The sequence below is a fragment of the Chroicocephalus ridibundus genome, chromosome 9 (genome assembly GCF_963924245.1).
Source record: "Chroicocephalus ridibundus chromosome 9, bChrRid1.1, whole genome shotgun sequence".
Classification (NCBI taxonomy): domain Eukaryota; kingdom Metazoa; phylum Chordata; class Aves; order Charadriiformes; family Laridae; genus Chroicocephalus; species Chroicocephalus ridibundus.
In genome coordinates, this window is record NC_086292.1 from 38,942,768 (window position 1) to 39,191,400 (window position 248,633).

Below are 248,633 nucleotides of genomic sequence, written 5' to 3' on the forward strand. Positions count from 1 at the left end.
TTACCTAGTCTATGGAGGTTTTGACTGGTTTGGGAATAGACTTGTCTCTTAAGTCATCTTTCCTTCAACAAAGGCAGGCAGCAGAGTTGTTCCATACGAGCAGAAGCTTTCTGTTCGCTTTCAGTAGCAGTGTCAGAATAGAGATTGGAGAGACACACTAGCAGAAATGCTAGTGAATATTTTTGAGGCCTTCTCAGACCTGACTCCTTCACTGACCTTAAATTAGTAAGTTAGCCAATCTGTTTCCACATAAGTTAAAAGGGAACCACGCTTAGGTACTCCATGAGGTGTAGTGATGATTAAACAATAAATGCCTGGAAACTGCTCCAGCCTACAAAAGTGCTAAAGACTATTTGGGAACCCTGTAGGATCCTGTGTAAATCCAGCGGCACAAGAGCAGGGCGGGCAAAGTTTGTATATCTCCTGGAACTGTAATATGGTCCCAGTGGTGCAGGGAGTATGAGAATTCATTCACAGATAGGTTTATAAATGTCCCTAGGGTGGATATGCATGTCTGTATTACCAAATGTAAAATGAGCGCCTCACAATTTCTTCTGTCCTGTCAGTGTTATTTGGAGATATGATTCTGCCGCTATAGGAGAGGATTTATGACGTGGGCAATGCAATGATAAAAAGAGTTCAAAGGTAAATTTTAAAGCTCTAGCGGGCTTGCTTTATAGTGGAAGAACTTGAAAAGTGCTGACGAGAAGTAACATTTTCCCCAGTAACCCATTTAAGAGGGAGTGATACAGAGACAGCAAAACCTTTAGAGGAATGATGAAGGGTACATGATATATAATATTGTTATGGTGGATGCCACCCCGTAATACTGATACATATAATCTTCTGAGTTATTTTTATTCTTGCAGAGAGGGAGGTCAGGCTGTGTCACAGTTGGTTTTGGTTAGACAAGACCCTGGAAATAGGAATCTACAGTGAGAAACAGAAGGGCTTGGTTTCTGCTTTGATATCTGATTACAAGCAATTTTTGAGGCCAAATTACATGTGGGCAACAGGATACTATTGGCTAGAGGAAGCAGGCACGATGGTGTTTGACCACCTCTGTTCCAGGCTGCAATTTATATGTAAATAAAGCAAATTAAACGTGGGCTGGACTTGATTTCTCCATAATTTGTTTTTCCCTGGCTGAGAAGGCCTCACATACTTGCTATTGCATGGCAGAAGGTCAGTTTCAGCTTTCAAAATGGACAGCACCATCAAAAGCAGCAGAAACGCAGACCCAACTGGGAGGCCTAAAGCAGTGCATTGGTTAGAGCCGTAAGGAAAGGTGACAAATCAGTTGCTTAATCTACAGAGAGTTTTTCAGGGCAGGCTCAGCTCAGCTGTAGGGAATTAGCTAGCCACTCCCTGGGCAGGGGCCCTGGGGAGCTAAGATTTTCCTTCCATTTTGCTCCTGACACTCAGCTGTAGTAAGCTCACTGGCAATGAGAAGGTATGTGTATTTGCAGATGCCTGTAATAAAGATTCTTCGTGTCAGTTTCATAGATAAGATACAATTCTTAAAGTACCAGCACCAAACCAGAGAGCATGTGGAAAGAAGGTAAAGTCTTTGAGGTGGGGATAGCCTCCTGCTGCGTATCTGTAGTTTCATGGTTGGGAATGCTAAGTGCTGATATGATACAATGTGGGGGAAGGAGGGTTTTTTCTTTGCCCTACTCAGTGGGCAGAAGGGAAAGAATGATTTTCTCCAGTCAGTTGCTTCGGGCTACGTCTGTGTCAGCAGAAAATGCTTGTTTCTTGTTTTAGTATCTCCTGAATGTTTCTGCTGCCTCGCTTAAAATATTCTCTTTTGGCTCCATTTTTTGGCATCCATAAGATTAATAACCCAGACTGCCAAGCTTGGTGGACAGTTCTTCAACTGCAGTGGTAATGCTTAAGAAGAGTAGGCTGATGTCTACATGCCTCCATATAAAATTAGTCTTGGTTTTTAGATCAAAAATTAGGTGCCCTGCAAAAAAGAATTTTTTCTCTGGTTTTATGCAGCACTGGTGGAAATTAGATTGTTGGATCCACAGGTATTTCTACTTGTCAAAGATGTGTCTAGAGTTGAATTCCCTGCTCCAGCCTCCCAGACCTGGCTGAGGCTCTTTATTCCTGCTAGGGAGAGAACCCAGTGTGTTTAGCTGTGCTGGAGCTGCCAGGATGCCCCTCAGCCTCTGGCATTTGTCACTTCCCAGGAGGGTCTGCTTCTGATAGAGCATTCTTGGAGCTTAATTAAGCAGGTAGGAAATAGCTTTATGATAATGAATGATGTCCCAACTTAGTGGTTCGTTCATTAGTTTATAGCAAATTGTCACCATTTATGAGTTAAGGAAGTCAGATGTATGAATGAGAAACAGAACCTTCCAGTTTCTTACTGCTATTTTATTTTCATAAGCTTGGTAGTGTGACGAATTGGGCAGCCCCACAAAAAAATAGACTCGCAAAGCCAGTGCATGCTCTGTAACAAATGACACCATCACATACACATCAGGTCTATGGAACCTGACGAGATGCATCCCAGAGTCCTGAGGGAACTGGCTGATGTAGTTGCCAAGCCACTCTCCGTGATATTTGAAAAGTCACGGCAGTCAGGTGAAGTCCCTGGTGACTCGAAAAAGGGAAACATCGCACCCATTTTTAAAAAGGGTAGAAAGGAGAACCCTGGGAACTACCGCCCTGTCAGATTCACCTCTGTGCCTGGGAAGATCGTGGAACAGATCCTCCTAGCAGCTGTGCTAAGGCACATGGAAGACAGGGAGGTGATTCGAGACAGCCAGCATGGCCTCACCAGGGGCAAGTCCTGCCTGACTGTCCCAAACCATGACACTGATGAACCTTGGTGCCTTCTACGATGGAGTGACTACAACAGTGGACAAGGGAAGAGCTACAGATGTCATCTATCTGGACTTCTGTAAGGCCTTTTACACAGTCCCCCACAACATCCTTTTCTCTAAATTGCAGAGCTATGGATATAATGGGTGGACTGTCTGGTGGATGAGGAATTGGTTGGATGTAGTAGGGTAGTGGTCAACAGCTTAATGTGCAGATGGAGATCGGTAACAAGTGGTGTCCCTTAGGGGTCTGTATCGGGACTGGTGCTGTTTAATATGTGCATGAGTGACACAGACAGTGGGATTGAGTGCACCCTCAGCAAGTTTGACAATGACGCCAAGCTGAGTGGTGCAGTTGATGCTCGTGAAGGACAGGATGCCATCCAGAGGGACCTGTACAAGCTTGAGAAGTGGGCCCATGTGAACCTCATGAAGTTCAACAAGGCCAAGTGCAGGGTCCTGCACCTGTGTCAGGACAACTCCTGGTATCAATGCAGGCTGGGAGATGAAGGGAATGAGAGAAGCTCTACCAAGAAGGACTTGGAGGTACCAGTGGATGAAAAGCTGGACGTGAACTGACAATGTGTGTTTGCAGCCCAGAAGGCCAACTGTATCTTGGGCTGCATCAAAAGCAGTGTGTCCAACAGGTCGAGGGAAATGATTCTGCCCCTCTACTCTGCTCTGGTGAGACCCCACCTGGAGTGCTGCATCTAGTTCTAGAGAAAAGCACAGCACAGAAAAGATATGGACCTGTTGGAGTGGGTCCAGAGGAGGGCCACAAAAATGATCAGATGGATGGAGCACCTCTCCTATGAGGACAACTCTCCTCATGAGAAGGCTCCAGGGAGACCTTACTGCAGTCTTGCAGTACTTAAAGGGGGCTTATTAGAAAGATGGGGACAAACTTTTTAGCAGGGCCTGTTGTGATAGGACAAGGGGTAATGGTTTTAAGCTAAAAGAGGGTAGATTTAGACTAGATAGAAGGGAGAAATTTTTTACAATGAGGGTGGTGAAACACTGGAACAGGTTGCCCAGAGAGAGGTGGTAGATGTCCCACCCCTGGAAACATTCAAGGTTGGGTTGGACGGGGCTCTGAGCAGTCTGATCTAGTTGAAGATGTCCTTGCTCATTGCAGGGGGGTTGGAGTAGATGGCCTTTAAGGTCCCTTCCAGCCCAAACTATTCTATGATCTCCCTGCTCCCTCTGTGTCTTGCAGGACAAGGATGAGGGGGAAGCTATTTGGCTGAGACCCAGACAGGATAACATGAAGGTGATTCCAGCTGACAGGGATAAGCAGGAAGAGCAACTGGCAGAGGCTAAGGTATGTTGATCTGTCTGTTATCTACGTGAATGATACTGTAGCGACCTGATAGACTTAACTATGGTTCTGTGGGTTCCCATGTAGAAAAAAGTGTAGAAATGCTATTTTGTGTTTCTGTGTTGGCAGCTCATTGGTGTTGTTTCCTGATGTGTATTATACCTGTCCTACTGCCTTAGAGCAGAACTACTGTGAAGTAGAATTTTTTTTTTTTTTTTTTTTTTTAAAGTTCCAGTGCTTGCCTTTAGGGAATTTTGGATCTTTACCTCATCTGGGTGGGGTGTCAGATGCTAAAAGTGACAAACCCAGTGTGACTATAACTGTGGCCTTGCCACATTTGAGGCATTTTCAGAAAGGCAGATGCTGAGAACTGCATGTGAGGAACTCAGAATTATTAGAGCCAAAAATAAAAGGTAGGTCTGAACTTAAAGATAGACAGAAGCACCTTATGGGACTTACATGCACCCCCATTAGACAGCATGGCAGAAAAAGTATAATGGACATGACAGTCTCTTGCCCTACCCCTGTTACAGCTCTGACCATAAGATCCAGTTGGCCCTAAGCACAGCTGGGCTTGGATGCAGACATTTCACGATTGCCTGGTACTTCTTTCTGTCTGATTTAGGAGGATCCATGCTTCCCAGGCACAAAGGATAACACATAGCAGTGTGAGGGTACGATGGCTGAGCTGTTGATGGCTTTGGATGGGTGTGTTTGTGTATAGCGCTTGAGACAACGTTAATTCCTCCAGGGCTTTCCCTACAGCTGTAGCAAGCAAAGTGGAGAAAGGGCTGGCTTGGCTGCCCTGCAGCTGCTGCCTGACTTCAGGAGAGCAATACGTGTGTTTTTTTAGTCATACCTAACCTTCCCCATCTGCAGTGCAGTATCTCACCCACCTTGTTTCACGTACTCAGTCTTGCCTCTATCTTCTTATGTTCACCACCGTGTCAGATGAGTTTCAGCTAGTTCGTGGACCTGGACTTATGCACCTATTTTGTTGTGACTGGCAGTAGTTATTTTTGGGGTTGTATCTCTGTATTATTTGAACTCTGTGGGAGTAGTCTCATTTCTTTTCTACTGAACAATCAAAAAATAATCTCTGCCTTTTCACTGCTCTTTATTCCCATCATTTGGGGGAATACTGTGTGGTGCTGTAGCACAAGGTGCTGTAACACAGCACAAGGACCCTAAGTAATTGCAGCTCTTTATTCAAACATTTGTTAGTACTGATGGATTTGTCTCCTTATCTGTGTCTCATTTTGTCCACAAGATGGTGTTGATATTCTGCCCTTATTGTGAGCTGTGTCAATGAAGCCTTCATTGAGGCAGGTACCCTAAACAGAGCTCACCTTTAGCACCGCCTGTGTGAGACTCTCGAAGGCCAGGCAAGCGTTTCCCCAGTAAACCTTATCCTCATGAAGTAAGGGAGGTGTAGGAAAGGTAACACCTTGTTGAAACCCCTTCCAAAAACCACATCCGTGCGACGATCCTGGAAACCAATCTGGCGGTTTGCACAGAGGGACTAATGCTCACTCATCAGTCCATGGTGGCTTCCACCCGTGCCAGGGCCTGGCCCCTTTGGCCCATGGCATGAGATGAGTGCAGGGCTCTCGGCAGTCAGGGCCCTGTACGCCAGGTTTTGGCTAGCGTGGAGACCTCAGGGACCATGCACTCTAGGACAAGTGAAGATGCCTCCTGACACCAAATGTTGGATTTCATCTGTGAAGTAACGGTAAATCCCAGTGACAGCAGCACTAGGGGGTGCTGCTGTGATGCCGGTAGCTTTCCTCCAGTCGACTCAGGGATGTTTTGGAACAATTTTTGTTTATTCATCTTGTTCCTGTTGACGTTTTGATCAAAGTCAGTGAAAACACCTCAAAATGTTTTTCACCTGTGGGTATCGTTTCTTTGATCGTACCTAAAGTATTATTTCTCTGCATCCAAACATACGTATCTATACATGTGAAAGTAATTGCTGTGGAGTGCAAGGACACAGTGAGGCATTTCCTTTAGGGCTGGCTGTATTGTTTAGGCTTGCACAGGGTGTCAGAAATGACATTAAGGCCAAATGAGGATCAATCTCTGCCTTTTGAAACCTCCCTCACAAGGGCTAAGCACCACAAAAAATGTATTGACATGGCCATTAATTTTAAAGCTATGGCCCAAGAGCCATACAGTTATAGGGCCATTCCCCATTCTTTTAGATCCCACCTTGGGGTTCAGTTATGCCTCCCTCTCTACGGGAAATTGAGACCAAAAGTTGGTATTTTATTGAGCTGCGACACAGGTGAGATTTCTGTGGGTGATGTGGCTTATCTCAGCAGTTGCTGTTCCTTCAGATTACTGTTCAGAATATTTCCTTCTGTTAATGAAAATATACTACTTGCTTTTAGAAATATAAAATGTATTTGGAAGAACCAGGAGTTAAGATGAACTGGAAGCTATTCATGTTGCCCTTAAGAAATTCAAAGTCATTAGGACAAAATACAATTTAAGTTTCTACAGACACAGCAATTGCTTGTGAATTGCACATTATTTCTGCTGCAAATTGAAATCTCATCTTGGTAGTACATCAGTGATGTGCTTTTGAACAACAAATTTAAATTCAAACACAATCTATCCTCTTTACTCTTTTCTCTACATTACTTCTGAGTCAGCAAGGCACTGAAATAACTGTTAGGTGACCTGCTTGATGTTTATAGGGATGTTGGGTAGAGTTTGGCCCTAGCTAGCTGTAATACTGAACTGTGTTCAAGGGAGCTACAGTTCAGTGATCCAGGCTGTTACACAGCTCATGTAAAAATTATACCAGAACTGTTAGTTTTTTCTGCAGTTGACTACTGAGCAATATGATCGCTGCTGAGTGTGTGACATCCATGTAGAATAGGAAGTAATAACACTTTTTAAAAATATCATTAAAAGTACCATTACTTAACACTTCATGATGTCAGCATTTATCTAATAATTAATACATACAAGTATTTGGTTTACCACAGGCTTTCCTCTCATGGGGAAAAAATGGTCATTGTGTATTTCAGTATGGTAGTGGCAACAGTGACTTCTTCTGGGTGTGTGGGCTTGCTGTTCCCAAGCGTCAGGAATTTTTAAGACTGAGGAATTGTATACATCCACCCTTCCTTTCTGGGCAAGAAAGTCTGAACCAAACTTCTTTGGTCTTGTGGTGGGCTGGACTTTTTCTTGGGATGACTGACATCAGGAGCTGGCATCTAATGTTGCGAGGTGTTTGTGGTGCCATAGGGAGTTCCTGAAAAGAAGGGTGAAATGAGGGGGGCTGTCTTGATTTGAAACAAGCCAAGGAGTAACCTCATTCTTCTGCACAGCAAAGGCCTGCTAAAAGAGTCTCCTGCAGCACCTTGTTCAATGTACTTGACGTGACTTTGTTTTGAAGGGATAGGTCTCTCTAATTCCTTCCCCCCAACCCTATTTACAAAGCTCCATTCCTTGGGAGAACTCAAAGGCTGTCAGAAGGGTAGTAAATATAGTCACAGAAGGAGGAAAAAAAAAAAAGAATTTTAAAGACTGAGTTTCTTGGCTGAAAGAGGTAATCAGACAAGACACGTAGATATATAATCTATGTCTTCTATGTGTGTGGCTTGTACTTTAACCACGTTGCCATTCTCTTTTCTATATATCCAGTAATGTGTGGTAAATGGGACACTGTCCAAGAAGAGGCAGGGAAGAGGGTTGCAGTGATTGTCCTTATCAATTGTTAGGCAATGATTTCACAATTGTAGTTCATTTTCTTCATTGTGAAGCTAAGAGACGGGCTGTACTGCACCACTGCTGTCTGCAAACACCAGCGTGTTCGGATCCTGCCCCCGCTTTTGCTAAAAGATAAGCACAGTATGATGCAAAATCAGATTTCTTTCCTAAACAAGAAGAGATTTGTAATGGCCAAACACTCAAGGTATACCTAGCAAATACCAAAACCTAAACCTTTTGCACCGGTTTTCAAGATGCAGTCTCATTTCTGTGATAACTTGGCCCCTGAGTTCAGTTCACAGACCTTTTCTAACTGGAACAAACAGGTTTTTTACACTATACCAAGAGTCTGTGTTTTCTCACAGCAGCCCTGATCCCTGCCTTACAGCTTATCTCAGGAAGGAAAAAAATTTAAACCTTTGTTTAGTGCTGACTAATAGCGTTAAAGTTACAGCGGGATGTCGATTAACCTGTTCTGACACGTTTGCTTGTGGCAGCAGCTTGTTACCGACAGGCCAGGGCAGCCTCCGTAACGGGCAGCCTTATCAGGGCTCAGGTCAAAGGCCTGTAGGATCCGAGGTCTGAGTTTTATGCTTGCGCCCATCGAGCGTTCAGCTGAACATCCAGCTCGGTGAGGTATAAAGAGTGTCGGGGTGTCACTGACTGCCCGGCATTGCCAGATTTGGGGCATCTTGGAATAAACCTGCCCCCAGCCTGAAGTCAGACGTACCATCTCTGTAGCACTGGCAGCTTCTCTCTGCTGTGCCTTCTCACGTGGGTCTTCCTGATGGTGTGAGCTCACCTGGGAGCCTTTTCTCTCTGCAGGGTATTTGCAGGCCCTCTTCTGCCTGCCAAACCACCTATTTTCATGAACCTGACATCTCCTCTCTATCGAGTTTGCTTGAAGCTGGCCCTATTGCAAGGAACTCAGACAGAGCCCGCAAGTTAACAGTGCGATTTCCTTAGGAAACAAAAAGGAGAAATAGTTTTCACTTTTCCCTGTTGGTCCAGAAGTAACAACAGTCATTTCAGACACGTTCATGATGCTTTCCGCTTGCCCCTGCATTAGAAACGCAAAGTGTTGTTTTGTCGCTACGGCCCCTTCCACTTCACAGCTCCTTCAGTTCTCCTGCAGAGGTGAGTGTTGCTCCTGCCTGCTTTCTGAGGGAGAGGGAGAAACTGCACCGTGCTGCGGGCTCTCCTGAAATAAAAAAGGAAACTGATACCCAGCTGCAATTACAGCTCTCACTTCCTGATCTCCACTCCTGGGCTGTACTTCAAAGCCATCTTTAGACCCATCTGCACTTTCCCTTTTCTTTTTCCTCTTCTTTCCTTTCCTAGTGGACTTTGACATCAGGACTGCAGATGCATAAATGGGCTGAAAAGTTTAGTTTCTGGCTTGGTACCGGGGCTGGACCCTCCAGCTGCAAGTCACCTTCTGACGCGGGGAAGAGTCGTCACCGTTGTTTTACAGGGGAAAACCGCTGAGCTGCAGAGAGAAATGTGTCTGGCCTGTCATTGCCCAAGAAGCTAGTGACTAATCCATGGGGAGAGTCCTGATTTCCTAAATTAGCCTGGAGTAAACCAAGCTGTGGGCTATCCTTCCTGTGATCTGACACAACTCGGAACAGATGTCTGGTTTACACTAAAGGTTGACGCTGAAAACCTTGTGAGTTTGCTTCTCCGCAGCAACCATAGGAAAGTTTATCTTATGTTATGCTGCGTATGGGGAAAGTGTTTCCTTTGATTGCCCTGTTTTAAATTAGGAAATGGCCAACTGAAAACCAAAAAAACTGTGAAAATTACCGCCACAGAATGTCATCAAAGCAGAAGATGTAGCACGGACACCTACGTAGATAATGAGATACAGCACTTTTGCTTGCTATTTAATGCAAGCAAACTTCAGACCGCTAGTTTTGCCTACTCTGGGACATAGCTAATATGTCACTAAATGGGTGATCTGTAAAGAGAAACCAGAGAAAAAACAAAATGCTAAGCAATTTGGTATTTCAGGCAGGCTCTCTTAAAATTCAGCAAGCAATTAGTAATCAGAGATTTTTGCCCAAGAGAGTAAAAGGAACGGTAGAAAACGGAGTCCTTGAAGCTGCTGTAATAATCAGACCTTGTGAATAGCTGGGGCAAAGCCTGGTATAACTCCCCCCACCCTGTTCGCTGTCTTACGCCCTGCCTGAGGTCGAGCTGACTCCCAGCCGGGCAGGGAGGGCTGGCCAAAGGTGCCCCCTGAGGGCCGCAACGGTGAGCCAGGGCTGGCTCTTGAGAGACTGTCGGGTTCTGCGCTGCGGAAGCTCTTTGGCTCTCAGAAAAAGGCCCAGGCCTATGAAATCACAGAAAGTGAGACTTCAGCCTGGTGAATGTTTGTAGCAGCAGTCAGTGTGTAGCAGAATCTTCCAGTTGGGAAGGGAGGACCTCGGCTGGTTTGGATAGTGAGTTCATGTGAGCCTCAAATCATTTCAAAATAGGCAAAACTTGATCAACTACACAGCCGCGGTGGAATGAACGTGTGCCCCGGACCTCGAGGGCTGTAGGCTTGTGTTGGCCACTGGGAGCAGGCTGGGACGGTGTTAGACCTGTGCCCACACCCTGTGGGCATAAGGAGAAGCTTTGCTTCTCCTTGGGCTTGTGTGGGCAAATGGTAGGAGTCTATGTGTCAGTAGACAGAGATGCAAGTGTGATGAAGACTTTAAATATCTTCAGTGCACAGCCAGCTGTTCTTGTGAGATAGTAGCACTGAGTATTGCTTGTCTCGCAGCACAGGTGGGGAAACTGAGGCACAGAGCTTTTGATTTACCTCTCAAAATCACAGAATCAATAGCAAAGACAGACTAGGTTGATGGTTTCTGAATCTGCACTCTTATCCTTCGCTTTGCTGTCTCTCCATGGAGACATCTCTGTCCTTATGCATCTTGCCTGTTTTCTTTGTCACATTTGACTTCACTTCTTTGAAACAAATACGTAATCAACAATGCGTACACCTGGCTCACAGTTAGACATACCCTACGCACAGGGTTTGAGGGCCTGTCATAGCCTAGACAGACACTTCTAGTTACTGATTATTTTGTAAAATGTGATCTCAAACTCCTTAAAGACCAGTTTAATTAAACTGCAGAGAAATATCTCGTGAAGTCCAATTTGATTAATGAAAAGATGAGTATATAATAGAGCATGTGATCTTGAGCGAATCACTTATGCACTTTGCGCTTCAGTGGCAGGAAGAGGTCTAAAGATCAGATCCCTGTACTGCTAACTTTTAATGATGCTGCCAATATGAACATTTGATTAAAATATTTTATATTTTGACAGAATTAACTTTAATCTTTCTGCACAGTTGCCAGCAAAAAAAAAAAAAAGTTCTGTCTCCTGCCATATAGATATTTATAAAGAATTGTTCATCAAGATTCATCAAGATGGGTTGCATATTAGAGAGAGGAAAAAGTGGCCTTACTTTTCCAGAGTAGCCAGTGACTCTGCACTCCTCTGTTTTGGGGATTCTTAAAGAGAGGCCTTTCCCGAGCAGGCCGAACGCTGAATGAAGCCATGTGTGTCTTTAAATAGATGCCAGAGATCACAGTCAGTTTTGAAATCTTAGGGCACCAGCTATCTGCAGTGGCACTGCCTGATAGGCAGCGTAAACAGAACAGAGAGGACTGATCTTTTGTTACCTGCTTTTGTTTATATTTATTGTAGCCCCTCTCTACAATGCATACGGTGTGTTTAGAGAGAAATGTCACTTTCTAAATGGAGCGTGCTCCACTGGGGACGTGGTTGCTCCACACCCTGAGAAAAATAATCCATTCGCTTGAGAAAGCTCCCTTAGGCAGCCTTATGGTATAGCCTGATTTTTATGGATTCTGGCAGAGAACTGAGGGCCATTTTGTAAATTCGTCCCTGTCTTATGTAGACTGTTGAGAGTGGAACTCTTTTAAGCAGAGCACATGGCAGATGGATGTGTTGCCAGCACCTGGATGGGAGCTGACGGTCTCTGCCGCAGAGGTTACCCGCCCACACGCGGGTCTGCTCATCCTTAGGGAGATGTGCTTAGGAGTTTGACCCCAACAGGATTTGCAAACAGCTTTGTGGTTTTGTATGTGGCCTGCAAACATATGCTGAGAGCTTTGCATCGATCGAAATGAATGCAGTCAGCCCCCTACCATCTTCTCTGGATTTCTTTGATCTAATAACAACATTTATCTACCTGAGCAATAAGTCGAATGTAAGTTGGCTTTATTACTGTAGTGACGTGGAATGGTTGGTTGCTGGGTGACCTTGCTTCTGATTTTATGGTCTAGGCCAGCTCTGGCAGCAGAGAGGTGTGGCCATCTATTGCACTCCGTTGTCAGGCTTCTCCTGAGATGATCAGAGGTTCAGTGTCAGTTCTCCTATAGTGCCTGGGAAGCTGTAAACGGTTGCCGTTTGTTACGTGAAAACCTGGATCCACAAGGGAAGTCCATGGAAGATAAATGCCTGACAAGAGGAGCTATCGAGGCTTAAAAGAAAGGCCAAGCTCTGTGAAATCCAGCAAGGAACCAGGATCTGCAACCTTGGATTAGACCAGTGACCATAAAACTGGCGTGTGGGTTACTGCAGGGCTTTGGAAACTGGGATACTAGAGCCTGCGTGGTTTGGTTTGCTTTCGCCCAGAGGGTTATTTTAATGTTTTTCATTGGAAACCTAAGTTTTGCAACTAATCAGACATGGAAGAAAAAGAAGGAGCAGATATTTTGGAAACCAGCCCCATCTCTAATGGCCCTTGGTGCAAGGTGAGGACACTTTTTTTTTCCGCCCCCCCCCTCCCCCCAATTACAGAAAATATTATCTCTTTCTGCTGTTTACAAGTGACTTCAGTAAACCATTGCCCTTGGACCAGACTGAACACAACCTCTGCATCAGCCTTTGTAAACAACTTCAGAAATTCCTTAGAGCAAGGTTGTGCTAAACATTAGAAATAGAAATGAAATGGTAATGTGTGTGGTTAAGCGACTGTCATCCACCTCACTGGAAATTTCAAATATCTGAGTAACTACAGGTTTCTGTGCTGTGGAAACTACCAAAATAGTTTTGTTAGGTGCTTGGAAAATCCAGAAACTTCTTATAATTTTAGCAAAGCCACTGCTTTAAGGTTAGCAGGTCAAACATGCGCAGTCAAACTGCAGCAAGCACAGGGTAAGATAAGCATTAACTTGGTCAAACAAATTGACAATTTAACTGTGTGGAACTCGATGTCCAGCAGCAAACTCCTCATATTCTCCCAGAGCTCGCTCGAGAGCATTTGACCTTCCTAATGGGTCAGCTGCGCTTCTTGTCAAATCCCGAACAGTGACGTTCGGAGATTGTTTTCTGTTTGCTTGTGTTTGTAATTTGATCTCATGTAACAACATTGTCCTCAGCTCACATAGAACCACAGGGGTAACTCTGACATCCTGTCTGAAAAAACCCTTGTTGTTTCCTGTGCTTGAAATTTGAAAGATTTCCAATTTGGACAGGTTAGCATGTTTATATTAATCTCATCCTGTTACATGAAATTAAACTATTAGTATTTTGGGAGTCGAGCATTCTACCTCCATTTTGGTTTCCCAAAAAATACTGGGTGTTTTTGGCTCTGTGAGTTTTGGAGGGGACTGGTGGAAGGTTTTCTATTGCCCGTGCTGAAGCCAGGATTTCAGTCCAGATGCTCGTGCTTTGGAGAAAGGGTGTCTGGGAGATGATGTCAGGAATGTGCCAGCTTAGATTTTTAGCTCAGAATTGCTTTTTCTTGATAGGAGTTACTGGAAATTAAGACGGAAAATTTAGGAAACTGGCAATATGCAAAATATCTGAGTGTTTGTGACTCATTCAAAAAATATTCTTAGTGAATACGGAAACGTGTGTATCTAATGAAAATATGTTTGGTTTCAAGAGCTGGTCAAGCGAAAGAAACACGGTCACCTTGTCCTGTTGGAACATCTGCTCGGCATTGATCACTTGGTGCATCTCCCATGGCACTGCCCAGGCAGCCGTTCTCGTTAGCGCTGAGGGTTCCTTCACCCGAGTATCTCCAACAAAAATGTGCAAAATGTGCATTGCTGTTGCATTTGCTGTTTGCTATTTTTATTTTCTTGTTTACAAAGTTGAGTATCCAGTTAAAAGGCAGAAGCAAGAAACACTCAGAAAAAAAAAAAAAAGAAAAAAGGACAAAACAATGAGAGCAGTTTGTAAACACTGAGGCTGAAAATTATTCACCCCAAATATTTGGCAAGTAGGCAACAATAACAAAATATGTTCACAGAACTCTAGAGCAGTTTGCAATCAAAACGTCTGTATTTTCATAGTATGTATTATTCATCTTGGATCCTGATTTCTGTGGAGGCGGAGAGTTAGAGACTGATTTCTGGAAGTAGCGTGCAGCTGTACCCCTTGTTCAGTCAAGTTTTTCTACATCTGCAAGTGAGCCTTGTTTCAAGAATACTGGCACTTTTTAAGACACTGAGATTTGCGTTCATGGGAGCCTGGGCAGGATGCATGGTTGTGTCAGGAGAGAATCCATTGAAAAAGAATATGCACTCTCTCATGGCCTAAAAGTTCACAGAATAGGTGAAATTTTACATACTACTCTTTCATGGCTCATAGAATATGATTTTCCTTCTGTAAATCTGGGATTTTCTAGTTTTTCCTTTAAAAACTGGATTTACCCACGCCCCCCTCCACACCCCCCGGGAAAAACCGAAACGATTTTTTCAACCATATTTTAGTTATATTGGTTGCAGTCTTAAAAATTTTACTTCAATGTGATAGCACATTTTTCTCAATAAGTATTGAGAAATAATAATCAGAATAGCTCATCAACCAGCCCTTCAGCAACTGCCTTCGCGTTTTTTCAAGTGCAAATTTGTGTTTGCAAATAATTTTGTCTGCATCTTATTGTGGGTACAAATGTTACTCATTAGAGCCTCTTTGTTGGCATCCCAAAATGTGGCAATTGAAGATCCGGCTACAAATATTTGTGTTTGTGTTCCCTATCTTAGTGTTTAGTTTAAGAGAGGGTTCAATCTCGTTTCAAGATGCAAGCGAAAGTGTGCTGATGTTCTTTTGTTTATGTTTATTATAAAATCATAAAATATTGTCATTTTCTGTAATTAAGAGTGGGGAGCACCTGTGCTGCGACTCGGCACGGAGACATTTGCACGGGCTGGCTCGCGCCAGTGCCAGCAGGGCCTTGCTTTCATAGAATTTTAAATGCACTTGTAGGTTTTTAAATAAAAAGAAGCTGGTTAGTTATTAACTTGAAGAAATATCTGATTTTAGAGAACAGAAGATTACAAAACAAACTGGATTTTCACCAGCTCCTGAAGGGCAAACAGTACGCTGCATCCGGGGGGAGCGGGAATTTGCTCCTTGCGTTTCCCTGCGGTGTGTTTGTGTTGAAGCTTTTTCACTCTCATAGTACTTGATGTAAATGTTAATTAGCACTCCGGGGGAAGTGTGTTAACAAATGTACCTTTGACACAGGTCCACAGCCACGCTTTGCTCTGTAACTGCAGGCTGGAAAGATTAGCTGGCGAAGTGGCTTGTGCTGCTTTTGAGGAAACTCTTCCAACAGGAGTCCAGCGAAGCTTGCTGAATGCTTCCACTTTGCCGCTCCGCTGCAGCTCGGCCTGCGCTTGCTGCCCTGCAGAAGAGGCGCCAGGTAAAGCGTGAGCACTTGTGAGAAATGAGAGCAAACCCCTAGAAAAGGGATACTTCTAACCGGTAAATCTGCCTGGGCTGTGGCTTTCATGTGAGAAGGAAAAAACAATGTCTTGGCTTAGCACAAACTTTGTGGCAGAAATGATTCCTCCTCCCCTACTGCTGATCTTGATTAGCAATAAATCTGGGTGGTAAAGTCATTACCATAAGCTGTTAGAGTAGAAAGGTAACAGTAATGCATTCATAAACACATTTACCTCATCGCTGCACTTTCTGTAAGCAGCAGGTCAGAGATTCAGAAATGGGAATCATTTGGCGGGTGGGATTTTTCAGTAGTATTCAAACCTGCCTTAACTCAGGTCCGCATATAGATACTGTGGTGGCGTCTGGCCAGATTAATTCCTGAACCTGATGGATTCTATACCATGACTTCTGTGAAAACATGCAGCAATTTTTCAAGATTTGGCTTGTTCAGCTGTTCGTTGCTGTGCAGTATCAAATCCCGATTTCTCCCTGGTGAGGAATAGCTCATATCTAAGACTCTTACAGGAAGAAGAGTCCAAGGTTACTAACAGCTCTCTGTAAATGAGGTCGGTAATTCCAGCCCAGCCCTCGAGCGCCTGGTGTGGGGTTTGCACTAGGGACGGCAAACGCTGCTGGAGGAGAGTGCCTGTGGCTGTAGGAGCAAAGGGCAGCGCTGCCGGTGGGAGTCCTCCCCTCCTCTGGAACAGGATGTCGTGTGAAGGATGCTGGCGTAACGACATGGCTCTTAATCAGCCGATCTGACCCTGGCACTGCTCTTGTGTGACCCTCAGTGGGTATCTGCTTTATACTTGTTTTCCTTAAGGAAAAACAGTATCTTTCTGGCTTTTTTTGTCCTGTGGGGAGTTTCAAACCTGTGAGCTGACTGTTGCTGGTGCGAGGCCATCAGCCTCCAATTGGGAGCTAACTTCGAGGTTTTCAGACTTCAGCAAGGAGGAGCAGGGTGGGCAGAATGTGGACTTGCGCGTGTGGGTGGCCCACAGGGCACGGTGCCTGCCCGCCTGGGCAAGCCTGACCTCTAAGTCAGCCACGGAGAGGCACCACTGCTTCCTGCTCGCCGCATCTCCAGGTTACAGGTGTGAACCAGTGTCCTGGGGCTGCCTGTCTGGGGCTGTGGTCCGGGACAGCCCTGGGAGGGTTTTCTGGCAGAGGGATTCGTGTGAGGACCCTTATTTTGAAGCGCAGGTGAAAGAAACGCCAATCTTCTCGGCAGTGGGAGGTCTCCTCGCTTTGAATTGCTGCTAGATAAACGTGGCCTTGACTCAGTAAAATAAGTCCAGAACTACTGGATGGAAGCCCTCTGGCGCAGTGCTGCACAAGGATGCTGCTGCTCGGGAGGAGAGACTGCGTTTCAGCCTTCCCTCTGCAGGGAGCCCCATCTGAGCAAACAGCCCCCCAGCTGTGGTCGTGCAGAGCTGCCCAAACCCGCCGCACGGGGACGGGGAACCTGCAAAGGCACCCGTGGCACACAGCCCTCCGAGCTGCGCCATTGACTCCAGCGGCCGCTCCGTGTGCATGGCTGGATTTTGGCCTCGTCCTGTCGGCCTGTGAAGTGGTGACAGAGGTCAGACCTGAGCTACGCCGGCTGGTGCTGTGGATGTGTTAAATCGCTTCACTGAGAGCGATGGGCTGGGTTGGAGCCTGGCCCTGCTCCTGCTGAAAGCTTTGGTGGGGGAGATGCTGGGCGCTGCATTTGGCTGCCTGCAAGCACTGGTACGCGGCATGCTGCCCCTGACACAAGTTTTTCCTAAGGCACCAGGGCCCAAGATCCCTGCTCAGGCCCATTTCTACCTAAATCCAAGTGTTTTCACCCGGGGAAGGTGTGCAGCGGGGCTGTGCTGGGGAGCAGCAGAGCCCCAGCAGGGAGACACCTCCTTCCCTCGGGGCTGTGGTACGAAGGGACTCTGCCTCTCCTCAACCTGGCCCTGAGAGGAGATGGCACGTGGCACTTCCGAATTCAGGCTCTGTGTGTGTCATAACCAAGCAGACTGTCTGCTTCCATGTCCCATGGTGGAGACAAAAGAGAGAAGTAATTTTTATTAAACCAATTTTTCTTTAAATAGCTTGCAGTTAGTCTTCTCAGCTGTTATCTTTCTGCTGTTGGTTTCTATATTCATAAATTCTTGTCTGCCAAATTTTAGCAAAAATAGATATGCCAGTCAGCAATTGTCCAAGATCATGTAAAAACTGAAACTTCAAGGACAACAGTTCCTTCCATAGGGTTACTGTCTCTTTGGCTGGCTTTGGTTTTGGCTCTTTCCGTAAGTAATCCGACTCCTCAGCACCCAGCCCGGGGTTAAAATTCAGCTCAAGACAAGCGCAAAACTCTCTCAGGTTTTGATAACTTGTTTGCTGTCTAACTCGGCAATAATCTGGTTCTCACCTTCAAATAAACTGATCACCCAGCAGGAACTGGACTTCTGCCTTGTTGAACAATGAATGTTGCTTTAGTCGCTTCAAAGGAAAACATACAAGAAATGCAGAATTCTTGTTGACTCAAACAACCGAAAGAAACATCACAACATTCCCTAAATCAACAGATGGCAATTTGCAAAACAAAATCTGTACAGCAGCCGGAAGCTTATAAGGCAGGACGTGAGACTATGGCCAAACCGAGACCTTGAATCTTCCCTGCCTAAACTGCGGGGATGAGCTGGGAGCTCTGTCTGGTGACGTTAGCTCGTGTCTCAGAAGAGCTGCTTGTGCATGAACCTACCTGCTTTGCAGTCAGGAAATTTAATTATTGCCTCCACAGTAGCCCTCGCAGAGTACCTTCTGCATGAAATATGCATTCATACGTGATATGTCCCATAATTTTTTTCTGTTTCCGCATATGGAGTTAAGGTTAATGTTCCATACTCTGTGGACAAATAGTAGTTGCCATGGGTACCATAGCCTTGAATTTCCTGTCTCCTGAGTGATTAAATTCTCCACCTTAATTTTACTTTATTGGTTTATTTCTGTAACTCCTTATTTCCTTGGTTTGCTCTCCCTTGAGGGAGCAAAGCAGGACATTTCACAGGCTACTTGTATCTTCTCAGGCTTTTGCATTTTGCACACCACTTTCGGGGAAAATTGAGGGTGTTTTTTCACAAGGTGTATCAAGCAGCAGGAAACACGCCGGAGCGATGCCCAGCACCCCATAGGCTGTGCGAGCCCTGGGCTCTGCAGTGGATGCCCCGGCTTCTTAAAGCCTCTGCCACTGGAGACCCCTCAGCCTCGCTGGGCAGCCCTCTCCAACGGTTTGATCGCTTCAGCATTAGAGTCTTTCTTCCTACCATGCTGTCTCCATGCTCTGTGAGCCCACCTCCCTCTCGTCCTGTCTGCAGGAGATATGGAGAACAACTTTATCTGTTCTCCTCCGCACGCTGATAACAGCCAGAGCGAGAGGTCAGTGTTCCTGCTGGGATTCACATGGAGAATCTCAGGAGGAATCTGATGGGGTTTAAGAGTTTTTATCTCAGATCCTACAGTAACAAAAGGGTTACATTTGTCCGATGGGATGTGGGGGCCTTTGCAACACTGCTATCTTACCCGGTGCCTTACAAACTGTCCAGGTGTTTAGGTTTATTCCATAATCCTAGCCCTCCAGAAAATGGCATAAAATAATATTGAAATGGGAACCACAAGCTATAAAAACATAGCCCTAGTTGGTAAGTAAAATGAATAAGTAGCTGTTAAATGCAAAATGAAAAGGCATAAAAGGACAGTGGGACCTTTTGCTGTTTAATCTGAAGTGTTCTATAAATAAAGCTAGGTCACTACATATTGACAAAATTGGTCACCCCTAATTTAAGGCATGTCATAGGCAGTGGAAAAAGTATCCCATAGACCTGACTAATGTGGATAGAAATAGAGAGCAATTTGGAAAAGTAATGATATAATGCCAGCCTTGTAACTGCAGACCCTGCAAGCTGGACGTCAATCCCGTCAGCTGAATAGCGCTTTCCTCCAACAGCCATTTCTGGTGACGGAGGTCGATTAATTGATGCTGTTTACTTTGAAGTCAAGATAATTAAAGCGAGAGTGTCATCTGCATTGTAATTAACATGCTCCTCTGCACCTAATTCATTCTGACAGTATAGATTAATGATGGTAAATGACCAACAAGGATTTATCATGAGACGATTCTTCGTTCTACAGGCTGCCTCAGACAATTACAGGAAGCGATTGTTAAGTTTAGGCTATTGTCTCGGTGTAATCGTGCATGTTCATTCTTAGCTTTGTTTTGCAGTAAAACCCATCCAAGGGCTTCATAAAGACACAGTTATGGTCCCTAAGAGGCTGAGCCACACTCATAAATGGGGGAGGGAAAGGCAGGAGCTGGTGACATTGCTCTGACTTTTCGGTGTCCCAGTGCTTGTAGTCCCTGCTGATATCAGTAGGAGCCGGGACTGATCAGTATTTCTGCAAATCAGATGCTTTTGCAAATGCAGTTCTGTTGGGAGGTTGGGCAACAGGGTCAGCCGTGCAGCGAAGTGCCCATCTGGGGCTGGGCAGCCTGGTTTGGTACCGGGGCTCCTCCTCTGCGGCAGTGCTGGGGTCTCCTCCTTTGGTGCCTCCGGGAGGAAGGACCTTTTTCTCTGGAGCATGCTATGGGTCCTCAGTATCTCAGCAGTCCTGTCCGCCAAGAACTGCTGCGCCTCTAAGCAATAGCCTCAAGATCCGTCAGTATTTTGAATAACCAAAACATTCTATATAAAGGAGATGCCCCCTCGAAATGGAGGTACCTGCTAATGAGTTCCCTGCAAGCTTAGAGCCTCAGGGAGTTTCACTAGTCTGGCTTGCAAAATCTTGACTTTCAAGCCAAACCGGTCACGGCTGGGGGGACAACCCCATGTCATGCTAAACAGAAAGTCATGAAAAATGATATAAATGAACTGAAATTTTCCAAAGCATATAAGGCACTCAATCTCTGGTTACTTCTTGCAAAAAGTAGTTTCATCATTGCCTTTTTGTATAATAGCTTCCTTGTGTACACAAGGACTTAACCTGGCTTATTTAAACTGCGTCACGTACTGCTGCAAGAATACCTGATTAACAAGATGATCAAAGTGTGCTGTTCCACATGTCAATCAATAGGAATTAACACGCAGAAGCCTAGTCCAAAAATGTGAGTTTATAATGGAGATTTGGTTTTCTTTATACTGAAGTGTTGCTGTGTGAGCAAACAAGTGCTAATATGACGAGCTGAACTCCATTGTCTCCCCTCCCTAAGGCTGGCATTTTTCACACTTCTTGCTTGTTTCCCCCGTTTGTACCCACCTCGACCTCCCTCCAAGGTGCAGTGAAACTCTTTTTGTGTTTGCAGCAGCAGTCTGAGATTTTTTGATAAAAGGGGCGAAACAGTGGTATTGCGTAAATGTACAGCAGTGGTATTTTACCAGCAGCAGGTCTCTGAGTGTGATGGGGGTTCGACGTTTTCCCCTGATGCGTGTACAAGCGCTGTCCTGAGAATCGGGCTGCAAATCGACTCCCATGGCTTGTAGCAGGTACGGATCACAGGCCTAACCGTTTATTCCTTACAATTAACAGGGCGCATGGAGAATTAGAGTTAACCATGTAGTCAAGTGAAAGCAGTTCTCCAGACACCTCTTCTCGGGGCGCACAGCCAGACCCTGGCTTGCTTTTCTTTGTAGACTAGATGAGCCAGAAGGAAACTTGCGATCGTAGCCTCAAGAGTCGAGTGGGCTGATTCCTACATGACTACAGTCAGGACCTTTGGCAGGACACACAGCAAAACAGCTTCTCTCTAGTGGCACGGCAATGTGCTGCAGGGCCAGGAGCAGCTTGTTTCGGGTAGAGAAGGTGACTTTGTGGGCTCTGTTGCCCACTCCGCGCACTTGCTTTTCCTTTTTGTTCCTGACAGTAGGAAAGGGAAGGTGAGGGGCATGGGATGATTGGAGCTAAGAGAAGAAAAAAACCCTGCAACCAACCAACCAACCAAAACCAAAAAAGAATTTGGGATTTTGAAATGTACGTTTTTTTAATTGACAGGTTGGGCATTTTCTTAATGAAAGTAATAAAAGCCTTACTACTAATAATTTTTATTCAGAAAAAGTTTGCTGTATCACAGCCTGAAATACTACAAAGAGCCAGAAGTTTAGCTGATAACTTCAAGACCCTTAGTATTAAAACAGGTAAATGGTCCCCTGGGCCCTGCCTACCTTGGCAAAAGCTGGTTTATAGTGGAGCAGATTTACTGTGCGTTGTAGGGTCACACTGCTGAGGTCTCAGGCGTAGTTAGGGCACTGAGTACTAGCGAATGTGCCTGGGACATAAACGGGCACGTGGCATGAGGACACCTGGCTGCCGTTCAGCCTGTAGGCAGTCAGACCCCACTTCCCTTTGCCCCCAGGATGTTCCTGGGGTGCCCCTCCAACCCCCGGCCAGTCCTTCCAACCTCTGCAGCACCTTTTGCAGTGCTGGCCATGAGCATGCGGTCAGCCGAAGCTGTCATTGACCCCAAAAGGACTCGAGTCAGTCTCTGGTGTAGGTGATCTGCGGTGTCATGTACTCCCATGCCAGCACAAGGCTCAAGTGCAGGCGTTTTTAGTGTTTATAGGAAATATTGCTCTGCCTTGCCTGTACAGCCCCGGGGACACCAGCTTGATCCTGGTGGCTGCTGGTTGTGCAACAGTACTCCCTGTGCTGCTTCTCTCTGCTCTCTAACCAAATAGTTTCTCTTCCACCAGTAACCACACAGGATGGGTAAATAGACCTGGGGAAACAAGAAAGGTGGGGAAAGAAGGAAAGAGCGGAAACACCTTTTTTTTTTTTTTTTTCTTTCTTTCTTCTTCTTCCCCCTTGGAACAAAATCTATTGGGAAATGGGTGTATCTGCACTGTCCCTCCTTCCCCAACCTCAGAGAGAAGGTGACGAGGTGGCTTTGGAGGGGAGGAGCGCGTGGATGAAAGAGGAAGTCTCTGGGGCACCATGGCCATGGAAACGTACAAAGTTGGCGTTAGTGTTTGTTATTGTTGGCTGCAGAGATGCCTGCTCTGCACCTTCGGCCCTGAAGAAACTGGGGTACAGCTGATAGGGTTCAATATCTTTGCAGTTTTCCCCCTGTGAATAAGAAAATAGGAGTTGGGAGCAGAGCTGGATGAATGGTGAGTTTTTTGATTTGCTCTCTGAGCCCTCCCCCTCAAATATGAAAAATAAACATAGGTCTAATGAAACTAAAAGCAGAGTTTCCTTTGGAGAAAATTGAGGGGGTTTAGGAGGAAAATTCTTAAATTTTGCAAAAAGTTTTTATTCAGTCCCAAACAGAATGCCTGATGTTGCTTTATGAGCTGTTTATTTTTGTCCCCTTTCATTTTGGAAAAGAAAAAAATCAAACCCAAACCATTTCATTTAGAAAATACCAAAGCAAAACATTTCACAGAATCATAGAATAGTTGAGGTTGGAAGGGACCTCTGGAGATCATCTAGCCCAACCCCTCTGCTCAAAGCATATTTGAATATGCTATACATTTCTATTTTGAATTTTTGTTTGTGTTCACAATAATTTCCCAAATTTGGCTTGAATTTCCAAACAGATCTGGTCTCCCCGAAATTGTATTTTGGGGATCAACTTAATTCTTACTGATTTTCTGTTTTCTTAGGCTTCTGTTTGGGGTATCTATGTCCTCTCTGCCAGGCTGGCAACGTACGCTGTCTTTGGACTCCATATACGGCGTTTCTCGGGTGTCATAGATTTCACATAGCTCCTCTTTTCTTCTTCCATATAGCTTTATGTGGACACAAGTGTCTGACTTTATATTTGCTTATTACAGCACACTTCTTACTTGTGCCTTACTTGTGACAGTCATGGAAGCAAAACATCAGTACTTGTTATGAAAAGTAGTAATATACTGTCTGGTTGGCTTCCTACCTATGTCCATACATCTCAAAATGCTGATCCATGTCTGCCAATGATTTACTAAAGGGACAAAGTAGTATCTGTCATTTATCTGCTAATCTTTTTGGCCAGGTTTAAAAAAAAAAAGAAGAAAAAGAGGGACTGATAGCACATAAAGAGCAGCTGATGACGCAGAAACATGAATGACTATGATGCCTCAGACTTGAATGTGCTCAAAAGTTTGCATGAAGCCTAAAAAAAGGTTGCAATGGGAAAGTCATTTGTTGGTGCCCACAACAGTGTCACCGGCGTGCCCTGTGGGGTTTGACACCTGAGTTCCTGCTAGTTGGGGGTGGCTGCACTGTCTGAGCTGCCATTTTGGCAGAGATCTTTAATGGCAATTGGTGTGATTTGGACACTGGCTGGAGCAATAAAATGAGTTTTCTCACATTTGTAGTCATGAGGTGCTGTGGGCAGGACTGAGGAACCGTCTTCTGTGTCTGTATGCTAAGTGCGCTAATGTAAAGCTCGTGTAAAGGAAACCCCTACGCTTGCTTCCAGTACAGCATGAAACTTGTCTGCTCTTTGTGAAATGGAAAGACAATAATGGCTCTGTCAGAAAATGCAGCTCAGCCCTTCTATTTTTTTTTTCTTCTATCAAGGATTTTCATTTCCTTTTCTGCCTTTTCTTACTGGAAATCATAAAACCCGGGTAAAATGCAGGGAGTTCCTTTGCAAAACTATTCCCTCATGCTTTCAGATGGAGCAATTTTCCAACATTGACATGAGCTCACAAAACGTTAGTCTGACTCTAAATAAGATTTTCCAGAGTTGGCTGAAGGTTTTGGCTTAGTTCTAGAATAAACTGTTTCGGAAACCTTTCTGGAGTGGATTCTGGATAACCTGGCACCATTTAAAGGATTAAAAAGTCATACATAATTTTCCCTTTCAAAATACTCAAGGCTTTTAAATTTCTCACCCCAGAAAATATCTTTCTTTGCATCAAACATCAGCTGTTTCCAATTGCTTCATTCTATTTTGGTCACCTATTCTCTTTCTTTCCTTCCCATGCATGACTAAATATCTTCCTTAAATCAACTTGAAGCAATTCATTTTTCCATTCATCCATTCGGTTGTGCTGGTTTCTTTCACTGTTGGAACAGTACATGAATGTCATACATTGAAGGAGCAATATCATCTGTGCAGTCCTGAGTGCGGGAGTACTTACTTGGCACCGGTTCTGCAGCTTAATATGCAAAAAACACAAAGACAGCTGCCAGTTTCTGCGTGTTTTAACTGGTTTATGTTCTGCAGCCCTGAGCAGAAATGCTGAAGCCACGGTGGCCCCACACGACAATGTGATGCCCAGGTGCGTGGTCTCGTGGTGAGCGTGCAGCTCCTGAACCGCTGGGACTGATTCTGTCTCAGCCCAGCACTGAGCTCCAGCAAACCGGTCTGTTTGGGGGTCAGGCGCAGCGAGCCCCGGAGCCAGGCCACGCTGCTCCAGCTGTGCTGCTTGCGAGCGATTCCTGAGCCGTCTCCGTGCAGCTGCCGGTTTGGATGTGCTGGCATGCTCAAAGTGACGGCACAGGCTCTGCGCGGTGCTCTCTTGCCCAGCGTGGATGTGGCGTAAGAAATAGGTTACGTTACTTTACGTGTAGGCAACTGGATCTCCTGTTAAAAGTGCGGCAAGGTGCAGGTGCTGGCCCTTCTTATAGGATGTGTCCGTGCCAGTTCTGCATCGAGCTTCAGTGACCAAAGAAGTGTTGCTGCTTCTCAGCCCTGCCAGCTCTGTAGCACCTAAATGCAATCTTGCATTTGCCTTGATGTGTATAGCTGACGAGCACGCATGCTGCTTTTCAGTAACCTTCTTTTGTTGCCCTCGGATTAGAATATTTCTCCAACCTTTGATCTCTCGTATAATAAACAAACACCCACCAGATTTCTGATCGATGCATATGCGACACATGCATTTTCCTTTCACTTGACAGACACAGAAGCTGAAATTATCCAGAAAAAATAAATATCAAGGCCAAGCATAGGAAAGGGTTTGTTTTGTTTTGGGTTTCTTTTTTTTGGTGAAGCAAAGAATATGCTGGAGACAGATTTGACGAAGTGAATGACCCAGGTTTTCGTGGCAGTTGCATCCCAGCTCTAGCTGTCGTAGTCACGGCTGATCTAAGCTACACTGCGCTCTGCGAGGGAAGGAGACGGGTTCAGGCCTGCCAGAAGGCCCCAAGCACTAAACCTTTCTGTCCAGAGCGGGATATGTAAAGCTACATTTCCCCAGGACTGCTGCCAAATGACTAATCTTGGACACTTCCAGGCATTCCAGCATGTCTGGTTAGTGGTTACACTAGCCATCCTATCGTGTTTTTGGGAACCAAATGTTTTGCACGCTAAAGCAAGGTGCATGTTATACAAAGGGTGCCTATAATGGATTTAGGTAGAGTTGGTAGCCAGCACACAGTGGCTTTGCATCAAAGATAACTGTATGAAGAGGGAGCACTGTGTACGTGCTCAGAAGTCAGAGACGCAGGGGAATCAGATGCCTTGCTACATAGTTTACTCAGGAGTCATGGGCAGGGGGGATAGGAAGGGGGGATTTTTAAACACTGAGTGAATTAATTAGTTCATTAACTTCTGTTTTCATTTCCATGCAAGTGACAACTACCTGTTATGCCCAGAGGTGAGCTAACGAGACAGTCTCTGCAGTAAGCCTCTGCTCAGACAAGCATCATGCTATTCGCAGTAAAAAAGATCTCATGTTTTCTACGAAGAGATCCCAAGCTCCTAGACTATTCTGTTCCATAACCTTGCTTGTTCTAATTTACTAATGGAGTCTCTAAAACTGGAGTAACTGTGGTGATTCCTTCATTGCATGGTTCACAGAGCTGTCTCAGGGCATACTCCAATGGGCATTCAAGCTTCATCTCATTGGATTTTCCTTTTTGTTCAAGGTACAACATATATTTCAAAAAACGATAATATGTCCAGACACTGATTATCTCCTGTACGTAGCTTGAATGCTTTCGTGTAGCCAGTACATCTGCCAGAGGCTATTCCTGGTTCATCTGAATGCTCTTGGGGTTTCACTGTACTTTTAACTTCGATGACAAATTATTGTGGTTTCCAAAGGTTAATCATAAGAAGAGATGTCCTGTCCAGATAGTATGGTTTCCTTTTAATTGTCTTTTTGGATCTAGCTTTGTTCTCACACTATGGGGTAATGGGCCAAAGGCGGCACCGTGCAGGCTGTGTTGATGAGAGTTGAATCGCACTACAAAATTTTCCTTTTGATCCTTCTTTTTCTTCTAAACTCTCCCGACTCCTTGCTCCCCTTATATGGAAGCCCTTTGCCTTCTCCTGTTTGGCATCAGTGCGTGATGGGCTGGATCAGGTCACAGTACTCGCCTGTCTGACTGAGACAGCATGGATATTCGAGGGGATGAGCTGACTCCACCGCAGCCGGTTACGTGAGCAGGGAGCCATGCGCTGCTGAAATCAGGTTCCCAGCGCCAGCTCATACACAGCGTTGTCTTGTCTTTGTAGGTAACACTGAATCTTATAAATGTGTTAAATTTTGTGGTTATGTGAATCTATTGTCTTTGTTGAGAATTACAGTCAGTAACCTGTTGTACCAGTGCAAGGAGCTATTGTCATGTTCTAACATGTTCCCCCAACATACCAGGTGCTTACACAGAGGAGGCATAAATCTTTTTGTCAGGGTCCATCCACCCTGGCTAGCTAAGCCCAATTTTAAACTCATACAACTCAATACTCAGGAAACACGCTTTAAAAGAGGACTAAATAGCTGCTTTAATTGGGAAGAATCACCAGTTCCCCACCTGGCTGGCCGGGGTGTGGAAAGGTTGGGGATTGTCCCCCGAAGGCTGTGCCCAGGGCAGCGCAGCGAGCCATCCCAGGAGGTTGGAGAGCCGTGCTCGGCCCTCCCGGCTCCGCTCTGCACCAGGAAGGGGAGGGAGTGCTCCAGCTGCATCCGGCCTGTCCGTCTGGCCACAGGAGGCCCTTGAAGTACAGAACAAAATAAATTCCCTCAACCCTAGCAATTTTCTCCAAAGCAGATCAGCAGGCGGCAGGTCTATGTTCTGTGGCTTGCAGTGGGCATTTGGGAGTGTCCAGAGAGGCCTGTGTTTTGATGACTATATCCCAAAGACATGCCTCTGGTGTTTTTCTGTGCCCACAAACAATGTTTGAAAGACATCACATAGAGCACCAAAATCATCTCCGATGGCTTCAGTGGAGTTGCTTCTGATCCTACAGCTCCTTGTCTGGGTACCAGCACCCAAGTACTCCAGGAGATTTGGCTGCAGAGAGCCATAAGCAGGCTGGGAGACAGCACGCCGGCACATCTCTGTGTCTGCTGCTCACCTCGCCAGAAGTCCTTCTTGAACAGGAATCCAGCTGTTGTGTAGAAAATGCCAACAGTTCCATGCTCAAACAAGAATTAGGAAGTCTTTAAAACCAGCAGAGTTAAGAAAACCGATGGAGATGAAAACTGTTTCCTTGTACAGCTGCAGGGAGGTTCTTTGCGGGTTTCTGAGCTTCCCCAAAAGTGTCATGTTATTCCCCATATACAAGTCAGACACTGAGTAAACCCACTATGCGTGTCTCCCCAGTGCACCAGCTCCTTTTTCTGCAGTGGTTCCCATTTGTAAGAAAGCCGGGAGACGTTCCTTCCTAGGGGCAAACCTGCTACCCAAAATCCCATCTCACTTCATTGCCTAATACTAGCATTTTCATGATAAATTGACCTTCAGGGAAGGCCAGTCTTAAATATGTATCAGAAAGTTGTTGTGTTTAAAGCCTTTTAGATGATTATTGGACAGTTCAAGCCCGTGGTTGATACCAAGGAGTTTTGCGCTGGTACTAACCGAGGTGTGCTAACTCTAGGAGAGGCAAAGCTTTACTGCAGAATTGTAGGTTATGTTAGAAGTACTACAAAAGTATGGAATTTTACTTGACTGTATTAACTATTTTAAATATACAATTTCCCAGAAACCACTGAAGTTTAAAAGGAGGGTACTGTGGCGAGAGGGGTCACATTACAGCCTTACTTCCAGGCAATGACAAATACTTCCTAGGTGACTTAGGGCAAGTCACTCAATTCATATTTTCCCATCTGTAAGGAAATACAATCATAAATTAACCAGTATTTATGATGTGTTACTGTATGTCTGTCATATAACTTTAGATAAATGAAAGTTTACTTTTATTTGCTGCTCAAGAGATAAAAGAAAGCAGTAGATCAACTGTTCTAGAAGAAAGTGAAGGTTTCCATAATCCCTCTGAAGTTCTTTTTTCACTGAAGCGGTTAACAAAGCTGGATGTAGTGAATTCTAATGTGCGTAATTTAGCTGAACACTTTAAATTCTTTTAGTTATATGGCTCCCGTCTGTCTGTTTTTGTTTTACTTTTTTTTCCACTGCTGAGCTCCATAATTGTTCCTTTTAGCCACAGTCACCTAAGGTCAGGCTGTACCTTGCGAAGGAGCCGAACTGCAAACAAGGCTAGCTAAATCACGTGTCTCCAGCCCGTTCCTGTTATTAATCCTCCCAAGTTCTGGGCCTAGCACTTGGCAGAGCAACAAAAGTAAACTTTTTATCAGAAGTTCACATTCTCCTAAAGTGGAGGATGAGCTGGGTAATTCCTGTCTTTTTGTAAGGGTGGAGAATGGGAGCTACCTCAGATTCGTTTCGATGATGCAGTGGACGCAGGCGACTGTATTTAAAGACCAGTGTTTGTGCAATGTGAATTTAGTCTGATAAAATTCCGTTTCTGTTCCCAAAATGTCTTTTGGAGTGCTTTCATTAGTAAATCTGCTGTCATTGTAACAAATATGATGCTGGCTTTAAACTGGTGAGAAAATGGCCAAAGTACAATCAGTTTATACTCTGAGAGGAAGCTGGTCTGGGTATTTAGGTTTTGTCTGAAATCTACAGCACTACAAAGAATTTTTATTCCTGCTTCAGTCTCTGTCTAGCAGGGTCCCAGCTTAATTTACTTTCTCTTACTCTTATAATTTTCACATTCTTCATCTCTGCTTCAGTTCTTTGTCTGTTAAGTTCATCGTGTGGGAGCAGGCACAGCCAATTCAGAAAATCCAATTGGAAAGGTTGATATACTTTGTCCTCAGAGCCTCTGGGCAACACGGGGGGGAGCCCAGGCACTGCCGGCGCATCCCTGGGTGAATCCAAGGATCTAACATAAAATGCTATGCTGGGACAAATCTGGAATCAATCTATCTGCCCTACTTAATTCTTAATGTGTTGATGTTATTAATAGGTGACTATATTAAGATAAGAAAGAAATGTTGTCGTGCAGCAAAATGGTGAGAAAAATTTAAAAAAAACACCCAAGATAAAAGTAGAAATCCTAAGAAGGGAGAAAACCAGCAGCCCTCATCGTTGTGTTTATATATTCCTCATATAGGTCAATATTTAGGTACATGTGGTAAAGTGCTTACAAAATATTTTTGATAAATAGCCTAATACTTCTGAGATACCAGGCGAGGAGTTACTTGGCATGCTTTGGGATGGCTGGGTGTGTTCAGGCATCCTCATGGGTTGCTCTGAGAGCGTGCAGTCTATTTTGCTTGGTACCGGAGCGGTACAGCCATGCAGCCCAATTGGGTCTTGCTGTAATCAAGTGCTGAATATGAATTAGTGGCATCCACAAAAAGTCTAATATAAAGCAGAAATGATTAGTGTTTGACAGAGAGGAAGGGGAATTCAAAGAATGCTTCTGCTGTGGGCTGGAGGTCATAGTGATGTCCACACACCTAAAGAACAATATCTAAAGGCAGCCTGGTTGCCTAGAAATAGCTAAACTGCTTTATCATCTGCAATGAGATTGAAGTATGATTTCCAAGACTGTATCCCTACCAGACTGTCCTAAACAGTTCTGGGACATTTAGCACGTCCATCTCTTCCTCTAATGGGTGAAATTTTTAGGACTAACAGGAAGCTTTTAAAAATGTGGCTAATGCTGTGTTGAGTGTTGCAGCAAGAAACTGAAGATAAAGGCAGCTGGACTAATGGAGTTCTCCGTACTAGTGAAAATGCAAAACTGCAATAAACAGCCAAATAAAGAAAAGCAAATCTTTGTGCCGTGTCGTGACCACGAAGGAGACCTTTAAGAGGGATTCTGGGCATTAACCTCACTGCATTGGAGGTACGAAATCAGCAGGTTTGAAAAAGTCTAGGTTTTCTTGGAAACCAATCTTGTGGTGAAAAAAATGTCTCCTCCTGTTTGACCAGCACTAAAAGCCTGTGACTGAGGCTTGAATCAATGAGCTATTAAGGGCCGCAGGGAGGTGATGCCCCTGTTGCTCTCTCTCAGGAGCTGTTGTGTGGCTGCCCGGGGTGCCCTGCAGCAGGGCAGAGCCGGCCCTTCCACTGGGGCCTTTCTGTCCCAGAGAGTCACCTTTTGGTGGTACTTCATTGCTCTCTTCCACACTTTAAGACACAGCCAACACAGCTTGCCAGCAAAGGAATAAACAGCAACATGTTTTACAAAGCACATGCAAACAAGGGATCTGCTCCCTCTTATCTAAACCTGCATGTCAGTGATTTCTATCTGGGTGTCTAATGCTGCAGGTAATTTGTACAGTGATGGATATCTCTAACTATCACTACACGTTAGTGCCTTTTTTCCGTTCTTAAATGTGCAACAACTTGTGCTGCTAGTCAGGAAAAGTTTGCATTTCTCTGGTTTGTTTTGTAAAGCAGCATCCGCATGAAGGAAATCAATGTGTTAAATACTTAACATGTACACCTACAGTGTCTCTCCAACCACAGCACTTCCAAGCAGTCCTTGTATACTAACTTTTCGCTGTTACTTAGCTTATAATATTAATAAAAACTTGAACGGAAAGGCTATGAGGGATGGAATGTGCTATATTGCTTTTTTCTTCTTTAATTTGTTTTTCTTTTTGATCATCCGTTACATAATCAGTGAAACACCTCGCAGCTGGACACATAGTTTCAGCTAGTGAGATGCCTCCAGCTTCTTTTGGTAAATGAACAAGCGGTTTTAAAATCAAAAGCGAAATGCTGTTTGGGAATGAGGCCTGGTCCTGCATCCTCTCATTGCTGCAATGATCCAAGGTAGGAGGCAAATCGGGACTGGGCTCCTGCCAGACACTGAATTAATTGTGGGTGTAGGAGACCTGTTATGTCTCTCCTGTCTCCGTCTCCGTGGGGCATTTAGTGGAGAGATGATTGGTGCCTTGCTTAGTCAGTGGCAGGTATGAGTTCAGGCTAATCCGCTGCTGTTTTTTGGTGAAACCTGCAAGAAAAGGCAAGGGTTTCACAATGCCCCTCTCCTAGAGCTTCCTACAAATCCCCCCTGAAGGCAGGAGGGGGAACCGGGGTGGAGGCACCAGCAAAGTTTGCCCACCTGGACAGGCATGTGGGGGCACCGAGGAAAAGTGAGCGAGTGAGATGGCAGCTCTGGATGTGGTAAGTGGGGAATAGCACCCCACGCTGACCATAAACCAGTCTCTGGATAACCAGCAACAGCTGAGTCGCCGAGTACCACCCAGCTGCCATCACTGCCTGCCCCTGTGCAGCACAAGCCTGTGCACACACTCAGCCTGATGTGGGTAAGCTGGATTTAGACTGTCATCTCTTGTAGTATTTTTCTTGAATACCTGTATTTCTTCCCAGTGGAAAACTGATTTTGCTGGGATTTGCTGTTCCTGCTGAAAACAAGCATGGCTGTGTTTGGAGAAAACTTTTGTAGTGAGGTTATTGCAGGCATTTCAGTAAGCATCTTGTGTTGCAGACAGACTTTCTTTTTCCTTCTTGCTTTATCCCTGTCTCTCAAAAGTCCACATGGCTTTTCCCAGGTGAATCTGTGAAATGGACAGTTACTAACTTAGTTTCCTTTAAAAGGATAACTGCTTTAGGTCAGATTTTGAAGTCCTCAGGACTCAGAGCTTTTGTTGAAAAAGTGGTTATTTCTTTTGATGCCCAAGACTGTCAAAAGGAAGATGTGATTTTTGGGTGTTTATATGGGCTGAGCAAGAGGAAAGTGGGCTGCATGGGGGTCCGAAGAGATGTCACGTGCCTGGGATGATCCCGACCTTCTCAAATGACTCAGACGCTTGCCTAATGAACTTCTAAGAGTGCAAGGAGATGAAAAAATCTTTAATTGTTTTGTCCAGATTAGTATACTTGTTGTGGTAGTGAATTTTCTGGCTTGGTTATTTTGATTCTTTCTAAAGCTAATGTGTGCACTGGTTTCCTCTGAAAACCCCTGAAACCAGAAGCATAAACCAGATTGGAGCTGTGGGAAAAGGTGTGTTTAGCACTTGGGGCATGTGAGAGATAAGGGAAGGAGCAGCATTGCTCCTGGTTATCTGCCACCACCGAAATGTGAGGTCCCATTTCTGCAGAGGGCTGGGAAAGAGAACTGTGCCCTGGAGGTATGTCAGGGAGACAAAGAGATGCCACCACAGCGTACTTCAAGTGAGAGGAGGTGAAAAAGCCTCTGGACAGAGCATGAGGAACCCACCAACATGGGCACAGTAAGACCAGACCCAGGAGGTCTTGCCAAATGAGATGAGCCTGCCCCAGTTCGTCAGATCACCCCCTGCTGCATCTGTTTGGAATTCTCTCATGAGTTTAAAGGACATGTTTTAAAACTATTTTTCAGCTCCGTTCCCAAACCATTTTGGTGAATTTTGTTTTTATAGCACATGCTATTGTGACTGTGTTACAGAGTCTGTCAGCCCCTGCAGCACCCAGCTGTGCTGGCTGTAGCCATCATTCACAGAAACTGCCAAGCGTTGTTCTGCTTAATATGACAGATCCTTCCGTGATCGCTGCGCCACAGCCTGCCGTGGTGAGCCTATTGGGAAGGATGGTGCCCATGTGGGTAAGATTTATGTTTGTTAGGGCTGTGGTGAGTGAGCCTGCAGCGCTGCCTTCCCCTTTTCAAAAACTCGGAAGATTTATCTCCCTGACACATCCTACGTCTCTCTTGTGCTCTTTTTTCTTTTTTTTTTTTTTTTTAATAGCTATCCCTAGAAAACTTACGTGGTCTGGCTTCTCCACCTGCCCTCAGTGTGGTTTCTCCTTATCTCTCCCCCAAGTTGTCATCTCCTCTCGCAATTCTTGTGGTGTTGCTCTTCCCGCTGCTCGGCTGCATGTGCAGACAGCTGTAAAATGGAGTTTACAAGACTCATGATCTACGAGCGCTGTGCCATGGCACCGCAGAGGTCGGATTCTTGTACATTCCTCTTCACAGCTGTCTGCACGCAGAGCTGCATGCAGGCAAGTGGCAGGGAATGCAACTTCCCTGATGGGAGCTTACAGAAACAAGAATACAGTTCGAAAAATAGTGTGAATCATGAATGAAACATTACTCACAGAGCCTGATTGCAATGTAAGAACTGCATGTGAAGCATTCCTGGAAAAAGGGGTACATTTGGAGAGAGTAATAAATTGCACAACCATCTCTGGGTTATCTGATGGTGGGGTGTGCTTCTCTTGGTTAATTAAGGGTTCAGCTTCTCACATATGTAAGGCTACTGCCTTGCTCCACAGAAAGACCTAACATCGGGAAGGACTGTACATAGTCGGATATGACTGAGTGTATTTACAGGTGTTGGTTTAGCCCAAGGAAAGGAAATGTACTTCAGAATACAGTTAACAGTTGTTAAGTATTCAGATGAGGTCCAGTTCCCTGTCTTGTATTCAGACATGTTTGTGGGATGAATTTTTCAGATGTTTGAGTGATCTAGGAACATAAATCCCACAGCCAGTACATGGGATTTTTGCTATTGTGAATATATAATAAATTACTGCTCAGTACAACTACAGATGATGGATCTGTTCCTTAAATAATAAATTCAGCAGCCATGAAAGCCGCCTGTTTTCCAGGTGTACAGCCTGTCTTAAAGAGTTATTTTAGAGAGTTTTTCAGCTGCTGCTGCTGCCTTACTGCTGGGATGAGTTTCTAGCTCTGTATTTTGTTGTTCTCTTTGCCACTCTTACTCCATCTTTCTCTGGGAAGGGTTAAGGATGCTGGCCCAGGAAGGAAGGCTGCTGGCCGCTAGCACTGCTGGTTAACCAGGAGCAAGTGAGAAAGTGGCTGCTGGGCAGGAGGCAGTGGGGACCCGAGAGGGGAGATGGGGAGAGAGTCAGAGAGAGAAAATTGGTGGTTTTGAAAGCGTGTCTTGAGTGAGTCTTCCCTCATTAGCTTGACCTGCTCTTTCAGCTGTGGGGGTAGGCTGACAAAGACTAAGAGCTTGTCCTTCTAGCTTTGATGACCAGAGAATACTGACCTACTGATGGAGGATCTGGATTGCTTCTTTCTTTTACTGATTTTCTTTTGCTTTCTCTTACTGGATCCAGGCAGGTAACAATGGGATATAAGGGTTGTGGCATCAGGAGCCAATTTATGAGGCTGAAGGGTCCTGAGGCTGGGGTCACTCTGGGACTGGGCCAGAGGCCGGCTAGCTTTGGGGGGGATCCAATAGCCTCGGGAAGCAGAGGGACAACGGGCAGCAAGGCCTGTAGGGTGTAAGAATTGGATATACCACCCCCCCAAGTGGGATCAGTTTTCTAGCAGAAGGATCAGTTCTCATCTTTGGTTTAGTAAATCACAAACTGAAAGGGTTGCATACTAAATGCATGTAAGTTAGCTTAAAAATACTTAGGAAGAGAGAAGGGAAAATTCTACAAGAGGGGAACAGCTAATTCTCTATGGTCACAGCTGGCTGCATGGCACTGTGTATCCAGATAGATAATCCTGCTTGTGAAGCACAGGATAATTATAGGGGAGTGGGTGGGGATGACAGTGCTTTGTTCCTCCCTTCCCCACAAGTTTTTGGCTGACTGGAGGCGAGGCCAGGCGGTGGGAGCTGCTGGAGACTGCTTTGGCAGCAGCAGCTCAGAGAGCCCTCCTCCTCCTGCCCGCTGAACTCTGGGGTTGGCACTGCCCGAGCAGCTGGGTGTTACAGTGCAGCCTCCTGCATCCCGTGGGCGCTGCGTTCCCTGGGATGTGTAGGGCTCCCAGGATCAGGGATTGGAAAGACAAGGTTTAGGTGGTGGTCTGGTCTAGGTGGTAAGGACTTAGACCCTTGGGAAGAGAGGACTGGAAGGGAGAGGAAAACCTGTGAGACTTTAAGATAGCGGTAAGGGCTCTGTAATCTGCTCTGGCCCCAGATTAGTCCAAGGATCCATAGCCACAGTGTCTAGAGAGATCAGCAACGCTGTGGGTGTCAGTCTCAGCTGCCACCAGATCCAGCGTTAGCTTCCTTTGGGGCAGAGGAGATTCAGGGAAGCTGTGCTGTCACCCCTTTTCCCTGCATATGCCTTGCTCCACTCAAGTCAGGCTTCAGCCAAGCCTGCCGTAAGCCAGCAGCATCTGAAGTCCTGTGCCCAGTCATTAAAGCTGGTGGCAGAGAGATCTGATCACCTTCACTCTGCATCTACAATGCAAGCAGTTGCTGCTCTTGGGTGATTTGGGGAGAGCCTACAAGAAATGACGTAGAGAAGGTGTAATGCTGGAGGATGCTTGAGAAGTGTTGGACAGATCGAAGATTGTGAAAGCAGAAAAAATGGGGAGCTTTTGTGGAGATTTAAGGGGGCTGACTGAGCTTTTGGGAGATCAGAGAAGCGAGAATTGCTCTGGGGCTGGGCAGAGGATTTTGGTCTGATGGGCAGGAAATGTCAAGAGAAAGCAGATGACAAAGGGGTACTTAGAGGAGGAAATAAAAGGATCTGAGTAAAAGGTAGGAGGAAGCAGGAGAGACTAAGAAATATGAGAGACAAATCTTTAGGATAGGACGGGGTTAGGAAAGAGACTTCCACATTGTGCGGCAGCAAAGAGGGTAATCAAAGTGGAAAGAAGGTACAGTGGAAAAGGGGGGTACATTTTTCTGCCAGAAATAGTGTGTCTATCCTGCTGATCACTGAGCAGCAGTGAGTGTCATGTGTAAACTACAGCTGCAAAAGCCATTTTGACAACAGTTCTGATGGTGAAGCTTGTGATATACATGAAGGATCTGAGCTTTAGACCTGAATGCCTTTGGTGCTAGGGTTGAAAAAGTTGCTGACTTAGACTGTCTTGAAGGCCCGTATTTCCAAGTGGTACAAACAATTGTCTGTGTTCTGCAATCGCAATTAGGCAACAACAGCGAGCCAGACAGCCTGCCAGGCTTCGGAGCGGCGCTTCTGTCAATTGCTTTGGGGCTTTTCAGGACATCAAGAAAGTGATGCAGAAAAGAAACCCACTGTACTTCTGTACATTCCAGGAGCTGGGGAAGATCTATCTCAGGACAAATTTTATACTCGTCTCACGTCACCTGAAAATGCTCGTTTCCAGGATAGCTGTTGCTTCTACACAAGCAAGCAGAAGTACCCTGGCCTGCTCGTGGGGTGTAAGGCTCATACTAATCTGTGGCTAAGGCAGGACGTGGTCCCTGCTTTCTCTTCTAGAATATCTTGGGGCCAGAGAGATGAGCTCTGTCACAGCTTGCATGTGTCAGTAGTTAGCAGCGTAGAGTCCATTCAGCTGTTTGTGTCCTGGCACATTTTCCACAGTTTCTCCTCCTCCTCCTCCTTCCCACTGCCTCCTTCCCTGGCCTAGAGGCCAGCAGGATTGCCTAACTTTTCAGAAGGCCAGAAGGCACAGTTGGAACATACAGCTGACTTGGGGGGAGAAGCAATTAAAACCACATAGAGTAATCTCATATCAAGATTCCTGCCTTGTGCTCACAGGACTGCAGGCACACTTGCTCTGCCATCACTCTACATTTTTTCCAAAGCACACTGATATTTGTGATTCATGCAGGTGTTAGTCCATCATTTCTGCTGCATAATTCTGCCTGTCAGTGTCCTGTGCACTAAGATATTATCAGAATTGGATTTTGGCACCAAACTTTTTCTCTGTTTTTATGTAACTGGACAGGAATGAATTGTCCCAGTGCTCCTGCACGAACTCTTACAATGTGCAATGGGAAATGGTCAAGATTTGTGTGAAATGGATGCATCAAGGGGGAGTGCTTTTGCTTATGGAAATTTGGGGGGAGAGCTGTGAGTGTTTTGTCAGTCTTGTTCAGTCTTTTGTCAAAACTGGCAGGATCCAATATAATTTGTTTACGAGATGGAGGGGGAAGTGGCTGAATATTGTAATTTTCAATCCCTTTTAAAGTCTAAGCTTATGTATTTGTTCTCTAAGTACTTTGATCTTCCACAGCACCCACTTGCCTACAGATGAAGCTGATAACAATCATTTCAAGCTCTTTCCTAGCCTTCTTTCTTATTCTGCAATCCTGAATGAAATTCAACCTTATTCTCCATAAATAACCCAGCTGGGTTATTTCTCATTCCCCAGCTGTCTCCTAGAGCTGGTTCTCTTCTGACCTCTCACTTACTGACTCTCTACTGACCTTGCACTTCCCTCACAGCCCTAATCTGCCAGTGTCTACGCTCCTATTCTTCCTCTGCTCTTTTGCACTATTTCATTTTTTTGAATAATAGGGCCCACCGTTTCCTGAGCTGCACTTCAGCAAATAAGCTTGAACAAGCCCCTTTATCCACAGAGTTCATATAGCGTAGTGACAAATGACTACCGTTGGCAATGATTTTGATGTTTTCACCCCTTCTCCCTGATTCTGTGCTGTGGGTAAATCTGTACTTTCCACTGTATTTTTCTATGGGCAGTAAAAAACAGCACCAATGTTTTCAAATTAAAGAGAAAGAAGCCAATGCCTGTGCCAGTGTCTTGTTTGAATAGCAATTTTTGTCTTTAGTTGGATTTTCATCAGTGTAGCAACAACTCTAGTGATTTCTCAGTGGCTTTTATTAGACTACTAGGGGATCATTCAGGCATTTTGTGCTCACCTCATCCTCCTGTTCAAGGCAGTGTGAGTTCTCATCTGAAAAACTTTCAAATGGGGGCTTTTTTGTTTGTTTGTTTGAAGTTAGGCTGTAGATGGAAATAATCAGAAATAATCTGCCTAGGGTTAATGTGGAAAAACTTTTGAAAAAGGGCAAAAAGGTCATGCACGTCATTTCTGCATGTACCCTTTGTTGTTTTGTTAGTCTATTATTATACAATGTTGAACGAAGCATTTCTCCACCTCTCAGTATTTTTTTGTCTGTCATTTGGATAAACTGAAATATTAATTGAATGGGAAATTGTTTGCCTCCAAAATGGAAAGCAGAGATGTTTTTAATATTGAAATTTTTGAAATGACACCATGAAATGTACATTCCATCTTTGTGTAGCTGCAAATCAAACCCATTTATTTTACAAAGTAGAAAGCTTAACTCTAGGTGTCAGCACTGCAAACTGAATGTGGAGCTCTGAAAATGAAGTTTTGCTGTCTCTGACTCCTCCAGTGCCACCAGAAATAAAATGCAATAGCAGTTTTGCTGACAGATCCGTTAAGGCTGAAGGAGAGCCCATACTCGTGGTTAATGGCAGAAGTAGGAATTGCAGCATTCTCTTCTTACACAGCCTCTTTCTAGCTGCACTGAAGTGTGTTCTTATTAATGGGATCTAGTAAATGATGTTTAACATAAAGGAAAGAATGAGGACAAGATCCCTCTCCAAACAGCGGACACTGTTTAAAGCAGGTATGTTAAGCCATTCCCTTCATTTATTGTCAAGAGATTATCTTAACTGGGCATCCAAAGTGATAAGAGAGCACAGGGAGCCAGTGTCTTTTTCTGGTTCTAACAGGTTAAATTAATGGGGTGGATGAAGTTTATGTGACTATTGCTTATGCTTGAAACTGCACAGTCGCAGAGAGATCAGGGAAGGAAAGACTTGATTTTCCAGCCCTTAGCCCAAGCAATTATGGGATGTAAAGAAAAGCATTTTGACAGTGCAAGCACTGTGGTTATCCTGAAAAAACACATTTATCAAAAGCACTGACTTTTGGCTTTGCATCTCGTAATCTTATAAGGTGCTCTCGTCTGCATCAAGTGATCATAGAATGATAGAATGGTTTAGGTTGGAAGGACCTTAAAGGTCACCCAGTCCCACCCCCTGCCCTGGGCAGGGACACCTCCCACTAGACCAGGCTGCTCCAAGCCCCATCCAGCCTGGCCTTGAACACCTCCAGGGATGGGGCAGCCACAGCTTCTCTGGGCAACCTGTTCCAGTGCCTCACCAACCTCACAGTAAAGAATTTCTTCCTAATATCTAATCTAAATCTCCCCTCTTTCAGTTTAAAATGGCCACACTCCCTCCCCATCTTTCCAGTAGCCCCTTTAGGTACTGGAAGGGGCTATAAGTTCTCCCCAGAGCCTTCTCTTCTCTGGAATAAACACCACCAGCTCCCTCAGCCGCCTCTCATAAGACTTGTTCTCCAGACCCCCCACCAGCTCCGTTGCCCTTCTCGGGACCCGCTCCAGCACCTCATTGTCTTTCTTGTAGTGAGGAGCCCGAAACTGGACACAGCGCTCGAGGTGGGGCCTCACCAGTGCCAAGTACGGGGGACGGTCACTGCCCCAGTCCTGCTGGACGCACTATTTAAATAGTTTCCTTCTGCGATGTGTCGCTTTTCCTCCGCAGACGCTGGAGCTTATTGACTAAAGTCATGTCTCCGATATTTGCTCCTCAATCCAAAGTGCCATCTGGCCCTCCCTGACCGGCCGTCGCCTCCGAGACGTTCCTCAGCCGGTGACAACAAGCCGTACCAGCGGGCGCAGCGCCTCGGCGGGGCCGGGATGACGGACCGAGGAGCGGGGCCGGCCCGCGTTGGGCGGCTGTGGGCGGTGGCGCGCGCCTGCCGTTGTGCCGGTGCCGGTGCCGGGCCCGCGGCCACCCGCCGGGCGCGCGCCGGGCGGCCGTTCGAAGTTGGCTCGCGCGGGCGGAGCCGGGGGACGGCCGCGCCATTGGCTGTTGGCGGCTGATTTGCATTGACGTCAGCGCGGGCCGGAGGTCAGCGCCGGGCGGGCGCTTCTATTGGCTGCACCGCTGTCAAGCGCCGGGGCAGCGCCGGCGGGGGCGGGGCGGGGCGGCCGTTGGGAGGGCGGGAGGGGCGGGGTGGGGGCCGCTGCCGCCGCCGCCGCTGCTGAGGAACATCAATAATAACAAGGCGGGCGCAGAGCGAGGGAAGGCGGCTGCGAGGAGAGAGGCATTTCCCCTGCTGCAAGGGACGCGGACACCACGGCCCCGGGAATTAGAGCTCTCGCCGCTGCAACCGTTTCCGCCGGGATGGGACGCTAGGATCGTTTTCCTTCTACTTCTCCCGCTTTTTAATTTTTTTTCCCTTTTTTTAAATTCCACCCCCCCCCGCATCATTTCTCTGAAAAAAAAAAAAAAAAATCCCCCCCAACATGGAGGCCCTTTGATGCCTCTGCCCGCCGAGCCGGCTCCTCCCGCGGCTCCGCGCAGCCCTCCGGGCCGTGCCCCGCTTTTCCGCGGGCCGCCCCCGGGCGCTGAGGGGGAGCTCCCCCGCCGCCCGGCCCGGCCCAGCCCGGCCCGCTCCCCCCGCTCCGCTCCCGCGGCGCCCAGCCGGCAGCGGGATGCCGCTGCGGCGGCCGGAGAGCCCGGCGGCCGCCTGAGGGGGAGACGACGGCAACCTGCATGTCACCCCCGCGGGACATGCCCAGCGCGGCGTGAGGGGCGCAGCCGGCTCCTCGGGGCGGCGGGGTGATTCTTCATTTTTATTTTTTTTTTAAAGATTTATTTATTTTGCTCCCTTCCCCCCCCACCCCCTCCGCCAAAGCACGGCCCCGAGCGGGACAGCGAGGAGCGAGCGCTGCCTGAAGAGGAGGCGGGGAGCGGCCCCCCCCCGGCCCGGTCCCTGCCCGGGTTAATCGGTAACGCTCTGCGAACCCAGGTGGAAAATGCGCCGTGCTCCGGACTAGGCGGGAGGAGATGGTGCAGTGCCCCCGGCCGCTCTGAGCGCCCGGCCGCGGAGACGCTGGGGTGTGTGTGCGTGTGGTTTGGGGCTCGGGGGGGGGTTTCCTTATTTTTGCCTTTTTTCCCCCCACCTCCTCTTTCTTTGTTTGTTTTTTTTTTTTTTCCTCTTCCCCAGAAGGAAAGAAAACCCTACCAAAATTCTCAGATGGCTTAGAAAAATTAATAATAATCTGTGAAAATATGAAGTCGACCGGTTTTTGATTTTTTTTTTTGATTTTTTTTTTTTTTTTGCTTCCCCCCCACGCCTTCCCTCTCCTCCAGCTCCCCAGCCTACTGCTGAGATTGAGATAAAAAGGACCCCTTTCCAGGAGGACAAGGAGAACAGACACGTTTCTGGTGGTGTAGAAGGGACCGATGGCAATGCTTCAGAGTGTAGCGGAGACGCGGGAAAGAGATTCAACCTGTTAACAAAAAATTAAGCAGGGGGAAAATACCAACGGGAAGGAAAGCTATATATATATACAATTTAGAAGTATTCCCCAGGTGGCCACAAAGCATGGGCTGTGCTCCAAGCATCCACATCTCTGACAGCAGAGTGGTCTATCACAGTAGCAAAGAGTCTGAGGAGTGCAATTCCCCTCACCAGACCAACACAACCATGTCTCAACAGCAGCAAGGCAACCCCGTCCCAGGATTATTCATTAAATCCTCCAACACATCCACTTATAAGGTGAGGACTAATTCCTCTAAGAAAGACAAGAGGGAGAACAGCCAGAGCATGGAGGCAGAGACCCAGACCAGCAGATCCAGTGTTAAGGTAAAAAGGGTGCTAAACATAAGCACTGTTTCTCTCAGAACAGGAGTTGGCTGTAGCGGTTTAACCCAAGGAGTCTCCCTGCTGAAGCGATAGATTGCGGGGGAGCTTTTCCTGGCTTGAGCTATTACTTTCGTTTATAAACTAATCAGCCTCATGAAACGACTTTACAGATGTACCCAAGCTTCTTTATTCATGCCACAAAATGAGTTTTGCTAATGCTGGGAAGGAGAGCGGTGTAATAGTCCTCGTCAATCGTTAGAGGCAGGGGCACGGGTCTCGCTTCTGGATGGGGAGGGCCCATCTGTCCACGGGTGGTGGGACTCTGTGTGCCTGGGAGCTGCACTGCCACCGGCTCCTGGACATGTTTGTTTGTGCTGGGTCCTCCAAGTGTTGCTGTTTGTGCTTGTTGTCTTGTTTGGAAGCAGAAGCAAAGCACAGTCTGAAGCCATCTGCTACCTGGGCTGAGCCATTTGCATACCTCTTCCATTCAGAAAGTTGAAAGGAGAGTGACAGCGGTTTTTGCTCTGGGTACTGATTTACATTCACAACTTGTTGACCTTGTCTGTTGCTGCAAATAGGGTATTTTTTGGAGGTTTTTTTGCATGTGCATTAGCGTGCGTACTTTTATGTAGAGGTACAACACAAGGCTGTATGAAGTCGACAGACACATACTTAAAGAAATTGTAATTTGTGATTTATATTTTTTTTTTTAAAGTGAGAGAGTTAGTGGTGTGGAGTGCTTGCTTGTCTGTTTACTTTCTGTTGATGGCCTCTTTGGTTTTGGGTTGTACTGTAGTTCCTAACGCTATAAGGTTTTGATTATTCCATATTTTTGCATTTTGGGGGGAACTTTCTCTACCGTGTGAAAATAAGTAATTGCAAATACAAAAAAAAAAAAAATCGAATTGTAGCAGCCCAGGGGATATTATATAACATGGCTGATCTGCTCTGGGTTACCGTGATAGGAACCGAAATACACATGCCGTAAATATACTGGCGTGAGATGCAGGCAAGAACTAGTTAAATGTCAAGCATTTTACAGTCTCACAAAAACTTATGATTTGTAGTTTTCTTAGGATTTTCATGTGCTCATTAAGATGGCTTCTAAAGTATTGACCTGGAATAATTTTTTTCAGTACTGTGAGTGATTTTCTTCAATTGTCTTCCTCCAGATATAGTAATCTCGGTTCATGTGAGTCTAAAAAATGTCTAGAAAATGAAAAGACACTTTGCAAGTAGTGAGTTGGAGGAGGAATTAACAATACCTAAGGCAAAATGTGAAGCTGAATAGTGTTACACTAAACTAAATTTTTGTGTTAATAACACTGTACAGGAAACTGAACTTTACGTCCCTGTTCACACACCATAGACATGCTTATGGTATATTTAACACAGTAACCACAGTAAGGAAACTTTAGTTGTCATCAGAATCCTGACAGTTGTTTTGCCAGCTGAATTTTTAGTTGTGTTTATGATTGCACATTACAAAAATCTAAAGATTCTTAAAATCTAAATTCTGTAAATTTGTCTTCTGTGTGCTTGTTTATGGGGAAAAAACTAACTCCAAAACCTGTTCCCAGAAGCATGCTTGGGAAGCAGTTTTAGTTCTGTTAAATTTTATTGTTCGTTTTCAAAAACTTTGTAAAAATTCTTGTTACTAGGTTTGGATAATTCAGCCAGATGCTATAGAATGATGGTGGTTCATATGCATACTGTAATCTCATTGGCAGTCATTCTGATTTTTATCACTCTCTCATATTTTCTGCCCTTGTCATCACTTTAAACACATCGATGTGAAATGATGGGTTTTGAGAAATGAGAATGGAATTCTGTTTGTGATCAGCTGAGTACAAAATCTGTTGGACGCTTCACATCTGCATGATTTTCATGTGCAAAATCCTATAATACTCTTTAGAGCTATAAAGCAGCATGGTATTTCATTCTCTGCTTTTATGATTAGTGGGTATAGCGTGATCAGATTTACAGTTCTTAGGGCGCTAGATAAATGCGTTATCTCAGAGATTGTGTTGGAGAGAGGGCTGTGCTATCACTGGAGAGCAGTTTTTGCAGTACAGTGAAGTTGTTTAGAAAGAAACAAAGCGTGAGAACGTTGACGATAAGGGACAGGAGTCTGAAATCACTGAAGCCAAAAGGAGCATTGGGCAGGATGTTGTACTGTTTTGGAGTTAAAAGGATTTTTGATTTGAGGAAGAACTGTAAGAATTAGGGTATTACTAGGAACTATTGCTATTCTTCAGTGTGTAGTACACCGTTTATGGCCCCTGGGATACCTTCATGCGAACAGAAGATGCTACAAACCTTTTGTGCTTTGCCCAATGGTATTATCATCAGAATTTGTATGAATAGCCAGTAACCTGCCTGAATGGCACTTTCACTTGGTTTCAGGGCACTTTAATTGAAACTCATTCACATTCTTTTGTTGTATATGCACAGATTAAAGTCAAGGAGTTTTCCTATGTGAGAGCTAAGAACAAAGCTTGGCCCCTGTGTAAATCGTATTTTTTCACTTTGGCTGGCATTAGCATTAAGTTTATTAAAATACGTATAACAGGTGGTGCAATAACTTTTATTGAATTGGTTTGTTAGCTATAGCGCACGTTTTTCAAGTCAGAAAGTGTTATAAAAAGAAATAACCCATGCTAACTGTAAAATGACATTATATATATTGCTAATAACCCCCCTGACTTAGTCTGGCTTTATGTTTATGTCTTATTATATCTTTCTTCTTGTCAAATAGTAGGGGATCATTTTCGGGGTGTGTGGTGTGAGCATACTATATTTTGTGTTTTTCATCAGTTGACAAAACGTAGCTAAAAAAGTTAACCTGTTCTTTCCTAATATGGAAAAACCTAAGTTTATCCATAGCAAATTTGCAGAGCAGTCCTGAAAGTCTGTGTGTGCACTGATAAATGCCATAATACCTATTTCTGGTATATATGAGTATGGTGATAGTATACGAGAAATGGAGGAGCCATTTTAATAAATCATATTTGGTCATGGCACCTGTATCTTCCTCCTTAATTAGTAATTTCATATGTAGCTTTAATTTGAAAATTCATTAGCAACTTGGAATCCAAGTGCTATATCTAAAAAGTGAACCACCCATGAAAACTCTTCCCTTAATTTTTTGATGTATCAACTCCACAGCTTAAATTTAGTACTTTTCCCAGTGAAAGACGAGCAAGACTTAGAAACAGTGACTGAGGTTTGATTATCCGGTGCTACATTAAGAATATCAAATGACACCCAGTACTGATGCAAAGGAGAGTTTTCCTGTGGTGTGGTTTTTTGTTTTCGTTTTTTTTTTTTTTATTTTTTTTTTAGCTGTAAAAATGTCAGGAAAGTGGACTCAGAATTGTGATAGTCTATCTTTTCATATATATTAGTTATGATTTTTTTTCTTCAGACATTTGTGTTGTTGAATCTGTGGTGAAGGTACTTGGCTTTATAGAAATCTGCTTAAACACCTTTAGAATAATACCTCTGTTTAATCTATAGCATAAGTGGAGTAAATGCTGGAATGGTATAAGGACTTCATGGGCATTTATTTTAAAAATTACTTGGGTATTCATAAGCATATGCTGTCCCAACATCACGTGTGTGTGTCACTCTAGTACAGTGCACTAGCATACACTGTAGCACATACATTGCGCATTTATTTTGCCCTGTCATTCTTTTACGTACGTGAGATTTCCTTCCTCTTCTCTTGTGTAACTCTCCCTGTCATGTATATTTAACGCAGAAATATGTGCATTTGGGTACACGGGGATCAGAGAGTAAATACAAACTTCCTTTATTTTAAATTAGTAGTAGTCCTAAGCCAGCAGGGCTAAATGTGAAATAGCCTTTTAATTTATCAGCTGATATGGCACAGCCAGTTTAAATCCACGGCCCTACAGCCAGTAATTTTTCTTCATTCAAACCCTGTGAAATTGCCTGAGCATTTTATAGTCACTGTAAACCAATGGTTGCATAATTCTGCATACAGGAGGCTGTACGCTATACCGTACCTGCAGTGCTGAAGTGGATCTCATTTCAGCATTTAACAGCACATTATTTAGTCTGTTAAGCTGTCTGCTCTTTTCCTGCCTGTCTGGTAATTCCTTCCCCTTGGAACACATGAGCTCTCCCTCCCTTTGAACCTCCCACACAAAGTGTCCATGCTTCCACTGAGGCCATCCACCCTCTCTTGATTCCTCCCTGTTCCCACTGAGACTGTCCTCGATCATTTCCCTGACAAACCTCCCATCGCTGCTTCCCTCCTGCTTCCACTGACGTCAGCCCTCCTGCACAGAGATCCTCGCTTCCACTGACGGGATCCTTCCCACGCCGAGAGACACAAACTTGCCTCAATCTTGACGGCTTCAGACTTTCAGGCTGGTGTTTTTTACGCTGCTCTTGCAAGGCCTGAACCCTTTTCTCCAGGGAAAGGGAGTCTAATTTTTAAGTGATATGAACTGGTGTAGCAACATGTGAACTGCGTTCATCTTTAAGTCTATTTTTTATCTTTACCTTTTAATTTCCTGTTGTTTGTAGTATAAACTGGAAAAAAACAAACTGTAAATCACTCACAGCATACAGGTGATAGCATAAGCTGAGTTTTCAATTTTTAAAGCATTATTATTGGTACCTCTCCTGGTCACGCAAACCAACTCATGCAAATTGTGTCACTGCCTCTGTCACATAATATTGCCATCCTATTCATTCACACAGTGAATTGTCACACAATTCATTGTGTGACTGAGATGAGCGAGGTTAGACCCTGAATTTTTGGAGTACTTACTGTTGGTAAACAAAAACTTCACAGAAACTCCTTTCACTTGTAAATTCATCTGCCAGACATGGAACACTGACTTCTCTCTGCCCTTTGCATTGTTCTTCGCTGCCCCTGGTCTGAGCTTGCTTTGTGTCTCTTCCCTGGCCATTTTAGGTAGTTAATTTCTAAGCTTTTCCTTTTCTGCCACCCAAGTGTGTCAATAGAGGAAGTATTAAAAATAAGCCTTTATTTCTACAGTTCTAGGTATTTATCATACTGCGTTGTACCCTTTGTATTCTTAATTGTGTGGCTCAGAGTGAAGTGTAAGTACACCCACAGTGAGAAACTTTCTAGTTGCAGAATGTCCTTATAAGCCAGGCAGAAGAATGGGAGCTGATAAACTTATTAGTTCCCTCTCCTTTTCTGCCATTCCCAATATCACACGTGGTGTGAAATTCCAGTGCAGGGTACCAGCATTGCCTTGCTATTTAAGGTGCCAGTAATAAGATTTTGCATCCAACATGCTAAGTCTAAATATAAATATATGAAATGGTGGTTACACCCACTTACAGATACTTCATGTTCAGTGAATTTTAGATCAGAAGATGCTTACAATCTATGAGAATGTGAAGACTCTCTCATTAAGAAAGTTGCTCATACTTCATTTGAAACTTAGAAAAAATTACTGTTTGGAAACTGTTTTGCTTCCCTTATTGCATCCTTTAATATCTGTTCCTCATGTTCAAGTAAATGTCCATGTCAAGAAAATGAGAGGTATTTGCATGAGAATTATTTGTAACTTCCATTGAAATTGTTACATCTAACAGTTGCCGCTACCAACAGTGATAAGTTGCTGTTTTACTTTAGTTACTATGTGAACTTTTGTTCACATCTCTTGGCTATCACCTTGAGAAAGGACTCCAGAATTGGGTTTATTAAGCAATAGTAACAATATGTTGAAAATATTCCATTTTTGAGCAGATGGAATGCCAACCGACTTTCAAATGAGTCCTCAAAGAGGAAATAAATATTTAGAGATACGGACAGCTAAAGCTCTTACTAGCTCTCAGCAAAAAAAGTGAAAGAAACCTAAAGCAAATATGGTAATGAGCAGACTGGCCCCAAGGTGAAATTGTTTCAAGACAAGCTTTATGTAAGTCGTCATTTTGTCAGGGGACCGCAGAAGCACCTGCACACATAGGAGAACAATTTAGCATTGTGTTCTATTTTGGTGGTGTGTATGGATATAATGTGCCCACATTGTAAACTGCTTTACCAGCCATGGATGGAATGAAAACATTGTTCGCAATGTTTCCGAGATTGCACAGAGAGTGTGATTTCATGTCCAAAGCACAGTTTTCCATGTAAATTGCAATGTTTTATATGTCAGACCCATTCATCCAGTGGAGGTTCACTAGGAATTTGCTTGTCCCTGTGACATTCTACGCATTGCTATCAGTCCATTGGGTAAAATAATCAGGTATCTTCGTTTAACCATAATTTAAATTGGCACAGGATGACAAGATGCAAATTGAGTAGCTTTAACGTGCATGACATACTAAATACTTTCATTGCCCAGAGTCAGATTTTTAATTTTTCAAAGGCATCAAGGAAGTCATGTTGTTAAAGCCCTTTGCTTTTCAGAATGATTTCAGCATCCAGCCCCTTTTAGGTTCTTTCTTAAAATCACTGTTAAGGCCAAAATGTAATAAATGATGTTCGTACACATGCCGCAAAATTAAATAGCGGAGTCTCTAATTTGTGCATTCTTCCAGACCATCGCCTTTTACTATGGGTTGAACTGTTGGCCTCAAATCAAACTCCCAGGCCCTTTTCTCCTCTTCCTTGTAAAATTTTAAGTCTGTCACTCTGCATAAAGTAAAAAGCTTGGCATTCTTTAAACCAGCTCCCACATGTATGGTTTTGCTCAGGAGAAAAGACAAGGGCTAGAACCTACCTTTTGAGGTGGAAATACATTGACGTGAATTAAGTTACCTATTTTGAACGTGGTTGATAAGGTGATTTGAGATGGGTTTTGATAGTGGTTTAGAGTAAAGGTAGTCTGCATATGTCTGTAGAGAGTTAATGTCCTTGCAAGCAAAAGAACTTGGAATAAAAAAGGAATATTCAACATTTAAAAGCAGTTTTGGGAATAAAATATTGTTGCTAATGAAAAATATTCTCATTCCAGTATTAGGGACTCCCATCTTTGCTTGGAGAAGGATTTGCAATTAGGATTCCCATGTTTGCTTGGAGAAGGAGGAAATACTGCTTTCAGTTTTGCTACTTTATTACATGATAGACAATTTTTGAGTACTAGATCCCTAGAAATTAGGATGGCATATTTTTGTGGGTGTAAAGACAGTCTCCTTGTTGGCCAGATATGTCTCATTCCTGAGTAAAGTAAATGGATGCTATTTCAAGGATTTTTTTTTTTTTTCAAATCAGGATATAAATTAATGTTTTTCAAATAATATTTTTAACAGATTTAAGTTGTGTCTGATAATTGGAAATGAGAATTCTTTCTTTTTGCAAAAGCAGAATTATTTTGCACATTCATTTGAAAGTCGCACAGGAAACTTCAAACATTTTATATGCCTGAAAAGATCAAACCTTTTCAAGTAAGAGGTATTTTCCTTTATAAATCAAACATCTTGCATAGCGACGTGAACAGCTTTCTGATATTGTTAAGGGAAAAATGGTAACCTTGAAATCTTTTCATTGTTCTTTACATTTCCCAGTTTCCTAAGTAAATCCATACAAAGAAAACACAGAATCACTGGGCAAATATGAAAGAATGACATCCTCTGCTTCCCATTGTTTTTAACTTCGAGTTAGCAATGACCTTTAGCTCCCTACTGGGATGTGGTGGAAATTTTCTGAGGCCCCGTCTTACTTGCCACTAGAAGACGACGTGTTTTTAAAGTTACACATTTACCATATCTTTCTGTCCTTCAGTTTGAGGTTCTGTTATCTCTAATAAAATTTAATCAGACGAATAACCTCAGTAAGCGATGAACAAAGTAAACCTTCTTCATAAGGATTTTGTTTGGAAAAGCTATGCTAATGTTTTAATTAAAGTACAACAAAAGAACCTTGATCAGAATTGAATACAATCTTTCTGTATTTAGGAGTATCTAGACTTTTGCATCGTCAGATAGATGATCTTCTTCACCCATACTGAATTATCAGGATTACGCCTCTTCTGACACCGAAGTGTAGAACTCTGTTTTACAATGGTGGTTTTAATTCCAAGTTTTTGAATGCACGAATGTATCTGTGTGATAGGTAGATAGGTCAAAATCAGTGTTCTGCCGTGATGACTGAGTTTGCAGATATGTATTTCTTCTTTTTGGACTACTGTCTGCTGTTTCCTTCAATTTTAAGTGTTTTGGTTTTTTTTTTTTTGTTTGGGTGGTTTTTGTGTTTTTTTCTTTTTTTTTTTTTTTTTTTTTTCTGTTCATATAAAAGTTTGGTGTGAAATTCCACAAATGATTGAGGACAACCACACCTACTACTTTGGTAACTTGAAGCAGAAGTGACTTGCCCTGCACACTGCTGCAGTTTAACTGCCTGGTGAAATTGCACTGTTCCATGAGCTGTAACTCAGGGATAAATATCCCAGCGTAGGATGAATATCAGGATGTAAGTCTACAAGTACTGGAATCCAGAGCTCTGCTACACACTGGGGTGTAGATGGCACTGACTTGGCTGGCAAGATATCTGCCCTTTATTTTTCAAAACAAAGCAAAGAATTCTTTTCAAATACTGAAGAGGTTTATTGGTGGGCCAAATTCTGTCCAAAATGACAGTCCTTCAACCCCATTAAAATCTGTGGGCTTGAGGGGTGTACCTGGGGCAGAACTGGGACTGCTGTGGTTACCTCTCACTATGGTAGAAAATAGCTCCCTGTTGGATACGTGATTTGAAAATAAAAGTAGTGGCAATAACATTTGTATTAAGGACAAAGTTATTTTCTATCATTCCAGAAAGACATCAGTATAGCTCCAGTGAGCGAGTCCCTGGCTATACTGAAGCTAGCAGCAAAGTTCTTAGAATTTTCAGAACAGCCAGAATTTGAACTCTGGTCTGTGAGCAAAACTTTCCTGTCTTCTCTGAAGCGCAACTAGGGTTTCAGCCCTTATGGTTGGGTCCCATGTTTGCTTAGTCCATAACTAATGCAAAAACCTACCAATAACTGATATTATTAACTGTCTAATGAGGAGAGTAATGGGAGACCAAACTGATGTTTTTCTTCTTTTTTTTTTTTTTTTTTTTTTCTTCTCAGCTTCATATAGCACTGAGGGCTGTTCTCAAGCAGTAGCTGCTTAAAGACTATTAGTTGCTGTGGCTTCAGATCATAAAATGAAATCTGCGTGTCTTCTGCTGTTCTTGAGAGTGGTGACTCTCAAAGTAAAAACTTTTAATTTCTTGGCTTTCAAAAGGACTTTTTTCTACATATTTATACCTGTTCTTCACTTGCTTGCTGTTGCTTATACCTGTTGCTTCACCTGTTCTTCACAACACACTTGAAGTGTGTTGGGATGTGTTACGTTGCCTGGTGTTGTGTGAGTTGCGGTGCAGCTGTGTGGCCAAGGCTGGAGATAATGAACTGAAATCAGAAGAACCAGACCGCCACTGTTAGTGTGTGGCTCTTCAGCCAACTCCCAGTGTGTTTCTACTTGAATGCTTGATCTTAACTATGTGTCGTGAAGGATCAGGGCCGTCATGTACCCAGGAGTGTAAGAGTTGCACTCAGATCAAACTGTGTCTGTGTAACGCAGTGCTTTGTCTCTAACAGCAGTCAGCAGAGCGTGCTTTGGAGAAAGATGCAAGGAATCTATTTAAAGGTACAAAAATGAGAAGAGTTTTTCATGTTCCTCTTCTGGCTTTTGTCTGGACGTACTGATTTCCTTCTTATTTTTCACAATTTTGACATGTAATATGATAATGATATTTTAGTTTTATCTCCTTAAAACTTGGTTGCCAAGTTGAAAAATGCAATAAAAAACCTGTACTCTCGAGTGTAATTTTTGAATGGAGGATTAATTTCCAAACCAGTGTTAGCACATACTTAGCACCGAAACACCATCAATGTGGATCATTTATGTATTTGTTTCTGCAAATACTGTTGCAGGGGCCAAGAACAACTGATGAAAGTGTTTAAAAGAAAGCAAGGGGGATGAAATGTAACTAAACACAGGTATGCATTTTGAAGAGGACTTCATGATCAGAGAAGCTAGTGCTTTTTTTTCCATACATGTGGCAGAGTATCCTGCAGATGAAAAAAAGCTGAGGGTAATGTTGGTATTTTATAGGAAAGAAACATTTCAAAGCCATGCAAAAAGGGTTTTGCAAACCCAAACAGCTTTTGTTTTAACAACTGCACTGCAAGGAAGAGTAAGTCCTGTGAACTCAGACTACTTTATGCTTCCACTGATTCTACTCTAAGTTTTAATTTACTTAGTATTTGTCGTCTTTTTGTCTTTTGCCGTGGAAGTGATCTGCTTTCTGCAGAATTTCAGATGAAAGGGATGTTCTGCTTATACTGTCAATTAGTTACTTTATCATATGTCCTCTGTTCTGGAAATGATGCTTCTTGTTCCTTGCTGTTTAATGCCATGGAGCTGAGATCTGTCACGAGAGCAGTCCGGTCGGATTCAGTGGTAGCGCTGTCAGTCACAGCTCCTTCGCCTAGCAATGACACTTCTTCCCTCAGTGAATAACATTTTACCTTTATCAAAGTATAAAATCTTTTACTTTGGGGCAGCTGCTTACTTTTTAGGAGGGGATTATTTTTTCTGAAATGTTATGGCAAGTTACAGCTCTTTAAAATGAATGTGTTAGAGCAGCAGCTTGTTGGGAAGCAGGTTTTCTCCCAACAGCAGCTTGCCAAGCTTTTTCACAGTGCCCTGCCTCTGGCAGTGGTACCAAGTAGCAAGAACCAGCTTCTTGGGGATAAGAGAGATTTAGCTTTTATGATCCTTATTAATAATAATAAAAACTCATGAAACTGCTCAGTGAGGAAGCTGATCTGTCCCTCTCACCCCTGGCTTTGGTGAGAAGGGCAAAGACAGTATTTGTCTCTGAAGGAGAGTGTCAGCCTGGTGTCTTGGTAGCAAATATTAAAAAATTGAATTTTGCTGGGCGTTCTTTACTGTTGATCCTAGAGCTAAATATTGAAGTATCAGCTTATGATATTTTACTGAATGAGCCCTGCTAGTGGCTGGCGGGAGGTATAGGAAGTCTTAACGGCTTGTCTGATCCCCAGAGTTAGCCCTAGTCACGGTGTGACCATGGGAAAACTGCCAGGCACCAAATTTTCAGAGGAGCGTGATGGAAGTTTGCATTTTCTAAAAAGCTAAGCTCTTTTGTGAATTCCTTACAGTGAGATTCATAGCTGGACTGTCTGGACTGTCAAAAAAGTGAGCTGAAATTACCATCTCTTATTTTGCCAATTAAACTAAAAAGGACTTCTTTTTGGAGGTTACATAGCTCTGAAGTTTTCTGCTAACTTTATCTTGGCTGTTCTGATGGCTAAGAGCTCTTACAAGGCTCTCTTGTGCTCTTTGGGCAATATAAACTCTCTTTTGCAGTGCTCTGCTAAGGTTGTGGGACACTGTTCATGGGGTAAATTTTGCTTTGTGGGGTAACCTTCCTTTGTTGGTATACAAAGTCTAAGCAAACTAGAGAATTTTGAGGACTGTGGAAGTGAAATACACCTAGTGCAGGTTCAGGGAATGGAAATCTTTTTCTCCCTTTCTTCTGTGAGCCTTTAAGCTGTGCTAGGAAGTGCATGCTGTGGGTGCTAAGAGGTAGCTGTGATGTTATGTGGGTTTAGAGGTGCCTCCCTGATGTGTTGTACTGCTCTGTCATTGCCTCCTAAATTTAATCATGAGGTCAAGACCAGAGGCCAGAGTAGAGTGTAAGTGGTGGGGTCCAGTGCTTGACTCTGAGGTCGCTACGGGGAATGGTTTTGCTTGTAGGTTGCAGAAGTCTCAGTGATCTCCACAGGTATCTTTACCTAGTTATGGAAGCGTGATTTGTCCTAAAAGGTTGAGACACCTTGTACATTTTTGCATCCTCAGTTGGAGCAAGGACACTGTCTCCCTCAGTCAGTTGTTTCCTAAAGTGTGTGTTTAGCAATGAGGCCATGTGGTTTCTTGCCCTTTCTCCACGGATGACCTGCAAGGAACTATCATCCCCCACTCAGGAAACCTGATACTTTTGGTCAATGGCCCCTTGCATTTTTTCCCCAGCTAACTGGCATTCCGGCTGCCTGATCAGAGAAGTACACAGTTGCATCCACTTGTTATGATTTGCTGTGCCAGTGCCATTCCGTGTCCTGATAAAGGTACCAAGGCGGTGCGTTCTGTTGAGCGTATCTGAAAGCAGAGCGGTGCTTTCCTGGCTGTGGCCAATCGCTTTGACTACTTTAGCATCTAGTTTCCCCTTACCCCTGTAACAATACAATCAGTAACAGTAAGTACACCATGTGAAATACTACCTGGGAATCTTTAAATGCTTGACTACTATTAGCTTTGTGCCACTTTGTAAGACTTACAAGGACCTGTAAAGTATCTCATTGTTGGTGTGTTTTCTCTTTTTTTCCCCTCCATTTTGCAGAGAGGTGGGTGTGGGTGAAGGGCTTGGCTTTTTTTTTCACCATCCTTCCCAACATTGGGAGGTCCAAGCCAGCAGGTAGAATTTCCAGGGGATTCTCCTAAAGGAGGGGTCTCCACAGCCTGTTCTAAAATAGTTTAATGATTTTTAAGGTAAACCAACAAAATGTTTCAGGTCGAGGTAAAAGCATGACAGAGGATTGCCAGGGTGAGGGATTATGGCTGACAGCACTGCACTCCTGCTGTTGCTGAGTGCTGCAAGACGTCTTCGTAGCCTTAAGAGTCTGAGTTAAATTTGGGAAACTTCAATGTCTGTACTGAGAAACGAACTGAGGCCAGTGGTAATGGTTTGTTGAAACCCAGACTAATGGATTGTGATTACTCAGTTTGTTTACTACAGATATTTTTGTACTAGAGCAGACATGAACAGACTGTCCAGAGGAATATGTATGTACAGGATGTTTGTCAATTAGCTTGCAGTTAATTTAAATAGAATACAAACCCCTGACTTGGTATACCCTAAGGTCTTATTTTTTAATCTAGCTTGGACAGGGTCTTTAACATGTGCTAACCTGGTTAAGGCACAGCAAAGACAGTGGTGCGTGTTGAAGTGCTTTATTCAAAGCCATGAACAAGGATGGAAATACATGGGGCTATAGAGCATCTTGGTCTTCCTGATGCTCTCTGAAGTTGTCCGCCTTCATCTGAGTAGGACAAACCGCTCGGATTGTGGCTACCATGTCAACGCACCCATCTGCAGAAGTCAGTACTGAGCACTAAGGGCTTGGAACTTCACAAGAAGGTTTCCTCAGGAGGCTCTCCTTCCTCTCTCCAAGTCATATGTGTCTTTCTGGAGGTCAGACTATCTTAAGAAACCATCACTGACTGTTCTCAAGTGCTTATGCGTCTTAACTTTCTAAAAATTGAAAAAAATTATGAAGCTCCCTGACATCCTGGGACAGCCAGAGGGCTTTCTTTAAACACTTTGTAAAATAGCGCTATCTCTTATCATGTGAGTTCCTAGTTTCTCAGTTCAGAAAAGTACACAGCACTTTCCTACAGTGCATAGCTGGGCACTTCCAGAGCTGCCTGCTTCTCACAAAATTTTTGAAAGATGACTGTTAACTAAACTTGGCTTAATTAAGTCGACGATTTCACAGCTACTTTGAACAGCTCATTAACTGCAGGCTACAGCTTCTTTGCAGCCAAAGCTCCACAATACATCACACAGTGAACCTGCTGACAGGAGGGTACAACTTCCAACTCATGCTTCAAGAGATCAGATTTATTACTGCAGTTCTGCTGCTTCTAAAACCAGTTAAGGCCTCCTTTAACAGATACTGAACATACTTTGATCTGTACTACATAGCGCTGCCTAGTGCAGATACCACTTCACAAGCCAATGCTGTTCTATGTGTGCTGCCAAGCTGACAGTGGTGTTGGGGTGAGTTGCATGGATGGCAGCTTTTGAAGACTGTAGACTGACGGTCTACAGTAATTTTTTTGCTTTTTTTAAGATGATCATGCATTTCCTTGTTGCTCAGCTCACTTAAAAATAGAGAATAGTTCATTGTTACTTGTTTCTTTATAAATTAATTGATCTGGTTTATTTCTGTGCTTTGTCCTTCTCCCTTTCCCCCCCGATAGTATAGAAAATTTAGTCTCTCTGAGGGCTGTTAAAACACCTGCTGAAGGCAACAGAGACTGAGGTTGCTGACTGCAGTTTAACTAGCTGGGTTTCTCAACTGGGCCTTGGAGAAAGGGCAAATACTGTTTCAAAGAAGTTTTTAAACCTCATCTGCTCATGACCCTGAAAGATCCCATCATATGTTAGAGAAACAAGTGTCTAGGCTCTTAGGTGATGAGGCATCCTCCTCTCACCTCGTCTGCTAATATTGCAATAGTCTGTTCTTTATGTTGGTGTTTTCTTACTGACGTGGCTCGAGTAAAGCCCTGCTCTAATTGCAGCAATGCTGATAGGCTGTGCTTGCGACAGCATAGTTTGTGCCATTTGAGAGTACAAATACAATGGTACAACTTCTTCCACTTTAGAAAGTTTTTCTGTATTTCTTGACTTTCAGAATTATACTTAGGACACATTTCTAATTCAGGCAAAGTCTTAATACAGTCGAGGCCAGGACTGTAGGAAGAATGGTACCTAGCCTAGAAATGTCAGTGAGGGATTTGGATTTTTAATAATGTTTTATACTGGAAAAATCCCTGTTATGGTTATAGTGATGGTGGTTGAGGGGGAAAAACATGCTTTTGTTAGAATAGCTTGTTTCATTTGAGGAACTGGTATAAAGCATACCAGCAAAACCAGTTCTGCTAATGATAGCTCCATTTGCAGTAAGAAAGTTTCCCAGGACACTTGTGTTATACCTATGCCAGGATTTAAGGGCTGTGGAAGTGAAATGGAAGTGAAGTGAAAATCTGGTACAGCGTCAGCACATGGAGCCCTTTTCCTCCTTGTTGAGCCTTTGGACTGTGATAGTTTCTGGCAGACGATGTCTGTGAGCCACTTGCCTGATTTTACGATGCCTTTGCAGCAAGAATTTGTAGCAGTGAGAGCTCCAGGGAGCTCTGCTGGCACTCAAATTCTGCCATGACGCTGGCTCTTTTTTGGAATTTTTCCTCTTTTGGACAGGTAGATTTAACAGGAAATAGTTTGGCCGAGGTATGAAATTATGATGTGTGTATTTCCAAACCTTTGGTAAGAAAAAGCATTTTTTGTCAGCAAGGCTTTGTAGACCAGACCAGGTAGTAGAACAAACAGGGGAACAGTCCTTGAATTAGGACAAATAAGGGTTTGTTAATGGCCTTTGCCCTCTGTTGCTGTTTGTGTGCCTTCTACTGTAGGACACTGCTCTTCAGAACGTGCTGTAAGTATGTGGCTCTGCGTTCGGCAACTTCAGGTCGTTAAGGAAAAGTTGAACTCCCAGTTAATTAACTGCATTGTTTAGAACCAATTTAATATTAATAACTAGTCTAGATTTATGTTTGAGTATGGGACAAATGATTATTGTACAGAAGATACTGAATTACCAGGTGTGATTTGGTGACAATGTGATGATAATGCATAAAGGCAATTTATGATACAAACGTCGTCACACCACAGCTGCTTCTGCAGCAGAACCACCATTTTGCTGCCTGTTTCTGCTTGACCTTGTTACTTTGCCATCCGTGGTGGTCTCCAGTTTTTCTTTAACTTGTTCAGTTATACGTAGTGGAGGTTCCTTCCTGCAGATCCTTTTCTTCCTCTTACCATTGTGTTCTACCTTTGACTGCCATTTTCATGTTTCTAATGCCCATATGTGCATGCATCTATAATTTCTTTTTGGTCACAAATAGTATACGTCATCTTACTGATGAAACTCACATCAGTTCCTCTCACTTAGCACTTTTTTTTTTTTTTTTTAACAAGTGCTTTTGTTGGGTGAAGGTCTTTGAGGAAGGTCTAGCTTCTTCCCACCTGCTGGCATACAACACTGTCCTAGAAATGATAGAATCTTTTTGTTTACAAAGAAGTATAGCTAGTAAACAGATCTCTCCCTGAAAATCTTTATTTAGTACACACAGTGTACTCTTAATCATTTGCACCAAGATCGATAGCCCTTAAAATGCCATTATTATAAATCGATCTGATATTAGAGGAGTATTTTCATAGATGTGTACACAAACTCAAATAAACATAGAAATCATTTGTTCTCTAACTTCAGCTAAAATGCAGTAAACTTATTTCTAATCTACTGTACTAGAAAAATGTTTTTTCATCAGCTTTCAAAATTGCAGTGCTGCTCTATGCTTAAAATGTTTTCCTCAGTGACATTTTAAATTGTAGGTACGTTCTTGTGTTACTTAACCAAAAGAAGTAACATCATGGGGAGAAAAAATAGTTTTGTTTTTCAAAGCACAAAACATAAATAATTAGTTGATGTGTAAATTACTTAATTATAGTTTGTGGATATGAATTTTAGTTATTTAAATATGAATAGGGACTGTCATAAATGACATTAAGCATGGACTCCTAGTCTTGTATGATTCAGCTGGTGCTGACACAACTTCATAATAAACATTAGACATTTTCCATCTATTTTTGTAACTGTGTCAGTTCAGATAGTTGCTGTAAAAAGGGAATATCTGCATGAAGAGTTGCGATCGAACTGAACTTTGGTCTGAAATGGAAATTGATTTTTCCCCTTGCTAGGGATCTTGAAATGGCTTCCCAAAGTACTGAAGCTCAAGTTAGTTTTGTGACAGCTTTCTTTTTGACAAGGAAGAAATTGTTACTTTTCCTTCAGATACAGTCCCAACAACTGCCGTAATTTCCATGTTCATTGTGTGTCTAATGTAATTAACACCTATTTTACATGTTTCAGTACCCTCCAGAGCTGCTGAGTCTCTTCTGCACTTTCAGAGTAGGTGTCCATTGCAGAGATGACTGGAAAGGGGTCCATGAGTGCCACCTTGCTTATGGAGCTGCATCCAGTAACTCCCCACTCTCCAGTCTGGTTTTGGGCCACCAACCGTTCCCCCTTGGATTCTTGAGAGCAGTGGGAACAGACTGAGAGAGGCCTGACTCTCATCTTGATTGCATTGAGGCTGGGGCAAAATTCCATCTAACTGGTATTATGCAAGTAAAGCAGAGCAATGTGCCGGACTCTTACTTCAGTCTTCTAGCCACGTTCTAGAGCCAAGCTGGTGCTTGAAGCCCATAGAGTTAAAGGAAAGGCTGGTGTTCTCAGAGCTGTGATGTTATTAGCTGTTTTGGGCTACTTTTTTCCTAGCTGGTTTGGGCTACTTTTTTCCTAGCTGGTTTGGGCTACTTTTTTCCTATCTGATATATCACTACCAAAACTGGAGGGTGGTCTGTACTGGCTTTAGCCTGCTGAGGACTCTTGGTGCCACGTTAGAGCTCCATCGTGTGTGCGTGGTGGAGCACAGTTGAGTGAACCCTGTGGACTTGGGGAACTTGGCACCCAGCAAAACTTTCCAGCCTATTTGAAGTCAACTCTGTGTCAATGGCTGGAATGTAATAGTCATCATAAATATAACAGACAGTCAAGTGCAGAAATGACAGAAAATATATAATAAAATGAAGTAATTTATATAAATTTGTAATGTTGCCATAAAAAAGTGCGTGAAGTCAGGCTTAGCACAAAAAAATGCTAGCGTGTATTGGTATAGTATCTTCATATACGCTGGAGATAGTTTTGCATGTGCTCTTTTTGAATCTCAGCAGTCATTTCTCTTACACTTCGTGATCTTCCAGTTCAGTCCATGGAAATAAACCTAAAAGCTAATTATTGTGCATATTTTACTTTTTGTTCTTTAATTTTTCTTTGCCTTTTTTATGGCATCTTTACAAAATGCCTTGCCCTCTATAATTTTTATTTTAGAAAAAAAATTATAAACGTTAGGCTATTAAATTTTTGAAGCTCATGACAATGTTGTTTCATAGATCGCGCATTTGCTGGCATTTGCAGGGTAAACACCCTCCAACCAGAAACTAAGCAAGCTCAGTCTCTGTGGTACGCTCAGTCCTCATGTGCCCCAGGATCAGGAGTCCCCAGCCTGTTTTCATGTCACTCACATGATGTTGTTTCACACTTAGAGTACATCTTTGGGTCAGCACTTCCTCGCTTTTTGAAAATACTTCTCTTTTTTAGAGAAAGCGATTGCTTGATTCTAACTAACTCTTAGTAAATGCTGCTTAATAAACTGCTCTTAGTAAAATAGCACTTAGTAAAGAGCTCTTGGTAAACTGCTCTTAGTAAAATAGCAGCTTTTTAGGGCTAATAAGTAGGTATTTCTAGACTTTACAGCTACTGTCCAGGCGAAGGCTAGTGTCATAGAATTAGAAATTACCCAAAAGAAACTTAGACAGCAACAGCAAATACAGCACAGATAAACTAAGAGAGTGTCCTGGGAAAGGCCTTCAGTATTTTCAATGATCATTTTGCAACCACTCTTTTAAAAATCCTTGAGATTGATCACGTTGTGCCTTGGCAAAGACTTTGGGGATCTAGAATGATATTTTACTTAGTGACTCGTGGGTTTCATCACTCAGGCAGGAAGATAAGATGGTCAAATAGAAAAATGTTAACTTTGAAAGATGTATAATGGTCAGTCAAGGCCACTGTGTAGCTCGTCTGCTTTGTGACAGATAAGCAACTGCAATGCAAGGACTACAGATGGTTGTTAGTTTAAAAATTCTCATTTAGCTTTGTCTAAATTATAGGAGCTTTTTTTCTGTGACTGGAGCTGGGGTTATTTATTTTTTCTGTGAGTTTTTTTTTCTGGATACAAACGATACACAATTTTTCTGAAGTGAAATGTTAAAGGATAAATCAATGTGAGATTTGGGGAAAAAAAAAAAGTGGAAATACATGTAAAATTATCTGAAAACTGTTTCTCATTCCAATAGCTTGAAGATTTCAGATGGTGCTGCTCATGTTCAGTGTATTCGACTCAGCTGGGTAACTTGTGAGTGCGTTGCTGGGGAGGGCAGAGAGAAGAGGATCATGCTGCATCGAGGGAAGGGGATTTAGGAATAAAAACCAAGTAATGATGCTGCCTAAGTGCCATCTTGTTTGTGTTAGCAGGCAGTAGCACACATAGTTTGTACAGCTCTTTGTAACTGTTTTTGCTAATCAGTCTGAAAAAGTGGAAAGAATTAGTGCTAACAAGAAATTCCATTTTTGAATGTAAACTCCTTGGGACAGGGATCACATTTTCCTGTATGTTTCTAGGGCTGTTGTGCACTTCAGTGCTTACATTGTGCAAATGTAAAAATAAAATAAAAACTGTGATGATGTTAGGAAGTGAACTCTCTGTTAATTCACTCTCTATAATGACATATGCTTTTTTAAAAGACATAAACTCCCTCTTATTTATGCATAAGGAGAGTGCAAGAATTGCATGTGCAATTAGAAGTAATTGATTTCAGTATTAGGTGACTTGTTTGTCTGATGGCATAATTAATGATAGCACTGGTATCCAATGTCCTAGTTATTTACAGTAGAAAAAGAAAAAAACAAAGTTATCAGACTGAATTTATCAACTGGAGGAAAAAAATCAGCCTTATTATATCAAAAGAATATATTGCACATTTCCATATATTTGCATGGCTATGTTTTTATAATTAAATGTATTTGGAATGAATTTTAATCCCTGATGTCTTGGAAGTTTAAAAAAAAAAAAAAAAAAAAGATGAAAGCATCAAGACAAACCAAGCTCGCTGTGTTGAGCTGTATCCTGCCTCCAATTTTGCAACCGCAGCCTCTGGTCAGCAGCGTTGTTCTGCTGCGGCTGCCCTGGCCCGCGTCAGGGCTGCTGGTGCCGAAGGGGGGACAGAGGTGGAGCCCTCCCCTGGCAGGACACCAGGTTCTGTGGGTGGCAGAGTCATTTATCTCTTCATAGAACGTGATTTTTCTTAAACTATTGCAGTAAGCCTGTGGGAAATTGAACAGGTCTATCAAAATAAAACGTATTCTGGCATTTTAAACCAAAGTTTTTTTTTTTTGGTGATTATTGAACTGGGTGTCCCTTGGGAGACTAAACCAGAACACTGGTTTAACAAACACTGGCTAATATTCCTTCAGACACAAAATCAGAGCACCAGTTAACCAAGGCATTCCCAGTGCTCCCGTCTGATGGTGGCTGGAGCAATCCTCTGTCCGTCCTTCCTCCTGGCCTCTGCCATTCTCCTCGGGGCTCTGCTGTGGGACAGGAGCCCTTACATGGCTGCTTCCCAGGGTAGCCTCAGGACTTGAGATGGTAAGCCTGGTAGTTAGAAAATAAACAATACTTAGAAAATAATTAAAGTACTTGGGTTTTCTTTGATAAGATCTTGGACCCTAAGTGTGGTGCTGGAATCACCTGAAATAGGTCCTGATAGTAAGACAGCCGAAAGTATGGTCTCAAACAATATGGTCTAAGTTGGGACTTCAGCTTCTTGTAACAATTCTTTCTTTCCTGTCTGAATGGGCAATGTCAATGTATGTTCTGAGAAAGCAGTCCCCAAAGGATGGGTACAGTGGCTGGCAGCTGCTTCTGGAACAGGGTGCTGACCTTAGAATGGCCTAATGCCCTGGGAAAAACTGTTATTATTTAGGTTTTGAATTATTAAATTGGGATTAAGTCAGGTATGTAAAAGACCGTTATTACATTCATGTTCTTGATTCAATCTGATGCTGCACAGAGATTAAATAACTGTTTCCTGGAATGTAGAAGGAAGTTGTAATATGGGCCAAGTGGCAGTATTCTTTTGTTTGCAGGGAGGCAGGGGAGGCTCATGTCTCACATCCCTGTGTAGAGGATCTTGTTCATGGGATCTGCTTTTTCCAATTTGATCCTTCCTCATCTGAACCAGTAAAGGAATCTCTCAGTGTATCTAAAGGGTAGAGGTAGAGTAATAATATGTAAAGGAACATGAATTAGTTTCTAATGACCAGGCCAGCCCGGGTAGCAGCAGCAGGGGAGCTGTGGGAACATCAGGGCTGATGTGTACAGAGTACTGTGGTGGTAGAACTGTCGTCTTTCCACTCCCTGGGCAAACTAAGTCAGAGCTACCTTTGATACTCACCACCCTGCATCCTGCTCTGTAGATCCCCTCACAAAAAGCTGAGGAGATCAAGCCTTTAATGAGATGGGTAAAGGAGCCCAGAATCGCCCTCTTTGTTTGGCGCCTCCTGGCCAAGGACCCTGTCTGTGGCAGACCATGGGAGTCTGGACGAAGTCGGGCAGCAGGTCCCCAGCAGTGCAGTATGGCAGGGCAGAGCTTCAGCTATCCAGCAAGCTGCATACCTTTTCTTCCACCTCTCTTACCTCTTTGATCATTCCCAGATGTTTCTGACATACCTCAGTGGTACTTAGAGCTTTGTAGCACTCTTTAGCTTACTTCTCCAGCTGCAGTGGCGTACGCAGGCTGGCCGAAAGGGAAGGGGGCAGAGGGTTGTTATCCTACAGCAGAATTGTTTCCAGAAGTGACTCTGTAAAAACGACAGCAGGAGGTTCTGCACTTGTTCTCTCTCAATCACTTTCAGATAAAACTTTGGTTAGTTTACAAGTCAAAAGGTGATTTTTCTAACAGCCAATATGTCAAACTCTCACATTTGGGTTTGACAGTCAAGCTGTTTTCTGTCTGAATCTTACTTCATTGCCAGTAATAAAAATTCCAGCTCGCTCAGCCATGGTTATATTGGTTTTGCAGAGCTAACAGTAGTAAAAGCTTGTTTTTGTCCACAAAGTTAGCAGATTAGGGCTCAGAGAAACGTCACCTAGACAACAGATGTATAGGAAAGTGCTCTTTTTTCTGGTGGTGACTTAGCTTGGACCAAACACTACTGAAACAACTAAGTGCTTGTTTTACCATCATCAGCTTTTGTGTGTTCCCTTGCCTAGGGAAAGGGGAAGAGATCTTACTTTGGAAGTACTGATGAGGCTTATGCAACTTGCTATATATTACTGCCTATTCCAACAAAAATAATTCCATGTTATAGGATGTATTTCCTCTCCTTTAGTTTGGTTTTGGTACCAATATTTGAATCTCTGAAGTTAAACCACATATTATCAACCAGATCTTTTTTCTCATAGAATTTTGAAAGCTCTATTTAAATGCTGATGGGCTCCATTCCTATTGTATGTTCTCTCTTTCCTTACTTCAGTGACATCATAGAGTTTCTGTTATGATTAATACTTCATAAAGGTGACAACTTCATTTTGAAAAAGACAAGGTGAATCTTTGGTTTAAAGAAAAATGAAGAGATATCTGCTTAATTTTTATCTGTTTACTTTGCAGTCTGTCACTAGAATTCCATCTCTTCCCAGCCTCCTGCTGTTTGTCGTTCTGTTGCTGTTCTGGAGATTGTTACCAACATACAAATGCCCCTTTGAAGTAGGAATGTAATTTCAAAATCTTGGGTGCATCAGTCCTATTAACAAGAATCTGTTATCTTCTTTCCTTTCACTCCTGACTTTTAGATAGGAACAAGTCAAGTATTTTCTAGTAAAACAGAATTCATGATTTGAGATGATGTCTTTTGAAGGTATGGAAGAAACTTACCAATTGCGGAAAAGGCTGCTGTTGCAGTAGAGTGATGCAGTCCCTCTTTGATAGTTACCTTGATCTTTCATTTGAGAGCAGTTGTGTGTGGTAGGTTTTTCCAGCTACTGCCAGCGGAGTCTCTTGGCTGTTTAACCACAGCACTTGCTCCTGGCGGTGCCGAAAGCATGGGAATTGGTCATGCCAAACCATGTAAGAGCAGCGCCTGTGCAAGCTATCCTACATTTGCCACTTCCTTTCTGAAGGAGCTAAAGTCCATTTAGTTACTCCGTGGCTGGAGGTATCGCGGTTCACGTGCAAAAACTGGACATTCATCTGTTAAATGATGGTCATATCTTGGTGCACTGGTAGTTGCTGGCACTTCTTACGCTACAGCTGGAAATACACGTCACATGCTTGAAAAGCATGTTATTTGATGCTAGTGTTTTGTTCAGTGATGAATTAAATTCTGTCTATATGACAGGAGAAGGAATACAGCCTTCCACAGGCTCCATAAAGGCAACATGGTCTATACCAGTAGAAAGATTTCTTAGTCTGGTTTCTCTGTAGGCTGAAACATGGAGGGGGCACCCTGCGTATGCTCTTGTTTTAAAGCATAGCCAACAGTTGTATTCTGAAAATTATGCTGACAACATTGAAATCTGCAGTATCCTTATTTAGAAAGGAAAGCACTTCCAAAAACATAGTGCATCTTTTGGTGGACGTGCTGCCTGGTCACGGGTGGGCGGTAGTCCCATGAATATCTTATGGAAAATCAGCAAGCAGTATCTTTTGGTTTGCCTTTCCTAACTGATTTGTTTCCCCTTTAACCAAATGCAAAGGGGCTTTTCTAACAGCTGGATGCACTCTGCCTTCTGTGTTGTAATTTATGGAGAACAGTTAGGAGTCTGAGATGTGTGGGGGAAAAAAAAAGCCGTTGTTAATTTGGGGTGAGAGCAGGACTATGTCTTACTATGCAGATGCGGTGAACTTTGTAGAGTCTATAAAGACTCTTTTGTCTTGTGAAGGCTTCTCCAGTGGGACATGTTTAAGTGATTGTCAAGTATTTATCATGTGGAGTGTTCAAACTATCCAGTCTCTATCCTCGTGAGAGGACAGACACCCATGTCTTGTTTTGGAGTCAGTGCATCCGTTAATTAGAGACTCTGGTAACAGTCACTTGAGGGTTAAACCATTCCCACAAGATTATTTCCAACCTTGTTTTTCTTCTCCTCCCCATTACATTTGTTCTAGCTGGTTTCACCTCTTTACGAGGTTTACATCCCACCTTCATGGACACTACTTGTTCTGCCTTATTGCAAAGGCTGTGGTGTCCGACAGCCCAGCTTGCAGCACTGAGATAAATTGAAACAGACACTGATCTGCGTGAGGAGCCTTGTACTGAGTGGACTTTGGGACCACTTCCCAACTGCTGGCCACTGGATCCGGCTGTCTTTTCTGATTTGGAGCAGGAAGCATCATTCTGAGATTATTTTGCCTCTGCAATTTGTACTGGGGAGGTTGCTGGTCTTTGCTGTTGATTCTAAGCCCTATGCAGATCAATAGGGAACACAGGAACGTAAACAAAACCAAATTAGACACTGCCAGTTTGAGGTTTCCCCCTCTGCGGGGCCCTTGTGGTTCCTGGGCTCAAGCTGTGAAAGGAGGCGACTGTGCTGCCACAGCGATCTCGCATCCCGCGGCAGAGGCTGAGCTCCCGAGGCTCGGCACGGTCATCAACGAGTCTGGCAGAGGAACGGCATCGGCTCTGTTCCTTCGAGCATTGCTCTGTTTTCCTGCAAAGTTTGCAACTCCAAAGGCCCTTGTTTCCAAGCGCTCGGGGAGGTTTAGGGGTTTTGTTTCTTTCTCTTCCTAGGACTGCATGTATTCGTGTGCAAGGTGTAAAGTTTTTGGGTGGCTAATGTGATATTTTTATTTTTTTTCTTCCTTAAGAAGCCTACACAAAACAGATTTAGCACTAAACAGTCTTCCTTTTATAGTCTCTCTTACACACAGAAGTCCTTTCAGTTTACATTTGCCCCATTCCTCACAGTGAGGATGGTTACTTTCTTCTGCCTTCTTTTCCTAATCTGTTTGTTTATTCCCATATATTTCTGGCATAGTTTAACTAAAGCTGAGAGTTCAGTGAAACTTTCTGGCTCAGACTGCTTCATGCTTCTGTGCAAACTGTCCCTTCGTGACACTCAATTTACTGATACCCTTCTCTTGGAAAACAAACGCTATTTGAAAGATTTTTTTCGGTAGCTGCAAGGGTGGATGCCTCTTACCCACTTACCCAATCATTATAAAATACTTCTCCAGAAGCTCTGCAGGCTCCCACAACTTAATGTATTGAAAAATTCTCTTACATATCACCATGCACATTAAAAAGTATCTCTTCTATTCAAGATCACCTAATTTTTTTTGCCTACTAAATTAAAACATGAGTACCCAGTGCTGATTTACTAGATAACGTTTTCTGAATAAAACAGCAGCAAAGTGCCACTTCTGATTATCTGTATCAGTGTATGAATGCTCTGAATGAATACGTCGGCTCTTCCTTTTGATGCAGCATTAACCTTTCAGCTGATGCATCGATGCTTTTACTATTCTTCAAGGGAATGAACGACAGATAAATTTTGAAAATTTTTGCTGTACAGTCTTTGGTAACTTTAGGCATATACACGCTGCTAATGAGATGCAACAGACTTTCTGCTTTTCTGTAAGAATTAGGGTCACCTGCAGCAGAGTGGAAGAAGGTAGCTGGTGTCTTACTGCCCTGGAGAGCAAACCCTCCTTGAGCAGATGGTGTTAGAGGCCAGGTATTAAAAGAAGATGGTTTTGTTAAATGGAAGCTTCCTTGGTGTTCCTAGTCAGGGACATAAACGTGGCTCTTGAGCCATTTGGGGAAAAAAAAGAAAGAAGGAATAGTTAGTAGTCCTAAAAATCAACATTCTGGAGATGAAAAGCTGTTTTCTGGCCCATGCAAACTGGATAAACTTGTGTGGGTTGAGTGCTCTTGTTTGTGCCTGCGGCTGATTAGCATGAGCCCTCTCCCCAGGATTGTTGGTCTGTGTCAATCACATGTGGATCTAACGAAAAATGGCATTCCGCAGCCAAGTCCACTTTCTGATGACTCAGCGGGTAGGGTGTACAGCCAAGCTATGTGCCCTTCAGTGACATGAAAACCACAGCCGTTTGTGGAAAATAGGGCTCTTTTCCTTTCCATAAAGCAAGTGGAGCAAAAGAGTTTGCAAATATGGCATATTTTCTAGATAATAAGCTTGCTTTTTAAGAGCGTGCCATGAAAAAATATCACTTGAAAGAAATGTCACTAAGAAAAATAAAGCAATCTGTAAACATATCCAGTTTGGTCAAGTTCTTATGTACAAAAAGAAGAGATGCAAAATGTCAGCGTGTTGTTTAATAAGAAAGTGGTTTAAGAAAAAAGTTAACTTGTAGGAAAAAAGATTATACGAGGCTGTGAAATCCTTTTTCTTGTCTTAAAGTTGTTCAAACCTTCCTCTTAACATAAAGCCAATTTTGTGTTGAAATTACTGCACCCAGAAGAAGAAATGGTAAGCTGATATTTTTTGAAACCAGGCAGAGTAGAAATTTATTCTATGCCAGGCCTGAGATTTAAAGCAAAACAGTTTTAAAGCAAAATAGTTTTTATAAGGATGTAAATCTTTTATGCTTAAAAAACAATTAATTTTTTTCACTATCATTCAGTGTTAGTAAAGTTTAAGTGAAACTATTGTTGATAAAATACTGGGTTTATGTCTAAAATAGGAATGATTGTCATTTCCTTATATGAATATACATTTGTTTGGTAATGCATTTTATTGAAAAAGGGATTTTAAACAACAGCATGTCAGTCTTAGTGCGTATAAGCTGCACTGCAGATAATCCGCAGTTTAAAAATACTGATTATTTGGGGAAAAATGTGCGTAGATGATCCTCACGTTGAGATAACTTTCAGAAAACCAGCATCAGGAGTGGGCCATGGGAGGAAGGAGGAAGGGAGGATCAGGCTGTGGGGCGAGCGAGGTGGCCTGGGGACAATGAGTGGTGAGATGGAGCTGGGCGAGCTGTGGGTGAACTGGGCAAGCTGTGGGTGAATGCCTCTGTGCCACCCGTATGGCCACCCAAGTCCATGGTTTTTAGAATGTGAGAGTATGGCAATGGCCTTGCGAGCACCACGGGATGCTCGGGGCCTTCCTCCTGTGAGCGAACCCGGTGGGTACCTCGGCATGGGTGCTCGGGAGCAAGCTGGGCTGGGGACACCCACGGCGTCCCTGCTGGGATGGGACGGCTCTGGGCCACCAAGGAGGCGGTCAGCAACCAGCAAAGTCAGGCTAGAATTGTGACAAAGCTACCTCTTACATTTTTAAGTGAAACAGTAGCTACCTCTGCAGATGAGCGATAGAGGCTTAAAGGTAATTTTAAACTGTGCAGCAACATTTACGTTTGAAGATAATAAAAAAGATGAAGTCCTCGGAAGAGTACCAATTGTTGAACTTTTAGCAACTTAGTGGAACCCTGGGACAACTGAGTTTTTTTCATTTCTCTGTGTTTGAGGTATATCCTTAAACCCAGTGTTGTTTTTCCTTTGGAAAAAGGAATGTTTCTTTAAGGAGTATGAAATCAGAAACAGAAGCTAATGCTACCTGGCTGAGCAGACCATTTCTGCGTTAATTTTCTGTGTGTTTATAATCACCCCCACCTTTCTTTGCATCTTTCCTGTTGTATAATCGTAAAGATTTCTACACAAACTCCGGCAGCATTTTAGCAAAAATCGGACCAGTTGAATGTCTTACTTTCTTAAAACAGTGGATTTTGGCACAAGCGTTTTCTTACTTGTCTTCTGAACTGTCAGCAGCAAAGATTTAAGAACTTTCAGTGGAGGTTTAAATGCCTGGCTTTCTATAAACGTTGCAGCTTTCCAGTTGTATATGTAATGTAAGATTTGCTGCTGCTTCGTAACAAAATCCCAGACTATTTATTTCTCTCTTCTTAATATTAACAGAGCATTTTTGAGAATGGCAATGTAACATCTTAATATACTAAACTCTGAGATTTATAGTAGTGTGTGATATTCTTTAACTACCTTAGAAGTCTCGTGTAGACAAACAAACTATAATTTTTAATAGTAGTGCTACTTATGGCATCTATTTTTAAATTATTAAATTTTTCCTTCTGATGTTTTGAACCATTCTGTTTATTGTAGAGACTTTAGAGCTATTCAGTAACGCAACATTCAAATACTAATCTTGATGGCTTGGATATCTGGATGAGTTTTCTGACTTAAAAAAAGAAAAAAATCCAGATTTTTAAAACAAGGGATATTATATAATCTTTCCCATATGAATGTTGTGAAAGTGAAAAATAATTTTTAAAATTGTAATTCTTCAACTGCAGACAATAACAAAGCAGTGAATTTGCAAAACAGCTGAGATTGACTATTCTTGGAACAGTTTGCCATTAAATTAGCTAATAGTACCTGCACTGCTGTCCAGAACCTGATTTCTCAGTCTTAAATAAAAACAGTAATAAAGTAGTTATATAATGTGGTGTTAGTAAAAAGGGGAAAAGGGACACATTCAGAAAATACTGCCATTGGGAAATGAGTTAATGAATGAACTTTATTTCTTAAACTATAATTTCTGAGATATTTTTTCAGGACCAGAAGCTTCTGCTCCGTTAGAGAACTGTGCTCTGGGTAATGATTTTTGTCCTCTTATGCTTTTTATTCCTTTTATTCTTTTAAAAGTAAATCAATGGAAGGGTGACACCCTTGCCTTGCTTCATATAATGTGCCTCTATAGTACATACTGCTTGCCTTGCGGTTTTCTCTGAACTAGGAGAATTTTTCTCGTGTGATATACCCGTGGGAAGCATCCTGAGCCCGTGGAAGTGGCGGTGGGTTGGCAGCCCGTGTTCTCCCAGTATCACTCCTCTGCAGCTCATCCAAGTCCAACTGGTTTCTGGCCCTGCGAGAAAGCCTGATAGAGCTCACAGAGCTGAAACCAGTAAGGGTCAACTGAAATTGCATTAAATTAACTTGGGCCAACACAGATGTAATTTTGTAGGAATTTATTTTGTGGTGGGGTTTGTAGAGTCACTTGCTGTAAATGTTTCCTGACACAGTACGCTAGCAAGCTCTGGGTTTTTTTTTGTTTTGTTGTGATTTCATCAGATTTTAAGCACTGACTTAAATTTGTCACTCAGGGGTCTGCCTCAGGGGTAATGTGTGCTTGGGTTTGCTTGTGTGTGAAGTCTCCAGCCAAAATAGTGCCATTGTTTCTAAGAGTGGTGCCATAAAAAAATACGTATTTGGGCCGTGCTAAACCCCTGGAAATGTTCTCTGTTAAAATCTGTCATAGCCTGGGACCAGGAACTTGGTAATCACCTGGAGTTCGGTGGGTTTGTGCTGTCCTTAAGAATCAAATCTGATTTGAAGCTTTGTGGAAGAAATAAGTACTTAGAGGAGGAACAACTTCCTGATGGGTATCTCTCTTTATTGGTTTTGTTTGTTTGTTTTAATTATCTGACTGTAAATATTTTTCTATCATATAAATGTTGTTGACTTTATATGGGAAAAAGCAGTGTTTACAATGGGAGGAGAAAATTAAAATCAGATTATTTAATCGAGGCAGAAATTACTGCATGTTGTACATCTCAGGAAATAAGAAGCTGTTCACGGAAAAGGGAGAAAATGCGAAAGAATTGGAAGAAATCACATTTGTGTCAAGCTCCACTAATGCTTGAGAATGACATGCACAGTATAATTATAAAAATGTGAAGTTAATAGGGAACATATAACTTAATCTTTACTATTTTTTTCATGAAAATGGGTAAACAAATGACCACTACATACATAGTGATTCTAACGCTGCAAGAAGCATATTTTAAAAGTGAACTGAAATGTTGGTAGACAGAAAGTTATTTTTAAACTTCAGTAAGTTCTGGTTTTCCATTGTTTAGAAATACCCAAAGGAAATGGCTGTATATAATGGATTAACAGTTTATACATTTTCCTGTCCACAGCTGAAAAAAAAAATAAAATTAGTAATGTACTAATTTGCAGAATCTGAGCACTCAGTGTAAAGTTACACATTTCACAGACTTTCATTTGTAGTGATTGTCTTATCTTTTCCAAGTGTTTCTAACCTTTCTAACCTGTTTTTCCTTTATGGAATTGTGGATGCTTTTTGCCAAAACGTATCGCTTACTGGTATAAATGATGACTGGATGTATAAAGCTGACAATTTATTAAGATAAGTCATTAAAATATTATAGCCAGATGCCAGATGTTGGACAATTAAACTTGTCTTAATTTGTTTGTTGAAGCTGTGAGCTATTCCTCGGCCTGGTAGCTATCATTTTTATGCATTCACTATTTTGAAAACCTCCTGCCTTTCAGTCCTACTTACTTTTATTCCATCCCTTTCCCCCAACCCAAAGTCTCCCCAGCCAAAAACCCCAAAAGAGACCCTAGGGTTTGGCTGGATTGCTCTTTGCCAGGAACACAGGGAATTAGAATATGATTCAGTTCTTTAAATAAAATCAGAAGTTTTTCCAGGATGAAGCTCAGAGAGAGAAGCGCTTTATTAACACTATCAGACTTCATTTGGCTTAAACAATTTCTGCCTGTTCTTACTGACCTCATGAGAAGTCGCCCTGGGCTGTGGCTGTGACGAGGCTGATCTCGCCTCCCTCCTAGCCCACGTTTTGCCTTTCACTTGGGCGCACAGTGCTGTCTGTAGGCACCCGAGTGGGAGCCGGGACCGAGCCGCAGAGGGAAATCCAAGCTCCTAGAGCGAGCCTCGGCCTTTGTGGGAATGGGTGATGCTGTACGAGTGAGGCCATGTTAAATTTATATAATGCAATAATTGTGGAGCAAATATAATTTGTTCCTTATCGTTCCTTGTTTTGAATGCCTCTCTTCAGAGCATTTGAGCATTTTATGGAAGACTTTTTGGTTGGCTGGAATAGGCTGGACAACATGTCTTTCTATAAATGGAATAATAATTGCACTGTGCGCTGGCCGGCGGAGACCAACATCTGGATCCTGGTTATCGGTTATCTTTTAATCATAAATATGTAAAACGTCTTTCTTCTTAGCTGCTCTTTGCCAGAGCCCAAGGCATAGTCAGGAGGATAGAGTTATTGGCTGTGTATTCTTTGCCTGGAAAGTCAGGAGAGAGACAGCGGAACAGAGAGTGATAGCAGATTAGGATGGCATTTTAACTGCGCAAATATGCTCTGAAGAAACTAAAAATTTGCCTCTTACCTAACAGTAGTGTTTCTACCCTTCGAGATTTTAGAATAAGTAGAGAATAAAAGAAATCTGTGAGCATATTTTAAATGTTAAGAAGAAACACACTTCGTGTTAGAAGAAGGTGGAGCACAGATGGAGAAAATAAGCCAGATCCTCCCATTAGGCACAGAGTGGGGAAAACACAGGTTCTGCTTCGTCCCCTGGGGCTTTGCTTCTGTGCCTCTCTGAAGGGCTGTCTCTGCTGAGATGAAAAAGGGTGTTGGTGAGGACTCGTGCGTCTCTTTTAAAAGAGAGAGTATGACTGTGTCTTTGAAGGGTGTCGTAGCAGCTGGAGTGCAACAGATGCTTCATACTGATTTGAGCAGAAATTGAATCTTTGTCTAAAGAGTAAGAGTGATAAAACTAGTAGTTCTGTAAGCTAGCCCTGAGGCACAGAGGATTTGAAGCCTTGTAAAAATCAATCTCTAATTAGCGTAAGAATTTGGGTTGGAATATGATCTGAATGCATTCCCATGTTGGAATTTGCAGTTCTGTATTTCGGGGCTTCGTTTTTCAGTAGCAGAGACTTTTTTACCCTCTGTGTATCTATGTAACTAAATAGTTCTTAAGCCATTGTTAGTAATGTACCAACTCTTTAAAGAAGAATATGGTGATTTAGTACAGCCTAATTTTATGGAAAAGGATGGGATATTTTCACGCAGAGAGTTTAGTTGCTAGCACTTAAAAAAAAAAAAAGTTTCAAAGGCCTGTCTTTCTAAAATGTGACCTTTACCTTCCTAATCTCGAGGGAGAAGGAGGTTGGAAAAGCAGAGCTGACTTCTGCAGTTACGATAAACAGACATTTATCAAGTGCAGTCTGCCTACATGCTGGGTTGTGGAAGCCCATGGCATCACATTTCAGGTGAATAGAGCCCTTAGTTAGGGCTCTATCCCACAGAAAATATTTGAGGTTTTTCAGTCTATACAACCCTAAAAGACGCAGATTTCAGCTTTGCAGGAGGCTGACCAGTGCAAGGGGAAACTGGCCCGCTGTGGAAATGGGAAGCCAGCACTTCAAGCGGAGTCAGCTCATGTCTGGGGAGTGACACTCTCAACCTCGTTCGGTCGGCAGATCAGCCACCAAAACACTGTCATCTCTTCCTTTGGAAGATGCTTGGATCTCCTAAGGCTCTTGTGCCAGGTTGACCAGGTAAAAAATGTGGGTATAAATGGAGAGAAGAGCTTGACAATGTGGGCAGGGACAGTGATGAGGGAACTTTGTGGTTATAAAAAGGAAAGAAACCCAAAGGCAAAGTATTCTGAAAGATGGGAAGGAATCTGTGGGAAAGGAAAATGAAAATGGAAAAGTGAGGCTGGAGAAAATGGAGACCAGAAAATGAACAGAAATGGTAAGGAAAATGGATAGAGAGGAGGAAAAAAACTGAAGCGTATCATATGTGCAATATACCCCACGTGAAAAATAATGAACCAGGGATTTGGCAGTTGCTGAAAGAAAAAAATCTGAATGTTTCTGTCTAAGCTTTGGTTGAGGGGAGACCTCAAGCTCTGTCTCGGGTGAGGGGAGACCTCAAGCTCTGTCTCCTTTGAATACTTCAGAACGCACACACTTTTTTTGAATATTTGCCATGGGTAACCTTTTTTCCCTCTTTGTGGACTGGCAGCTATGGAGATTCATTTCAAAACAGATCAAAACTTTAGGAAATGTGGCTGCTTTTTTTTTTTTTTTTTTTAGTTCTAAATCTGCTTCTATGGAAAAACAGTGGAATAAACTCTTCAATGTATTCAACGTAGAGATGAAAAGGGTTCTGTTTGAGGGATGAAAGGAATTTTTAAGCTGGAGATGAGTTATCTGGTGAGAAAAGTTTTTTTCAAAAAAATTCAAATAAATGCGCTCAGCTTGTGGTGGGTAGGTCTAACAGGTGGGTGGATTGAAGTGAATTTAGTGTGCTCATGGGTCTGTGTTACTAGAAATGCAGTAGCATTCAAAAATGCGATCGCTGAATGATTTAATGTGAACAGAGTCTTAAGAAGAGTTATAGCCATCTGATATATCATTCTTTAAGAATGTCACCAAGAATTAGAGGCTTGAGTAAAGCCTACTGTCTCCTGCTCTTTGTCATCCTGATTTATTTGCATTTCAAAAAAGAGAGTAGCCCAACGACAGCCAGAGAATAGGATTTTGCAAGGACTAGTCTATGAAAGTTCTTTTTGAGGTAGTGGTACTTCTGTGCATACAGGTTTGTGTTGATTGGTGACTTGGCAAGGCTTTAATTTTCTCTTGATTTTATTTTTCCAAATTGCAATCCAGAAGTCCCTTATTTTAGTTGTTACCTGGGTAGCGATGTTAGAGTGAGGTAAAAGGTGAGTTTATGGCCAAGGAAGATTGTACAGCAGTGTCTCTGGCTGAATGATTTTACTAACTAATGATCAGATTGCGAACTCCTCGGGCTAAAGACTCTCTCTTATGTGTTTGTACAGCATCTAGCAGAATGAGCTCTGGCATATGATTGGAGTCCTTGGGCTCTATCGCAGTACAAGTAATGAATAATAAGTAAGCAAGCAGCAGTTGTATTGGTTGGCTGCCCCAGGAGATCTTAACTCCTCTTTTATGGACAAATATTCTGGAATTTCTTTGGCATCAGACTCAAAATGAAGTAGTTCTGTTTGCCTGAAGGAGTTCTGCTTCAGTTCTTTACAGTGTATAAGGCTGAGATCCTCCGGAGGCTACACACAAGCGAGTGTTTGTAAGAGCTGGCTTTGGAAGTTAACAATGCTGTGATTGCCACTAAACTGATTAGAAATCTAAGCGTAGATTTATAAATTAGCACAAAATGTTTTCTGTACCTTATTATGTTTGCTTTTGATTGTTCTCTGGGTTTTTTAGGATTGTCTGCACATTATTACTTTTAATTTCATGCAATTATAAAAATACATGCTAAAATAAGCCCCAAATCTATTTGTCTTTGTTTTTTTTAGCACAACTTGTAAGATGAAATATAAGACTATATTTGGTTCAGCTTTAAAAATAAAACAGAAAAAGGTTGTACAACAGGTAGGAATTTGATTTCTACCGATTAAGTGACAGCCACGTGGCTGAGCCGAACTCACCTGCAGGTCGAGTTATACCTTATTTGATGAGAATCTCTCTGACTGTTGTTTTCCCTGTTTTTCCGTCGCATGCCATTAAACAAATGGAAGGAGATTTAGGAGTTTAGTGCTAATGCAGCTTTGAGAGGCTACTGAACGTGTCTTGACCTACATGGGAACGGCCGTTGTGTGTCACACCTGCAGGGCACTGCACACACCTTCCCCAGGGGCCAGGTGATGGGAACCGCTCTATGGGCAATTGCTCCTTCCCAGAGAGCCAGGTTGGTGTTGATGGTGCCACTGGGAAATGGAATATTGGAAACAAATACTGGCACAAAATGATGCAACATGTTCTTGTTTAGATAATGAAAATTGTGCATTTTATCCTCTTCTTTGGTTCTTTCCCTTTCGTTCTATGGTGGTACCTTCACTTAGCCCATGGCTGCTTTCTAGTGCATCTTCTTTGTTTGGGATCTTGTCAGTTTGGAAGTCTAAACTACAGTATCCAGGCTTTGGGATTTTTTATACACTGATTTACTGACCTGCTCAAAGAACTTGAATAGAGTAGGGACACAGGTCCTTTGCAAAACATTTTCTTATTTTTATGTCATCTTTTTTCAGGCCTGATTCTATTTTGGTTTTACTATTTCAACTTCTTTGCTGGGCATAACTGCAGGGCTCTTTGGTCTGAATTTCCTGGATTGCCCATAGATTTAAAAAAAATATGTACGTTTACCATAATTATTATACTCTAGTCCCCTGAAATTGTGGCTGTTTTTTACTGAGAAACCTCTTATTTTTGTTAGCAGTTCTGTCATCTTTTAGCAGTTTGGTCACTATATAGGATTTTAGACAAAACTGTCCTTTCAGGCACTTACTTATTTGTATGCAAGTAGTTTGTTTTTTCTTGCACCCTTTCTAATACATCCATTGCTGGGAATATTGTCTTCCCTAGGAGGAAAGAGGAAGTCAGGATATGTTTCTTCCCAGTATTTGTGGCAGTGAAGAAAACGAAGCTTCTCAGAACCTCCCCCAGGTCTGCAGTGGCTGCTGTAACTTGCGTGGCACTTTACAGCCGCCAGGTTCCTTCTCCAGCTCTGTCTCTAAAGAAGTCTTGTTTGCTTTTCTACCCGTACACTCATTTTGTCTTTGAAAGCTCCTTTAGCAGTTCCCTCTTAAATATTGCTTGATCCACAGCCCATTCCGATGAATGAAGCCATTCAATCAGCGGAGGAAGAATATTGTAAAGTATTGCTCCAGAGGAATTGAGGCTGGGGGAGGCTCTTCGAGCTGTGTGTTTGTTTGCTGCAGAAACTATATACAGAAGTTAGGTAAGTTTATTTTTCTTGAAGAGCAAAATCTACTCCTACTTCTTCCAAAATGGGACATCTGGATAAAACATAAGAAAAACAATCCCTCAGCAATATGAGGGGAGCTTTCAGTGGGGTTTCGTTATTTTTTTTTCATTAGCCACTAGTTTTATTTCAGTATTTGCAAACAGAAGAAGGTCAGCTGGATCATGGCCTGAAAATTAACACAGATTGAGAAATCAAAAAAAAAAAAAAGTAAGTTGGTTGTTAGGACTTTTGCTTTGATAATTTGTGGAACTATATGTTGTTGAAGCATGACAGCGGCGTTGCCTGAGCCTTTGCAGGATGACTCGGCTTGCATGGCGAGGAGCCGTCAGAGTTTAGTGGTGCTCCAGTCTTTTGGTGCAGGAGTCTTTGGGTCTGATTTCTAAGCTGCATTTTAGGATGAGGGAGGCAAAGCATGCTTAGTTAGCCTTCCAACAGTATAGAGTTCAAGAGGCATTCACAAGGCAAAAGAATTTATATATGGTGACTTCATTCAGAAGAGAATCCTGAGGTCAAATCTATTTTGAATTTGAGAAATCTCTTCTTATCAAGTGCCTTATTCCACACATGGCTGGGTGCTCTCTGGTGGGTGCTGTGTAACCGCACCTCCGTCTGCTCTCAGAGAGGTGCCCCGTGTCCTGCTGCAGTAACTTGCTTTCCTCATTCCTTCTGTAGGTGGTAATTTTTGAGCCGTTTTCTCCTGCTTGCTGTCCTTCTAGGCTGTAGCACCATGACATCTACATTGATCAAAGCTAAAGAGAAATGGCACTTCCTGGATGTCCCTTTGCTCTTTCTTCTACTCCTCTTCCCTCTACGTCTTGGGTTTTGGATGAGCAGTGAAAACATAAAGGTGCCATCCAGCGTTTGAATGTTTTTGGCAGCTGGGAAGGGGCAAACAAGACACAAGTCTTGTACCACCTTCCTGAGAGCCTCAAGGGTAGTTAATTTATATAAACGAGAAAGCATCTGCTTTTGTGCCGCAGTGGTGGAAGGCAGAATATACCCTGCAGAGCTGCGTTCGCTCTTTTTTTTTTTAATTCAGTTATAAATAACAATTTCAACGCTGTCCCAAACACTTACACTACTCTGGGATTAAAAAAGATTAGAGTGGAGGTGGAGGTAGAACAAAAAAGGTGAAAATATGCATTATTAGGCAGGGTCCCCTTTCAGCTGCTGGCGTAGCTTTTGTCCCCTGAAGGGCCAGGTGCAAAGGCAGGGGGTGCTTTTGTCATGCTGTGTGGCTTCCAGTGACTTCTGCCATTTGCCTTATAAAACCATTCTGGTGTTCGCTGAAGGGCAAAACTTAGAAGAAATATATTTTGATCATGAGTATTGATCTAAAATATTCATGAGTGGTTTCTTTTAATAAAAAAAAGAAAAAAAAGAGGAGTTTGAGTGCAAGACTTCACATTTCAGCTGCAGACCGCTTGCTTGCCTTGTGCACTGTGAGAAGGTTTGAGACGGTGGTGAGAGCTGTACTTTTGTTTTAAATCAGTAAGTGTTCTCAGGGCTTTTGTCTTTGTGCATGATAGATGCCCTGCTTGTCAAAAATGCCTATACTGTTTGCTGAGTCAGAGCCATGCAAAGTGAAATGTTTGATCTGGGGCCTATAAGAAAACAAAGAGCCAATAAAAATATGTTATAGCGTCTTTTATCCTCCCCTTCAACAGAAGAGGCCACCCAGCCACAGAGGTACCGTATTATTAAGTTTTCACTAGCATGGCATAATAGTAAATTAGGGATCATTGGTGTGCTGAGGCCACTTCAGCAGCTCCTATGCTCATTCAAAACGTGAGCAAATTGCAGCTGGTTGGGCGCTTCCTCCCTTAGCTGAATCTGGATTGCAGAGAATTTTCTGTAAACAGGCCTCACAAGATAGCACAGGGATTGCAATTAAAGTAATAACTTTGTCCTGTTAATTCTGTCTCTGCTCTGACCAAGGAAGGGAGGTAAATATCTTCTCCATGATTTTATGCCAACCAGGAACAATTTCACTTTTGCTGGCTCAAACTACTTCATGTGTTTTTGTGCTTTGAAAACCTGAAAGCTTTGACATGGTGCATGCTATGAACTGATGCCAAGCTGTGACTAAACAATCTCATTAAAAACGCAAGGTAACTGAAGCAAATACTTCCTTTGAAGAAGCACTATCAGCTAAGTACTCATTTCCTCTTTTCAGTCTGACATTAAAGGGGCAAAGACAGGTGGGCTGATAAGAGCAAGATAAGGCTTGTTGAGTTAGTTTACCAGCTAATTTGGCAAAAAAAGCAGTCTTGTTTCATGCAGTTTTAAGAGCTTGTATCACTTGTATTTGTTGTATGAGGGATCAACTGTCTAAATATCTAGTGTAATTGTGAAATGCTTTTGTATGCACATGTAACTTGATATATTTACATATTTTCCACAAGATGTAATATCGTTAAGATAAGATCTCACCTACATAGTACCCATAATCTCTGATGCTAATTCTGAGCCTCTAAATAGGCTTCGCCTTTAATCACAGCAAACCCCAAACAAATGCAGTAATGTTTGCCATTCTGTTGCTAGAACTGCACTAGAACCTGGTCAGTGAGAGCCCAATATTCAACTCTTCTACAGACTGTACCAGCCAAGATCCAAAAAAACATGCGTTTGTGAGGCTGCCGTGCATTTCCAAAAGAATTAAATCATGCATTTTCTTAAAATCAGTGCACAGAATGAAGTAATCTTTCTTAGTGTGAGGTTCCGGCTTGTACCCTGGTAGGTGGATTGCCCCGAGAGAAGGGCATTCTTTGAATACAGAAGTACGACAGCCTGTGTTCTCGGGTGTCTTTGCCTGTTTTCTGCAATGATCTGGTCTTTGAACTGGTTTGTGATAGCTGCTGCCAGCCACCTCACAAGCGTGTAGGCAGGAGACACCTTCTCTGCAGGGTGATGGATAACTTGCCCTTACGTTCCAGAGCAATGCAATAGCTCTAGGACACCAGTGCAGCTCATGGGACTAATGAGCTGGTTTATGATAAGGTGAGCAAAATCATTTGCCATGCAGGTACAGGATGCAGTTGGCATGACCAAATTTAGTGATTAACTGTAATCCTGTCCCTCATTGTTTCTTAATTTCTCTGTCAAATTGTTTCAAGAGACAGAAAGCGAGATTTTTCTTTGCTCTCTTAACCAAGGCATTGAGCACAACCATGTAGAAGTCAGGAAAACAAACTTGGAGAGTCCGATAGCACAACTATTGTGGGTATACTTTATGTATCAGAGCATCTCACGGCCATTTTGCTCACAGGTGTTACAAGAATATAATTGCAGGTAGTGATAAAAATATACAGTAGTGTAAAGGCTAAAGCCTAGGCTTGGAGGGGTTCCCATTGGTTTCAACGGGCTTTGGATAAGGCCCTAAAAAACCACAAAAGACACTTTACAGAACAGACTAAAATCATCCTTAATTTATTTTGGCACACCGCTAGCCTTCCAGCCTCTACCCTTGCCCTTTCCATCCCCTAAAAACGTAGAGGTATTTTGATTCCAAAATACGAAGGTGCTGTGAGGGTCAGTATCCCAGACTGGACAGTCATACCAGGATATCGGGCAGGTTTGCTCTGTTGACATAAAATATTTTACATTGCTTTACAAAACCCAGGAACAGCCCATTCTTGCTCTAGAAAGTTCATCGAGTGAATGTATAGATTTCTTACTACTCTCAGGAGACTTTCAGCGCCTGATTGTGAGACATAACATTAAAGTCTGGAGGGAAGGAACATCCTGTAAATTGTTTCAGAATTGTCTTCTACCTCCTATTTTAGCGGGCTCCCAAGCTTTTCTCTGGGTCAAGATGCATTCAACTTTAGAAGATGGGAACATGAGGGACTGCAAGACATCCGTGACTTTTTCCATGAGAAAATAATAATAAACTTTCAGTAATTTAAGGATAAGTTCAAGCTTCCCTCTGGAGACTTGTACATGTATTTGCAAATGAGATAGTTCTGATGTCTGCTAAGGAAAAAAAAAAAAAAGAAATATCTCACAACAGGAAAGAATTTGTTTGGAGGAATCTCTCCTCCACAGCTGAGACTTTTAATCATTGTCTGCACTAGAGAAACTTTATGCGATGTTCCCAGCCCCGCAAACACCAGCTCTTCTCTGCAGGATTTAGCAAGGGAGGGGAGCAGTATGGCTCAGGCATTTCCTCGTGCTGTTTGCAGGACTGCCACCCTTCGCACACCGGGCTGTAAGAGCCCAGTTCTGTCCCCATTAAAGCCTAATGAGAGCGCTGCCATTTTCTTCAGTAAGGTCAGGATTCCTTCTGAAGCAGTGGACAGGAAACACGAGGAGAGTACCAGATTTCATGGCTTTTAATCACAAGGGGTGTATTAGTGCCTGCCAGGGTGGATGGAAGAAGGAGCTTGGGAAGGTGCAAGAGGAGCCTTCACTGGCTTTTTTTGGTAGTTGTTTAGATAACCGCTAAGGTGATGACTGTATCCTTCTAACAGCATCGTTTTTAAAAGCACTCCTGGACTATAAAATGCTTTAAGCTCTGCTCCCTTCCCAGCTCTCATTTTCTTCCCATGTCCTGGGCTGCCGCAGGAGAGAACGGAGTATTGGCCAGGTGCTGCTGCCTGCCTCCCTGCTCCCCGCGGTGACGGATCTGTTCTGCCTCTCACCCTTCCTGTTCACCCCCATGCAAAGCTCTGGGAAGGTGCCTCTCCTGTGCAGACAGTCCTTCCAGGTCACGGTGGGTCCATGGTGGGGACGATTCTGGCAGCCTGCACAAGTGTCCCCACAGACAGATGGCAGTAAGCCCTCTGGCTCAGGGCAGCAGAGGTGGTGAGGCTTCTCGTGTGCAGGCTCAGAAACTAGCACTGCATCTGGTTCCCATTTGTGACCGAAGATTGTGTTAGCTGAACAACCCAGAAGAAGATAGCTTGGATCTGAGAGAGGCAGAAATACTTCAATTCGTGCAAAAGGTGACAGCGCTTCCCAGGAAAGCTCCGTCCTGTCCCTGGTGGACAGGCAAGGGAGTATTTAAGGCCCTGACATTAAGTTATCCTCTTCATTTTTTTCCCATCACTTTCTGAATGTTCTTTCTGGGCATAAGTGGCCCTTTAATGGAATTGTTTTTTCCTGTATCTCATCACGAGAGCTGCACATTTATCCTCATGTTTGGAAAAATTTCTAAATATTCACATAAGCTTCAGCATAATTTATTTTCTTTTGTAGCTTAATAAAATCTTGGGTTTCATTCCGTCTAGCTATCTTTGGGGATTTACAGAAGGCCAGTGGGGCTGAAACACAGGACTGAACTAAGAGACAAAGGAAAACAAACAACTGTACAAATACCTAGACTTTGCTCGGAATGCAATGATGCAGCCCCAGCGCTGCTTTTTAAAAAAGACGGTAAATTATTAATACTTCTAGGAGGAAATGAATACGGTAGTGATTCTGCAATGTCTGAAATGTAATGTGTTTATGAAGGCTTCTTCCCCGGTCCTGCTGAGCCAAAGCTATACCAGATCTTTGCTCCTGAGTGACACATTGCCCCCTGGAACTCACCAGCACACCGACACACGGGTCCGCAGTTTCCCTGTTTTGCTGGAATGTCACCAGTGCCAGAGACTGATGTTGCAGGAGAAAAAAATTTTGTGGGCAACCATCCTTCCTTGCCATTGGAGGGTCTGTGTCTCATACAGCAGAATCTCTTCCCTGCTGAAGACGTGCAGCCAGACAGACATTTTTGTCCCTGTCCCACCCTGGAGGTGGCTGAGCACGGCTGGAGCGTGTGCGGCTGGTGGCACCGGGGCCTCAAAAGATGCTGGCTGTGACGGGCTTTGGGCTGCTGGAAAAGCCTCCCCTTTTCTTTGAGATCGCCAGCTCCTCTTCATGCAGAGCATAGATGTTTATTTGGTGTAGTGAAAAAATGATGCAGAAGTAAGAGATTTTAAAAGTTATTGTCCTGCTACCATATTTTGGCTCCTGTGTCTCACGCCAAAAGAGCTCAAATCTTCAGGTTGATTCTTAACATTTACAGGAATAACAGATGCCTAAAAATATTCTAAAAAGGTGTCTTTCCATGTCAGTACTCCCGTAGAATTCACAGTCCCGTAGAAATATAACGGCAATGATGATGTCAGACTACCATGGGTTTATTTTTTATTTTTTCAAGTGCATGATGGTTGTGTCTTTACCACAACTTCCGTACTTTTTTGAAAGGTAATTTGCAGAATAAGGCAGGAAAAGGGAATTTGTGATTTTGTTGTTTCTGGCCTGACAGAATGATGATGCAAGGAAAATTGACACATTTAAGTTCCTTAAGATTCATGAAGACTCAGACTGATTTTCTAACCAATGAGAGTGAATTGGAAAGCTGTATAATAAGAGGGGAAATATTCGACCTTTTTAATTTTTAAGACTCTCTTGTTTATAAAACGTGGGACCCCATGACTAGAAATATTCTAATATTCTATTTGCAGGTATCTGGGTATAGCGTTACACTGGAAACTTTGTTACTAAATCAGATATTTTGCTAAATACAAGCTAAACATTAGTAAGAGGTTGTGTGCTATGGGATGTTTGCTACTAAGGTAAATCCATAGTCGGGTACAGGTCGCCTGGGGCACAGAGGGAGTGCGTTTGGGTACACCCCACTTCCTTCAGGCTACAGGAGATTTTCCACTTTATTCGCCCCTAGAATTATTTCAGGTGCTTGGGACAAATGTATTTTCTTTAAAATATTCTTTACATCAGGCAAAGATCAAACCCAGGTTTGTTTAGTTTTAGAAATTATTAATCACCTTTTTAGTAAACAAGAGTGATACTTTGTTCCTCAAAATGGAGACATGCCTGGATTTCTCTTAAAGCAGACGAAATCGAACAACACGGAGAAGTAGATACAGTAAAAATATTGGAGTAGTTAATCATGTTTTGCATTTTAAAACAGTCTTTACTGAGACATTTACTATAAACATGGCAAATGAGACGTGTTCATTTTAAAGGCCCTTCTGTTGTGTTTATCAAATAGCTGTTATAGTATTTACAATGCTGTATTGAGTTGGAAAAAATCTGAAGCTGTTTTGTGTATTTTCCCTCAAGGTTAAAGCTTTGAATCATGGGATAATGTGTGATATCTCTAGGGCTTCTTGAAACAGTTCAAGAACACACACAAAGGACTGTGGTTTGTGCTATATTTGCGCAGAATTTAACATCATGTTCCTTTGGCTTAAGAGCAAAGACGAAGATATCAAGGAAAATATCCTTTCCTTTAGCATCAGAGTATACATTTTAACAGAAAAATCTTGAACTTTTTTGCAAGGTGCAAAAGTTAGTCACACACTTCTTTTCTCTGTTGTGATTTTTCTTTTAAAACTGCCCTATCGGCCTAATAGGAGGAGTGAAAGGAAATGCACTTCAAAGAACGAGTGTTCCCCTTTTCAGTTAGAATTTACATTTTAAACAAGTTATTTATGGTTTGTTTGTGCTAAGGCAAGTTACAGTATTTAAACTCAAAATCTCTCTCACATTTAAAAAGTAATTGTCAAACAAATATTTTGGTCATTTGAAAGAAAAGCTGTGGAAAGTTAAAACCCTTGGTATGTATTTATAAAATATAGCTGTCTTGCTTTTTCAACTGAAATGTCCCAAGAAAAGCTAGTGAGCTCTCGGTTGAGAGTTGTATTCTCTCTGGTTAATGATGATTTCTTGTGAACTGCTGGGCAGAGGTTATACAAGCCAGCTCGTGTTTTCACTTAGAAGCTCCATAGTTTTACAGCCCTGTTTGACCGTCTCCATGAGGCTGGCTGCATCCGCAGAAGTGACCATGATTTACACCGCGGCTCTGCAGCCGCCTCCAGTTGTTTCAGGTCAGACAGGACACAACACACGGGCGTGTTTCTGCTCATCGTTTTTTGGGGGCAGCTGTAATCCCTCATAAAAACCCAAAGTTATGTTTGTAAGAAAATACCTTCTCTTTCTTGAGTTTTAGGACCACATAATTAGCTAAGGGAAATCATTGCAGTTCTTGTGTCCCCTAGTATTTTCCTCTGTTTATGCTTACTTTAACGTGCCAAGATTAATGCATTTATTATTTTGTAACTTACTGCTTTCTGAGTTATTGTCTCTGAGTGGTTTCTGTATGTATAAATATGCCAGTCCTAGAGCTCTTGGGTATTCCTGTATCCAAATACCTCCCAGTCTTTAACGTATTTCTCCTCTGCGCCACCCACGGAGCTATTGCTCAGGCGTGTGGAGAATAAACAACTCGTCTGGGGTCACAAAAACTCTGTGGTAGACCGAAAACTTGAACCCTGGCTTCCGCAGCTCCCCGACTGCTCTTTTTCTTACTTTTTTAAGCTCGCTATTCTTATTGCAGAACTCAAACGTGCTTCACTTGGTGCTTGCTTAGTGGTTGTGTGTGTTACACGCAGACCCGAGGGTCTGTTCCGTAGCCGGGCTGTCTGTGGGCACGTTGGTGGGACAGTAAGCGGTTAGGAAGCTGAAGGTGCAGTGGGGCTCGGGACCGGGCAGCCACCAGCCCACCCTGCTGCCTTCCGAGCCCCTGATGCCAGAGGGTGTCCACACTATGGCCTGCATGGGAGACAGGGTGGGTTTCAGCGCTGGGGGACAGATTTGTGTCTATATTTTGCTGTCATTCTGGAGTTTGTCAGGAAGCCAGGGGCTTCTGTTGAGGGTTGGTGGATCCTCTTTCATCTTTCTGGCCTCAACATACAGCGTTTGGCCTCTGGACTTGGGTAATGCTGTTTCTGACTGTTCCCTCCTGTGCAGAAACAGCATGGTATTTTATAGTTAGACAAAAAAGGTGGATTCGGACATTTGTGTTCCTAACTTGTACAACTTGATATCTATTTGAGTAAAATATGAAGTGCTGGTTTTGCTCATTGTTATCTTTTTAGAAAGTTATCTGTAAGCATATTTTTAGAGTCTATACTGTTTATGTGTGACACCTGGGTACTACTTACTGATTTACTTACTTACTTTATAGCCTTACTCAAATGTTGCCTGAGTTGTTTTCTGGATATTTTCAAAGGGTTTACGAAAGCTTAATATTGCTGTGGTCTCTGTACATGAATGGTTGCATGGAAGTGATTATGATTCATTCTTCTAGAGGGGTTTTTGAAGTTAGCACTTTACATCCTATTCATGCGTTGCAGCTAGTTCTTCAGCATGCTGCGTCACTTATCATCTTGCACATTTTACAGCCTTGCTGTGCATAATCTTTGCTGGATCTGTTTGGCAGGGGACTGGTCATACAGTGTTAGTCTCGGCTTTGTTTTCCCATTGGATCTGTTCCTTCAGCAGTTTACATTAGTTTTAGAAGGTGACAACTGTGCTTTGGGTGATTTGCCTAAATCAACACTTCTTCTGGAATGAAATAAAGTGCAGAAAAAAGCCCATATACATCTTCGGAGGCAAAGCCTGGGCCTTGGTGAACTGTCATCGCTCCATCGACTGCAGTAGAACAAGTGCAGGGTCAGACCAGCTGCAGCTGTCCCTAGGGAAGCGCAGAGCTTGGCTTTTATTAACCTCTGCAGCTTCAGTTTTCGTCTGTGCCTTCAGAAATAAGGCACACTTACAAGTGAAATCATGGTTAGCAACTAGACAGTTGCCAGAGAAAGACAATAGAGTGAGCTTCCAGACTAATTATCTCTGTGACGGTGGTGAATCTTGCTCAGGCCATTTTCCGTCGCTTTGGCTTTCTAAAAAAGGAGCATCAAACATTTGCCAAATGAAACAACACCTTGGTGATAGAAATTGAAAATAAGGAACTACTTTTACACTGAAGTATTGAAGTATATTCTTTCTTTTCACAGTAATGTGGTCAACTTCAAGGGTGGCAACACTCCTTTGTTCAGGAGGTAGAGCTGTCTCATGGGCCCATCTAGAGCCGTGCCATTTCCACCCGAGCAAAAAATCACAGCACAGTCATGCCAACTAATAAGTATGACAGATGCGCAACTTTGATTTGCTTACAATTAAATAAAATCTTCCGCACACACAATTTGTTCTTGTAACCGTGTAACTACCTCAGTGATTGCCTTTACAGAGTAGTGTCTATGTTTTCTTTTGAGCTGCCTGTATGTTCTAATGTAAAGCTTGAACTCCCCTTTGGATTCAATATATTTATCCTCAAGAAACTCCTACAGCATGTGGGTTATTCCTTCCAACCTTTTTTTCCCCTGTGCCGAAGTGTTGAATTTACGCTCAGGAAGCAAACAGCGAGGTAGGATTCTTGTGTTGAAGAGGTTAGAAGTTAATGTAGACAGAGGTATGAAGAAATACTTTAGGGGAGAATTAGGGTATTGGTGGTTAATGAGTAAAGAGCAAAGAGGGGGGGAAAAAAAAAGGTCTTGCATAAACAAACCTGCCGATGAGGCTCGGAGGCAAAGGTGGCTGAAGAGAAGTGAGAAGCTGCTCTGGGTGTGAAGGAAAGACAGAAAACAGAAAATAATAGTGGGGACAGTAGTATGGGAGGAGCTGGAGGGGAGCAAAGATGTAGGTGGTGTGAAAAACATAGAATACTGTAAGTTGAGTTGGCAGTAATAACAGGAAGCCACTGGAGAAATTCATAGGGGATCTCAGCAGCTCACTTCAGGGCGGAGTGGGAAAGAAGAGTTGGAGGTAAGGAAGCTGGACAAAGAAAAGCTGGAACAGTCAAGATGGTGAACCAGTAATGCAGTGTTCTAGCAGTAAGGAAAGTGCAGAGCTTGGAGCTGCTGAAGAGAAGAGAGAGACAGAACATACATAGATACTGAATTTATTGTCTAGCTTTGCAAGTTGTATGTAAAACTGATAAATAGTAAACACCTATAAGTTTTGCTTTTATCTTCGAGGCAAACAGTTTTTAAGCAGGGTCCTCCTGCCTTAAAACAAGTTTTTGTTTGTTTGTTTTAATTAACACTGCCATTTTCAGATGAAATCCAGCAAATGTTCAGAGGGTGAAGTAATACATGTATGAAAGGAGAACTGTCTCTATCGTTTGTGTCTTCATGGTATGGGTTGTTGTATAGGTCAGAGGTATGTAGTATCTAAAGTACTAGATTTGAGATTCAAATGGTCAGGCTGGAAAGTTGACAGTGTTGTCGGTTGTTTCAGTAAAAGCAAGTACAGAAACCAACTCAGGTTTCTTATCCTGTTGGCCAGAGGAGCTGGGACGTTTCCTGAAGGTGAAACACTTGAGCTTGGAGGGAGGAAAGAGTGCCAACTGCTGCAGTCAGTGTCGTGACGTGGAAGCATAAAGAGCATATTGGGGGGAAAAAAAAAGTGCATGTTGCAATAACAGCGAATTGCAACTCCTCAGAAAATGCTTAGACAGATGACTTTAGAATGAAGGTAGGATAGGGAGATGTCATGGTTCAAATGATAGTACATTCACTATGTACTCCCAGAAAAAGGAGAGGGGGCTATATTAAACAAATATATCAGATAACTAGATTTTGAAAGGTGTCTTGAGTTCAATAACCTTACATGGCCCAGACGAAGTTTCTTCTGAATTCTGCATTGCTGAGAAAGACAGTCTCCTTGGAGTCCACAAGAAGTCAATGTCAACAGGACCTATAGCAACATTTCCCTGGTTTGCTGAAATAGAAAGACACAACTTCCCAAGGTTATTTTTGGGAACCCAGCATATTCTGGGGATGGGATGTGCTCTTCTGAAGCTCAGAACCCTCACTGGCTTCAGTTGCTTAGTCAGCAGTTATGAAGCACAAAGAGCATCTACACCATTAGAGTACCATAAACAGTGAAAATGTTTGACCTGTGGTTTTTTTTCTCCAACTATTAGACCGTTTCCCAGAACTCAAGAGAGTTTTATTACTGAAGTTGGTTAAATACAATTTAAGCAAACCTATCGCTTCTCATTCTAGCACTGCTTTTTGGATTATGACTGGATGTAATCTAGTATAGGACAGGAAAAAAAATTTTTTTTTTTTTAAAGTTTACTCCTCCGTTTTTTATACATAATCTGATCTGTTTCCCCTATTGTTGTTGTTCCTCTGGTAGAAAGCTACATGAGAGTCTAAAGCTTTTTGGGAATGTGCATGGATAAACTAGGGTAATACCTAGATTTCTAGATTTTGAGATTGAGGCATGATGCTTAAACCCAAAGGTCTCTGTCTCCATCTGTTGGAATGAGAAGGGCATAACCCCAATGGCTGCTTGTTTGGACATATCACAATGAAACTGTAATTTCATTTTAACTGTGTCTTCCACTATTTTCAGCCTAGCCAACATTAGCAACAGCAGCGACTTGATGTTCTGCTGTGCCATGGGGGCAGAAAGTTTGTCTTCACTGGAAAATCACAATTATGGCAAGACTTCTTAAGGTGCTGAAACAAAGATTCTGCTTCCTTAAAGACAGGCTGAAGTACTTAGAAATATGTGTGATATGAATTACTTAGGATCCAGGCCAAATCCCTTTGCGCTCAGAGGGATCACTGTCTGACCTCAGTAACAAACAGACCTGGGCCTTAGAAACAGGTGAAGTTTCTCTCCTACTTTAACCAAACTACACACCATACATCCCGGCCAGGGGCTTGAGTACAGAGAGAGGTGTGTAACCCGCCCCAGCTTAACCCCTCCCAGGAGCTCTGTTCAGAAGCTGGTTCTTCAGAATTTTCCTCCTTGGAGACGTTTCCCTCCTGACCTGTAGAGCTGCTTCACTGGAGAGTTCTCTACCTCCACCTCCTCTGGTGTGCCAGGAGTGATGCCAGGGATGCTACAGGAGTCACCAGGAATTGGGCAAGTCTCCATGTGCTCTGTGCCTGCCTGCGGAGGAGTCCCACCTCCAACCTTACGCTGTTTCTTCAGTGGGAGAGGGATGACTTTGCACGCTGCATTACTGTAGAAGGGAGTTTTCTTTGTCAGTCTGTTGGAACCTTATTCTGTGATTTGGATAAAATGTGTTTATAAATGTTAACAGAGTATATAATAACATTTTTCTGCTCATATGACAAAGAGAGGATACTATTTATAAATGTTGGGACAAGTTCTTCCAGTGATGCTGATACAGTTACATCCATGTAAAATGTCAAGAAAGTGAGAGAAGTAAGCTCATTCGGTTTTCAGATATCCTTATATCATATCAAGATATTCAAAATGGTCCAGTGGTAAAAAGGATTGTAGTAAATGCCTGAAATCAAGCATTACTCTCTGAGGCATTAAAGGACAGGTTTATGACAGGTTCCCAGAGGGAATGTGGGCACCAACTAGGATTTTCAGCGATCCTCATCTTATGCAGGAGCAATTTGCCTGGATGCTTTGGGAAATTATGAGTCGCCTGTCTGTCTTTATGTGCATAAGCACCTATAAAGATTGTCTCTGTATTGGTTCAGTAAGAAAATTTCAGCCTAGCAATTATTTGATGATGAAGCTACCTCAAAATCAACTGTGTTGGTCATCTAACTCAACATCACTAGAGATCCAGGAATTTCAGTTTACTAGGCTGAACCCACTTTCTTCTGTGTGTTACCTTTTGCTGGGTGTTTTTCTCTTCTGTAAAGAGAACTTGCAGCTGCTGTGGCTCCTGGCTGGTGGCCATTCAGGCGGTGGCTTGGTCACTGCCGTAGATCCTGGCTCCTCCGGCTTGCCCTGGGGATGCACGGCAGAGGAGTCCCATGGGGCGAGGACAGTAGCAGCAGCAGCCTTTGCAGACCGCTTAGTCATTTCTTCCTCCTAATGATAAAGGATCTTCATCCCTTGGGATTCGTCTTCCTTTTCAGTTGTTGTTATTTGGTTTTAATAGTAGAAATAGGTCCTGCTTGGACTGGTGAGGATTTAGTATGCTTTTGGTTAGAGCTGCAGACGTTCCCCATGTCCGTTGCCATTGTAATCAGCATTTGAAGAGGTCAAGGCTCAAGGAGCAAGGACTGTTGCTCTGATGGTGCCCAGTGCCTTGTCTTGGACTTGGAGAAGAGTCTGTCCTTTGAAATGGTAAAGGTTTTCAGTACTTTCTTAAACAGTTATACAGCACTTTTCATTTCTTTGTTGTATGATATTTTAAGTGTCTTATCCTATCTCAGCCTGAGTTTTAGAGTCCATCCAGCAGAATTTACCCCAGGGACTGATTTAGTTTGGCTTTTCACGAATTTAAGAGTACACGTGTCTGTGGAAAGGACAATGTTCCCTTTGACAGGTATTTGGAACTTCATGGTTTAATAGGGTTTTAATGTAGTGCTCATTAGGTTAATTAACCCTCTGCCTTGGTTAAGCCACTCAGTGCGTATAAGCTCATATCACTTCCAAGGGAGGCTTTATTTCTGTTAGCAAATGAACTTCAGGCTTTCAGAAGTACTAGCAGGTTATTCAAGAATAGCACATCTACCTTAAATACGGTGTTTTCAAATAAAACCAAGAGAAACCTCAATAAAGCCGACCCATTGTTATCTGAGACGTTGAACAGTCAGTTGCAAGGTTGTCAAAAGAAGCTTTGAGATGGCAGGTTTTAAACAAAGATAACACTTTTTAATGCATCGCATGCAACCAGACTAGTTGACATCGCCCCAGCTCTTCTTCAGAGGAGAGAATATTTTTTCTGGGCTGACTCTATGCTTGGTGGTATTTTTATTCCTCATATAGATTTCACAACAAAACAAAGCAGTTGTTGCTTAGCTACCCCTCTGGAGTGATGGTCTCTCACCATTTTGCAACTCTCTAATCTCAATGTTGAATTTTTCGCTTGTTAGAGTCTATTTTTACTGGCTGGCGTTTTACACAGACGCTTCTGGAACTTTTTCATCTGCCGGAGTGGGATGGCTGTGTGCTGCTGGCTTAAAACTAGGAAAGGAGCCTGGCTGAGGGGTCTGGGAAACATCCCACACCAGGAACCCTACAGCCACGCAAACCTGAGTTTGCTGTAGGTTCAGGGGTAATACTTACTCTGATGAAATCCCTTGCTTGGGGTGAAAGGGTCTGTATTTCTTTGCCATTACCGCATGGCTCTGTGTTAAGAATAGATATATTTTGGATGAGGATAAATACCAGAAAGCAGAATATCTGACTCCCATCTTCTGCAAGACTTTTTGACTGAGAAGCTTTAAATTGGCATTTTGGAGTCATGATACTAATTACTGTAGAGCACAGCAAAATGGAGCTGGCTTGACCATTTATGCAGTAAGAAACGAATCTAGAAAAAAATCTGTAAATGATTTCTGTTGAAGGAAAGAAGGCTTGCCTGATGACCACAGCTTGTACCTTTACCCTTTTTATGCGGCATAAGGAAAGAAAGGGGCATAAAGGAAGAAAAGGGGTTTCCTTAATGAAGAGTAAAATTGCAGAGAAAAATCTCTATGTGGTTGAAGACTGCAGACTCTGTTTGCACCAAAATAAGGAAAATACTTGGCCAAGCAGCGTTAAGTTTTGGTTACTCTCACCTGGAGGAGAAGCTCTCCAGGGCGTGTGTGCTCTCACCACCGAGCTGGATCTCTTTGCCTCCAGCTATCTTTCCCGCATGGCATCCCAAGCAGTGGTCAGCCGTACTTCCAGAACTAGCCCAGTCTTCTTAAACACAGCCCTTGTCGCCGTGCTCTGTACAGCTGACAGATCTTGGCGCATTTCTATCAACCCTGACAATACTTAATTTATAGTCAAAATCAGAGTCTGTTCCCATAAAGCTTGTTACTTGACAGCATTTATGTTGCATGACTAATATGGCAATGGCAGCAATTTGCAATTAGCTGTGCGTGTCTCCTTGCCTCCCTGCCACGTGTCTGTCTAAGCCTGACCTGCTTCCCTTTACAATTTTCTTTCTCTATAATGTATTTTTTTGAGCTCACAGAGGGAATTGTGTGACCTGGATAACTAAATGGATGAACGAAAGCTGGAGACTTTAGATCATCAGTTTAGACCTGACTGTGCTGTGAAGTCACTGTCATCTCCTGGCTCGTTAGAGTAATGTGTAAGAAGCCAGTGGACTCGGAGCAATTCCTCAAAGGCAGGTGCCCCACCACGGCCCTGTTGGCTTTGTGCTGGGAGCCTCAGAGGAGAGGCCATGCCTGAGTACACCAGCACGGGTGGCGAAGAAAAGACCCGCTCATCCACGGAGCTGGCCTCCCTTGGGGACGGTGGGGGCATCTTGCCAGCTCTGTGCTGGTGACCTGGGGCTGCCAAGCGCTGTTTTGTACTTGACAGAAAAGGCCAGCCTCTAGTCTGGAAATGCGTGCTAGTACCCAGCTCCCTGCCAGCGTGTGGAAGGTATCTGTCTCGTGGCTGCAGGGCATCCTCACCAGCACCCAGAAAAGTGTGACATTATCGGAACCTGTTTGAAGCCCATGTAATAGTCTATATATAATCTGGTTCATTCCCTTTGACTCCAGTTTCACACGTCTGGAGAGAAGGATAGTTGAGTGGGTTCCAGGAACAAGGGACCCCACGCCACCGCCGGAGGGAGTGGGATGGAGGTGGGTGAGCCGGCACCTCCCGTTCCTGCCTGCCCCTTGCAGGAGCAGCACCGACATTGTCTCCCTTCCCCCAGCCGAGGCCAAGATTTCAGTGAATCAAAGCTATAGAGTAGAGTTGAGTCAGAGCCAAGGCAAGGCTCTGGCTCAAATCCACCAGCTAAAAATGAGCAAAGCTTTTGAGCCTGACTGGAATCTCTCAAAAAAACCAACCAACCAAACAAAAATCCTTCCCCAAATCCTTGTTGTCGTTTTTTTTCCTTGTTTTGGTAAAATCATTCATTGCATTTTCATCTGTTTTCCTGATTTTTCTCTTCTTTTTTCCCCTTCCTGACTATATAGATATAAATGTATCCCTGTATGTATGTATATTTCAGATGCTTTCAGCCAGTTGTGGAAAGTGTTCCTTTTTGTGGTGTTTTCATTGAGACAATCAGGGGCAAAGTTCTTGTGGCAGTGCCAGGTCTAATACCACAGGAAGAGCTGTGTCCGCTGGAAATACCACAGAGAGTACAGAACCCGCAGTATTTTCTAAAAACACAAAATGGTTTTGAAAGCAAGTCAAATACTGCAAAGTCAGCTCAGATTATTATTTTGTCTTGAATTGTTTATTTGGCTTTGTTTTGTTTTTTAAAATGGGTGCTGAGGAACATGGCTTACGTTAAATCTGTTTTTTGCCACCATGTCCTTCCAGTTGTAAGTGCTGCCGTAAAGTAATGGAAATGTCACGATTGCATCATTTCTAGTCCTTTAGAGATACACAGTTCAGTCAACAGGCAGGGAGCTGCTCTACCTTGAGGTTTTGTTGACATTGTGTCTTTTTGTTTTTGCAGTCTTTGTACTCCAGTGGCATTCAGAAATATAGCCATGGCCCTGATTTCTGCAGACTTGTATCTCTGAATGAGTCCTACTGAGATAAAGTGTGCTACTCGGTGCACAAGCGCTTGCAGGATCAAGGGCCCCAGTCTGTAAGAAAACATATCGCGAGTAAATAACCTTATGGAGAGGGGGGTGGGGAGTAAATCTCTGCCACTAAAATGAGAGCAGTTCTCCCCAGTCACTAGAATAGCATGGGACCGTTTTTATTTTCCTCTACTTCGAGAAGTAGTTTGGGAAACACTATTTTGATCTTTTGATTAAAATCAGGGCTATTCAAGACTGCAAGCAAACTATTGAATAAACTGTTTCTCCATGAAAGTCTATATCACAAGAAGAGATTTTTAGAAATGAAGAATCCAGAACAGGCAGGGAAGCAAGGGTTGAATGCTGAGGTTTGGAAATACGTCCTTATGTTTATGGAACAGCTTTCTTCTGCAGGAAGAACAGCCAACTCAATGTATTATTAAGTAAATGATCTCCCAGTGACAACGAGTTAATAGAGGTTGTTGTGCAGAGGATAACAGATGGCCTCTGGAGTGAGTACGCTCCTGGGTCTCGGTTGACACTGTAACCTGTAAGAACCCTGTGCAACTGGGTTGTGAATGGTACAAAGCCAGGAGTCTGCATCTTCTCTTGGGACAATTCTTGTTATTGCAATATGAGCCCTGCGACCGTACGCGTCAACTCTAGCTTAGGGAGGTAACTTCAGTTACTTAGATGTCAATTTAAAGGTTTTTACTGCTTTCACCAGTGCTAAATTTTACAGTTGCTTAATTACATTGCAAGTTAGCGCTGTTGTTTTTCACCTGTGCTTCAGGTTTTGTTATGTGCAGGAACATGCTACTAGAGCTGCTCTGCATGCTAAGAAGTCTCCTTTTGTAGCATGGAACAATTTTTTTTTTAAGGTCTAATTCTGTGCTTTAAGGATCTGCTGTCCTCCGTCATGAAAAAATGAAGAAGGACAATTTTACACAGTTTATTGTACACCACTTCAAAGACATTGTCCACTTGAGGGGAGAACTTGGTAGCCTTGTGGGAAAAGCTAAAGCCGGTGTATAAACACCATGGAAGTCAGCAGACTTGCAGGGAAATTTGGGTGGAGCTCCCTGACTGGAATATTTGTGCAGAGATAGAATCCTTTTCCTCTTTGTCTTTAATGTGTTGGCGTTGTCCACTCAGGAATTCACGGTGCCAGTGGCGCTCTGGAACCCTTGATGGATCCTGTCTGTCTCCAAGAGTTGTCCCTGATGAACATGAAGTCACATGTGCTCAATGGGGCAGCATCTTCTTGTGTCTTCTGTTCTTATCCACCGTATCTGCCATTTTTATGCTTGCTTCTCCTTGAGGGAAGGGTCTTTCTGACTCTTCAGTATCGTGTAAAAATTCTGTTTAGCTGTCATGCATTTTCTTGATACTTTCTTTCCCATAATCACTGATTAGCAAGATGTGTGTGTATATGCAGATTCTTCCTTTCTAATTAGCCTATTCTTAATGCGCCGTTGATTCACTGTCATAATCCAGTTTTACGTGACCTCACAATCCTCTTGTGCCTCCTCTGTCCTGGCGACACAACGCAGTCAGCTCCAGACAAAAGCACGCAGACAATTCTGTTTCTAAAAATGCACTTATTACAGGTTTAAAGTTGACACATGTCAGCGCTAAGCAGAGCCCTCATCTTTTCCCAGCCCGCAGTAAATGTGACACTCCTCGTTGGAGCCAGCCCAGTCCAGCCCTCTGAGAGTCTGGGAAAACAGGCCTTGCAGGGAGCCCCAGAGGTCAGCAAAACAGGCACTGTCGGACAAATTAAATATCAGAGCAGAAGTTTTCAGAATCTGTGCTGTTTAACAACAAATCACATCTAGTAGACAGCAGGAGTCTGAATACGTGGTGTAAATGAGGCATTCTCTGTGCAGTTTTCTTCACGTCCCTTAGATATTTAGTTATTTATTGCTTTACAGAATTTCTTCAAGAAATCCATAAAAATGAAGCAAAGGTAACTAAATCAAAATCAAGATAGCACCCAGCCATGCATGGGAGTCACGGATAGCACACGTAACCCCAGCAGGCCGACTCCCATCTTAGTCTGCGTGTTGTTTATATGCTACGTGCCATTTTCTGCCAAAGTAAAGATTCCTATCATCCTGGTGGCTTTCTTTGATGTCCAGTGGGGCAGATGGCTTGTACATATGGAGGAAACTGGAAAAGTCTATGTTCTGCCATATCCAAAGGTCGTGCTTCCTAGAGACTTCTCCAGAGTCAAATATTTAAGGGTTTTAGTGTTGTCTGAGAATGAGTAAAAAAAGGGCTTTTCCACAAAACAAACCTTGGTCTTGATAATGAGCTGTGAAGCATTCCTGGAGGATGATTTCAGTTTTGAGCTTAAAGAGGGCACAAATACCGTAGTTTTTTACAGGTTAAGGGAATCACAGTTCGCTGTGGCTGCTGACGTGGAAACCGTAGGTTTTACATTGGTCTGTGCATGCAGCTCAACCGGCATGGGGGCTGCTGCCCAGGATGGGGGCTTTACGTGCTGTCAGGGACAGGGATGCCAAGCTGGAGGGGATAACAGGTCTCTGACGTGTCCACCAGCGTCACCGGCTACGGGCCGGGAAGGGAAGCAGGCTCCACCAAAAAGGGAGGGAAATCCCCACTTGACCATGGTGGATCCTCCTGCCTGTGCTCTGCCGGGAGTGCCAAACCATTCCCAGGAAGCAGACAGAGGGTGACGGAGGGTGATCCCTGGCTGCAGTGATGGGCAGAGCTGGCTGCACCGTGTGGTGGGGACAGGCGGGTGCTGCGCTGTCTCCCTCACCGCGGGGACTTGGGTGGCACTGAGCTGGGGGTGGCTGTGGGACAGGCTGACAGCCCTCTGCCGCTGGCTGCTGAGGGTGCTACTGGTCTGGCTGTGGCCTCCCTCCATCTCTGCTTAATGGAAACGGGAGAGGACAAGTGTGTGTTTGAGAAAGGGAATGAATAAATAGGGCTGGAATTGCAGGGGGAGATAAGACTGTTAGAGTGAGGGAGGAAAAGAGGAAAAACACTGAAATATGAGGCAGCGAGGAGAGAAAAGGCAGACAGTGAGGCAAAGGGGAAACAAAAGTACGGCAGACAGTGAGCAGGAGGAGTGCTTGCTTCCTCCGCTGCCCTGACCCTGCTGACCGAGCTCTCCTCATCGTGAACTGTCCCACCCCAGGGCACAGAGCCCGACTTGTCCCTGTTCTGCAGCAGAGCCTGAGCCTGACCCTCACCAGCCCTGCGCAGGGCAAGGTCTGCGGGAGCAGGGACAGGAGCCCTCCCCATCTGTCTGCTCCTGCCTGCTTTCTGACGGACTGATCCTTCACAGCATCGATTCCTTCTGTTTCATACTCTTGGGTCTCCTTAGGAAAAGTCATCTCCTTCAAGGCAAAGTTTGGGTTTGTGGATGCTTTGTTTCCCAGTATGAACAATTCCAAGCTGAGGGAGGGGCAGGGAGACATCTGTGCTAGCAGATGGGCTGTTTCACGCTGCTGGCACAGACACACACCTAGGATGGCAAGTCCGTCCTGGCACCGATTGCAGTAAGGCTAGACAAGGTGTGAATGGGTTCAAAGAGCGTACTTCTCAGTATGGGTTCGCAGCACTAAAGGATTTTGCAAGTAGTTCCAAGGTTCATGGATGTTTGAGCTCCTGACTTGCCTTGCAGTAGTGTCAGACTCCTCCCATCGCTCCCCTGGCCTGGCAATGTGGACTTGGCTTTGGTTTTGACTGGGTTAGAAAGGAACCAGTCCAAAGCTTCCCCCCCCCACCCCCCTCCCCTCTCTCCCCCTGCACCAATTTGTGATCCATTACCTATTGCTTGGCAGACCTCAGCGGGCTATGGATCTTACTGCCTGGTCTCAGAGCTGAGCCCTACCTCTCATGACTGTCTCCTTCCTGTCCTGCTTGTGCCCTTTTTTTCTTAGAAACTTAGGAGTATATGCAGCAGGATAACTGCAGTTGCTAGTGGGAAAGGTGTACCTTGCTCTGTGTGTGCCAATTAAACATGCTACTGTGTTACGAAAAATGTCTTTCAAAGTAAAATTCAGTGGCAAACTCCCCCTTACTTCCTACTCATTAAAAATAATCTAACAGTCAGTAAAAAGCTTTGCCAAACAAAAACATAATAATCTTTGTAAAGCTGCATCATGGTGTTCAAGCTATATTTTGCCAGAGACCATTAGCTGGACATGCGCTCATGGATGAAAAAGAAGAGTTGTGAACCCTGTGAAGCTTTCCTTGTGCCCTATAGAGTGTGGTTTGTTCCTTGTGCTGCAAGAGAAGGAATTTTTATGGCCTTCTCTAAATTAGTTTTCAGCCTTGCACTGGAAAACCTGTTTTTTTTCTCCGTAAGGGAATTGCCATTTGGATGGCACGCTGCTTTAGATGGCGGAGAGTCCCTTGTAAAATAGGACAGGAGAGGCTGAAGCTAACCGGGCAGACTTAATTTGACTGAAGTCACTGGAGAACTGTGTTGCTCATATCTTCAGGCAGACAGAAAGAGCGGCACTAGTTATACCTGTGCCGGAAAGCCGCTTTGCTTTTCTGCCAGATGGGAAATTGTGACCCGGTTACAGGAGTTTGCAGGCAATCATTTTTCAGAGAAGAACAAAAGAATGAGTCAATGCAAGTAACCGGGGGATGCTGAGGTGGATTAAAGAGCTGAGGGAAGGAGTTCCCATCTATGTAGTTGGAGCCTGAGTGGGCGCATCACCAGGACTCTCATCTGTCCAGAAGGAGGGGGGAGACGAAGGTGCCGAGGCTCCCATGGAGTGGGGTCCAGGGCTGCTGAACTGCAGGGCTGCAAGTGGCCTGCAGAGACACTATGGCAGACGCCGTGCCCCATGGAGATGGATGCTGCTTCTGGGCTCCCAGAGGCTTCAGCCTCAAAGCGCCTACAGCCAGAAATGAAAGATGAGGAACAGAAAGGTTCCTCCCTTAATCGGCCATGGTCTAAGTGAGGCAATGCCACGGGGATCCCCCTTTAACCTTGCTTGACAAGTGAAGAATGTTTATACCACTTAGTAATACTGACATCTTTGTTCCATAGTAAAATGAGACATAGGTAGTTTTGTGCTATGAGCAAATGTACACTTTTGGTCTGGTAACACTCTTTGATAAGGTTAATATGATCATTTCAATGTACTTACAGCAAAGGAATAGCATCTATGGGTATTCTTGCCAAATAGATTGTCTCTTATCTGCTTTATGGTCCAGGTGGTCCAGATACTGAACAACTATTGGAAAAGAACACAAGAACCCTAAAAGTGAACAGAGAGGTTTTGTAACTACATCTTTCAAAGACCTTAAATGGCCACATCCCTGACTAGACTTCTACCAAAAGAAAAAGTTGCAAATGTTTTCACGCTTTCTCTCCTCCTTCACTGCCAATGCCCAGCCCAACTTCTCTTTCAAAAGCTGATAAAATTGCAAATGCCAGAAATGGGAAGGAGAGCTGCAATACCTCCTGCAGCTGATACATTCACAGTGGGACACTCTAACAAAGATGTAACAAGCAGATTACTATATATGATCTCAGTTGAAAGTAATCACTACAATTTTCAAAATGGGGTGCTGATGGAAGAGCTTCTAAACCTGCAGTTAGGCACTTTGAATGAAATATTAAGAGGAAATAAGGTAAGACTTTCATGTGGCATTAACTCTAGGGTTGATGAGGTGATTTTGAAGAGGTGATTTACAATTTTAATTTTTTTTTTAACTAGAAATACTTTAAGGTTTATATAGGTGCTGAACTATCCTATTCTCACTGAGCGTGCTGCCTGCACCAAAGACTGTGTGTCTATTTTAGCTTTGAAATGTCATTTAATAGAATTGTAGAATTGGGTGACTTTATGTGAATTCAGAAGCTGACTTTCAACTAAGCTTTACACAGCTTGTAAACAGAAAAAACCGAAGCTTCTCATGCTGAAGGTTGATGCCAAATTCTTTGGTTTCTGTGGACTCTTTAAGATAGATTTTGTCTTTAGTCATTGCAGTGTTAAGGAGAGCGGATGGAAAGTGAGGCAGCCTCTTCTACATCGGCATGTAGAAAGGGAACTTGTGGTCTCTGAGTTTTGCTTTGCTTTGCCAGAGCAGATCTAACAGACTCTCGCTGCGAGTGTAGTGACATGTGTGAGAAGTAGCAAAACTGCCTGGCCAGGTAAGAAAATAAACAGTGAATTTGAAGCCCTTTTGAATATCAGCTGTAGGAGTGTCACCTGGGGCTCTCGACATGGGAGGCACCCAGAACTGGAGGTCATTTCTGGAGATTTATTTCAATGCTTGACTGAGTCCTGTTCCTCCTTCAGTACATTTGGAAACTCTACATGGAGCAGGGACGAGTGGAGCATTTACAGCATGCTGTAAATGCACTTCTTGAAGGAAATTTCAGCTTCTCTTTGCACTATGTGTGGTGTCTCTGGGGCCGCTTTTCCTCCCAAGTGGCTGAAAAACGATCACACTTTCTTCCCTTTTTCTTTAGAATTTAAGCAACTCTTGTAGTTTCTAGGATTAAGAACTGTGGCGGTAATGGTAGTAATGGAGGATTTTGACCCTGGCCAGAGGACTGCACAAGCCTGTGTCATACGATGCGCTGCCAATCCCACGGCTGCGCAGGCTGCCCTCTCCTCTTCCCTGGGATGAGCCCTGTGTGCCGCTGAGCCGTTGCTTTTCTTCAGAACCCTAAATTCACATGCTGACTTCTGAGATTACTTTTCAGTTGGGGCATGGTTGTAATTATTTTTAATGTATTAAAGACGTAAAGAGCCAAAGTCAATAATTTTTATGACCTGTTTAATGGCAAACATAAAACCAGATTCGATTCCCCAATCACTTTTGTGTTTTTCTGCTTTGGAGTTGGGGATGGAAGGTTTAAAAAGTTGAATTTCAAATGTAACACGTTAGGGTTTTTGATACCCTGACTTACTCTATTTTTGCTTAATGCATTTTCTTGGACGAACAGCTTTTTTCCTTACCACTTGTTCACTATTCCACTGGCTCCTGTAGCAATGGATTAGGCACAAAACAAGCATATAGGCAGAGGGGTTGATGCGTTTTCTGTGTTCTGGGGACATATACAGTACTGGAGTAGGAGGGATGACCTGGGTCATGAAGGTCAGCCCTATGCTATTATGGGCAGCCACAGCATTAAATGTCTTTCATAAATGCATCCTGTACCGTCTCAAAGCTAATTACTTTTCAGCCTTTCCCTGTTCCTATTAGAAGGTTGTTCCGGATCCTTCCTCTTCTGAGGGTTTCTAATCCTCCTTATTTCAAGCCTAAACTTACTTATGGTGAGTTGATACTTACTTCTTCTTGTGCCAAGGTTTTCCTTTAGCTTCAGTAGTTCTTTTCTCTGCTTGCTCTTTTTCTGTTCCAGCATTTTCATAGAGAGCAGTCATGTATCCTTTCAGCCTTCGTTTTGCAAATTTGTTTATACCCAGACTTAGACTGTGAATAGTAGGAAAAGGGCAGAAGGAAGGACACGTTTCACATTAGAAATCTGGGTCCCTCTGTCACTAGATATTCTTTGGGCTTATTTACTGTTCTGAAAAGCTTGCCAGTGTTGCTGACAGATGCAGTGTCAGAAGCAGCAGTGCTAGACCCAGTTAACTATGGCTGTTACTCCGGTCTATTGAAAGCACTGCCTTCCACTATGGCAGTGCTGTTTCCTTGTGTCACACCCCATCCATCTCCATCCCTCGCTCCATGTCATATACTTATCTGTAGTATACATATACTACAACAAGATGTTGCCCATCGTTGTGTTTGGCTGGTACAGCACACCAGCATCCCAGTCTATGAAAAGGGCTCTTGGATATACGGGTGGTACAAATGAATGTGAATGGTGGAGCCGATGGGAAAGCAAAGCTGAAAAGGCACTTGAGGCTTTCCTATTGCAATAAAAGCAGCAAAGATTGTTAGAAGGAGCCAAATCCAGCAAAGCGAGACTTGATTTAGGTCTCCTCATCTAAGACTTTGATCCTTAAACCACGTGGTTAGATGATAGTGTGGAGGCACATGGGGACTTACTCCGTTGCGTAAACACAGATGCCTGGTGCGTCCTCACCGTGATGCCCTGCAGTATCTGGGATGATCCTCCTGGGCTGCTACACAGTGTACGTAACACACGACCCGCACCAGCAGGGCAGGCCATGTCGGAGGTACCAGGGCATCACAAATGACACACAACATTTTAGATGTTTAGACCTTTAGATTAAAACGTTTGTGGATCTTAAAAGTTCTCTTTCTGGGCATCTTTGTTAGTGTATCAGCATTCTGATGTACTTAGTTAAAGTACAAATACCAACTATTTTGGCAAGAGGGAAAACCAGGGAAAGCAGGTTAAAAACTCTAAAACAAACCAAACAGAACTTGCCTGGATGTCCTTTATTACAGCAGCCCCCCTCCATGCTCTCCCTAAAGCATTTTGCAGATCATCATTAATAGAATTTCTTTCTGAATATGTGTTGTCTGTCACGTGAAGTTTTGATTGCACAAGTCTTGCATCTCAAGTGGTGAGGCTCTTCGTACAAAAAAAGGACGCTAGTATATGGAAGAATCGAGGGCTGTGTCTCAGACTGCAGAGTCAATGAGGTAGAGGCCAAAATTCTGATGTTTGCATGTAATATCAACACCTAATTAATATGTTACAACAATGATGAATAATCATGACCATCTCATTCAAGTCCTTCTCCTTGTATTATATTCCCTATTAGATTTTATACTAGCCAGTTTTCTTTAGACACTGTGTTTGCCAATTACTAGCATGCGAGTGATAAAAAACTGTCCAATATTAATGTGTTGCAGGTTTTGTCCCTCACCTTCTCCCCTCGATAAGACCGTTGTTTAATTGAGCAGCTTTCAGGTCTGCAGGCTCCATTGATTTATTTCATGCAAGTTCTTTTTAGTTGTCTGTGTTGTTACTATGGCAATAGGAAAACATAAACAGTATAAATGAGTAATGGCGATAAGGAATTGTTAGCTGGCAACAGAGATGATACATTTTGACCCTTTGTGCGATTTCTTTGTTATTTGAGGACTGAAAACAAAAGAGGGATGGATTTCATCTGTCACAGGAACAATATCCAGGTGGAGAATATGCTGAATTGGGAAGGGATGCATTAACCCCAGGGCAGCCTTCGACCTTTGGTACCTGTGACAAAGCCCCGGGGCCCCAAAAGATGTCCAGAAAATGTTGGAATGAAGACCCAGACTTGGTTGCTATTATTGTGTCCTGGAGTCTGAGCTGTTCTGGCCCACATCTCTGTTTCTGTAGGAATTAATTGTCATCTGTAAAATGTTGGTTGGACTTAACTCCTCGCATTGTTTTACCTCCCTGAGAGATTCCAGTTCTCAGCAGCTCCTCCCACTCTCCTCCTCCCAGCAGGAAGGGCAGCGTCACCACTTGACTCGTGGCAATCGGATGGGGGGTTCAGATGCTACTGGGGGACTCCCAGATCTCACAAGTCCCCAGGGACCCTGCTGAGCGAGTGCTTTGCAACACGCGCTTTGCCATAGGTTTGCACAGTCCAAACCCGATGGAAGCCCAGCCCGCTGGTCTGAGGGCGCTTCAGAAAATGTAATTGCTAAGTCATGTGTAAAGTTTAAAAAGAAAAAAACAAAAACAAAAAATAAAAACCAGTTACTGGAAGTTATATTCAAGGCACGGCTTCTTGCTGGTGTAAATCCGTGCAGCTCACTGGAGTCCGCTGCGGTGACAGCTGATTATGCTTTCCTGAAGATCTGGCCATCTAATAGGTTATTTGCTGACTCCTCGTTCATATCTGTTAGAAATGCTGGGGAGGGGGGTGTAGTGTTACGTGTGAAGGATTTTTACTGCAGTTGCCTTCAGAATTAGTCTTCCCAGTTTTGATTTAAGTTTAAATCAGATTGCCAACATTTTCATTTTGTCCAGACTTTTCAAGGAGTAAGATGCTGCAGAGCAGGAGCTAAAGTATCAAAATCTAGTCATCCATATTAAAATGAATTTGGATTCTTTGAATTAATAACTGCAAAAGCAGTGGAACAATGACCAGTGACTTGATAGATGCCCAGTGTAAACAGATGATGAGACTGGTGCTAAGCCTGTGCGTTGCCATTGCTGCTTTTCTTGCTTTTAAGGACTGTGATTTTAATAGAATCTCTTAGGGAGTCTTGAGCTTTTAGTTGTATATCTAGAAAGCTGTTGGCAATTAAATGTACTTCAATTAATTGCAGCTGTGAAAAGTGCAACTTCCTAAATAATAGTCAAAAGGGTCAGATCCGCACCTGGAGCACTCTTACTGCTCCCGGTTCTCACATTCGTTATTCTGACATTCTAGTGCCCCTTAATAAGGTCTGTTTGGGTGATGGTAACAGCGGCTCTTGGTGCATGAAAGGTACTTTTGCCTTAGAAGACATGGAATTGAAATGAAATGAACAAGAAATGCAATATTCAATACCAAAAGTACTGGAGGTGTTCTTGGCATGGAATTGTAAAAATCCTGATATATGTTAGTTTGAATTTTATGCCTGGCATATGGAATATAAGGCATGATATCGCAATGGAAAAAAGAACATATTGTTTCTAAAAACGCAAAGCCTATTTATATGGTATAGGACGTAGTTTCCTGCTGGGACAGCTCAGGGACAGGACTGCGAGGGCTGTGCCTGCTTTGGCCAGGACTAGGTTTACCGTTGTGTTTCGGCGGCGTCTATGGGAGCACATCCACTGCATCGCTCGGGGTGGCTGCGCCGAGGAACACTGCATGTCTCGCATCTCCCCAGCCGGGCTGGGACCAAAGGCAAAGCACAGAACAGAAATCATCCCAAATGAACCTGCCGTGAACCAGTTCATTTGGGATGAGATGCTGAAGGGTCTGTAAAGAGAGCAGAGCGTTCGCCCCTCGGATTCCACTTGGTGAAACACAGACCTCGTTCGTTGCCTGCATGGTGAGCTCCAGTGCTAGCACCTTTCAGAAGCTGAGATATATGAAAATGGGAAGCTTTGGAAGTTTATGATAATGACAATTTCCTGGTAATTTGCGATAGTTGGTTACTGTGTAGAGAGTCAGAGAACAAAGAGATGCGGTATCGATTTCTCTGTATCAAATAGATGTAGCTGCATCTATTTCCTAGTCTCATGAGAATACTTAGTCCTCCTTGGCTTAGTTGCAAGAAAGTCAGTTTATTGCTTTTGTGCTATAAAGTTAAACCCACAACTTCCTAGCAAACAGAAATTATTCTATTTTCAACATGGTTCAAAGCTCACCTGGTACTGTACAATATGTACATACAGATTTAAAAAACTTCAGTTGATCATAGGCGTAATTTCCTATTTAAGCTGTGTTGTACTCTGAGCCGTCCCCTTACAACAAGCCAAGATAAAAGAAGAAACATTTCTCCATTCTAAGTAGTCAATTAGGCATTACACAAGTATTTCCTTTATACTTTCTGGTTTGCCAGAGCCTCATTCAAATTTAAGATAAGTGTGGCCGGCCTGGTTTCTTCCAGTAAGCTTTTCTCTTTCCTTTTATAAATCTATGAAGACTTCTTTTATGAGTTTATGTGCTCTGGAGATGTCAGTAAGCAGTAACTGAGATTTGTATTTCATTCTGAAATATCTATGAGAAATGTAATTACACAGTTACCTCCTGCTAGGATTTCTAGTGTCTTTACTACAGTACGTAGTTAATCCCAGCAGTTGTAATAAACAGTGACATTCTCTCTTTGGGGAACTGACAAAATCAGCCTACGTGCAGTCCTAAGAGCAAGATGTAATTCCGATAATGTCTAGGTTGTCTGATTGAAAATGAGTGTGTATTATAAACTTCCTTGTCTACAACACCACGCTGTGATACAGCAAGCACTTAAGCACAAGCTTAACTTACAATTATCTTGACTTTAATGAGATATGTTTGTTTGTTGGCCTGGGTACGGTCCTGTCTTGCGGAGATGCGGCGCCTTGGTTTTCAACAGAATAGTTTCCATGAAAGTCGGTGCTTGTACTCTCTCTAGGCATTTCCTAGAAATTGGGATTCAACTGGTACAGATCAGCAGATGCACTTTCTGTGTCCAGCTGCTTATCTGTGTGTACCTGCATCCCTCTGCAATCTCTCCCATAAGTTGTGCTCAAAGTATTTTGAGCTATTGCTCACAAGTTGCAGCTTATGCAGCTACCATAACAGCGTTTACAACATTTTTTTTGTGAGTTTTAAAAATTGTTTGTAAAGGCTTTGACTTAAAGGAAAATAACAAGTCCTTCTACAAACTAACCAGCCTTCAAATCTGGAAAAGGCTGCTACAGAGTGGGAGGGAGTAATAAGTTTTTCATTTCCATGGTGAATGGGGCAAGAAATACTATATTCAGCCTTAATTATAGAGAATATTGAAGTTTGATAGGTTGGAAAAACCTCCAAGCAGAGAGGACAGTGAAGCAATTCGGTAGGTTGCTGAGAGAGTCGTGGAGCTTAAGAGCAGCTTAGGCAAATGTGTGTTAAGGGTGACATAACTATATTAATCCTGCCTTGGGACAGAGGATGATCTCGATAACCTCTGCAGATGCCTTCTAGCTCTGTGATTTGATGTTCTGTCCTGTGAAAGTATAAGCTTTTCTTATAGTGTAAATTATTGACTGACTTCTTTGCCCTGTGCAGGATGATCTCCTGTCTCTGGCTACATTTTGTTCTGGTTTACCTGTTTCTGTGTTTGCTGCTTTGCTAGGGCATGCACTGGAACCAGCTCTTTCCACCTTTGGCCTTTATTTACATGGTAGTCCAGGTTACTTCTATCCGTCTGGGACTATTAGATGTGTGATAATCCAAATGCTGGTTTTCCTATTGCATGTCTTCTCTGAAAGGTGGCAAGAAGACAACTGTCTGAATATTGATCGAGGGTCTGAGTTTGGGCACAAAACTTGATCAGGCTGATCCTTGTCCTTTCACCCTGTTTTGCTTTGCGCTTAATGCCTTTCTTGCTCAGATCAAAGTCCTGCAGCAGTTGTGACTTGTTTCCGCTGCGCTGATGCAGTACTGCCAGCTCTGGGGGATTAAAAATCACTATTCCAGACAAAAAAAGTAAATGTACTAAGCTTTATTTATGTATTTTCTTTAAATCATGGCACACTGTGTTTCTCTCTGCTGACATTCTAGCGTTTGAACATTTAGGATTCAAGCTTTTTTCTGCAACTGCAAGAGGCAGAAGTCACCTTTTTGCCAGGAAACCCCAGGATCTCATGCAGTCACGCGACCCCAGGAACTGGAACTCTGGCCTTGAGGGAAAGATCAACTATTTTGAAATGCCTGAAAGAGATTCTAGACCTGGTAACATTGGTAGTTACAAGTGAAGAAAAAAAAGAAAACATTCTGGGGAGAACATAATGCCAAAGTACTAGCAGGAAGAAAATTCTATCCAAAATGATTTGGTTTAAAGACCTTGTCAAATCAGTATTTGTATCTCTCCCAGAACAGTATTTTCATGCTCTGAAATACTTAAAAGAATGATTTCCAATACATAAAAGAGCAGTGTCTATGTCGTAGACCTATATTCACCCTGAAGAAAAAAAAATAAAATGTACTTGTGAGATACTGCTTCTTTTGTAATATTGTGAGGTATCACTCACTGCTATCTTTAACTAGATCTTACTCATGGTATTTCTTTGTCAGCCCATCTTGAAAGCTTCCAGCTTCTGACACCATTTCTCGAGAGCTAATTTTTCAGTTCTTAATGTCACTTCACTCCAGTATGTCCTAGAGCTTGTCTCCTTAAATTTACATTTTTAATGTAGCATTTTGTCCAGTTTTTAAATTTTCTGTGTAGAAACAATTGCTTTTTACTAGTAAGTAATTTTTTCATTTTTTTCAAAGAGAAAAATGCTTCATTCAAAATTATATATGGTGACATGAAGGGCTTTTCTATATCAAAGATGTTAAAGAATGTCTTAATTCTCTTTTTTAAACATCAACTGCATTTTTCAAATACACTTACTAATTTTCCTCGGTATATTGGAGGGTATCCTATTAAAGCTCAAGGGGTGAGTGTTGGGTCATTCAGAAGGGGCAGATCCCCCCAAATCCCACTCTGGTGCCAGCAGCTCTGGTCTGCTGCAAGGTGGACAGTCCTGTGAGCTCTTCTGTCCCCTCAGTCCCTTTGTATCTGAACCACGGGTTCCTGCATTTCTCCGTGAGTTAGAGGGTGACTAGGATTTCCAGCCTTTAAACGCTGGCACCTGGTTATCGGACTAAGACGAGGCAGGATGGACCTGGGCCTTCATTTCCCTCGACGTGTCTGGTAGAGGTTCATTTTCTGCTTTTACTCCCATGTAAAAACTCTACTCTCTACAAAGAGCTGAACTTCTTCATAACGCCTGGAGATAGCCACAGTCCCACCAAGCAGAGCTCTCAGCACAAAAATGATACCCCAGCTTTCTAGTCGGAGATTTCCTGAGAAGTTCAAATCAGGCAGTTACCTTAAAAGGTACCTGTCTCCTTTCTGCACCTGCATTTTTTCTTTCTCCTGCTCTTCAGGAGTGGGTGGGTAAGTGGGGATCCTCAAGGTGTCTGCGCAGCTAGGAGCTTACTGCTGAAAATGTTGTGTTCAGGAAGCTGCTTCTACTGTGTTCAGGAAAGAGAAGCTGCAGCGGAAAGTCATTTTAGAGCAAGAATTATCTTATCAAGAATTGCATCAGAAACGTCCTGAACCCATAAATCAAATCTTCATGATTTTTGTGTGATCCTTTGGTTATATCAGCATGATTACTTTGTTTATGACCCTTTTTTGCTTATTAAGGAAGGGTACATTCACTGTTCATTACTGACTTTCCCTTCTACATTCAGCTCTTGCATTTCTCTTGCAATCTGGAGGTTTTTTCCCCTAAGTAGACAGGTTTCTTTATTCCCACCTTTAAATGATGTAACGTCATCTATTTCCAAGTCATTCAGTGTGTCCATCTAGCCAGAAACATAGATTTTTTTGTTCAAGCCCTTCTGAGATGTTGAAGAATTTTAAAGTATACATTCCTAGTATATGACCTCTTTGGCTATATGGTGATTATTAATATTACAGAAGCAACTAAGAGGAAATGACATCAGTAGATAAGATGAACTGTGCAATAGCAGAAGCTTTATTCACACTGAATACACTATTCATTTGCAGAGAAAGATCATTTCTCAATTCAAAGAGGAATATTCTAATTTAAGGTCTAACTTCAGCCATATGTCAAAATCTCTACAGAAACAAAGCTTACCACTGTGCAGTGGTCCCGTAAGAAACACATTCCTCTTTGTGGACGGGCAAATGGTAGGTGCATCGAACCCTTGGAGCTCTCGTTTCTCCTGACAAGCACTCTTTTTATATCAGAAAACATTTCAGTTTAGTCCATTTGCTAATTTAATGTAAAGTGACCCAAAATAGGTGTAAAATATAGGAAATACTGTAGTTAGTGGTCTCCAGGTTAACTCCCCCATAAACCTAGGCTAGGTTTTTATTACTCATTTCATCTGATTAGAAGGTGTTTGTACATTGCATTGCAGAAGTAAAATTTCAAAATACACTTCTGTGACACAAACTGATATGTAAAAATTTAATTGCATGTAGGTGATAATGACAGCTCTTCCAGACACAGAAAGTTAAAAGGAGTTCTCTGTTTAGCTGCAAGGGAAAAAGCAGGAAACGGTGTCCTGGCTTGCAAAATCAATCTCAGTGGTATGGCATTGTAGAGATAACTGGAAAACATTTTGCATTTTGTGTCATACCTGCTAGTCTGGGGCCTTGGGCCATTGCACAGGGGGAGGGAAATCCTGTAGAAGTTGCTGTCCTTTTTGCCAGACCCTATCAAGAAGAGACAGTGACCTCTATCAGCAGATTGCTCAGCACAGCCACCCACCCTTCCTATGCTATCCTCGCTTCTGTGCTTGCACACAATAGGATTCCATAGTTTCATTTATATTTAAAACCGCATGCGGTCTGCCTTTGGTCACTGCGTTCACCTCTATTGATATAAATCAGAACTTAACAATGGAAGGCTCTAAATAAGCGCGCCATGTAGATGACAGACTTGTAGTGTCATGTATCTCCACTCGGGTCGTGTCACAGCACCGTTGCCGCTGTTGCTGCAGGTCAGAGCAAGGTCTTTTTCCCTATCCATGTGTTACCAGTAAGCCTTAGTGGAAAGAAACTTTGGAAAGGGAGTTATAGTAGAATAATGTTTTCATCCTGAAGCCATGGGAGTTCTGCAGAAAATCTGTCTTCTGATAAGATTAACTTCTCGACATTGTTGGCACACCCAGGTCAATATAATTCTCTGATAAATACTTTGGAGTTCCTCCAGATGGATTTGCTTATTCTTGGAACTTGTTGCTAGTGATGTATACATTTTTAATTTTTGTCACGTAACCAAAGATAGAGGATAGAGAATGATCAGCTTCATACAGGAGTTTGTTTTCTAAACCCTTACATCTTACATTCAGATTGAGGAGTTAGGGAAGAATGACAGAACTGGTGCAAACTCATACTTTGATGAAATGACAAACTAATTGAAACCAGGAAAATTCTGATGTAGGTAGACTGAGGAAGGAGAAGCGGTTTTGTTTTTTATTTTGAATGGACTTGCTGTTTTTTACAGACATTTGTTGCTCTTCAGGTGTTTTTATTTATTTATTTTTACCTAGCCGTTTGTTAGCCTATGGCTACTTGCCAGTATTTAGGAAGAACAGTCTGCTCAAGTCACTGGAGTTACAATTGCAGATAGATTTGGCCGCGTATGTTTGCCTTGTCATTTGACTGCAGCGTTGACATGGTTATTGGTGTGTCTTCCTCCCCTGGATTACATACTACATTTTTTGTCTCCGAGGAGAGGAGAATTTGGCGAGGAGAACTGAGAAGCATCTGGCTCTTTCCTGTTGTTCCCTCCTTCCGTTACTGAGAATAGGGCAGTCTTGTGGACAGCTATAAATTTAGCTGCTAATTTTCATTTTAGGAGTCTGTTCTGCTTAGATTTTGGCTGGGAGGGATACCTGGGTGAGGGGAGAGTCCTGGGATTGTACCTACTGAATTGCATCCCCCTGGGGAACATCCCTGTGTATTTTCTGTGAGGTCCTCAGATTTTCCCAGATCATAAAGCCCCGGCAAGGTCCTAGTCTGACTGTTTGTCAAGAGCTTCTCTTAAGAACTAACTTGTTTAGAATAGGACTTAATTCTCTAAATCCCTTTGAAAGGGATAGCTCAAAAGGCAATATAAAGGATGTGAAAAACAGAAAAACAGTATGTCTCAGTGGTCTCTTTACAACTAGATGAGTAAGGAAGAGAGTTTTTCCAGAGGATACCATTTTTCTTGATACAGTTGATTGGGATGCAGTAGTGAAGCTCCATATTTGTGCTCAATGGTCAAATATTACTTTTTGCAGTTAAGAGATCTTTAAATTAGACAGAGATGGGCAGAATGACATTCAATTAGAGAAAAAATGTCTTCCTCTATGTTTCCTTTCTGCCTGCTATAACCTGGCTTTGACTCCTCGTACGCCTAGCTGAGAGGTTATTTTTTTGGATCATATTTGACATTTGCCTATAGCTGGAAAATATGAGAGCAGATTCCACAATGCAAACACTGAAATCCAAAAAGGAGATGTCATACCTACTGTTCAGTTCTACCAGCAGAATGCTGAGCTTCCTTCATATCGATGTACTTTAACAAGAATATTATATATTATACGTATATATACATCATATATATGTGTAAGACTGATAGCAGTATGATCATAAAGAAAGGGCACCTGCATTTCTGACACTACCTTCCGTACGTGCACTGAAGCTTATCCTTTTTATTCAAATCCACTTTTTGTGTGCTTTAAAATAATGAGAACACGTACAAAGTATTTAGAATATCAACAACATGAATTCTCAAAAATTATGTCTTCAGGATCACAAAGTTAAAGACTTAGAGTCGGATCTTAAACAGACCAAATCGCTGTAGTTCCTAGATTTCCAGGGAGCTGCTCCAGTTTGCATCAGACAAGGATCTCTCCCCGTTTCATTGAGACGGTAATTTTCATGCAAAACACACCAGACATCACAGGATTCCAGTAGTTCCGGCCCATTTGTCTGCCGCTGCTAGGAAGTTGTTTACTCTTTTGTATCACTCTCTGCTGACGTCTGCTCACTGAACAATGTCATCAAATTTCCTGTTTTTTGGCTTGTGGAAAGTAGCTCCCCCACCTTATGCTAAGGCTTTGCCGCATGGAGATCTGCGGAGCCGGATGCACCCAGCAGACAGGATGTAAGGTTAAATGTAGCGTAGCTAAATAAATAAAGTAGGTGTTCAGTTGTGAACTGGAGCTGCCTACTTACCAGGAGGATAAAGCTGACAGTTTAAATATCGAGCAGTGATTAAAAACCCACATTTGTTTCAGGTTGTGGGTTTTTTTTAATGGCTTTTGGATTTTTCTTTTCCACAAGTGCACTTTCTTGCAGAATTATGTTAGTAGCTTCCTGAAGCAGCCTGAAATAGTTTCTAATGTGGTGCTGTATGATATATATGTGAACAGGTATTGCAAAATGTTCTGCAAGCTGTTGACCGTGAAGCTGCTAGTGCTGTAATTCTGTAGACAGAGGAACTGTCAGCAACGCATTCATCAATAGTTCCTCCACTCGCTCGCGCAGTGGAGTCTGGTGGCTGAGATCAGGAGTACTGAAACTCTGCCAGGGGTCTGATCCCCTTGCGTTTTTGGTTTGCTTGTTTTTTGGCCAGTGCCACAGGATTATTCACTTCCACTTGGATAAAGACCAGTGATGAGCAGAGCAGACCTTAGTTCAACAGTTCTTCCAGACAAAGCTTGGGGCAGCTTTAGTCGGTAATACTAACAACATCATCCTATTAGCCTCCTGTCATCCACAGCAAGAGGAAGTGCTTGGAAAAAAGAAACAACCTTTGTAAAAATAGGGCACGCTGTGTGCCTTATGGTACTTGAGTCGTGCGCCTCCCTGTCTCTTCTGTAGGTTTGTCCTGCTCCAAATGGTTCCCCCCAGCTTAGTGTTGCTCTGTCTCCAAACCTATTTGTCCTGTCTCCAAAGAGCTTGTGTATTTGGCAAAGAACAGTTGGTCATTGCATGAAAGCAGTTCTTGTAAGGAATCTTTTACGGTCTTTATTTAAAAAAAAAAAACAACCAACACCAAAACCCAAAACAAAACCCAGAAAAAGACAAAACCCCACAACTTGGAACATTCGGAGTTGCCCTGCAGAGCAATGAAAAAGTCAGGGAACATCTGATGACAGACAGACCAACATGGTGTGTTGGAGTGGTATGTAGGCACCAGCCCACCATTGCGGGGAATGAGTTGGTCTTTATTTTAAGTTTTTTTATTAAGGTACAGACAGAACATTTTGCCTACTGCCTTTCCCTACTAAATTCAGTTTTATTGCACTGTCTCAGTGATGTTTTCAGTAATTGGAAATACTCTGAGTGTGTGAAGTACTGAGTGTGGAGCATGTGGGCTGTCGCCCCATTGAAATGCTGAGTTCCCTTTGTCTTTTCTGACTTTTTCATGTTTGGGTCTGTGCAGAAACAAAAATGCTGTTCCCCTCAGAGTATCTTCCTTTATGATCAGAAAGAAATATAACAGGTTCTGCCCCAGTGCAGAGTTCCTGTTCTCCCAGCATCCTGCATCCCTAATGGGGCCCATAGGCAGTATATAGAGAAATGAAGTGGATGCCGTACCCAGCCGTGGGTACCCGTGTGAATTTGCTTTGCTTCTCTTCTGTTTGGTTGCATTTGCAATGGGAATGTCTCATTAAGATCATACCAATCCCTAAATATGAACATTCTCCGAGACAGGCTGCCAAGTTGGATCAGATGTGGTCAACTTGCGCTTCCGTCAGTTAAACCCTCGCAGTGAAAACCTTGCGCCCTGCACAAGTAAAAATAAAGAAGTTGATCTAGTCCCTGGTGTAGACCTGCCCGTAGCACAGGACCCACATCAGTCACCTTCCGATTTGGAACAAGCACTGTCTGTGCTGAGGGAGGCTCAGGAAAGAAGCAGGAAAGGAGACGGCTGCAGACAATGAGTTCAGTGCCTAGGCAAAGGTAACACTTCATCCAAACAATTGGCAGGGGCTTCTCTCTCTTTGTTTCTCCCCTGCCCTTCTTCCTCTCTATGTATTCCCTGTTCCCTCCTCTACATATTTTCAGAGGTTCATCCTGTACCTTTGTGCCCTCCCATCAGATAACAGTGGTGGTGTTTGATTCTTTTGACCTCTGCCCCCCCATCACTACTCTGTAGTACTATCCTCTTAGAATCCTTCTGTCCTCTTCACGTTCCCCTTTGCAGCTTCTGCTGAAGTTTGAACCACTCGTAGTGTTACAGACAACAAAAATAACCTTCAGGGCTACATTTCCCCTGTGCCGAAGCTGGACGAAACTCCCCGTTGCCTGTGTGGACCATAAGGCTGGGTAGAGCTCTCCATCGTCGGTGAGAGGGGACCAAGAGAGCATGTTCTGCCACCCAGCCTGCTCTGCAGAGCTGGCTGGACCTGTGCACGGAAAGCACGGTGGGCCTCAGGAGGCCTAATATAGTGTATTCCTTATCCTCCGGTGGAAGAGGAGAGCTCTGAACAAATTGTGCCTCCAGGGCATCTCAGTACCGACCTTCTTCCTGGGGCCCTTGACAGGGGTTGAGCCAAAGGGCGCAAAATCAGAGCCTTCTGCCTCCTGCTCCTGGTTACATTTATTCATAACTTGCCCTCGTGGAGATTTATAAGTACAGGTGCAAGCTAAAACTCCTGAAAAGATGTCATTCATTTTATTTCTAACAAATAAATCCCAGATGTTTGCCTCTGACTCCTGGAGTGCTGATATAATCAGCTCGAGGCTCCAGTTGTTCAGTCTTGTGTTAGATGACAGAACAGAGAGTGAAATGAATGCTGTTGCCATTGCCAGTGGCTTGCAGTCAAAGGGACGCAGTTTTTCCAGCCGTATGAAACTGGGAGAGTTCCAGATGAGGCTGGGAGAGTCATGTCGAGAAAACAACTGGTAGGCACTGCAGTGATGGAACAGTAATAACTAGATTAAAAAGAAAATAAAAATAATCTTGTATGACAGAAATACTGGAAATAATGGAACATTTCATGAAGAAAATATGCTGTCATGTACTGTAAAAAATAGATCTATACTTACCAGAAGGTGTTTCTTGCTGCAGACTCTGTGAAAAGCTTCTTACGTGGGAAACATTGATTTGCATAGTGCTGCTTGTAAAGGCTGGAACTGAAATCTCAAAGTTGAACTTGGGGGAAGAAGTGTTTTTTCTTGACTGGCAGAGCCAACAGATTCTTCTTACTCTAGAAAAAATATCAGGCCAGTCACGTGGTAGTCCTGGTAATTCTATATGCCATGCAGATTGAAAAAAATAGAATGGGCTAAAAATACAAAGGCAAATTTTAAAGCAGAATCATCACTTAAGCTATTAAGTTGTCATAAATGCTGCAAAATTCTGTCTTCAAACTCGGTCTGAAGTAGAAATGTAATATGTGGGAGATGAGTTGAGACACCCGTAGTTCCATGTCTACAGTATGAGCAAAATATTATTCCCAACATAGGCATATTTCTCCTGTTAAAAAAAAAAAAAAAAACAACAATAAAAATCAATCTTAGATACTTTAAGTAGTATTATTTTCCAGTTCAAACAAGCCATGCTTTACTTCCCAATCGGTACATGGGTAGCAACGGCAGGGCTGTATTATTTAAGAATAAAGAAGGGGCATGAGGCTGAAATATCCCACAGGGTTGGTAGGCAATGTATTTGTTAGGTTTGTCTGACAAAATAATTGACAGGCGATCGGCTGTTCAGCATTCAGGGCCAGCTGCACGGAGAAGGAAGGAGAGAGAGCCATGATGGACCTTCTCTTTGCGCAAGTGTCCTTTTTAGCTTTCATTGCTCACTGAACTCAGAAAGGGAGGTCTACAAGGAGACAGAATCCATGCAGCAAATGCACTAGATAATCTCTCTTCCAATAGCAGGAAATTGTCGATTGTGTCACAAAACCGCTGCAAATCTTCCTTGCTTCATCTGGAAAGTATTTCTGGGTACAGCTTCATCTTGTGGCCTGCAAATTTTGTTACTCTGTTTTGTGGGGAACGTACTGTGAGTAATTTATGGCTAATGGAGTGGTGGTTTGATGCCATCTCTAATATTTTCCTGCTGTTTCACAGAAGGTTTGTTTTGTTGGAATACATTTGAATGTTCTTAGCAAAATTAGATTACAAAATATAACTGGATTAAGTTATGCACCTCATGGTATATTCTGAAGTCATCCAGAGTACGACATAGTGGTTCAAATTAAGCAGTGAAGAAAAAAAAGTAGAACTTTGGTGGTAGCTGCCTAGACTGTACATGTTAGTGGCTCATACAGTTAGTCAAAATATATTCCTGTCGCAACCTAGCACTAGAATTGCAAAGTTCAACATTTAGCAGCAGGCCATTTGTTTTGTCTTTGGAGGATAAGGACAAAAGAGATGCAGAAAAATCTGCTAACCACACAAATATGAATGTGGTAAGAACATTTGTCCTGGCTCAAAGGAACATGCAAACACATAAAACAAGTCAAATGAAACTTCCCATGATTGATAAAGGCTTTCCTAATCAAGAACACTGTTCTCTCCTGCATCTGTACTAAGTAATTGCAGCCTTATGTTCAAAGTTCATAGAGGAAGAAAAAGAAGTCGGGTGATCTATCTGAGTAATAAAACTTCTCAAGAGTCTGATCTGCATCATTCTTCAATGAGTTTATAGGTTTATTTTTATTTTTTAATTCTCCAAATGACCTGTAGTTTTACTGTAGCTTTATTGGAACTGTTCATAAAGTGAGTCTGGCTTTTCCTTTCAGTCTCTTACATGAGATGTTAGACTTTATACTACAAAACTATTTATCCCTGATATCTAATTTATTTGTAATGTATGTGTAATATTTACTGTTTCACACAGGCTATCTTTACCATTAAACTGCTTTATAGAAATGCTGTATAATTTTTACACAATGCAATAGTTTTGTTTTATTCTAGTCCTACAACTTTTCAGCTAAGTTTTGTGTCCTAGAAGTCGGGCTAATGTCAGAGTCATGCCACGAAACTACACTAAATTGGATATTTCATTAATAGAATTTTTCTGTTTGCTTTGGACATTCTTCTAGTATTTCATTGCTTGGGGGGAAAAGGCAAAAGAAAATAAATGAGCACAGTTGGTTTTTTTACTCAGCTTTGCTGGAGATACAGAGGAGTTTCTCTTCTGCGCGGTGGAGGCAGGTCTGAGGAGCTGCGTGTCCCCACGGTCTGGTGGTGCAGAGACAGCGTCCGACTTCCCCCAGGGAGGACGCCGAGGCTTGCAAATTAACATTTCCTGCTAAAATTTCTGGTAAAAGCTCCCTGCCAGAGCTATCAGCAGTCTGGATCACTGTCTGGGAAGAAACACTCGGTGCAGGGGAGGAAGAAGGAAATGGTGACTGTGAACTTACTAATGGTGTCGCCAGACAGGACTTTAATGTCTATTTTCTCTTGTTTGTTCTTTGGCATAAAGCTTTCGTGCTCACAGGAGAAGGCCTAGGCTCATTGCATCCTTTCTTAGAAAAAACCAACAGAGTGAGAAAGCAAAAATCTTCAGGGTGGAAGCATATTTTGGATAGTTGCAAAACAGATTAAAGGAGCTTCCAACTTGTCAGATGCCAGAGCTTTTGTCTCAAGGGAGATTGATTTTTTGGATGGATGCCAGTTTCCCTTGCAACTAATCAGGGATTTTTTTTGCATAGGTTGACACCATTTCATTCTAGAATGACTAAGTGGAGCCTCTTTCTTTCATATAAGTCCTTCTTTTAATTCATCACTGTTACCCGAGTGGAATGAGGGTGACGCTGCCTGACTGAAGGACGCGGCATGGAGCTCTGCTGCCTGTGACAGAGCAGCCCAGGCTCCTCACGGGGCACGGCTCCAGCGCTGATTCCCATCGTAGGACAGTTGTGCAAGTCTCAGCTACAACATCACGCTTTCTTAGATGAGCCAGATGGACTTAGGTGTCAATAAAATTGTACAGAAGGTGGTAGGTACCCGGTGATCCTAATGTTTGAGAAGCTGTTTTGCGGCACTCGTCTCAGTTCTGCTCTGCTCGCATTTTGCAGTCGGTGCCGGCAGCAGCTTATTTCAGGGAACCTGCTTATTCCAGAGATCACACGCGGTGCTGGGGCTCAAACAGCCCCTATGGACGGGCCCACGTAGGGTCTGAGCGCTTGTAACATGAGGAGCCCAATAAAGCTTCTGAAAAAAACATTTCTTGACATCCTACCCATGTTTTAGGAAGGTAAGTGCCATTTTAAAACGGCTGTCCAAATGGCACATGAAAAATCCACATCTGCTCGACCAAATGCATCTTTTAACCACTGCTAACTGCGTGCTTATCAGTGTTCATGATCTTATACAGCAGTTATCTGTCTTTGCAGTTTGCAGGTGAAGGCACACGTTTACATTATAGATTTATTCAGTGTTTTTGCATCTTCTCTTCTTACACCATGTTCTTATCCCTGCATGTTACAGATCTTTCCTTCAGACTTTGAAACTTCAGCAAGGCTGTGAAAGTTTCACTGCTGTCATATAACTAACTGGTAAAAGTATCTGATAAAAGTATCTCCAGATGATGTCTCTCTTTCCTGGAAATCTCAAGGTTAAATAATTTATATGAGACTATTCAACATCTATAGATTATTATCTGCATACTTATGGCCCTTATACTTTATTTGAGAAGTATGAACATTTTCGCTAGAGAGAGTATATCTAGACAGTACCGATGTCAATGAACTTCACTGCGGGCAGGATTTCATCTTAAGTGGCTATTTGATACTCAGCTGAATTTGTTTCCCAGATAACGATAACGGTGGTAGAGTGCTTTATGGGCTTCCTTGCTGATGGGTTGTTTATTAAAAAGGAGCTGCCTCGCGGGAGACTGCTCTGCCGAGACCTTGGTTGCCACAGCTTTAGTCCTGTGAAACTTTACTAGGAGGTGGTGACATATCGGTCGCTTGTGCGTTTCTAGAGAGAAAATCGTGCTCCATAATAATTAATTTTATAGCAGCAGTGTCTTCTTTGGCATATCCAGCTGTTCTTTTGTAAATGAAATGCTACTCGTAGGCAGAGATTTCTTTGATCAAATAGTAGAGTTAATTTTTTTAAACAGATTTTTTTTCAGTTAAATGAAATGGAGTGTGCCTACCACAAATCCAGACAGAGTGAAATTCTGTTTGTAAGAGAACTAGAATGAAATGTTGTTTTGCTGCATCGAATTCTACTTAATTGCAATTCTGATTATAATGAAAACCCCACTTTAATAAAGACATGCAAAGTTTCGGGGGATCAGCATAACTGTAAAAAGGGTCTACTGTACTTAAGGAAAAAAAAGAGTGATCCCATCTACCAAGCGTGTAATATTTAATGAGCCCTGTGGGCTGGCAGAAGCACTGTGTGTTTCTGAACCAGACTCAAGTAGAAAACCAGTGTCAGGTTTCAAACTACCCTGTAGGTCCTCAGAAATGAAGAGGCATCTGTATTAGAGGAAACCAGTCACTCATCCCCTCAGCCAGTGAAGTTCCTAGTGGTCAGAAGAAAGAAGGGATCCCCAGCACTCTTAAATCCATTTGTCTGTTTTCCTCCCTTTTGATGAAACCTGGAGTTAACCTATTGGATGGGTCATTGGTGTGAACAAACAAAATTAATGCTAAACCTTAGAGTGAAAAAAAGGACGCGTTACTGTGAATTTCCTTTTATTTTTTAAAAAAGACATCTTGAATATGCCTGCAGTCTCAAGCCTTCCTCCATTTATTGGAGACAAAGTTCTCTATATAGAAATGGTTTGAGTGCCAAGAACTCCTCTTTCAGTTTTCGCAAGTATCAATAGACTGTCGCACTCAACCTGGGAAACCTGTATTCAATAAACAAAAATACTGAAATGTTTATCATCTGTATTGAACATTTCTCTTCCACTGTACTGGCCTCTGTCCCACTGACTTAGCATTTATTCTGCCTGTGAAATTACGTCTCAGGGCCTGCATCTTTGCTGTCTCTGAGAGCAGTTCCCAGGCAGGGTACTGGAGAGAGCACAAATGAGTTTGTGCCTACTGAAGGTGGGCAGAGCTCACCTTGTGGACCATGCAGAAAACCACATGCCAGCGGTGTCCAACAGGTTCACAGACACCTGAGTAAGCTGTGGAGGCATTGTGTGTGGCAGATGGCTGGGAGAATGGGGGAGAAAGAGGAGAAGGAGGCAGCTCCATACTGTCACCATCCAGTCTCAGAGGGCTGTAATCAACTGGAGCATCCAGGATACCCACGTATGTGAAGGCTGGAGATGTGTAAGGTAAAGTAGCAATCACAGGAGCTTGCGTGTAGGTCTCAGGTGGGCAGGAGGGGTAATCTCAGCTTGCTGCCTGCCCAACGGGGATCTGACAGCAATTTGCTGCGGCCATTTGACACTGCTTGGGAAATGTATGCCTTTATGATAATGGATGGCAGCAGAGAGAAAATATGATTATGGTCAGTAAAGCCTGAACTGTGTCAGTGCAAACAATGGGTTATTAATGACAATAGGAAAAGCAAGTTTGTTCCTTAACAAATGGAAGGCTTAGGACAAAACAGAGGTATTCTAGGAAGCCTAGCAAATCCACTGACTGGTTTATGCTATTTTTGTGCTGTGCTCTCTTGCTTTGCTTGGTCTGTTTGTGGCGATTGCAGTGTTGATAGATCAAGGCATGAAAAGTTCGTTTGACATAAAGAAAGTAATTGGAAATCTTCCTGATAGACTGGAATTTCCTTTTAGTCAGCTGACTCTGTTCAAATCCAGATGGTTCAAGGAAAACTGTCACTGAAATTCATGTCCATAAAGAAAAAAAATAAAACTGATAGTGATGGAGATCTTGGTTGTATCCTGTTGCATCTGTAATCATCTCTAACATAAAACTAGCGAGTGGTATCCACCAGAAAGAACTAGCTGATAGATATGAAACAGATTAGTGCTTATTGCTACTCTCCAGGATCTTGCAGAATCACAAGAGAGCAAGCAGTTTTAATAATATTAAACAATAGAACCACTGTGCCATATTTAAGTCTCCCAGAGTGCCGTGCAGCTCAACTGTTAAAGTGCAGGCAGCAAGAATTTCCCTCTGGGCCAGAAGAATGTAGTATTTGTACTAAAGCGTCTGCTCAAGTTGGGGGATGGAAGGTCAGCTACAGCCTGCCTATAAAATTAATACACCTGAGGCTGCAGTGGGTGAGTGAGAGGTTCCTTTTCAGTTAGACAAAGGTGTTGGTAAAGCCTGGATTTATTTGTTTGGAGTGATGCAAACCCCAGCATGTTTAATGCTCTGGTTTCGAGTGCGTCTTGGCTGATGACCTGGAAGGCTTAAAGACCAATTTCTTGTCTGCCTTCTTGGCTAGCCTATACATCTGGGTAGAAGTTATTTCTGCCAACAGATGAGAGAGGATAGCACACTGAAACTTTTATATTGACGCTGGCGTATGAGGAGTTAGCTGGTCCCCAGAGCTTGGGTATAGCTCTCGTAGCCAGTGCAGTAGCCAGACTCATGCCAGGTAAGGGGAAAAGGAGAGAGGAAATAGGTCTCAGCCTTCTGGGAATTGCTAGATGCACTGTTTTTACGTGGCTGCCTTTAAAGCGTTTTGTGAGACGAGTGTGGCTGGTCCTGGTTGCAACGGGGAGAACAGAGCGGTCTCAGACTTGTTGGAGTAGAAGGGAATAGCTGCTGAAGCTCAGAGAGGTGTAACAGCCACACGTACGCGCTGCTCAGCCGCCCGCGAGGTACCGTCTCACCAAGGCAATCCCAACCCTTATTTACGAGTGGCCCCAGAATACCAAGGATGCCTGACTTCGGAGGACATTCGCTCTGAAGTGCAGGGTATTCTAGCTGACCCTTGAATTTTTTCAAAACCAAATGAAACATGGAATTAGGTGCTAGTGCCTTCAAGATGACCTCTTTTTTTTAATCTGAAACAATTAATTTTCCGTATGTTGCACATTCTATTCCTGTTACCCTTAAGCTGGACTCTCAAAAAGATAAACACTTAAAAACTATGTTTGACTTTGAACAGCTGAAAATGTTCATACTACTTTTTTTTTTTTTTTTGCATTGATAAAGGCATCCATTTCTGCAACCTATGTATAGAAAACCATTATTATAGGGTTTAAAAAATTCTTCTAAAGTACCAGCCATATCATTTAAGCTGCTGTTTTTCTCTTAGCGCAGGATATAACTACAAATGCTTTACAGCATGCCCTCACCACACAGAAATATTTGGCTGTAGTTTAGTGAGCAGCCCAGGGATCCGACGTGGGGAGAGCTCACAGCCTCCAGACAAAGATCTGAGCGTTTGTGGCCTGAATGGAGAAGTTCTTCAAAATCTTTTAGTCAGAAAGTGGGGACCTTAATGAAGACGCCAGTGAGCCATCTCAAATCCTAAGATGGTGAAGGCCTAGAGCAATTTAAAATTCAGTGCTGTTTGGTCATAAAAGCATTTGTCAAAATGATGACCATGGGGCACAGACTGGTGTTAAGGGTATTCACATCTCCAGGGTTGTTGTGGAGCATATGATTCACATTCTTTCTTTTATAAATAGGCAAATTTCAAGGCAGGTGTACTTGCACATAGCATGCAGGTCTATGAGGAATCTCTGAATTGGGTAGATGCTGCAGCAAATACAACCTGCTGGATTTGAGCGGCTTAGAATGTGAGAACTCATTTCTATTCAACTTTGTTCTCTTTGGATAGAAAAAGTCTGTGGGGATTAATGAGTAGATGGCTTTCTTTTTCTGACTTGTCTGTGATTTATTCCTTCCTTTTTTGGTGTGCAGTTCACTGAGAGTGAGGACTCTTGGGGAGGTACGTGGCGTTAGATCTGCATGGGTGCTTTGCTGGAGTTGTATCCGCTTGCCTTAGAAACCTACCGTAACACTGCAATGACCAAGTCATAATGTAAATTGTGCGGACTATAGTTTCGAATTTCAGAAACCAGTGGGTGTTTTCCGGACATTGGCTATTATGAAATGGGTCCCACTGTGAGCAGTGCCTGCGGCTGGGGGTCGGCGGGGGAGCGGGGGGAGCTGACGCCGTGCCGAGGGATGCCAGGGCTGGGCACAAAGTGTGCTGGGACTGAATTCCTCTGAAGCTGAAAAAGGGAAGAACAACCATTTCCTCCCGCCGCAGGTGTTGAGATGTGTGTAATAGTACTATAGGCACACTAAGTGATAATGACATTTATTTTATTGCTTAAATACCCTATCAAGAGCTAAAAAAATCCCCCAAATTGTTGACGTGTTCTGTGTAAAAATTCTGACCTTTAACAACGGCAGGGCCTGCTTGACCGCCTTTTTGCCCTGTCGTTGTACAACGTTACCACAGTGGCCACTCATCTGGGCCAGAGGCCACCCAGGCCTTGCCGCATTACAAGTAATATTAAAAGTCACTTTGGGACAGCATCCTGAATTATTCCCAACAAAACGGAATGATTCACTTTTGCTAGTGCCATGCTTGCAGCTCGATAACCAAAATTTCCTATAAGGAGACTTCCCCTATAAGGGATAAGGGGAGAATTTACAAACGGTACAAAATGGGAGTTCTCAGTTGTGTCTAAAGCCTGCTAGAAGGCAGCAAGCCCGATTTCACAACATTATTACTCCAGTTTTGTTCTAATTTAGCTTTACTTATCGCAGTGGAGTAACACTGAAGAAATGCAGTGGGGAATTAGGCCCAGAATACAAACAAACAAACATATATAATAATGGTTGGCATGTGTGGCAAGCTGAACACGTAGCCAAAAATCATCAGGGTCCTCCTCTGGGTGGCTTCCTCAGGACCTGGGTTGGCCCGAAACTCACCTCCGGACTGAGCCATGGAAGAGGGGCTGGATTTTGGGAGCGGTAAAGGTGTTGTCAGGGTCTCAGGGGTGAGAGGGTGGGTCTCAGCAGCCTGACCCGAGAGCTCCGGCAACTCATTACGCTCGATAAAGCTTTTCTTGTCCCAAAAACTGTGCAAGCTGTCTGAATTCTGTGTTGATAATGACGTGAATCAGAGGCCAGAGTTTGGCTTTCAAAAGGTATTTTAGGCAAAACTGGTTCGCAACTGGTACTAAAATTGAAGAAATTGATTTAAAAAGCAGAGGGTGTGTTACCCCATCGCTTACACCGTTTTGTAATGGCAGCATCACAGATAGTTCTTCTAGGAATCAATTTGAAACAGAAAATAGATAAAAGGAAAAAAATACCAGAACAGTACCTCAGGTGATATTCAGACCTTGAAATGTAGGTCTAAATCTGTACGGTTTTGTTGATAGATACATCAGTGGAACACGATTTAGATTAATGTAAATGCTAGATTTTGTCAAAGCAAACTGCACTGGCTCAGAATGCTACATTATGTAAATTACTGAGTCTGTGACATTTGTCTACATCTTTTATGAAACAGAAATAGGAAAAAAATATCAAGGGCTGGAATTAACAGGTTTCATCTAGGTTGAACAGCAGTTTTGGGAAATGTTAGTTGCCTTTCAGAACTCTTGTTTTTGTATTTCAGCAAAGAATAAACTGACTGCTCAAGGCTGAGGGTCTGTAAGAGCCGGGCTTACCTTTGTCCTTCAATCTGTTGAGCAAAGGCAGAAACCTTGGACGCTTTGTTCCCTCTTATTCCATATTCGAACTGTTGTGGCCTCCAGACAGCAAAAGGAGTAGCTGGATGGGGCCAGACTCCCACTTCATTTACACTGAAGTGAATCCAGCGTATTCTCTTTGTGTGTGGTGGAATTACTCTGAATTTTTACTGTTGCTAACCGGGTCGGAATTCAGCCCATGGACTATAAAGTCCATTTTATGCTCTGAATGGTTGTGTTAGGAAGATCTGCCCAGCCGGCGTTGTATGTAACTTGCACCAGTGTTCGGTTTGTAACAAAATAGTGCTGTCAAGGTCTGCGAGGAAGATGTGAACAGTGATGTTAAGTGTTTAGCAGAAAGTGCATGGAAAATAGGAAGCTAGGTCTTAAATTCTCTACTTTGGTAGATTTCCACTGAGAAAGAAATAGGTACGTTACCATGGATTGGATTAGTTATTTGTATATTTCAGAAAGTGATAAAGATTGTTATAAACGAAGAAAAACGTGAATAGTGAAAACCTGTAGCTGATACTGAACATGGAGACTTTCTTGCCCAGAAATGTTGGCCACAGCGAGTCACGAAGCCCCTCTCTGTTCAGATAGAAGCACCGCACTGGTATGACCTGGGTGGACGGGATCCTGGAGTTGGTCATGCCAGTTTATTCCCAGTGGGTTACTTCCTGGCTTTCAGCATCCAAGAGGATTTGGCTAAGGTTTCTGAGAAGGGGTATTATCACGTAGAATTCAAATTTCTGCCATTAATAGATCCTGAATCAGTTAAAGTTTAAGGTATGGTATAAATCTATGAGTTCATTTGAGCTTTTGCTTTCTGGGGTGATAACTCAATGCTTAAAACAGCAAGTGAAGAAAAAGGATATTTTTTCCTTTGTAAAATTAATCCCTTTTTTTTTTTCTTAGAATTATCAAAATTCAGTTTATGTTAACAGTCCTGATGCTCTTAGCATATCTTGATCAACACTGTCAAATCTTACTGTAATGAGTCGACTCATTCTGATTTATATCATGCACCCAGTGTATGTAGAAAACTTAAGTATATATTTTAAGATTAGATAAAACACATTTTTTGATGTGTTAAAATATTGATCCAAGTAAAATGATGAATTTTGCTGGCCGTAGTCCATTAGGACCAGCGATAAAGTCTTATATCTAATCATTGTAGTTATCTGTCTCATATATTATAATGAGTCAGAGCCTTGAGGTTGAAGTCTTTATTTGAAGAGGCAGTTACTTAGTGTTAAACTCCTAACAGAAATTCTCTTCTCATTGTCTGCTTTCTAAACCCGGATGTCAGCCGTACAGCAGCAGTCTCCATCTGCAATCCATTCACCAAAAGTTTATGTCACTTCTTTGTTCAAGTCAGTTGCAGGAAAAATAGTCTGTCCCATCTCCTCCCGCAAACGAACCTGGAAAAGGCAAGAAGAGCAGCAGGAGCAGAAATGCTTCCAGCTGCCCTTTCGGGAGGGATACTAGCAGGAGGCCAGGGCCATGGATGGCGATTACGTGCCCAGACGAAGAGTCATTCTTGTCATCCGCACAGCCCCATCTGTGGCAGAAAGGAAGTGATGGAGCAGTTGTGGATTGTGGATAGTCGCTCCTGCTCCCTGGGATGCCCGCAGCTCCCCACCAGCCCTTCTCCAGAGCGGCTGGTGCTGCAGCAGCCCCCGCTCACGGCTCTGACGAGGGGTACCTTGGGCTGTGCTTTAAAACATCCCACAAAAGCTTCATAAAAGAAGTGACTTAAGAAAATCAGCCTCCAGAAGGAATGTTTTTGCCCGTGCATAGGAGGAGTATTGCATGGGAGTTCATAGTCAAAGGGTTTTTTGGGGGCTGACTCTGCCCTTTTGGGAGGTTTGCTCTCCTCTCCAATTGGTAATGGTAAGAGAGGCATTTTGGAGAAAGCCAAGATATGAGACTTCTAGCAAATAGGAGACCTGCGGGCTGCTTTGATGCGTCCCACACGCCAACCAGGCAGTTTATCACCATAGGGAGCGTGTGGACCAAGCTGGCTTTATTTCCACTCTTTATTCCTTTCTGCATTTGTTCATTGAGGAAGTTCATTTAAAGTTTTTCTAGCTGTAGGAAAAAAAACCCAAAACCAACCCAGCAACCATGAACAAGACCATTCCTCTAGATTCTGTTCTGGTGAACAATGAAGAATGACTCATAGCAAGAAGTACTTTACCAGGTTATATCAGGTCAACACTGAGTTTGTTGTACTTTAATCAGATCGTCACAGTTGTTTGGGTCTGTCTTTATAAAGCTTATTTCACTTGTTTTTATTTACCAAACATTCACTTTTCTCTGGACATTGGAAACATGAAGTAATCAGCAATTTCAACGTTTGCAACTTAGCAGCTACGGCATGCAGATCGCTTCTCGCCAGTGTTAAGCTGCACTCAGTGGTCAGTAGAAGGCCTCCCCGTAGACAGCTATCATATGTGTGGCCAGTGCCATTGCCTTGGGACGGATCTCTCTTTGTGCCAGGGCCAGGCCTGGTTTGACAGGACAGAAAATACCATGTTCAAATAAGAAAGGCAAATGTGGGGGAAAATAAGTGCTCCCAGCAGTAGTTCCAGGGGGTCAGAGAACGTAAAATGGCTGCAGTTGTTGTGTGTAAGCATTTGAAGCAGCCTGGAGTTGATTATCTGCGGTGTCTGTGAGCAGAGGCTGTAAACACTTGCTGCTGCAGTAACTGAGCTGCCGTCAGCAATTAAAGCTAAGTAGTAGTTGCTGCCCTGCAGCCTGCTATTACAGGCATCTCTCCCTCCCCAGACCTGAGGAACTGAGCTGCCGCTATTGTGGAAGTTGCACTGGCACAGATGAGCCAAAAAGGCATTTTCAAACCCCTGAGAATTAGGTACTGTTGCAAACTATGCTGGCATTTAGATGCCTTTGAGACCACAAGCCCTGGCGCCAGCCTGCAAACTTGGGGTGGTTCAAGTCTGGGGCTGGGATGAGAGCAGGCTGTGCTGTCAGAAATCTGCAGCAGGACCCCTTCCTACCATCTATCGGATTTGGTCCTAAGTTATAGGCTGGCCTCTGAGGTTGTTTGCCCAAGGAAGGATTTTCAAAAGGCTCGCATTCATAGGGTGCTCAGAGTGTCCTGGACTCAGGTCTTGCCGCAGTGACATGTGCTGCAGTCATGAAGTTTGCATGGGTGGCTCTTTGGCAAGGGTCCCGGCTCTGTCTCCATCAATTCCAGGAACCCACAACTAGTTCTACCTCTCTGTCCTCTCGTACTCTTTCTCACAGGTTTGTGCCTGCCTGGAAGGCTGTCACGTGCATAAGTCTTGTCTGTCAATCTGAAAATGTACTTGGGTCTTTGTTTTTCAAATAGGATGGAAACTTCAAGGAAGAAGTAGCAGAAGTTGTGTTTGTGCAGTTACTGTATGTGTGAGCTTTGGCTGGGTTTGGGTTTGTGGTAAGCTCACAGCATTAGGGGTGTTTTTAAAGCTCATTTAGTTCACCGATAGTTGAGAGTTTCTGCTAATCCTTGCTGAAGCCTTGATTTTTGACACAGTACTTAATCAGCGTGTTACTTCTCAGTGCTACCAGCAGCACACAAAAAGTTGAAATGATTAATCAAGTTATTTGAGCAGATTTCAACAGGATTAAGAATTAACTGGAGTTCACCAAAGTTTTCCAGCTGAGATGCAGACCGGGGTTTTTCTTCTACTCGGGACAGCAAGTTAACGTGTAACAAGACAGTTTATCTCATTTGGGCAGTCCTTGTAACTTAAGCTTAAATGGTGCATGGACAGGTATTTTCAGTGTAGAAATGGCCACAGATTTCTGGCAGAGAAGTGTTTCTCAGGCTCAATCCTTTAAATACCTTGATGATTATTCATTCACAACCTTTTTAAAAGAAAAAAGCATCTGAAATGCAGTAACTGGCAATACTGGGTGTATCTCATGTGTTAAAGCTCCCCTTGGTCTGGGACCAAGGGTTTGCTGGCCTGGTAGATGGGGTTTTACATACCCCCAAATGCCAGCGAAGTTCAGCTCTGGGGCTGAAGCTCACAGCTCAGGCCCACCTCCTGGTGAAACTGAAAACACTTGCTGCTTTATGCTGGCGGACGGAGTGTGCAAAATAAATGCTTCAAAATTTAATTTGAAGTGTGGTTATGGTCAGAGAAGCGACTGTAAAAAAGCATCTCTTAATAGATCTGCTCTCTCTGTGTCCTTCAGGAATTTCTGCTCATCTTTCTGATTCAGGACAAGTAGTTACTACTGTTAGTGCTGCAAAACCAGTAACACTGGTGCAAAAAGCTGGATTCCCTCCTGCTATGTGCATTATCAGCAAAGGTATTTGCTATTTCTAGTGCAGATTTTGAATAAATTGGATGATGGGCCACAAGGGAGAATAAAGCATCTTGATTTTTCCAACCAAAGCGAGATTTTTGATCTGGAAATTAGAAAAAAATTGACTGGAGAGCATTTAAACTAAGCCGATCTGACCGGAATGACTGAGACTAAATGTGAAACCCCTCCCTGTCATTTTAACATCAGCTTTTAGAGGCCCTCTTAAATATCACAGGCAAACGCTGGTTCCTGGCGTGTTTTTGCGGGCGCTATGTTGCCATTTTTCCTTGACTCATATTTCTTGCTTATTTAATGTTGCAGTGATGATTTCCAAGTTGATAAATAAATAAAATCACACATGAGAAACTCCCAGGGCTGAGCAATGGAGCAGTAAGGTCATAGAAAGAACAGAGTGTGTAATTCTAAAAGATTTTTCTGTGGGATGTGCTGATGATTCTTTAAAGTTACTTATTGGAAAAATTCTAGGCTGCAAAGCAGTAAATCTGATCATTGAGTGTGGTTTTATTTGAAAAACAACAACGTAAAAATGCCACCTTTGTGCTTGACAGATCTTTTCTTTGTACATATGAATCCAGAGATGTCTTCCGTTTACTGCATTGCTAAAAATAATGTTCTTCTGCTTTTTTACTCCAGTTACCTTTGAAGGGTCTATGTAACTCCAAGTACCGTTGGTTGGACTCTGAGTCCCGTTTTTTAGTTTTCATTTCTGAGACAAGAGGTGAAAAATATGTAAGCACATGAAAGTACTGATACTTGCCTCGTGGGAATTCCCAAAGAACCTAACTTGTGCAGTCCTGTTAGAGTCTCCCTCTGTATTTATGTGTTTAACTACTTTAGAAAGTCCATCCCATACCAATTGAAGAGTCATTCGTGTTCAAGCACGATTAATGATTAATCGTTTCAAAGAGAACCAGTTGTGACAAACAGCCTTCTGGTCATTGACCTCCACTGCTTGACGGGAGACCTGAGAAGGAAGGATCCCAGCTCAGTTCGTGCATCCTAAGCTGAACTGTTTGCCTGTGTTAGTTGGACAGAATCTAACGTGGGAACCGCTGGCGTGCAGAAAGCATGACGTATGCAAGCATTTTTGCAGGGATTTTCAAAGCAAATTTACATGCTGAATACATGCATTGTCAGCTACTGGTATCTGAGTTCTGAAACCTTCCCTGGAGGGGCTGGGTGGGAAAGGAGGGAATGCAGCAAAACACCCTTGGAGAAACAAAATTAATGTGTTTTTCTAGAACTCTTGGGTATCTGTTACATGTGAAATTCTAAGAGCAGAGTTACGTATTTTTGCCTTTCTTCTGGAGACTTAATGCTTTTTTGGACTTTAAAAAAAGCCATTTTTAAACACTTCCATGTTTTGCTGGAGTGATACAGAGGATACAGGAAAATAACAATCTGTCTACCAAACTTTCATGACTAATCCATTACTTTATGTTTAAAATTACAATAAAAAAATGACTTGAAGAATAGCTTGTTGATTTCTAACTGTGTTGATGCAGCTTAGCATATAAATTTACAAAAGCAGAATAAGGCCCTCATGAAGAAGCAGCCTCATAATGATAGCAATATATCTATGAGACAGTGGTAAATAAGAAATGTCTTCTCTAACAGAGCTAATTTTTCTTCTTCCCTAGGTGTATATGTATTAATAAGATCCCCTCTTATCTCTTCTAGGCACCAGTAACAGATGTGCAGTTTGGCCCTATGAGACTTCATCAAGATCAACTTCAGGTAATACAACAGTTCAAACTGAAGTCTTAATTTCTGAAACATCACAGAAGTTAACTTAGAATTTATGACTGGGATTTTTTGGATATCACTTCACATTTTTGTGAAGTGATAACATGCACCTAACAGATTTTTTATCGTGACATTCTATGTGATATCCTAAAAATCTTGCCTAACTCTTTTCTCCAAACATGTCTCAGCTTATAAAAATAGCTATCTGTAGTTCCTTCTGCTGTCAGTTACTTGTAATAAATTTAGTGCGCACCTTGTTTTGTATTTTACTGGTAGTCAAGTCTTAATCAAAGTCTTACCAAAATGATACTAAGCCAAATGTCCTGTCAAGGTCTATTACACCAGCATTATTACTAGCATCAACCAAAGTTCCAATATTATCACAAAACAGATGAAGTGAGCTTGACAAAGTATGTTTTTTGTTATTCATTGTTGACTGGCATTAATTCATCCTCCTTTTTCTCTTTATTAATAAAGGTCATATGGCAGTTGTCCCCTTATTTTGTCTGGGATGGTATGAGGTTGGCAGATACATGACTCCTTTAGACTTCCTCTGAAAATTCTCCTATATCCCAGGACATGCTGAACCATTAATAATCCACGAGTTCCTCAGTCAGTAATTACAAAACTCCATAATTAAAGCAGTCTAGACCTGATAATTTGGAAATATCTGTCTTCAAGAACTGCAGTTCAACATCTTCCTGAGCTATTGTCAGAACAGACAGTATTATCATCAAACATCAGATCATAGAACAGCCTCATCCAGCTGTTTCCCAAATATAACTCAAAAGCATTCCTCGAACATTACTGCCTCCTTTATTGTTATTAATAATTGTATTGCTTTTGTCCAATCATTGGCCGCTCTAAAATTCTTCCAATTTATCCTGGTAATATAGCTTGCAGGTATGAGGGAAGGAGAAGGTAGACAGTGTCACATTTGTGCCGGAGTCAGTCATACAACTCAGATCTGCTGACTTTCTGTGTTGTTGCTGAAAACCATTCTTCCACTTAAGAGTGTTATAAATTAACTTCACTAAATATAGCCCAAACTACGACATGTTTTTGCAAACGGTTTTGCAGCTTGCTATAAAAGGAATCTGAACTAAATGACTACAAAGTCCTTCATTCTTACAAAAATATGCGCTACATCGAAATGTTAAGATTTACTGGTAGACATTCCACCAACCTGGTCCAAAGTGTAGCCAGCACTGGAATTCCTAAAATCACCCAGGAGATAAATGGCAGTGGGATGTGGTGTGAGTTACACATGCTCCACGTTATTGTCTGACCAAAGCATGTATCTAAGTGTGGTTTGATTAAATTACCGAAAGATTGGTGTCTTGGGACAACAGACCAAATGCTGGTTTAGTTATCCATCTTTTACAAAAGGATGCATATGCTGAGTCACCCACAAAATCAACACTGACCTAGATCTATAGTCTGCCATTCTGTGTATTCTTTCAGGCAAAAGAAGTTTTGTTCTGCAAAATATCCTGACGCAAAGCACAGTCATATCAGTGAGAGTTTTCCTTAGCAGACTTTGTTTATCTTCTGTACCGTATTCAATTTTAGAATTTGAAATACGTGTTAGAAGGAATGGGGCCTTATGATACTTTGAGTCTGTAGGCATTGTATTGATTTGAAAAAGGTTCAGAGAGATCAATGTTATTGGCAATAACGCAGCAAGTTAGGACAGAGCAAATACTGGCTCATAGGTCAGACTTCCAGTTCTGGATTTCAACCACGGTGATGTCCTGTGATATAAATCCCATGGCAGGGTTTGCACAGGGCTCACATGGGGACGTACTCCATATACAGAGGTGCTGCTTATGATTTCAGCCTTGCGTAAGTTCGTCTTGACCAGCCTGTCTGTAGTTTCCAGAAACCCCACAGAGTGGGCTGCGTCCAGTACTTTGGGGATCTAGAGATGAAAAAGAAAGCGCATTTTTTCATCATGCCATTGAAGCACCGTCAAATATTAATTCACATGAGGTGAACCATGGCGGGGGTTTTTTGGGAACAAAATAAACCCAAGAAAACAGTTGTATGTGAGACAATTTCAGTGAAGAAAAGTAGGCTCGCTGTTATTTCATGTACACTGTCTGAAATGTAGGCATCTAGTCTCAGCTGATTGCTTACGCTCTCTTTGTAGCTAGCAATGAGAGAGCCATTTCCCAAACTTGTTCATCCCCTGTGGATATAAATGGTTCTGGCAGACTATTTTATCCACTTGAAACATGGCTGTATACAGACAATTATAAAATCTATAGCCTGTAGAAAGCAGTTCTGTTAAAAACAATGAATTAAGCCTTGGAAGTAGCTTTAAAAAATATGTTAAGAAGAGGCAAAAGTCACAGAATCTATTGTATATATAAGACTTGTTTGTAATGATTCACTGTCTGTCTTTAATACAGGTACTTTTAGTGTTTGCCAAAGAAGATAACCAGAGTAACGGGTTCTGTTGGGCATGTGAGAAAGCTGGATTTCGATGTAATATTGCCAGGACACCTGAGTCTGCACTAGAATGTTTTCTTGATAAACACCATGACATTATCATTATTGACCATAGACATTCCAGATACTTTGATGCAGAAGCATTATGCAGGTAAGCACCATTTCAGTGTAATTAATGCTTAACTATATAGTTAACACTTCATCAAAGATTTTTGCTTTTATATGAGCCTTTTATAAAACCTATCGAACGCTGATGGTTTTTTGGACAGATGTCCATTGGCAGTATCAAACAACTTTACCTCTTTATATCTGGGAGCTGCAGAATTTTTGGTTGTGTGCTCGGATGTCTGAAGCTCGATCTGGCTTGGAGCCACCATGTACAAATTTATTGCCGTAGTGAACTGTTCGGCTTTTTCTCAAATACCTGGTTCCTTGTTTGCACAGTAAATTAACTGCAAAGATCGCGTGTGCCACCAAGCTATTTAATGAATACATTCACTTCATTAGTGTTCTGAATTTTTTGAAATGTCACTTGCTGTTGAGTAACTCCAGATGCAAATAGGCAATGTTTTGTCTGCACGTTTCCATACCTACAACATTTGAAAATCTGTTATGAAGAGCAAAGTTGCAAACTGATTCCAAAAACACTTTCACAAACTGCTGTAAAGTATGAAAAAAGGGGGAAAGGATTTGCCTTTATGAGTCTCTCCACAGAGACGTGACAGGCAGTGGTGCCTTGCTCCAGTGACTTTCCAGTGAAATACCCCTTGGGAATGTGTCTAGACTAAGTAAGAGTCTGTGGGGTGGGGGTGGCGGGGTCAGGTTGTGTACCCTGGTGAGCGTGGTGGGTCCGGGGCACTGGGACAGAGGCTCTTCTCCTCGATAAACTAAAGAAACTAGATAAGATCTTTGTCAGGCAAAGATGAGATATCAGCCCTATTCCCCTTGTCACAGTTCTACCATTCTGTCCCAGAATGAAGTAAAATGCTGCTTAAATGAGTGAGGCCAAGTATTTCATACAAGTCCGTTACATGCCGTTTCAGAGGGGAGAATTTTTGCCATTCCCCCACTGAGAGTATTTGACGTTTAGGTTAATCTGCATTCTCTGTGTCTTTTTTTCATGGAGTGTCAGGCACTGCTAAATTTATTCTCTTTTCTTAGTGGCCCAGCTAAATTTATTCTCCTTTCTTAGTGGCCCAGCAGGCTCAGGATTTGATTTCTGTGTTGTTGTTAAACCCTTTAAAAGAGACATTTTAAGAAAAGTACTGTGTGAAGATTCTGTAAAGTCATGTTTTCTGTAATGTGACATGAAAAAAAAATGTTAAATGATCTTGCTTTTTATTTAAAGGTCTATCAGAACAACGAAACCCTCAGAAAATACAGTCATTATTGGTGTAGTACGAAGGTAAATGCTTATCATATCTTTACTTTCACATGATCAACAAAATGTAAATCTTAGCCTTGGAAAAGTAAATACTACTGTAAGAAACTTGAATTAGAACTTCTAGTGTGCTAGTGATAATATGTTATACCATATAGAGTTTTCTTGGCGCAGTATTGGGACAGGATTTTCGATTTCTAATTTTTACTAAGGAGGTCTCCCTTTGGATTTTATTATTTTGTCTTGTTTTGTTTTTTTCCCCTCTGCTGATCACTGGAGGCTTTAGGAGTATGTTTCAAATTACCTCTGACACATCATGTACAGAACTGTGGAATTGCCTCACAGATCTGTATTTTCATATTAATAAAAATAACACTTTGTACCTTTCTTGATTTGTCTTTCAGTCTGAATGATCTCTGAACAAACAGGAGATCTGTTGAGTTACAAAAAAAGATGTAGAACAATTTGATCAGTTTAAAGTAGCATCTGACCATAGCAATGTTAAAAATAAAATATTATGACATCTCAGTAAAGTAGTGCATGTGCTTTTTTCATCCTCCTCCCTCTGAAAACATTACTGATACATCATAAAATAATGTAAAAGTAACGAAAATGCGATATATTTAATGTGAAATTAAATAAATGGAAGATAATTTCCTCAAAGTACAATTTTGGGAATGTCCGTTTCTCAGAAAACATTTATTCTGAAAACCAATTTTGAGGTATTGAAGTTTCCCATTAAAAATCCTGTTTTCCACCAGCATCTGTAGTGAACAAAAGACCCTAATTAAACATTTCAAGGGATTCCATTGTGAATATCATCTTTAATGTTTTTATGCCAGGAAGTCTCCTGACTGTGGTAACTGTTGCTTCTACAGTCAGAATTGTCTCTCATCGAACTAATTCAAAAGAAAAGAGAAAAAAAGGAGTGAAAGCGCAAACTAACTCAAGAGCTTCTTCATGTACATCAGAGAGAAAGACACCTGTGGTTCTGTGGGCCAACAGTTCCTCTCAAAAGTGAGGGGAGCCTGGAAGCTGGGCTTGCTGACTCACAATTAAGTAGTTGCTCAAAAGGGGTTTCTCCCTGCAGTTCATTTTTGTCTTTTCAAAACGTTCACACTGAGTGTTAGGACAAGATAATAGTCCCCTGCCGTGACAATGTCTCAGCAACTTGAGTTCTCAAACTTTTCAGATGTGTCTAGTATCCTTGGCTACGGGAAACTTCGGAAGTGAGTTTGCCTTCCAGTGGGACTGAGTCGACTGTGACAAGTTCCCATGTGCGAAACACAAGCGTTCTCGAGTCACCATTTAGGATTTCACAGACAGAGCACTTTCACACATTTCCTTTCTTGCTGCAAGAAGCATATTTGTGAAAAAGCCTGACATTTAGCCAATAGCATATGGAGGGTCTTCTCCTTCATCTTCCTGCAGTTCAGTTCCTTGGGTTTTGGTTGGTTTGGGTTTTTTTTCCCCTGCAGAATGCCTGTCCTTTTTCTTCGTGCTTCTGAGAGGCAGCAGTACCAGATAGCTGGCGTGAGCAGTGGGGAGATTTTTCTGATAGCTGCCCTTCTCTCTCTGCTTAATCTTGGGCAAACCTTGTACGTCAGTAGGCATCATTCTCTTTGTGCATAAGAAACAAGTACATGGAAAACAAAAATAAGAGATGCCATAAGATCAAAATTTTACACATAAATGAAAGCTATTGTGCCATCTGCTAAACTTGACCAGCTTCCGTCAGCTCATTTACAGAAACTTAACATAATGGCCTTTCTTCCTGATTCCAGCCATACATTCGTATATGTTGGAGTGTCTTTTAACAGTTAGTATAGCCAAGTTTTTCAAAATGATTCAGATACCTCATTTTAGGAGTATGTCATCCCCAAGTGACCACCTAGAAGGCACTGGGTAGGCAACAACAGAAAATCCATTCTCATTCAGGCATCTTGAGTTGCCCGCCTAAGATTTGGTACACTCAGATAACAAGTAATTTCATAAAACTTCATCCATGTAGACTTTCAAGTGCATCTTTGACTAGGGACAGCATAAACAACAAAGAACCCAGTACCGAAAAAAGAAGAAATAGTCCAACAATCTAGCTAATTAACTTGCTTACTTGAAGCATTAGTTCTTTGTGATTTAAACAGTTTGTTACATGCAAAAAGGAAAATAACAATTTAGCTTATCCATGCCAAAGATGAAAGCTTATAAAACCCACATAATATATGTTTTATTCATAGATTCTATAAGGACCTAGCCATACTAGCCTTTAGTGTGACATCTGGGGTACAGATATGTCAATGGCTTGTGAAATTGGGTCTCCGTTGATTACAGAAATAATCTCTGACTTCATCATCCTTTTTTAAAAGGCACGCTGATCGTGAAGAGTCATCAATATTGCCCCTGATCTCTGCTGGCTTCACAAGGGTATGTATGTTTCATACTCTACTAGGTTGCTCTGACATTCCAAAATTGTCATGCAAGAAACTGTCCAGAAGTATGGCTGTCAGTGACTTTTTGTGTCAGTAACCCAACCTGTACATCTTGTTTGTGCTGCTCATTCTTTTATATATATCTCCCAGTTCTGAACTACCATACACCAGTAGAATTGGAATAATGCTGACTAAGTAGGTGGACATTCTCAGGAATACAAGAAGTGGTGCTGAGACTTTTCTACTTTATATATTTGTTTCAGAGTAAGTACATGGTGCTCTGCTTGAAAAGTTGACATTGACAAAATTGGCTAGTGACTGTAGCAGAGCCAGAGAGCAGCTTGCAATGAACAACAGAATGTGCTGTGGGAAGTCTCTTCTATCAAACGCCAAGTCACATCTGTAAACAGGCTTCAGACCCTGTCAAGTGCTATTATCTATTGTTTGGAGGCACCTGAAAAGTATTACATTGAATCTGTTCCTTGGCAACTATTCCAATTAAGCAGGAAAGGTGCTTATTAGTGCGTCAGTTAAATGGATTCCTCATTGCATTAAGCTGACAATGGAACAAAAATGTGCATGATTTACAGTGTGATTCAGAGTATTTGGTTGCAGGCTCACCAGATTTTTTGCCATCCCATCACAATCCATTTGCACCTATTTGCTTATATGTAGTAAAGTCCTAATGTGGGAAATGCTAGAGCCTGAAAATAACTGTACTTGCATGTACAGAGTCATTCCAGTGGGCACATAAGTAATCCAACACGGGTTCCCAATTATGTATGGATCAGATGCTTGGAGATGGGACTAAAATTTTGTTTAGCAGCCTTGGTGTGGTGGCTTCCCTTTGATAATCCGTCCTCCCTCCCAAACTATCAATATCTGTGGCAGTTTAGCATGAACAAAGATTTAACATTCAGGCTCGTACCTGGTAAATATGATGCTTTAAAATAACATCAGAGATTCTGAGGTCATTGTTATACAAGCCCCAAAATGAATAATTGTGTCCAACGGCAGGTATATTTGTCAGGATGTTTTGCTTTCTTCTATGCATATAATTTGGGGTGTTAGCAATTGGAAACTCATAATAATCTCAAATTTTGATGACGTGTGGCACAACATAATTTTTTCAATTTTATTTTAAATAAGTAGCATCAAAGCATATACCATCACTAAAAGTAGATTATTTTACATATTGATCATGCTGACAATCACAGAGAGTAAACAAATTGGTTGAACCTCATTGCCATGAGGATCTGTCACCTTTTCAAAACGCAGCTACCTGAAGAATTTTGCTAGTCCCAAAAAATAATCTTCTCATGTTGCTTGTGTTACATGTTCATTTTTGTCATATCTACTCCTTTTTTGTTCTTTATCAAGCAAAAGAAAACAGAACTTTGTACTCTTGAATACGTAAATGTGTACTAATGCAATATTTCTAACCTTTAATTTGCAGAGATATGTGGAAAATTCTAATATAATGGCCTGTTACAATGAGTTGATTCAGCTGGAATTCGGAGAAGTGCGAGCACAATTCAAACTAAGGTAATTTTACCAAAAACATCACCAAGAAAACAATGCTAATTCACCCACATCCTTAAAGGAGTATTTATTTTACTGTAGTGCAGTTAGTTATAGAATGTCAGTTAACTAAAGAAAATATTTTAATCATTAAAGTGCAGTTTTACTCAGTATGGAGTTGCAACACCTTATCGTTATATACAATAACAATTATATGGATTAAATTTAATGAGATGCCTTTTTTTTGGTTGGTTTTTTTTTTTTGTCTCCAGGGCGTGTAATTCATTATTTACAGCATTAGAGAAAAGTCAAGAAGCCATTGAGATCACAAGTGAAGACCATGTAATACAGGTTTGTTCCAGTTATTTTTATAAGTACAGAAAATTACTCTGTGGACTGACTATTTTATTTCATCCACAATTACATTTACTCTTGCTTATAGTACAAGAATCTAACCTAACTTAATCGTTCTAAAAAGTGGGAGTAGCTTAGCTGTAGAGTAGAATTTGCATAAGTCAGGTCAGTTTTAAAGGAGGTTCTTGTTTCTAAATTAATAGGATTTACTCTCTTGATTTTATTTTTTTGTAATGATTCCTTTATATCGTGAATGAATACAGCCACTGGCTAGTATGCGTTCTCTTCCAAAAACATTCTATGTTAATTTGATGCTCTTGAAAAACAAATCTGATCAATGTTCTATTTAAATAAAGGCAGTATACTTTTTTTTTTCTCCCCTGTGTAAATCTGATACTGTTTGATGCATGGGGATTCTTGGGCCAACTGTTTTTGAATGTAATCCCCTTTTAAAAATTTCTTTAAAAAAGGGAAAAGAAATTGTGCTTACGTTTGCAGTCCTGAAAAAGGGAGTGAGTTCCATCCCCAGCTATGAAGGCTACGAGGAATGATTTTATTATCGGTAAAGAGCTTGAGTCTAAGCCCCTGGGAGTTATAACATGCATATAAATTGTACCCTCTTGACCCAAATCTTGACAATGGCAATTTCATTGAAGGATGTGCCTTCTTCATCCCTTTTACCAAAACAACAGAAGCCATCCTGAAGTTGTTTTAAATACGGTTTTTCAGACCAAATTTTGTCCCTCTGCAGAGAGCCCCAGAGTATGAGACGAATGAGATGGGGAAGAGTCCTGGAGCTGCAGCAGGAAGGGCTTTCTCACAGGGTGGGGGAACCTTTAAGAGCAGAAGGTATCCAGTGGCACCCTTTTCATTTCTCTCCTATTGAGAGATTGCAACTTGTGAGCCGTTCAGGTGCTGTTATCATGGGACCTGTGTCTGTAACTCAGTTAGAGAGAGGGTCGTGAAGGTGTGGGCTGTGGGCTATGGGCACCAGTCTTCAGTTTTGCTGGGCAAGGGCCACAGAATCACAGCGAAGCGCAACATTCGGTTCAGAGAGAAAGTTGCTTTATTAGATTCCACTTCTTCCAGGCTGCTTGGCTGGGCTTTGCCTGGGCAGGGGACTAGCCATGGTTGGCCCTTACACACAGTATGATGAATTTGTCAGTAGATCAGGTAAATATTCCTATGGTATCCCACCATCTAATTTGTGAATTTTAGGAACACTGAGGTGGGTTTGAGGTTTATAGGTTTGAGAGCTGACATAGCTCATTTTTCAGGAATTGATGTTGTCTGTCTAAACTCTGTGGATATGTAATATTCAGCTGTTTCCATAATTTGCCTCTCTTTGCTCATGTGCACACACTCTACACAGCTCTTCCAGCATGGACATTCCTGTTTTGCTTCACAGAGGAAAAAGTGTTGGCACCTCTCTCAGGAGCAGTACATACAGAGATCTGTTTCAGCCTGGGAAAGAGGTCCCGTGGTTTAGCAAATAGAAAAAAAAAAGGGATTCTGTTGTGTTTTAAGTATTCTGTTGAATGCTTTTTGTTTGTTTTTATTTCACAGTACGTCAATCCTGCTTTTGAAACAGTGATGGGCTATCAAATAGGTGAACTAATAGGAAAGGAATTAACAGAAGTGCCTATAAATGAAAAAAAAGCTGATTTCCTAGATACTATTAATTCCTGCATAAAGATAGGAAAGGTGAGTAATGGCATTGTATCACTTGTCATGTGCTACCTTCAAAAGTTATTGTTGCCCAGGGATGACACATGATGTAACTTAAAGCTTCACAGACATGTAGCATTTGCAGCTTTCTTACTCAAAAATGAGCATATTTTACTTCCTCTCCTTGTTTAAGGGCTTCTTTCTCTTTTCTTGCTTGGAAGGGGTACACTTTTTATGAAATAAGTGACTTGCTATGTTTCTTTATAAGATATGCTCTAGGTTGCAAAAAGTGTGGGAATACCAAAGAGAAATAGGATGAAAGCACGTGTTATCCAGTGTGATGTAAATGAGAAAAGAACCACGTTGAAGTATTTCAGCATGCAATGCGGAAGCTGATTCGCAAGTTCAGAATGTAAAAATATCAGAAGAGACATTTGCAATATCACTTGAGAGTAACAGGCAGTGTCAGCTGCCAGCTGCCAATGTCTTTTATTCCCTACTGACACGGGACCTGTCTAATGGATTTTCATTAGAAATGTGCGTTGCACCAAGAAAGTGGATAAGGAAGTGCAGCTGGTTTCAAGGGGGGTCGTTACAGAGAGACACTGCTGTGTACCTGGTAGCTCCACCATGTCCCTTTGGGACTGTTGTGGCGGTAGCGTGAGGATCCATCTAGGAGCTTTCATCTGCATTTTGACAATGAGGCGATGTCGTTGAACATGTATTTCCTTATAGGCAGAAGAGCATGGAGATAACAGAGATTTGGGAATTGGTGTGTTTGTAGCTGCGTCATGGCCCATGCTCAGACCTGAGTCAGGATAGCCAGTTGGGTCATCCTGACTGTCCGCAGGGAAGCACCACATTATTGACACGGAGCAGGGAGATGCTAGAATGAATCAGGGCACTCCGTGTACCTAGGCAGTGATGCAAAAGCACCGGTGCAAGGTTGTGATGAGTCATACTTGTAAATCAGGGTACTAACACGAGCGTTCATCACCAAAAGCTGCACTCTGGCTGGGTGCAGATTGCATGTGCGTTTCAACAAGCATGTGTCACTCGTTTCTGCATGTATTGGCCTTTTGGAAGAGATCCCAGCAAGAGACAATAGCTTGGATTATGGTGCTTCACGCCTCCGTTGCCTGACCAAAATTATTTCAGTAAATGTGTGTAATACAAACCTGATGTTATGAGGGAGTATTCTTTAAGTTATATAATTCAGATACATTAGACGTGTCAGGCTTTAAATCCACATCATCAATTCTCAAGATATGAAGTGATCAAATGTTTAATATTTTAGTTTGCTGTCTTTAATAATGGAAATATATTTTACCCTATGAATGATAGAAATCTAACGCTAATCCATCTCTTTCCTTGTACTTTATTCCTGCCTCTAGGACTTCCAACTGTGAGGGCTAATGAAATACTACTTATTTAAACCTGTCTGTCTGGAATAGCTTAAGCTGGTTTAGGTGGATATGTTCTGTTTATATGTTTTTTGTATTTCCCTTTGGAACATTTTATAGTGTGCAATCTACGTAGCCTTACGTTTACATATTAATAGAAAAATGAATTGCAAATTAAATTCTTACAGGAAGTATTTGCGAGTAGCTGTTAACTGTGCAGAGCAACCTTTGAAATGCTGCAGCCCTTTGAAGGTGCTTTAGTTTGAAATCATTTGTGTCAGAATTTTCAGAGGTGCCTAACGTGTGTCTGGATCATTCTGATACGGTCTGTATGTTGTTTGCAGGCTTGTGATTTCTTTATATCCTAAATTTAAAAGACTGCTTCCCATTACGGTAGGCTATGCATTGGCTACTGTAGGTTTTAGCATACAAGAAAAGCCAACTGTCAACTACTGTGATATTCTCTTGTCAACAGGTTTGTCTTTTCCATTTTGAACAAACGTGGTAATGTAACAAAAATAATAGAAAGCAAGATTTTCTGATCTTTAGAAAAGCGTAAGCTGTATAAAATCTACCTCTGGTCTTTAAATGGAATTTAGGAAGATGAACTCTTGCAGCATTTCCCTTCTTGTGCTGACAGACATAGCACTGTGAGCGAGTTCAGTATATCCAAACAAAAGTTCATAGGCATTATACACAAAAATTGCTAATTGCATGGTACACAGGGATTCTTGGGTCAGGATGTTGTTTCTCTTAGCAAAAAAAATATCTCTGGAAGTTCATTTTTTGTTACTACAGCTGGCTGTAATTTGCAAGAAGCCAGTGTTATTGAAAGGCATTTTCACCCATCCATACTGGAGGAGTTAAAAAAGAAGTACTTTCTTCATTCTTCTGTTTCATGATTCAAATTACATCCATTAAGATGAAATGTGCAATTCTGCCTAGAATTCTTGCTGCCTCTGATCTCTGCAGTTTGACACAAAGCTCTTTATCTTAGTTTCGCTTTTTCTGAAGCGAGATGGATAGCTCTTGATAAATCAGACAAGACATGCAATTCCTCTCACTCCTTGGGAATTATTTGCAAGATAACCATCTTTACAGAGGGGGCGGAGAGCCATCGAGCTGTGTGATAAAGGTCTGTGGCGATTCCTTCCTAACTCCGCCTTACTTTCTGTGAGATTGCTTTCATGACATCTTGGGTTTATTTCGGTTTGCTCTGTTTTCTACAAGTAGCTTGCCGAGCTTTGCTGTCTAGTGCAAGAAGCCCCAGTCGAAAAGGAACGCTGAATCGGGGGATTGCTTACCCTGCCCGTGTGAGTGCTCCGGGGGTAGATGCATGCCATGGCTGCCTTAATGAAGTTTGAAAGCTCAGCGTTGATTCACTCTGCAAAGGGTGAAACCCTTTTATTTTTTACTGTGTATGGTTTTTACTCTGCATTCGATCCCAGCACGCCAGGCCGTGCAGAAGTGACTGGTCCCGGTACTTGTGTGGCTGTAATGGAGACGTAGCGATGAGCTTGACTGACAGCACGGCTCCTGGAGTAGCTCTTCTCCATTGGATTGCTGACAGAGGCTCTGTGAGGGAGCATATGGTGTGCTTAAAATATGTTTAAGTAACATCCCTGGGAGAACTTTACCTACCAGCAGGAGTTTGGCTTGGACCTCCTATTTCTCAGAATTCTGCTGACCTTTTCCCTCGCACATTTCCTGCCACAGCTTCACAGCTTTTAGAAATTCACAAGTTGAAAAATCAATCTGTTGACTAAGAACACATTAGTGAATAACCTGTCTTGAAAAGAATGCGCTTTCAATGCGAGAATTATCCAATCTGTACCTTATGACTTCACCTCTTTGTGCATATTCCGGGTTTATTACCTGGGTTAGAGATCGATTACTCATCTCTGCCTCATCCTGGTTGTCAGGAAACTATTGATATGCATACTTTTTAATTATGAGAGCATTGAATTTTGTGATGTTTGCTTTATCCTCATTTGTATTCCTCATGCAGCTCACAGGAGAAGATATTATGCTCACTTCCCAATTTGTTATGCACAGTTCTTTTCTCCAACAGATCCTTGGAAAAGCCTTTTCATACTTTTTTTTCCGCACAGCCTGTCACCGTGCAGCTCTCTGCGGGCTGGAGTCTTTATTTGCTGGCTCCGTCAACATAAATGCAAAACTGTTCTCGCTGTACCTGTGCTGTGGCCTGCTTGACTGCGAGATCTGTCAGTCTAACCTAAATAAATATGTATCGTGTGCCTCAGGAAGGTATTTTCACATACGTTTGTAAGATCACATCTGAAGTCTGTTGAACTCAGCTGAAAGACAGCAGTTGGCATGGGTAGTTTGTATGAAGTGAATATGCGATATGGAATCAATTATTTATTAATTGCTTGGTATTTATTAGATGCCCAGCTCAAAATGTGCATCTATTAAAAAAGACCACCAACAAGTATTTTAGGGATGGAAGTGTGTAGGCAAGATTGTAAATCTTGTCAGCTGCCAGGTCACAAAAGACCGGCTCTGTTGGAGGTTACTCTATGCTGCTGCCAGAAACAAAACAAGGAGACCCAGGGTTCCCAAATTTTGCTTTCCCTCAGTTTTCCTCAATAGCCCTGTGAGGGGGCAACTCTAGTCCAGGCACTGCGCGCAAGGGAAGACCCGGGGAGGTCCGTCAGTGTTGTGGTGTATGTCTTTGCTGTGGTATTTGTAGCAGCGTGGTGAGGGGATCGGGAGGGAGCAACAATTAACGGGGCCGATGCCCCGGCATCTACGGGAGTTGCATTCAGCCGCGTCGGCACAGAGCTTCTTGGCACGGCCATGGGCTCCACTGCAGGGAGGGTGTTAGACCACGGTGGGGTCTTCTGGTTTTAAAATCTCTAAATAGCAAAAGAGATCGATTGTTTTAACAGTATTTCGTTGAAAAGCATGTCTTAAACAAGGGAGAAGGGACGTTTCCTGGGTCTCATTGAAAGAGAGAACGAGGCTCTACACTAGAAAGAAATATCTCATTTCCAGAGGAAAAAAAAGACTTCTCACTGCAAAATGAAAAATTCCTTTCCACTTTTTTTTTTTCCCTTTTGTGAATTTTAACAAAAAACAATGATACTGGCAATCTGATTCAAAAATTGTCTACTTAAATGTCTTAAATGTGATCCTGAAACCAGAGTGCTTTTAGAGGGGAGGTAGCAGATGGGAAGCAGAATCCAGTAGCTATTCTACTAGGCTCTCTTTTGCTTTAAAAAAGCCAGAATAAATCTCTGCCACTTTTTGAGACTGGACTGACACTGTGGAAAACAAATGTACTAGGATATCAAAGTGCTTTTAGTCACAGATATATTTAATGTTAACCAGCGATAGGACTTCCCAACTCGGCGGGAGAGATGGTGCAGTCCAGAAGTGAAGGTGGACAGGTCGGCATAGTGGTTTCTCACTGACTTTCCTGTCCTGGGAGGAGTCAGCGCAGTCAGGGAGAAAGGCAGGTCAGCGTAGCCGTCCCAGCCGTGCGGTGCGTGGCCCTGGGGCAGAACAGGGGGGTGTCTCCCACTCTTAGAGCCTGCAGGTGCTCCTGGAGCCTCTGGGGGACTCTTGCTCCAGGCAGGGACTGGTCCGAGCTCTTGCTCTTGCGGGGGCCTTTGCCAGGCCTCCCCCCTGCGGCCCCCAACACCATTGGGGTAGGATAGGGAAGAAGATATGTGGTTCTGATTCCCACCACACCTGAGGTTCGGCTCTTTGCCGTCAGGGCACTCGCAGGCCGCCTTTCTGGAAGTTCTTTGTGCGTTGGCAGCAACACAGTGACCTACAGGCTAGTTACAGGGGAGAAATTTGAGGGTAAGTGCAGTTTAACCAGTCCTGACTGGTTTTGTATTGTAAGACAGCTTTCAGTGAAAGAAAGGTATGGAGCTACAGCTTCTCTTCCTGTTTTATCTGAACTTCCTTCCACTTGAATTCCTTTTTCAGGAATGGCAAGGAATGTACTATGCGAAAAAGAAAAATGGAGATAACATACAACAAAATGTGAAGATACTACCTGTCGTTGGACAGGGAGGGTAAGTATGAGAGCTAAAGCCATGATTTAGGTCTGAATCAAGGCTCAGTTTAGAGTTCAGCTGCTTTCAGCACACATTGGATTATCCTGTTACTGAGCATAAAGGAAACTTAGCAAGGAAGGGAGCCTCAGACCTCTGCATTTAATTCCTTGGGGCAAAATCGACTTTACATGTTGTATGCAGGGCAAGTGAAATTCTCCCAATTCTGCCCAAAAAGGGGTCAAAGATACAAATGTGCTCACTTGTGACTCTTACTCTTCTAATACTCCCTGACGTGGAAGTGCACCCTCCTCCTCTCTTTCTGTGCGTTGTGTTGGGAGCACCAGGACCTACGTCCTGTTCCACTGTGCACCGCTACCATGTCCCTCAGTGCTCACCTACTCACGGCTGTTGCCATGAGTTGTTCTGTGACGAGGTCACTGTGTGCTTTGATCCTGGTCAAAATTTAAGCATGTCTTGATTTTTATGCAACTCCCACTTGGTCCCCAAATAGAGCATTTGGAGCACACAGGTAAACGTTAGTTATTGGTACCTTTATGATGAGTCCTTCTGTACTATATTGGGAAAGAAAGTGGATCAGATTGCATGCAGTAGTAGTTTCAAAGCCCTCTAAGGCAACATGAACATTAATTAAAAGCATGGCACATTATCTTCCAGACTTGGCTGAGACAATCATTTAGAAAGTTGTGTCTTCGTGAAGGAAAGGCCAAATGCAGCTTCTTCATGCAGTTACTTCCTAAAAACAAGTGGTCTGGGTTGATTTCATGTTTGGAAGTATTTCACGTTCTCTAGTCTCCATCAATAGAGTGAAAACATATTTTTGGTTTAAGATGCCAAATCTGTAAGACCAATATGTACTACATACATTGCTGCTCGTGGAATAACCTAAGCCCATTTGAAGCTGGCTTAGAAAGTTCCCTGGTAGTCAAGGGTGTAGTTTTCAGTTTGATTGCTCTGTCCCTAAATCCTATAAAAAGTTTTGATTGTTGGACGGCAGTGTTGCATGTTTTGCATTTATATCATACCTGAAACATCCTACAGTAGCCCAGAAGCAGCTGGGGCTGGGGCAGAGAAAAGAGGAGGAGACAGTCTTTGCGAAAGATGCTTCTATTTTATATTCCCCATCACGTGCAGAACTGTGGGGTTTTTCCGTTCCTAGTTGAGCCTTCCTGCCAGAACAGGATTTGTCCTGTATTAATCTGTTGCTCTTACCGATTTTGTGTATCAGCACTGAATTTGAGCTGAGGTTTGGATGGGAATTAACACACTGTTTTTTGCCTACAGAAAGATTAGACACTATGTGTCAATTAGTAGACTGTGCAATGACAACAATAAGGTAAGTGAAAATAGTGCTATGCTTGCTTTAGTTTGAGCCCTAAATATTACAAAATAATGGGAAAATTCTGACTAAGTGGATTTCTCATACTGATTTGTAGGCGGAGAAGACATGTGAACGTGTCCAGGCTGAATCTCAGACAGGTATGACACATCTCTCCTTCTGTACCTGGGGAAAGAATAAAGCCCCCTGTTAGTGATCTGCCTGAAAACCGCAGTTGCACAGGACAATCTGGACAGCCTCATTTGTTATAGAAGTGACACAAAGCAGCCCACCCTTGAAAAGGCAGAAATAGGGCCCCAAGTTGGTATTGTGGTATTGCTGGATTCAGTGTCACATTTCAATTGCAGGGAATGGATCCCTGAGTCAAAATTAGAAATAAAAAGGATGCCGTCTAGTCGTCGTGTTGCTGTGGCTGGTCTATAGCTAGTAGCCTGTATGTTTGCATTGCTTTTAGCTGTATTGTGGGGCATTTGCATGTGGGTGGAAATGAGGATGACCAACACTACCATTCACCCTCATCCCACATATCAGCACTTCAATGAAGACATCCTTGGCATCCGTGCTGCAGGTACTTGTTAATTGTAGCCTTGGTAGCACAGGTTGTGTCTGCTGGAGCCCGTAAGGGACCTAGGACACAATGCCCAGTTTGCCAGCGTGTGTTCTACTTTAATCCACCGGTTCTTTGTGGCAGTTGCTCCTTGAGTGAACCCATGATTGTGGCAGAAGTTGTATATTCACAACTACAATTGTGCCACTGTGTCAAGAGAGGAACTTTTAACACACTGTTAGATCCCTTCTGCAAAAACAGTCAGGCATGTTCTGCCAGAGAGCATGGCTGGGGTCATGACAGTGTAATTGGGTGAGAATTTAAAAAGGAACTTTCCTTGGCTCTTATCTGCTGAAGCTTTGCAGTGAATGTCACTCAGCTGCTCTCAGGCTTTCTCTGAGTTTCAGTTATTTTAACGTACATTTTAGGCACAGCTTAATGTCATACAATATCATTTTCTCCACAGATATTCAGACTTGCAGACACAAAGACAGGAGGAAAGGATCGCTAGATGTCAGATCCACAACATCACGAGGGAGTGATGGTATGTAAAATAAGTAGATTTTCCTGATTTCTATATATATTCAGATTTTTATGTGCACATACAAATACACATAAGTATGTATGTGTATAAATACACATACACAAATAAAGTATCAAGTCATCAATTAATGAACAACTTTACATTTATCAAATAGCCCCATTTTCTTCTCTTGAACTTTGAGGCTTGTTTTTGAACCAGTGGAGAATGGAAGGCTATCGTCTACCGTTCTGCATGGAAGACCTCATGAGATTGAACACAGATACTTTCAAGTACAAATGGCAAACTCTAAACCTAACAAATTATTACATTTCTTACCTCTTCTCTTGATAACAATATGAAGATAATTTTCTTACTAATTTTGTTTTCTTTTCACTGTGCTGTATTTTGCTCCATTAGATCATCCCAAACTTGATAGATGAGTCACATATTCAAAACTTCTGCTCATACTTAAGTGATTTTGTTAAAGCATACATCATTATAGTCTAGGCAGCATACACTAGTGAAACACGGAAGTAGATCTGTGGCAGTGAGAATACAATCATACTCCAGTGCAGCAAAAATAGGATTGATTCTTGCTCTTAAGAGCTGCTCAGCACAAAGAGTAACAGAGATGTGTCGGCATTTTATAGGTAGCACAACATAACTATCCAGAAAAAATCCCATCTTATCCTTTTCTCTACAGAACCAAAATTGCTAACTGATATAAAACATTTGTTTTGCAATTTCCAGTGAATAATTGGCCAGAACCTCTGCTGTTTTAATTTGGCATAGCTATCTTCACTTCAGAGGAGCTTCACTGATTTACCTCAGCTTGAAAGCTGACTCACTATGACTTGTCATGTTGCATCAGGCAGCAAAAGTAGATCTATCCTGTAATAACCTAAGTGCAATAGTTACCCAACTGTTCCTGCCAGTTTAGACACACGTAATTCTGTATAGTCTTTTTAACTGGGTTTTTAATTGAATATTTTACTTAGTTAAACTAAAAAACCAAAGCTATGATTTTGCCGGGTTATTACAGCTACTTATCTCTAATCAGGGATATCAGTGGTTCAGCAAGCATCTCTTTGCACCTGTGTGTCCCCAGCATAACCAGCATGTGTATGCCCTCTGCAATAGATTGCCTCTGAAGGGCACAGCAGGGTAAGCAGTTCAGAAAATGAAGCAAGATTTCTTGGCTGGATCCTCCTGTCATGCCTTGTCGCTGAAATCAGGATACAACTTCTGCTTTGTTTTCCACACAGGCAGCTCACAAAGGCGGCACTCTTCTATGGCCAGGATACATTCCATGACGATTGAAGCACCCATCACCAAGGTAATGCGCACTGTCGCTGGCTGTTGTCAGTTGTGCTGTAACTCCACTGGAATATTGGGGCACAGGGATCCCGTACAGCATCCAGACTGAGGAGCAAGGCAGCGCTGGTCTCTGGTACGACTTCCCCATTCCACCTGCTCGCTGGTGGAGCTCCAAAAAGCCAAATGCTCTGAACAAAGTTCTCCCAAGCCTGCTTAGTAGAGTCCCCTCCATGTGGTCAGCCATTGCATGACCCTTTTTAAGGACTTTTGCCTATGTAAAGGGGGGACTAGAGTTCCTCCTTCTTACTTACATTGCAAATTGCCTTCTGAAACCATTCAAGAATTTGGCAAAAAACAGCTCTTTAATAAATTGAGAGAGGCAAGTGGGAGAAGGTTATATTAAATCCATTCAGAGACATTTTGAGGTTGTGCCTTGAACGGGAAAGTCATTAATAAGCCTGCTGTCTTTAAGGCCACAGTCTTGTTCCCAGAGTCAGTAGCAGACATCAGCGTTTTATTAACATCCTTTCCATTTTGATTCTCCCCTATGGGGATTAAAGATGTAGATCTTGTTTATTTGCTATGAGTTTTCCATAATAATTGATGAGTGTCTCTGTTCTTTCTTAAATCACTTCCAAATTCCTAATCCTAAACTAGGTAATAAACATCATCAATGCTGCACAAGAAAGCAGTCCCATGCCCGTTGCAGAAGCTTTAGACCGGGTTTTGGAGATTTTAAGAACCACTGAATTGTACTCTCCACAACTGGGGACAAAAGATGAGGATCCACATACAAGTGACCTCGTTGGAGGGTTAATGACAGTAAGTACATGCTGCCACAAACAGCTGTTGATTAACGTTCCACTGCCTGATTTTCCCAGTTACTCAGTCTTTATCATGTGCTTTATCTGGCATGTGCTTTACCTCTACAATGCCAAATTTTCAGGAAAAACTGCACACCTCTTTTGGTGTATTCCCCCTGGCGCCCCCTCCTCCCCCCATTAATAATGTAGCTCTGAAAATGGGAAGAAAATTGACCAGTCCTTTTGAAGCATTAGTTTTGCTAGAAATGGAAAGGAAAAACAGTTCTTTTTTCAATGTGGCTCATTTTAGAAAGGTATAGATGGGAGAGGAAGAAATTAACATAGGTAGATGTTTGTATTTCTTAATTAGGATTAGCATGGCATGTTTTTGGGACTTTTCAGTGTATAGACTGTGTTTTCAAGAGACTGCAAAATATGTATTTTTGTTGCTATTTCTTGATTATATTTGTACCCGTAGAGACTCATATAAAGATCACAGTGCTTTGAGCTGAAAAACACGAATGTTCACATATTAAAGCACAATCGTGCCTCCACAGAACTCGTAATTTAAATAAATAAGGCAAGAGAAAGACTGAAGAAGCATCTATTATGTTGTTATGTTATGAAAGGAGGAACGGGGGCACTGGAAAAAGAAGCGTTGTACCCAAAGTTGAACAAAGGGCACGTAGCAAAGCAAGAATTGAACCCAATCATAACTAGATGAACTTGGATGAACGTTACCTGTGCCTTAAGGATATGTGTTCCCGTTAGTCTGTAGGTTGCATTGAAAAGGCTACCTCGGGACAAAAATAGGCAGCATGTTGGATGCAAAATGGCTCAGAAGATGTGAGCTTCTCAGAGATGTCTCTGGGCTATTATCATTTCATGCCGTAACTATCAAGGTGCCTTTGCAGTATCCATCAGAATGTTTAAACAGTTTACATATATTTTTGCCTTTTAGAATACCACAGCAAATATCTAATCAGGAGAAACATACGAGAGACTTCAAGAATTCCAGGAGACCTGAACAGTTCATATAGGGTTGAATTTACTAGCTCAGTAGACAAAATATATTGTGAATTTAACTATAAAAATATAGGAAGAATATCAATACATATAATCATCAGATTCTCAAAGTTAATCTTTTCTCCTGCTGAATACAGGTAGTCCCTAAACTCAACTGTTTTCTCCTTTTTGTGGAGGTTTTTGTTGATTTTTGTTGATTCTTACGTACATCTGTATTCTGACTGTATTCAGTCTATGGTCCGGGAACATGTAGGTAACAACATTGCAAAACACAAAGTCCTTACTAAAAATAAAACTACAGGCTATTTTATGGAGCAATAGTAAAGCTGAGAAAATCCATTTCAGAGCATGGGGGTGTATGTTATATTATGAGTTCTAAAATTATCTGGGAGAAGCATTTTTCCAGCAAAGGGTCTGTTGAAAATAGAATCATATTATTCCATTTCATGTTCAGAAGTTATGTCTGAGTAGGGGAACAAGTAGCAGGTTATTGGATTTGAACTCTCAAGCAGAATTTATGATGGGAAGGGCATTTGGAGTTCAAAGATGGATTTGCCAGATACAATTACACCTGCTATTTCAACTCTTAAAAAACTAATCTTTGATGCTAAACAATACACAGCATCTGGTGTCCTAAATATTTGTGTCATAACAGTGCTACGGAAGAGTCTCTGAGCCAGTTATGTTGCACTCCCTTTCCTTTTAAATCACACAATTCCAGACTAATTTACCTACAAATGTGAAAATAAAAATGAGATGTAACAATTCTTTGAAGTGCAGACGTTGCATGTTCAGATATAGCACCCACGTTTACTTCTGCTATACTTTGGGTGCATAACGTGGTTAGTAAGGTGCATTCAGAAAGATATCTTTTTTTTTAATAACTGTTTTTTACATCATGGGTGAAACGTTAATGTGCAGTAACTAACAGCTGTATGCATCAAAAGAGCAAGCAGGATTTCGGCCACAGCATTTGGAATTATGAGCTGAAAAGTAAATATTAAATATATCATTCTGTTAGTTTTAATCTGTCATCTCAGTTTGCACATCTAGGCATCGTGCCAGAATTAAGCCTAGGAGGCCCTGAGGTGGAGAATAAACAAGCATACGTTCTTCTTGATAGAAGGGAAGCCTCAGAGTCATTTGTTGCTCTGCAATCCCAGCAACAAATCATGAGATTCTCGTGCTGCTGAGGTGACCCGATCTGCCAATACCAGGGGCAGGAGAGCAGAAGCATGTCTCCGTCCATCCCCTCCCACCACCCACCTTTGCTTGTTGGTGGGAAGTACATGGACATACCGTGTCTGGTTTGCAGCACAGATCCAGAACCTGTGCCTGTCTTCCAGACAGAGGTGGTGTAATTCCAGACCTCCATCTGCACCTGAGAAATTTGAGTTTGTACCTATCTGAATGTATATTGCGTCCCATATCGTGCAGTTTCTCATCCATTATGAACTATATGTAAACCAGGCAAAGCTTAACAGTACACACAAATAAGGGAGAGGCAGCTTTGATGACGGTGACAGGTTGCGGTCAGGCTTCTCTAAAGTCATTGTGCTACTATTTGATGTCATCATCTTACAGACTGTTTGTACAGTACCCTGCATTTAACTCTCAACTTTTATTGAACAGGATGGTTTACGAAGATTATCAGGGAATGAATACATATTGTCAGCAAAACGTAAGTTTTACTTTGGCGGTTACTGAGATATTAAAACATGTTAAGAAATTTAAGAAACAGAGGAAATGTGATCAGATGTTCTTTTTTATAAGCATTGTTTGATTTTGTTTTGTTGTTATTTATAAGTATTGCTCTGCAACATTACTGAGCTTTATAGAAATGAGAGTGGCCAGGCGTTACTACAGAAAAGAAAACATGTACGTTGAGTAAAAGTGTATCTCAGGGTTATTAATAGTGATCTGCAAATATATTTCTCAACAGAAACTCATCAGGTCGCTGGCAGTTTGATCTCTCCGATCTCCCTCAATGACATACCCCCACGGATAACACAGGCAATGGAAAATGAAGAACACTGGGATTTTGATATCTTTGAACTTGAGGCTGCCACCCATAAAAGGTCAGTAAACTCAAGAGCTCATATATTGAAGTAACTGAAAAGTGACTTAAATGTCATCCTGTAATCTGCTCTTTAATCTCTCTACCTGTGCTTTTAAAATGGAATTACTTTTATTTTCAAAGTGAAATGTTTGAAATTTTCTCATTGTCATTTCTAGTTGTGTATGAACCCATTAAATATCTTCTGTTTCATCATGCACTATTTCCTGCAGATTCCCAGTGGATGTAAGTGAAGATTATATATCTTCGATATGGTATAATAACAAAACAGCATCATTTTAAAAGCCTTCCTTTTCTGATCTCAATAATAGAAAAGTTCTACAAATCAAATTGTTGTTCTGTGGGGATTCAAATTCAAATTATGGGCAACTACACACAGAGTCAACATGCTGGTCTTAATTTGATCAGTTGATACAGATCATGTTTTATTTTCTCTCCATGTAGTTGGTTATTTTTATTCCTAACAGTTCAAATACAGCTTTTCAGCTGAACTCCCGTTGCCTTTCTCTGGGATTAGAGGAAGGTCTTTATTCTAAAATCTCGGCAGGCTACATTTTATGTATAAGATTAACTGAAGAATATTTACTGATAAAAAGTAGGGCATACCAATTTCCATCACAGAAGTTTTCAAAAGCAGTTCTGATAGACTGTACTTCATTAGTAGCAAATGCTCCCACTAAGACTGTAAATTGATCTTTCTGTTTAAATCCTTGCTGTTATTTCCTGATGCCTGTCAAAAGTTCTCCTTTGGGTCTAGTTTCATGTATCGTGCTTTGTCTTAGCTTAAAGCTTCTATGAGACACTAATTTGGAGGCTAGATCCTGCAATGAATTGACTGGCTTAAGCCCTCATCAAGATCCCAGATATGTAAGAGCTTTGAAAGGTATTGAAAAACAATGTCCAAGAAAGATGTCAGGCACTTAGTTAACGTACATGCACTTCGTTTTCAGACCATGGTTTTAAGAGCCAAAAGAAAAGTGGAAAAAATCAGGTTTTTAGTCTTCTTTAAAGTGATTTTATTGTAAGTGAAGGAATTTGCATCCAGTTACTTCAGGGTTTTTTTGCTTTGCTACATTTCTATTTCTAATGAAGTGCTATAGATACAGTAATTAAAAAAAAAACAAACGGTCAAAATGTAGTCAGTCTGTGTGATTTACAACATTTAATACACAAATTGCAGTAACTTAAGAATTAATTATCCCAGCCAACACGCATGAGATCACCAGATAGCCAACACGCATGAGATCACCAGATTCGTTTCTCTGTTCTCACTGATTTGGAGAGACCACAGAGGGGCAAAGGAGGTATTTTGTTGCCTGTCTGCTTATTGAAGGTATTATAATTATGATTCCTTCCTGCTGCGTTTAAATAAAGGCAATTCATTTATTAAGAGAATTAAACTGACCTTCAGTGAATCACAGCTATGAATATGTTATTAGTATTGTCTTTAAGTCCAAGCAGACGTACAGTAGTAAAGCCAAGGTAATTCGTTAAATCTAAGCTTTAGGTCATTACAGTTCCCTGACACAGAAACCTGGAGAGACCTTTGCCTGACAGTGCTACCTGGAGGGGATTTAACTTGAGTATATTATGATTCTCATATATGACAGTATTGTTGAGGGTTTTTTGACAAAAGTTGTACATCCAACTCTAAATGACCTTAGCAGCTCTAAAGGACCTCAGCTCACCCATCAGGTGCAGCTAGAAGTCACAGTCCTTGGTGCATCTGGAATCAAGCAGCAAACTGAGATGCCAACATAAGGATTTAAGATCTATTTTTAAGAATCCACACTTGAAAATATTTACCACTATACCTGTTCTTTGTAAGCAAAAAATGTACTGGACAAGCAAACAGCGGTATTAACTGGATTAGAAAAAAGGCTAGTGGACTAAAACTTGATTTTTTTTTTCATTTGGTCTATTAAACTTTTTGCACTTTCACAGGTTTCAGATTAGAAATATTCTGTACTGCTGTTCTGATCTTCATTCAGCTGTCTGTCATCTGGGTTTAAATTGTGCGGTTTGACCTGGGAGAAGCAAGAGTACTGGAACACAATGATGCTGGTTATTTTTGGAGACAGGTCTCCAACCGGGTTAGCCTGAAAGTTCATCTGGCCCTTATGGTCTTCTAGAAATGGCGTACTCTGTCCCGGTCCTTTGCTTCCAGAATACCTCCATCTCTCATCTCTATTGCACACAAAGTCAGTGAGCAATGGAAGCCTGCAAGGGTGGGCGTAAAAGAAATGGAGCAGATCTAGAATGCAGAAAGAATAATGATTGCAGCATTTCATAGTATAGATATACTTAATCTAAACTGTAAACAAGCTAGTTTAGGACCCTCTGGCAGCAGCAAGATTACCTCCCTCCTCTCATGCACAGGTTAGTACTTGCTAATTTATCTCATTTTGACTGCAGCCTGCATTGACCCAACATAGACTCCCCAAGCCCCCAAATACCGCTACGTGTAGTGCAGCAGCACTACAGAGCCTTTTCAGTGTTCCTGGAAGTGTCAGGAACTGGTGTGATTCTGAGCGTGTGCCTGTGATGGGTAGGCAGAACATTTCCACAGGTCTGGGCTGTAATTCGGTTACAAGTCCTTTATACCTAATCTGACACGCCATTGGTTAAAAGTGCTGTATAGATTCATATTATTTGTGCTATGTAATATTCTTTCAACCTCATTTGTTTTAAAACTTTGTGTTTGATTTTCTCCACAGGCCTTTGGTTTATCTGGGTCTCAAAATATTTGCTCGCTTTGGAATCTGTGAATTCTTAAACTGTTCAGAATCAACTCTGAGGTCGTGGTTACAAGTTATTGAAGCTAACTACCACTCCTCCAACTCCTACCATAACTCTACTCATTCAGCAGATGTACTACATGCCACTGCTTATTTCTTGTCTAAAGAAAGAGTAAAGGTGAGTCCACATTTATAAGAGAGTGTAGGTGGGAAGTACAGGTGTGATCAAAGGAAGATCTCTCAAAAAAAGCTGCCAAGAGCCAAACGTCTACCTAGTGACAACCAGTTTAGTAACTCTGAAGTCAAAGAGCTCGTCTGCTTTACATGAGTTCTAGGAGCTCTCTCATAGTGTATATGGAAGGAGGGATACTAATATTACAGGAATCGAGCTATTCTTGGGGGGAGAATAAGAAAACCGCCTTTTAAAACAAAACTTCTTCATATAGTTAAACTTTCTCAGATAGGTGAGCTGACGACAATTATTTTTGTGATGGTACATTCCAAATAGAGATTTCATGTAATAAATCACCATCTCTTATGCCTTGTGACGATAATTTTGCAGAAGACTCCCAGGACAATATAGGCCATAAAGTAGGTTTAGTGCTTCCAAAGCTCTGTCACCCACTGGACGAGAAGCCCTGAGGCTTAGAGAGAGTGCACTGGAGGAGAGTATTGAAAAAGATTGCTTGTCGAAGTTCCTTGTATCATAACACCCACTGGCATATTAGAGCCACTGACAACCAGAATAAATCAGAGCAACCTTTATTCTCACATGCCTAGAGGGGCGACCGGAGAAGGGGAATTAAAACAGTGCTTACATGCGTATGCAGTGGAGCGGCAGTACATATTTCTGAGCTGCATTTTTGTATAGAAAATTGAATTGGCCTGCCTAAGGATAGTGCTAGTGATGGGCACCTGGCTGAGACATTTGTGACTGTAAACAAGCGTCTGACAGCTCATTAAAACTGTAGTAAGTCCCTTAACCTGGAGCTGCAGCTCATTAGCGTGCTCTCCAGAGGCTGACTTACACATACTGTGTGCCAAGTGGGAACAGAACTTTGCTGGATATTTTCAGCCCCTGATTTGCCAGAGGTTTAGCTGGTCTTCCCAAGAATATCTATGAAAAACAGACAAGATCTGGACTCATTTCAATGCCACAGAAGCATGATTGCCGCCTCCTTTTCCAGAATGTTATTTCCATTCCTCTGTACACATAGAAAGAGAAAAAAAATGTTGCAGGAGCAGAATCAGAGTTCAAAATTCTCTCTTTATCTTTTCAAAGTTACAACCCAGCTGCTTTTGTGTTGTCCAGAGTTCGAATTAATCTAAAAACAGAGGGACAGATTCTGCCACTCAGATTCGCACTGGGAAGATTTTTTTCGGTAAATTGAACTCGATTCTTGCCTGGGAAAATTTTCTGGCTCCCAAACTGAAGCAGTGTTCTCAGAATCACTTCCACTTCTGTGCCACAGGAGTTAAGATGACAAAGTTAGAATCCTTGACCTGAAGTCAGGGGTAAAGGCGCTGTAAATGCCTGCGAAGTTTGTTGTGTCAGCCTCAGGAAATAAGCGTGAGATACACTGCTGTGGTCCTACAGGTCAAGTATTCTCCAGTTTCTGGCCACTTCCCACCTGCACAGGTCTTTCTCAGCCAGGCTGAGCACCAGTCAGTGTGTCCCTCTGAGGAGAGCTTGTTCTAAAAATCTCTCTCTCCTAACTTCATACCTCAAAAATAGAATCCCATGAGCAGCAGCTGAAAGAAAGAAGGAAGAAGCTAACACACAGCAGGTAGTATTTCAGACAATGCTAACTGTGAGCCTAGAGTAGAAAAATTCTTTACCTTTTGTTGTTGTCCACAAGACCTTCTTGACAGTCCTCAACGAATAATATCCTAGCTCCATCAAAGTTAAGTCACTGCATTAATTTCAGGAGGTGTAAAGTAGGGTGGGGATTGTCTTTTCACCTACCAGGTTTAACCATTCTGAATTCTCTGAGGTCTCTTTGATTTTATTAAAATATTTAACATAATTGTTTGTATCTGTGGTCCTTCACAAAAAGCCCAGCATAAACACAGCATAAAGGCTAGTTTCCAAATGTATATTTCTGAGATGCTTGGTTCTTTTTCTCCTTTATGCTATTAATACAGTGTTAAAACCTTAAAACGCAAATGGTTTTGTATTTCATTATAGAGTAGATATAATTAGATGTAAAGCAATGGCCGATATAAGTAGACATAAAGCATGGAGTGCAGCACGCTGAGAGAATCAGAATCTGATACAGAAAGTGTAGAACAGTGTCGTGTAATTTCTCCATGGATGTAAACCATCAAGTATTCTTCATAGAATTCGTATTAGCTGTAGCCTCAGGACACTGTTATATTATGGAAAACATTCCTTACAATTTGTAAACTTTGCCAGCATGTAAGTGGAATGTGACTAGGACACATTAAGTTTCCAAAAGAAATTAAGAGGTCTGGTGGAAATAGAACAATTTTTAGCAGTATCGGCCTTTTTTGCAAGCCAAATACCCTACCTGCAAGTGAAGGTGGTTTCTGTGTTGTTAGAAAACACAAACTAATTTATTACTTTGCATTTGTTTAATTTGATGTGTTTTGTCAAAGGTGTGGCTAAGGCAAAATTCAAGAGGCATGAAATGGCTAAAAAAGTCATGCAGTGTTCATTGAAGCTTATAATGAATTTTCCATTGCTCTGTCTAGAACATCTGACCCTTATTGATCTGCAGAGTTCTGGCTTTTATTCCTCAGCAACTTGGCTTAGTCTTATGGATAGAGTAGGGTTTCTAATGAATCTGCCAGGAAAACTAAGCATCCTTCTATTTTCAGCAAACTTTGGATCCGATTGACGAGGTTGCCGCACTCATTGCTGCCACAGTCCATGACGTGGATCACCCAGGAAGAACAAATTCTTTCCTGTGCAATGCTGGCAGTGAGCTAGCGATTCTCTACAATGACACGGCAGTGCTGGAGAGCCATCATGCTGCCCTGGCTTTCCAGCTCACCACCCGGGATGACAAATGCAATATATTTAAAAACATGGAGAGGTAAGCTTAGAACCCAGGGCCCTTGTCTGCCCACTGACATCTCTCACTTTCTTCTGTGTAACGTAGGATAATGCAAACAAGCATCCTAGAGGAAGGCAGTGCCTTATGGATAACTGTAGCCGTTGTGGAAGTTTGCTTCTAAACGGTAGAGTGCTTCTGCCTGTCCTGCACAGACTTGGGACTAATCCCATGGTTTCAGTTCCTCCTGCGGATAAAAAGGCAGACCCTATCTAAGGAACTTAGTGTAAATCCTAATGTTAGCATGTCCAGAATAATAATGTTGTATCATCGGATGCAGAGGACAAGCTATGGCTGAGTGGGTAGATGTTTGCTGGGTAGAACAAGGATAGAAAGAGTCACAGAGCATCAGTCAAAAATTAAATGCCTCGTTGCAGTGGGAAGGACAGTGAAAGAACTGTTGGTGTTCCTACAGCCCTAGAAAGGCATTTAGGGTAGGGACATGACCATTGCCTTTAGCCCTCTCAAGATACAGCAGAAAAGTATTGCTGAAAACTTGGCTGGAGTATGAGCCGCTGCTGAGCGTATGAGCAAAAAGCCTTGGGAACACGGTGGTGTGGCATGTCCTGGCAGTCCTCCTGAGTAGCCGGTGCCTCTGCTTCTCACCAGCTTGTGCACTGTTTCTCCTAGAGATCCAGTCATGCCTCTAGCACATATGTCTCTGCACACCAAAGGGTACTTCATGCAGCATAGACGCAGCTGTCCAAGCCTTTATTACTGTTCTTTCTTCCCCTAGCACCTCTCTCCAACGGAAATGGTCTGTAGCATTTTTGTTAGACGTGTTTTAGCAAGCAGCCCTTTGTGAACTAGCCAGCATTCTTAATTGTTTCCTTCTTTAAACAGGAATGAGTATCGAACCCTTCGCCAAGCCATTATTGACATGGTCTTAGCAACAGAAATGACAAAGCACTTTGAGCATGTCAACAAGTTTGTCAACAGCATTAATAAACCCTTGGCAGCGCTAGAAGAAAATGGGGTAAGCAACACTGCAAGTCCTCCTTAAAATGACTAGGCAGGGACTGGGAAGCCTTGGCAGTAGGAAATCCCCACATGGTGTTCTGAGAAAGTTCATCAGAAATGTGGAGAAAGAGAGACTAGAAATGTGTCTTTCACTTCTGGGTTTGAATGCCCTTCTGCTTAACATGGCCGTCACACATTTTGAGGATGAGTGGAACTCGCTTGGATCCTACTAATATTGCAGTGCTATGATGTTTTACCTGGGACCAGAAGCTGGAGTTGTATATTTTCCTGTTAAAACTGCCATTTTGATGAACCCAGTCACTCCCACGGAGAGAGCGCTAGCGGCACGACCTGGCATTGTTGTTGGCAATTTCTGCAAAGGGGCCAAGACTTGCCTCAGAACAGAAGCTGCGTTACTCCCTCACCCGCGATGGGAACCGCTGGTGGTGTAGCATAAGGGCAGGTATATTGACTGCCATATGGCACATTCTCTGGAAATGAGGGCCTTCAGCGCTGCCTGGCAGCACTCACGGGTTTTCTGTCTACACTCTTTTTTAATCTTTAAAATAGATGATGGTGGCATTATGTATCATATAGACATAATCAATAGCCATCTGGAACCCCATGGACACAATGAAATTGCCTGTTAAGAACTCATTCTGAAAAACCACACCAGTTTCAATAACAGCTTCATCCAGCAGTTTTGTTGCCAGTAAGAGCAGTGTATAATTTTGTTGGAATCGTTTTTGCAAAGAGAAAATTTTAAGAAACAGTTATAATAAAGTTTGCATTGGTGGCAACGTCCTGCAGGAGCTGTAATGGTTTTCTGTGTTTTCTTACCATGTTTTTTAGAAAGCCACATTTATGACCGTTGTATGTAATGGGGGGGGGGGGGAAGTCTTTTTATTATGTGAAGGTGGGAGAGGAACAGGTCTTGTTCCTTCACCCGTCAGAAGGAGATTGGAGCTTAACTGGAGGAGAGTACCTTTGTCCACAGGAGTATATGCTAGAATTAGCTTTGTTCTTGGCACCCAGCGATGCGAATGAGAACGATGTGAATATGAAGCCAAAGTCCCCATAGGATACTGGTTTTACTGAGTAAACTAGGAGAAAGGCTGTTAAGTCTGTGGCTATGAAACATTTTTCCCAGACAGCCTCACGGTGCAGAATGTGGCTTAAAGTTACAGACAGACTAATACTGTTGATTTTTGTGGGTGTTGTATTGGACCTTGTGTAATGACAAAGTTCACTGCCCAGGACATATCTACACTTCGTTACAAGTGCCTGTTCACTGCTACCAGAGCTAGTTTGTGCACACATTTGTCCTTAGATTAGCCATTTAATAGCTAAGCCGTAACAAAGGCTTAGCACAGTTGGTCTGCTACCTATTACAAATAAAGGAAGGATGGTGAAAAAACAGGCTTAAATTGTAAAGTTGTTGTCAAAGGTTACCAAGTGCCAGGACTACCGCCATCTTTTCAACCTAATGACCCCGTTTATATGCACGTGTTATGATGCAGTCAGCCCTTAATTGTAGCATCAGATTCTGTTTTTCACTGACTCTGCTCTGACTTCAAAGCCCCTTCACTGCCCACTGTCTCGTCGTGCTGTTTTCACTTCTCGCCCACCGTTGTGCTCCTTGGCTTCTCACTAGCTCTGCCTCTCTTCCTCCTCCATTTTCCAGCACTAGCTTCCCCGCTCAACAAGTCCCTCCTTTTCCAGCCTTCCTCCCATCTTCCAGTTCTGTTTGCTTGCCAGTTTCCTGTCTCCTTCACAGTTCCCAGGACTTTTGTGCCTCTCTCCTCCTTCTCTTCATCTTTTTTAATTCAAATCAGGCAACAACCTCCTTTTCCCTGCTGCTGTTTTCTGCTGGTGATTTTTACTGCAAGTACAGGAGAGAGAAGCTCCCTGTTCTTAGCTACAAAACCGGGGCCTGGGCAGTGCCTGGTCCAGCACAGCGAAGGGCTGCAGTTGCAGGGAGAGTCCTGTTCAGTCCCAGGCTCCAGCAATCCCTATCGAGTCTACACAAACCACAACTTTTTTTCTCCAAAGTTTGTAACTTGTCCAGCAGATATTCACAGGGCTGGTGACTGGTTTACCCCCAAACCATCCCTCCAGCTAAATTCCAGGTCCTCACTCATAAAAATGGGAGGGTATTAAAAAAGAGAAAAACAGCAATAATTTTTAACATCAGCACAAAGAGCTTATTTCCCCCAACCTCGTATGTAGAAGCCACCAAAACATTTTTAACTGCAATTTTCAGGGGGAAAAACATCTTTGCCTGAGGTGGACACCTGGTGGGGAAACTTCAACCAAACAATTTAAATTGGCAGTTATGAACAGTATTAAACAAAATCTTTTAATGTGAAGCGTCAGCCTGCAGGCTAGCCTGCAACCTTAGCTGTAGATGATCAAGCTGTTTCATTGTAGACCTTTTTTTTTTTTTTAAACATATATATGTATTAATTTATGATTGTGGAATTTTCCACAGAACCAGTTTTGCTTAGAACGATTTTAAGAAGTAACACACTAATACATTTATTTATGCCTGATATATTCATGAATAGACTTTTTTTGTTTCGGGATATTTTAACGGAAACGTAAGGCCAGCAAAATGGATGGGAAATTGTGAGGCTAAACATTTCTCTGCTCAGGTCCTTGATTGTAACAAACAAGAAGTAAACTAGAGGGAGCAATTATTGGGAGATAACAAGGAAGTGAGCTAGCCAGGAGAAGCCAGGGCACTTTGCCGTCTGTGCACGATAGTCTGCAGATGAAGAAACTGCTTGATGGCAGCTCCTCTATTCATCCCAGTGCTACCATACCGCATCCCCGCTCACCCCCAGTGCAGTCTGGCATGCAGGCTCACTGAAGGCCTCTTCTCCCAGTACTCCTGAGAAATGGCTTGTCTTTCTAGCTCTTGGGAACGTGCGGGGCAGGCTCTCCGGATGAGTGTAGCAGCATTCAGCATAGGAGGGGTAGAGAGGAGAAGAAGGGTGCTACTGGGTGTAATGCACCGCGGCAGTTGACCTTATGGGGTGCGTAACTCTCTAGGGCACCTGGTTCTGCTGGAGGGCTTGTACTGGCCCGGCTCGGTGCGCAGAGCCCCTCCTCACAGCTCCAAGAACTGAGATGCAGCAGTTTTTTGAGCAGCAGCATCCATCCAAAGAGCCAAACTCCTCTTCTTGCCTGTTATGGAGAGCTGAATAGCTGCTGCTGCTGAAGAATGGGGCTTGGACCTGTACAGACAGTAAAAACAAATACAGTGACATATAGAAATCAAACAAAAGTTTAATTGAGTCCCTGGGGCTGCAGGAAAATAATCTGTCCCACAAGGCATTTGTGATTCACAGCAAATTCTGCCCAAGGATGGGAAGAAAGACAAAGACTGTACAATTTTTATTGAAAACAAGAAGCAAAATGTTTCCCTCCTTTTGGTTGGGAGATTCTCGGTTCAGCAGGTTCCTATTAAAAGGCCTGTAATGTGTGAGTGGGTAAACCCAATCGTTTGCTGGGCTCATTACTAGCAGAACAACACTGGCAGATCCTCTTTCAAGTCTGGTTGTGTATCTGGTTGCAGCGGCAGCGTGTGTTTCCTGGCCTGGTTTCCAGGCATGGCAGTGACTCAGTGTAGTGTTTGCAGGCTGAGCTGCCAACCGTGTGTTCCAAATGGGACAGTTCCACTTATTTTTTTTTATTTATTATTTTTATACATACTTGTTCAAAGAGCCATGCTGAGAAGCTGCTCTGTTTGTTTCCTTTATTCTTTTGTTTCATAAACTGAAAAAAATCCTTTCCAGCTCCAGCATCCTTTATCCTCCCATTTCCCTTCATGATGTCACCTAAGCCTATGACAGGAAGCCAACATCTGACATGCAGAGACACCTCTGCACTCTGAGCAGGATGCCGGGACTAAGCACAGTTAGCACATTTTATTCCCAAGACATCCGCATCCAGCAAGTAGAACTGTGCCCTTGGTTTGAACAGCTCACGGAAGCGAACATCCTTTCTTGATTCCTGGTGGCTTACCTACTAGGATATTCTCCACTATCCTTAACTGAATGATCTCTAATAATTCTCCATGCTTAATTTTTACACACTGCTCATGTTTCTGAAGATTCCATCACTTTACTTTGGCTTTCTCTTAGGTAATTTTGTCATGAATTTGGAAATGTATGCACCTCGCTTTTGTTTCTGCTGTATTTTCCCTTCCACGTATCTAAAACTGAGGGAAAAGAATTGGTTTGGAAGTCTCACTTTGGTAGAAACTGTGGAGCTGGTATTTCTGAGCCAGTATACTACCAAATAATATTTTTTTATTATTGTCAATTTCTTCCTTCAGGAAGAACTTTCTTCCCCACAATAACTTCCTTCTGAAAAATACGTCCTAATAAAAGATCAGAATGTTTCTTCTGCTTTGTATCTCCCTCTTCGTACTGCAGGAACTGGTGGCCCATTATTATTATTACCATTATTATTACTGTTACTTCACCGCTTTGACTATAGACCAAGACCTTGTTAGGTGCCAGAGAGGTCTAGTATATTCCTTGCTTCAAAGGGTTTCTATTCTGGGTAGACGGTGGTGTAAGTTTCTGTACCTACCCATCCCTAAAGAGTCGAGCAATGATGTGGTACTTCCAGGTAATTTTTTTTTAAGAGATGTTAATCCTGAATCTCTGTCCTTTGGAAACTTACTTCATCAGAGCTCCACAGAAAATAGTTCCTAATCTGGATCATCAGAGTCTTTACTCATATTAGCTGTATACTGGCTCCAAATATAGCGTACCATTGACGCGCTTATATGTGCAGCCTGGGAACCAAATATAAGCCGTGTGTGGGCTGCAAGCTTTCCTAGACTTGCAGAGGAAAGATCAGGCTGTTCGGAAGCACGTTTCTAATATATCGCTTTAATACTGATAAACTCTGAGAAAGTAAAATTCCCAGTCAGGTCAGAGACGGATGGACTAACATGGCTCCAGTGGAAGGGAGTGAGGAGCAAGCCTGGGAGGCAGTGTGGGATCTGCCTCTCCTAATAGCAGCAGTGCTGTCAGAATGATTGACACTCACGCTGATGAGGTTTGTGTGCAGAGGATGACCGTGCATCTCGGGTCAGTCCTTTTTTTTTTAAAAAAAACAGCTATTCCACTCTTAATGTGCAAGTCCATTAATTCTTGGGTTTCAGCAGAGAATTACATTTTTCTGCCTACACGGTGCTCATCACTCTGTGTGTAGTGATGGATGGATCCTCGCCACACTTTAAAGGAGGCAGATAAGGCATAGAGGGATTAGATGACTTGCCCAAAGATGCCCAAGAGATCTGACACGACGACAGTGGCTGAATCCAGAAACTGGAGTTCAGTGCTAGTTCAGAGCTGTGGCTAACATTCATAATCCCCCTATAAATCCAGTTGGACATCAAATATGGTAGCCAGTGGCAGTACTGATCCCTGCAGGATCTGCTGAAAGCATTCCCAAGGCATAAAGCTTTTGAATAAGCGTTCAGAGACATTGCTAATGAATTGTTCTTCATTCTTAAATGTTACAGAATAATGGTGATGGAGATTCAATCAAAACTGTTCTCACGTCTCCTGAAAACCGTATCCTTATCAAACGCATGTTGATAAAGTGTGCTGACATTTCCAATCCATGCCGACCCATAGAGCAGTGTATAGAGTGGGCTGGGCGCATCTCTGAGGAGTACTTTGCACAGGTAAGGCAGATAAAACACGCTGCTGAAATTCCAGGTGAGCATCTCTTTAAAGGGGAAGAGCAGTGTGCATACACTGCCAGCGTCCCAGAACATCTAACGCTGCATTACGTATTGTGAAAAATAGCAACTTTTTTCATTTTAAATGATGGGATGTTACTTATGCCGATACAAGGCTAGATGCCTTCAGACAAACAAATACAGTGCAGTTTTTGGAAAAATTAATCTGTCAAGTTGTTCAGTTTGGAGCTGGGCTTTTTGAGTTTCTTCCTGCAAATGCAGCCGCATCACAAGAGGCCGAGGAAGGGTGCCTCCTGCGTACCCACGTGCTGGCTATGCCTCAGGAATAGGATCATGAGGTCCTAGTGTTAGCATGGGAACAGCACTTACTCCAAGAAATGCTGTAAGACCTTAGCACGCTGTGCTGAAGAAATGTTTTATGCAGGTGGGGAAAAGGAGAGGGCAGGGTCGTTATTACTGATGATAGACCAAATACTGCAACTGGAACTTGGTACCTCAAGGAGGCAAAAAGAGGATGAAAAAGAGATTTTGCCATCTCTGATTTGTACCGAATGTCGCTTCATCAGAGACTGAGAATGGTTGAGCATCTTTTAGCTCTGAAGCATTCATAACTTCATCAGTAATGTGTGAAGTTACTTAGGGTCAGCTTTGTGTGCAGATGCAGAAGGTAAATGTATCACTTTGTGGGAAACACTGGAAGGCACTATTCGTCTGCTGTTTGGCTGAAACCTAGACGACTAGGTGCTTAAGATTAAATCGCTGCTTCTTCAGATTTATTCACGTTCCTCTGTTTATTTAGCCCTTGCATGCTGTAGTCAGTGCCAAACAATCTGCTGCTAAAAGCAGCCCATTAACAGAATGTGTCTTAGATGAATAATGACAAGAGTGTTTTTTGCAGACTGATGAAGAAAAGAGGCAAGGTTTACCTGTTGTGATGCCCGTTTTTGACAGAAATACTTGCAGCATCCCCAAATCCCAAATATCATTCATCGATTACTTCATCACTGATATGTTTGATGCGTGGGATGGTAAGCAAAACTCTGCTATATTTTTGACAGTAAGAATTTTGTGAACATTTGAAACTGCTGTGATATAAAATTGCTTTCTTATGGCTCCTAGAGAAAGGGGGAGAAAAGGGAAGATTTCTGCAGTTCAAGTAAGCCTAATAACTTCATTATTGCTCAGAAGTATTTTGACACTGCTACAAGCCATTCTCGTGGTTTCCCTTTAATATATTAGATTCAGACAATATTTAACTTGCTTCGTTTTAAACTTGCTTCTCTGTAAATGGAGAACAGAACATATTCTCCTTGATAGCACTTTGGGCACAGTCATTTTGTCCCTGTTAATATCAGTCATTCTTCAAGACAGATTTCTATAGTCTGGAAGCTGCTTGGGGGAGCGGCTGTTTCCTTCCAAGCGCTGCCTCCGTGGTAAAAGTGGTCAGAAATGTGACTCTCCTGATCATGACATGTGACTGAGATTTGATGAAGTAGAACAATTACAAGCATAATTAGCTATGCGCCTCCTGGAAAACTGGGTCTCTTTGCTGGGACTTGCAATACCAGTATTAAGTAGACCTAAGAGAACTGTTCTCAGCGGCCTGAGCGACGCGTGAGCGATGAGAGCTATACGGCCAAAACCATTTCAAGTATCAGTATGACAGAGTTAAGCTTTTCTACTTAACACAGTTGCCCAGACATTTCAAGTGATATTTAAGCAGACAGAATCATGTGACTGTTTCAATTCTGCAAACTAAATACACTCTGCCCTTTCTTCCCTAGCATTTGCAGACCTGCCAAATTTGATGCAGCATCTGGATAATAACTTTAAATACTGGAAAGGACTAGATGAAAGGAAGCTGCGGAGCCTTCGACCACCACCAGAATAGCAATTAGACCATGGTGTGTAATTTACTAACCAGATGCATATTTATTCAAGCTCACTTTTACTCATGTGATTTCAGATTTGTTTTGGTCTCTTCAGTATTACAGTAAGGCTAGCCTGTGCGCTTGGGGAACTTTCAAATTCAAGAGAACATGAGGTCAGCAGTTGACTTCCACAAACTACCATGTGTGGACTCCAATGAAATAAGCCTATCAAGTGGAATTACACTGGATTGCTGCAGTACTTGTACCGAAGAGGGTTTATTAGTGAACATATTTTTGCGATATCTTCATACCAGTATGTGAAGCTGGAAGACCTTGAAGAATCCTCATAAGAAGGACACTCACTAGAAGATTTTGCTTAATCCTCAATCCTGCAAGTGAAAGAGAAGTATCTATTAATAGAGACTCACAGCGTTTCTGAGAAAGCTACATGCTTTTTATAAGCACTTAAGACAGTTATGTAGAACAATCAGACATTTAAAATGCAACTCTCTATGAAGGAATTTTTGATCTATGAAAAATAGATGTACTCTATTTTTTCACATCACAGAAGGTGCAATCATTCACTTCTGAGCACTACTGAAAGTGAGTTCTCCTTAAGAAATTTAGTAGCAAATGTAAAAAATAACACAAGAATTTTTGAGGTTGATCGTTAGCATCTATGATTAAAATGATATGTTTTATTTATTTTGTTAGATGTTCAATATTTTCTATGAATTTATAAATACTTAAAAGCCAAAGCCAACTTTAGATGCATTACAAATTTACATGATTCATACTCATTAATATACATTTAATTGATGTACAGACCTTTTATTTTCATAATGCAAATACAAAATACTATACAATGATACATTTTTATTGCACTGTAAGGATAGATGTGTATGTTTAAATATTGTCTGATTTATGTTAATTAAAATAAGTTTTATTGAAAAGGCCTCACTTGAGAATAGTAGAATAAACAAGAAATGTATACTGTCTGAGCACCAGAACTGCAGTAGTTCTCCCACAAACCAGTGACGACCACCTGATCTTCCCTTGGCTACAAAAATAATAATGTGTTAAATTCAGCAGGTCGCCACGTCTGATCTGAGGTCGCAGCCTCGATCACAAGGACTTGGGTCCCCCGAGAGCGCTGCCAGGGAGGGGGACTTCTGTACGCCACATGTCCCGCGCCCACCGCGGGGCGGGGATTTGGCGCGGAACTTGTGGAACTTTTTGTTTTCTCCCATGAAATTTTATGACTGAATTCCCTGTCAAAGTCTGCCTTATTTTATATAGTATTTCTACAAAGCATTCCACAGCATATACGAAGAGGTAATACTAAACATCTAGTGAATTTCAACATTTTATAGCCTATGTATTTTCCTCTGCCATGAAAGAAACAGAACATAAAACCACCAACAAAAACCTTTAACTCAAGAAGTTTGTAAAGGCTGTGTACCTTCACAATTTGAATGAAACCTTCATAGCAAACACCAGAAAATAATAAAATGTATATTTTAAGAAGTGTCAAAGTCCTAGCCATTTCATTTGACATGTATATTTACTTTGTAGTTTGCAGACTAACGGATATATGAAATTCTTTTTAAAATAACTAAGATGCTTGCTGTCTGGGGAAGGGAAGAATTGAGGGGGTTGGACTGGCATAAGGGTGATGAAAGGTGGTATATGGCTGGCAAGCCCCTGTGTTTGTGGCCTGTCCTTGGCAAGCCCATCAAACCCTCGCGTGCCCTTGGACAAGTCTCTTCACAGGTAAAGGCAGGTGCCACGCTTATTCCACTGATGGACCTGGAGAGTATGCTGCCAGCCTTCCCGGTAGGCAGAAAGGCACTCCAAAAGCACTGAAAGAATTGCTGGCTGTTGTCAATGCAGAGGCAATTGACTTTCGAGACTTTTTGAACCATTCCTGAAGAAGCACAAGCAGGGGAGAGGTGGATGATGGAGCAGTTCAGGGACTGCAGCAGTAGGAGCCTTAAAGCAGGTAAGAAAGGAGCAGGTGACCTCTCAGTTGTTACCTGTTTCTGTGTTCCTCCATCTCCAAACTGATGAGACTCATGGGCCACCACCATTTGTAGCTCACTACTGTTCACGTTTGCGTCATGTCTTTTGCTCTGCTTGTGTGCTCTCCCTTCCTATGTAGTATTTGGGTTATATGCTGTTAGGCCAGGGAATTCCCTTTCGTATTTTCCTTTAGTTCATCAATGTGTGTGTATTGCCATACCACTGCCCCAGTGATAACAGTAGGACAAAGGGCATGGGGTCCTTGTCGATCTTCCAGGGGTTCTACAGTTGATACTGAAGGAGCAGATATGTTTCTAGTGAAGGCTGAAAAAAATCAAGTATCCTATTTTCAAAAGGAACATGCCCAGAGAGGGAGAGTTGGCTGCCAGATATGTTGTTTTCCTGGCAATATTACGTTGTGTTTCCATATACATGCACCTATTGTAATCGGCTGTAATTTGCCACCTGGAGTTAATCTCTTCTATTGCATGCAGGCTCCTGTGCCTAGTTCAAGGAAAAGCTGGCTCCATTAGAGGGAAACAGCACCACACCGTCAATATCTCCTCCACTTACTTGCTGCAAAAAGGATAGGAGAGGAAAAGTAACAGCATATGGGTCCAGAGAATGTCTGCAGGAAGGGGGTAAAATATTTCTTCACAAGCATAGTTAATACTCTGGGATGTATTAATGAATGGTAAAACCAGTTAATTTAATCTGCTATAAAAATGCCTGATGCATTATCATTGAAAAGATGTGATCAATATGATTAATTCCCTGAAATTGACACTGCATCTTCAGTGCCATTATTTGGAGTGTAGAGCTGTGCTAATCAACCCTCTGTATCAGCCAGATTTATGTCCATATTGGTGTGCAATAATTTCACTTAACATAAAACACTGATCTGCAGCTACTGAATGCAGCTCTGTTCATTCCGTTGCCCATCTAAATTTCACTGTTGCCAGGAACAGATGATAATTAAAGTCTGGAACCACCATGCCTGATCCTTACCGAAGACCTCTTCTCGTGAGCGTCTCTCTATAAGCTACACCTCTTAAGCCTTCTGTGCAGTGTGAGGCTGTGGGGGTTTGGGGGGGCCGGTTCCAGGCTGCCCCCCACGCGGCAGGAAGGGCCTTGCTGTGGAGCAGTAATAGCTCTAATGTGACATTCATCCCTCCAGTATCCTCATGTCTTTGGATCCCACTGTAAATTCTTCAGCCATTCCAGATCTCCTTCCTTTCTTCAAGATTACATAGCAACATCACATGCCCTGTGCTCTGAACCTTTTACAGTTTAGTATCTCTTCCCATGCTTTTTGAACTGTCACTCAGTGATGGAGCTCTGCTTGGGACAGAAACCCATGGCTTTACACGTGGTCCTTCCCCGTGGAAGGGAGAACGCTGGAATAAACTGAAAGAGTATGATTGAATTATTCTCCATTTCAGACAGGCTGGCAGTCTTATGCAGTGTCTGCACTTCTCGTTTATTCTTGCTTTAATGCTAATGCAAGAGTAAAATCCAACGTAGACATGATGAAGGAGAGGTCCTTTATGCATCTCTGGGGTTTTAATCTTAAGGCTTTGTGTTTTAGAACTGAATAAGGTTCAGCAATTCAGCATTAAATGGCCCATTCAGAATGATTTGCTCTACTTTCCATGCTGCATATTTTCAATCAGGTAATACTGCTGCTAAACCTGGGTATCACTTTAGTTGCTTCCAGGTGAGTATGAACTATTATGATCTGGTAAAAAAATACTGTTTTCTCAGCAAATTGCCCTAGATGAATATCTTGGTCCCTTCAAGGGATAGGTATAAAATTCTGGGTAATAATTGCTTATTCTTACAACAGGAGAAACCAGACAAGTGTTGTGCACAGCTACCTTGTCACAGGTCTGAGGATGGTTCTCATACTACGATTTTCCCAATGGCTATATATAAATTAAAAATCACCTGAAACTGAATGATTGCCATAGTTTTTGTTGCAGTGCTTTTTGCTGTGGCCGTCTCTGCTTGTCTCAGTGGAGACACTGAAGAAAATGTGTCATGAACATGAAGGAATTGAAGCAATGACAAAGCCATTCCTACATAAAAGAGAGGAAAGAATAATAAAATTAATATCTACTAATCCCTTACAGGATGCTCAGAAACAGCAGAGGGAAACTGCAGTCAGTTGTGCCCTTCTGTGAGACCAGAAGGGTTTGAGTCATGACTCTGCATGGAGCACTTTGAAATGAAGTCTCAGAGCTATTCACAAGCTTCAAAACAAATAATCTCTCTGCTGACGTGAGACATCATGCCTCCAAGGGACAGTGGTCCCAGGGGTGCTCATTAAATGATAGCAGAACGAATTGCATTTCATCCTGACATGATGTTTGGATGCAGAAAACGAGCTTTTAAATTACTGCCATGTCCCTGTGCAGCCTGTACTGCTGGTTCAGAACAAAGGGGATGTCCAGGTGCTTCAGATATCTTCTGTTCTGCTAAAGCTATGGCTCTGGGGGCAAAGGACTTCTGTATTGTAACTCCACTGAATGTTTTCTCTCAGTGCCTGCTTTCAGTGTTACTAGGGCAAAGTGTCTCATGTTTTCTTTTCTTTCCCTTGTTTAACATCTTTAAGAACCTCCTCCCACACTTCCCATGCAAACCTCAGTGAACTTAGCTTTGCAAACCCTGCGAAGCTGTGCGTTAGCATCCTCTTTAACAAGCAAGGCAACTGAGTTAGAAAAGGCCAGAGGACCCAGAGCCATTAAGCAAAATGGGTTGGAGGCTTCTAAACACCTTTGAAGTCCTGGACCTTCAAGCTCTGCCTGTAGTTTAACAGTTTAGTCTTTCTCAGGCCAGGAAACGGTCTTCTGGTCTTCTGATGTTCTACTTTTTCCCTCTCGGCTTCTCTTTCTTCCATTTTTCTTCTGATACCATTTGCTAGGAGTCCTACCCTTAAGTACCACTGCCTGTGGATCTCCCGCAAACACACAGCCATAATGCTGGGACTAAATCCCGCTTTTCAAACTGACTCTTGCTGCTTACAACAACTTTTACCACAAGAAAATATTCTTTTTCTAATTGCAGTTAAAGTGAGCCTGGAAAAATACCCTATAATGTCTGAAAGCCTTACACCGGTATCTACAGACAGAAGGAGAATACAAACATAGTTAACTAAACCAGCTTGTGAGCACTGCAGCGCTACTGCCTGCAGCGTGAATATGTATGCAAGGTCTTTTATATTATACTCCCATGTGCAAATTGAAGTTCAGGAGTGTTCGCAGGCACCTCTGCCTTTGAGGTTATGTTAGCAAAGGCAAGCAGCTGTGGACACTTGTTGAAATTTGAATCTCTCTTTCTCGGTTTGCTTGCTCCCCCCCTCGAGTGGCAAGAGTCACTGCGAGAGCTAAAACTAATCTTAGTTCAGCCCATGGTAATTAACAGAAGTTACTTCATCCTTTAATCACATACATTTCTCTTGAGGTAGTGAAATAGCACAGCAACGCACACAGTTTTAGAGAGGAAGTGGAAAAGGTGATTGCCCGGTTTTGAAATGAAAGGAGGAATTTAGCCAGCGTGTAATTATTCAAGCGAGAAGCTGGTCCTGTCTGTCTTTAATATTCCAAAGTGGTATTTGATGTAAATCCTTCCCCGGAGTTCATTACATTAGCTCTTAGCTTACCCTGAGGACGCTGAGCGCCAAGTTCAGCATGCAGCATGTTTTATAACCCAGCAGAATGACGTCATCCTGGTGATCCTGCAGCTCCCTAGTTCCTTGGGAGGAGGTATGGCTTTATCTTCAGCCTCAAGATGACATGGAATATGTTTGATAAGATTCCCTTGGTATTTGCAGTGTGGAATGTGTGAAGAATATTGCTTCGCACCTCCAGCAAGAACTATCCCTTTTTGCCATGAAGAAAGAAGATGTTACTTTGCTTGTATATTTTCCTTTACAGAAAATGAATTTTTTCCTTTACAGATCCCTAAGTGCTTTACAAGAAGACCCACACAGCCCTTTCCCAGGTGGGTAGAACAAGTTGCAGGGAACACTGTGGCTTGTCAGTGTCCACCTCGCAGGAAACCCTGGCCTAGACCTGGGGGCTGCCAGGCTCAGGGTTGAACCATGCTGACTTTCAAAAACGGTGGAAAGAGAAATTTAGAAAGCAAGTGCTTTCATAATGGTTTGTCACTGCCGCTTTACAGAGATACTGGTCAGAGCTCCTGAGAAGCCAGAAATCTGTCCTCCCTCGCCACTTTGTCCTGACCTCAGTGAGACTCGTGGGAATGCCGAATGCCATCGGCGAGCGCACACGGAGTCCCAGCGCCTGTCCCCAGCGGTGGGTGGTGCCAGCTATTTCAGACGCTGTTTACCGTAAGTAAGAAAGACTGCAATGATATAGCATGAATATAAGTGCTAAGAAACAGGCAAGATGCCCAGCCACCCCGCTGAGACTGGGCTGGGAATGGCATGCATAACATCAGGGACAGCTTTTGGGGATAGTTAGGGAGAAATAAGTTGCGGGAATTGACAGTTTTCAGGACATCATGAGAGCAGAATGAAATTCTCCTCACCACAACCCAGCCCTAAAAGTGAGCAGCCTCTCTCACCCCTGAAAATCCGTGCTGGCAGACTCAGTGCAAATATGCTGTCCCCTGTTATGACAAATCTCTGACAAGCCAAGGTCAGAAAGCAGAAAGTTTTAGCTGCTCTGTCATGCCAGGAACAAAAAAGAAAGAAAACAAAAAGCCTTGTTTTAAAATAAGCTGTTTTAAATAAACAAGTGTTCTTTGAACCACATCAGAGTACATACCTAACAATATTTGTTAAGTAAATTATCAGTGACATGTTAAAGTCTGGCTCAGTATGTATTAGCAAAGCGGTATTTGTGTTCCTTTTGTTGTAACAAGAGTCAATAGTGTTTCTAGAAGGTGGTCTGAAAAAAAGGGACTTTTGGGGTTTTTTCCCACTTAGCAACCCACAGAGACACATCTGCCCACCAGTAGCCCCACCTCAGGACTTCAAGGCACTAATTTTAGTGAGGTTATACTTCACTTTCATTGGCTTAGTTTAGTTCATAATCTACCTCTTAGGTGTTATTTTTTACCCATGGATCCACCTCTTAGATCGTTTTGGCTTTCTGAAGGAAGTCTGCCTCCAGACTGGTTGCAAATGCATGGTCACATTATTATAGTCTGTATCTGAAATGCCATGGTGCCGTGGCTGAGACCTATTCCCGCCTCTTCTGATCAGCTACTCCCTGAGCTTAGATTTTCTTCAGTTTGATACTGGTGCTTTTCCATGTGCAGCAAAAGAAAGAAGTAATATAAATTTCTAATTTAAACAGATCTTTGTTTATGTATTTTTATTTTTGTCTATTCTTTGACCTTTTGGCTTATTTAACTCCTTTAAGAGCCAGATATTAACTCTAGGGTTAACGCACAGACAGAGGAATGCAAAGCAAGAGAACAGTTTGTAACAATGATGATGCTGAATTTGAAATTCTCCACCAGGAACAAAGGTTTTCTTCTATGCCTGACGGGCTGTGAGAAGTCAGACTGCTTCTTAAGTGTCCTTTCCTCTGTGTCAATACAAGTGATCTCTTTGGGCATGCTCAGAAATTTTGGTCTTAATAAATCATCACTGTAGACCACATGCTTCCATGTACAGGAAGCAACGTGACTTCTTCTCCCTGCCTTTGTAGGGTGTTGGAGAGGAGGAAAGGTCACGCTCTGTGGGACCCAAGGAGGAAAACTGCAGTTCATAAATCAGGCTTGAGCTACCCCAAAGTCAGGCTACTGAAGTCACGGTGAGGCTCTGCAGGCAAAAATGACAGCTAGGCTTTCATCTGTATGCCATGGCATCACAGGTCGATACTATGACTTCCTTCTCTTTCTTTAAAGCTTTCATGTCAGAGGAATCAAAGCCCCCTACCTCCCCTTCCCAAACTGCCTCCAGTTAATAGCATGAACAGTGGTTAGCCCAGGTTTGAAAGAGGCTTTTATGAGATATTGCTCTTTGATAAGCCATTTCAAGGGCAGGAGGCAAAGTGTTTATGCTGCTTGGAAGAGGAGTCTGATGAGCAATTTGCTTTTCTTTTGCTAAGGCCAAGCAGAGCTTTGTTACCTCCAGAATACAGAGAGGTGGTTTATGGCTACTGCTCTTTACCTCCAGCTATTTCTTTGCCTTGTGCGAGAATAAAAAGTCGTGAATGAAGCCCAGCAGCTTGTCCCTACGTGTGACGGCTGCCTCCACACTGAGCCTTGGCGACCATCCACTCCCCAGCTTTCCCTCCCATGCCTGCTCTTCCTGCCTTTGGCGGTCCTCGGAGGCCCTGAGGAATCAGGAATGTAGTGAAACCCGGGAGCTGCAGCTTCATGAATAGCACGCAAGGCTTCGGGTTGGGCTGGCCGGCCTGACTGGTGGTGGTCCAACCTATAAGACATGAAAGATATGTAAGACATGTAAGGTCCAACCGATAAGACATGAAGGATACTGAAGCTTTCCCAAAGCTGAGGCCCGTACTAAATGCACCAGGTGCTTTCCTGGAGGCAGGAAAAGCTACACCAAAGAAGCGAAGGCAAGCGGGGCTGATACTGACTCTTGCTACAAGAAAGCTTTACAAACTCAGATTATAAATGGTCGGCCTATCCAGCCTTCATTTCATCAAGCGTTTTATTACACGGGCCGTGAAATACATCTGACTCTCACCGCATAGGCACGATAAACAGGTTTAAGTCAGCATGAGAGCAGGACAGGGCAAGAGCTGTTGCCCTCAGGCGTTTCCTGACCATTCCCTTTCCAATACTGTCGACGGAACGTAAGGAATTTTGGTTAGAGACTGAGAGAAAACTTAAGTGTATACAACTGGCTAAGAAATACCTCCGAATAGAGGGATTCTACAGGTTACTTTTGGCGCGGCCCAGCAAAGAAAGAGCCACTCCCCCGCCTTCACCTCAGGGCGGCCGCCATTTGCTGAGGGCGGAGGCCCCGTGTCGAGCCCCCGCCCCGGCCGGGGCGGGGGCTCGACACGGGGCCTCCGCCCTCAGCAAATGGCGGCCGCCGGAGGTGAAGCCTCATGGCGGCCGGCGGTAAGGATGTGCCGAGAACATCCTGTGAGGAATGGCGGTTCTCGCCCTCCCGCCGCTCGCAGGTGAGGTAAAGGCCCCGGGGAGGTTAAGCCGCCCCGTGGAGCCGGCTGCATCCCGCCCGCGTGGTGGGCGCCCTGCGAGGCTCGGCCTCTCCCTGCCCCTCTTTCTTCACGACTCGCGTATCGCCTTACGGGATCTGCCGCCGTGATGTGGGGATTTCTTGTGTGGAAATCCCCGCGGTCGTTGCCCTGCCGGGGATGGTGGAGAGGCAGGTAAGCGCTGCCCGGGCCCTTGTGATGGCGGCCGGGCCGTGCTGCCTGAGGAAGCGGATGCCGCTGGATTTGGTTGTGTGAGACCCCGCTCCTCGCTGATGCAGCCTTTCTGGTGCTGTGTTTTAAGCCACAGATTTGCGTTTCCAGAAAAACACTTTTATTCGGTTCCGGCTGTGGGATAAGCTCTCTTTTGGCAGAGGGTGCAGCCCCTTACGGCCATTTTATCAAGCAGCTCGTGTCCTCGGTATTGCTTGCCTATGTACAGCTTAAGACATAAATCTGCTTGGGAAAGGTTTTAAGTACAGCTTAAGAGAGCAGAACGGCAGAGTCCCAATACGTACTGGCACACCAGCATAAATGCCACAGAGAGAAAATTTAACAAAAAGTCAGCGTTGTGCCTTGGGCTGTGCGGGGGGTCGGTGGAGTCCAGGTGCTGAGCTGAGCGGGAAGCAGAGCCTCACCTTTGCCTTTCCCTGCCTGCTTTCCTCCGCATTGCTAATGAGTAGCGTCGGGTACTGTTGGAAAAAAGAAGCCGGCAGTTACAAAGGTACAGCTGAGTTTGAGGCTAGGAATAGGGAATTACCTTCGAGGCCAGGAAGGCAGGCTGGGTGATTAGGCTCTGTGCATTAGGAGAGGACAGTCAGTTCCTGAGACTTCCCAGGAGTTTCTTATGGAGATACACCTGGAGGACTAAGAAAGTGGAGCCAGTGACATAATATTGACTCCACTGATACTATCCTCCTAAATTAAATGGTGGAAGAACAAGGCCTGCCTGTGAGATAAAGTCAGGACCTACTTCCTCTACCTACAAGGTTTTAATGGAAATTAGAGCAAGCAAGTTAAAAGCGTGTTTGTGTAGAAAATGGTGGGTGTGTTTGGTTTGAATCAAACACACCAAATTGTATTTCAGGCTGTTGTATTTGTGTTTTTGACACTGTTTGACCTGTGTCTTTTTGCTCACAGGCCCGTGGGTCCCTTTGTTCCCGGCTCCAGGACTGGGTGAGGAGGGACGCTGGAGTGCTGATGGATCATGGTAACCAATTTGGAAACTGTAACTGTGTAGCTATAGGCAGTTTGTGTAAACCTGTGTGATAACCAGTGGGCCTCGTGAAAGGGCTTCGTGTGGTGCCCTCCAGTGGCAACAAAGTGTACTGATATTTTAAATCAAGAGGGAACAGAAGGGAATTGGAAAAAGGGATCTGTTTTGCCCGCCCTAAAGGGGTTTGAGGGTAACTCCTCCTAAGCCTAAGGGCCTTTGGGCAGCCCTGGCAAAGTCCCCAGTTAGCTGCTGGGTGAGGTGTGATTGGGGGTATCCCGTTCTTTGGCAGTTCCTGGTGCTGTAAGCTCTGCAGGGATGCGTAGATCACTGCTGCAAATCAGGGCAGCCTGTGGGGTTGGTGCCCAGTACCAGAGCTTTAGGCGTGAGCTCCTGTCCTTCACAGAAGGTGAATTTTGCTGCATGCCAGTAAATGCACATAGTGAAAAGAAACAGAAACGCCAGCAGGTACCAGGAAAAATGCATCCTGCAGCACATAACTCACTGTCAGAGACAAGGACAACTTGTTTTTAACTGACTGTTGTCCTTTCACATGATCTAGTTCTGCAGTGAGCCAGAGTCCCTGTAGACAGGCTGGAGATGAGAAGTGGTTTTGCCTCATCTGAGACACCTTTCAGTGCGGAGAAATAGCTCTCAGATCGACAGCTTAATACAGTTCTCCAAGATGAGTGCTATACCCAGGGTTCCAGATAAACCAAATACACTTGGTGTTGGTCTGCTCTGGGGTACCGTGTGGGACGTGTTAGTGCCCTTTAGCTTCAGTAGCAAACTCCCCTTTTACTGTCAAATACAGCTTCCAGTTCTGTACAGGGTCTGGTTCTTACAGTCTTGGAGATGGACTGTACTTACCCCTGTCTGGTGGTCTTACGCAGAAAGATGAGATTGATGTCACCTTCCAGTTTGGTTGTTGTACTGGTCTGATCAATGTGGAAGCGGTGGCCTCCCTTTAAAGGATTTATAGAAAGGTAATTCACAGTGACAGCTGGTTTTAAAAAATTCAGGTTGTTCATGCCTTTTCCTTTGCTGTATAAATATTGAAGTGGCAGGGTGGGGATTCCTAAGGGAAGAAATGCTTGGGTTATTGCTGACAGGTGAAGCTTTTATTAAACAGAAACACGCAAACTCATTTCCCGTATTGTTTTTAACCTAATAGCCAATTATTGCTTATTTGTTCTTTTTTCAGATAGTTCTGTTGCTGCCTTAGCTGTCCTGTACGATGCCTGGCGATGACCACTGAGTCATATTGTGCTGAGCAGGCTGCTCCAGCAGATTTATCAAGCAGGCAGCATAATGATGGAGCCGTTTGGTACTCGTAGATTCCCACTCCAAGGACATCAGAACACCTTGCATTTGGCTCAGAAAATCTGTCCCTGCACCACTCCTGTGAGAGGGTTGCGAAGTTCTGGGCACTCCCAGGGTGTTCACCAGTTGAAAAATATTTTGGATTGGGTTCTTGTATGATATGAGGTGAATAGCTAGCCCCGGTGCCAGGATACAGGTGTGGTTCAAACACTTGAGGTGAAAGCTGTTGGTGGGGAGTGGTGGGGCTGTTCACAGCAGAACACCTGCTTTCATCAGAATCGTTGGGGTCACCAGCAGTCTTTCTGCATTAAAGGCTTTCTTGGGAGGTTCAGACATCCTCATAGCTCTGCTCTGATATTCGTGTGTTTTACTCCTTCAGATATCTACTTGAAAAGAAGAGCGTGGCTCTTGATTTTGGTAGATAAAGGTAAAACATGTTCCGGTGTGCGGAATGTATGCCTGAATCAAGGCATACATTTTTAAGCAAGGGAAAAAAAAAAAGTGTTAAAACAACTTGGGTGGTGCTGTCTCACCACTTCATTCCCTGGCAGAGGAGCTGTGTGCTTGAGCTGCTCTTCTCTGGTCTGGCCTTGCCCATGTCGGTGGGGCTCGCCTGCCCACCTCCTGCCCTCTGCATTGGCAGTGGCTGCTGGTGGAGTCACCTGTTTCTGGTGGACACAAGTTGTGCTCGCTGCAAGACATAGCAACTGAAAGTCGCTCCTGCCTTACAGATCTGACAAAGTGACCGTAGCAACCCTCTCTCCCCTGGAAATCTCTTAATTCTTGGCAGGTTAAGAAATGACACTGTGCTTACATTGCTGAGGGTCGCTAAATCCATCTTCATTTGAGGCTTGCAAAACAAATGGATATCTAAGAAAACATGGTACTAATCACTGCCATAAAGACATACTTAGCTCTGTTTTTATCGTTTCTGCAAAGCCTGTTTTAGGGAGGCTATTTTTAAAGCTATTTGGGGAAGAACAGACACGCTTTAGGAACATGCTTCTATGTCAAATCCTTTCGGTTTTGCCAGGCTCTGTTTGTTGGGACCCTGAATATTGTAGAGGCTGCTGCCTGTTCCTGACAATCCCCTAGGATGGAAACTTGAACCAGTGATTTTTTGTAATGAATGTACAATAAATCTGTGGAAAAGCTTCTCTGTTAATGACTCGTGATTGAATTTGGGTAGTTTTGACATACACGAGTGAGGCCGTTTAGAGCTAGACAAGCCTGCTTGACAGGCAGTGCCCGTCTCATTGCCTGATGTCTGGAAATGAAGCCTAAACAAGTGCTGGGCCAGAGTCATTTCCAGCCCCCAGTGGACACCCAGAGCTTCAAGGGCACAGCATCAGGGGTGAGAGGTCTTCAGTGCTGAGGGGGAGAACAGATCTGTGAGCGTGGAGGATACACCCAAGTGGAGGTGAGCATGGCCAAAAAGAACAAGCTAAAAAAGCATTTTAGCTAGAAATTATTTAGATTTCTCTATATGGTCAAGTCAAGCACTGCAAAAGGCCTCGGTTTGTCTTTTGTTTTTTCCCTGGATGAATGAATGAGCAGCATGGGCATTCTGTAAAAATGTCTTTTAATATTTGAGACTGTAGTGCATGCTTGGGTATTTCAAAAAGCCTCAGTGTGTATGGTAGGCGCTAACAGTTCACACACAAGGGAGGCGTATTTGATTATCTTGTGTCACAATCTTCATGTAGTGACAAGAATACTTGATTGTGAGATCAGCGTCATGGTTAGAGTGTTTTCAGCTCTGTCTAGCAGCTGTACCGTGATATGCCTTCTGCTATTTTTATTTTTCTTCGAATTTTTAGCTCTTCAGCAGATGCGAGAGTTGAATTAATGATTGCTCTGGAACAGGCGCGTTCCCTAGGCATCAAATGGGTACTGGGGGAACCAGTGATCCAGCTGCCACTGCTGCTTGGTGACAGTGTCCCTTCTGGGAAGGATGGGTATCTATTTCTAACTGGAGAATTTCTGGGATGCTGATGGCACCACACCATTATGGTCACAAGGTCCAAGATCCTGCCTAAGAGGACAGAAACAGGCCTGCTCAGGCTTGGCAGCTGGTTTGGGTCGGGGTTGCTTTGCTCTCTTGGGAGAGGAGTGTGGAGGAGGATGATGGAGCAGCTAATGCTGAGAGAGGGCATCGCTCAGTGCAGGTTCCATGTAGATGTGCATCTGCAGAACACAGGTTATGCGAGAGCAGTCCATGGGGGTGTTGCAATTCCGGTATGTATCCGTAGGATACCAGGTGTTTCCAAAGCAAAGCAGGGGTGGACGTAATGCTGGAAGTGTGAGTTGAATGCATAAAGGTGCTGGGCAATGTCTGCATTGAAAAATGACAGTCTGCAGTTCTCATAGTCCAGCAGGATGCCAATCCTTCTAGGGGGGACAGTAATTCTGATGTCTGGCGTCATCCCGCTGTGCAGGAATTCGTACTTGTGCCTGTAGGTGAGAAACACAGACAAAAACCTAAAGGGAAGTGCACACGGGTGTGTTCCAGAGTATGCTTCCTGCTCCACAGTCCCGTCCCTCCCATGTGCCCTGTGCTTACTGCCCGAGTCCCTTCCACTTTGCTGAGCAATGGCCATGTTTGCCGAGGAATGGCGCGCCCTGTGCTCAGACCTGCCCATTAACCCGTGTAACAGGCCTCTTGCTTCATATCCCAGTCTGGATGCGGATGGACGAGTGATAGCTTTTAGATATGGACAAGGTCAGAGCACAATGTGGGACTTTTCCATTTTTTTCCATGTCTCATGGGGCAATGTGGGTGTCCTCTAAACTGGAGGTTGCACCCTTGCCACTAGGTTCAGCCTGAAGCTGTCCCTCTATGAAGGAGCGGTGTGTGCTCTGTTAGGCCAGTTAGGCTTGCCCCAGAACAACACTTGTCACCCCCTCGGCCTCGCCCATAGGTAGCTGTAGGCACGGCCAAGGAGGGAGCTGGGGAGACGACTCGGCCGTGTCGTGCTGCCCGCTTGCTCCCTCAGGGCCTGTGATACTGAGCCCTCTTCCCTGCCAAAGGCACAGGAGCTCCTCACCCACACCTTCACGGCAGCAGCCAGGGAGCGTAATCCCCCGGGCAGAGGCTGCCTGACTCACTGTGCCTAGGCATCCTCCAGACTCTTTGACATTGTTTTTCAAACCCCACTCTCAAGTGACGTTTCTGTCTGCTTTTCCTATAAGACCTCCCTGCTCAGCCAGGGCGGTGTTGATGGGGAAGTTCCAGTCTTCATGCTCGTTTACTAGAGGGTGACATCTTAATTATGATTGCTAGACTGTGGGTTATTGGAGGCCAGGAAGGTGCTCTGTACGTAAGCAGCTTTGTCATGAGGGTAGCCCACTTCTTCCCCATGTAGTCCCTGTTCCAAGTAATGATGAAGTCCTTCAACAGTTACTCAAACAGCTCTCCCTAGTGTGGCACGCTGCAACCAAAAATATGAGACTTTTATGGGAACATGTGCCTTTCTGAGCAGAAATGAGAAGATTTATTCAGCTGAAGTGAGTTATCTGGCATTTCGTAAGGGCCAGCATCTTCACTAACCACCTCCTCCACCCACACCACTCAAACCTGAGAACATTTCCCTGCAGAAATGGGTATGACAGCGACTCAAACTGAACAATGGCCCAGCTCCCTTTTCTCTCTGAAGTCCATGCTCATTGCTCCAGAAGAATATGAGCAAACCTCAATGTACCTCTTAGCTCAATGTAGCAAGGAAATCAAATTAGCCTGCCTGCAGTGTATGAGAGTCATTAGCTTTAGTGGGTTTGGTCTCCCTCATTAAGCAGCTTTTCTTGCTGTGTGGGAGGCGAATGCCAGCACCGCTCAAGACTGGCTATGCAGTGGGCCAGCTGCTGGGGAGCCTGGGGAGGAGTGTGTGCTCCAGCCAACTGAGCTGCATCTAGAACCTCTCCCTGCATACCAGCGGGCAGAGGACAGGCAGATTTGGGCGACGCTATGCCATCCTTGCTATTTGCTGACTGTGCATGCTGGGGACACTCAGGCGGTGTCCAGGCTCCCTGCCCAAGGGGACCCAGCAGCACCCTGGCAAGTCTTGCAGGCTGAGCAGGGAGCCATTCAGACAGGCGGTAGGCAATCCTGGGGGACACCCAGGGGTGCAGCTTTTTTTCTTGCTCCTGCATGCTTCACAGGGTTCCCAAATGTCACATGGCTGTCAAAGGCAATGATGCTAATATATAATGGTTTCTGGGGGAGAGCCAGAGGGTTCAGCTGAGGCAAAAGGGGAGCTGGCATTTCTGCATGCAGGTATGGCTGTTAGGTACTTCCACAGGTAGGAGACAGATCAAAACCAGTTGCGTACAACTGGGTTTAGCCAGATATGTAGTTTCTAGGTTACGTGGATCTGTTACCCTCTGTCTTCCCACTGGTGTTTCAGTGACCTAAAAGAAGGCCTTTACAGCTAACTTCTGTAACACATATTTTAATCAGATTTATTCCTGGGACTGCCTATTTCAATGTGAGAATGTCATTAAGCGGTAGGATTTGGTTTAAGGTTCCAGGCTACTTCTAACACTAGTTCACAGTGCCAACAGAGGAATGCCACAGGTACCTGGTTAAGTGCTTGGTCTGGGCTTTGATATAAAACCTCTGGCTGCCCCCTGCAAGTGGGAGGTCTCTGCTGCTCTGCCTGCAGGTGTGCACGTAGGTGTTCCTGTAGGAGGCCTGTGGCCTCCGCAGCCCTTACCTTGATGGTGTGATGATATGCCTCATGCACCAGGAGGAGTTGTTTGCCCCCAGATAACCATGTCTCGGTGTGTTCTCAAAAGCCACACCGATCCTGTATTCTGTGTCTTCCTCAACGTCCACCTCCCAGTAATGCTTTCCTGGAAATGGGATCAGACTGCCCAGGATCCCGATACACCTGTGGGAGACAGACAGGAATATGTGCTTCGGCAGGGACTCTCTGCAATGTTGTTTAAAATGTTTAGGTATGTAATGCACCTGGACATTACCTATCAATAAACAACAGCCACTTTTGCTGCCTCCTTAGCAGTGCAGCATGGATTTTTGACTATATCAAAGTCCACGTGCTGAGGACCTGGCAAAGAACCTGCAGGTTTCTTTATGGCACCTACCCTGTTTTTTACATGTGGGTAGCTTTGTATAAATGAGTATCCTGGGCACTTTGAGGAATAGGGAGAAGAGCGTTCTGTGCTGCCTGGGTTTTCTGGGAAAGTTACTACTTGCTAGAAAAGAGAGTGCTCTGGTGAACCGCAGTATAGCATGGGGAAAAGCCTACAGATTTTGTATTTTCTTCCCAAACAGACGAGGGCTTTACATGTCACTCACCACCAGGAATGGAGCACTGTAACAGCACGAAACTCCTGGGGCAGTTGGGGAGGAGACCTGCTTATGCTGTGTTTGGAGGGACCAGCAAGAACCGGACATGGTAGGAGAGTTTGGGATATGCTTATGTACCTGGGCTACGAACCGTTTTAGCAGTAGACTGGTTCCTGGCCTTTATGATAGGAACTGTGCAGAAGATGACACTTTACAGAGATGTGTGGGAGAGACAATCAAAGACAATATACCACAGAGAGACCCTTCAGCTTGATTTACAGACACAGTCTCGGAGTCAAAGGAGGTGGGCGCTTTGAAGATGTAAGTCTCCAAAAACACATGTTCTGAAGCAAGAAAGTTGGGCAAAATAGCCCACGCCCAATGCTTCTGAAATACCCTAACTTGATTTAAGAGGGCAACATGAATCCTGTAAGACTACATCCCAGCTTTTCCTCAGGAAAAGTACACGATGTATTAGCTGTCATTGCTGCATCACCGGGGATAGCAGGTTTCAAAACACACCTTCAGTTTTGGATGGGGAGTCACACACGACCTTTGTGTTTCTCTGGTAAGGTCGTCTAAAGTTGTAAATTACAAAGCAAAGGATGTTGCTGGCAGACACTCTGGGCTCATCTACCTTTAGGTAACGCTGAGAAAGAGCTGCACTCAGCATTGGGAGGGCCTGATGTGTAGGGACGGGCATGCACAGCAAGACAGCTGTTCTCTGTGCCACCTCAGCAGCGATCCCTTAAAGCAAGTGCACACTTCATTACAAGTGCACGTAGATGGCTTGGGAATAGCTCAAAGGCTGCTGAAATCTGGACTCGGAGAAGCCGTGCTGCTACAGCTTGAGAAGGAAAAGGAATGATGCAAAATGGATGGGCAAACAGCTGTGAACTAAATATTACCGTAGTAATGAAAGTTGCAAAGCCACCAAGGCAAGCCTGAGTCAGATCAGACCGTAGGAGCTGCTGTGGTTAGGAAACCCATTAGTATCTCTGAGATCACATAAACTTCAGAAAGAAGAGTTTGCGATGTAATTTCCTTGTACTATGAGTGTCAAGTCATTTCCGCTTGGGAGCTTTTTGTTTTTCTTTTTCCTCCCCCCCCCAAGTATCTTGGCATGAAAGAGGCTTCTGAGAGTTCACGGTGGCATCAAAAACTCAGCCTCAGAGTTCAGAATGAGATGAGTGCCAGCTCTGGCTGTTTATGTGAAACATAAAAGCACCCTGTGGAAGTGGGATGAAATCCCATTTAGGCTTATCATAATGACTTTAATGAAGAGAATCTTCTATCTCCTGGCTCTTTTCTACCAAGCCCTCTGGTAACATTGCTCCATTTCCACGGAGGGATTAAGTAGTGGGCTTGTATTATTCTGTGTCTGCAGATGCCTGTCCTGGTTATGTGTTGATTCCGTGGTTCTGACTGGAAACATGCATTTTGGCAAACTAAGTCTCTCATTTCAATGGCAAAAGGCCTAATTCTGTTTTGAAGTAAAATCTGTAAGCTCAAATAGTATCAGCTTTCAGTAAGAGGTAAGTATTCAGACCCCTCTCCTTTCCTTAGTATTTGCTTTGACAAATTTGCTTTGGTTTTCTTTGCCCATTCTGTAGCATTTGCTGTAGTGAACAAGTTTTCCATAAGAGGAGTGTTCGGTGGTTTCCATTGGACAGAGCTATATAAAAACAGCCCCCAAATCTCCACGTGTGAAACCGAGACCAAGGAAGGATGGGCAGAGCCTCCCGCACACCATGTGCAAGGCTGTCACCTCGGCAGCTTGCAGAGGAGGGGGCAGGGGAGAGGGAGCAACAGCGAGCAGAGAGGCGCAGCTCCGCAAGTCTTGGAAGTGTGCAAGTGCTTCATCATTGTAACTAAAAGAGAACCTAATAATTATGCCTTTTTTTTTTTTTAATCCCACTAGTGCTGTATTAAGAGTATGTGGGGTTTGATTTTTTTGTTGTTTGTTTTTTTTTTTCTTGTGACACTTTTCTGGGGTTTTTGGGCTCTGTAAAGAATTAAATGGGAAGAAAGTTTTGGAATTTAATAGAAGTCAGCGCGCAGATCATGCAGAGGGAGATGTAGGTTATATGTACTGGTCACCCTAGAAATTCTCAGAAAGGAGCAGCAAGCCACAGGGAGTTCAGGAACAGTGCTCAGGAACAATAACCCCAGTGAAACTACGGGGCCTGGATAAACGGAAACAGAGTTTTACTCTCCAAGGAGCTATGGGGAAAGCCTACCATTTCAAACTGAATAGTTATCTTAGGAGCCCAACTTGAAATACCTTAAAATAAATCTGAGTTTCTAAAAGGTGAGTAATCTATATTTTAAAAGGACCAACAAAGATGTCTGCAGTTGTCACGCAAAAATCAACATGGAAAAAACACTATGCGTTATACACGGTCTGGGAGTTTTACTTGGTTGGTGCCTGGCTTGAAGGTGAGGAGAGCTGCAATACCAGTAAACCTTTTTAGTGGATTTAAACTCAAGGTCGGGCTGTGTTGTGCACAAAGCAGCCACAAACCACATGCATTAGTTGCAACTGAAATTCTTCTGTATACCTTGTAAAGCTGTTATCATAGATGGGCAGATCACACTCTGGGTTTTCCAGTTGATCGCATGCAATTGTAAATCCATCATCTAGAATCGCCAGTAAAGGATGGGCTGTGTCCTCATTAAGGCAGAAGTAGGTACCTGCAAGAGAGAAGAATGCCTGAGGATAACTCCAGCATCTCCTTATGGCATTAGGGTGCGGTGAAATGTTGTTTGGCTCCACAAAAAGATTAACCAGTGCTCTGGGAGGTATCTGTGGCTGACATTGAGAGGACAAGGTTGTCTATTTGGAGTTTTTCAAACAAATGGGTGTTTTACTGCTTAACATTCTTTAGTTACAACCTTGTGAAAAAGCAGAAAAGGAGCCTTAACCTGCTTTTAAACGCAGCCGGGGCTCAAAGCTGCAGGCATTGCACAGGAAGTAGCTATTCAAAGATGAGGGGTCCTCCCTGTAACGGCCTGTCCGGTTTCAAGTCATCTTCCTCAGAACTGAAGTGGTCTATTTTTAATCACTGAAAGGGTAAGGGGGAGGCCTAAAGGCATCTCCATGGCCTCACTCTTCCACATAAATGCCGGGCACAATTTGAAGAGAAGGAACCTCTACAAAGGTGCCACACACAGCATCCCTCGTGCTTCAGCACCTCCTCTTCACATCAGCCCCCCGAGAGGTAAGTCAGCTGAGCCAGCCCAGGATAAAAGAACCTCTGCCTTTCTCCCTTCCGGGACTTCACCAACAGGTCTGACACACTGCGCGCTGATGAGCAGCCACGTGCGTCACAGCTGCTGTTTGTAGTTGGTGTTTGTGTACCCAGCCCAGTAAGTAAGAATCAAAGGTCATTCCCAGTGTTGGAGGTGAGCGCTTGCAGCTGACAGATCAATTTGCATCAGCTGTTTGCATAATGTAGACTCAGAGAAGATAAATCTCTCCAGGCTAATCCCAAATGAAATCATTATAATCAAACTGCAAGTTACTTCAATGGAAATACAATACAAACAATGACAGGGCAATTGCAGGCATGTGCTGCTGAAAACAAACACATGCTGTGCAAGCAAAATTGGCAATTTCAAATACTGAGTTTGATTTAAGTAGTTGAAATCCACACAAACAATGGTAACGCAATGACAGTCCTCTTCTGCAGGGGTTTAAGAATGACCATTTCTTTTCTCTGGTGTCACTGATGTGTAGCAGGCAGGTTTCTTACTGAAACGTAGCCTTTCACAGATTAATGGGTGGGAGGTCAGTTTGCTGAATAAGCACAATTTGCCAATCTCTCACAGAAGGTAAGGGCAGAAGAGACGCAGGTATGGTGTGAATGCATCTCGGAGTGATGTGGGAGGTTTGAGACAGCCCAGTGAAGTTGCAGCATCATTACAGCAGTGGTGGAGATGAAAACAGGTGTCTACCTATAAACCATTAAAATAAGCTTTGATTAGATGGTTGGGAGGGGAAAGGGCTTCCAGCTTCCTTTGGGGGGAGAAGGTTAATCCATGCCCAGTGTGGCACTGAGAGCAGAGATGATAACGCTGTGTCAGTTACCAAAAGCAAAGCTTCCAGCTGAAAGCTGGGCTGCCTCTCTCCTGATGAATAAGGGGAACCAGCCCTCAGAGCTTCCCGCACCAAGCTGGAGATGTTCTAATCGGTACCGAGGAAGATGCTGCATATCCAAATGACTCTGGAAAGTGCTGACTGTCTGTCTCAGATGTACTTTCCAGCAGGAGCAGCGACATTACAAGGTAATCTCTGAAGTAAAGTAAAATCACACTACAACTTTCTTCAGTGGTGTGTCAGCACTTGGCAAGCTGGCAACATCTGGGGGCGTTGGGTTGATACTGTCTTTTAAGATGTTTAGAAATGAGTAAGTTTCAAGTATCAAATGTACTGGACAGAAATAATTTTAAATTAGAGAGCTAAAGCAATGCACTTATTGTTACAAAAAGTGTTTTTTTCATTCCTAAAAGGTTACCAGGTGTGTAATTAGATGTAAGAGATTAGGACCTGATCCAGAGGCCATTGAAAGCAGCAGGAATCTCTCTGTTGAGATAATAGATGCTACAGCAGGCTGCTGGAGTTGTTCTGAGCTGTACAGTACCTGTGGTGTGGATCAGGACAGGTTCACTTCTTTCACTGGAACCACCCAGGTTTAGGGCTCTAACACAGATGCGATAGCTTTGTGTTGGCTGGAGGTGAATTAGGACTTCGCAGTTAGGAATCCCAACAATAGATCTACAGAAGATAAATCCATGGGAAATGATAGGGTGGGGAACAAAGGTAGGCCTTCGAGATTATTTTTCTGAGCAACAAAGAAGAAATTACATGATCAGCTTCTCTTCAACCCATCAACAACACTTTACCTTGTACAGTTGTCAGTAGTGGGGGCAAGAGATAGTCTGTGACAGACCATGCAGATTTTTTACATTTGCTTCTGCCCTTTTCCCATACCCTGTACAGTAATTTTTGATTAACATTTATACAATTAATTTTACTAAGAAGGATGTTTATAAAGGGGAATTCACCAAAGGGTCATGGCTCCTTTCTTAGTGCTATCTGATGCCACATGACTTGAAATGGTTCCATCTCTGCATATCATGGACTCGATAGAATAGTGACTCACTCAGTAATAATATCACCATTTTCTTCATCTGTCAGCTTGGACAATTCAACCATGTAGGAATCCACAGGGTTAATGTCTCTAGATTCCCAGCACACCAGTGCTGCATTTTCACAGCTTCGGATCTTTTTAGTCTTTATGATAGGTGGTGAAGGAGCTAAAAAGTAGGCAAAAGAACAATTCTAAGTTGTTGCTTGAAGATGTTTGCTATAAACATGCTTTGAAGACTTAAAAAAAAAACCCAAAGTTGTTTACTAATAATATATAGTTAAAGAAACCTGCTTCCCCAATGGACAATAAGCAGCAGGCAGGATGGTGGTTAACAGTACTATTCAAAGACTTAATTTGGACTATAAAGGTCCCAAGAGATTTAATCAGAGAAGTAACATAGATAAAGACTGATTGCGCATCTGTATTCTTTCTATCAATGGGTTTATCTTTCTCATAAAGGTGCATCTCTTCTCTGCTCTACAATGTCAAAGACATATGGAATGAGTGCTTGAAGGTCTCACTCTGACTTGCTCCATTTGATGTCAGGATTTCACAAAACATGCTTGACTGAACTGCAGTTACAAGGGGAGCAGAGCAGGTGAATCCGCAAAATACCTACAGGCCAATAAAAGGAGGACTGCCATCCAGCTGGCAGAACTGGGAGACTTGAGCCTTATTCCCAGCTTTTCTATGTGCTTGCATTTAAATAAGTTATTTTGTCTCTGTGCTTCTGTCTCTTCAACTCTAAAACAGAGACAATTGGCCTAATAGGATCTCCAAATAAAAGTAGGAAATCCCCATGCAGTCAGTAGACTTATATCAGAAGAAGCAAAGTGCCCAGGAAGCATTACTGGTATAAAATTCAGAGATGGCAGTGAATTTCACTATGAAGGTCACATAGTCATATGAATAAAATACTTTTACCTGTTACATAAACTGCTCTTTCACTTGGTGGGCTGATACCAGAGGCATTCAAAGCACTGACCCAAAATTCATACTGTGTATTCGGCAACAGATTAGTAATGGTGCAGTATGTTTCTTTGACTTTTAGCGTATGGTCTGAAATGAAAACAACAAAGCATTTACAGTGCCTTTACAGAGTTACCCCCTCTTCCCCAAAGCTGCCTCAAGTAATGGAGCTGAGGTGCATTGTGTTGTGTGCTGAGTTCAAGAGAGCTCCTTGTGCTCCATACCCTTTGATTAGCTGTCAGGCCAGTTCACCGTGCCTTCCTCTAAGGAGGCATAAATCAGGTAACCCATCAGTTTCTGAAGGAGCCACATCGCTCAGAAAAAAAAATCCAACAAACCCAAACAGAAAAGTCACCCACCTGTCACTGAATTTTTTCTAAAAGGACCCTGGATGTTGCCACTCCAGGGATGCTGTCTGGTCAGCTCGTCCCAGCAGTGGGACAGGACCCGAAGCTATTTCACTACTCATTTCTCATTCTTCATCTTATAAAATTTTGATAGGTTCAGCTTTTCTTTCTGAACTGGCCACCTGGTGCTCTACTGGCTTCCACTTTTGCTGGAGCAGTGACTGGGTGTTTTCAGTAAAAGGTTCTGCAAGAATATTATTAGCAAAGGCAGTTTTGTCACAAGGCTGGGATGTTTTGGGATGGTTCTGTGGTTCTTTTTTTGTGCATGTGGGTGATGGGGAGTTACAGCCTATTATTAGCACTGAGATAGATAAACTGTAAAGTGACTGTGGGGGTTTCAGTGGGCGTGCCGATAATATGGTGATTTGCTCTCTAAAAATACCGTGCTTTGCAGTGGATGCAGCACATGTGTGTCTAATGCAGTGCCCGCCCTCCGGTAAAGGAAATGCTACTGTTGGGACCTGACTCCATCCACTGTCCCCTTCCCACTCGTGCTATCCCGTCCTGTCTTTGCTCCTGTGATGGGTCCTGCTGCAGCTGGCAGTATGGCAGACATGACAGGGGAAGAGTGACAAATCCAGTAACAGGAAATGCGATGGCAGATACGACAGTTTTGTTGGCAAAGAGAGTGCACAGACAGGTAGCAACAGCAAGTCCAGAGGCGCTTTGGAACCAGCTGGTTTTGCCAGTGGAGGACTGAGGTGTCCCCTTGGGTCCAGGCCTCCTTACCTGTTTGGTCGTCACTGCGCCTCTCATTGCTCACGGGTTTATAGCACAGTTGGTACCACTCGACAGTGTCATCTGAGAAGAGGCCCCAGCAAACTCTCAGTGAGGTGCCAGTGGCTGCATTGGGAGCCTGCGGGTTGATCACAGGGGCACAAGGAGCTGCAGAGGGGAAAACAGGTCAGGTTTTGAATGTATAAGCATGATACCTTGTTCACAGGCAAACTCTCCCCTCTCACAAAGGTTTTTTGCACAAAGCCTAGGCATGGAATAGCATCATATTCCTCCTATATGGAGAAAAGTTAGGAGCTGACCCTGTAAACAGTTGCAGCTAATAATTAGGTCACTGTTGGATGAAGCCTTGCTTCAAGTCAAAATCAAAACAACAAAATACATAAGCCTCAGCCTAACCCTTCTCCGTACACTTGACCTCCCCGCCTTTGAGGGCTGCTGTTCCCCAGCGAGCTAGTACAGCTCTGCAGGAGCAACGTCTGACGCGCACCAATGCTACGGACCAGCCCAGGGGCTGCGGAGGCTCTGGAGGAAAGATGAGGGAAAGGCTGTCCAACATGGGGTCAGCCGCACATGCAAAGAAGTAGCAAATGCTATTTTGCTTTAAGAAAACACGATGTATAGGCATAAAAAAAAAAAGCATATTGCTCTTTCTGACCATTTGTGGTGTGCCAGAAAAGATTTAAAATATTTTGTATTTTTATTTTTTTTAATTATTAGAAATTTGTTTGGGTTTTGCTCTGTTTCCTGTGGATAACAGGAAAAATGTTTGCTAAATAGCAGAGGAACAAGCCACTGAAATCTGGTTATCGAGAGAAGCTGTGCAGGTTGTTTAAAGCCATCTGGTGTCCCTCTTACTTTGTTCAAGCAAGGTAAGACAAGTTATCACCAAATAAGCATGCCCGACCCCTCAACAGAAGGGGTTTGTGAGTCTTCTAGGAAATCATCCAGCAGAAGCAAGAAAGACCAAACTTTGCAGTTCTGGTAATTTTATACCAAAAACAAATGAAAAAAAACCAACCCAAAAATAGCTTCGAGTGCCTCTGTATATATAGGTAAACAAAAAATTCTAGGGAGAAGCTAATTCTGCCTTTGCAGTTCTCATTTCAAAGAACTAATGGACTTCTGTCTAATACATATCCTTAATTAAATGTAAAGAGGGCTGAAATAATGATCAGACAGGAAGAGCACCTGGAATAGTATTAATGGAGTTCATTAGTTCTTCAACTTCAGAGAAGTCTATGACCCGGTCTTCAAACTCTGGCGGTGTTGAAAGCTCTAAATCCACTTCTTTCTTTAAGAATTCTTCCAGCCTGTAATTGTAGAAAAAAAATATCTAACTGCAAGTACCACAATTTTGGAGATAGCTTTCTATGATGCCTATTGGTAAGAGAAAAAGAACAGCAAACTCTAAAATAACAGTTATTTCCTTAAAATAATGTTTTCACAAAGCTCAGCCTCCCTGTGCCCTTTGCTTGGAGATACACAGCCGCACATCAGATCAGTGCTCTGAGATGCCAACCAGAGCTGGATGCTGACGGGACTGAGGGACCACGCTTTGTGTGCCCCACGCTGCGCTCCCACCGAGCAGGTGAGTGACACTTCCCCAGCACCCCGCTGCAGGAAGCAAGCTGTTAGCTCCACGACTTTCATTATTTAGAATTCATGACGCTATTACTAATTCAGGACCTCATGGTTCTAGGTGTTGTAAATTTGAAACAAAGGGGGTATCTTTTCTGTGTGTTTTCGTAAATGATGACAGTCAATTTAAATGTACATTTTTTACAACTGATTTAGGGTGCCCTAAGATTTCTTCCAAGCGCTCCAAGATCTTTCAGTATCTGTTTTGAGCTCCCACAGCTTGACTTTCTACCCCTCTATACTAATGCATAAATAAGCCTTTTACTAATCTATTTGGGGAGCTCAGATTTAGGCAGATTTGTATCCAGGGCATTTCTTTAAAGATCTTAGCAATCCTGTTTCCCAGTCACTGAAATTAGTTCCTTATGACTAAGCTGAAAACAGTGATTTATTCATGCTCTAACTCTCCCTTTGGGTTTTTTAAAATTGTCTCAAAACTAGTTTTGAGTGTTAAACTTATTAGAGAAACTTTTTCTGCTGCAGTTTACTGCAGCAGAAATACTAAAGATTTCAATAGCTCTAGTAGGTTAGATAATATTTGTGTGACTGAACAAAGTCCAGAACATGTGAATGTCTCCAAAACCAGGCCCAATTAGCAGGAAGGAATGTGACACGAAATCCCAGACTGTGATACTACCTGTCAACCATGGTTACTGCTGCCTGTAGAAAAAAAAAAGAGACGGTGTTAAAGGCAGAAAAGATACATTTCTTGCATAAGTCTAGAGTCAGACTACATCATGCTGTTGACCTGTCTTACGTGAATTGTCCCAAATGCAGCCTGTAGAGTGAGCTAATTGGGTCTCACCCAGCTCTAAGGACAAAGCTGCGTGTAACTGTCCATTCAAATGGAGAGATCTTGGCTGAATTTACAGTAAGATAACGTGCAATATACGAGAGTGACCACTGTCTACCCATCTAGACTCTAGACTCTATCCTTCCTCAAGTGTCCAAAGCACCAACAGATCCTTCACAAACAAAAACCAACAGCTGGGGAAAATAACTGAGTGAAATTGTCAGTAACGTCCGAGCAGTGCACGTTACTGGAAGACAGATATACCATCCCGGGAGAAATCTAAGCAGCCGAGAGCTCATGACCAAGAGCTATTCACCTCTTGGTGAATAATGGTTCCTAGGGGTGATGTAAAACTGTTTATGAGCTAAGGAGAAAATAGGGTTATTCCAGAGATGCAGAGGAAGAGGAAAAGTCAGCTCATACGAAGAACTCAGCAGGTTGGAGTGACACAGCAAGCTGATCCATTGGAGCAGACCGGAGGTGTTCGGAGATTTGTTTACTGTCCAGTTCAGGAGTTACTGTGGCTGTGCTATAGAAATGCTCCCACCCATCTGAGTCACAGGACAGCTCAGATTACAGCAATCGCTCATCAGCAGTGAAAATTGTCATTTTTTTTCCAATTATTTTTCTACTTGCTAAAGAAAAATAACTGCTCGACACCTCCTCAACAGTGGGATTCATCCATCACTTTGTAGGAGCTCCTGATGTATTTATTGTGGAGCCTCCTGTTAAGCTGAACTTTCCAACAAAATGAGCAAGAAAAAGAAACATCTTCCAAAGCAGTTGCATCAGCCTGCCTGCTGTGAGCCCAGAATAGAGCAAGAGAGCTGAGCCTGCATGAGGCAATGAACACCAAGTGCTTCCAGAGTTTCCCGAGATAAGCTTTTTAGAGAGATATCTTCCCTCTGAACACCAGTGAGACCCACAAATCATTGAGCATCCAAGTTAGAAACTGCTGCTGCTGCTTCTGCATTTTGGCCCCATTGTGTTGCCCCACTAAGTCAGTGCCACCATGCCAAGCACCTGGAGCAGTGACAGCACCATGGACCGAGCATAAGCACCCCAAATGTTCTCTAGAAATAAAGCCACTTCGGACTTCCCAGATGGGGACTACTTGCAAGCAGCAAAGAACATTTAGGAGGGGCCTTGCCAGTTAAAGATCTTTACCTTCATAAAAGTGGCTTTGTCATTTTCCAGGTAAAGCTCCTGGGTTGCGTCTGTCAGCTCCTTGCAGGTGTCGAGATGTTCCCCACAACTGATCAGCTGCCCATATAAAGCTTCCAGCTTCTGCCTCTTCTCTTCCCCCAGAGCTTCCAACTGTTCTTCGTACTTCTGAGCAAGCACTTGCACCGCATCGTTGTAATGCACCTCGAAGTTCTGCTCCTGCCTCCCAAAGTTTTCCTGCAAGGCATTTGGGGCTTTGTTCTTTGGTGTCAGGCCTGATCCATAGCTCAGCCAGAGAAAAATCTTACTCAGGTCTGCCTAAAATTCTCCTTGCCAGGGAGGTGATGCCAGTACACAGAAGCTGTAATTTGACTAATTTGCATTTTTTTAGGCATTTATTCTAATCATTCACCCCCCACTGATGCAAAAGAGAGTACCGGATTTGGTTCCAGGCATAGTAAGAGCATCAGAAATTATAATAAAAACAATGAGGCAAGGCAACTGTCTCCAAACTAAACCCAGGGAGCACAACTAGAGATGTATCCTAGCCATAATCTCACAAGTGTTTCCACCAACACAGCCAAGCACATCCTTCCATGACAGAAACCATGGCAACCCAGTGGGATCCATGGATTAGCGCTGGGGGAGCTGAGCAGCTAATGCTGGTATCCTCACTCACTGCTGGAGAAAGCATTAAGAAGAAGGATTTAAGGAGCAGGCAAGGCTTTATTGCCAGCAGCTGCCCACTGCTCAGGCACCAATATCCTCCTGTGCCACATGCAGCAGAGAAAAGACAGTCGGTGCCTTGAGTTACTGCTTTGGTTTGACTTGCTGCCAGCTGGGCCCCTTCCCCAGGGCCAAGCTGACATCAGGCAAGCAGGAGCACAACCCTTGAAGTGCTGTAGCTCGATGCAGGTGGTCCAAGGGTTCGCCTGTATCTGGCACTTCTGTGAATGAAACCGAGTGAACGCAAGGGGTACACTCTGGATGGACTAATTAGACCACAGGTCCTTGGCCATTTAAAACTAAGACAACCTGAGTGAAGGTCACTTCATTTCTGAATGCAAGTATCTGTGCAAATGCTTAATGTGGTTTTACTAGCTCACTTAAAAAATTCATTAGGATGAGTTTTATTGAGTACCTTAGTCTAGGCAAACTCCAAGATAACTCTGCTCTGTTACCAGAATTACCTCATTAACAACTGAACACTATGGCTGTCAAAACTGTTCTAACCCCAGCACCACAAGGTTAGCCCAAGAAAAAAATGCCTTACCTCGACGGTGATGAAGATTTCCTCCAAGTGACTGGCGAAGTTTTCCATCTGAGCAATCTGCTCTTCCAACTTGCACATGTTTTTATGAATCTCCTCCTACCAAAACACCCAGTGTAATTCTTAGTTTGTCTGAACACTGTTTTTGAGGCACCACAGTACACTTGTATTACTCTTACCTTTTCACTTTCCACAGCGCTGGGGAGCTGAGCCACCTCGTGATCCTTGTGCTCACCAAACAGTTTGTCAAAAGCTCGGATTGGGATCTTGCAGGTAGAGCAAAAAACATCTGCTGCTTCTTCCTCCTCCTCACTAACAGCCTGACTGCTCCACTCATCTGACACACCACCACTGCTAACCCCCTCTCTGGACCATGTGTGGCTCTCAGCCTCATCCTCTGCTCTGCCTTTGCTCTGATCTTCATCGTGAGAAGCCTTGCCATGAAGTCCCTGTTGCTTTGCGCTTTGACTTTGATCTTTCACCGGAGAGATGCTTTTTGATGCATTATATACGGAGCCTTGTGATCCTGCTTTTTCTGTGCGAGCAGGTGCACGTCTGCTCTCCACCATTTCCCGATGTCCTCCAAGAAGCTCAAGCTCTTTTTCTCTATCCTCATCAAGTCCATACATCTTAGCCAACTCTGCAACCTCCTTTTCCAAGTCATATCCAGCTTCTTGTGAGCACTGAAATTTTTCGCTACTCAATGCAGATTCCCTTCTGATATCCCCTAGAGATCTGTCTCCTTGACCAGATGGCTCTTCAGGAAAGATATCAAACCTCTCCTTTGATCCATAAAGATCCATGTGATAAAATATCAAGCCTCCAGCCTCAGTCTCACTAGGCTCTGGGACTGGTGGGGAAGCTGAACAACCAGGCAACTCGTCATGCGTTTCATAGTCTCTCGCACTGCCAGATCTGGATGACATTGGTATCCCCAGTGAGGCTTTTGAGATGACAAGACTCAAGCCTGTAAAAGATAAGAAAGATCCATAGCTACATACTTAGATATCAAGTGTGAGTTTTTCATGCTTAAAAATATATAGATGGAATAGATTTGGCTGAGGACTGCTCAAGGCCTGGAGGTAGGCATGGGAAAGACCAAAGCTGGTAGCTTCACTTCCTAAGTGAGGCTTCTCAAGTGAAGCCATAGGAAGCTTGTTTTTTCTCGCCTCCATGCAAAGCACAGCAGAGAGCGGTCTCTGGTGTGCATCCTATGTTTTCTGAGTGGCTCATCTGCAACCCTGATGTCTGATTTCCAAACTGTGGAGTAGTCCTGTCCTCAGCTCAACACTGTGACTGTGCTTCAGGCACACTCAGTGCTGTTCTGTGCAATTGCAGATGGCCCGGTTTGAAGTCTGCTCACCCTTCAGCTGCTGTCAAGTGCGCTTTCTGAACTGTCAGTCAGGCATATCGTAGGATGCCCTCTCGTCTGACCACTGATACCATGTAACACACTAGTAAATGCCCTGAAAAATCCTGGATTTTTCAAGTTGCTATTCTTGACACTGAAACTTGAGGTTTCTTTTAACATTGTTCTCAGTCCAGGTCTCAGCTCCTTTCTATAAAACAGGGAAAAATACTGCCCTTTGGGAGTTCTCAGGTGCTGTGAAAATATATATTTTAACATAAATGAAGCTCAGGAAAAAAAGATCAATGTAGATTCCCATGACAAAGCATACAGCAACTAGGAAGCAAGGCAGGTCATCAACTCCTGAACTGGGAGAAGTCTGCTCTGACCTGGAGCTTGCACACTTTGTCCATTCTGTGCAACGGGGGAGGTGTGAAAAGAGCATGTGGATGTGAAATGCAAAGCTGATGATAAAGCAGATGCATGTGGGATGACATTAAAGGTGCAAGGGCAATCTTAATGCTGACTCCCCAAGCCCACTCTTTCCAACCAGCCTGTATTACCAACAGCACGTGAAATAATGCTAGTACAGAGACAGTGCTCTGACAGAGCTGCAGCGTCCCCGCAGCCCTACACTGTTCACCAGCACGAACAATATCAGGGCTACAAAACTGGTCGATTTTCTCAGCAGTTTAATACTATAATCAAAAGAGTTCACGGAAAGATTTCATCTGAGTATTAATGAACCTATAGTTACATCTAGCCCTAGCTCAGTGACACACACAAAAGCTTCAAACCCACTTTCTCGCAGAAAGAAGCCCAAAGGTCAGACAGACATCAAGGTTATCAGAGCTTTTGCAGAAACGTTCACATAAACTTTGCTTTCAAACTACTTTTTATGGTCTTCATAAATTCGAGTACTTGCTAACACTTCCAATTTATTTCATTGATATTTTACTAATATTCCTGAGGATTACTTAGCTAACAAAGTCAACGCAGTCAGTGACTTATTAGAAGGCAACTTCTTGAACTAGTGAAAAGTGCGAAGAAACTGCCAACTCTCCAGTTCTATATCAATGACTGAAAACAGCCCAGCCTACCAGATCTGCAAGAAGACACACACAGAAGTTCACCGTTTGTCTTCTGGCACTGCAGACATGGGTGTGGGTTCTACAGCTAGCAATATCTTACTATAGACAAAAAACACTGAAGTTAGGCAGAAATATTATTTATGCTAAAGGTGATAAAATAAATCATGCAAATTTTAACATAACAAACAGAGAAAAGGTATTGACACATACCAGAAAATGTTGTCTGGCTTCCGCAAAGACTGTTTTCCCCATAATTGTAACAAATAAGGCTTGCTTTAGAAGCTACTACTAACTAGAAAAGTGAATTAACAAGTATTTTTCCTACCAAAATGAAATTAAATTACATAAATTAAAATGAGCATAATTAAGCTCGTCTGGAACCCTGCTGCCTAAATAAGATTTTCAGATGATTGCTCAGTTTTTGCTCAGTTTACAGGCACAGATACAATTACAGTGAAGAATGTTTAAGTCCATGACCATCAATTATCGAAAACACATAACAAAGAATGTTACTACCTAAAAACTTGCCTTCTATCTTAAGACGTCATAAATTCTTCTGATAGCTCAGATGGCATCAAACTTCGCATTTATTTCCCCTAGTAAAAATGAATTCACACAAAAGCAATTCCCTGCCACTTTCCTATGACTGCAGTTGGAAGACTTATCACCGTAACCCTAGACCGCCTCTTTGCCCAGGGCACATGCCAGCAGTGAGCAATGGAACAAATATAGATGTGCCCTGGCTGTCCTTCAGCAGTGTGCTACTTGAGTGTCACCAGGATGAATGTCACACACCGAGAAAAGGCTCTGAAGGTTGATTCCTGGATCTGGAGTACTTGGAACAATTATACAGTCCCCTTGCTAAAGCCAGAGCACCCTCTCACTTTCTGAGCTGGTATTAATAAACCCAGCAGAGTGCCGTCATTGACTCTAGGCGTGATTTCCAAGGCTGTGGTGCTAGGCAGAGTATCGAGACACACAAAATGTGCACTCCACACAAACAAACCCGAAAGGCCGGATGCATACTTACAGCATTAATGCATATTTAAATGGAAGTATCTGTTCTCTTCTTTCCAAATTTTCTTGGCAAAGACCGTCTCTCTATTAAATTAGCAGGAGCTTTACTATGGGGTTGAGTTGGAATCAAGATCAGATTCCAGAAAAACAAATTAAAAAATCAGAATTTAGAAAAAAATCAGAAATCATAATGTTGCATACACTTACTATTCATATACATACATCCCCACCTTGTATGTGTATGCTAGAGCACTGGAAAGCTAATTATAGTGAAGAAAGTGGCCAGTGGCCCAGCTAGGGAGGGTTTTCACAGGAACATATCCTTCCAGTCTGCGCTCAGTAGTGCTTCACCTGGTAAAAATCAGGCTGTGTATTACCACTGATTATTGTGATTACTGTAGCATTGAGCTTTATGTATCCATTCAAACCCACAGTCGTCCAGCATACACAATCTTCCACTTGTCAACGTGCTACTGAGACAGCCTTGCTGGTAAAAGGTTTTAAGCACATTTGAGGACACTGCATTATATATGTCTTGAGCTCAGGGGACAGCACAAGGGGAAACATCTCTTGGATCTTGACACAGCTCTGCTTTTTCCTCCTTTTCCAATTAAACTTGGTGTCATTTCCTCGCATTTGTAGCAGTGTGATTGTTTGCTGTTTCAGTAAGGAATTACAAGTTAATTACCCATGTAGTCCTGATCTCATTACCGCTAACAGTGCCTCTATCATCTGTGAGATCAGAGCAGAAATGTTTTCACATAAATGATGTAGCCTTTGCTGAAATGTTAACATTTATGCTGTCAGACAGATTTTATTAATTTTTCAAACGAGAACTTATTTTTGCCCTTATACTGTTAAGCGTCGCTCTCTTGCAGGCCTGAATTTGTTGAAAAATTAGTAGTGTCAGCTTTGCTTCCAAAGACTAGAATATAACATTCTGTTTACCATGAATTAAATTCAGCCTCGCACACAAGGCCTGAATAAGAGATACATGCTATATAAACCCCGTCTTTGCTCCCAGCTCCCTCAGAGGCGGTATTTAGGTGGTGTAATAAGCATGATGATCTTAGGACTGAGTTGGATTTAAGGATGAGCACCATGAGGCACAGGAAAATTCTCACTCAAAGGGTTGCAGTTAACGGCTCCATGTCCAAGTGGCAAGCAGTGACAAGTGGCATTCCTCAGGGGTCACTACTGGGACCGGTGCTGTTTAACATCTTTGTCAGTGACATGGACAGCGGGATGAAGTGCACCCTCAGCAAGTTTGCCAGCCACACCAAGCTGTGTGGAACAGTTGACATGCTGGAGGGATGGGATACCATCCAGAGGGACCTGGACAGGCTTGAAAGGTGGGCCTGTGTGAACCTCATGAAGTTCAACAAGGCCAAGTGCAAGGTCCTGCACACGGGTTGGGGCAAACCCAAGCACAAATACAGGCTGGGTGGAGAATGGATTGAGAGCAGCCCTGAGGAGGAGGGCTTGGGGGTGTTGGTTGACAAGAAGCTCAACATGAGCCGGCAACGTGCGCTCACAGCCCAGAAAACCAACCACATCCTGGGCTGCACCAAAAGCAGCGTGGCCAGCAGGGCGAGGGAGGAGATTCTGCCCCTCTACTTCACTGTCATGAGATCCCACCTGGAGTACTGCATCCAGCTCTGGAGCCCTCGGCATAAGAAGGACATGGATCTGTTGGAGTGGGTCCAGAGGAGGGCCACGAATATGATGAGAGGGCTGGGGCCCCTCTGCTGTGAGGACAGGCTGAGAGAGTTGGGGGTGTTCAGCCTGGAGAAGGCTCTGGGGAGACCTTCCAGTACCTAAAGGGGGCCTACAGGAAAGATGGGGAGGGACTCTTGATCAGAGAGTGTAGTAATAGGATGAGGGGTAACGGTTTTAAACTGGAAGATTTAGATTAGATATTAGGAAGAAATCCTTTACTGTGAGGGCCGTGAGGCACTGGCCCAGGTTGCCCAGGGAAGTTGTGGCTGACCCATCCCTGGAGGTGTTCAAGGCCAGGCTGGATGGGGGTTTGAGCAGCCGGGTCTAGTGGGAGGTGTCCCTGCCCAGGGCAGGGGCTTGGGACGAGATGATCTTTAAGGTCCGTTCCAACTCTGACCGTCCTGACATGGCGGCTGCCCTGAGGTAACGCCTGTCCTCCCTCCTGCCGCGCTCCGTGTCTCGTGCACCCTGCCCACCGCTCTCCGCGGAAACAACTGCTTGTTTCACAACAATAACTTTTTCTTCTCTTTTTCTTTTTTTTTTCTTCCCCTCCTTTACGCGTGCGTGGCACGAGCCCCGCCTCCCACTCTTGTGATTGTTATTTATTTCCCTGCCGGCTGCGTGAGGGCCGCCCGCCCCGCCCCCTCCCGGCAGCCACGCCCCATTCCCGCCCCCCGGCCGACGCCCGGCCAATGGCTCGGCGAGCTGCCGGTGACGCGCCGCGAGGGCCCAGTCCCCCGGCCGGGTTGGCGCGGAACCTCCCCGGCCGGTAAGTTTCTGTTTCGCTCGGCCGGGGCCGCCCCGCCGCCATCATGGACCCGCAGCCCGACAGCTTGGAGGGGTGGGTGGCCGTGCGCGACACCGCCTTCGCCGAGCCTCGGCCGCCGCGACTCCGCTTCCTCGTGGCCTGGAACGGCGTGGAGGGCGCGTTCGCCGTCACCTGCCACGGCCGGGCGGGGGAGGATGCAGCAGCGGCGCAGGCCCCGCAGAGCTGGGCCGGCCTCTTCTCGGCCCCGGCCCTGCGCGGCGTCCACCGGCAGCTGGCGGCCGTCTGCCCGCGCCTGGAGCCCGCCTTCCCCGCCCTGCCGCCCACCCTGCCCGGCGCCGCCACCGGCGGCGGGTTGTGGGCCGTGCTGTTCCCCGGTGGGCCGGCGCCGGGCGAGGCCGAGGTGCAGGAGCTGTGCCGGGAGCTGGAGCGGTACCTGGGCTGGGCCCTGGAGCTCTGCGGCGGCCGTGTGGTGCTGGACGCCCTCTTCGCCGCTGACCGCCGCCGCGACGACGAGTACTTCGAGAGCCTTCACGAGCTCCGCGGGAAGGCCTTGCGCGGCCACCTGGCCCGGGCTAAGGAGGCCCTGCGGCGGGTACGGGCCCCGGGGCCGGGGAGGGGGGCGGAGGGGCCGCCCCGCAGCGCTGGCGGGGCCTGAGGGGGCCGGCGGCCTGGGCCGGCCCCGCTGAGGGGCCAGCAGGCGCCTCCGGCCTGGGGCTGTCCCTGGGAGGTGCGGGGTGGGGGTGCTGCAGGGCCGCCCCTGCTCTCCCTGCAGGGAGGAGAAGGTTCCCCTCGGTGTAGGACGGATTTCACCGTTGGTGCTGCAGCAGGGCCGGCAGGTGCTCCTCTCTGAGCCTCGGCTTTAGCAGCTCCTGGTCACTGGGGAGGTACATGCATGAGGCTGGCAGCCTCTCCCGCAGGAGCTTCCCTCACCCGGGTCAGACTCCCACTGGGGTAATGTGAGCAAGGGTGACCAGGTCACTAATGTCACTTTGCTTGCAGTATTGTCCAGTGTTCAGATTAGTGTTGACGCAAACACTTTTTTTGGTTGTCTGGAAACTACTAAGTCAACTTTCTCAAGCACTGAATGTGATCAGTCTTTGTAAGCACCACTTAATAAAGTGGGGAACAATCCAGCTCCGGGTGGGCAGTCAGTGTAAGGCATTGGGGTGCTTACTTAAGCTGCAAGTGCTCCTACGAAAACACCTTGCTAAAAATACCCAGCAGTGTTGTGCAATGGGTGGAATGGTAACCAAAAGGGAGAGGACAATCATGCTCTCGTTTCCTAACCTGCCTATGAAGGACTCGCCTGTTCGCAGTGGTGCCTATAATTGGGGAATTCTCAGTCAAGTTTTTTATTAAAAACAAACTGAGCCACGGACCTATGCCAAATAGGTGTTCTGTAGTCAGAGAAGTTGTGTTATGCTTTTTAAAGTGTCAAATTCTGGCCTAATTATTTTATGAACTAGTGATGACTAGCCCATTCTCCTTTTAGTGCTGTAAGTTTCTTCTTGTGTTCCTGGATTTTTTTTTTTTTTCCCCCGTTGTAGTAAGTCATCTAGTAACATGGTTGCAAATAGGACATTGGTACGTTAAAACAATAGATCGCCAGTGTGTTGCTTCTATACTTTTCTTGCAGGATGTTTGCAGTCTATTTCCTGGCAAAGTAAGCTGAAAGGTGTTCAATGAAAATGATTATGCTTCAGGGGAGAGTTAAGACCAGTTGGCTTTAGCCTTCTGTTTCTTATTTCAGTAGTTAACAACTGTGACAACATTACTTTTTCAGAAAGATGCTGTTTTCTAAAAACACAACTTTATTTTACATAAGGTCCATGCACAATGTTGTATACAAAGGCAACAGTTCCCGTAACTGACCATAACAGTTCATGGCCCAGTTAGAAATACTTTCTAGCCACTATGCTCTTTTGCAGGCAACACTAGTATGTACAGCTATGTGGCGGATTGGTGGTTAAGTATAACTCAGTAGCAGTTATTCTGATATTTCTAGCTATGTTTTAGATATGGCTAAACATGCTATAGAGTGGTGGTATATTTGCAGGCTAAATTCATTTTATTGTAGTCTAGACCACGTTACGCAAGAGTCAAGAAATAAAATATGCCTGTTCTGGCACTAAAACTAGCCTTAAGTGTTAGAGCATCCTTCCCTTTTCACATCCATGTCCTTCTCAAATACTTCATCCTCTGGGCCAGGAAATTCATTTTGAAGAATGTAGAAGATACTGGTACAAGATGGAGGAGAGTAGTATTGTGTAAATACTTCTTATGTGTGTATGTTCAAAAACTAAGGGAAAAACCCAAGAGCAATACTGTTACAACCACCACAGGAGTCAGCTGGGCTAATGGCAAACCAGAATTCCATGAAACGAATATCAGTTTGTGTAAAAGCAAGGATTTTACTTTAAAATGGAAAACAAAAAAAAAAACCCCAAACCCTTGCAATGAGTAATTTTCTCATGAGTTGACTTTAAAATTTCACTAATACTTCCCCTGTACTCACTATAAACATTCTCCAGGAGCAGCATGGCCCTCACGGCTTGCTTTGAGTATTGGAACCAGAAAGTGAACTATTGGGTGTCTAGTTGGCCTCGATAGTGGGGGAAAAAGCAGACTGCAGGCTGCTAAATTGCTGCAGGTGGGCTTTAGGACTGTGTCTGAGCTACCGTGAGCTCCTGGGGAAGCCAAAGGGGCCACGGGACTTCTGGGATTATTAGAAATGGTGCAGTTCAGATCCTCTTTTTCCCCTGTCCTTCCTGTGCCAGGCCTGGAGTGTGGGAAATGCCCTTGAGCGGACTTCCATAAATTTTCCATGTGGAAATGCCTCCACAGCTGGGGACTTTGCTCCGGTTGTCTTACCCAGACTAAACTGGCAAGAGCAAAGGTGGTGGTTTGATTCTAGTGCTTTTCAGTTGCAACACAATCAAGCTTATGTTTCTAATGCCTTTTCGCATTGTTGTAGCACCAGACATCCCCTGTTCCCTTCCCTCCTTACAGAGCTGTAGAGCAAACACTGTCTTTTCAGGAAGGTCTGTGTTTCTCCGTGGAACTTTGCTCTGTTCTCTCAGCTGGCTCACTCTGTCCTGGCACATAGGATGCACCATGGTCTAAGCTAGGTGCTGTCAAAGAAGAATCTTTGAAGCTTGGATTCGTGCCAGTAAATAAGTGCACCCGAGGAGAAGTTTCCAACTTTGTATTTTTTCATAGAAGCAAATAAAGACCTTAAGAAAGGCAGTTGTTCCATGGAAGCGTTACAATTTACAAAGTGTAATATTACTGGAACTGAGATTTGAATAAACTGTTATAAATTATACAAACGTTAAAGGAATGTAACTGCAGGGCGTATCAGGAGTAGAAATCTGTTTCTGAATCCTTATTTTTAAATGGCAATCTGATTTTTCTATGCCCAAAGTCAGAAATTCTGGATCCAGAAACTCCTTTCATATTAGCAGGCATTTAGTAATTGTGGAAGCAATGTGGGAGCTAGTTTAAGAATACCTTACTTGTCCTTCCAGTGCACAGACTTCCCCAGTTTCCTATTTGTGTTTATAAATAGCAGCGACCAAGTCACCTGCACACAGCTATTAGAACTTCTGCGGTGGAAGCCCTAGGCGAGAGTCTCCTTGCAGTCTCCCAGTACAATATGCAACAATTAGTGCCTTTAACAGTGTGGTGTTAATGATATTTCCAGCCAGGGGTGGCTGTCGCTGCTGGATGCCTGGCGTACGCCTCCTGTGCAGGGGGAAGCCTTGTCTGTTCATCAAATGACAAAGGGCAGGTCCTTCCCACCAAAGCTTGTCAGCACACACAGATGCAAAGCAGCCAAGTCTGATTTACCTTTTATCCCACTAGGTTCTTCAGCAGCATAAAAGTGCTGACACAATGGTGGCTTTGATGAAGGTTTACGAAGAAGAAGACGAAGCTTATCAGGATTTGGTCACCATGGCAACACAATTCTACCAGTATTTACTGCAGCCCTTCAGAGATATGCGAGAGCTGGCGACACTCTACAAACTGGAAATCCTGGTAGGTCTACCTTTACAAAGTGAAAGGCCAAGTAGGGCATCAGCTGCTCTTGGAGCAGTTTAGACTCAAATCACTTAACATTCCCTACTTCTGTCTGTACCTGTTGTTTTTTTTTCCCCTGCCAAGCTACCAAACGTGACTGAGAAATTCAGTTAGGGCAGAACCACCCTCAGAGGTTCTCAAGAGTCCATGGTATTAGCTTGAATAGAACCACATCTGTCTTCCCACCTATGTCCCACCTCCCTCCGTTTTGAGGAATTAAAGTGTCCCGAAGCTCCACCCCTCTGGGATTTACTCTCTGGTAGGCTGAATTTACAGAGATCTAAGTAGCCTTTGTTGTGCCACCTTTGGTGGGAGGCTTTGTGACATTGAGAATGCCATCCCCCAGCAATGCTGATGCACCAGATTAACTCAGCTGAGGTAGAACAGACGGCAGAGGAGACCTTATCACACAAAGTAATTCTCTATTGCTGCTACAACCTGCTGGAAGTACAGATTAAAACATGTCAGTTATCACTGTGTTCATTTAATTTTATGTGCTTCTTGAACTGGAAGCACATACTGAAAGCTGTGATGCCTCTGGAAAAGACAGCCATCTACTACTTTGATTTTTCCTTAAATAGTCTGTGAAAATTGAAGCGAGCTGTTCTTGAAAAGAGCAGAACAGTTTTAAGTTTAGACTAAGGTTCTTGGATACCAAAGGTCTAAATCTGTGAAGATAAAATACCCAGTATGCTGTACTGAAAATCTAAGTGAAAATTGGAATGGATAAAACAGAAAGGTTGTTTCTGTATAAAAAAACCCTCTAGGGCTCACTAATTCTTTTAAAAAAATATTTGAATACTAGTCTTGCACCCATGTACGCTTTGTGGACTTGAAAATATTCTGTTACATTTCTTTTCTATATCCCTGTTCCTATGTGAAAGAACTGCCAAACTGGAGAACCTGACAGTGCAATGTGCTGTCAACACGTGGGGAAAAATAGAAGAGAACATTGCACGTAGAAGAGTGGTTTTGAGTTACTTTTAGTAACAACTAAAACCACTTGTGTTGGACAAGATTTTTAAGATGATAGTTTAAAAATATTTTAAGAAATAAATCAATCCAAAGTTAAGTGTGAAGTCATAATTGGGAAACAAAGGTTCTGAGTTAGCCCAGAGAAGGAAGAACAGGGCAATACGCAGGCATGAGTAGTGATTCGCTTTGTGTTGCTACTGTACTCTGCCTTGCTTGAAATGTCTCCAAGTATAGCATAACGTGAGCTGCACCACTGTGGTAACCAGTTAGCAACTGAAAGTTTTGTCTCCCTGCAGAAATCCTTGCAGTATGATCATTTGGGGCCTAAAAGAGTAGCTGCTTTGCAGAAAGATGCTGAAGAATGGACTAAGCGGGCTGAGAATGCTGTGCGCTCCATTCAGGATATCACTGTGAACTACTTCAAGGAAACTGTAAAGGCTCTGGCAGGTAATCAGAATGATTTGCACAAAAGGTTGTTCAAATACTTGACTCGGGGGACTGAAAGGTCTTTTTATTACCTTTGCTGCTCTCTCTCTGCAGACCCTGAGGTTAGGATGAGTGTCCAACTTAAGCAGTATTTTATTCACTTATCTTTTAACCAATTTGGTTTACAACTTGCATTTGACTTGCACACACAAACATTATCAAGGCCTGAGACATGCCTGCATACCTCCGAACAAAAACCATGCACGCTTTTAATGCTTGATATGCAAGCCTCAAGGATTTCAGTGCATTAACTGAATAGATCACTGTGTAACTGTTAAGGCATGTTTCCATGGTAAAATGAAATATTTTACTTACATATATAAAATCATAAATTCAACCTTTTAGTCTTGTAATTTCTAAAGAAGCTTCAGAAATTGTTTAATAGTATCATCATTTTTAGTACTGCAGCTATCGCGGAAACACACGAGGGCTGTAAGTACACTGCATTTCTCATCTCCCGTTGCAATGTTTTAATCTGCAGCAATGGAAAAACAGATGGAACAAGATCAGGAAAGATTTGGTAAAACAGCCTGGGCATCAGCCTTGCCACGACTAGAAAACCTGAAGTGCATGTTAGCTAAAGAAACCCTTCAGCATCTGCGGGCAAGAGAGTTGTGCCTGAAACAGAAGAGAGCTGGCATTCAGAAAAACGTAAGACCTTGAAAAGCCTCCTTTTCTGTCACTGGTTTGTGGAGGGCTGAGCAAAACCTGCCAAAGTGGTCATGGCAGTAGACCGTCAAAGTCTTTGTCTGTGAAACAGCTTAGGTTTTCAACATGGTTTTAAGTTGTGGAAAAATGCATGTCTCCAGTTTTTTAAAATGCTTCTGCACATATGAGGACGCTTAGCAAAGGTTAAGATGCATTCTTTTACAGTTCAGGTGTCATGTTAGCATTTGTAATACTAACCTTTAAAATTGTTAGTTTTAGGGAGATAAAGACCAGATATTATTTTCAGAGGATGCTGCAAAATAAAGATACTTACTTGATTTTAATCTTCTGATCTTCTTGATTTGATGCTATCTAACTGCTGCTAGGAGTACCTGACGTTTATTTTCCAAGAGTGGTGTACTGCACTATATATAATTGTCTTCAGGAGCAGTATTATTTGTGCAGATTGTAATGAAGGCTTGCCTGGTAGACTTAAGGTAAAATTACACTTCCTGTTAATAAGGCTCTCTGTTCCTCTGAGTTTCTGCTCCAAGCCATTTCTAAAGTTCTGTGCTTTCCGTACCGCTGTGCTTTCCGTACCTAAGCAGCTGCCAGTTAGGCCAGGCTCTGTACAGATATTTGGGCATCCATGCATGTTTCCGGTGTGCATATTTTGTTATTAATGCTTTTTATTTTCTATTTGGGGCTACACAGATGGAGAACCTCAGTGAACAAGAAGAGAACCTAACTGTAGTGGAGGAGCTGGAAATACACTATTATGAAACCCAGCTGGAATTATATAATGTACAGCTTGAAGTATTAAAACATGAAGAGATGCTGCTTATCGTACAGTTGGACACTTTAAGGAGACATATTCAAGGTAAGAATAAACAAATATTTAAGCACATATCCAAAACACAGGAATGATATAGCCTGCTCTGTTTTCGCTTAAAAAAAAATAAAAATAAAAAAGGAGGATTATCACTGCTCAGGTCTTGATAGTAGAATGCATCGTTGGAAAACACTGATGCTGTGGCACAATCTGGTATTGTGTTTTCTGACTAACTAGACACTAATTTGGCAACACAGTTTAAAAAAAAAAAACCCACACTGGTAGCTGATCTTGATAGCAGCTGTGATATGTGCATGCACTGGTTTAGGGTATGGAATAACTTATATTGGAAATACTTAACGGCGTTTGTAGTTACAGGATCTATGCATAGAAACTGTGGATATCATGACCTGCTGAAATGGGCCCTGAAATTCATCACAAAGCTGTTGTAGTTTAACAGGTAGAAATTGCAACACCCTGTAATGACAAAAAGAGGTGATTGTAGTTAGATGGTACTTGAGTACTGCTATATTCCAGTTTTAAGTGTCTCTTTGTAACATATTTATGACCAAATTAGGCACCGGTCTTGTTTATGCTTATTTGTTCTTATGAATACTCTATTACCGTGTACGCTGTGAAGTAAATATTGCTCCTGCTTGTTGCATAATTAAAGCCTGGTAAATAGTTAAATAAGTCACCCAGTGTTGATCGGAACAGTCTTCAGTTTTCCAGGAATACTCCAGTTGGTGAAGGTAGGGATTAAAGCACAGAGGGCCATTTGAAAGAGGAAGCTAAACAACAACAAATGCTAACAGCATAAATTTGATCCTGCAAAGCGCCCCTGTGAGTAACATCACATGTTTGCGTAAGGCTTTGAAGGACCAAGCTCGGCTCTGGAGCATTAGACTTTCTACTAACTCACTCACTGCCTTCAGTGGCTTTTAAAATGTCATTAGTTCTTTAAATGTTTAAATAACTGTGGCAAGTTTTGGTTTTTTTAAAAAAATGCCAAATGCCTTTTTAGAGAAACAGGATGAAGTTGTTTACTATGATACATGTGAAAATCCTGAGGAGCTCAAGGTCATTGAACAGACAATGGGACAACATTACGCTAACTTGTCAGAAATGACGATGCTGAGGCAGAAGACTAAGCAGTTGGAGACAAAGCGTGGGACTGTCTGTGCGAGGAGAGCCTACCTCAGGAACAAAAAAGTAAATGCAGTCCTGGAGATGTGCATTTTCTTTAGCTGATGTCTTGACTCACGAGGGATGGACAGGAAACAACTAGGGAAGCTTTGGGTGGAGCGTGCAAGATGATACATGGCTCAGTACTGAGGCCACCAAACAGAAAGAGGGGCAATGTGATTTTGAGGCAGCTTTACACTCCGCTGTGTGGTGCAAGTGCCTCTCTAGTTTAAGAGAGCACAAACTGACGTGGATGACCCAGGAGGTGTTCCCCTATCAGCTCAACCTTACCAGGGCCCCGCTGTGACCAGCTGGAGCTTTGCCCTGGCAGAGTTTTACAAAGCAGCTGCAGTAAAGGAGGAAACCTGGCCTGCAATGAAGGAAGCTGCAGTGACAGAGCAACCCACACAGGGATACTTACTTTACCTTTGAATGGGGGGAGCGGGGGGGAATTCAACTGTTGCAATTCTCTCTCCAGCCTCTCAGTTCTGTGGAAAGGGCAGTTTTTTCCTTTGCTTCCCATTCATAGCAGACGCTAGGAAGACAAGTGAGATCACAGTTGACTCTCAGGAACTTTCCCAGTGAGCTGAGCTTACCTTACACTTGCACAGTCATGCTGGGGCAGAGACCAGAGATTTAAGCTCAAGTCTGTCTAGCCTTTTACCCCTCACTAGCCTGGACAAAACGGGAATGACATTGGAAATGTTTTGTGAGCCATCATTGTCTCTTGCTTGCAACTGCTTCCTCATCAGACGCTTCTTTTGCTTCTGTTTTCATTCACTTAATTGCTGTCTGTTGGTTATGTAACACTAAAGCCAAATGCCAGATGATTTGCAAATGCTTACCCAGCCATGTGGATAATCCCCCGCTGTACAGTGACAAATAGCGACTCCCAGAGAAAATATTGAAGCCTGCAGCTTCTCTGCGGCACTTTGTTACTAACAGAAGGTACCCCTGTTAGGCATTCATTGTGCTTCCTGTACCTTTGCTTCCCTGGCTTTTGTATTTGCGAGCTATGGCAAATAAGGGGCAGAGGGAAAGTACCCTTGTATTTTTGTAATGCCCTGCTGGCTTCCCTCTTGCCTTCTTCCTCATGTCTTTGCACCCCTGCCCTCCAGCTGGTACCTGGGTGAAATTTCTTCAGAGCTTGTTTCTGCCTTTTTTTTTTTCCTTCTCCTTTTTTTTAAACCTAAATGTAATGCAGAGGGATCAGTTCAGATCTGGGTCTATTTCCTCTGCAGCATGAATAACCCTAATAGGTTATTATACACTAATTAGGAGAAAAAAGATCCCATTTGCTTTAGCCATGAAGGAGTCCCACAGGCTTCACCTTCAGGGTCTCACACATCTGCCATAGGTTGAGCTTAGCCATCCTTCTTGGCACAGCCAAGCACTTAGCCTCGGTCGCTGTTTAGTGGCTTCTGCACAGGAGTTAATGGCACAGATGGTGCACAGTAAATGTGAACTAACCGAGGGTTGCATGAATTTTGCTGTTCTACCAGGATCAATGTGAAGCAAGCCATCAGCAGAGACTGCAACAGGCAGAAGAGAGCAAAAAACGCTTTCTGCAGCATCACAGCATTCAGATAGTGAGTACTGAATAGCAGCCTTGGAGAATGTAGCAGCTGCTTGTTTTCACACACTAATGCTTGCTTACTTCTATTTTAATGCAGAAGAGAGACAAGCAAAAAGAGGAGGAGAAAAAGAAAAAAGCTTGGATAAGCCAGGAACGTCAGAAAACACTGGAGAGGCTGAAAACATTCAGGGAGGCAAGTACCGTGAACTATAGCAGTCCAAAATGGTGTCAAAACACAGCATCAGAAAGTAGCCGTAGCTCATGTGTGAGCGCGGTCCAAACCAGAGACCACCATCTGGATGACCATGAGCCAGCAATGTGCCCTTGCGGCCAAGAAGGCCAGTGGCATCCTGGGGTGCATCAAGAAGAGTGTGGCAAGCAGCTCCAGGGAGGTCATCCTTCCCCTCTGCTCTGCCCTGGTGAGGCCGCATCTGGAGTACTGTGTCCAGTTCTGGGCTCCCCGGTTCAAGAAGGACAGGGAACTGCTGGAGGGGGTACAGCAAAGGGCTACTGAGATGATTAGGGGACTGGAACACCTCTCTTATGGAGAAAGGCTGAAGGATTTGGGTCTCTTCAGCTTGGAGAAAAGACGACTGAGGGGGGATCTTAATCAACACTTATAAATACTTAAAGGGTGGGTGTCAGGGGGATGGTGCCAGACTCTTCTCAGTGGTGCCCGGGGACAGGACAAGAGGTAATGGGCACAAACTTGAGCATAGGAAGTTCCACCTAAACATGAGGAGGAACTTCTTTACTTTGAGGGTGGCAGAGCACTGGCATGGGCTGCCCAGAGAGGTGGTGGAGTCTCCGTCTCTGGAGACATTCAAAACCCGCCTGGACGCGTTCCTGTGCAGCCTGCTCTGGGTGACCCTGCTCTGGCAGGGGGTTGGACTAGATGATCTCCAGAGGTCCCTTCCAGCCCTACCGTTCTGTGATTCTGTGATCTGGATAGCCTAAAAAGAGGATTGTGTGTAATCTAAAGGATTAAATACACTAAGGGTATAGTTTCCAGATGCAGAGCCTGTCGCAAAGAATAGAAGTGAGGAAATGGCTTTAAAAGAAATACCTTGATATTCATTTGAATATGTTCAGGGTTGAATTTTCTACTTGAATGGGTGAATGGGACAGGTCTGTACTCTGTGGCTTTTTTGTTTCTCTGGGATTGATGTTTTGACCAGTCCAATGGAGATGTGACCTTCTGCCTTATGATTTGTTTTTCAGAAGTGTCCAGCTCATGTTGTTTTGAAAACATCTCGTCCCCAACCTCTCAGTCCCAAGTTGCCACGAAGCATCACTCAGCAGGTTGCAGTAATGTCCCGTCCACGTTCATCAAGAGCAAGGGTAGCTCCAGAGCAGCCAAAGAGCATACTGCTAGTAGAAGCCAAAGAATCAAAAGCTGCACATCAGAATACCCCAGCGGATATCCCTGTCCAGATCTTTGTTACTGATGGTGACACAGAGCAACAAAAGCACAGCGAGGGACCATCCTCCTCACCACCATCACCACCTCCAGGACTGATGGTCTCTCCATCCTCCCCACCATCACCACCTCCGGGATTGATGGTCTGTCCATCCTCCCCACCATCACCACCTCCAGGACTGATGGTCTCTCCATCCTCCCCACCACCACCACCTCCTCCACCCCCTCCTCCTTTACCCTCTCCTCCCCCTCCTCCCCCACCTCCCCCTTTACCTCTCCAGTTAAAGACACCGTCAGCAACAGAGGATAAGCCACTTCCCCTTAGCGCCGATGGCCCCACAGAGAGCCCTGCACTGCACAAACAGGATGACTCATCCAGGAGGTCTATAAATAATTACATAGGTAAGAAGGCTCACATCGACTGGTGATGTTTTCTTCGTTGCCTGTATTTCTCTGTTCTCCCTCTCTCTGGTTCTGGTCAGCAATAGTGTGAAGTCTTGCTTAAGAGAAGGAAGCTCTTGGAAAGCTTAGTCTAACGAACCACATATGATAACACTGACTATAACTCAGGATGTTAAATGAGTAACCATGATTTGTGTATTCTGTTTGCACTTCACAGGGTTCTGATGCTCACAGTGTGTGACTCGGTGTTTTTGGGGAAGTGCTGTCAAATTGGACAGGTCAATCTTTTAGGACATTTGAACTTGAATCTGCTGGAATCCTACATTATTAAGTACAGCCTTACAGGTTTAAACCGTGTGTTGTGGTTTAACCCCAGCTGGCAACCAACCACCACGCAGCCACTCGCTCACTCCCCCGCAGTGGGATGGGGGAGAGAATCAGAGTATAAGTGTGAGAAAACTCATGGGTTGAGATAAAGACAGTTTAACAAGTAAAGCAAAAGCCCACAACATGAGCAAAGCAAAACAAGGGCTTAATTCATTGCTTCCCATTGGAAGGCAGGTTTTCAGTCATCTCCAGGAAAGCAGGGCTCCATCACATGTAACAGTTTCTTGGGAAAACAAATGCCATCACTTTGAACATCCCCCACTTCCTTCTTCCCCCAGCTTCATATACTGAGCAGGATGTCATATGGTGTGGGATATCCCTTTGGTCAGCTGTCCCTGCTGTGTCTCCTTTGAACTTTTTGTGCACCCCCGGCCTACTCACTGGTAGGGTGGTATGAGGAGCAGAAAAGGCCTTGAGAGCTTAGCAACAATCACAACCAGCAATCTGCTATCAATGCTATTTCCCATCCCGTATCCAAAACATAGCACTACATCAGCCTGCTCCTAAGAAATTCGTCTCTGCCCCAGCTGAAACCGTGACACCATGCTTAATCACAGCACTGCTAGTTCTGTGGAGATCTTAATTCAGGACCTGCCTTTCTCATGACGCTGAAAATCCCACTGCTGTAATAGGTAGGAAAATGTCAGAAGAAATTCCAAGGAGAGAGGGGTTTATTCATGTTGTTTGGTGAGAGGCAACTTTTATTACCAGGTTTGTTCTTGCTGCAATTTTGCAACTTTTGGACCGAATGTTATATTTTGATTAAGGATTAATCACCTGTCCAGTCAGAAGACCACAGTGGGTAAATTTGTGGTTGTCCTATGGCTCCACTTTAGTGTTGTGATTTATGTACTCCAGAGCTAGCAGTTGGGCTGCTCGCATTTCTAAGGTCTGCACAGCCCGAGTCCACTTAGAATTTGCTTGGTTTCTAAATACGGATTTCTTAAGGGCATTTGTGTAGAATTCAACCAGGATTTGAAAGGCAGGTGGATAACTTTGGCACACTAACATTCCTAGGGCAAAAATTCTGTTCTGCTACACCTCTGCTTTGTTAGCAAGATCATGCAGGTGTAATTGAAGGCTGAACTTGGCAATTGAAACAGTAGTTTGAATGAGAATAGAGCTCAGCAGCCTCCCGAGGCCGCACTGGTTACATCCTGCTAACAGGCTTATTTTTATCTCTAAAGCAAGCAGATATTTTTACTATGTCAGGGAGATTGATCTAAGTTGGAAGGCAGCAATTTTTTATTGTCGTTTTTCACAGTGGAGCTTATGCTAGAATGAAGCATGTCTTTAAATGCGGTACATTCCTTTTCCTTTTCAGACTATTCACAATACCTCTAAGCAGCCTTTATATCCTCTCAGTTAAGAGGCAAACCCAGGCAGAAATCCCAAGGAAAGTTCAGCATTTTCAGTTCTTCCAAGGTGCGGGGAAGTACGAGGGCTGAGGCAGTCGAGGTACCGTGCCAAGCTGCCGCGCATCCAGTGGATCAGTGAGCGGACTTCAGTCTGGGAAGTCCGTGGGATAACTCCGCCACAGATACTCTGAAGCAGCTTTGATCAGCAGCAGGAGTTGTACGCCAGGGCAGTCTGACTGCTGCTGGAACAGCCTTGCTAGTAGCTACTACTTACTACCATTCACAGCCTAACATTGATGTTCCTACACTGTTTTTGGATAAGAAAAATCCTGTTTTGTTTATTGGAGAGATCTGGTTGGTTGTTTACACCCATTTCATGAAGAAAACCAGCATGCTAATTGCTGCAATAGTAATCGATAAAATACTGCCACAGGAACTTACTGAAACAGCTTCATAACCAGGTTGGTTTTAGTTAGACGTGGGCTACTCATGTCTTTGCACGTGAAAAGCCAGGAGAGGTGTATATTCTGGTGTTGAAAATATTGTCTGTAATGTGTTAACATCCTTTCCAAGGGGAACTTCTTTTATAATTTGTGAGTCTGAGTAGTCTTTTACCAGGCAGCCCATTTGATTAATAGACTTCGGGTTTACTTGAAGCCTTTGTAAGACAACTTGGTGCATCTTTGCTCGATCCTTGTCTGGCGTCTCAAGTCTTTGAAGGTACCACAGATTTAGCAGAATGTTACGTTTCGAGCGCTTGATGTTAATCGCGTAACCTTCTGTGCACTGCACATGGCAAAAATACTTGTAGCCGTGAGGCACAGATGGTCTGAAGCTGTGGCCGAAGGAGTCGACTGCTCTCCAGGGAAGCTGCCTCCCTCCCCGACAGTCTGAAGCAGCAACAGAGACTCCAACAGAAGGATTAAAACCCAAATTACGGTGTGTATGAAGAGAACTAGTGGAAGCTCTCTCAGTGTGATGTCCTTTATGGTCTGAAGTTCAGAAACATACACCTGAGATTTAAATCACACTGTAAAAGGGGAATTATTTTTTAAGTCCATCCGGAAAAGAGCTGCCTGCCTGCTCAGGGCCTGATCTGGCTCCCACTGACTTCAGTGGTGCAGTTTCAAGCCCTTTTGCTCAAATCCTTTCGTTTTTCTCTTGGCTGAGCAGAAATGCAATTGACAGTCTCAGCAGGCATCTGAGCGAGCTAGGAGGAATAGTAGATTGTTGCTAATACAGAATACAAGAGGTTTTTTCGTTCAGTGAAATTTTTTTGAAAGCCCATAAAGTTGTAATAAAAAAGAAGCATCCTCCTTTGCGTATAATTTCTTGCTTAAAGCACAACCTTGTATAATGTTGAAAAGGCGTTGGAGTCTCAATTCAAGATGTAAAAGCTTTAACTGCTTTTTAAAAGCAGTTCCAGAGCCTGGTTGTTGCAGAAGCTTGAAAGAGCCTGTGCCAGAACAGACCAGTCTTTTTCCTGTCTCCAGCAAAGATGAAAGGAAGACTCCTGAGCACTTGAGTAGGGTTTTATACCTTTGAGTGGGGCTGTCTTGTTCGTTCTTCTGGTAACAATAGATTTGTCTGTTGCAGGTTCCATGGACGAGGTTTTGGCTTCTCTAAAACGCGGTGAAGTTCATCTTCGCAAAGTGGAACAGCCAAATCCATATGCCTCTGTAAAAGACAACATCCTCTCTGCCATAAGGCAAGGAGTTAAACTAAGGAAAGTGAATCGAGATACAGAGAAAGATGTCAGTAAAGGATCCGCTAATGAGCTAGAGAGAAGCATTAAGGCAGCCATCCAGAGAATTAAGAAAGTGTCTGCTGATTCGGAAGAGGAGGAGAACAATGATCAGAATAATGGAGAATGGGACAGCTAACCAATTCAGAGTAACAGACTTACTGACTGGAACAGCACGTGTCTCATTTTGCACGTTGTGGAAGACTGTCCCTTTCAGAAGGAAAACCAGTGTGATTGTGTGTTCTCATAGTCCGAAATGTCTTGTAAAAGAATCCTGTTGATTTTCCTATAAGAGCTGCAGATTCTTATTTTTGCATGAGAAATCATACTCCAAATTATGCTTGCATTAATAGGTATTTCTGCTCAACCATGTAGAGTTTTCACCACATCTGAAGACAGCTAAAGTGTTGGATTGAAACATACTTCATTTAGATTGTTACTACACAGTGGGTAATGCTATCACAACAAAATTTAAGGAGTGAAAAACTAACTGAAAATCTGTTTTGTCAGATAAAAGTAGAACAAAATCTGTGGTGATAGAGGCAGACCAGAAGACTTAGCACAATCTGGAACCTCTCATTCCTACCTCCATTATCCAGAAAATTCTTTAACATTTTGCTTGTCTAATACAGCTCACTCTAATAACTACATGGATTCTTCATTTATCATTATGTTATAAAGTGTGCACTTAAGAATGGGCTTGGTAATGCTGATTGGAAAAATTACAATCAAGTTTGAAATAAACACTACTGTAGTAATTACTGAAAAGTTTACTTTTTAGCTGGAAGCTTATATAGAGAGGATTTTTAGATGGTAAATGTTTTTCATACATCTGCATTTACAATGAACTGTTGGCATGAAAGCAGGCCAACATATTGTATATAATATTTTCTGAGATCTAGCCCTGTAATACAGAGCTGCATTTCTCCACTGAGAACATCGATATGTGTTTGTAACTACTTTCATGAATTTAAATTACCCGATAGCCTTATAAATGGCAGATATTTGCATTGTGCCTGGAACCTGACTATTTAAAAATTCAGCTACGTTCAATTTAGAGACTGTTTCTATTTTGGGTAGATAGTGACAAAAATGATTCAAAGTTTCTTTTGGAGCTTATACTGACCTTTAATAAAAATATATCCTGACAGAAGTAGCGGAGTCAGAGTGCTCTCATTTTAGGATGCTGCTGGGAAGTAAGCATTGCTTACACCGTGCTGCTCTGGGTTTTGATAGCAAGTGGCAGCCATACAGCAACTGTGCTCTGTCACGAGCCGTATATGGAAATGCCCTTATTTTCTCAAATATTTATGAATTGTAATTGTAATCTGTTTAATCAGCACGGTAAATATGTGTGCAACAGTTTTCATGCGAGAAGCAGAAGCAGCAGCTGGGGGTTCATTTCTTACTGTTTCAGCACCTATTGCTGTTTGGAAGCCAGAAAAAAATGACCTTTTTTTTTTTGTGTCCACTGCCATCAAGCCAAATGGAGAGACGAGCGGTGTCGGCGGCAGCACAGGTCAGTTCTGCACGCTCAGGCTTTCCCGTGCCCGCGCACTCCTGCCGAAGGCAGCTCCGAGTCCAGCACAGAGCCCTTCCACGTTTTATTGCTACGGTTGAATCCTCAGCTAGTGTGCTAGGGAGTTCAGCGCGGCAGTTTAAAGTATGCAGAGAGTAAGTGGGTTGCAATTCCTCCAACAAATCTTACGGCTTTTGTGTGTTTAAGAGCAGCAATTTGACCCAGGAGAGGCCGTATGAGTAACAGCAGCCCTGGACGGTGATTTCTCTGACCTAGAGTTGTGGAACTGTATCTGGAGCTCGGGAAGGGGCTGATCACAGGTGTTCAACATCCCAGGCTGTAAAACTTCCTTAAAAGCTGACTCAGAAACCACCTGAACCCACCTGTTTTTCTGAATCCCACTTCATTTGCAGTGCGGGCAACAGACCTGCTCTGTGAAATATGTGCTGCGGCGATTTTCTAGTTGGGGTGGAAGAGTTCACCTCTGTCAAATACCCCTGCCGCTTGGTTCGCTACCAAACTCTGAAGGATGCGACTCGGCAGAGGTGAGCCCTGATGGGAACAGGGCTCCCAGGAGGCAGAGCAGCCCTTGCACACCCTGGAGACAATGGTGGGGTCCCGGCCGTGCCTGCGGGTGCTGCCGGAGCATGAGCGCTCCCGGACATCAGAAATTTGACCAGGGAAAATACCAAAAGCATGGTGTTAGCGTAAAGAAGAGAAGGCGAGAGAGCAGCTTTCAAACACATAAGAGGCTGCTGCAAAGAGGAGGGGAGTAATTTGTTCTGCGTGTTCACAGGGAGATAACGGGCTTAAATTACAGCCAGGAGGATCGGGTAAGGGGAGGAAAACCTTTGTAACAAACAGGGAGAGCAGAGAGGTGCAGGGACAGATTGCCTGGGAAGGTGGTGGAGTTTCTGGCTGTCTTTCAGAGCAGGTCAGACGAACAGCCCCCGAGGTGCTGCTGGAAGGGCTGCGGCGCTGCGGCAGGGCCAGACGATGGATGCGAGCGCGCTGCTGTGCTGCCCTGCGGCTCCCTGTGCTCTGTGGGGGAAGGCACAGCTCGTTTTGCAAGAAATGCCCAAATGTAAGATGACTGGAAAAAAAAACCGTTACTGAATCACCCTCAGATTTTTCCTCTGTCTCTCCATGACTATGACCTGCCGTGTGCCGCTGGCAAGGGGCTGTGGAGGGAATGGCGGGTAGGAGATGGCCCCGGTGCCCCTGCTTCACCCCAGGTTGATGAGGGGGTCAGGAGGAGAGAGGCCTTAATCTGGATTTGAGCTCAGGCTCCAGCAGGCGCCTTCCCACCACGGCAGGTTTGGTGCCACGGGCTTTTAGCCACGTGCAGGGGCTGGTGGGCAAAATGAGAAACTGGAGGGGCGGGCTGGCTCTGGGGTGACCAGCTCTACCAGACTACAGTAACATTAACCCGCAAAACTGCTGCGACAGCTTTTTGACATTTAAGACCCTTCTTAAAATAGCTTACTCTGGGCTAGTAAAAGAATCCCTCGATGGGAATAGTCTGCCCTAACCATCCAGCTGCAGAAATCGCTTTGTTTAAACTGAAAAAAATGCAGTTGGCTGGCTTTAGAGAGTTAATAATGCACAGATTTGCTGGAAAGCCCGGTAATGAGGTAAAAAGAGATCAATTTCTATAAATCAGCATTGCTGTGGCTTGTGATGTCTCTGACTAGACGTGGGCAGCCCAGACAGCAGCTGCCAGTATTTTTAGGGAGGCTTAAAGTTAATGTATTCAAAGATGACTTGGTCTGACTAAAGGAATTGCACTTTGAAATCCCAGGGCTTTGATCACAGCAAGAGGAGAGTCGCGGCAGCGTTACGCAGCGCACGGAGCACCGTGGCCATAGCCGGTAATGTCAGTGCAGCTATGGATTTGTCAGCATTTCTGTCAACATGCTGTTTTTCAGGATTTATGAAGCTCCTCCATGACCAGCCCCAGTCCAGCACGCAGGGCTAACTCACAGGCTGGATGCTGGCTTTTTTTTCCCCTGCAAAATGGTATTGAATCAAGCAAATAAGTCTGAGTGTGACCACTCTGAAGTGATCCAGGCTCTGATCTTACAGGGGCTGGAGCAAGTATGTCACTTCACTCATGCCGGTTCAAAGAGCCTCTTTGAATTAATTTAAAACTATTTGGAAATTGATGCTGATTTATATAATGTGCTCATGCCAAAAAAAGCCTGTCCTCCCCTATGGGCTTCTCAGCAACACGGAACACCATGTCTGCCGGTCATGGAATTACTGCTGTTTGTACAAGGGACGAGGAATGTGTCCAGAGCTGGGAGATGCCCCTTCCTCACCACCAGTGCTTGGGAACTGCTGGGGAAAATAACTGAGTGAAATTGTCAGTAACGTCCGAGCAGTGCACGTTACTGGAAGACAGATATACCATCCCGGGAGAAATCTAAGCAGCCGAGAGCTCATGACCAAGAGCTATTCACCTCTTGGTGAATAATGGTTCCTAGGGGTGATGTAAAACTGTTTATGAGCTAAGGAGAAAATAGGGTTATTCCAGAGATGCAGAGGAAGAGGAAAAGTCAGCTCATACGAAGAACTCAGCAGGTTGGAGTGACACAGCAAGCTGATCCATTGGAGCAGACCGGAGGTGTTCGGAGATTTGTTTACTGTCCAGTTCAGGAGTTACTGTGGCTGTGCTATAGAAATGCTCCCACCCATCTGAGTCACAGGACAGCTCAGATTACAGCAATCGCTCATCAGCAGTGAAAATTGTCATTTTTTTTCCAATTATTTTTCTACTTGCTAAAGAAAAATAACTGCTCGACACCTCCTCAACAGTGGGATTCATCCATCACTTTGTAGGAGCTCCTGATGTATTTATTGTGGAGCCTCCTGTTAAGCTGAACTTTCCAACAAAATGAGCAAGAAAAAGAAACATCTTCCAAAGCAGTTGCATCAGCCTGCCTGCTGTGAGCCCAGAATAGAGCAAGAGAGCTGAGCCTGCATGAGGCAATGAACACCAAGTGCTTCCAGAGTTTCCCGAGATAAGCTTTTTAGAGAGATATCTTCCCTCTGAACACCAGTGAGACCCACAAATCATTGAGCATCCAAGTTAGAAACTGCTGCTGCTGCTTCTGCATTTTGGCCCCATTGTGTTGCCCCACTAAGTCAGTGCCACCATGCCAAGCACCTGGAGCAGTGACAGCACCATGGACCGAGCATAAGCACCCCAAATGTTCTCTAGAAATAAAGCCACTTCGGACTTCCCAGATGGGGACTACTTGCAAGCAGCAAAGAACATTTAGGAGGGGCCTTGCCAGTTAAAGATCTTTACCTTCATAAAAGTGGCTTTGTCATTTTCCAGGTAAAGCTCCTGGGTTGCGTCTGTCAGCTCCTTGCAGGTGTCGAGATGTTCCCCACAACTGATCAGCTGCCCATATAAAGCTTCCAGCTTCTGCCTCTTCTCTTCCCCCAGAGCTTCCAACTGTTCTTCGTACTTCTGAGCAAGCACTTGCACCGCATCGTTGTAATGCACCTCGAAGTTCTGCTCCTGCCTCCCAAAGTTTTCCTGCAAGGCATTTGGGGCTTTGTTCTTTGGTGTCAGGCCTGATCCATAGCTCAGCCAGAGAAAAATCTTACTCAGGTCTGCCTAAAATTCTCCTTGCCAGGGAGGTGATGCCAGTACACAGAAGCTGTAATTTGACTAATTTGCATTTTTTTAGGCATTTATTCTAATCATTCACCCCCCACTGATGCAAAAGAGAGTACCGGATTTGGTTCCAGGCATAGTAAGAGCATCAGAAATTATAATAAAAACAATGAGGCAAGGCAACTGTCTCCAAACTAAACCCAGGGAGCACAACTAGAGATGTATCCTAGCCATAATCTCACAAGTGTTTCCACCAACACAGCCAAGCACATCCTTCCATGACAGAAACCATGGCAACCCAGTGGGATCCATGGATTAGCGCTGGGGGAGCTGAGCAGCTAATGCTGGTATCCTCACTCACTGCTGGAGAAAGCATTAAGAAGAAGGATTTAAGGAGCAGGCAAGGCTTTATTGCCAGCAGCTGCCCACTGCTCAGGCACCAATATCCTCCTGTGCCACATGCAGCAGAGAAAAGACAGTCGGTGCCTTGAGTTACTGCTTTGGTTTGACTTGCTGCCAGCTGGGCCCCTTCCCCAGGGCCAAGCTGACATCAGGCAAGCAGGAGCACAACCCTTGAAGTGCTGTAGCTCGATGCAGGTGGTCCAAGGGTTCGCCTGTATCTGGCACTTCTGTGAATGAAACCGAGTGAACGCAAGGGGTACACTCTGGATGGACTAATTAGACCACAGGTCCTTGGCCATTTAAAACTAAGACAACCTGAGTGAAGGTCACTTCATTTCTGAATGCAAGTATCTGTGCAAATGCTTAATGTGGTTTTACTAGCTCACTTAAAAAATTCATTAGGATGAGTTTTATTGAGTACCTTAGTCTAGGCAAACTCCAAGATAACTCTGCTCTGTTACCAGAATTACCTCATTAACAACTGAACACTATGGCTGTCAAAACTGTTCTAACCCCAGCACCACAAGGTTAGCCCAAGAAAAAAATGCCTTACCTCGACGGTGATGAAGATTTCCTCCAAGTGACTGGCGAAGTTTTCCATCTGAGCAATCTGCTCTTCCAACTTGCACATGTTTTTATGAATCTCCTCCTACCAAAACACCCAGTGTAATTCTTAGTTTGTCTGAACACTGTTTTTGAGGCACCACAGTACACTTGTATTACTCTTACCTTTTCACTTTCCACAGCGCTGGGGAGCTGAGCCACCTCGTGATCCTTGTGCTCACCAAACAGTTTGTCAAAAGCTCGGATTGGGATCTTGCAGGTAGAGCAAAAAACATCTGCTGCTTCTTCCTCCTCCTCACTAACAGCCTGACTGCTCCACTCATCTGACACACCACCACTGCTAACCCCCTCTCTGGACCATGTGTGGCTCTCAGCCTCATCCTCTGCTCTGCCTTTGCTCTGATCTTCATCGTGAGAAGCCTTGCCATGAAGTCCCTGTTGCTTTGCGCTTTGACTTTGATCTTTCACCGGAGAGATGCTTTTTGATGCATTATATACGGAGCCTTGTGATCCTGCTTTTTCTGTGCGAGCAGGTGCACGTCTGCTCTCCACCATTTCCCGATGTCCTCCAAGAAGCTCAAGCTCTTTTTCTCTATCCTCATCAAGTCCATACATCTTAGCCAACTCTGCAACCTCCTTTTCCAAGTCATATCCAGCTTCTTGTGAGCACTGAAATTTTTCGCTACTCAATGCAGATTCCCTTCTGATATCCCCTAGAGATCTGTCTCCTTGACCAGATGGCTCTTCAGGAAAGATATCAAACCTCTCCTTTGATCCATAAAGATCCATGTGATAAAATATCAAGCCTCCAGCCTCAGTCTCACTAGGCTCTGGGACTGGTGGGGAAGCTGAACAACCAGGCAACTCGTCATGCGTTTCATAGTCTCTCGCACTGCCAGATCTGGATGACATTGGTATCCCCAGTGAGGCTTTTGAGATGACAAGACTCAAGCCTGTAAAAGATAAGAAAGATCCATAGCTACATACTTAGATATCAAGTGTGAGTTTTTCATGCTTAAAAATATATAGATGGAATAGATTTGGCTGAGGACTGCTCAAGGCCTGGAGGTAGGCATGGGAAAGACCAAAGCTGGTAGCTTCACTTCCTAAGTGAGGCTTCTCAAGTGAAGCCATAGGAAGCTTGTTTTTTCTCGCCTCCATGCAAAGCACAGCAGAGAGCGGTCTCTGGTGTGCATCCTATGTTTTCTGAGTGGCTCATCTGCAACCCTGATGTCTGATTTCCAAACTGTGGAGTAGTCCTGTCCTCAGCTCAACACTGTGACTGTGCTTCAGGCACACTCAGTGCTGTTCTGTGCAATTGCAGATGGCCCGGTTTGAAGTCTGCTCACCCTTCAGCTGCTGTCAAGTGCGCTTTCTGAACTGTCAGTCAGGCATATCGTAGGATGCCCTCTCGTCTGACCACTGATACCATGTAACACACTAGTAAATGCCCTGAAAAATCCTGGATTTTTCAAGTTGCTATTCTTGACACTGAAACTTGAGGTTTCTTTTAACATTGTTCTCAGTCCAGGTCTCAGCTCCTTTCTATAAAACAGGGAAAAATACTGCCCTTTGGGAGTTCTCAGGTGCTGTGAAAATATATATTTTAACATAAATGAAGCTCAGGAAAAAAAGATCAATGTAGATTCCCATGACAAAGCATACAGCAACTAGGAAGCAAGGCAGGTCATCAACTCCTGAACTGGGAGAAGTCTGCTCTGACCTGGAGCTTGCACACTTTGTCCATTCTGTGCAACGGGGGAGGTGTGAAAAGAGCATGTGGATGTGAAATGCAAAGCTGATGATAAAGCAGATGCATGTGGGATGACATTAAAGGTGCAAGGGCAATCTTAATGCTGACTCCCCAAGCCCACTCTTTCCAACCAGCCTGTATTACCAACAGCACGTGAAATAATGCTAGTACAGAGACAGTGCTCTGACAGAGCTGCAGCGTCCCCGCAGCCCTACACTGTTCACCAGCACGAACAATATCAGGGCTACAAAACTGGTCGATTTTCTCAGCAGTTTAATACTATAATCAAAAGAGTTCACGGAAAGATTTCATCTGAGTATTAATGAACCTATAGTTACATCTAGCCCTAGCTCAGTGACACACACAAAAGCTTCAAACCCACTTTCTCGCAGAAAGAAGCCCAAAGGTCAGACAGACATCAAGGTTATCAGAGCTTTTGCAGAAACGTTCACATAAACTTTGCTTTCAAACTACTTTTTATGGTCTTCATAAATTCGAGTACTTGCTAACACTTCCAATTTATTTCATTGATATTTTACTAATATTCCTGAGGATTACTTAGCTAACAAAGTCAACGCAGTCAGTGACTTATTAGAAGGCAACTTCTTGAACTAGTGAAAAGTGCGAAGAAACTGCCAACTCTCCAGTTCTATATCAATGACTGAAAACAGCCCAGCCTACCAGATCTGCAAGAAGACACACACAGAAGTTCACCGTTTGTCTTCTGGCACTGCAGACATGGGTGTGGGTTCTACAGCTAGCAATATCTTACTATAGACAAAAAACACTGAAGTTAGGCAGAAATATTATTTATGCTAAAGGTGATAAAATAAATCATGCAAATTTTAACATAACAAACAGAGAAAAGGTATTGACACATACCAGAAAATGTTGTCTGGCTTCCGCAAAGACTGTTTTCCCCATAATTGTAACAAATAAGGCTTGCTTTAGAAGCTACTACTAACTAGAAAAGTGAATTAACAAGTATTTTTCCTACCAAAATGAAATTAAATTACATAAATTAAAATGAGCATAATTAAGCTCGTCTGGAACCCTGCTGCCTAAATAAGATTTTCAGATGATTGCTCAGTTTTTGCTCAGTTTACAGGCACAGATACAATTACAGTGAAGAATGTTTAAGTCCATGACCATCAATTATCGAAAACACATAACAAAGAATGTTACTACCTAAAAACTTGCCTTCTATCTTAAGACGTCATAAATTCTTCTGATAGCTCAGATGGCATCAAACTTCGCATTTATTTCCCCTAGTAAAAATGAATTCACACAAAAGCAATTCCCTGCCACTTTCCTATGACTGCAGTTGGAAGACTTATCACCGTAACCCTAGACCGCCTCTTTGCCCAGGGCACATGCCAGCAGTGAGCAATGGAACAAATATAGATGTGCCCTGGCTGTCCTTCAGCAGTGTGCTACTTGAGTGTCACCAGGATGAATGTCACACACCGAGAAAAGGCTCTGAAGGTTGATTCCTGGATCTGGAGTACTTGGAACAATTATACAGTCCCCTTGCTAAAGCCAGAGCACCCTCTCACTTTCTGAGCTGGTATTAATAAACCCAGCAGAGTGCCGTCATTGACTCTAGGCGTGATTTCCAAGGCTGTGGTGCTAGGCAGAGTATCGAGACACACAAAATGTGCACTCCACACAAACAAACCCGAAAGGCCGGATGCATACTTACAGCATTAATGCATATTTAAATGGAAGTATCTGTTCTCTTCTTTCCAAATTTTCTTGGCAAAGACCGTCTCTCTATTAAATTAGCAGGAGCTTTACTATGGGGTTGAGTTGGAATCAAGATCAGATTCCAGAAAAACAAATTAAAAAATCAGAATTTAGAAAAAAATCAGAAATCATAATGTTGCATACACTTACTATTCATATACATACATCCCCACCTTGTATGTGTATGCTAGAGCACTGGAAAGCTAATTATAGTGAAGAAAGTGGCCAGTGGCCCAGCTAGGGAGGGTTTTCACAGGAACATATCCTTCCAGTCTGCGCTCAGTAGTGCTTCACCTGGTAAAAATCAGGCTGTGTATTACCACTGATTATTGTGATTACTGTAGCATTGAGCTTTATGTATCCATTCAAACCCACAGTCGTCCAGCATACACAATCTTCCACTTGTCAACGTGCTACTGAGACAGCCTTGCTGGTAAAAGGTTTTAAGCACATTTGAGGACACTGCATTATATATGTCTTGAGCTCAGGGGACAGCACAAGGGGAAACATCTCTTGGATCTTGACACAGCTCTGCTTTTTCCTCCTTTTCCAATTAAACTTGGTGTCATTTCCTCGCATTTGTAGCAGTGTGATTGTTTGCTGTTTCAGTAAGGAATTACAAGTTAATTACCCATGTAGTCCTGATCTCATTACCGCTAACAGTGCCTCTATCATCTGTGAGATCAGAGCAGAAATGTTTTCACATAAATGATGTAGCCTTTGCTGAAATGTTAACATTTATGCTGTCAGACAGATTTTATTAATTTTTCAAACGAGAACTTATTTTTGCCCTTATACTGTTAAGCGTCGCTCTCTTGCAGGCCTGAATTTGTTGAAAAATTAGTAGTGTCAGCTTTGCTTCCAAAGACTAGAATATAACATTCTGTTTACCATGAATTAAATTCAGCCTCGCACACAAGGCCTGAATAAGAGATACATGCTATATAAACCCCGTCTTTGCTCCCAGCTCCCTCAGAGGCGGTATTTAGGTGGTGTAATAAGCATGATGATCTTAGGACTGAGTTGGATTTAAGGATGAGCACCATGAGGCACAGGAAAATTCTCACTCAAAGGGTTGCAGTTAACGGCTCCATGTCCAAGTGGCAAGCAGTGACAAGTGGCATTCCTCAGGGGTCACTACTGGGACCGGTGCTGTTTAACATCTTTGTCAGTGACATGGACAGCGGGATGAAGTGCACCCTCAGCAAGTTTGCCAGCCACACCAAGCTGTGTGGAACAGTTGACATGCTGGAGGGATGGGATACCATCCAGAGGGACCTGGACAGGCTTGAAAGGTGGGCCTGTGTGAACCTCATGAAGTTCAACAAGGCCAAGTGCAAGGTCCTGCACACGGGTTGGGGCAAACCCAAGCACAAATACAGGCTGGGTGGAGAATGGATTGAGAGCAGCCCTGAGGAGGAGGGCTTGGGGGTGTTGGTTGACAAGAAGCTCAACATGAGCCGGCAACGTGCGCTCACAGCCCAGAAAACCAACCACATCCTGGGCTGCACCAAAAGCAGCGTGGCCAGCAGGGCGAGGGAGGAGATTCTGCCCCTCTACTTCACTGTCATGAGATCCCACCTGGAGTACTGCATCCAGCTCTGGAGCCCTCGGCATAAGAAGGACATGGATCTGTTGGAGTGGGTCCAGAGGAGGGCCACGAATATGATGAGAGGGCTGGGGCCCCTCTGCTGTGAGGACAGGCTGAGAGAGTTGGGGGTGTTCAGCCTGGAGAAGGCTCTGGGGAGACCTTCCAGTACCTAAAGGGGGCCTACAGGAAAGATGGGGAGGGACTCTTGATCAGAGAGTGTAGTAATAGGATGAGGGGTAACGGTTTTAAACTGGAAGATTTAGATTAGATATTAGGAAGAAATCCTTTACTGTGAGGGCCGTGAGGCACTGGCCCAGGTTGCCCAGGGAAGTTGTGGCTGACCCATCCCTGGAGGTGTTCAAGGCCAGGCTGGATGGGGGTTTGAGCAGCCGGGTCTAGTGGGAGGTGTCCCTGCCCAGGGCAGGGGCTTGGGACGAGATGATCTTTAAGGTCCGTTCCAACTCTGACCGTCCTGACATGGCGGCTGCCCTGAGGTAACGCCTGTCCTCCCTCCTGCCGCGCTCCGTGTCTCGTGCACCCTGCCCACCGCTCTCCGCGGAAACAACTGCTTGTTTCACAACAATAACTTTTTCTTCTCTTTTTCTTTTTTTTTTCTTCCCCTCCTTTACGCGTGCGTGGCACGAGCCCCGCCTCCCACTCTTGTGATTGTTATTTATTTCCCTGCCGGCTGCGTGAGGGCCGCCCGCCCCGCCCCCTCCCGGCAGCCACGCCCCATTCCCGCCCCCCGGCCGACGCCCGGCCAATGGCTCGGCGAGCTGCCGGTGACGCGCCGCGAGGGCCCAGTCCCCCGGCCGGGTTGGCGCGGAACCTCCCCGGCCGGTAAGTTTCTGTTTCGCTCGGCCGGGGCCGCCCCGCCGCCATCATGGACCCGCAGCCCGACAGCTTGGAGGGGTGGGTGGCCGTGCGCGACACCGCCTTCGCCGAGCCTCGGCCGCCGCGACTCCGCTTCCTCGTGGCCTGGAACGGCGTGGAGGGCGCGTTCGCCGTCACCTGCCACGGCCGGGCGGGGGAGGATGCAGCAGCGGCGCAGGCCCCGCAGAGCTGGGCCGGCCTCTTCTCGGCCCCGGCCCTGCGCGGCGTCCACCGGCAGCTGGCGGCCGTCTGCCCGCGCCTGGAGCCCGCCTTCCCCGCCCTGCCGCCCACCCTGCCCGGCGCCGCCACCGGCGGCGGGTTGTGGGCCGTGCTGTTCCCCGGTGGGCCGGCGCCGGGCGAGGCCGAGGTGCAGGAGCTGTGCCGGGAGCTGGAGCGGTACCTGGGCTGGGCCCTGGAGCTCTGCGGCGGCCGTGTGGTGCTGGACGCCCTCTTCGCCGCTGACCGCCGCCGCGACGACGAGTACTTCGAGAGCCTTCACGAGCTCCGCGGGAAGGCCTTGCGCGGCCACCTGGCCCGGGCTAAGGAGGCCCTGCGGCGGGTACGGGCCCCGGGGCCGGGGAGGGGGGCGGAGGGGCCGCCCCGCAGCGCTGGCGGGGCCTGAGGGGGCCGGCGGCCTGGGCCGGCCCCGCTGAGGGGCCAGCAGGCGCCTCCGGCCTGGGGCTGTCCCTGGGAGGTGCGGGGTGGGGGTGCTGCAGGGCCGCCCCTGCTCTCCCTGCAGGGAGGAGAAGGTTCCCCTCGGTGTAGGACGGATTTCACCGTTGGTGCTGCAGCAGGGCCGGCAGGTGCTCCTCTCTGAGCCTCGGCTTTAGCAGCTCCTGGTCACTGGGGAGGTACATGCATGAGGCTGGCAGCCTCTCCCGCAGGAGCTTCCCTCACCCGGGTCAGACTCCCACTGGGGTAATGTGAGCAAGGGTGACCAGGTCACTAATGTCACTTTGCTTGCAGTATTGTCCAGTGTTCAGATTAGTGTTGACGCAAACACTTTTTTTGGTTGTCTGGAAACTACTAAGTCAACTTTCTCAAGCACTGAATGTGATCAGTCTTTGTAAGCACCACTTAATAAAGTGGGGAACAATCCAGCTCCGGGTGGGCAGTCAGTGTAAGGCATTGGGGTGCTTACTTAAGCTGCAAGTGCTCCTACGAAAACACCTTGCTAAAAATACCCAGCAGTGTTGTGCAATGGGTGGAATGGTAACCAAAAGGGAGAGGACAATCATGCTCTCGTTTCCTAACCTGCCTATGAAGGACTCGCCTGTTCGCAGTGGTGCCTATAATTGGGGAATTCTCAGTCAAGTTTTTTATTAAAAACAAACTGAGCCACGGACCTATGCCAAATAGGTGTTCTGTAGTCAGAGAAGTTGTGTTATGCTTTTTAAAGTGTCAAATTCTGGCCTAATTATTTTATGAACTAGTGATGACTAGCCCATTCTCCTTTTAGTGCTGTAAGTTTCTTCTTGTGTTCCTGGATTTTTTTTTTTTTTCCCCCGTTGTAGTAAGTCATCTAGTAACATGGTTGCAAATAGGACATTGGTACGTTAAAACAATAGATCGCCAGTGTGTTGCTTCTATACTTTTCTTGCAGGATGTTTGCAGTCTATTTCCTGGCAAAGTAAGCTGAAAGGTGTTCAATGAAAATGATTATGCTTCAGGGGAGAGTTAAGACCAGTTGGCTTTAGCCTTCTGTTTCTTATTTCAGTAGTTAACAACTGTGACAACATTACTTTTTCAGAAAGATGCTGTTTTCTAAAAACACAACTTTATTTTACATAAGGTCCATGCACAATGTTGTATACAAAGGCAACAGTTCCCGTAACTGACCATAACAGTTCATGGCCCAGTTAGAAATACTTTCTAGCCACTATGCTCTTTTGCAGGCAACACTAGTATGTACAGCTATGTGGCGGATTGGTGGTTAAGTATAACTCAGTAGCAGTTATTCTGATATTTCTAGCTATGTTTTAGATATGGCTAAACATGCTATAGAGTGGTGGTATATTTGCAGGCTAAATTCATTTTATTGTAGTCTAGACCACGTTACGCAAGAGTCAAGAAATAAAATATGCCTGTTCTGGCACTAAAACTAGCCTTAAGTGTTAGAGCATCCTTCCCTTTTCACATCCATGTCCTTCTCAAATACTTCATCCTCTGGGCCAGGAAATTCATTTTGAAGAATGTAGAAGATACTGGTACAAGATGGAGGAGAGTAGTATTGTGTAAATACTTCTTATGTGTGTATGTTCAAAAACTAAGGGAAAAACCCAAGAGCAATACTGTTACAACCACCACAGGAGTCAGCTGGGCTAATGGCAAACCAGAATTCCATGAAACGAATATCAGTTTGTGTAAAAGCAAGGATTTTACTTTAAAATGGAAAACAAAAAAAAAAACCCCAAACCCTTGCAATGAGTAATTTTCTCATGAGTTGACTTTAAAATTTCACTAATACTTCCCCTGTACTCACTATAAACATTCTCCAGGAGCAGCATGGCCCTCACGGCTTGCTTTGAGTATTGGAACCAGAAAGTGAACTATTGGGTGTCTAGTTGGCCTCGATAGTGGGGGAAAAAGCAGACTGCAGGCTGCTAAATTGCTGCAGGTGGGCTTTAGGACTGTGTCTGAGCTACCGTGAGCTCCTGGGGAAGCCAAAGGGGCCACGGGACTTCTGGGATTATTAGAAATGGTGCAGTTCAGATCCTCTTTTTCCCCTGTCCTTCCTGTGCCAGGCCTGGAGTGTGGGAAATGCCCTTGAGCGGACTTCCATAAATTTTCCATGTGGAAATGCCTCCACAGCTGGGGACTTTGCTCCGGTTGTCTTACCCAGACTAAACTGGCAAGAGCAAAGGTGGTGGTTTGATTCTAGTGCTTTTCAGTTGCAACACAATCAAGCTTATGTTTCTAATGCCTTTTCGCATTGTTGTAGCACCAGACATCCCCTGTTCCCTTCCCTCCTTACAGAGCTGTAGAGCAAACACTGTCTTTTCAGGAAGGTCTGTGTTTCTCCGTGGAACTTTGCTCTGTTCTCTCAGCTGGCTCACTCTGTCCTGGCACATAGGATGCACCATGGTCTAAGCTAGGTGCTGTCAAAGAAGAATCTTTGAAGCTTGGATTCGTGCCAGTAAATAAGTGCACCCGAGGAGAAGTTTCCAACTTTGTATTTTTTCATAGAAGCAAATAAAGACCTTAAGAAAGGCAGTTGTTCCATGGAAGCGTTACAATTTACAAAGTGTAATATTACTGGAACTGAGATTTGAATAAACTGTTATAAATTATACAAACGTTAAAGGAATGTAACTGCAGGGCGTATCAGGAGTAGAAATCTGTTTCTGAATCCTTATTTTTAAATGGCAATCTGATTTTTCTATGCCCAAAGTCAGAAATTCTGGATCCAGAAACTCCTTTCATATTAGCAGGCATTTAGTAATTGTGGAAGCAATGTGGGAGCTAGTTTAAGAATACCTTACTTGTCCTTCCAGTGCACAGACTTCCCCAGTTTCCTATTTGTGTTTATAAATAGCAGCGACCAAGTCACCTGCACACAGCTATTAGAACTTCTGCGGTGGAAGCCCTAGGCGAGAGTCTCCTTGCAGTCTCCCAGTACAATATGCAACAATTAGTGCCTTTAACAGTGTGGTGTTAATGATATTTCCAGCCAGGGGTGGCTGTCGCTGCTGGATGCCTGGCGTACGCCTCCTGTGCAGGGGGAAGCCTTGTCTGTTCATCAAATGACAAAGGGCAGGTCCTTCCCACCAAAGCTTGTCAGCACACACAGATGCAAAGCAGCCAAGTCTGATTTACCTTTTATCCCACTAGGTTCTTCAGCAGCATAAAAGTGCTGACACAATGGTGGCTTTGATGAAGGTTTACGAAGAAGAAGACGAAGCTTATCAGGATTTGGTCACCATGGCAACACAATTCTACCAGTATTTACTGCAGCCCTTCAGAGATATGCGAGAGCTGGCGACACTCTACAAACTGGAAATCCTGGTAGGTCTACCTTTACAAAGTGAAAGGCCAAGTAGGGCATCAGCTGCTCTTGGAGCAGTTTAGACTCAAATCACTTAACATTCCCTACTTCTGTCTGTACCTGTTGTTTTTTTTTCCCCTGCCAAGCTACCAAACGTGACTGAGAAATTCAGTTAGGGCAGAACCACCCTCAGAGGTTCTCAAGAGTCCATGGTATTAGCTTGAATAGAACCACATCTGTCTTCCCACCTATGTCCCACCTCCCTCCGTTTTGAGGAATTAAAGTGTCCCGAAGCTCCACCCCTCTGGGATTTACTCTCTGGTAGGCTGAATTTACAGAGATCTAAGTAGCCTTTGTTGTGCCACCTTTGGTGGGAGGCTTTGTGACATTGAGAATGCCATCCCCCAGCAATGCTGATGCACCAGATTAACTCAGCTGAGGTAGAACAGACGGCAGAGGAGACCTTATCACACAAAGTAATTCTCTATTGCTGCTACAACCTGCTGGAAGTACAGATTAAAACATGTCAGTTATCACTGTGTTCATTTAATTTTATGTGCTTCTTGAACTGGAAGCACATACTGAAAGCTGTGATGCCTCTGGAAAAGACAGCCATCTACTACTTTGATTTTTCCTTAAATAGTCTGTGAAAATTGAAGCGAGCTGTTCTTGAAAAGAGCAGAACAGTTTTAAGTTTAGACTAAGGTTCTTGGATACCAAAGGTCTAAATCTGTGAAGATAAAATACCCAGTATGCTGTACTGAAAATCTAAGTGAAAATTGGAATGGATAAAACAGAAAGGTTGTTTCTGTATAAAAAAACCCTCTAGGGCTCACTAATTCTTTTAAAAAAATATTTGAATACTAGTCTTGCACCCATGTACGCTTTGTGGACTTGAAAATATTCTGTTACATTTCTTTTCTATATCCCTGTTCCTATGTGAAAGAACTGCCAAACTGGAGAACCTGACAGTGCAATGTGCTGTCAACACGTGGGGAAAAATAGAAGAGAACATTGCACGTAGAAGAGTGGTTTTGAGTTACTTTTAGTAACAACTAAAACCACTTGTGTTGGACAAGATTTTTAAGATGATAGTTTAAAAATATTTTAAGAAATAAATCAATCCAAAGTTAAGTGTGAAGTCATAATTGGGAAACAAAGGTTCTGAGTTAGCCCAGAGAAGGAAGAACAGGGCAATACGCAGGCATGAGTAGTGATTCGCTTTGTGTTGCTACTGTACTCTGCCTTGCTTGAAATGTCTCCAAGTATAGCATAACGTGAGCTGCACCACTGTGGTAACCAGTTAGCAACTGAAAGTTTTGTCTCCCTGCAGAAATCCTTGCAGTATGATCATTTGGGGCCTAAAAGAGTAGCTGCTTTGCAGAAAGATGCTGAAGAATGGACTAAGCGGGCTGAGAATGCTGTGCGCTCCATTCAGGATATCACTGTGAACTACTTCAAGGAAACTGTAAAGGCTCTGGCAGGTAATCAGAATGATTTGCACAAAAGGTTGTTCAAATACTTGACTCGGGGGACTGAAAGGTCTTTTTATTACCTTTGCTGCTCTCTCTCTGCAGACCCTGAGGTTAGGATGAGTGTCCAACTTAAGCAGTATTTTATTCACTTATCTTTTAACCAATTTGGTTTACAACTTGCATTTGACTTGCACACACAAACATTATCAAGGCCTGAGACATGCCTGCATACCTCCGAACAAAAACCATGCACGCTTTTAATGCTTGATATGCAAGCCTCAAGGATTTCAGTGCATTAACTGAATAGATCACTGTGTAACTGTTAAGGCATGTTTCCATGGTAAAATGAAATATTTTACTTACATATATAAAATCATAAATTCAACCTTTTAGTCTTGTAATTTCTAAAGAAGCTTCAGAAATTGTTTAATAGTATCATCATTTTTAGTACTGCAGCTATCGCGGAAACACACGAGGGCTGTAAGTACACTGCATTTCTCATCTCCCGTTGCAATGTTTTAATCTGCAGCAATGGAAAAACAGATGGAACAAGATCAGGAAAGATTTGGTAAAACAGCCTGGGCATCAGCCTTGCCACGACTAGAAAACCTGAAGTGCATGTTAGCTAAAGAAACCCTTCAGCATCTGCGGGCAAGAGAGTTGTGCCTGAAACAGAAGAGAGCTGGCATTCAGAAAAACGTAAGACCTTGAAAAGCCTCCTTTTCTGTCACTGGTTTGTGGAGGGCTGAGCAAAACCTGCCAAAGTGGTCATGGCAGTAGACCGTCAAAGTCTTTGTCTGTGAAACAGCTTAGGTTTTCAACATGGTTTTAAGTTGTGGAAAAATGCATGTCTCCAGTTTTTTAAAATGCTTCTGCACATATGAGGACGCTTAGCAAAGGTTAAGATGCATTCTTTTACAGTTCAGGTGTCATGTTAGCATTTGTAATACTAACCTTTAAAATTGTTAGTTTTAGGGAGATAAAGACCAGATATTATTTTCAGAGGATGCTGCAAAATAAAGATACTTACTTGATTTTAATCTTCTGATCTTCTTGATTTGATGCTATCTAACTGCTGCTAGGAGTACCTGACGTTTATTTTCCAAGAGTGGTGTACTGCACTATATATAATTGTCTTCAGGAGCAGTATTATTTGTGCAGATTGTAATGAAGGCTTGCCTGGTAGACTTAAGGTAAAATTACACTTCCTGTTAATAAGGCTCTCTGTTCCTCTGAGTTTCTGCTCCAAGCCATTTCTAAAGTTCTGTGCTTTCCGTACCGCTGTGCTTTCCGTACCTAAGCAGCTGCCAGTTAGGCCAGGCTCTGTACAGATATTTGGGCATCCATGCATGTTTCCGGTGTGCATATTTTGTTATTAATGCTTTTTATTTTCTATTTGGGGCTACACAGATGGAGAACCTCAGTGAACAAGAAGAGAACCTAACTGTAGTGGAGGAGCTGGAAATACACTATTATGAAACCCAGCTGGAATTATATAATGTACAGCTTGAAGTATTAAAACATGAAGAGATGCTGCTTATCGTACAGTTGGACACTTTAAGGAGACATATTCAAGGTAAGAATAAACAAATATTTAAGCACATATCCAAAACACAGGAATGATATAGCCTGCTCTGTTTTCGCTTAAAAAAAAATAAAAATAAAAAAGGAGGATTATCACTGCTCAGGTCTTGATAGTAGAATGCATCGTTGGAAAACACTGATGCTGTGGCACAATCTGGTATTGTGTTTTCTGACTAACTAGACACTAATTTGGCAACACAGTTTAAAAAAAAAAAACCCACACTGGTAGCTGATCTTGATAGCAGCTGTGATATGTGCATGCACTGGTTTAGGGTATGGAATAACTTATATTGGAAATACTTAACGGCGTTTGTAGTTACAGGATCTATGCATAGAAACTGTGGATATCATGACCTGCTGAAATGGGCCCTGAAATTCATCACAAAGCTGTTGTAGTTTAACAGGTAGAAATTGCAACACCCTGTAATGACAAAAAGAGGTGATTGTAGTTAGATGGTACTTGAGTACTGCTATATTCCAGTTTTAAGTGTCTCTTTGTAACATATTTATGACCAAATTAGGCACCGGTCTTGTTTATGCTTATTTGTTCTTATGAATACTCTATTACCGTGTACGCTGTGAAGTAAATATTGCTCCTGCTTGTTGCATAATTAAAGCCTGGTAAATAGTTAAATAAGTCACCCAGTGTTGATCGGAACAGTCTTCAGTTTTCCAGGAATACTCCAGTTGGTGAAGGTAGGGATTAAAGCACAGAGGGCCATTTGAAAGAGGAAGCTAAACAACAACAAATGCTAACAGCATAAATTTGATCCTGCAAAGCGCCCCTGTGAGTAACATCACATGTTTGCGTAAGGCTTTGAAGGACCAAGCTCGGCTCTGGAGCATTAGACTTTCTACTAACTCACTCACTGCCTTCAGTGGCTTTTAAAATGTCATTAGTTCTTTAAATGTTTAAATAACTGTGGCAAGTTTTGGTTTTTTTAAAAAAATGCCAAATGCCTTTTTAGAGAAACAGGATGAAGTTGTTTACTATGATACATGTGAAAATCCTGAGGAGCTCAAGGTCATTGAACAGACAATGGGACAACATTACGCTAACTTGTCAGAAATGACGATGCTGAGGCAGAAGACTAAGCAGTTGGAGACAAAGCGTGGGACTGTCTGTGCGAGGAGAGCCTACCTCAGGAACAAAAAAGTAAATGCAGTCCTGGAGATGTGCATTTTCTTTAGCTGATGTCTTGACTCACGAGGGATGGACAGGAAACAACTAGGGAAGCTTTGGGTGGAGCGTGCAAGATGATACATGGCTCAGTACTGAGGCCACCAAACAGAAAGAGGGGCAATGTGATTTTGAGGCAGCTTTACACTCCGCTGTGTGGTGCAAGTGCCTCTCTAGTTTAAGAGAGCACAAACTGACGTGGATGACCCAGGAGGTGTTCCCCTATCAGCTCAACCTTACCAGGGCCCCGCTGTGACCAGCTGGAGCTTTGCCCTGGCAGAGTTTTACAAAGCAGCTGCAGTAAAGGAGGAAACCTGGCCTGCAATGAAGGAAGCTGCAGTGACAGAGCAACCCACACAGGGATACTTACTTTACCTTTGAATGGGGGGAGCGGGGGGGAATTCAACTGTTGCAATTCTCTCTCCAGCCTCTCAGTTCTGTGGAAAGGGCAGTTTTTTCCTTTGCTTCCCATTCATAGCAGACGCTAGGAAGACAAGTGAGATCACAGTTGACTCTCAGGAACTTTCCCAGTGAGCTGAGCTTACCTTACACTTGCACAGTCATGCTGGGGCAGAGACCAGAGATTTAAGCTCAAGTCTGTCTAGCCTTTTACCCCTCACTAGCCTGGACAAAACGGGAATGACATTGGAAATGTTTTGTGAGCCATCATTGTCTCTTGCTTGCAACTGCTTCCTCATCAGACGCTTCTTTTGCTTCTGTTTTCATTCACTTAATTGCTGTCTGTTGGTTATGTAACACTAAAGCCAAATGCCAGATGATTTGCAAATGCTTACCCAGCCATGTGGATAATCCCCCGCTGTACAGTGACAAATAGCGACTCCCAGAGAAAATATTGAAGCCTGCAGCTTCTCTGCGGCACTTTGTTACTAACAGAAGGTACCCCTGTTAGGCATTCATTGTGCTTCCTGTACCTTTGCTTCCCTGGCTTTTGTATTTGCGAGCTATGGCAAATAAGGGGCAGAGGGAAAGTACCCTTGTATTTTTGTAATGCCCTGCTGGCTTCCCTCTTGCCTTCTTCCTCATGTCTTTGCACCCCTGCCCTCCAGCTGGTACCTGGGTGAAATTTCTTCAGAGCTTGTTTCTGCCTTTTTTTTTTTCCTTCTCCTTTTTTTTAAACCTAAATGTAATGCAGAGGGATCAGTTCAGATCTGGGTCTATTTCCTCTGCAGCATGAATAACCCTAATAGGTTATTATACACTAATTAGGAGAAAAAAGATCCCATTTGCTTTAGCCATGAAGGAGTCCCACAGGCTTCACCTTCAGGGTCTCACACATCTGCCATAGGTTGAGCTTAGCCATCCTTCTTGGCACAGCCAAGCACTTAGCCTCGGTCGCTGTTTAGTGGCTTCTGCACAGGAGTTAATGGCACAGATGGTGCACAGTAAATGTGAACTAACCGAGGGTTGCATGAATTTTGCTGTTCTACCAGGATCAATGTGAAGCAAGCCATCAGCAGAGACTGCAACAGGCAGAAGAGAGCAAAAAACGCTTTCTGCAGCATCACAGCATTCAGATAGTGAGTACTGAATAGCAGCCTTGGAGAATGTAGCAGCTGCTTGTTTTCACACACTAATGCTTGCTTACTTCTATTTTAATGCAGAAGAGAGACAAGCAAAAAGAGGAGGAGAAAAAGAAAAAAGCTTGGATAAGCCAGGAACGTCAGAAAACACTGGAGAGGCTGAAAACATTCAGGGAGGCAAGTACCGTGAACTATAGCAGTCCAAAATGGTGTCAAAACACAGCATCAGAAAGTAGCCGTAGCTCATGTGTGAGCGCGGTCCAAACCAGAGACCACCATCTGGATGACCATGAGCCAGCAATGTGCCCTTGCGGCCAAGAAGGCCAGTGGCATCCTGGGGTGCATCAAGAAGAGTGTGGCAAGCAGCTCCAGGGAGGTCATCCTTCCCCTCTGCTCTGCCCTGGTGAGGCCGCATCTGGAGTACTGTGTCCAGTTCTGGGCTCCCCGGTTCAAGAAGGACAGGGAACTGCTGGAGGGGGTACAGCAAAGGGCTACTGAGATGATTAGGGGACTGGAACACCTCTCTTATGGAGAAAGGCTGAAGGATTTGGGTCTCTTCAGCTTGGAGAAAAGACGACTGAGGGGGGATCTTAATCAACACTTATAAATACTTAAAGGGTGGGTGTCAGGGGGATGGTGCCAGACTCTTCTCAGTGGTGCCCGGGGACAGGACAAGAGGTAATGGGCACAAACTTGAGCATAGGAAGTTCCACCTAAACATGAGGAGGAACTTCTTTACTTTGAGGGTGGCAGAGCACTGGCATGGGCTGCCCAGAGAGGTGGTGGAGTCTCCGTCTCTGGAGACATTCAAAACCCGCCTGGACGCGTTCCTGTGCAGCCTGCTCTGGGTGACCCTGCTCTGGCAGGGGGTTGGACTAGATGATCTCCAGAGGTCCCTTCCAGCCCTACCGTTCTGTGATTCTGTGATCTGGATAGCCTAAAAAGAGGATTGTGTGTAATCTAAAGGATTAAATACACTAAGGGTATAGTTTCCAGATGCAGAGCCTGTCGCAAAGAATAGAAGTGAGGAAATGGCTTTAAAAGAAATACCTTGATATTCATTTGAATATGTTCAGGGTTGAATTTTCTACTTGAATGGGTGAATGGGACAGGTCTGTACTCTGTGGCTTTTTTGTTTCTCTGGGATTGATGTTTTGACCAGTCCAATGGAGATGTGACCTTCTGCCTTATGATTTGTTTTTCAGAAGTGTCCAGCTCATGTTGTTTTGAAAACATCTCGTCCCCAACCTCTCAGTCCCAAGTTGCCACGAAGCATCACTCAGCAGGTTGCAGTAATGTCCCGTCCACGTTCATCAAGAGCAAGGGTAGCTCCAGAGCAGCCAAAGAGCATACTGCTAGTAGAAGCCAAAGAATCAAAAGCTGCACATCAGAATACCCCAGCGGATATCCCTGTCCAGATCTTTGTTACTGATGGTGACACAGAGCAACAAAAGCACAGCGAGGGACCATCCTCCTCACCACCATCACCACCTCCAGGACTGATGGTCTCTCCATCCTCCCCACCATCACCACCTCCGGGATTGATGGTCTGTCCATCCTCCCCACCATCACCACCTCCAGGACTGATGGTCTCTCCATCCTCCCCACCACCACCACCTCCTCCACCCCCTCCTCCTTTACCCTCTCCTCCCCCTCCTCCCCCACCTCCCCCTTTACCTCTCCAGTTAAAGACACCGTCAGCAACAGAGGATAAGCCACTTCCCCTTAGCGCCGATGGCCCCACAGAGAGCCCTGCACTGCACAAACAGGATGACTCATCCAGGAGGTCTATAAATAATTACATAGGTAAGAAGGCTCACATCGACTGGTGATGTTTTCTTCGTTGCCTGTATTTCTCTGTTCTCCCTCTCTCTGGTTCTGGTCAGCAATAGTGTGAAGTCTTGCTTAAGAGAAGGAAGCTCTTGGAAAGCTTAGTCTAACGAACCACATATGATAACACTGACTATAACTCAGGATGTTAAATGAGTAACCATGATTTGTGTATTCTGTTTGCACTTCACAGGGTTCTGATGCTCACAGTGTGTGACTCGGTGTTTTTGGGGAAGTGCTGTCAAATTGGACAGGTCAATCTTTTAGGACATTTGAACTTGAATCTGCTGGAATCCTACATTATTAAGTACAGCCTTACAGGTTTAAACCGTGTGTTGTGGTTTAACCCCAGCTGGCAACCAACCACCACGCAGCCACTCGCTCACTCCCCCGCAGTGGGATGGGGGAGAGAATCAGAGTATAAGTGTGAGAAAACTCATGGGTTGAGATAAAGACAGTTTAACAAGTAAAGCAAAAGCCCACAACATGAGCAAAGCAAAACAAGGGCTTAATTCATTGCTTCCCATTGGAAGGCAGGTTTTCAGTCATCTCCAGGAAAGCAGGGCTCCATCACATGTAACAGTTTCTTGGGAAAACAAATGCCATCACTTTGAACATCCCCCACTTCCTTCTTCCCCCAGCTTCATATACTGAGCAGGATGTCATATGGTGTGGGATATCCCTTTGGTCAGCTGTCCCTGCTGTGTCTCCTTTGAACTTTTTGTGCACCCCCGGCCTACTCACTGGTAGGGTGGTATGAGGAGCAGAAAAGGCCTTGAGAGCTTAGCAACAATCACAACCAGCAATCTGCTATCAATGCTATTTCCCATCCCGTATCCAAAACATAGCACTACATCAGCCTGCTCCTAAGAAATTCGTCTCTGCCCCAGCTGAAACCGTGACACCATGCTTAATCACAGCACTGCTAGTTCTGTGGAGATCTTAATTCAGGACCTGCCTTTCTCATGACGCTGAAAATCCCACTGCTGTAATAGGTAGGAAAATGTCAGAAGAAATTCCAAGGAGAGAGGGGTTTATTCATGTTGTTTGGTGAGAGGCAACTTTTATTACCAGGTTTGTTCTTGCTGCAATTTTGCAACTTTTGGACCGAATGTTATATTTTGATTAAGGATTAATCACCTGTCCAGTCAGAAGACCACAGTGGGTAAATTTGTGGTTGTCCTATGGCTCCACTTTAGTGTTGTGATTTATGTACTCCAGAGCTAGCAGTTGGGCTGCTCGCATTTCTAAGGTCTGCACAGCCCGAGTCCACTTAGAATTTGCTTGGTTTCTAAATACGGATTTCTTAAGGGCATTTGTGTAGAATTCAACCAGGATTTGAAAGGCAGGTGGATAACTTTGGCACACTAACATTCCTAGGGCAAAAATTCTGTTCTGCTACACCTCTGCTTTGTTAGCAAGATCATGCAGGTGTAATTGAAGGCTGAACTTGGCAATTGAAACAGTAGTTTGAATGAGAATAGAGCTCAGCAGCCTCCCGAGGCCGCACTGGTTACATCCTGCTAACAGGCTTATTTTTATCTCTAAAGCAAGCAGATATTTTTACTATGTCAGGGAGATTGATCTAAGTTGGAAGGCAGCAATTTTTTATTGTCGTTTTTCACAGTGGAGCTTATGCTAGAATGAAGCATGTCTTTAAATGCGGTACATTCCTTTTCCTTTTCAGACTATTCACAATACCTCTAAGCAGCCTTTATATCCTCTCAGTTAAGAGGCAAACCCAGGCAGAAATCCCAAGGAAAGTTCAGCATTTTCAGTTCTTCCAAGGTGCGGGGAAGTACGAGGGCTGAGGCAGTCGAGGTACCGTGCCAAGCTGCCGCGCATCCAGTGGATCAGTGAGCGGACTTCAGTCTGGGAAGTCCGTGGGATAACTCCGCCACAGATACTCTGAAGCAGCTTTGATCAGCAGCAGGAGTTGTACGCCAGGGCAGTCTGACTGCTGCTGGAACAGCCTTGCTAGTAGCTACTACTTACTACCATTCACAGCCTAACATTGATGTTCCTACACTGTTTTTGGATAAGAAAAATCCTGTTTTGTTTATTGGAGAGATCTGGTTGGTTGTTTACACCCATTTCATGAAGAAAACCAGCATGCTAATTGCTGCAATAGTAATCGATAAAATACTGCCACAGGAACTTACTGAAACAGCTTCATAACCAGGTTGGTTTTAGTTAGACGTGGGCTACTCATGTCTTTGCACGTGAAAAGCCAGGAGAGGTGTATATTCTGGTGTTGAAAATATTGTCTGTAATGTGTTAACATCCTTTCCAAGGGGAACTTCTTTTATAATTTGTGAGTCTGAGTAGTCTTTTACCAGGCAGCCCATTTGATTAATAGACTTCGGGTTTACTTGAAGCCTTTGTAAGACAACTTGGTGCATCTTTGCTCGATCCTTGTCTGGCGTCTCAAGTCTTTGAAGGTACCACAGATTTAGCAGAATGTTACGTTTCGAGCGCTTGATGTTAATCGCGTAACCTTCTGTGCACTGCACATGGCAAAAATACTTGTAGCCGTGAGGCACAGATGGTCTGAAGCTGTGGCCGAAGGAGTCGACTGCTCTCCAGGGAAGCTGCCTCCCTCCCCGACAGTCTGAAGCAGCAACAGAGACTCCAACAGAAGGATTAAAACCCAAATTACGGTGTGTATGAAGAGAACTAGTGGAAGCTCTCTCAGTGTGATGTCCTTTATGGTCTGAAGTTCAGAAACATACACCTGAGATTTAAATCACACTGTAAAAGGGGAATTATTTTTTAAGTCCATCCGGAAAAGAGCTGCCTGCCTGCTCAGGGCCTGATCTGGCTCCCACTGACTTCAGTGGTGCAGTTTCAAGCCCTTTTGCTCAAATCCTTTCGTTTTTCTCTTGGCTGAGCAGAAATGCAATTGACAGTCTCAGCAGGCATCTGAGCGAGCTAGGAGGAATAGTAGATTGTTGCTAATACAGAATACAAGAGGTTTTTTCGTTCAGTGAAATTTTTTTGAAAGCCCATAAAGTTGTAATAAAAAAGAAGCATCCTCCTTTGCGTATAATTTCTTGCTTAAAGCACAACCTTGTATAATGTTGAAAAGGCGTTGGAGTCTCAATTCAAGATGTAAAAGCTTTAACTGCTTTTTAAAAGCAGTTCCAGAGCCTGGTTGTTGCAGAAGCTTGAAAGAGCCTGTGCCAGAACAGACCAGTCTTTTTCCTGTCTCCAGCAAAGATGAAAGGAAGACTCCTGAGCACTTGAGTAGGGTTTTATACCTTTGAGTGGGGCTGTCTTGTTCGTTCTTCTGGTAACAATAGATTTGTCTGTTGCAGGTTCCATGGACGAGGTTTTGGCTTCTCTAAAACGCGGTGAAGTTCATCTTCGCAAAGTGGAACAGCCAAATCCATATGCCTCTGTAAAAGACAACATCCTCTCTGCCATAAGGCAAGGAGTTAAACTAAGGAAAGTGAATCGAGATACAGAGAAAGATGTCAGTAAAGGATCCGCTAATGAGCTAGAGAGAAGCATTAAGGCAGCCATCCAGAGAATTAAGAAAGTGTCTGCTGATTCGGAAGAGGAGGAGAACAATGATCAGAATAATGGAGAATGGGACAGCTAACCAATTCAGAGTAACAGACTTACTGACTGGAACAGCACGTGTCTCATTTTGCACGTTGTGGAAGACTGTCCCTTTCAGAAGGAAAACCAGTGTGATTGTGTGTTCTCATAGTCCGAAATGTCTTGTAAAAGAATCCTGTTGATTTTCCTATAAGAGCTGCAGATTCTTATTTTTGCATGAGAAATCATACTCCAAATTATGCTTGCATTAATAGGTATTTCTGCTCAACCATGTAGAGTTTTCACCACATCTGAAGACAGCTAAAGTGTTGGATTGAAACATACTTCATTTAGATTGTTACTACACAGTGGGTAATGCTATCACAACAAAATTTAAGGAGTGAAAAACTAACTGAAAATCTGTTTTGTCAGATAAAAGTAGAACAAAATCTGTGGTGATAGAGGCAGACCAGAAGACTTAGCACAATCTGGAACCTCTCATTCCTACCTCCATTATCCAGAAAATTCTTTAACATTTTGCTTGTCTAATACAGCTCACTCTAATAACTACATGGATTCTTCATTTATCATTATGTTATAAAGTGTGCACTTAAGAATGGGCTTGGTAATGCTGATTGGAAAAATTACAATCAAGTTTGAAATAAACACTACTGTAGTAATTACTGAAAAGTTTACTTTTTAGCTGGAAGCTTATATAGAGAGGATTTTTAGATGGTAAATGTTTTTCATACATCTGCATTTACAATGAACTGTTGGCATGAAAGCAGGCCAACATATTGTATATAATATTTTCTGAGATCTAGCCCTGTAATACAGAGCTGCATTTCTCCACTGAGAACATCGATATGTGTTTGTAACTACTTTCATGAATTTAAATTACCCGATAGCCTTATAAATGGCAGATATTTGCATTGTGCCTGGAACCTGACTATTTAAAAATTCAGCTACGTTCAATTTAGAGACTGTTTCTATTTTGGGTAGATAGTGACAAAAATGATTCAAAGTTTCTTTTGGAGCTTATACTGACCTTTAATAAAAATATATCCTGACAGAAGTAGCGGAGTCAGAGTGCTCTCATTTTAGGATGCTGCTGGGAAGTAAGCATTGCTTACACCGTGCTGCTCTGGGTTTTGATAGCAAGTGGCAGCCATACAGCAACTGTGCTCTGTCACGAGCCGTATATGGAAATGCCCTTATTTTCTCAAATATTTATGAATTGTAATTGTAATCTGTTTAATCAGCACGGTAAATATGTGTGCAACAGTTTTCATGCGAGAAGCAGAAGCAGCAGCTGGGGGTTCATTTCTTACTGTTTCAGCACCTATTGCTGTTTGGAAGCCAGAAAAAAATGACCTTTTTTTTTTTGTGTCCACTGCCATCAAGCCAAATGGAGAGACGAGCGGTGTCGGCGGCAGCACAGGTCAGTTCTGCACGCTCAGGCTTTCCCGTGCCCGCGCACTCCTGCCGAAGGCAGCTCCGAGTCCAGCACAGAGCCCTTCCACGTTTTATTGCTACGGTTGAATCCTCAGCTAGTGTGCTAGGGAGTTCAGCGCGGCAGTTTAAAGTATGCAGAGAGTAAGTGGGTTGCAATTCCTCCAACAAATCTTACGGCTTTTGTGTGTTTAAGAGCAGCAATTTGACCCAGGAGAGGCCGTATGAGTAACAGCAGCCCTGGACGGTGATTTCTCTGACCTAGAGTTGTGGAACTGTATCTGGAGCTCGGGAAGGGGCTGATCACAGGTGTTCAACATCCCAGGCTGTAAAACTTCCTTAAAAGCTGACTCAGAAACCACCTGAACCCACCTGTTTTTCTGAATCCCACTTCATTTGCAGTGCGGGCAACAGACCTGCTCTGTGAAATATGTGCTGCGGCGATTTTCTAGTTGGGGTGGAAGAGTTCACCTCTGTCAAATACCCCTGCCGCTTGGTTCGCTACCAAACTCTGAAGGATGCGACTCGGCAGAGGTGAGCCCTGATGGGAACAGGGCTCCCAGGAGGCAGAGCAGCCCTTGCACACCCTGGAGACAATGGTGGGGTCCCGGCCGTGCCTGCGGGTGCTGCCGGAGCATGAGCGCTCCCGGACATCAGAAATTTGACCAGGGAAAATACCAAAAGCATGGTGTTAGCGTAAAGAAGAGAAGGCGAGAGAGCAGCTTTCAAACACATAAGAGGCTGCTGCAAAGAGGAGGGGAGTAATTTGTTCTGCGTGTTCACAGGGAGATAACGGGCTTAAATTACAGCCAGGAGGATCGGGTAAGGGGAGGAAAACCTTTGTAACAAACAGGGAGAGCAGAGAGGTGCAGGGACAGATTGCCTGGGAAGGTGGTGGAGTTTCTGGCTGTCTTTCAGAGCAGGTCAGACGAACAGCCCCCGAGGTGCTGCTGGAAGGGCTGCGGCGCTGCGGCAGGGCCAGACGATGGATGCGAGCGCGCTGCTGTGCTGCCCTGCGGCTCCCTGTGCTCTGTGGGGGAAGGCACAGCTCGTTTTGCAAGAAATGCCCAAATGTAAGATGACTGGAAAAAAAAACCGTTACTGAATCACCCTCAGATTTTTCCTCTGTCTCTCCATGACTATGACCTGCCGTGTGCCGCTGGCAAGGGGCTGTGGAGGGAATGGCGGGTAGGAGATGGC

At 43.5% G+C, this 248,633-nt stretch overlaps 5 protein-coding genes and 1 non-coding gene across 19 annotated transcripts; 4 read left to right on the forward strand and 2 right to left on the reverse strand.

The window, feature by feature from the left end:
* Positions 1 to 12,259: 12,259 nt before the first annotated feature.
* PDE8A (phosphodiesterase 8A) lies at positions 12,260 to 181,444 on the forward strand. 10 transcript variants are annotated; one of them, XM_063347221.1, is made up of 28 exons: positions 41,410 to 42,113; positions 131,239 to 131,295; positions 133,719 to 133,909; positions 135,107 to 135,163; positions 137,506 to 137,563; positions 139,025 to 139,113; positions 139,362 to 139,440; positions 141,010 to 141,147; positions 146,475 to 146,563; positions 147,848 to 147,899; positions 148,000 to 148,042; positions 148,916 to 148,993; positions 150,238 to 150,308; positions 150,947 to 151,111; positions 153,751 to 153,799; positions 154,061 to 154,196; positions 156,913 to 157,111; positions 159,775 to 159,992; positions 160,854 to 160,986; positions 166,516 to 166,680; positions 167,597 to 167,726; positions 168,483 to 170,571; positions 174,550 to 174,593; positions 174,774 to 174,942; positions 178,895 to 178,964; positions 180,172 to 180,486; positions 180,670 to 180,717; positions 181,324 to 181,444. In XM_063347221.1, the coding sequence occupies exons 1-22, from the start codon at positions 41,853 to 41,855 to the stop codon at positions 168,587 to 168,589; spliced, it is 2,565 nt and encodes an 854-aa protein (XP_063203291.1). In that variant the 5' UTR covers positions 41,410 to 41,852; the 3' UTR covers positions 168,590 to 170,571; positions 174,550 to 174,593; positions 174,774 to 174,942; positions 178,895 to 178,964; positions 180,172 to 180,486; positions 180,670 to 180,717; positions 181,324 to 181,444. The 10 variants fall into 10 exon arrangements, with proteins under 10 accessions (XP_063203292.1, XP_063203293.1, XP_063203291.1 ...); XM_063347218.1 differs by adding an exon at positions 179,861 to 179,953 and having other exon boundaries at positions 180,172 to 181,444; XM_063347219.1 differs by having other exon boundaries at positions 180,172 to 180,717.
* LOC134521244 (small Cajal body-specific RNA 15) lies at positions 178,614 to 178,744 on the forward strand. Its single transcript, XR_010072701.1, has one exon. It is a non-coding gene; the product is annotated as a small Cajal body-specific RNA 15 (non-coding RNA).
* FSD2 (fibronectin type III and SPRY domain containing 2) lies at positions 181,323 to 200,935 on the reverse strand. Of its 3 annotated transcripts, none has more exons than XM_063347229.1 (13): positions 200,686 to 200,935; positions 197,910 to 198,697; positions 197,734 to 197,829; positions 196,464 to 196,697; positions 195,141 to 195,163; positions 194,054 to 194,175; positions 192,857 to 193,012; positions 191,676 to 191,810; positions 190,764 to 190,917; positions 190,242 to 190,375; positions 188,160 to 188,292; positions 185,003 to 185,179; positions 181,323 to 182,744 (listed from the first exon to the last, which is right to left on the reverse strand). In XM_063347229.1, the coding sequence occupies exons 2-13, from the start codon at positions 198,654 to 198,656 to the stop codon at positions 182,492 to 182,494; spliced, it is 2,364 nt and encodes a 787-aa protein (XP_063203299.1). In that variant the 5' UTR covers positions 198,657 to 198,697; positions 200,686 to 200,935; the 3' UTR covers positions 181,323 to 182,491. The 3 variants fall into 3 exon arrangements, with proteins under 3 accessions (XP_063203299.1, XP_063203297.1, XP_063203298.1); XM_063347227.1 differs by having other exon boundaries at positions 200,380 to 200,935; XM_063347228.1 differs by having other exon boundaries at positions 200,698 to 200,934.
* A 2,707-nt stretch (positions 200,936 to 203,642) lies between these two features.
* WHAMM (WASP homolog associated with actin, golgi membranes and microtubules) lies at positions 203,643 to 219,914 on the forward strand. Its single transcript, XM_063346207.1, has 10 exons — positions 203,643 to 204,266; positions 207,539 to 207,712; positions 209,026 to 209,176; positions 209,697 to 209,866; positions 210,578 to 210,743; positions 211,720 to 211,907; positions 213,383 to 213,469; positions 213,554 to 213,649; positions 214,678 to 215,278; positions 218,620 to 219,914. The coding sequence occupies exons 1-10, from the start codon at positions 203,718 to 203,720 to the stop codon at positions 218,904 to 218,906; spliced, it is 2,469 nt and encodes an 822-aa protein (XP_063202277.1). The 5' UTR covers positions 203,643 to 203,717; the 3' UTR covers positions 218,907 to 219,914.
* A 2,720-nt stretch (positions 219,915 to 222,634) lies between these two features.
* On the reverse strand, positions 222,635 to 228,288 carry LOC134520647 (fibronectin type III and SPRY domain-containing protein 2-like). Of its 3 annotated transcripts, none has more exons than XM_063346330.1 (4): positions 227,822 to 228,288; positions 225,046 to 225,833; positions 224,870 to 224,965; positions 222,635 to 223,833 (listed from the first exon to the last, which is right to left on the reverse strand). In XM_063346330.1, exons 2-4 carry the CDS (start codon positions 225,790 to 225,792, stop codon positions 223,567 to 223,569), a joined length of 1,110 nt encoding a protein of 369 aa, XP_063202400.1. In that variant the 5' UTR covers positions 225,793 to 225,833; positions 227,822 to 228,288; the 3' UTR covers positions 222,635 to 223,566. The 3 variants fall into 3 exon arrangements, with proteins under 3 accessions (XP_063202400.1, XP_063202398.1, XP_063202399.1); XM_063346328.1 differs by having other exon boundaries at positions 227,516 to 228,288; XM_063346329.1 differs by having other exon boundaries at positions 227,834 to 228,287.
* Positions 228,289 to 230,778: 2,490 nt separating this feature from the next.
* Positions 230,779 to 247,050, forward strand: LOC134520597 (WASP homolog-associated protein with actin, membranes and microtubules-like). Its single transcript, XM_063346213.1, has 10 exons — positions 230,779 to 231,402; positions 234,675 to 234,848; positions 236,162 to 236,312; positions 236,833 to 237,002; positions 237,714 to 237,879; positions 238,856 to 239,043; positions 240,519 to 240,605; positions 240,690 to 240,785; positions 241,814 to 242,414; positions 245,756 to 247,050. Exons 1-10 carry the CDS (start codon positions 230,854 to 230,856, stop codon positions 246,040 to 246,042), a joined length of 2,469 nt encoding a protein of 822 aa, XP_063202283.1. The 5' UTR covers positions 230,779 to 230,853; the 3' UTR covers positions 246,043 to 247,050.
* The last annotated feature ends 1,583 nt before the right edge of the window (positions 247,051 to 248,633 follow it).

Excerpts from the sequence above, each read along its gene's own strand:
- LOC134520647 (XM_063346330.1), bottom strand. The coding sequence starts at position 225,792 with ATGTCATCCAGATCTGGCAGTGCGAGAGACTATGAAACGCATGACGAG. Across the intron at positions 224,966-225,045 it reads GCGCTGTGGAAAGTGAAAAG|GAGGAGATTCATAAAAACAT; the intron begins GTAAGAGTAATA and ends GTGTTTTGGTAG. Across the intron at positions 223,834-224,869 it reads AAATCTTCATCACCGTCGAG|GAAAACTTTGGGAGGCAGGA; the intron begins GTAAGGCATTTT and ends AATGCCTTGCAG.
- PDE8A (XM_063347218.1), top strand. The coding sequence starts at position 41,853 with ATGGGCTGTGCTCCAAGCATCCACATCTCTGACAGCAGAGTGGTCTAT. Across the intron at positions 131,296-133,718 it reads TTCATCAAGATCAACTTCAG|GTACTTTTAGTGTTTGCCAA; the intron begins GTAATACAACAG and ends TCTTTAATACAG. Across the intron at positions 137,564-139,024 it reads TCTCTGCTGGCTTCACAAGG|AGATATGTGGAAAATTCTAA; the intron begins GTATGTATGTTT and ends TTTAATTTGCAG.
- LOC134520597 (XM_063346213.1), top strand. The coding sequence starts at position 230,854 with ATGGACCCGCAGCCCGACAGCTTGGAGGGGTGGGTGGCCGTGCGCGAC. Across the intron at positions 237,003-237,713 it reads GAGCTGGCATTCAGAAAAAC|ATGGAGAACCTCAGTGAACA; the intron begins GTAAGACCTTGA and ends GGGGCTACACAG. Across the intron at positions 242,415-245,755 it reads GTCTATAAATAATTACATAG|GTTCCATGGACGAGGTTTTG; the intron begins GTAAGAAGGCTC and ends TGTCTGTTGCAG.
- WHAMM (XM_063346207.1), top strand. The coding sequence starts at position 203,718 with ATGGACCCGCAGCCCGACAGCTTGGAGGGGTGGGTGGCCGTGCGCGAC. Across the intron at positions 207,713-209,025 it reads TCTACAAACTGGAAATCCTG|AAATCCTTGCAGTATGATCA; the intron begins GTAGGTCTACCT and ends GTCTCCCTGCAG. Across the intron at positions 211,908-213,382 it reads CCTACCTCAGGAACAAAAAA|GATCAATGTGAAGCAAGCCA; the intron begins GTAAATGCAGTC and ends CTGTTCTACCAG.
- FSD2 (XM_063347229.1), bottom strand. The coding sequence starts at position 198,656 with ATGTCATCCAGATCTGGCAGTGCGAGAGACTATGAAACGCATGACGAG. Across the intron at positions 190,376-190,763 it reads AATGGTGATATTATTACTGA|ATCTATTGTTGGGATTCCTA; the intron begins GTGAGTCACTAT and ends TATCTTCTGTAG. Across the intron at positions 182,745-185,002 it reads CATATCATCACACCATCAAG|GCACAAGTACGAATTCCTGC; the intron begins GTAAGGGCTGCG and ends TCTCACCTACAG.